The following is a 288,358-nucleotide window of genomic DNA, read 5'->3' on the forward strand; positions in this document are numbered from 1 at the left end:
GCAGGACTAGCATTTGCTCATTTGTGATCAAGCTGTTGCCAAAAACAGTGCAAAGATGAATAAAGATAAATAACTCAATGAAGACAGCGCCCCCTGGGGGAAACGGGCCAAGAAGACTTTGCAAAAGACATGGTTTCAAGATGAGGTGAATACAAACTTTAAGATGAGAGAAATGAAGGTTTTATATAGTAGTTTAGTAGCTGTTGCACATACATCTACAACTAAGCAATGTTTCTGAGTAACAGGGACAGAGACTGTCCAGGGAGTGAGGACACAGCGAGGACAAACCTCCTTCCTTCTGCATTTATGTGGTAGGAGTAGAGCTGGGCGATAGAACGATAACGATATGTATCGCGATATAACTTTTACTCGATAGAGAAATTAAGCTATCGCGATAGACCTCGCCGCTCTTGTCCTCTTAAAAAAAAAAAAAGGTCAGCCAATCCAAATTAAGCAGCGCAGAGCCGAACCAATCACAGCCGCAGCGTCACGTCGCGTGACTTGTTACGTACAGCACAAGTGCCAAGCCGCACGTGTGTTTGTTTGGGAAACAGCCAGCGGGTAATGGAGCCAGCGCGTAATGGAGGAAATGAGTGTGCCGACTAGAAAAATCAACCGAGCGTGACCAAAGAGAAAACAGATGATGGTTCCAATGCCGGAGAGATTGTCGAACGGAAGAGCCATAGAAGTTCCGTAGGGTGAAGGTATTTCGGCTATTTCAAGTCTGACAAAAACAGAGTAGCGTGCACAAATGTGCCGAAAGCAAGTCTGGAAATACAATAAACTGGTGCATGCGTCACACTGTGCGCCACGTTATTGTTTCGGTGAAATGAATTTCTACAATACTGTTAATTCTACTCTCTGCAGTGTTTAAATGCTTACATATACACACAGTTACTGTCCGTCCACACATACGACTCTGTTCTGCTTCACGAATTTGCGTGTCATCCTTGCGCAGGGGCCATGCTAATCTTCTCTGTATCGTATCCAATTTAGCTTACGCGCTTGCCCCAGCTTTGTTTACTTTTTCCCACCAAGGCTTCTAGACTTCTGATTGGCCAACATTTCTGCACGGTTAGGAATCTAGCGCCACCTGCTGCTTTGGCATGTTCATAGCAGCGTTTTCCTTCATTTCTGCCTTTATGTGTGGACGGGATTATTTTTTAAAACGAAAACGGAAAATCTCCGTTTTCAAAAATACCCGTGTACGTGTGGACGTAGCCTCAGTCTCTGACTGGAAGTGCTAATTCGTCATTCGGCTTTTGTCAGACTAAAGTAACTGTTAAAACTGTTTGAAAAGCTAAGCTATACAACAAGGAGAGATTGAGAATTTCCTTTTAGTTCTCAGTTTATTTGATATTGACAAAGGTTAGTGAAGGAAACTGTTTCCAGGGCCTAATCCGTGGATCGACTTCCTTCGAGGCGTGGACGTCTATCAGCAGAGAATGTACCTTCACCTATCAGCAGAGAATGTCCCTTAGTCTGTAACACAGTCAAATATATTCTCAAGTAATATTCAAGCATGCCATTCAGCGTGTTAGTATGAGCTCGGGAGCAGCTTGGGAGAACAAGAAAACAGAGACTGCTTCAGATTGTCTTCCCAAATTGACTCAACTTTATTCACAAGTATAACAGTTTATATAGAGGGTAAAATTCATGAGACAGCAGATTATCAGTTTAAACCAGTACAGACCAAGATAAGGCAGCGTCTTCCTGCCCATGGGTGAAGAAGCATCCTTTGTGTAGTTTATCAGTTCAGCTACAATTGTGATTATCTCAGCGACATATTTTCAAGGCACAAAACAAAGAGTTCTTTCATTAGTGAAATCTGAAACAAACCATTTGGCCTTCAACAGGCGTCTAAAAGATTAAGAAACTAATGTAGCTGAGGGAGTGATCTCTGTGGTATTTCAACCTTGTACCAGCCTGTGATTCTCACACATCAATTCTTGGGTCAAAGAGAAAAATAACTAAAACAAAGGGGCCTTATTGAATGACAGAGTTTTCCTGTATAATGTCACTATAAAACAATATCCAGTAAATGCTCCCATGGTACTAAAATACCTAACAGTTAGTCAGTTTTGTCTGTTCTTCTGTAAAACAAACTAAGATTTATTTTTAGAATTAATATTTTGTTTCTAAGTGGAATTGACAATTTAGTCTGTTTCGTTTGTTCTATTTTGAAACTTAAATGCTTTAGCGGCTGCCTTTTGTGTAGTTTGCAATATTTGCCTTTATTTATCTGAAAAAGTCTCATGTTCCTTAAGTACATCTACCCTGTTGAACTTATTATGGGAAATAAATATTTAAATAAAAACAAGCTGCTGATTATTTCACATTTTACTTGTGAGCAACGGCACATTTAAATCTTACAAATATAGTTATTTGGCTTATATCGTGATAGATATCGTTATCGCCTGAAATGAAAAAAAACAACATATCGTGATATGAAAAAATCTCATATCGCCCAGCTCTAGGTAGGAGCGTAGGTACCGTCTCATGCTGCCAGCAGTGAGAAGGACATTAGCAAAGAGCGAAACTAGTGAAAAATCAGTCATGACAGAGCAATGGTCTGAGGCCACCACCTCCAAAACCATTCTGTTTTGGAGTGTTATCTTGTTGGAGCATTTCTTGTGCATCCGTTTTCCCTTTCATTTGCACCAAAGCAGGTGACAACAGTTTATGCATTGTTACTGATTGGTAACCAACACTGAAGTTTAGTGTTCCCTTAACATTTTTATAGCAGTTTTTTAACAGTCCTAGTTTTCACAACATCTGATCTTTGCGCAACATACAGCAGCACCTTCACACTTGTGTACCATTAAAGCTGCGCTGACATAACTAGTTCTCTTTGTCCTCATGTAACTACAATTAAATTTGCAGTTGTTGTTTTCCTGAGGAGAGCAGCCTATTATCAGGTTTACTTTAAATGTTTCTTGTTGAATTTGTTCAGTAGTTTAAAAAAAAAAGCCTTCCTAATTAGCATTGCATTGGGCACTATTTCAGAGTGAACAAAGCAACACAGTCCTTGGAGACACATGGCAACATGGTTAATGTAAATTTCTTTCTTTCATCAGTGCGGACAGCTTGGAGCCTCAGTCTGTGGCTTGGCTTCATGCCCGTTGCCCATGCCCCTCAATGGGCACACCGAATATGGACCTGCCAACCAGGTCTCACACTTCTTGCAGGAATCTGGCCTTCCTGTTGTGCTAAAGATGCTCTGGGGAGCAGGGACAGGCATGATAATACTGTTTGTGTCCACAAAATATGTCTTGGAAAAACTGTGTGGTTCTTGTCAGAACCAAGGTCAGGAATGAAATTGTTCCAGACACGGAGTGACAATTTGTGTACGAAGTATTCTAAAGGGAATACACAGGGACACCATTTGCAGGTAGCTGTGATCAGCTGTACCTATCCAGGGTTTACCCCACCTGTCACTCTATGGCAGTTAGTATAGGCCAATGACACTGAACTGGATAAGCGGAAGAATAGGGATGGATCTGAGTTTTATAAAACATGACTAAATGATAAAAAAAACAGTTAATTTGTATTGTAAGGGAAGTCAAGAAAATGACTTTCAAACTAAAAATAATGTTTTTAAAAAGACAACACTGCAAGGTAGACTTTTAAATCTTAATTGGCTTAAATTAAATATCCTGTAAACATATAAAATCCTGGGGATCTCAGTCTTTCTTGGGAATAAAAGCACATAATTGAGATGTAGTCAAAATAACAAATGCGGGTTTCTGAACAACAGACTGGACTGGCTTAGCAAACATCCCTTCACCTTTGAAACATAATGATTAAAGCAGAAACAATAGCAGCACACCTGCTGCAGTACAAGCCAGATTTTTTTTCCCATATGTGCTATAAATAATAGACTCTATCAAACTTCCCCACTTCAAACTTCGTTTTTTGTTTCCAGCAGAAACCTTTTTTTATAGCAGCAGTGCTACCTCAAACCCAACTAAAGGTTCCATTTAAATCTCACGCGATTAACACTTTGGCTACACTCCTTTGTAACAGCTATTGTGTGATAAGTGATGCTAAATAAGCCCATGAAAATACCAGAGTTTATCAAAATTCACCCTGCCACGTGCAAAGTCTAAGCAACAGAAGCATAAAAGATCAGCTTACTGAAATTTTACCAAATAGATTTTCTAACTTACCCCCTAGTGGTATCAAGAAATGCACGTAGTTTTATTTTTTATTGACGTTTTTTAAATTTCTGCTGCTGAGACTTCTGCTGCCAACCCAGTGAAATTGAGAAGAATGGCATTTCATTCACGCGGCTCAAAGGATCAGAAAAAATGAAATTGCAAAACCCAATAGTGCCTTTGTTACCAGTACAAAGAGTCTTTCCAGAAACAATGTCTCAGACGCTCTGTGAACGCCATCAATTATTTTAACCTTCAAAGCAATATTGAGAGGTATGTACATAAAGTTAATGTGTAAAAGCAGCAGGGATCCATTGTAGGTATGATTATGAACTGATGTTAAAGCGCAAACTTGGAGGAAATAAGAGACTTTATTTTCTTTAATAAAAGATGGAAGTATACTGTGCTTTTCAATATTTCATGTACTGCTAAAATAGAGCTCCTAACAAATCCTAGCATCTTCAAAGCTGCAAATCTCCACAGAGAGCACTGAGTGGTGTGTCACTGTGTTGACAAATGAATATTTATGATGGCAAGAACCATAACAATTAGCATTAGCTTTCATCGGGATTCTGGGTTAAATTACTCCACTCGTGAGGCTCCTCAAAGCCTTTGAACAGTAAAACATGTAATTGACGAGGAGGATGGCCTGCTACAAAGCAATCACTCTTGAGAGACAGCAAAATCTGCATGGGTGTTTAAAACAGAGTAATTTATCTTTAAGTGTCAACTATTAAACATAAACACACAATATCCATTAAAATTCATACGTTTTTGAAAGCTGTTTGCATTCTTATCTTTAAAATACCCAGCAAGCTTACACTATAGATACTTACTGCAAATACAAAACCAGCCATGCAGGTTTTATACTATTTCTACACATCAGTGTTTTAGAGTGCAACAAAAGCTGTGCACCCAAGCTGCAAATGGTTGCAAGTTTACAGAGAGTCTGATTTACAACTTTGGAAAGATGATGCAAATATGAAATGTGACATAAAAATGTGACAAAATACCCTTTTCAAAGAACGTCTCAGCAATATCTGCTATTATTTTACCTTTACCATCTGTAAGGTGATCCAGGCTCCTTTTTCTGCATTTCTCACAGCATGTTTGGAAGTCAGTGCATACACTCACCAGTCACTATTAGACAGAAAAGGGTAAAGGCCAGCAAGTAGTGGATTTGACCCCCATTTGCCTCCAGAAATGCCTCAATTCATTGTGGCATAAGTTCAGCAGGGTGCATCAAAGACTCCTCAGAGATTTCGGTCCATATTGACATGATAGCATCACAAACTGTAGCTGCTGCAGATTTGTCGGCACATCCATAATGTCAATCTCCAGTTTCACCACATCCCAAAGGTGCTGTGTTGAATTGAGATCTAGTGATCATGGAGGCCGTTTGAGTGCAGTGAACCAACTGTGATGTTCAAGAAACCAGCATGAGATGATTTGAGCTTTGTGACATGGCGTGTTTTCCTGCTGTCCATCATGATGCCCAGAGGATGACTCTTATATAGCTATGACTCACCCCGTAGTGCCACTACGAGACTGATTCATGATTTTCAGTGAAAAGTCTTTAACCTTTGGATGATACTGCTAAATATCTCTTTGGTGAGTCTTAAACATTTCCTGTAATTTCACTGTCAACATGTGCTTTGTCCAAAATACCTGCATCAGCTCTAATTTGTGTTTGGTAATAACTGGGAAGCAATAATACTCTATCAAAATGATGAACATTAGCATGTCAGCAGCGGGATCAATTGTCAGTTAAAACCATGTGAGCATGCTGATGTTAGCATTTATTGCAAACTACTGCAGATAACTACAGCTATATGCTGCTTTAAAGATAGCTATACATGAAAATCCCTGGACTATAATTTGGTGCTAATATGATTAGTTGAAAAAGAAATTGTAAGAAAATATCACGTTGAACTCTGTAGACCTTCAGTGGAATCCCTTTTTCAACATTTTCATATGCTATAAGAAATATAAATAATTTGAGGCCCACAGTGATGCAGCCTTTTTAAAAACCTCATATGTGACCTTCATGAAAAAAGCCCCAAGCATGAAGTTCCCACACACCAACTCTAGAGTGTGTCTTTATAGATTATGCATGCTGTCTACCTGTCAATTCTTAGCCCTCCTACTTCTGACCCTGGAGCTTAATGTGTTATTTTTAGAAATATTAGCAGCTGATTATGCAGCTGCGCTTCCTTCTGGGCTCTAACAAGGTGTAGGGGCAGCAGATGAGGCCAGCCTGGCAGACCTTCAAGTGCTGGCAGTGCAGAGTAGCACAGGGTGTTCTGACAAGCCCAGACTGGAGCTACATAGTACTCTGTCTGAGGACTGGGGCATCTGTTCTGTGCACACATTGGTGAATATACAGGAAAAACATTCACACTCAGTTTCACGCAGCCGGCTGTGCCAAAACCATACTGCATAGATTCACAGCTATTCAGTTGCTCATTTACTTGAAGGATTGCTTTAAAAAAAATCACCACCAGAATAAATGATCTGAAAGAACAGCTTCTAACATTACTTTTAGTAATCTAATTAGAATCTATAATTGAATATGAATATTAAATGACAACAGGGCCGGACTAAGAGTTATCATTTCCATAAATCAGTATAGTTAATGATCACACGTGGTTTAATAATTATGAAATTAGATAATGACAGGGGACAAACCAGCATGGATTCCTGTATTGCCAGAATTATCCAATCATCCGTCTTTATGCTAATCACATATACTAATGACAACTTTCTCATAAAAAAAAAATCTTTAGAAGAAATATGAGTATAATACAGCCGACTCACTCAGTGGAATTCCCTCTGCAGTGTATGAACTTTTCAAAGTCAAAGATGAAACCAGACAGAAAATCTCCCCTAACAAATGCATCATCTGTGCTACTTTTCCCCCACCAACAATTCGTCTGCATCCAGGAACGCTACTTTAGTTTCCTGTAAAGAATCCCTGTGTCTGTCATTTTCCTGAAATAAAATATAGATTTATATATATATATATATATATATATATATATATATATATATATATATATATATATATTTAAAAAAAACAATTTATGAATGAGCCCCTGAAAAGAGATTAGTTTAAAGAAAAGTTCATTGTGCAGAAAGAAAGCCATTTATATTTCCCTGCCCTGGGCCCACAGTAGACACCAAGTTCAGTGTAAAGCTGAAGTGTGTTGACAGGAAATAACAGTAGGTGGGGGAGACGTATTGTTCCAGCGGAGCCACACTTGTTGTGATTCCTTCAGCATCTTTGTCCAGTGTCAGTTACGTCCAAACATAAAACTTCTAGCACAAAATGTTTGGAGATTGATGTGTTTGAGTAGCATTATTATCTGCTTATCTGTAATCATGGTTGATTCTAAAAGTGTGAAATCCCTTTGTCATTAAATTTATGACAGGCAGAAATCGAACTTACGACTCCCGCTCCAGCTATACATACACAGATTTCCTTAATTTTCTCTTTGTGACCTCACATCAGTCAAAAGGATTAACTCAGTAAGCAGGCATTGAACTATTTTCCAAATCCTTTTGTATGGTCTTCTTTTTCTTACCTTTTATCAGCAACAAAAATAATTTTGAGTAACCATAAAAATGTGGAAACAGGAACTGAAAGGAAGGGGCAAAAAGGAGGCGGAGGGAGCATTTAAAAATTAAACTTTCAGTACCTGTAAAGATAAAACAAAACAGTTACTGGGACAGAAGATGTCCAACTCCCTAAATTATTTGTGAAGTACTTTTCTAACTTAAAACTTCTGTATCAGATAGACATGATTCAGGTGAGATGTGTTTGTTGAGAAAACTGCCGAAGATAACATTGTTGTCCCAGAATACATCTAAGGGATTTTGAAGGAAGTTGTTTGATTGCAACAAAAGGTGGAAGGAGGTGGGTGTAGGATAGGGGATACAGAGACTGAACCTGTCACTCTATTGTTTTTGTTAGTGGAGAAGAAAACGCAGTGCTGCTTTTTATTTTTATTTATCTGCTTTTTTTTTTTTTTTTTGCTCTGATATTTCTTTTATTTCTGAAGTCAGCTTCTACATTTTCAAGGAACCGTTAAGTATCTCGTGTTTTAACTGTACTATATTTGCCTTATCTGCAAAATACATCAACTGTACCCGGTAATTAATTAAACCAGACATTATTTTTCACTTTTTAGAAATTCTTATTCCTCTATTAATAGATTAAAGGAGTTTTGCTTCTTACATTTTTGAGTGGTAAGATTGTTGTGTTATAGGTCTTAGTCCAAGCACTGAAAGGAGCTTAAATAGGACAAAATCACAGAAAACAGCTGAACTCTGACAAAAGCAGATGAACCACATGTGGAGAACTAGTGCGGCGTATAAAGTGCATACCTCTGATCTTAGAATTGTTATTTTGAGTTCAGAAATGTTTTCACACTGGCAAATGTGCCAATATGAGATGCTTGGATGGTATACTCACAGCTTTGAAACAGCTAATTGTGGGTGGTGATCCTTCACAGTGAACTTTTTATTATGCTTGTCTAATACGAGTAATGCCAGTGTTTGGAGACTGCAGCACGACCAAAATAATGTCGACATTTGTGCAATCCAGGCAGAAGAATTCAACCAGAACTTTATAGATTTGGAACAGAAAGTTCTTTCACAAATAGCGACAGTTGTTGCAGGGCGGCAATTTACCTGCAAAATGGCATAGGCACTCAGCAACCCCACTTTTGTATAGGATTATAACCAGAATACATCCAATTGAGTCACGTCCCCTATATCAAAGAGATGCATTGCAGACAATTGCGTTCATCGGTGCAGACTCATTCAGATCAGTTGTAACTTGTTTGTAGTCAGCGGAGAGCGATGGTTTAGATGTTGTGCCCAACACCAGGCAACTTGTGCAACTGGCTTGTGAATCAAAATGTTTTCTGCAGCTACTTGTAATTGTTTACCAAATACCAATAATCTTTATTTTTCTGCCTGTCATAAAGACATTGCTGTTCTATTTTTACTCTAGTGTGACCGAGCCATAAGGGAAGGACCCACCCTCTACCATTCAACCACTAGCAGGAAGAGCTGTTGTTGGTGCAGGATAGAAAGCTAGCTAAAAGAAACAGTAGCAAATTTTAACCAGATATTGACACTGCATGTGTCAGCCAATGTTAATTTGTTAATTTTTTGTTAATTAATGTGTGCTTTCCTCTGAAAGCACATGGTTGACACTGTAAACGTTTGCAAAATGCAACAGTAGATGCCAGGATCATGATCAAATCATGATCAAATCATCATTTTGGTTGACATGACACTACCTTATCATAATTCACACACTACGCCAGTGAGTGCATAAAAATGTACATAATGCACTACATGAATGGTTAGTAATAGATGAAAGCACTTGGAATCATAATAGTAATAGCTGGACACTTGAAGGTTTTGAAATTTCAGTTGAAGTGCAAAACTGTGAAAGCATTTGAAATGTCAGGTGAAAATTAAATGCTGAAAGCAGATCGACTATAAGTAATGAGTGCAGTTAAAAAAATCAGTTTATGTGGAAGTGGTGGGAATAGTCAGGATTTCAGTTAAGTGGGAGATTTTAAGTAGTTGCTATGGCAGTTTTTCCTCAAATCATGCCCACTGAGTATTAGGACATTTTTGCTTCTGGTCACAATCAAAACAGATCTGATAATTACAATCAAACAGTGACTGAAAAAGTCCAACTACATATTGAACTGGATTTTTCAGGTCAAACCTGGTGCCGTTTTTCTCTCAGTATTCAAGCTGGAGAGAAATGTTGATGTAAAAGAAGGATGCCATCATTAGGTAGAAAAGAACAAAAGGGACCAATCAGAGAGAAACGTCAGGAGCGGCCAAATCAACAGTTTAGTACATTCCTAAAACAAGGATGCAGTGATTATGCTCAGCAACAGCTCTGGAATTTTTTTCTCGGTGAAGAAAAACGTCCTCACAACATTTAGCCAAGTACAAAGCACTACTGTTTCACTGTAAAGGCCTATCAACAGGAAACACCTTTATGAATGTAAACAGAGGGTTTACATGAAGATCCAAACCAGTGGTCACACTGAAGCATGGTTACACTAAAGAAGTTTCCTGCTTCTAACCAGATGAGACGAGATTAACTGACAGTGAATCTCATGATCCAAAGCAAATTACATCTCCTATAAAAATAATAATACTAATACCAAAATTGTTTTTGATAATGTTAAAGCATAGGGCTACCATTAGAAAACTATACAATGTATAGTATAGGCTCTGCTCACACACAGACAAATGCTGCTAAAGTGATAGGACAATATAGATGGAGAAAAACCCAAAACACAGATTTGTAAGCCAAAGAGAAAAAAAAGCTGTAAAATGACAAAACAGTCACCAGCAAGTGAAGGCAGATGAATAAAAGGGGCAAATATTTAGTGATGGCTTCAATAATGGTGACTATGAAAAATAAAATGGCTGTACTTTAACAGTTTGACAATTTCCTTAAACATCTTGAATTAAAAACTGAAAATCTGCTTTTCAGCCGCATTTTAGCTGCTGTCACTTACGGCAATAAAAATTTTCCCAGTAGTGACAGATAAACCATATTCATCTGGTAAATACACTCTGGCATGTTTCTTTCATGATGTCAAATATGATGCAAATAACAGAAAATACTTTTTTAAAAATTAAATAAACATTAAAGCATGCTTTTTTTGCCCTTCCGGAATGGCATAGCAAACTAAAATCGATGTTTTCTTGATTTCAGTGCAAGATTGCACACTTGCTCTAGCTGAAGGTCAAGTGAGTGACCTGAGAGTAAATCTGTGATAATACTTTGCTGCTTTGCTTTCTTTGACTGTCTTGAGAACCTGACATTGTGTTTTTTCCCTTGTAGCCTGAATTTATTCACTTGATAGCTGAAATGTGAGAAGGTAGAGTGCAAGAAGAGTTATGTCAAAGTGCTGAATAATACTTGGACCCAGATATCAGTTACTTGCCAGTTATTCCCTATAAAATTATTGTGCCGGTTGAGACAGCTGGAGGACGACTGTGACAGCGAGATAGCAATGGCTCTTTCTCCTTCATTGCACATCAACTGGAGGTTTTGCCAAGAAGGACAGCAGCCCTTACACTTCTGTCTCAGCTGCCCTGCTTGGCTTGCTGGGGACTTTGGGAGCAGCAAAGAGGAAAGAAAAAGAGGGGAGGAGATTATGTGCAGTGTTTGTCCTTTGCTATCAGTCTCAGGTGCATTCAAATGGACAGTGATCCCCCCCCCTATTTAAGTCCCTGGGAGAGATTAGTACATGTTCACGCGTACACATTGTGCCCTTCATTTTTTGCCCCCTACTTTTTTGCATTACTACAGGAAGAGGGTCCTGCACTGTAGCTGCAGGCTGCAACAGAGATTACATTTGCATGCTACACTGTTTAAACCTTTGCATTGGTTCTTATTTAAGGTGTCAGTAAGATTAATGTGACTGGATCGGTGACATTTAAAGCACCATTTTTAAAATACCATTGAATGTCAATCATGTCAATAACGCATGCGTCTTCTATTTAAAGGGAAAGTGAAATCACTTCAAGCCATCATGCCGAAATTAGGATTCAGTTGACAGCAGGTAGAGTTAAATCATTTGGGGAGGACGATATTAAATCTTGCTTTGTTGGCCTGACACGCTGAAAAAGGTGTAATGGCTAAAGCCCATTAGTCATTTTCTGGTTGTGATTGCTGGAACGTTCCATAACCCTGAGACGTCCCCATTTAATTAAATCTGTAATGAACTTCCAGCAAGAAAATCCTGAAACAAATCTAAGCAGCAGATGACTCCAATCTTCTTTTATCTTGTTGTTGCTACCTGCTGTCGAAAATGAGCAAAAACAAAACGTTTTAGACTCAGTAAAGCAATAACGACAAGGCAACCGCGGTCGTTTTAAATGTACAAAGTTGCACAGTTTTTAATCAGTATTTGAAAATATTTAACAATGAAAGTTAAAATCAAACAGTAAGAATAAGTAATAACAATAATTAATATCAGCAATAACTAGACTTAAAATCAGAACTTTTTAGTTTTTTCCCCCCTTTTTTTTTAACTGAAACACCTGAGGGAAGCAAATAAAAAGAGAACCCAGAAAAAAAATAATCACTGAAGTTTAAAAAAGAAAAAGACACAAAATAGTTGAAAGAAAAACGTCAAGACAAGCTCATATGGGGTCACTCAAATCATCCGTTATATACAGCGCATTCGCTCCACAACTGTGCGGAACAGCAGTGATGAAAGATGACGTCTCTGCAGCCTAACTGCCTTTAACATCGGTATTGGCAGCCATTTGGATTCACATGTAAAGGCAGAGTGAAGCAGAAGAAACTACAACAGAAACAGGAAAACCCATTTGGAGCTGGAGAGCAAATGTACTCTATTCCTTTATGGTTCTTTTACAGTCACAGAACTGACATTACTGCGTTTGTCACTTTGATCTGAAAGGACAGAGAAAGCACTGTCCTGATGGGAAAAAACTGAATAAAATAACAGCACACTGTGGAAACACAACCCAACATCATTCTTTAAAAAAATGGTCCCTGGATGCATAAGACACGACCACTTTCCTGATCACCTCTGAACTTTAGAAAATTCATTCGAACTTGTTTCCGTAAGAAACGTGACATCAACATCAGTTTAGAGGTGGACTTCAGAGTCAGATATCATGTTTGTACATTAGTCAATATTCAAACCTCACTGTAAATGTTTAACTTTCCACTAAATCTCACCAAAAACACATTAAAAGAGGGAAAAAAAAGCAATGCAAAGAAACCTTTGGTCAAAGAGTGTGTACTCACAAAGGAAAACAAAACAAAAAGCACTGAGAGGATCTCAGGAAATCATTGATTACTGAAGATTAACGGAACAGCAAAACTAAGGAGCAAAACTTAAGTGGTTTTCTGTGTGTTTCTTTCTTTCCGACAATATGGCCCACGCTTCATCCCCCCTCTCTCCCAGACATTTGGGTCTGCAAGTTAAACCAGTTTCCTCATAGAGGAAAGAAGGAAAGAAAAAAAGGTGCTCGTTTCATGAAAGTCATGTTCGTCTTGATTGTCCACAAAATAGAAGTGCCAGCAGGAAGTAACTCCGGCAAAAGGATTTACAATCACAGCGTAAAACGACAACATCCTTTACTGGAAAGGAATCGAGAGTCCGTAACACGCTCCTGAAAAGACTCGGAACCTGCACTGAATTGGGGTTTTGCGATATTTATGTTTGTGTGTGTGCAGATGTCTTTAACTGTCCCAACTGTTCGTCGGTGTTCAGTCTTATTCGGAGACCGTCTTTTCCTGTGTTGCATCATCCTGCAGGCAGCTATTGCGGATGATAGGCAGCGGGTGGGCTTCTGTGTTAAAGACCCAGTCCTCCAAGGAGAGAAGGTCATCGTCAGAGAAGAGAAGGTACAGATACCTGAACACACAGGAAGAATGCTCATTTAATTCAGTCAATACTGGATAAATAGATGTCTGTTTTCCAAGAAACAGCAGCTTGTTGGCAATAACTTATTTTTAAAAAACAAAAATTATATTTTTATTTATCAGGCAAATAAAATGAGTTCACATTTGTATACCTGCATTTGAGTCGGTGCACTGCACTTCCCTGAGAAATTAAAAATTAATCATTGATAACGTTCCAACACTAAAACTTATTTTTTGTTCAGGAAGACAAAGTAAATGTCATGCTTTACTATTTTTTCTACTGCTTTGTAAAAGCCTTACATTGGGTGGTGATCTAATAGATCAGTAAAGCACTGCACTGATAATCTCAGAGCTGATTTTGTTAAATTTGTTTGTCTCTCCGAGTTAGCGTCACATTCCCTTCATGGACATTAGAGTGGAATCAGTCTTCTCATGTTATTCTTTGTAGTTTCCAAAATGATTAACCTGTTTTTATGTGATCCTTTGTTACCCTTATTGCAAGTACAAGAAAGTCAACAGTGCACTACAAAGTGCAGTTAAAAATCTTCCAGTACTAAATTATTACACCATTACCCTGGTTTGAATTGAAACTCTCAGAGGGCCTTTAAGTTTGCAGTATAGCTGTTTCTAACATTAAGATTTGAGCTGAAAAAAAGAAGAAAACAATCGTGCTCGTTGTTAAATAACCCACATTATTTGGTGTAGATGAGAATCTTGATGAGCTACTGCAGGCACTGTAAACATACTAACTGCACCGGTATGTTGCCATTATTATGTTAAAACAGTTTTTGACAATGCACTTTGTCTGACAGAACCTTAATGATTCCTTATGCACCTGAGGAAAACAGGTCTTTATCATCTGCTAGCTGCAGTACAACTTTGGATCCCGAATGGTTTACTTTGCTTAATGACCCAGGAATGAGGGGAGGTAAAATTTATTCATCCTACTGCACACCACCTATTTATCATCCTTTCTTATGCCTGCAAAAAAATAGTGTGTCTCATTCACAGCATTTGTGTGCTTCATGGACGGAACAGGTAATGGGTTATGATGAATTCCCAACATCCTCTATTACTTTTAAACTGACAATAATTTATGCATGTAGATTGTAAAATGCCGGTTCTTTCACCAGTGGGGATATAGAGAGGAAAAGGGGCTTACTTAAGTGTCTCTGAGAGGAAGAAGCTCTGCTGCATGTTATCATGGCTGACACTCGTGGTGTAAACATCGCGGATCCCAGAGAAGCCAGACTCCACTCTGCAGTGCTGCTCCAGGGCCTGGCAGGAGGCGGAGAGGAACATGGCATGTTTATTGTGGAAAAAAGGAAGACCATCTCCAGTTTAGCTCACAATGGGGCATTTCACAAAATCTACTTCAAACAAATCAGAGCATAGAAGTAAAACAATCAGTTATTCTTCTCAAATGTTGGAGCAGGAGTAGAAAATCCTTTACTCAACAACACTGTGTCCATGTGCGCCTACAGAAAGGCTACGATTGAGCATGCCACGGTCTTCAGCCAGCTGCACAATTGAAGCTTAAGCAATGCTAAATCTGACAAGGGCTAATGGAGAGTGGCTGAGCTAGCCAAGCAGATTAGCTCATTATTACCCCTGCTACAAAGGGCTGCCTTATACGTGCTAATTAACAAAGACCCTGACGTGTTAATGCTTGATGTTCATGGAGAGAAACGTCGTGCGCCGCTTTCAACCTTTGTGCCCGATAATTAAAGGCCCGTCAAACTCGTCAGCCTGATCTCTCCACTTCTGTGCGCACTAAATTAATGCTAAATCTTTCATGGCAGCCCTTTACAGTTTACTACAGTTAATGTCCTGTCTATTGCCACATTAATAATAGTGATCCCTGCACAACCTTCACCTCCTGCTAGTGGGATTGCTTGATCTACAAGGTAATGTATAGTGCCACACAATATCAAGGAAGGCAGTTCGGGGTAATTGAGGGTGTTAAAGGGGCTTGACATAATAGGCGAGTGCAATTTATAAAATGAAAATTCAAGCCAGTAATAAGACAGGATATAGGGGACAAAATTACACTGTGCAGTTTCTGACGCTTAAATAAACCATTAAATTATTTTTGTAGTGCACTGGCCTCATGTGTGCTTTATAGTTCAGTTGTTTGGAACCAAAGAATAAATATGTCTTCATATCGACTTTTAAAGGCTCTCTTGGACTTGCATTTCCTCAGCTTTGAAAAGCTTCAAACATTAATGATGACTAACTAACAGCGCTGGGGATCACAACAGTCATCAACATACACCCATTTTTATTTATTTTTTAACCCCCCTCTTCAGCACTGGAACCACATCTTTTTATTAGAAGTCCTATAATATTGCTCAATATTAGCTATTTGCCAATTTGTCCTTTGGAATTTATAATGGCTGATAAAGAAAAGAAGCACCCTTCAACATTCTGAGTGTCAATGTTGCATAATTTGTCCACTAGAGGGCACTCTGCATGCGGCACATTTTTGGGATTTTTACTTTGTTTCCTAAGGTTCCACCGACAAAATGCAGATCTAATTTATCCATCATTGTTTATTTTCTATCAGTTTTTAACTTGAAGATGTAAAACTGTCTCAGTTCTTTGAATTATTATTATGATTAAACTCCCTCTAATGACACCATTAGGTTTTGAGAAAATGATTGCTCACAATCCACATAACATTATAGCTACAGGCTAAAGGCAGATAAGTCCTATCCATCACTGTAAGGCAAATTTCACTGACTGACTGGCCATGTTGGACCCACGAGTGTCCGAGCGGGGTTTCCCTTCCTCACAACTGTTCACAGGTCCCAGGGCAAAACAGTGTGCTGTTTATTTGCAGTTTATGCATCGAAAAATGTTCAATAGACACATTTTTTTGGACATATTGTAATTTTGAGAAATATTACAGAAAATGAAATTAATATAAACAAAAACTGGAAATACTGATAGTTTGGTTGTTGATGATTGCTTTCTCTTTATCTTCATGTTTGGGGTCTCAAGAAGCTTTCCAAGGGGAATGTTTTGTAACTGCAACTTTACAGAAGGCATTTGAGTGCTACAATGGGAAGAACGGTATCAGGAAAGGTTTCTGATGTAAAACTCTGCCAAATCAAATATGATGAGCTACCTGCTGTTGTGACCCCTTTGTGACTAAGGGAGCAGCTGAAAGCATTTGTTTTTTGTGTGTTAACAGCTCACTTAGGTGTTTGTGTAACGGCGTTGATACATTTGCCTCAGTTGTAAGGAGGGAACTGCACAGATTTAAACAATGACACACAAACCCACCTACACATCTGTTTTATTCCCTGCATTAGACTTTCTGATTGATTAGGCACATGTGTGTTACCATGGTTGCAAAATTATGCTATATAAATTCATGATTTTTATTGTTGCCTGGCAACTTCTCAGAGGCAGGAAATAGTCTGGCACATAGCCAGCTCCAATATGGAAAACCATCGCTTTTACAGTGTGATCTCGTATTCATACAGATAAGGCAAATATTAACGCTGAATTGATGATCCCACCTCAACAGCCTCCCAGCCCCACTCTCTGTACTTGGGGTCGTGGGTTAGCCTCCACATGTACATGTAGCTCTCAATTACTTCTGGTCGTAAGATGTAGTATCTGTCGCTCAGTCTGGTTGCCGTCGCCTCGGCTCCGCTGTCGAATCTGAACGCTTCAGGTCCCAGTTTAGTAGCTGATGAGACAAATACACAGACAAGACGTGGGATGATTTTCCGCCAGTACAAATGAAAAGTTTTTCAACAGATCTGTGCTTAGTTTTATAGTCTAAAATTGTTCAGAAAAGACGATGAAAACAATGATTCAGTGTTCTTTCTTTGCTGTGCATCACCTTCATACAGAATTCAGTCCTTATTCTCAGTTTAAAAAAGGCTTGAGATAAAAATTAAATGAGATCCTCACAGCTGGTCAGATGGTCTGTAGGCTTTTCTTTATCTTCACTTTCATTATATCTCAACCACAATTCAAGACTACATAGCAAAGAAATTCTATTTAAGAAACAGCACAAAGGAATCTGTTCTTTCTCGGGTCAGGACAGGAGCATTGGCATAGCAACATCTTAAATTTAGAAACATTGCCTAACGTGCTTACTTTGCTCTATTTTTTTTCTGCTATTCTGGCATATTTTAGAGGCCATGTTGCCATTTAGAAAACATGAATATGGTTGGAGAAAACAGGTTCTTTGACGTGTTGGAAGTGGCAGCATTCAATTGGTCCCAAAAAACTCCCCCATCTTGTTGTAAGACATTGCTGTGAGAGCAGCAACAGTAGGAGCAGAGCATTCTGGGCCATTATGGCTCATTAAAGTGTGCAACACATAAAAACATCAAAGTAATAAATGGTTTAATGTTCCACACAAACTTCACTAAAGGTCTATCACTGTATAAAGGAAGACGAAGACAACTTCAAACAAGAAATTCTTCAGTGTGTTATGACACCACCTGCTTGGGAAAAGGGAAGCAGAAGAATTAATAACTACATGGATGCTGCTGAATCACTATTTTCATTGGTAAAGCTTTCAAAGTCAACAGTGTGAGGAGAACTCCAGTGGATGCTACTCAATTAAAAAAATAAAGAAAACTGAAAAACAGACTCACTACTTCTCTAATTAAGCATAAAGGAGCAAAATCAAGTCTGAAGTGATTTGAGCTGCACTGTAGCAGCAAAATAAAACCCCAAAAACCCTTAAATGTAGATGTATAAACGATGTTTGTCACCTCCCTAAAGTCTATATGAGGCTGAGCAGATGCGTGAATAGTGCAGGTAGAAATAAATAAATCAATAAAAGCAACCTCTGATGCAAAACGAAACCAGAAGTAACATGAAGTCAAGCTGCTCACACTAAATCACAGCTGCACTGAGTGACAATCTTACTACACTTTCAAAGCATAAAGGTGATTATGACTGCACTTGTGGTACATCCATCTATCTATCCACACACACACTCCGACCTCAATAACCTCTTCATCTCCTACTGCTTCCTTTGAGGTCCTCATTTCCCTGCACCAGCTCGATGCTGTGAAGATGGCAGAGATCCAAAAGTAGGAGCAGGAGGAGTCTTTATGGTATCGGTATTTAAGACACAGCTTAACGGCAGCCACTTTATGTGCATGCAAGAGCAAATCTCACTTCTCTCTCTTTCCTGTAGACAGCTAATCCGAGAGCTTCTAAGCACCATTCAGTTCCTGTAATGAGTGAAGAAAAACCTGGTGGCTGACTATAGAAGAGAAAGCCAGAGAAGCCTTGCGGGCCTGCAGATCAAAATGCGTTCAAAGCGTATCGAGGAACCTGTTATGTGATGAGTCACATTAGCTTACTGGCGAACGAGCACTTGAAGATGAATCCTTACAGCCCACCCAACAGAGGAAGGATAAAAAAAAGAAGCTTGAAATTAGAAGGGGAGATTATTGTCAGGACCAAGACGTATACCGAGGCATAAATCAAACAAGGGTCTTCCCAATGCATGTGGGCAGGCTTGCTTATATGATTTTTTTTTTATTGCATTTTTCCCCTGGGTGCATCTTTAGAGTGCAGCCATATACATTCTCATTCATAGGCTGGAGCCAAAGCAAATTTGCCATTGGAGGTTTTATCACAGTGTTTACTCTTCTAAACTTGATCCCTATTCCCTCTCTTATTCTCTCCGTTTTTCTTTCTTCCAGATACATTTCAACATGCTGTTATTATCAGAATCAAACAAACTCCGAGGCTCCCTGGCTGCTGCCCTACAGCTGTGAGACATTACAGAATAACTGAAGTTTAATTCTTTGCTGCTCCTTATTAGACCTGCCGTCGCTCCGCTGAGGTGAAGCCACCAAGAATGCTTCTCCTTTTTTGTCAGGTTAAACGCCCAAGGCTCTTTTAATTTACAATATTTCTCCCCTAGACTCAGTTTCGTTACTCTGAATGCTACCATAAACTCTCCTAACAAGACAGCTATAGTGCGCTACAGCAGTGAATTCCTCTGGCTTGGCTGTAAGGAGAATGAACACCAAATTGAGAAATAGATTTGGGATAAAACAGTCATTCACCTCAGAAGGAGATTCTCTTCGGCAACCTGACAGGTCAAGACGGGTGGGAGGGCTACAGGGTCTGCTCAATTATTTCTCCTTTTTGCATAAGTGTTAGGATTTAGGTTCATTGTTTCATTTAATTTAATAGGAAAATTCTCGGTATCCCTCTTTGACAGCCAATCAGTGGCCTCACTAGGAAATGGTCACTAACAGAATTATTAAAGAAGAAAGCTCTAGAAGCTGAGTTCTCACTGAGATTTAAAACCTATATGATTTTACCTGACTGTGACTTGGTCACTGCTGCTAAAAGTTTGCAATTTTCCATTTGTGCAAAAGCATCTCCAAAGCAAGCAGACTACTTTGCCTTTGTGGAAATTATAAAAGTATACCCTCTGTCTTTAGATATGTTCAAGATCTGCATAGGCAGTAAATGGTAAAATGGTAAATGGCCTGTATTTGTATAGCGCTTTTCTAGTCCCTAAGGACCCCAAAGCGCTTTACACAACCAGTCATCCCACCCATTCACACACACATTCACACACTGGTGATGGCAAGCTACAATGTAGCCACAGCCACCCTGGGGCGCACTGACAGAGGCGAGGCTGCCAGACACTGGAGCCACCGACCACAGTTGTGCCTTTCAAACCCAACATAAACCCTGCAAGTGCTACTGTATTTGACACTATTCCAAAAAAAACCCAGCTCTACAGCAGCCCTGACATTTACCTGAGCGAGTATAGCTCTCATGACATGTATGTGTGATCTCTGCGGCAAGGTCCAGGTAGTGCTGCCTCTTCTCCGCTGCGCCATCATCTGCCCCAATTCCGATCATGCCCCCGGAGAAGCAGGCCAGGTGACCCATCTTGTGGTCCAGGATTCCTCCTCTCCACTCAGCCATGTAGGTGAGACCACCAGGCGACTTCTGTACCAGGTTGGCTTCGATTGCCTGCAATGACATACGCAGTTGGGAATATTTGAACCTGATGTGCCCACTGCCATCATTCGCATACTGTTTGTTGCTGTGATCAACATCGGGAAACGGGTTTCTTTCACCAGAGATTTTACTTCTATGTATAAGAGTTCACAATTAATAGTGATACGATATGGACAAAAGTACCGGGCTACATACATATTACACACACAGGAGCTGCTCAGCTTTACAAACTTATGCTGCAAAGCTTCCTGCACACAGTTTTTGTGCTGATGTTAATGTCAGAGGAGCTTTAGAGTCAGTTATTGAGTCAACAGAGCATTGGCGACATTTAAGCCCTTGTGCTCCTCTCTGCACCAAGGCTTAAAATTGATTGAATTCAAGCATGGTACTATGATAGGAAGACACCTCTGCAACAAGTGAGCTCTTTAGAACGACTCATTCTTTTACAAGTGTTGTAAAGGCAAGCTGCATGGCCAAGTGCTTGATTTTATACACCTCTGGCAAAAGATTAAAAGGTATGACCCAATACTTTGTCCATATAGTGTACTTAAAAACCCAATTACTTTTAGTCTGATTTAAACTGTACAAGCAGACCCCTCACAGTTCCAGAGAGGTACTGAGGAGAAAGGTCTTCTCTCACATCTCTAGTTTTATTTCTCCATGACCCAGAAATATTCTTTGCTTTTTTTGAGGATTTTCATAAATGAATCTCTAGGAGAGACGAGCCTTACCGGAGGAGCTCTGGACACAAAGACACTTCGATGCCTTTACCGCACTTAAACTTCACTTGGGTAAGTATATTTGGTGAGTATTTTAACCGTTTATTTTAGTTTTCTATGATTGATGCAGCAGCAGCGTTTCCCTCAAAATCTAAATTTTTGTGACACAAGTTTGACAGACACAGACAGGAATACAGAAATCAAGTTGAAGCAGGACAAATGATAAGTGTTCATTTGTATTCATGAGTTGTATTAGATATTTAAACGATGGTCAGCTGTGCAACCAACTTTTCTACCCCTAACTGTTTGTGTGCGTTAAATAAATAAAAGCTGCTGACATACCTTCATTCTTGTCACTGTGTGTGTCACATTATGAATTCGACTGAGAGTAAATGCCTAATTTTTCATGAACTTTATGCTCCTCTGACAGAGGTCATAAAAAGCAGCAGTAAGCAGCTGTGCCACCTGTCATCTTTAATAGACATTGTTTTAAAATTACTGCTCCGAAGCAAGGGCATCTCCTTGTGTCTTCTCCTTGCCTCCTCTGCTCAGACCTTAGGTCGGAAGGACTGAGACATGAAGAGACAAAGAACAGCATAGAGGACTTACAGACATCTTAGAAGAGGAGGCTGAAAAGTCTTAAAGGTCTGAGGAAGACATTTTTTATCGTCCAATATTGGCTACGAAGACAGTACAGAGACTGCTGTGCAAGAATGCAGGTGGGGACTTTCATACTACAGATGACTAGCTCAGATAATTAGATGTTTATGTAGCAATGTCTACAGTGATGCTTCAGCAATATTTAGAAATTAGAGCAATCAGACAGACTTGTGTGTTTATGTTGACTTATTATGTTATTATCACAGTGGATTGAGAGCTAAAAAAAATGCATGTAAAGAGATTCTCTGCAAACTCTATGCACTCAGTATTATTTGAGGCATAACATTTGTTATTCACCAGTTTCTCACCGTCTGTCTCTGCGTTTGTTCCAACAAACCTAGAACTGGATGCTACGATAAAACCTGACAGATGAAAACGCACAAAGTACTATTAAAAGATTATATCTTTTACTTTGACATCAAATCTGCAGCAGCAGAATTTTTTGCAAGTCCAAAGTCATGTTTACTTATCTGTAGATGATTTAATGCAGCCAAAGTTATAGGAGAAGATAGTGCAAAAGGATTGATAGCTAGCAAATACATTCAAATATGATGCTTTGCACTCCATGCATGCATATCATTCAACTGGCTGTTCACTGAAACCTGAAAAGTGTTTATACATAACACCTGGTAAGATAGCTGCTTGGTTCCCTAAAAGAGCTCTTCATGACTGTTTAAAGTAGAATTGCTCAAGATGTGGTGTGATACATGCAGTTTAGATTAAAGTGATTATTATTCACCAGTGCTGTATGTGGGTGGTACTGGAATGTGGACTAAATATGCATACTTTTAATTTGGCACGACAAACGTAGTTGGTGTCCACCAGAAGTAATAACATAACAGTGCTAACAAGACAGGAGCCACAGCCGACCATGCAAAGACCGTGACCTGCAAAGACCCACTCTGCTGCCGTCTCGTTAACACGGTCCGCAGTAAGAGATAAAACGACTGATTATTTTTTATCAGACACTGATAATTCATGATAATTGCGTTACAATAGAATATATAGACAATCTTTCCTCCTATAAGGGATTAGTCCAGTGTGGCTACTGCAGTGCTGCACAGTAAATGTATTGCTTTTGTTGCAAATTAATTAACTGAAGGAATCAAGAATCTTTTTTGTACATTTCTGCTTCTTTGCAGGTGTTTCTTGTCAGTACTTTGTTTCATAAAACAGCTGTTTCCACTTGCAATTCTTGTTTACAGCAAGGGAATCACTTCATGCTAAATAGGGGGTGTTATAAATAGTTTATAAATACCATGTTCTCTGAAAAAAAAAAAAACATTTTTCTTGAGGGTTGCGGCTGATGATTTTCCTACTAATTAGCTGTTGTTAGCAGTAATCATGGCATAGCATAATTAGAAAATGTTCTCTCATTCAGCACCGTTTTAATTAGAACTCTACTTTTATTTGGATGCCAAAGATAATGAGTTGTGCCATGCCTTCACCTCAGATCTCTGTATAAACATGTAGCATATAACTTAATCTAAAAGCGCGGAGGTCCTTTGCCATTTAAATACCAAGTCACAGGGGAGAAAGAAAGTCTGTAATTAGTAATTCTGCCTCTGGCTTGACCCTCTGATGAAAACCGAGGAATTCTCAGTGGCAATCTTAAATTATTTTCTATGATATTGTAATTGTAGCCACAGGCAGTGTGGTTTACTCTGACATTACCTCCATTAAAGAGGAAATAATAGTGATTTTATACATGATCATAGCACGCACATTCAAGTATACGGATATTTTTCTGCTGATAGTGGAAGAGCAGCTTTTACTATTGCACCACATGAAAACATGCTCCATTCGGCTGATTACAGCTGAGTCCATTCTGTGTCAGATAAAGATAATTTACAGTGTTGTATCCTTTGCTCAGCCTTCAACTAGTCCGTAAAAACAACATACTTGCTTGTCCTGCTGTTGATTGTTACGGGTGTAAAGCAGTTTGTGGGCTTTGCTTTATTAAAAGTGTATGCTAATTACTGTAATTATCATTTAATCTAACTGAGCTATGCTTCAGCAAGTTGATTCCTTTGTTTACACCGAAAAATAAAGATTTCCATACCTCCAGTGCAGTGTAATACATCTTCTTCGCATCGTCGTCCGTCTTGTCTGACATCAGATATGATTTGATCAGATACTCATAAAAGCTATCCCCAAGGCCACCAATGGAAACATGATCTACAGGAGAAAATAACAGGTAAACTGAGTTATTCAGCAAAGTCTCTCACACGCACAAACCCATATGCATGGATACAGATTTTTTTATTCATGATTTTCTGCAGGTGCTGGAAAATTTTTAAACAAATTCAGAATTTCTTGAAAAGATGGCAAAAGTATTTTATATGTTTCAGGAGAACAGTCACAACCACACTTTAAACAGGAGACTTAGTGGTCAATAATCTCTAATCTTTAAGCTTTTACACCATAGCTTACAAAGTAGACACCTTATTGTTTGAGATAAGTTGTGAAATTAGTGATTGAGATCATAAAACCACCAAAAACCTTTGATCATAGATCAAGTGAGCATTAGGTCTGTTTGCACTAGAATCAATCAGCACAACTGCCCCCTAAATGAATGCAGTCACTTCTGCATTGGCTTCTTTGTTCATTTTAGATATAAACACTTTGCTGCTAATCACAATAAGTACAAAGCTCATGGCGATTCCAGTACAACTAAAATGATTTGATTATGTAACCATGAAAAGTTATTCAAATGTATTTCTGCTATAAGTTTTGATGAAGACTTTACAATTACCGTGAACTAAAACGTGATAGTTGCAGTTGAGAAATTGTTAGTACTCTTGTGTTTTCTGGTTATGTAACGCACTTCAAGCTTGTCAGTGGAAACTGAAACAAACGCCTGTTGATTTTCCACTTGTCTGCTATAATTTGAATTCAAAAGATGAATATGATCTCACATAAAAGGCAACTCTTCATTAATCCACTCATACTCATTGCATGCACATACACCTTTGCTAACTCCTCTGCAAGGTTATCACAGTGCTGCTGTGTTTGTCCTTGACACTGACAAATGAGAGAAAGCTATGAAGCCAAATGCACCCCCCCCCCCCCTTTCTGTTGATATTCATACACAGTTTTCCTCACCTCGTTTACATCCTCGCCCACAACAGTTTGCTTCTGTAATGATTCAGATTGCCACCTTTTCAATTCAGGCACCGTTTGATCACCTGATTTCCCCCAAGCTTCTTTCAGGTAAATCGGAAAGATCCAATTTCCTTAAGTAATTGAATTCATTCTCATTTTAATAACCCAGAGCAACTGGAGTCATATAGCCCTTGCTACTGTAGGAGCCCGGTTTTACAAATGAAAGGAAGAGGGTGGATAGGTGGAGGACACAGGCGAGCTGCTGAAAGAGCTTTGACATGTGAGGTGATTCAAGGTCTGTCAGTAATGTGAAAGCTAAAGAAAAGAAAGAGAAATGGAAAAGGAAAGAAATGTGAAACCACATTCAGCAACCTCACACTCCTGTAGTCCTGACCCACAGTGGGTACACATAATTACTGTAATACAGTGAATATCAGGAAACAAAAATCACCTTCCCAAGTGGACCTGTGACCCCAATTTCAATTTAAACATTTTTTTCTGACTTTACCCTTCATCACAAAACTTGTATGCATCCTAAAATATCTGCGCTGATATTTAAGTATTATGCACAGTACAGTACTTACGCTGGACCCAGTTGCCACTGACTGGACTGAGAAAGTTTGGGTACAAGCCATGGGGTTTCTCAATCTTGTTCAAGAGTTTCCTGATGTTCATCACCTGCAAATCACATGCCATTAGGCAAGGGGAATTTGTATTATGCCATCACCTCAAGGCTGAAAGGCATTTTGCACAGAAATTGTGGTAATAGGAAATCAGAACATTCTGTTCAGCGCTGTAAATTGCAAAGGAAGGGTTATTCATATACTGAACCTTCTCCGTGTATACTGGATTGCTGGACAGCTCAGTCAGATGCACAAATTCGAGGTGAAGAGTCCCAAACTCAGCCAGGATACTGCTCCCGGCTGAGGCCCAACCCCAGCTCCAGCTGGTGCCACTACAACAGGGATGACATTCAAACACGTCCACTAAGTATCGCAAAATAGACAGTTCAGCAAGAAAGATTCATAGTAAATATCACTTATTTTTCCATGTAAATAATAATAAAACGTAACAAAATTTGGTTTATCTGTCTGTGCCCATGTTTGTGAGTGGTTAGATATGCAATGCCCACTGGGAAGTGTTAAGGAAGACAAGAAGAAGCCGGTTCAGTTACCCCGTCTGATGTTTGTCACCTGTCAGTTTTACTGTTTTTGATTCAGTTGATACTTAGCTGATCCTGACATTTTTTTTATAATTCTGAGAGGCTTACCTGCTGCTATTGCGCTAGAGTTTGAATATTTTATGTAAAGCTGTGGCTAAGTCATTATGCTAATTTGACACTGCACACATAGCCTGTGTTTCTCTTTAGTTATATATAGTATGTGCTTGTTTTTAAATTAGTAAAGCCTTATTAATTTAAGCCACATCACCTTATCTTTTTGTAGCATCAGGTATATGTAGTTGAGCCTGTAAAACATAAATATTTACCATGCTCAGATCTTTGTTTTAGGATCGGGTCTTTGTGAAACTGACACTGCTAACTGCAAATGCAGATTAATTACATTCACTGGTGGCATGCTGTGAACGTAATGGGTTTAATCGCTGTCCTAATCTTTTTGGTTTTATTCATACAGTCTAAAACATGCTCAACAGATAAGCATATTCATTTGGATGTAAGAGGAGCTAATAAAGCGTTTAACTTTCTATATGCTCGCTCTTTACAGGATTGCTCTGGTTTTCAAGTGAAAGCACAACATTATTTTGTTTGTGATTGCTTACCAGGATAACCTTCTGATACCCATCAATATCCTCTCAGTGAAACAAAGTCTGATATAATTGGAATTTTTCCAACTGCAACTCCGTATTTGAAGCTAACAATCTACTCATTGTGCTGCCTTTGTGTACAACTTTTTTACATGACATCAATTTCCTTGTTTTGTTTCCACAAAATTAAAGCACGAGAACTACTTTGGGACAACAATGTATAGTTTAAAAGGCATTTTTAGCTTTCTAGCTTTCCTTTCTGGTATACTGCCACTGCAGCAGCATTAAACCAAACTCCAGGGAAGAGCCTCAACACTTGCAAATCTCATTTTTTCCAAGGCCACTTGCAGACGAGATTCTTCAGATGTTATAGTATACGTCATATTCTCATCACAGTGCAGCTGAACAGAGCTGAACAAAGTACTCTGAGTGCTGGTCGGACCTCTCTGTACTCAGTCTCTGCTTAATGCACGAGGCTTTGCCTTTTATTTCAGATAGAAATCAGTGACCATCTCCTGCAATCTGTACAATGCATTCCATCCAAAGTGCACTGATCTAATTGAATTTTATATGTGGTTATTAAACTACTAATATCATAATGACAACATTGAAATTATAAATTCATATTTTTCTTCATTTTTATGCATAAATGCCAAATGTTTACCAGTTCCTGTGATGTAAAGATGTTACGTCTTTGTCTGTTTATGTGAATACAAACAGCCTGTATCACATAGTGCTGCACATAACCATGACAGGCATTTTTCTGTGTATTTTGACATTTTGTCGACCAGTCAATAAATTAATAAACAATACAAATGTTAATTTCACTGACAATAAAAATCGGGTTATGTAATTCCAATTTAGTCAAATGAGTTTAAAAAACTCTCTCTTTGCCCATTAAATCTTGTATTATTAACCTAAGGTCATCACATTTCTGTGCTTTTTGTAAACGGCTTATGACACTGACCTAAGAAATAAAAACTGCAGCACATAACGTTCAGACGTTTAGAGAACTATTCCCAGTAGTTACACACTCCAAGTGGGTGCATTTTTAAAAATCTTTTTCCGATGGTGGTGGTAGTTTTAAAATACATAAAATTAACTTGGCAGCTGATGTGGGCTGGCCCTCTGTCTGGTAAAAATAAACTAATCAAAAGTCTATAAAAAATAGCCCTCTCCATCATCTAACATTAATTTATGTTCGACTGCTGTGATTGATGTTTGTTTAAAGTTTCATTATACTCAATGTCAAACTCAATGCCTTAATATAAACCTGGAAAAGTGTTTTAGAAACTGCACACCAAGGTCAGCAGTGCTGGCCCATTAGTTAGTGCGGGTAAGATCACTCAACAAATCAAAGCTTAGTGTGGTGAACTGATGCTTGTCAATCATTAGTTAGTCCATAATACATTAAAAGAATGACTTTACATATCCTCTAAGAGTTGCTGGAGGATATGTGATATCGGATAATGAATTGAGTTGAAATGTTGAGAAGGTGAGAAGAAAGGGGAGAGAAATGGTGGGAAGTGGCCGGCGAATGAGAGCAGAGAGGAATCAAAGAGTCTGGCACTCTGATAAATGCACCTATTAAAGGTTTAGGGGCTGCATCGTTAATACTTCTGGCTAGAGTCATATCTGATTCCCGCTTCAAGTGGAATCAATTGAAACTCGGTACAGGGCAGCAGGTGTTGCATTCGTTTTTAGAGGGAGGGGCATAGGGTGGTAGTCTCTGGAGTCTCTGGTAAGCAACATCACTGGCACGCATCTGTTAACCCTTTCACCTTCTTTAACAAACACAATCTATTCCATATCAGTCAGAAATATAATCGAGTGTAAGAGAAAAAAAAAACAGATTAAGAAATGGAAATCAATACCACGTGTTGGGAATAATGTGCTTGGGAAAAGTAGGATCTTTTACATTTTAACTGCAATCATTTTAGCATTGTTTACGCTGTCATTTTAACAGGAAACATAAATTAAACACTACATCTAATGTTGTTAAGGGGTTTAAGTGCCGTTAAGAACATCTTTAGCACGTTGAAGGGGTTTTTGGCTACAGAACAGGAAATGTGACATTGTTAATTTGTAAAAGGGGAATCTGTGAGTTATTGCATAATCTAAATTATAAGGTTGAGAGCAAAAAAAACCAAACACAAAATCAAGAATTTTATTAGCTAATATGTTATTTTCTCACATATTTTCTTCCTCTAAATATTCGACAAAGCTGAAAGAAGGCTCCCTGGAGCGTATTACTATAATGATAGTGATCATGACCATGTTCAAACTCTCTGTCAACTGAAACTGAAATAATCTGAGCGATTAAGAGTAAAAACTTGTGGTGTTTTTTTTGTAGAAAGTCTACATATGCACTTCCTGTCAATCAGTTTTACCATACTGTTTTATATAATGTACACACACTAACACAGTAGTACACGCACTATATACCATTAAACATACGAAGAATCTATCACAAGGAAAAAAATCAATTAATGGAAACTCCCCTGAACTGACTTCCCCAGGGTGCACACGTTCTCTCACACGCTGCATATGTTTACTTCCAAAGTGACGTGGGTTTGTTTTTGTGTGATACACTATGGGTAGTATGGTTCCTCCTGCCCATCTGTAGGACTGGCACTGTTTGTAATGTAGAAGGAATTAACTGTAGACTGAGGTAATTAAATCTTCCAGCAGCTGTCCAGCTTGGCTGGTGGGTTAATTGGTAGCAGGTGGAAGACAGGGGTGCCAGGAAGTATCTTATAAGAAAATACAATTAGTTAATGAGAAGAAGAGTCTGAAAGTTAAAACTTGGTCACGTAATTTTGATCCATATTCACATCATGATGTACATTTTACACTTTGTTGTTCATACATCATACGAGTGATGACAAGACAATAGTCACGTTGCATGAATGTAGGCCAGCAATGATAATTTGCCTGTCACAGCCGACCGACACAGTGCTGTTATCATTCATCAGTTTGTCAGATTTCTTTATTGTAAGCTTTTCAGTTCCGATTTCTGTCTCACTATAAAACTGTAAGCCACTTTTTTCCCCTCTTTATTTCCACTCCCGCCTAAAAAGGGTCAAACCCACATCCAAACAAGCGGAGAAGCAAAACTCCACGCTGGAAATTGCTCTGAAAATGAGAATAGCTCAAAGTTGTGCTGCATGACTGTGGCATTAAGAAGATCATGTCAACACAGATTCTAGATTAGAAAGGCAATAGTTTAGAACAGATTGAAAAATTAACACTGTTCATTTAAAAACGTGCAAATATTATTCAGACGATCTTCTGAAGTGGTTATGAACACAGATTAATTCTTATCTAAATGTCATCTGCATTATGAAGCTTAGCCTGCAGCTGATCCACTGTCAGTAAACAGAGCCTGTGTGACTGGGATGTTTTTCGCTTTCCTTAATTGATGTTATCGCCACATTCAAACAACATCTATCTTACTTAATGACAACTTGCATGTTGAACTTTGTTTTTTTTTTCTTCACAAAAGCCAAAGTTTTGCTCACTCCTGAATGTCAGAAAAATGTGATAGCTTTCAATCGTCTTTTATCAGAGAAGAAGGACAGCTGGACGCGATGACTTGTGCTGAGACTCACCTCCCGAGATTGATGACTCCTCGGGGTATTCCTGTTGGTGTGTTGAAGGCAGGCAGTAGCTTCTCTCCCAGCTCCACTGCTTTATTTTTGAACAACTGAAGAGAAAACACAAAATACAACTTGGTGAATATTAACTGACAAAAATACAGTATGCATACAGTCATGCAAGTACATCTATGTACATCCTTACTGCTTCCACAGGGATTAAAATGGTAAGTAGCAGTCAGGCGCTGCTAATCAAATGCACTTGATTAACTGATCATCAGCAAGTGTGAACACCTCTATAAAAGCAGAGGCTTTGACTGAGCATGTACGTGTGTGTTATGATGACACCACAATCTTCCCAAGAGTGCTCAAACTGTGCAATACTAAGAGAAACTACCCATCCCCCATCAGAGAACAACATCTCAGACTCGAACATTTAACATGCTGACTGAGCTCTGTAAAGTTCATGACATAGCAGCACAGCTTAGATTTGCAAAGTTGCATCTAAACAAACCATAAAACTTGTGGAACACTGTTTACAGGTTTGGACAGCGCCATGTTTTGCAAAAACCAAACAGCATACCAACGCAAACACCTCATCCTGTCAAGCACGGTGACGGAGGTGATTTGGGTTTGTTTCACAGCCACAGTGGCCTTGTTTCTTGGAGTCAGCCATGATCAAGTTGACCATCAACACCTCTGTATACCAAAGAATTGAATATGACACCATCTGTCTGACCATTAAAGCTTGGATGAAACTGGGCTATGCAGCAACACAGCGACCCCAAGCACTTAAATGGGTGAAAAGAAAAGAATCAAGGTGCTGCATTGGCCCAAAGTCTAGACCTCAGCTAGCTATGCATAAATGAATCCCACAAACCTCAAAAACCTTTATCATGAAACAACACTGTATAGAAGAGTGGGTCAAATTTCCCCCAATAAATGTGACAAACTGATAAAGTAATAGATTAAATTACTACTTCAGGTTATTTCTGCTAAAGGTAACTCTATAATCTCAGACTGGATGTACTTTCACAGGAGTACTAAGAGTTATTTTTTAGATGACTGTAAAACATCCAGCGTGTGTGAATTAGCTTCTGTTTATTTCTTACTCATAAATAGTTAAACACGTTGCCTCTGACCACCCTCCCCCCTCAAAAGACAAACAAATAAAACAAAACCAATAATGTAAAAGCATTAACACAACTACTGTAATATTAAAATAACTCTTAGTTATGTGCTCTACGAAAGTCTATTTAAAACTGTACTCCCTTCACATCTGCACTAGCAACAGTCTCACGTCGAGGCAGTATCATTTTATGAGCTGGACTATCTTTCATCAAATCTCCATTCATTCTCCACCATTAACAAGAGGGAATAGTGTTTGGGGGGAAAAAAGGAAAAGAAGATAAAAGAGTAAGACATTGAAATCTCGACAAAGAGAGAGATGTCTTAGAAGACAAAAAGGTAGCTGAGCAGAGGTGAGATTCATAAAAGAGAGTGAAAACCTCAGAGGCTGGAGACAAGAGAAAGTGACTGAGGAGACACTGACGTGTTATATGGAGAGAAAACGGTGTAGCTGAGGACAAAGCGCAGTCAGAAAGAGCTCGTGCAGGAGAGCAGTGACTCAGCAGAAAAATCGAAGATGAGAAGAGAAATTGCAGCCAGATAGCTACAGCCCACTTGTCTTTAGCATGATTATTATTGTAGAAGAGAACTTTGCAGAGTCTAGTTTGAAGTGTGCAGTTGTTTTGAAGAGAATTTCAGAGTTCTATTAAATATTTACAACTGGCCCGTATATTCTTCACTCCATAACTATATAGGGAAGAAAAGAAGTTTAAAGCAGCCTCAGAGCCATTTGTTTGGTAATGGTTGTTTGTTACTGACTGAATCTGGTTCAGAAAACAATCACTGGGTTATTTTAATACTTGAGGACATTAAAAATATTAATGAGTCTCATATTGTTTTTACTTTTAGAAGGAATAACATAATTAAAAAAGCTCCCATAAAACTAAAATTAAACATGAAAGTAAGAATAAGATTTTACTACAATGTAAAAAAGAACTTAAAATTAACATAAAAATTTTAGTTATTGAGCCTTTAACTGTGATTTACAATAAAACACTAATGAATGAATCTGGATTTCCGCAGCGCATGTCATTTCACAACTTAATTACTCAGCAAATGAATAAATAATGAAAGCTACTAATTAGTTGCGACCCCATCAAAAAAAAATTCAAAACTAAAACATTGATGTTAAAAAAGAAAAGGCGAGCCTGTTTCACAATGTCACCTTGTCCTTGGGACCAAATGGCGTCTCCATAGCAGACAGCATCAGTAAGAAAAGAAAAGTGCCATATAAAACCATAATTATATCTATACCTTAAATGTAAACTTTGCACAGTGGGTTATACACGTAATGTACTCATTTAAACTACACTGTACATATCCTAGTAGTATGTACATCACAAGAATAGCCAGAAACACAAGAAACTGCATCACAGAATATGAATGGTATTATTTTTTACACCCTTGAATACAAGGACTAACACAAAAACAACTTCACTTATGATGTCAGAAACTTTATACTGATAAGGACAGCAGTAAGAACAGGAATACATCCTACATACATGTAAAAAGAAAGTTTAAGATTAGCAATACTCATCAATAGAACCTGAACGATAAGCTGGTTGATATAACCTGTTTGCCAATATCTCCATATCAGCATTTAGAATGTCTGATAAGTGGAGATAAAAGTAAAGAAATAAATGGTAAATGGCCTGTATTTGTATAGCGCTTTTACTAGTCCCTAAGGACCCCAAAGCACTTTACACATCCAGTCATCCAGTCATCCACCCATTCACACACACATTCACACACTGGTGATGGCAAGCTACATTGTAGCCACAGCCACCCTGGGGCGCACTAACAGAGGCGAGGCTACCGGACACTGGCGCCACCGGGCCCTCTGACCACCACCAGTAGGCAACGGGTGAAGTGTCTTGCCCAAGGACACAACGACCGAGACTGTCCAAGCCGGGGCTCAAACCGGCAACCTTCTGATTACAAGGCGAACTCCCAACTCTTGAGCCACAATCGCCCCATATAAAGAAGACATGCAAGAAACACCCTTCAACCATATTCTGAGTGTTGATGTTGCATAGTTTGTCTACTAGAGGGTACTTTGCAACAACATGTATTTTGGACGCCACAAACAGCTACAAGCCTAACTGAGGACAGTCGGCCAGGGAATAACTGAGTAAATAAATAACTACACATTACACACATTAGGGAAATCTGTTTATTTCTTATGTAAGTGAAATGGAAAAAAATCTCACCCTATATATTTAAATATCAGACTTTAACAAGATCTATGAGATCTCTCTTAGATCAGACACCGAATAGGAGTCATAAAATTCCTATATCAGTAAGGCTGATATTTATAAAAAGAAATTTAATTATTATTGGTTTCAGACACTGTATTAGTTTAAGAATGTGTGTCTATTGAAAGATTTTATGGGACCGTGGTGACAACAGTCACTTGTTAATTCTAGCTAGAACAGCCTCCCCCTTGACGTGTGTCAGTGCACATCTGTGTGTGTCACACTCGCTCGAGTCCCCTGGTTCTCCATTTTATCAGAGAGCGCGGTAATGACCCTCCGCCTGGTCTCATCTCTCTTCATCGCCCCTTTCTACCGCCAGTGCTGCGCGAGCAAACTAGAAGCCCAAAGGCACAAACACACGCACACACACCCAAAACCAACACAAATGCAACTCTGTCCTCGTTTACGTTTTGCATTTGCGTCTATTAAGGCTTCACAACAGAAAGATACTTTAGATCATGCAATCAATCACATTTAAATGAACTCCCTTTACTACATTAAGTAACAGACAAACATGAAACAGAAGCTGTTGATTATATTGCATTCATTTATTATTGTTTGCTTGTTTACAAATTACATGATTAATTATAGTAAAACCCCTTTGGCAGGCATTGTCTCAGTGCACAGCACACAATCTAAATGAAAGGCCGTGTTCGTAAATCTATCTTTGCCGACACGCCACTGCTCTCTTGTGCCACACTCAGAGTTTTTTTTTTTTTTTTAATATTTAAGACTCCCTGCAGGGATGAAAAGGATGGACGGATGGTGGAGCAAGGCAAAGAGCAACGCTGATAGAATGTGACAGCCGACAGGTCACTTTCTTCTCTCTCAGTTGAAATTTTCTGTCAGTTGGCAGATAGGAGGCTGGACACAAATGGCTTTTCTATCAGCTCTTAACTGCTGAAGACACACATCAAGCATGGAGTCATCTCTCTCAAAACAAACATCATCAGAGCCCAGTGGAGAGAAACTTTTCTTGGTCTGCCACTTCTGTTTACCACTAAAAACTTCTGAGTCCTCACTCCAGGGAACATGGCACATGGAAAAAAGAGGTCTATGCACTCTTCCACATGCCCAGATTTCAGTGTTAGTAATTTTGAACCTCTGTTTCCTGCCACTCTCTGCCCCAAACCCCTTTGTTCTTGTAGTTGTGTAACATATTTTTCTGTTACAGTTATTGTGGCACAGTAGATGCTACAGTCACCACAGTAATAAAGCTAATATACAATGTTGATTCACATAAACATTCCCATCAAACTTAACTGAAACCAAACAAATATTTAAATTCTGTTGGATACTAGAAAATATATTAAAAACACAATCAGGACCATTATAGTCCAGCAATTTTTTTTCCATCTTCAGTAATTTATATGGGTTTGATGGCTCTATGTGGAAGGCTGGATGTAATAAGAGCAGCACTAACATCCTATACAGAAAAAGCAGGCACTGTGACCGGCATAACAATGACTGCGTCAGCTACAGCGAGGAGAAGCTAGGGTGTAAGTGGGTTGCAAAGCTGCTTGCAAATGCAACCGCGAGCAGGCTAATGCAGTTTAAATATTGCACGCAAAGCCATCAGCTGATGAGGGGGATGATTATTGAGCTTGGCTGATTCAGCAGGGTTTTAAGACAACCTTAACGTAGCCTCTCTGAACTTATGCTAAGCTTAGCATTATGAAAAGTAGAGTGGGCTAAGAGCTGCAGCATGTTTGATCACAGAATATATATATATACTGATCACACCTTCACTAACAAATCGAACATGGACAGCAAACATTTGAACTCTGTCGCATTAAAGAATAAGACATATTTTTCCTGTGTTGCAAAAGTTTGATAACTGCTTTCATCCCCATTTATCTGAGAAGGGAGAAAAATAGAATTTTACCAACCTCATTCTTCAATCGTAAGCTAAGTCCCTTATTCATGCATTTTTTGACTCTTCTTAATGTTTCTTGGCAACTTTCCCTTTTCTTCTTGTCATTTAGGACACATTATCATGGGTGATTAGACAGGTGACGCACATGGTGAAAATATAATGTGGCAATAAATGACTAGGACGGCGTTTTAGCAGCCAGCAAAGAGCATCATCAGCTGCTTGAATCCCTCACTCTCTGTGTCACTGGTGCTCAAGTGAAAATGGGAGTCTTTCGATGTGAAAACAAAGCCTTGTCTCTTCTACACCTGCCATCATTTCCTCTTTACTCATACTACAGAGATGCAGGAGACAAAGCTAACTGAAAACCTGACCTGCGTAAGATGACACAGGGGTGGCATGCAGCAGGGTCATCATGTGCAATTTGAAGGCAAATTTCATCCAGGGGGCTGGTTTGTGGCTCCTTGGATTCTATCCTCTATTTCTGAGAGCAAAGCGTTTTGAGAAACTTGGTGCCTAGCTGAGAAAAATAAAGGCATTTTCCTTTAGACCAGAGATCTATAATTCATATTCTGGCAGCTTATGAGTACAGATCTTCAGACTAATCTCCTACGCATCCCTCAAAGCTCAGCATTGTGTGAGTCTGCAGTAGTTTTCTCACAGATTTTTCCCTTTGTTCTGACTTGCAGAGGAGAGCTGCTGGTCAAAAATACATGTATAAAGCAACTTGCAGGCAGCAGGGAGCAGTTGTGATTACTTTTGTATCAAAAAAAATGTTATTTGGATGGGTTTTTTGTGATGCAGGGACTTCTCATGTGGAAATATAAACCATCCCTCTCACTAACAGCAGTGATCATTATCCTCAAGTTAACCTAATGGTTGGGACTTTGTTGCAAGATTCAGCAACTTTTCAAAGAAACTTTTTTCACTTTTTTATACAAATTACAGGTGAGGCACACATCTCTCTTTTTCTCTACGGTTTAGCGAGCTGTAGCAGCCAAGGAGAGTCTGTGCACTATGCAAGACAAGCTTTTAACTTTCTTTTTATAGTCATTATTTCACTTCTAAATATAGCTAAAATCTAAACACAGCCACTCGCAACTTATGTGTATGGTTAGATCTTACATCTTGTTAGATGACATTCCAGTTATAAGAAAATCTTTGAATACCGTTTGCTAATTAGGACAGAATTTTTAGTTCTGGCAACACAACAAAGGATGCTTAAAACTGAACCGTCTCTAACGGCTTGCAATTAACAAGAAATGAAAACCTTGTAATGACGTCAGCCACATGATGATGAGCCAGGGACAAAACAGAAAATCGTGTTTGTGAAATCACTTTGTAGGCAACACATCACTGTACAGCAAAACGTGTTTATTTTCCAATTCTAATTCATCTGCTAACTATATATTACATTGTCATAACATAAAATGAGCAATGGCAATTTTCTACACTAAGGTGACATCTTCAGCATTGCAGAATGACTTCATGTATTCACATTAGTAATATATCTAAAACAAAGTGCTCTTTGTTTGAACTAATGCTCATGTTCTGCTTACCTGTAGTAAATTTTGTATCTACTTAATAAATATTCTGATACATTTCCATAACCTATAGAGGTCAAACCAAAAACAGCTTTTGTTTTGTAAATTTGAAAAGAGATCAGTGTTAATAGAAAAAAAAGGGACACTTTTGGCTGCTGTTTTATTCATAAGGGATCGCCAAAGCAGGTAGCTTTGCATGTTTGATTTGGCACATTTTTACACCGGATGCCTTTCCTGGTCTAACCCCCAGTGGGATTTGTCTCTTCTTCAGGGATCCAAACAGATCTTTCACTTTTACTAATCTTTCACTTGTTAGTCTTAGTATAAATATACCATAATTTTCTTTCTTTTCCCATTTCTCCTAAAACAACTTGTCAGCCTCCAAATCCTACAATGAATACCCCTATAATCTGTTTTTATGTGCACAGGTTAATTATGCTGAACATACAGTTTACAGAGTCAAAGCTGGGAAAAGCTTCAAATAACAAAATCAGGACTTTTTGAGCCTAACGTCAGCTAAAGTTGAGCTCCATGCAACACCTCAAACGATGTTTAGTCAGTAAATGATGGTGCTGCTTTTGCTGTGGAAACAGAATCCACTTTCACCACAGACTTAGTAAATCACAGATGTAATACACAAACACATGCAAAAAGACATCTGCAAACGAGCAAATTGAGGGAATGGTTGTAAAACATATTTACATGTTTCATCATAACTTGAACTGTGCACCCGTGGGGGTGTTTTAGCTGTGTTAGATGGAGTAATTATTTTGTTTTGGAAAATGGTCGTCCTACAGTTGAAAGTTGGAAAAAACCCCCCCAAAAAAAAACCAAGAACACATTAAAACAAGGTTCAGGTTTGCTGCAGGCTGAAAGATAGCTGTGGTTTAATTCTACTGAGGCTCCAACAGGACACTCATTTTCTCAGCGCGAGGCGAATGGAACGCATTCTTTACAATTCTTTATAAGTAGCGGGTGCACCTTGTTTAATTTCTCTCCCAGCGGCATTGGTCATTAGTAGGATCCTTTTCTGTCCTCTTTATCTTAATGAGCCTGATAGGGGAACATAGAAATATTCCAAATAAAACAGACACCGTGCAGGTATCTCAGTGACTAGTTGCAGATGTCACTGATTGAAAGGAATATTACAAGTCTCAGCTTCAATAGTCTTCCCCGGTACATCTACCCTTTCAACTGGATCTGACAAGACTGACAGGAGGAGACCCTTTGATGCACATTGATTTCGTTCTTCATTTCACAAGCTGCTGGTGCGAGCTGACTGAAAAGCAGACAAGTCCACAGCTCACAGCACCATCATTTTACTATGCTTCAACAAGTCCAAATCTCACTACATCAACATTGTTGCCTTTGACCAAGCTTTACCCCTACTTTGAATACTGAGCTACAGATGGTAAGCTATATTTAGCCACAGTGGTGTGTAACATTCTCAATGAATATTCAAGGTTAATTTGGGCAAGATAGTAGAAGGACTGCAAAGTGTTCTTTTGCTTCTCTGTAAATCTTTACTATTGCCAATGAGGGAATTGTTTTAAAAGCCTAAACGTTATCCGAGCCAGTGGTTTCACTGCAAATTCCTATTCCATTGTTGTACCCCACTCACGTTTCAACATCTCAATCTGAAAAGCTGGCACAGTGACATAGCAGGCTGGGTTTAAGACGCACTAACTCGCAGCACGCAGTCTCACATCAGCCCCTGATGTCGTAAATCAAAAGTACTCTGCATAATTTATGCAGCATACCATCGCCTGAGAGCGAGTAGACGAACATGCTAAAACAGATCCAATAAATTAGACATGAGGACTTGCCGAAAACAAACGCAGTGGTAAAATGAAAGTACCCACCAAAGCCCAAATTGGAAAACAAACAAGTGGCGGCTGCTCAATCAAGCCCCCACTGGAAAGAAGCAGCTCTAAATGAGTCCACATTACAGCTATACTGTTAAGCAATGTTCATCAGCTTAAACGTTCCTCTCTCAAGTGCACGAGCCGCCCACAGACTTTCTGCCCCTCCTTTTGACCCACTAAACTGGGCTTATACAAATCATTCCAGTGTGCCGGCTACTGCCTCTGTATTATGTAGCAAACACAATAGCTGTTCTTTCTGTCAGCTTAGTGATGCAATTATTGAAGAAGATGTGGGTGCTGGTTGTAAAAACAGAAGAGGTCATTATTCAGTTGTTTCAACTTTAACATGTTCTTTCCATATTACAGGATAACCACCAAGTGGCAGTATATGCTTCAGTTTTGATTTGGGAACCAAAATGGTACGTTTTATCATCCAAAGCTGCTTATTTTGTGTTATTGCAACACAGTGTCTGCATGAAATGGAAAAAAAATAAATAAAAAGAACAGCCAGAGGGAAGACTTAATCCTACTCATGTTTTACTGTGTTTTTTAAAAATAAATACACAGAGACTCCACATGTTCGATTTATGGAGCCATCTCCAAGCTAGCCGACGGCAAATCACTTTGAATCATTGTCTTAGCACCTTGAGAGATAATAATATTGGCACACTCCCCACCTGTGGCATACAGGACAAATAAAACAAGCTTGTCCGTCACATAGCAACGCTGTTATACCCGTTTACGTATTGACAGATGTCATAGATGATCAGTCCTCGCTGTACCAAAGGACCAGACATCAATAATTCAACCTGCAATTTGCAGGGTGCCACAACCTTTCCATCATTATTACTATGGAAGAGGAACAGGAAGAAGATGGGGCTGATGGTGTCAGATCCAATTCTCATAAGGGCCTTAACAGTCTCACAGGCTCGGTGTAGGAGGACAACAGGCACCTACTGGCCCACTCAGCTAGACACAAGAGCTAACAGGTACCTTCCTGTGTGGGCATCGACAGACAACGCTCCCAGAGAAACTGTAGGAAATCTAAGAGCGCTTGTTAAAGTGTAAGAGAGAAAAACTGTCTGGGACTGCGCCTGTGAGCTACATGCAAATGGTGAAGACATCACAACTCTGTGTAGGAGATGGATTAAAGTTTTCACACATACTTTGTTATATCCTGTGAGAAACTTGCAGGCTGCAACAGAATGTAAAACATTTGAGACCCAACAGAATAATGCAGAGGCCGTAATGTTCATTATACTCCCTCAGTGTGAAAGTGCTGTAATAGTACTGCATTAAAAATAAGTTTCAGGGAGGTGCTGGAGGGCAACCCAGACTGCCATGAAAAGCGGTTTACCCCACTGAGAACATGAAGGTTCTGTGGCACAAGAGGAAAGCTCTCAGAATGATCACAATTAGGATAGTCTAAGGTAAATCTGCCCACCGGATTTAAAATTCCCTTGGTGAAGTCTTTGATGTTTTGGAATAAATGGAGTAAATTTTGCTGAAAAATTAAGATGCATGTTAGGTTAGGTCACATTTTACTACACTGAGCAAAGACAACGTGAAAACAAAATGCCAGGTACAATTTATTCTCACATTTCATTAACTTGCAACATACAATTTGTTTACATGTCAAATTCATGCAAATGAAATATGTGTTTGAAGTGACACTACAGCACTCTTCCTGAAGCATGAAGTCTCTGGTATTTGGCACTTTGTTGTTCAGACAGCCTGTCGTTATCGGATAATAAGAGAGAAAAATGTCCTGCTGGTGCCGCAAGAGAAAAAAAATTCAGTCACCAGTTTCATTAGGAATAATTGTCTGGACACCATGAATGTTTCTACAAACGTTCATAGCAAGAGAATTGTTGGAGTATTCCTAAAGTATTTCCTAATATTCATGACATTCATGACCCTTTTGTTTTGCACACAAACAGGATGTACTTGCCTTTATATATGGCTTCTCTAACTGACCACCCTAAGCGCTGAAACATCCATCTCTTGTTTTAAAGAGTTCACACTTCTTAATCTAAGATATTTCTGAACACTGAACAATAATACCGTATATACCTGTTGCTGGTTCTTCAAAAGAGATGAAACGATCTGAGAGAAAAAAATGCAATTTCACGAGTGGTAATGAGATCTGGGGAATATAGCGCGATGAGGGGTTGAGAATAAAGTGCCTCAGTTGAAAAGAGAGAGCGAGAGAGAGAGATGGGGGTTTGTGGTAGGACTGGGATGAGAGAAGGCAAGATGAAATGAGGAAGATCACTCTGGCCTAGTGCGGATCAGTGGTTCAGTTGGCTGTGGAGTGTAAGAGAAAGATGCAAAGAGAGAGGCCGGGTTTCTTTAAAAGCCCCTGATGGCAGCGCCGGGCTTCAAAGCATCGGCTGCCTCATCAAAGACTCGACTCAGTGAAGGATATGGCCACTGTGATGCCTCGTATGCGGGGGAGCGACTGTGTGTGAGTGTGTGTGTGTGTGTGTGTGTGTGTGTGTGTGTGTGTGTAAGCTGGAGTGACAGATGCTTGCCTGAGAATGTGTTTCTCTAAATTAAGAAAGCACATATCATACTTTTAATGATTAACGAGTCCAACGTGAATCTTCTATTGGAGCTTCAAACAGTGGTTGCCAAGAAGGAAGGGATATCAGTCCAAGTAGCACACATGTTATTGTGTAGCTTAGCAGTTACCTGCTAAAACCACTAACCCATTGAGGTATAGATCCCTGTGGGTGTCATGTGGTGTGTAGCAGCTCGAGGGTGGCAGTAAATCCGCTGGGGTCTTGTGGATTGCGGGGTTGGGTCTGTGTGGATCAGAACTGTTTTAGCACATTCCCACAGATGATTAGGATCTGGGCAGTGGTTCGTCTCCATGGTTGTAAACTCCATGGTTAAACTCCATGGAATTTAAACCGGTGTGAAAAAAGACGCGCGCGCACACGCACATGCACATGCACACACACAAATCAGGTCTTCCTACTTAAGGCTGGCTTTCCCTCTTATGTTGCAATATCCAACTTCACAGATTTTGAAATGTTTACATCCTGGGTATGAAAATGATTTTGTCTGTTGTTAACACCTCCCTTAGTTAAGACATCATTTTAAATTGAAGTCATGCATTACTGAGAGTGTGACCACTCCTTCCAACTGTCACCTCTGCCAGTCTGAGTCACTGAATTGGATGTCTTGATGGTGTTGATGGATTTTTTTAGACCACTAATAATATGGAACGCCTTTTAGTTACTAGTACTGTACCTTTAACAAGTCTGTGCTCCATGGTATTGCTACAATAAAAGATGATGACGATATCACTGTATCATCTTTTATGTACAGTCAAAATAACCCTAACCACACAAATGCAGGGATCTATTGTTTTCTATATTGTAATGTAACGATTAATTTTACCTTTCATTTGTTTTAATGTTGTAGCTGTTTGGGGTTTGTCTTTGGAGAGCAGTTCCTGTTCTGAATGACGGAAACTCTCTGTAATATATCCTTGTTGAAATAAACAAATAAATAGAGCCTACATAATCACCGAGCCTCTGTGGAGTCTGGAATGAAAAGGCAATTCAGTTTAACACAGTGCACAGGCTGCTTAGGGTAGATAACTGCCATTCAGGCCCTCAAAATTTAACTGCTTTTCCTCGAAAATCGAAACATGTAAGACACTTCAGAAACTCAATTTCACAAGTTCTTCAAAAGGGGTAAGTGCACAGGCAGCAAGTCACTTCTTATAATGATAGACATTTTATCAGCTAGCTGTAACACCATATATTTTTTAAAAGCAAGAAAGAAGTTGATACAAGCTCGCAAAGTCAAACTGGATTCTTTAAGATTAGAAATGGCGAAAAGTGGCGTAAAAAGCTAAAGACTTCATGACAGTGAAAAGTACTGCAGATGAGAAAATGTGCAATTATACTGTATCTTTGTCAGTGCTCGTTTTATCTGTGCCACACCCTGATACAAATACAGAGTGGTTTTAACAAAGGTGATTTATTGCTGTTGAGCTTATCTGCAAATGCAGAGATGACTTTTTCTTTTTTGGGCATATGTAAATGGAGCACAGGCTGCACAGTCGGAGAGAATCGAAGAATAGGGTCACGCAGGGGTCGTGCACAGCTTCAGTATCAGGCAAGCAGACCTTGAATCTAATAGAAAAACTGATGCTTTTTTCATTTAACATGAATTCAATAATAAAGAGATTTCGACCTGAGTTTAAACATTCACTCTAGTAAACATGCTTCACTTTTTTTAATGCAACAAGAGTAGTTTAGTGATATTTCACTTAGCCTCCTAAAATATAACATGTAATGATTTTTTTCCCCCATTGCAGCACAGAAAATACAAGAGTGCATATTCTCTACAGTCTGGTATGCCAATCTTCTTAAATTTCAAATCTTGTCGCAATTTAAAATAAATCCCTCGCTGTAAATTCACCTTTCAAAACAGTCAAACACAAAAATGCACTGTTTCATTAAGAATGTAGTACTGTACTTTCGTTCACCTACAGAGCCTGAGCTCGAGCGTGCTCCTTGTGTGTCGTGTGTCCTTGAGCGAGACATTTAGTTTCCATCAGCGGCATGGCAGCCATTCAGGTGATCCTCTGCTCTGAAGAGCAAAGTCAAATGACAAATTCCCTGTGGGCAGCAGCAGTACAGAAATAATCTAACAGGAGGGTAAACGAGTTGAATTCACACTGAATGAGTTGAATTCAGACATCAACCCACTGTGTAAACTCTCAAAAAACATTAACCATGTTTTTAGACGTGCCTTCGGGCTTCAGTCAGCTTCTGTTCTATAACACTACGGAGGCTTCGCTGATGACATGTCATTTGTCTGTGATCTAACTCGCTCGTTTCTGCCTATATAAAAATCAACCCCTTAGGATAAAAAGAATAATGTGAATTCCACCCGATCTTCCCTGTTATGATGGATCCCCCCCCCCGATTCTTTCAACACCAACCTCACATCCATTAGGCAATCATCATCTCTGACTCTACCTCGGGGACCTGCTTCTACGGCACTGCATTCTTCTCTGCGATTGACCTGGCAGGCTTTCTGTTGCCTCGCTGTTGCCATGGTTTCGACTTGAGCTGCGCTGCAGTGTTTGCTAGCTCCATCTGTCTTGGGTGTCAGCTGGGTGGAAAATGCTGTGATTCCACTCATTTTCTCAGTAGGGGGTGGCATCCATCCTGCTGCCACTCCTCTGTGTCTGTGCTAGCACAGATCAACACGGTGCCTGACTCAAGTTCACGCGCAGCTCGACAGCAAAGAGGATTTTTGTTTGGTGTCGGACATGCTTCGTCAATTTGAAGGCAAAATAATGTTAGGGAAGCTGAACAGATACGCTTAACTCCTGCCAAAACACCCAGGCGCATGTTTCAACCACTGGGAGTGAGGAATACAAAGATGTAAAGTAAAGCTATTCAAATTCCAAAGAGAAACAAGGTCATTCATATCAGAAAAATGTTAAACCAGATCAAATTCCATAATCAAAAACTCTAAACTGCAGCTTATTTCACATTTCAGTCTCACTTTAAATCAGCAGAGTGGTTTCCAGCATTTTCCATCACTGAACACTACATTTCTACTTACTGGAAAATTAGCTGGTCTAAGTCTGAAAATAATTGACACAATATGAGAAAATACCACCAGCAGTATAGCCAGTTTTGCTAACGGTGAAATAGCTTATGTGCTCAATGAGCTAATGCCAGAGTACAGGCATGCTTGAGGGCATGATGCTTGCCTCTTTTCCACCTGTGGTTATCAACACTAACTGTGCTTGCTGGCTCTTAGCCATTTATACCAGAGCACACCAGTATGGGCCCAGTTTCTCCTCAGGGTGGTGGTATTTTTTGTTGAAACAGCTTTGTCACATTAAAGATAACATCCAAGAAAAATTAAAGTGGTAGTCAGATCACTAATTCAAAAAAAAGAAAAAGAAATTGCACTGCACTACTAAAAGATAACTACAGGCAGTAGTGACTACATAAATAACAACGAATCACTCTGACACTTCTCATTGTAAGAAGAGCACATGGATTTTTGACCTCTCGCAAGAACTGGAACATCTTCAGGCAGAAGATTTTAGGCTGAATATTCTTACAAGATGGTGAGTAATAGTGTCTGATATTCCCCAAGACCCTTTGATGTGTGAAGGCCTGAGGTCATCTGAAGGGTCCCATCTTGCCATAAATGTCACAGCTCATAGACATTGCTTAGGCCAGGGGTGCTCAATACGTCGATCGCGATCGACCAGTCGATCGCAAAGGTAGTATTGGTAGATCGCATGGCATTAAAAAAAATAGATGCCAGCCTATCATCCATCCCGTCACTTGATTGATACAGGGAAGCCAGTCAGATGACAGCAGATTTTTTCTGACGCTTAGGTCGCTGCGCATGCGCAAACAGCGGCGCGAAGTGTAGTAAAACTGACAAGCTAGTCAGCGAGTTAACTCCAATTTTTAGCTCTCGGTTTTTTCTCTTAAACCTGGCCGTCAGCAGCTACTGTCCGGACTATGCATCCCTGGCTGATTCAATTCAGTGCAAGTCATCAGAGTAAACTCAGGTAATGACAAAAAATTTACATAGTTAATTGTGTTGTGAAATATTGGATATTGCGGTTATGCATGTATATACATTGTAGATATAAAGAATCCTCAATATATTTATAAATAAGTATATGTTTTGGATTTTTGTAGTGGGTAGATCATTTTGACTTGGTCATTTTATAAGTAGCTCACATGCGGAAAAAGTGTGAGCACCCCTGGCTTAGGCCTTAGTTCTTTGATCCTAATTAAATGTTACTGCTCGCCAACTGCCAAGACAAAGAGGAAGTGCAAGAGAAGAAAAAAGGACTGTAAGGAAAACAGGGGAGGGAAGGTCCGTGTAACCATGTGTGACACGCTGTTTGATTTGCAGTATCAGAGTAAATTAAATAACTTTACAAATAGATAACTGTCTCTAAATTTGTTTGTCAAATCTTCACGTGTAAAATTATTGTAATGCAATTCAATTTCATTGACTTTTCACCTGTCAATTTCAAATAATTGACAGGTGTTATGATCCTGTCAATTATAAAAAAAAAAAAGACCTGAGGCCGGACCCAAGACATGCATCTGGGTTTTCAGTTGGTCCATCTACTCCTTGACAAAAACTCATGGTCTCAGTGGAAAAATGTCTGTCAGAGAGTCATTCTAAGGGAAGGGAAGGGAAACGAGGAGAAAAGACAGAGGTATGCCAAATAACGAAGAACTAGACAGAAAATCATTGGCAACAATTCTTACGGAGTGATGACTTCATATTTGAAATTTTTGGTTCAAATTGTTGTTGTCAATATAGGTCAGGAGAGAGGTACAGAGAGTTTCTAGAGCCATCAGTAGAGTACTGTCAGATTTTGATGCAGTACCATCTGGAAAGCATCTGATTGGCAGCAGCTTCATATTTCAGCTTGACAGTGATCCCAAACCCACTGCCAATGCAGAAAAGGGATACCTGGATGTAAAAGCACTCAATGGAACATTATCATGGTCTGGTATTGGCCTCCCAGAACTTAAAGATTATTGAAGCAGTGAGTGATTATGCTGACAGAGAACAGAACAAAAGGCAGCCAAAATCAAAATGGTAAATGGCCTGTATTTGTATAGTGTTTTACTAGTCCCTAAGGACCCCAAAGCACTTTACACATCCAGTCATCCACCCATTCACACACTGGTGATGGCAAGCTACATTGTAGCCACAGCCACCCTGGGGCGCACTGACAGAGGCGAGGCTGCCGGACACTGGCGCCACCGGGCCCTCTGACCACCACCAGTAGGCAACGGGTGAAGTGTCTTGCCCAAGGACACAACGACCGAGACCGAGACTGTCCAAGCCGGGGCTCGAACCGGCAACCGTCCGATTACAAGGTGAACTCCCAACTCTTGAGCCACGATCGCCCCATTCTTCTCCCAGAAGAAACTTTGAATGTCCTTCAAGAAGCCTGAAGACTATTTAAAGATGATGCTTTGTTCAGTGAAAAGACTGACTTGGGGATCCATTTGAATTATACACACTTTGCCTTGTATATTGTACGTATGTTTTAATAAATCTCTGCACCCATTTCCCATTTTCCAACCAAAATATAAAGAAATGAGGGGTGGCTTGAGACTTTTGCACTTTTACTGTATCTAGCCATTCATTTTATTTATTAATTTAATATGTTAATTTGAATAATTTATGTACATATACACCCTGCAACTCACATAGATGATTTATATCTGGGGAGCGATGTATATGTGGCCATATTTGAAGGCTTCTACTACTTATTTATTCTGAGCAACAACAATTACAATAGACTGGAGCCATAGGCCAATTTATATGCACTGTTCACATATGTCTCCAAACCCTCCCAAAATAGGTCACCGCAGCCTAAAAGACAAGCGTAAAACATTTATACTCAACTACAGGCTGACAGCACCAGACCAAAGGCTAAACTGCAGCAGATAAACGCTGTCCATCATGTCTGGAAGAATGAGTGCAATGCATTTGTCTTCCGTAAAACTTGAGCTTCACTCCAGACTAGCAGAGGCAAGGTCTGTTCAATAAGGAATACAATACAATACAACTTTATTTGTATAGTACGTTTAAAAAAAACTAGCGGTACACCAAAGTGCTTTACAATAAAAACGGGAAAAATAAGACATGATTAAATAAAAGACTATTAACAAAGTACCACATATGTCATCAGGTTGAGGGCACTAATTATACAGCAATAAAAGGGAATATAAGAACAAAGTTACTAAGAACAGATATAGCTAAAAGATAAAGTAAATATAAGTAAATAAAAAATTGAACCAAATATAAAATAGGGACACTAACTAGATGGAAAAGCTATGTTGAATAAGTGAGTTTTTAAACGGGATTTAAAAGATAAAATTGAGTCTGACGCACGGATAGCGATGGGAAGGTTGTTCCACAGATTAGGTGCAACCAGGGCAAAAGCATTAGATCTAGGCTGAGCCAAGAGGAATTGGGCTGAAGACCTGAGGGCTCACCCAGGGACATATAGACTAAGAAGATTGACAAGATAACGAGGGGCTTAATTATTTAGGTGAGCAACAATATTTCAAATTCAATGCGATATTTTATGGATAACCATTGCAAATCAATAAGAACAGGGGTGATAGAGGCATGCTTTCTAGTGCCAGTCAGGAGGCGAGCCGCAGCTTTTTGGATGAGCTGGAGTCTATGAAGGAGAGCGGAGTGAAGACCAAAGTAGAGAGAATTACAGTAATCCAATCTACAGGATGGGCCATTTATATGGATACACTGTAATAAAATGGGAATGGTTGATGATATTAAAGTCCTGTTTGTGGCACATGGGCAAAACAAAAACTGGAACAGGACCCTCAGTTCACGCAGAAGATTTTGTTCAGTGATGAGGCAAACTTTTATGTGAACGGTGAAGTTAACAAACAAAACCACCGCTATTGGCCTGACACTAACCCACATTGGATGGATCCCTCCAAGACTATTGGAACAACAAAAGTGATGGTTTGGTGTGGTATATGAGGTACAACGATAGTGTGTCCATTCTTCATCAAACACCACAATTTCCGTTTTCTTTTCATTCAGGATAAGGGAATTGCCTGAAAGCCATTCTCTGACTTCTCTCATGCACTCGAGGAAGCAGTGCAACGAAGGAGCAATGTCGTCATCATCTACTTGAAAATATATTTGTATATCATCGGCATAGAGGTGATAAGAAATTTTATATTTTTCAAAGATTAAGCCTAGGGGGAGATAGGAATGGTAAACCGCGTATAGGAAAGAGGAAACACTGCCAGGCTCTGACGGTGAATTCAACAGGTGTACTTCAAGGGTGTGTGTATGTGGTGTGAGTATAACTGCTGGGAAAATCTGAGGCCTTTTGTCTTCAAGTGATTTTCTTTCAATAGTTTTCTTCATATTGGCAAAAAAAAAAAAAACCTGAAGTAAAACATAGAACATGTCAAAAAAAAAAAAAAAAAACTGAGTAAAAAAGTGAAATTACTATGAATGTCTATCCATATAAAAATGTCAACTTCATTAAGAAATAAACATTTGACTCATGGAGGAACAACAATAACAAATGGACATTTTGCTGTCAGCAAAAGATTGTCTGATATTCAAGAATGATGACTGATGTATTACAATGTTGTTTTCCAGCTACTTCTAGTCAATTAATGACTCAGCCACTTGTCATTAATTGCAACATCGGTGCGGCCATGTCATTACAGCCGCACCGATGTTGCTGGAGGACTTCGATAGCGTGCCGCGATCAGTAATAATGCAGTTCATTTTTTTTTTATGTGACAGGGCTAATGAGTGGTGTAGCAGGCAGAAGCACTGATATGGAAACAGCTCATTAAAGGTGTGTCTACAGCCACAAGTGGAAATGGGGCCAGTAAATGTGCGATGATTGATGCATGAAAAAGAACCATTTGTTTGCCTAACCCTGATGTTCTGTTAAAAAGTAGGCAAAAGCAAATTTCCATCTTGAGTAAAACAGAATTATAAAACTCTGAAAGCTTTAGGAAAGGAGGAGAGAGTAAAAGCACACAGAGAGAAATAGTTAGGCCTCAATCAGTAGAGACCATATCTGCTTTCAAGGCCAGAGAAACTTTATGTCCGTTGAGCCAGGAAGGGATTGAACCACCAGCTCTGCTTTACCATGTGATTCCCAGCAACCAACAATCTTGCTACTATTCTGCAAAGAAGCCCTGCTGTCTGAGAGCATCAATTACTGTAATTCAGCCCAGTGTAGAAATGTGCACAAAAGAAAAAAAAAAAAAAAAAGACAGACAGTGATGGGAGATGTGACCTTGACAGGGCAACGCTGAGGCAGAACAACACCAGGCGGCCACTCAGCTGAGGGACAGCTGTTGATCGCATCAGGAGGTCCTCAATCGATAAGCCGGCATAACAACACTGAACTCCAAAAGGGGTCTTGTGCGCTTGAGTACTTGTGCGTGCATTGGCAGGATTTGTCACATCTGAGTGTCAGTGCTGCTGCGTATCAGTGGTTGGCCCTGCGTCGAAGCTCAGATGTTTAAATGCTATTTATCGGTGCATGGAAAACAATCAGTTTAACTCAGCGCTACATTACAAACTATTTGCCTTTTTTGTAGCAATTCCTGAAGGACGATCTGATGTGTGTCGGTGAGGGTAAGCTATGTTTTACCATACCGGGGTAACAAACCTAAACGACGGATATGCTTATTTACACAGCGGCCAAGTCTGTGCATTGTGAAAGTCAACCTGGCATGGTGATTTCATTTTCCCAAGCCAAGGTCAGCTGTAATCAAGGGAGAGCTTTGTGCAGAGTGGCATTCGTTAATGGCCCAGCCCAGTCGGGACATCCAGGCTATGTTGGGACAAGTCACAGGTTCTGTCACCCTGAATGAGCCAGTTGTCCACATTGAGGCGGAGAGAGCAGGCTGCTGGTCAGCTTGTATTAATTTCAGAGGGAAGCAGGAACTTGCTGTGTCCACAGTGGTGACAATAACAGAGCCAAGGTGTCTCCTGCGAAGGCATGCTGTCACTCCCGCCACAGTAATGTCCACACAGGAGCCTTAACATTTCTTTCTTCCCTTTTCCTTTCTTTCTCTTCAGCAGCACCTGGCACTAGTACAGCTCATTTCAGAGAGTAGCAGCATGTGAGAAGAGCTTGCCTGGTTTGTAGGAGTATGACTGAAAGAGCACGAGAGAGAAAAAGCAGGATTGTTGGTGGTTGGCAGCTCCTCTGTGCTCCCATTTTGAGGTGGCAAACGTGTCACATTGTGAGGGCCGCTACCTGCTTGGCAGCTGCGAACCCTCTCCCTGCAGCTCTGTTTGTCACTTGCCTTCTCTTTCCCTCTTTGTCTTTGCCTCTCAGTATGACTCCTTAGACCAATGATCTACCAATTTACCAACGCCTCAAACATCCCAATTAGCAGACACACACAGAAGCAACTTAACTGCTCACGCCAACTTAAAAAGTCAGAATATAAAACATTGGAGAGGCCATTAGATGTCTGAATTCAGTCAAGTGTGCAGAGGAGAGAAGCTGTTTTTACCTGTGGATGGCAATTAAAGCGGCTTGAGTGTCTGGCAATGACTGTACCTGAGTGCTCTGCTTTGCAATCCAAGCTTAATTATATAAAAAGAAACACATTCTCATGTTCTTGATTGGCATTTTTTCCTCTCACATCTCAGCGTCAGTCTTTGTCCTCTTAGTACATACACAAGTGTGTATGTTTAGAACAGCTTAGTACAGATCGGGTATTTCCTTTTGTTCTATTCATTCCCCCAATCCACACCGCCACCATTTATTAGCAGTATTAGATTACATTTACTAATTCCCTGAGACATTTGAGTACAGGGTTGATGGACTTTTAGATCCATTTAGATTCTATTTTAGAATCAAATATATTGCACCACATTTATAATAAATCTAGACACTAGGTTGTAGATTATACCAGGGGCCTTATGCCTAACACTCTATCCCACAATCTTTTTTTTTTTAAAGCGGCAGATCACTATTTTCCTTTTCAGTCACTTAATGTTCAACCAGAATCTTTATCTGTCTTGATGAGAGAGAACACAGCCGATGTCATTTTGAATATTAAACCTTTCAAAATCTCATTTCATGCTCTTGAAGCATTTCAGGTGTGTTCATAATGTTTTGTCCCAGTTGTAAACACTTTTTCTTTTCAAATTACCAACAGCATCCGATAAACAAAGGTCAGCAGTTCAACTCCTGATTGTGACATATCTAGACTGTCACTGTGTTTTTGGTTTTCTCTTTTTTTTTTGCCTGTCCCAATTACTAAATTAGTCCGATGCCCTTAGATTACACCCGACAAGCTGACGAGTAGTTTTTAATGTTTATTTTTGAAACTTAGAAGCCATAAAACATGACAAAAACATTACAACAAAGTCAACTTTTAAGAATTAAATGTTTTTCTGCAGTCTGCCTTATGCTGCAATCACACCAGAGAAAACAGTGGTTGAAGACTCTGGCACAACCAAAATTATTGTGACAATGTGCGATGAACTTACAATCTTGTTGCTTTTGAAAATGGTTCCTTTGAAGATGGGAATGAGGCCTGCAATCACTCACAGTCAGCTGCTGTTTTCAAAGTGACTTTGGTCCATCAGGAAGGCAAAAAAACAGCAGTGATACAGAGTCAGGCTCTATCAGTTTGCAATTAAATAAGGTTAACTTGGGAATCTGATTGTGATATTATGGCAATTAAGTTTTCCATACGAATCATTTTATGTACGTCGTGCATTAAAAATAATCATTGATCTATTCATTATATTAGTTTATGTTAGCTCATTATTGATCTTTGAGGCTGAAGTTTGACCAACAAGTTTCAGTCCATGCAATATTCCTTTTAGAGAATACTTGTTAGGACAAAGAGTCGCAGTAGAGTAAAAATTGGTGGTTGCCGTGTGATGCAGGATGGAGATCAGTTGCAAGTAGTTGTAGTGAACAACTAGTCACTGCAGAGCTGTTGCTGTCTTCAAACACAGAAATCCAAATTATCTTCTTAGAATAGAAATCCCGCCAGAACCTTACAGATCTGAAATAGACAAAAAAAAATCCTCCGCAAATGGCAATGTAGCTGCTGCAGGTTGGCAATTTAGCTAAAAAAAAAAGGGCACAGGGATTTGGTAACCTTGCTTTAAGAGTCTAATCAGGACACAACCAAGATGGCAACCAGATGAGTTGAATCCCTTAAAGCGAAATGATGCAATGCAGATGAGTTGTAGTCATCAGCACAGATAGACTCAGATCGAGTGTAAAATGTTAACAATTAGTCTGTGTTTTTAAATTATTACCTTCGTTAATCTGAGTGAGTCAGGCTGTGATTGTTTGGAGACCGGTTGCCACCCACAGCCGACCTGTGCAGTCGCCTTGCAACTGAAAGTGGCTGGTCAGCTTGCTTTGCAAGAAGTCACTGCAGCTATTTCAACTTGTCTCCAGCAGCAAAAGAAAAAAACAAACAAAAAAAACAAACACTCAATGCAATCACTGGACAATCACCAATTTTTCTTACTCACAGAAAGGTTTTTTTTGACTCTGTGACTCAGCCACTATTCTATGTTTTAACATGTATGCTTCACCACTGTTTTCAAGAGTGGACATTGTATGAATTCACTGAGACTAACTGATACTACTGCGACTTCAACAGTCAAAAGTAAACGAACATAAACATATATAACAATACAATCTTTTTTTTTCCCTTTTTTAACGCAGGAGTTTTTCAAAAAATAATTAATATGTAAAAGAATTCTGTGGCACCGGCAGATTATCTGACTACATGTTGTTGCCAACTCACCACATGGCGTGTCGCACCTGAAAAGCCACAGTAGTGAGAGGTAGGGTCAAAAGTTTAGGAACTAGAGAAACATGATAGCCCCTCCCCCTCCCTTAGCGTAATACCTTGAGCCAATGCCAAACTCCATGTCCGTGCTCCGTGGGTTGAATGTGAGGATATAGATGGTGCCAAAACACTGTTTGGCAGAAAAAGAAAGCAGTTGCCAGCCCCACTATACTGGCACTAAGCCCAGTCACTGCAAGCTTTTGCCAGTTTCAGACAGATTCTCTGCTTTGAAGCTGTGAGGACATTTTCTCCTCATGAACGTCTGACAGGCAAATCAAGCATGTTCCCCCCACTGAGTTACAGTGCAGGTTAACTTGATCAATGCAATCACAGAGCTGGCGACAAAGCATACTCAGATGAGGTTCATTAAGGCCCAAATTAGTATGCAACTTCAATGGGGAGCACCGTGATTGGGTCTGATTGATATGATTATGAGCAGAGTGTTTGTGCAGCCACAGCTTTTAGAGAGTTGGTTGTTAAAAAACCCCCACATTTTTTGATGAAGAGAAAAGAAAAGAGGAAGTCTTGACCTGATGTGGGAGTGAAGAGCTGAGCAAAGGTCACCATGTGTTCAATTTTTGGCTGTAATGAAATATCGTGCTAGCTACAATTGGCTCAATCTCATCCACCAAAAACTGTTTGGACGATGGAAGAGGAATTGGCGGCAAATGAGCTCAAGGGGAGCAGAAACAGTGTGGAGGAATTGGCCACAGAGAATTGACACGTTCTGGATTCACTTGAGGCAATGATGTGGAAGAAGCAGATGGAGTCGGGCAGAACAGCAGTGACGTTCCCTGTTGTCTCTGGGACGTAATTACAGGTTAATGAAATGATCATGTCTGAGATTGGCGTTTTACACATTTAACTTTTTAATCTGAGCGTAACGGTACAAAAATTTACCACAGAGAGTTGGATAATGATTCAAATGGACATGAAAGATGCTTTTTATCTTTTTATCAGCTCAGTTTTCTTATGCTTCTCTTACAGATTCCCTTTAAGTTTCCCATTTCATCAATCAGTTAATCAATCCTTCACAATAATCTTATGCTGAATGGAAAAAGTAAGTGCAGACACATTTAATGCCTGCCACATTCTTTCATACGCTGTGAAGAACAACAAATATGCCCGGTCTCTCCACCTCTAGTTCCCTTAATTTGGTATAATTGTCTGCCTTCAGGGTTGCCATGGATACAGGTGGACCAGGGGTTACAGTGAAAAAAAAAAAAGAAAAAAAAGGGAAAAAAAAAGAGAACAAGGCGGGACCCGAACTCGTTTTCACTCTACTTTTCACAATTTGATAATTAGATCATGCAAATTTCAAGCATAAGCACTTTTGGGAATAACAATGACTGTTATTCTTTGCTACAGTAATTACAATAAAAAAGTCAATTTTAAATTAGATGTGCAAACAATCATACAATTATGGCTTCAAAGCAGACAGACTACAGAAAGTGTACTGGTTTTACTGAACAGTTTTAGGATAAAAGATTTTTTTTCAACATATTAAAAATGTCAGGATTTGATTCAATTTAGCAGCTGACCCAGCTAATACGCTGCCAAACACTTCTTCCTGCTCGGTGAATTCATTATTTTCGTCTCAATGGGAACATCGGACTGACACCTGCCATCTTAAGCTGCAGGCGCGTCACATCAGGTGCAATGGTATTCACTGCAAGAGCAGATCTGTACTGTATTTCTGCAGCTCTTTAAGAGGCAGTAAAAGTTAGAAAATGAGGAGAAAGTCAAACTTTGTGTCGGGATAATCAACCATGTATGAAAATCATTTTATCTGTCACTTAATACCATCTTCTGATAGGTCCCGAAATCATGTGCAGCACAAAAACGACCTCCAACGTACAGCCAGAGTCAGAGAGCTATTTTCAGCAAAAAAGAACAAGGAGTCCTGCAATAGCTGGTACGGCATCCATCGAGTCTCAACATCACAGAGTCAGTCTAGGAATGCGTGAAGAACTAGAGGTAGTTCAGACAGCCCAAAGCCACAGAAGAATTATGGAAAGTTTTCCAAGATGTTTGGAAAAACCTGTCAGTGTGAAACTTGGAAAAACTTGAAAAAGAATTGGTGCTGTTTAAAAAGGCAAAGAAAGCCTTCATCTTCTCCGCTAAAGCCATTTATAATATCTCAACAATAATTTGAATCACTGAATCAGACATTTGTGAAAAAGAACCTCAAGAATCTAAGTTTTATCGGGCTATTTGTTGTCTTTGTGCTTAGCTTACTTCAAAACGTCTTCAAACTTGAAAGCCTTCAAACTTTGATGCTGCTGCCTTGATCACATTTGTTTTACCGAAACAGGGTTCCAACCTTTAATATTAGTATTTTCCAGCTTTGTTGGTGTAATTTTCCAAAGAGTTTCGCTATTCTGTAACATCACATGGGTAAATTATTGATTACAATGTGAGTGACCCCTCTGCCTATGCATAATCTACTGACCCATCAGCTGACATGAGGTAGAAAACATATACTTCTCTTTCCTCACTTTTGCTGCGGTGATTATTGTTCAGATATCTTGTTTCATTAAAAAAAAAGAACTAATTAATAGATGATTAAGAATATTTGATTTTATAGTGCTTCACCTTGAACATTTTAGCATGATCACATAATCGGGCAAAATTAACTACACATATATATAAAACCCACAGGATCTTAGCTCGGTCATTCTCCACCACCCTTGGGGGCATCTCCCATTTTGACCTCGGGACTTCCAGGTTATACTCGGCACAGATGTTCCTGTACACTATGCCGGCCACTTGGTTATGGCGTTCCATGTATGCCTGCTAGCATCTTGCACCCTGCTGTTATGTGCTGGATTGTCTCAGGGGCATCTTTACACAGCCTGCACCTGGGGTCTTGCCTGGTGTGATAGACCCCAGCCTCTATGGATCTTGTACTCAGAGCTTGTTCTTGTGCTGCCATGATTAGTGCCTCTGTGCTGTCTTTCAGTCCAGCTTTGTCCAGCCACTGGTAGAATGAATTGAAATATATATATATATATATTAGTGCTGTCAAGAGATTAAAAAAAAATAGAGATTAATTAATTATGATTTTTAATTAATTGATCTAATTAATCTCTTTTTTAATCTCACCTAAAAATAGCTGAGGAAAGCCCTCAACTTATTGTGGCAGACCAAAAGACTGATATAACAAAGAAAGTGACTTTATAAACTCATTTATTGTTTAACAAACGTTAAACAGATGCAACCATTTACATACTGTTGTATTCTTTTGTAAAATAAGTGGAAAAATAAATACAAATAAAATCAAATAAATTAAGTGCTGCAAGTTAGCACATCAGAGTTGCTCTTTTCTGAGCAATACAGCACTGAAATTCCTCTGCTTCAGATAATGAAAAATAAAACTGACATTGCAGTGCTGCAAGTTAGCACATCAAAGTATTCTTCCATCACAAAAAAAAAGTGCTGAACATCAAGCAATCTATTCTAGTAGGCTACAAATGACACAGCAGCTATGCTGACCACATGTGTCTCATTTCTTCTTCCTCAGCCAGTCGCTAAGACACACCAGCCTGGTAACATTTTCTGGAAGCAAGGCTGCCCTTTTCTTTTGCACTATGTGGCCTGCAAGGCTAAAGAGTCTCTCACAGGGTACAGAGGTAGCTGGGGAGGCCAGGTACTTTTGTGCTAGGACTGACAGCTTTTCATAGACTCCTGAGTGAGCATACCACCACTGCAGGGGACAGTCATCAATACTGATGCTGGGTTCTGCTCTGTAGCGCTGCAGCTCTCCAGACTCAATTCCATCTTCTGAGTCAGAGTCAGACCCCAGAAGGAGTTCGCTCCTCCTCTTCTTCTGAGCTGGTCCATCATCCTCTGTGGAGGGCTGGAGAATATCTGCTCTTCTGGGCTCTGCTGCCTGGAGCATATTCTCCAGAATGGTCCACACCTGAATGAATGAATGAATGAATGAATGAATGAATGATTGTGATTAAAACTAAGTGCTTTTTTATTTTATTTTATTTAATCTTGTAAAGAACTTTGTGTTCCATATAATAAATAAAAGTTTGATTTGATAATGAATTGGACTCATTAGTCCAGCTTAACCTTATTGTCCTACCTGTTCCCTCTTTTCTCTTGGAAGACATTTCAAATCCTTAAACCGTGGATCCAATGCTGTGGCCACCTCGAACCATATCTCGTTGCCATTAGCTCGTCGTGCTGCCAGATCCTTCTGGAAGGCATTCTTGAACTTCACCACGTAGGCAGGATCATCATCAGTAATGTCCATGACACGGTACAGATGGCGAAAAGCAGGCAGCACTACAGAGCAAGAGACGTAGGCCTCACCACCCAGCAGCTCTGTCACATACCTGCAGAGGTGGAGAGGTTTGCTAAATAAACCTAGCTGGATTCATTTAAATCAAAGTGTAACTGGTTTCCAATTTAATTGTCCTTAAAAGTTCCTTGTTATGTTCATTAATTTTGATTTTACACATGTAACAGTAGTTTATATAATTAAAATGGGAAGGTGTTTATTTGAACTTACTTGCATGGTTCAAGCAGGAGCTCCAGCCTCTGCAGTTTCGCCCACTCAGCTTCGGTTGGCAAGACCAACCTGTGGTTCTGTTGGTCCAACGTAGCCTGGACAGCCTCTCGGTTACATAGGAGGCGTGAGACCATTGCGAGAGTCGAGTTCCACCTGGTGGGTACATCCTGTATAAGTTGATCGCTCTTCTTTCCGAGTGCTACTTGTTGTGGGTTAAGTTCTGTGGTACTCGCAGGGCTTTGTTTAAAATGACCAACAATCTTGCGGCACTTTGCCAGTACACCGACAAAACCACTGCTATCGAGACATACCGTGATGGTCCTCTGGAGAATGTGAGCATTGCAGGCGATGTGCTCATATGGAAGTGCTCTCATAGCAGCCAGCATGTTTGCTGCGCTGTCTGTGCCAATGGTGGATATCTTGTTTTCAATACCCCAGTCATTTGCTACCTTGAGGAACTGTTCGGCGCATTTATCAGCAAAGTGCCTGGTTTCTGTTCTCATGACGGTCAGTGCAAATGAGTTGAGGTTCCACTCACTATCAATAAAGTGTCCAGTCACCCCAAAATAGCTGTGGTTGCCAGCTGAGGTCCAGTGATCTCCGGTTATAGCAACACAGTTGGGAGAATCCTCCGCCAAAATCTCAAGTTTGTTTTTCTTTTCGCCGTCGTACATTTTGCTGATTTTGGTCGTTACTGTAGTCCTGCACGGCGGCTTGTATGACGGGTCATTGGACGCAATTTGCAACACCTCTGTCAATCCTTCGTCCTCTACTATATTTATCGGCCTACAGTTCATCGCTATCCACTTGGCAATAACATTAGTCAGCCTGTCGGTCGCAGACTTGCTCATACGAGGGGTATTCTCTAGTTTTGTTTGGCGAAAAGCTTTGCTCTGGCTTGCTATATTGCTAACGTCTTCACTGCTAGCTGTTGCTGCACTCGCGGCTGGGTGCTTTGCGTTGAGGTGATAGGCCAAACTTGAGCTGCTTCGGTGGTAAGCAAACTCCTTCTTACACTCTAGGCAGACCACTTTACCTTTGTCAATGGTGCCGTCGGGGCGTTTATGAAATACAAATTTCCCGTTCATTGGGCCAACAACTCTCAGATGCGCCTCCATATCCACACTGTAAGCTAATCACCACTTCTCACCTTGACCTCACGACGTGACTCCACCCCCAACAAGTCAAGCACAAGGAGCCCAGCACATAAAAACGGATTTTATAACATAGCAACTCTCATACAAAATCAATGACGTCAAGAGATTAAAAATTAGATTAACGAGATTAAAAAACATAACGCGCTAAATAGCATTGTAATTAATTAATCGCAATTAACGCGATAATTTGACACTCCTAATATATATATATATATATATATATATATTAAGGGTGCAACGATACACAAAATTCACGGTTCGGTTCGATACTTTGGTGTCACGGTTCGATATTTTTTCGATACAAAAAAATGTTCATGCATTTTTAATTTGTCATTTATTAAAATTATAAATATATATTTTAACTCAAAAGTACAGTTTTTAAATTTAACCCTAACCCTTGTGCGTGTTTTTTATTTTGACAGCGAATGCGCACCTGCGGACCACTTATGTGCAGCCCTGGTTATTTAGCTCATCATATCGCAGCCACAGAAATTCTTTTGTCCATGAAACCATAAAGCTGCACTTTCTTTTTGCCTTATAGTCTGATTTGTCATAACTTCTCCGTTTTGTGGTAAGCTTTTCTTTGGCTGTCACTTCTTCACCCTGACCTGTCTTATTTGGCTCAGCAGAACTGAAATGCTTTTACACACGCACTCACATAAGCTCAGCGATTCTCTGCGTGATCAACCTCTCACATGTTTAAGCTGCGGGAGATTTCACTTGTCATGTTTGCATAGTAAGCTAACGATTAATAAGACGATGTCAGAGGAATTGGTGCACAAATTATCATCACTCACAGATCAGTGCTGTCGCTCTCTATACACAGTTCGCACGATTGCAAAGTGAAAGCAAAAAAACAAGCGCAAATTCAAACGCGACTTCAATATGTCACATATTGACAGTGGCTCACCGATGCCAATGACATAATTACCCAGCTACATTTCTGAAAGAATGCAAAAGCATTGACATATATTTTTCCTACAATAGCCCGACGGGCAGGGAAGAGAAAGATTTTGGTAGCCCGACTGAAAAATATCGCTAGCTCCAGGACGTCGGGCTAGCGATATTGCAAGCCCTGTATCTGATTGAGGAATCACTCATCTTTGGAAAAGAGAGTTTATTACAGAGAAATGGCTCTTTCCAAAATAAAAGCTATACTATCCGCTTCTTCTGGGCTATATTCTCAGCAGCATAAGGAGAATCATGTGCTAACAGCTGTCTAAATGACTCGGCTAAAGTTAGTAGCATGCTTGCTTTTTTTTGTCTGCTTCCACTTGTCTTTGCACTAGGATGATGTCGGCGTAAATGTGCAGTCATATTCGTTGTGTTCCCACTAGTGCTTTCAGGTTAATCTCGTTGAAATGACCTTAACGCCACAACACGGCAAATCTCCTAACGAGCTACCGCCGATCGCTCCGTGCATGGGGCTAGACGGCCAACACGTTAACGAGCTAACTGCGCTAACACACTAGTTCACACCAATGTAATTGAGCATTGCATGGCACATCCAACATACTGTTTTACTTTAGTCCATGACTCGCTTACCTTCAGGGTCATACGTCACATGAAAACCAAAATAATTCCAAACGCCAGATCTGAATGAGGTTCAATTTGCCTGTTGCAAGTAGAGCTTAACTTCTGTCTCGCTAGCTTGCCCTGCGCTCTTCCTTCTGACTATGCTGTCTGTGTTGAGCGCTCAGTGGATCTGCGCTCGACAGTGCAGCCTAGGCGGAGTAGTCGAACACAGATTCACTGAGCGCTCAACACAGACAGCATCGTCAGAAGGAAAATTGATAAAAGAAATTACAAATGTTGTATTGTTCGATACATATGCGTACCGAACCGAAAGCACTGAATCGAACGGTTCAATATCGATACGAATATTGTTGCACCCCTAATTAATATATATATATATATATATATATATATATATATATTTTTTAATACAATGAAGCCTTTGTTAATGTGGACTATTCAGAAGGATTTGTCTTAATTTGCCCTTCTATGAGAAAAAAAGAGCAAGAAGTCAGACTGTTCTTTTGATTGTTTAAAATAGTGCCACATCTAAAAACCTGAATACACCTCAAGATTTAAGCTGTGAAGCATATGGAGCTTTTATAAAGGACAGCAAGTCTTCGAGTTCAAAGCTGCAGGAACTCAAATGCATTTTTTAAACTACCTGCTACCAAATCAGATTTACATTTAGCAGGTAGGAAAATGTGATGGACCTGAGACCACTTGCACAAAAAGGTAGGAAGAATGACTCAAAAGTATATTTCGTATCAACGTTCTATTTTTAACAATGACTGAAATCAGTTCTTTATTCCACACCTGTCAGACAAAGAGGAAAAGCAGTCAGGTAGCTGTAATGAAAGACAAGACAACTGATTTTTCCCTCCTTTCTCCTTCGATGGGGCCCATTTTCGCAGAAGAGTGTGTGTGTGTGTGTGTGTGTGTGTGTGTGTGTGTGTGTGTGTGTGTGTGTGTGTGTGTTCCTGTCATTGTATTTTATATTGGCTTGTCAGTACGTGCATCAGCCTGCCTAAATCTGGGCTCTCACACACTGAGGTCTCATTCGTTTGTACCTTATTTGTACCCACTAAATGTGACATCTACCACCTGGTTACTGTCACCAGGTGATAAAATACCTTCCTGCAAAGATGGCAGTTGTCCTACTTTCCAGAAAAGACCACTTCTGGCCATTCAGCAGAGTTAATACCTGATCTGCACACCTCTCCATGTGGGAAAAAGCCCAGAGCTGTGGGGGCTTAAGCCTGCATGCATATTAATCAATGTATCAAACTCTTCACCCCTGCCTGCTCTGTAATCCTGTTTCTAACCCACTCAGAGTAATGGGTCCACCAGAGAATGTGGATATGACATATTTTTAAAAAGTCACCATTGATCGTTACATTTAAACTACAAGAGAAAGAAGGAAGCCAAATATAACCTGATATCAATGCCACACATGTCCTTAGGTTTGTTAGAAGAAAAAGTGTTCTGTTAATTAAAAGAAAAATAGTGGTTTTAAAAGATTCTTAACAGAAACAAGAACAGCTATTTCCCTTTTTTAACCTGAAAACTACCTTTGAAATATTCGTGTGCAAAGTCCACAACTCCCAGCTGGAGAAGGCAGGTTATACTGGGGAGCTCCCTGTGGAAAAAGACCAAGCTGATCATCCATATGAGGGAAGATTAGACAGACTGAGCAAAGGATAACAAGAGAAGGATTAATGAAGGCGGTGTAAGAATTTACCAAGCATTTCCACATGAGAACCAACTAAATACAGCACACGTCTCAGAGCTGAGCATGATAAGTGTTTGTATTAGCATATGGAGATAACATGCAAAAACAGTTCTTGCAGTTGAATGCACTGCATATGCTATATGTATCAAATAAAAATGATGAGTGTATGGACACAACAGCAACAGCAGCTTCATGAAATGCAACAGCCTAGCAATCATATGATTGTTGGGCTTTTCCTCTATCTATTATTGTACGATGTACTGTACAATATAAAGCGGCTTGAGGCGACCGTTGTTGTGATTTGGCGCTATATAAATAAAACTGAATTGAATTGAATGATACTATTAACATTTGCTGATTTCAGTTTTTCCATATATGAGCACCATATACTTCTCTGATTTATAACAGCAGTAAAAAAAAAAAAAAACAGCAAATATGTCTGAGTTATAGACTGCTGGATGAACAAAACATGACAAACTGCAAAACATTTTCACTTATTTGACATTTCATTTCTGATTAATCAATCGAAATAATCCTTAGATCCATCTGTAAGAAAATAATCTCAGTCTGCTTTACCCACATTTGACAGTATTTCTTTGCTCTGCAATTCTGTTAATCTGCTGCTTATTTTTTCTAGATTAATCTTCTGGATCTTAAAATGTCAAAAGGGTGAAAAATGCCTTTTGTAAGCCTGAGGCTGATGTGTTCAAATGCTGTTTTGTCATGCCACCCCAACCTTTCACGGCAGATGGCTGCCCCTCCCTGAGCCTGGTGCTGCTGGAGGTTTCTTCCTGTTAAAAGAGAGTTCTTCCTCTCAACTGTTGCAAAAGTGCTTGCTCATAGGGGGTCATATGATGTTGGGTTTTTCTCTGTATGTATTATTGTAGGGTCTACCTTACAATATAAAGCGTCTTGTGTGGTACTGTATGAATAAAACTGAATTACTGTCAGTCTAAAACAACGACATGCACTTTACTATCACACTGTTAAAGGAAACTCCCGAGCCCTTAATCCCCGAGAAGCTGAAACTGATGTAATTTGGTGATTTTGAAAGAAAGAGTGGCTAACGATTCATTTATAAGTATGAAATAGCTGTAAGTTAAAAATTCAGTCGTTCAGCTGATCAATTTATCGACTACACAACAAGAACGTAAACAACGGCATCGGAAAGTTGCACAATTAGCATCACTCTTAGATGACAAGCTTTATAATTGCAGTGCAGTCGGTTTGCAATTTGAGTGTTTTTTTTTTTCACACCTGTGTAACAGAGCATGCAGCAGCTTGTGTGAGTATGTGTACCAGTAAATGTGAAACTGCAAATTGCTGTAAAAACACATGTACTCTACCCTTCAAGCATCGACTGGAATTATAAAGCACAGTGTGACCACACAGATATTGTATTTCCTGCATGACTAGGCAGACAAACTACAGTGCAGGCTCAGACATTGGGTTGTGACTGATGTGTGACTTCTTTTCCCCCAAAACCCACCAGTGGCTGTTGCAAAGAAGAGTTGTGAAACACTCAGGATTGATTTTTTTAAGCATGTTTTTTCCTAGGGAGAACTTTTTCTCTCTCTCTCTTTTTTTGCCTTCAAAGCACGGCCTGTGCTTTGCCATAACTAACTGTGTTCTCTGACTTGAATCAGCCCACTCACAGAGATGATGCCTACTGGTGCACACAGACTGATCCTAATACAAGCTGCATGTAAACAGCAGTATCGGTGAGCCACATGTCCACTGATGGTCATGCCTGGCCCAGTCACAGCCTGCATCACGGGACTGTGAGTATTAAAAGCAATCTTCCTCTTCTTTTGGCTGCTCCCTTTAGGGGTTACCACAGCAGAGAATCTGGCTTCATCTCACCCTCTCTCTAGCATTCACTCACCACGATCATGACTATTCCTGTTTTCCTCCTGCCTGGCAGCTCAATCATCACCAGTCCTCGTCCAATACACTGTATCCACCATCTCAACCTGAGCTGTCCCTCTGACATACTCATGCAACAGAAAACTTTAATAAATGCCAGTGAGATTCATTAGCTGATAAAAAGGACTGAGTGAACAATATTTCATTTACATATTGAAAGTGGGCTATAATTTATCATTAGCTTCCATCTGTGCATCTTTGAAAAAGCCTCCTATTTTCTGTTTGAGTAGTTCTGCTTATTCAGCTATGAGGGACCATGAACTCAGATTGAAGAGATATTGAAAGGAGGTTATTGGAGGCAGGCCGCCAATTGGGTCTGCCCAGCTTATTTACCATGGTGTGATTTGTAGTGCACTATGTATAATTGTGAATTGCCTGCAGAAGCACAGAAAAGATTGGGAGACCAACTGAGAGACCTGTCATTCAAGCACTGAGACGTATGGAGTTCCACAGCAAAAGGCGTGCTGTGAACACGCTCTTCCACCGGCCCAAGGGGACACTTGTTCCTCAGACGCACAGTGAAGCATATCTACCTCAGGCGGAGTTTGTGGACTGACTCCTGCATCCCAGGGCAATCTAACTTGGTGTGCAGCTAAGAGCCAAACCATTCCTGGAGAATACAAAAGGAAGGGGGAGAAAGAAAGAAGCCATGCATTCAGCTGGCAGAGAAATAGAGTATTGCTACTACCAAGATAAAGAAGATAAAGCTGAGTGCAGGAAAAGGGACAAAAATAAGATAACAACAGAAAAATAAGGAGCCAAAAGTAAAGTTTGATCAAGTTGTGAGTTAATGTTTCAAGGCAACTTTGTAGAAACTCTGTATCATATTATTTATTTTAAAGAGTAAATCATTACTGCACCTCTGAGGAACCGGTGTCTGGACACGTCCTTCTGACTGAAGGCTGAAGGACGTTTCTGCAGCAGCGAGACGTGGCTCCATTACCCACACAGCAAGCAAAAGGACATGTACTGCAGCCATAATGGTACATTTACGTCAGGAGAGGGCTATTTGTTAGTGCGGAAGAGCGAGGCTCAGCAGGCCCAACCATGACGCCCATTCATCCTCCCCAATCATCAGCTCAGAAGGGAGTACTTCAAGTTCTATGCTTGTATACTTACAAAGATGCCCGGCCGGTTAGTCAAGAGTGTTCCACTAAATATGAAGAAAGAGACAGATTATCTCTGCCTGGGATCGAGATAATGCTCGTTTTTTGGTTTTATAATGGGTGTGGATGGGTGTTAATCTATACGCACCTGTGCAGCACATGTGTTAATGTGTGCGGATTGACTCACACAAGCCTATCTCTGGTGAAGATGTTAAGACAATAATTTACCCGAGCTGTTACACAGACATAGAGGTTCCTCGAGGAAAGAAATGAGGATGATAAATAATTGAATTTCCCCAGGCGGTGAATGGGGAGTCTTTTTTTTTTCATTATTTATCATCTAATTGATTACTGCTTGTAGGCTTTCTAACTTGTCCCACAATTAATGTGCTGCTTTTTTTTATGTCCTTAATTAATGGCCAGCGCAGCTTCATGAAAAACACACAGTCAATTACATGTGAAATTGAAAGCCTGTGCCATACTGCAGTGCTGGGGATGGCAAGGAGACATTAATCAGCCAAAATGAAATTCTGTGAGACAGATTTAGTCTTCTGCACCAAATTGGACTATTTTTCAAATTGTTGTCATTCTGCCCCTGTGGCAATATTGCAGCTCAAGTTTTCCTCTTGACCTAAAATACTCTTTGAATCAACTTGGCTGTCAACAATCTCTGCAGTTTTGCTCTGACTTGTTTATTCCAAAAGTGCAACCATCCTGTCCTCTGCTTGGGCTCCTGCTGGTGACACATCGCTGAGGTTTCATGTGTGTGGGACATCATGTTCAATGTGCTGCACCTGCCATATTTGGTGAAGAGCTATTGCTTTGTGTACAAACAAAACATGTACGCACACAAGCGCAAAGATGTGCAAACTCACACTGGCACACGCGTTTTTCTCTCTAGCTCATGTTTAGAGAGGATGCCACCCAAACCAATTCCAAGGGGGGTCTCGGTTTGAAGGAAAAGCATTTATGGCCAACACTGTCTGAATTCAAAATACCTTCTTGGCAGGATGAGCCAGAGCATGTGAAAAACAAATAGTATCAATTCAGATTTCATTGTTTTCCATTTCTTTTTCAGCCTGAGAAAGAACAATAGGCATGTCCCCTGGCAGAACTCAGTTTGGCTACTGGCCTTTTTAAAATTATTTGTATTTTTTTATAAATAAAAATGGATCTACTGGCTTCTGTACATATTGACAGCTCACTTCGAATTTACAAAAATCTGAATGTCAAATGAAAATATGAAGTTAAAGAAATCAACCCTCCCAAAGTCCACAAATCTACAGTTTACTCCTTTAAATTGTCTCCCTTTATTTGACCTTACACTGAAAAACTGTAGTAAATAAAAATGCAGTTTCTGCATGCATCACTAAATCTCTACAGCGACAAATCAGCCACCAGTCTCACCAGGCACAGATCTCCATTTCCAGGACGATATTGATTAGAGTCAAAGCTGCCAGGATCAATAGTTTCACAGTTAAAAGCCAGCTCGTTGACCCCTAAATAATACTGCATAATGGACTGGGGCGGTAATGAAGCCCATCTTGCTTAATTCACATCTTTTGTCTCTTAGGCCTGAAAAACATCAGAAAGTACAAAGAACAAAGTTAAAACGTCATTTTACATTTCTGTTTGTCTGCCATCATTTAAAGTGCTTTTTGAAAACTTTAAAATTTTGTTGAGATGTCTTCAGTTCCTCCTTAAAGGCACAGATGAGGCTCTTTTTCTGCTTTAATTGCTGATGGACAGAGAGGAGCACTGAAGCCTGTAAAATAAAGCCCCTAGGCAGCTGTGAGCTATGCAAGGACTCAACGAAAAGGCCTGAATACCACAAGGCTGACATCATTAAGAGTAGCCTAATGATCCCCTGGATTTGATTTGTTTGCCCTGTGTCACACTTTAAAAAAAAAAACAACAACATCCAAATTCCATGAGCCTGTGAACAGGGCTTCTGTTGAGGTTTGGGCTCATTTGGACCTTTGCCAAAGCCATCCAAGTCTGAATCCAATTACTCCAGCCAGAATGTTATGTATTGCTAAAAAAAAGACTAATTGCAGAGCTTTTACAGAAAGAAAACTATCCTACTGGCTGATGAAAAAGTGGGGACACATCAGGAAAAGAACCTTATGTTTTTCCTTTCAGCCTAAAAGAAAAAAAAAAAAGATGTCTTCGTCTTCTTAATCATATAATAATTCAAGCAGTCACAGAAATGTATCCTATAAGCTCAGTCTGGCCGCAGGCCTCGAAAACAAGCTGCTAGCTTATTGTTGACTGACAGATTTATTCAGTGAAAGAGTTATTATTAGCTGACTGTACAGCACCCAAACAAATATTAAATAAGCTGCATGCTCTGTTGCATATAATATTTCAACAAGGTAATGCAAGATATGTGAGCTGCTGGTTATGGAATGTTGTTCTTACCCAGCGTCTCTTAATTCCATAATAAAACTGAAAGGTGTAAGAGTACAGCTGAGCACAGTTATTTTAACTCTGCACAAATGGGATTAGGTGTTTGTACACAGAGCAGAATAGGGGTTTGGGAATAGGGAGCTTTCCTTTCGCGGCTAAGCCTGCGGCGGGGACTACAGAGCACGGCAGGTTACTGTGCGATTATGATGATCCACTTTGATCTGAGGAAATGAAATTTCTTCCAAGACCACTTTTCTGCTCTTCAGCAAGAAGGGGGGCAAACTGCGGTCTGGAGTGTGGAGCCTTCCTGCTGCTGCGGAGTCGGGGCGGTCTGCCTCTCCCCACCGCAGGGAAAAGGGAAACACCACCTGGGTCTGGGTGCAGTTCCCCCCTCCAGGGGCGGGGGCACCTAGACCCGGTTTGTAGAGTACGCTTGGGGAGTGTGATCGTGTGTACAACGTCTCTTTATGTCTGTCTCCACGTTGGTTGAGTGTGGAGTAAGTGCATATGAGAGCATGAGGGTGGGAATGGATGTTTGTATCTGTGTGTGCCTGTATGTCTGTGTCTATATGTCAGGTTGGGTGTCAGGCGCCACCTCTCTGGGGACATCTCAGGCCCTCCAAGGTTTGGAGGCCTATCTCCCCCCACCACCACTTCCCCTGCCAGTGGCGGACCCCCTCAGACATCGGTGCGTTGGTGGTTCTTTGTGTCCGGGGATGGGCGTCCAGGTACACACCGGCTCACTCTTTGGCGGCCGCTTATCGGGGCCTGGAGCCTGGGGCTCGCTCGGGCCACTTCGGAGGTGGGGTGCCCCCGGCCTCTCGGCCTGGGGCTCGGTCACTCAGGCGCAGCTGGCTGCCGGCGGAGCTCACGGGCGCGTCACTGCAACTCCCCCTGGCTTCTGCTCCGCGGCTGCTGAGTGAGCCCTCATCTGGGACTCTCCTCAGCTCTTTCCGGGACAGTGGCGCAGCTGCCCCTCTGTTGGTCTTCCTTGGTCTCTTGTGTTCTGGGGGCCTCTGGATGTCTGGAGTTTTGATCTCCTCCACACCTGCTTCACGCCCTGGAGGACGGGGCTGTGGCCCCCCCACACCCTCTAGCAGATTATTACATGAAGGAACCTTTTAAAAAAACAAAAAACAAGCGCGTCCATGCTCACAGGTGTACACACGGGTGATCACACCCACAAACTACACCCTTTTTGGCTCCTACCTCAAAGCACACTGTGTTCTGTTGATCTTATGTGCTGCACAATAATGTTTAACATTTAGTATTTACTGTCATATTCCCATATATCATTGTGATGTTGTTTATTCTATTACTCTTGTTCTCTTCTGCTTGCTTTCTTTTTTCTTTCTCAGCAGGTGATCCAGGTGATTGATATATGCATTTTTTTTCTCTGCCCGTTCTGTTGGTTTTTGTCTTTTGCCCTTCTCCCCCGTCCCTCTTCTCAGCTGTTTCTCTTTCCCTCTTTCTTTCTCCCCTTCTTTCCCCCAGTCAAGTCTGTCCCGTATTCAGTAAGTGAAAATAAAATAAACAATAAAAGGTGAATCAAATGGACCATTACGGCAAGGCTGGGATGGTCAGTTTGGTAAAGTAAATCCGTTGGGCATCTTTCTTTGCCTTTAGACAACAATTCTGATGGCAAAAGAGCCAAACGGGACAGGCAAAAAAAAAAAAAAAAAAAAAAAAAAAAGGGGGGGGGGCAAACAGATAAAATGCACATGGAGTAGGGCTGGGTATCGTCACTGATTTCTAGAATCGATTCAATTCCGATTCACAAGGTCCCGAATCGATTCGATCCACGATTAGATTTAATTCGATTCGATTCGATTCAATTTAAATCTGGGAAATTTTGACAGTCAGAAATATAATTCAGATCAGTACATTTACATATTTTTGTATCTATAAAAAGGAAGCTGACACTCGCAAGACTTTATCCAAGCTGTGAGCATCACAGCAGATGCCTTTGTGTCAAAGTAGCTGAAGATAAAACACAGAAAAACATGTAGGTGATTTTCCTGGCCTGGGATTTTATAAAAAATATTCTGCAGTACATCAAAAACGAAAGAAAACCATTAATTAATGAACATTACCTCTGACGTTACAGCGGTTTTATTAGAGACACGGCTAAGGCATTTTGCATTTTGAATAATTTTAAAAAGTTTAAATTTGTTCAGTATTGAACAGCAGAAATGAGGTTTTCTTTTCGGAAGAATGTAAAAGGGAAAAAAACAGCGGCTGACAGCGCTGTAAGCAACAGTAGACTTGTGCGTAACAAGCAAGCGAATAATGAAGAAAGCAAAACTGTTCGAGAGAGAGAGAGAGAAAGAGAGAGGGAGAGGGAGAGAGAGAAAGAGAGAGAGAGAGCTGCGCATCGCAATGGAAGCAAAACAGTAAAAGAGTGAATTCATGACGATGTTTATGTGAAGCGTTTGGATCTTCTTTTGCTGTTGGTTCGGTCAATATTGTTTGGAGAGAGATCAAACTAACAGCCTTTTAGAATCAGCGCATAAAGGGCGTGAACACAAAGCGCGGACCCGGATCAGCGAGCTGTCGGCTTTCACTTTCAGCCCCGACTGTGAGAAAGGCGACATCTAACTGATTCTGATCCGCGGGTCACGCCCTGTGTTTAAGTCTATGTGAAGAATCCCTGTACCTGCTCTCATTTACTGTTTGGTGGTTCTTGAAATTTTGTGAGATGTCACCAGAGATTCTGGCATTTCGGACAAAATAAATTTATATTAAAAAATCGATTCAGGATTTTAATGAATCGATTTTACGTTATCCAAGCCAGAATCGATTTTAATCGATGAATCGATTATAAAAACCCACCCCTAACATGGAGCCACACTGCTCATACACAAGCAGCAGAACTCACACGTATGTGAAGATTACGCAAGCACGCAAGTGCCATTTGTGGCTCATTTGCACTTTACTAATATATTTGCCTGATTTCAGTATTAAAACAATTGCAGTGTCAGAATGATGAAGTACCACACTCTGTGTAAATTGATTATAGAATATTCCTTAATTAGTAAATATTTTCAGAGAGAAATGAGTATGGTATTCAGTGAAATGTTGAGGAAATGTATGACTTTGAAGTTCAATGAAAAGGTCCAAGTCTTTTCTCGAAGGCCTGAAATTTGCTCCAAACTTTACCTATTTCAGGAATAGTGGAATATACTAAACAGGACAGCTAGAATACATACATTTGTTCATCTGGACGTTTCAGAATGCAACGCCCAGATGAACACAGCACTGCGAAAGACTAGCAGACAGACAGACACACAGTCAAGTAGCTGATGTTCACAACACTAAACACTTTCAGGAATTTTGACAGATAATTGAAGCTTTTGTTTCAACAATGTTACATATTAAGCAGTTATCATCAATGTTAACCTGGCCTGTGCAAGCCTTAAAGTTTAACTATTAGCAACTAGCTAAAGTAGTAGCTAGTAGTTTTAGCTGTTAAAAAAAAAAAACCTAACTAGGCAGCAATTTTGACCAGTTCTGCTAGTCTGTAATGTAGGCAGCGATCATTTAACAGGAGAACACAAATGTCAACATCAGTGATACTGGCTCTGTAAAACTGTAACTTGGTAAAGCAGTATAATGAGTTCAATGAAGTAATTAGCATACTAGACGTGAACATGCTACTTATGCTAACATCTTGCTCTTTCTTCAAACCAACAGCAAAAATAGACCCTGTGCACAAGAAAATGCTAATGTAGGGTTGTACATTTCTGGTAGCTTTACTTTGCGGTCAATCGCCACTGCGAAGATATACTCCAAAAATCATGTTCAAAACTCGAAACGGAAAGATCGCGTTAAGTTACAAAGAGCAGAAGGTGCGAACACTCACCACTGTTGTGTCACAAAGAATCTAATGATCAATTTTGACGTTTAAAGAATTTAGATCGATCAGTTGTTTACATCACTCAACACAAGCAGAACTGCACTACAAAATCAGAAGACACATCGTACACATTCGGAAACACATCTCTGTATAGTGACTGCTCTTATGATTTTTTTAGTGCAAGTTTGCATGTTTTTTTTTTTTTTTTTTTTTACATCACATTGTGTCCTGTGTCGTGATCGCTGCAGACGATCTCCTCCGTGACGTCTCTCCTGTACAGTACAGAATCGCTGCATCGATCACTAGCAGTGTGACTCTGCGATAAACGAGGGACAGCTGTTTACAGATACTGAGAAATAAGATAAGATAAGATAAGATAAGATAAGATAAGATAAGATAGAACTTTATTAATCCCTCGGGTGGGTTCCTCTGGGAAATTCGATTTCCAAAAAAGCACAGCACCGACAGAAGTTACAGAGTTATACACACACACATATATATAAATACAGAGACAATATAAATAAAATATACGAAGGGGATAAATAGAATAAATAGGAATAAAAATAAAAATACAAGTGAATTGCACATTTCAAGTATTGAGTCTATTGCACCGTTGACTATTTACAAAAGTATTGCACAAAAGGTATTGCACAGTGAGGTGAAGAGGCACTACAGCTTAGTTGTTCCCTCCTTTGTCCTCCTGTTTCCCCTCCCTCTCCCCACCAGAGAGGAGTTAAACAGTCTGATGGCGTGTGGGACAAAGGAGTTTTTAAGTCTGTTAGTTCTTGTCTTTGGGAGAAGCAACCTGTCACTGAACAGACTCTTCTGGTTGTTAATGGCCGTGTGCAGAGGATGCCTGGCATTGTCCATAATGTCCATCAGTTTCTTTAATGTCCTTTTCTCTGCCACTGTCACCAGAGTGTCCAGCTTCATGCCGACCACAGAGCTAGCCCTCCTGATCAGTTTTTCCAGCCTGGATGAGTCCTTCATAACATTTGAATCCCTTTTCTCTTTTGCTCTGAGGCGCGTTGGAAAAACATCGACAAGTTGATGAACATCATTTACAGATATATTGGGTAAATGCCCAAGACATCTATTGAAATGTAAATCGCCGCTTGATTCATTCATTTGTTTTGGACCGTAAACAAGGCGCGAATAGGACACCGGAAACAAAGCTCCCCACAGGAGTTTCCACACAGGAAGTAGCATATGCTAACGTGGAAATAGTCTATACCTCTGTCACTAAAGCCAAAAGTAATTCTATTAACAAGTGTTTACAATTTTGAGTGACTGGTGAAGCTTAAGTAAAAGTGACTAAATATATAATACCTTGCCCTAAGAGACACATGAATCCATATACAGTAGCTGTTGAGATATTTTAGACTGGATCCAAGTGCTCACATTGTTAAATATATACCAGAAACAGACTCACCATCCAAATGTTCTGGATTTAAATTTAGTTCATGTAGGTAAGTGCCATGTAGCATGAAAAAGGTAAAAGAAACAATCCACATACTGTATTCTCTTAAACAAAGGGAACCATTAGTCTTTTACATAAGCACCATACATCCACAAAATATATCCACTCCATATGCAATTCCCACACCTGCACTGGATACCCATATATCTGATATTTCAACCACACTTCATCTTCCCATATTTCCTTACCTCTCAGCATAGCTTATGTAAGAGGCAGCCAGTATGATGGGGAGGGGGTGAAAAGACACTGTAACCTTCAACTGGCAAAAGACAACCATGTTTGTCCCTCAAGGATGGCTGAAAAGTGATCCTCTCAATGCATATTTCTGGTAACAAAAAATAAGCACTCTCTGGACTGCTCTGTCTCAAATTTATTCAATTGGATTCCTGCATAGAGTAAATATCTTGGGGGTGGGGGGGTTACCTGGCACATATTTATCTCTGCTACAACCTAACTCTTTGCAATGGTATGCAGGGTCACAGCAGGGAAGCTGATGCAAGTCTTGTTGCTGGCTGTTGCTGTGGGTGATGGCAGAGAACTGAAAGGAGCAGACAGACACAAAGGGCCATGATTGACTGCTTAGGCTCAAACACAGAGAACATTTTCCACAATCAGACTTGAGCAGCATGAATGCTGAACTTTTTTTCCAGATTCAGAGAAAAATTGCTGCTTTGGTGTGTTTGAACATTGTTTTTAAAAGACGTCCAAGCGATACCGGAGCGTGCCAGAACCGTAATACCATCGCGGCTCAGAACGAAGAGAGGGAATAGTACGAGATATCATTTGTGCAACAAAGCAAAAAACAGCTACCCCAAGACAACTACAGTAGGTAACTGATGTGCTTCTATAAAGAATTAATTCAGATCACATCTGTGAATCAGTGGCACACAGTTCAAAGCACATCTTCAATGCACCAGGGTGCAGGTGGGTATGGCCCAGCTTCTGTCATTCGGGAAATATTGTGGCTGGAAGCAAACAGTACAATTGAAGCGTGGTTAGAAATGATGTGAAATAAGGACAAAACATCAGCAGAAGGTATTGTGAGGCCTGGCAGTCATGACTAAGCAAATTACCTCTTTTCTGTTCTTTTAATAGTGCAGTGTTTTATATCACAGCCCTCTGATGTCCCTGAGTGATGCAGAACCACCAGTGACTATCATAAATTATATTAGCTTAAAGGGGAGGTTTGATGTTGTTCTACTGCAAAGTGAAATGTTTAACCCTTTAAGACCTACCATAGAACCAAGTCCGCCAGAGCTTATATTATATTTTTACATGCTGTGGAGCCATTTTTGGGAGCATTTCAAGTTGCTATACATCAATACAACCATTATAGCCCAGATTTTAATAATATGTATTCATTAAGTGCATAGTAATTACATAAATTGCAAAAAAGTGCAATAAACTACAAAAAAATTGAAAATCGTTTTTGATTTTTTAACATATATTTGTAGTTAGAGAAATTTAAGAGTCTTATCCCTCAAAACTGTAAATACAAAAAAGTTGCACAAAATAGTTTCCCACCACAGGAAATTTATTTTGAGTGTCTTCATAGTTTTATTTTTGAAATACACCAATTTTTATACACTGCAGGAAAAATGAAAATAAATATTATACTGCAAATTTGCAAAAAAGCAGCATATGCATCAAAATAAACTATTTCCAGCAGTGCAATATGAGTCCTAAGAATCCCAGAAACGACACAGAAAGTCATAAAGTCAAAGATAACTTTTAAAAAGAGCAGTATAGGCCCTGAGGCCCTGATCGCAAAAAAGACTACATTTCCGCGAAAATGACGTCACTTCCGGTTTCGGGCAGGTAATGGCGGAAATGCAAAAGTTCGCGCTGACGTCTATTCCAACGTAGGAAGTGTTTTGAACAGCTGATCAGATCGGTAAAGCGTGTTTCTGGAATATTATGTTTTTGTTCCTGCAAGCGCTTTTTATGCAGTTTTTGCAAAGCTTTATGTGGAAGGAAACCGTGACCTAGGACAAGCTGATGGCATCAGATGTAAGTACAACTCCTCCGGTTTCATATGCAAAAAAAATTTTTGCGCTAGCTTACATGGTTGCAGTGCTACTGGGATTTAAAAATAGTTACGCATAACAGAGCGTTCCCGCTCCGATCGGCTCTAAAGGGTTAATGTTAGGCACAGGTGCTTATTTAACAGACCTTAAAATCCAAATGAGAAGGAAGCCTGCTTTCAAATAAAAATCTATAGTGGATAAAACTGATAAATTCACCAATAACACTGGATGGGGACATGTAACTATATTGCTGCTACTGCTGCCATATTCTATCCTCAGCTACACAATGTTTCACCTTGTAATGGAGTTATGTTAGGTTACAGGAAGCTGTGAAAATGTGCAGACTTTTATAGAAGACACAATAAAATTGTTGAAAGTTGGGAAAATATTGGGATTACAGTTAAATAACGTTTTTGTCTTCAGTCAGGACCATAGTGTTTCTTTAACGGCATAAAAGCAATCTGATCTACTCATACTGAAGCTTCTCTAAACAACAATTAAGTATATTAAGAATATTATTAAAGAATATTAAAAGTAATAATTGAAAAAATGTATTTGTGTTGGTATAAAACACAATTCAACTATTTCCTTACTTTTATACCAAAAATGCAAACATGTGTTGCTGCAAAGTATCCATAACTCGAAAGTTCGAGTTATCTTTCTCGAAATTTCAAGTTTCTTTTCTCAAAATCTGACTTATTAATTCAAAATTTTGACAAAAATAACTCAAAATTTCAAGTTAGCGCTGCCAATCAGTGAATTACGTCATTTTCTTGTTACCCGGAAGGATATGGCGCAGAGGAATGCGCACTCAAAACCGGATCGTGAGCTACCAATGGTTAGCAACAAATTGGCACTTTCCAGAGTACGTTTGCTGATAGTAACACCATGTGATTCAGCGAATAACACAAGGATTTCATCATTTGTGAAGCCATGCTGAAAACACTCAGCAATTTGTGCATTCATGACTGGCTGCAATACTGGTAGCTTAGCTGTAGCATTTATAGCTGAGGGCTTCAGCTTCCAGGTAACAAGAAAATGACGTCATTCATGTAGATTACTGATTGGCAGCTCTAACTCAAAATTTCAAGTTATTAACTCAAAATTTTGAGAAAGATAACTCGAAATTTCGAGTTATGGCTACTTTTTTTTGTGGCGGAAATGGGCTTCCATATGAGAGAGTGTTATTGCATACATCTTGCCTCACACAAAAAGTTTGTTGACTATAATTCACATGTTAACATTAGGCAACATTTGTCTCAGCCAAATTGGCCAACATATCAACACCAAACAGTTTAAAAGCTTTTCGGTAATTAGTGTTCATGCAATGGTTGTTATTATGGAGGATAACACTCGATTGCGCCATGGAAAGAGGGCAGCACAAACACAAATACCAGCAATCCTGTTTTACCTCCTACTTCAGGATAGTTAAGCTTATACATTGTTACAAGAAATAACCGATGTGCCCGTCATGTAGACAAAATTACCAATAATGCACCATAACAAGACTGCAAATATTCAAAAGGCTTGAATATTTATCAAAAGTACCAATGTCAAGTTTAAAAATATTTGCCTACCAGAAAAATATCAATTATTTAAAAAAAAGAAATGAAAGAAATCTTAATGTAAGCTGTTTAAATTCAGCTGCATACCCCCAAGCAAATGTCTGGGGAGTCAGAAATTTTCTGGAGGCGCTGTAACAATGAGTTTCAGAGAGGAAGGGAGAGGCGTACACAGGCAGCACATCTACAGAAAAAGATCATTTTCATATTTCTTCTGCATGTAAGTTTTGATAGGTTGGTTATGAATATTTATTTGTTGTGCATGATCTTCTCGTGCAGGTGAGAAAAGTTCGAATCACTCAATCTGAGAGACAACTGCACTGCTAATCTACACATTACATGACAGCAAGTTCCCCCAGACAATTAATGATGCTGAGACGGGGATACAAACAGAGAAACATAATTAGACTCTCATCGCTGACAGTATTTACAATTTATTGCATTTTTTCCGAGTGTGATGTGTGTGATATTTATATTGTCTTTATGGCAGTGCTCTCGAGTGATATGACCCAAAAATAAACCAATTTTCAGCGACATAAGTGGGTCACCCAAATTAGAACGACAACAGCATGGACAGATGCAAACACCATACCCCTCATCAGCGCATCCAAAAACACATGCCACGAGGACTTTAAATAGAAACCCACAGGCCGAAGACAAACACTAAAGTTTGTGAACCTGAGTAGAGAAAAATCTCAGCCTGAACTGTCACAGTAACTCAGTGTTCAGCTCCAATGTTCCAGAACAGAAAAGGTTAGATTTGCGGCTCTTGCATGTTCTCCAAAAGTTCACAAACAGTTCCTCTGCATTGAAGTTCTTGACTGGTTACAGGCATGAATGTGATTGACCCAGAATAAAAGTAAGACGGGACCAAGATAAGAAAATATTTTTTTTCCCCCTCAGTGAAAGAAAACCACAGCAGCGTGTTTCAGAAAACATGTCTCGATATCAGTTGCTGTGTACCGATTGCAGAAAGTTTATTTTTAAAATAAATACCACGACGTTCATTTGTTGGCTTGATGAGATTTGGCTGCATTAAAAGGGATTCATAATGTGGCTGCGACCAATGATTGTAATTTCAGACTCCTAATTTTTAGCTCACTACAACAACAATATATATATATATATATAAACTGTAATATTATGTCACTTTAAAACTGTTTTATGTGCTTGTTCTTAATCTTCCCTATTTCCCCCCTTTAATATTTGAATCTCTTCCATATTGATCTGTATTTCTTTACCCACCATTCTGTATCTGTTATGTACTAAACATAAACAGGACATTTATAATTCGCCTCCCTCAGATGAATGAGACACACTACTGTTGTAGCACAGAGAGGCTGGCAGCTGTCTGTCACTACATGCAACAGAGTTCTGCTTCGTTTAACAACATGAGAACTGCAGCTGGAAACTCCGTGAGATGGAGAAAAAACTAAGATGGACTGTCATTGGCCAAATGACAGAGTTTGGATTGATTTTTTGGCAGCATTAGATTTACATCCATTGTTTAGACCAGCGGTCCCCAAGAGTCGTTTGGTACCAGGCCGCGAGAGTTGAGACTCGGGAGCGAAATTTATGGTTTTTAGGAGTTTTATTGTTTTGTTTTTTTTAAATCATTAACTCTGTTTCTCTGGGTCTTTGTTTGCAATGTTTGGAATCTCCTCAAAGCCATCCCAAAGATGATCACTTTATTTTCTTCAAACACTGAGAAGGATTCAATCTCTTCTGTCCCCCATGAATATAACTGATAACATTACACTCCTTCATACAAACACACTTCTTTCCTTGCGACCTCTCCTGAGCACCCTTGCTCCATTTCCTCGTTTCCTTTTGCTGATGACCACATGAGCACGCGCCTTTCTTCACTGCTGGCTCGCTCTCTGTTTCAGCTCAGCCCTGCGGGCAATTTTCACACAAGGCTGATTGAATTCATTCCTATTCCCCTCCACTTTTTCTCCTTTCACTGTTCTGTGCTCTTGATAAGGAAAAGGGATGAAGCAACAAAGTCTCATCACCACACACACACACTGCATATAAATGGACACTGACAAATGAAACCCACTGCACAGAGATGGCTGGAAGAAGGCATGCAGCATGAATCCAAGCAGTGGTGAAATTCAGGCCGAGCTGACATTCAAAAACATGCATACTTATATAGGTGTGCTTAGGAAGCGGGGAAATTCAAGGCATGTTTAATGAGCATGTCCAGTATGTAAACTCATGGAGAGATTCCCAGTTTAAGGAAGTTTTTTTAGGATAATGATTTATCAAACACAAAAACATCTGTTATATTTAGAGTCTATTTAAAAAACTATTGTAGTGAACCAAGCACATTTTAAATACAGGCTGAAGACTGTTTATGGTTGTGGTAGCAAAAGTTGTGATTGTATCAGGACAACACACATTGAAAGTTACAGTCAGAAAAAAGATTAGCTTTTGGTGCACAAAGTCCACCATCGGGCAATAATGTTTCCTGATAGCTGCTGGAGTAGTTGCCACTGCTCTCAGAGCCATGTGGACTGCCAGAAGTGTGTGTTGGTGAATGATGAAAGAGTGGGGCAGTAGCAGCCAGACCCGATTGAACAAGACATTTAACGTGAAAACTGCTTCCATAAAAAAGACCAACCACAAGCCTTCTGGGGCTCCAAGAAAACACACACACATAAACAATGCATTCCACTAGGTCAAAACAACAGGAGGTTATTAATGGTCAGGTGTTTCTCCAGCTCTGCTCCAAGCATTTCTCCAGCAAACTGTGTCCCGCAAGGAGCCATAATCATCACGCAGTTCCTGGCAATCATTTACAGCAGCACCAGCGGCCGAATGTCCTCTGGTCAAACTTGATGCACAATCTCGTAATAGTCCGCAACAGTGTATCTCAACTGATTTAAGTCTCTGCGGCAGTGACAGACCTTCAATCTATTGGTTTTATCATTCGAATGGAACTGCATACTCCTAAGAGAAGCTCCTAATGGGAGAACCAAAGGGTGACTCAGAGGATCAGAGATGGCTATCCATCTTGTTTTCCGGGAACTTTCACAGAGAGCACGCAGCCGAGTCATGTGATGGATAGCGGCACCAGAGTAAAGGGTATTGATACAGTATGTTTGTCAGGAAACGGAGGCCGTGTACTCGATCTCGTAAGAGAGACTGCGTACAGTGAACAGTCAGGCAATCCAAATGTGAAGAAAAGAAAGTAGGAAAAGGATTGGAGTCATTCAAACAAAACAGATTAAGGAAACTCGTGACATAGACTGAGGTTAAAAAGGGAAGATTAAATGACGCAAAGATAGCAGGAAGGTGTCTCTTCTACAGATTTGCTTCACCTAAGCTCCTTAGCAGCCATGTCCTTCTGTGACAAGGTGAGACAAAAGCAAACTTTATGAGGAATACACTCATATTCGAAATGTCATTCTCTGTGCCGTATATAGAACATTTCCATGGACCAGTGGATAAAGCAGAAGAATATTTTCTGCATGGCATTAATGGCAGGCAAATGTGGAATAATGGATTCAACAATATATTCTGCTCCAGTAATGTATTCATATTTCACTCATCCAGCAGAGCTGGACAATTTTATGCTGCTCTCCCCTCAGCTCGCTTGGCCTGCAAATCAATGTCCATTAAAGCGACAGAGTGTTCATATGTCACTGGATCCTTTCACATTAATTCTGCTGCGACGAAGATTTCCGCCTTTTCCACTGCACGAAAAACACTACAACTGCAGTGTATGTCATGTGCGTGCTCTCCAGGGCTGCTACAGGCAGATGCTCATTATGACAACACCTTTACCTCCAGTGATTTCACACTGTACTGATAATGAATCGGCCCATTTGTGCAGCGTGGCTGTCGCAGGCTATTTTTAAACCTTTATTTATTCAACCAAGGCTTACAGAGCATTCATACGTTTTTTTTCCTGACATGGCCGAGCTTCACACTCGTGCAGTTTCACAGCTTCACACCTGGATGCTGTCCATCGTAACCTCGGGCCTTTATACAGAGCCACTGAACAGCTTCACTGGAGCGACTGGAGCTTTTACAAGGACACAGCTCTTGTACTTTTTCAGCAATGGGAAAAAATTTCCATTCAACTTTGCCTTCTAAATTTAATCTAATTGCTCAGGCTTGGCTCTTTAACCTCTAAGCAACACTTCAATACTACAATGACAAAGCAAAAAAAGCACATTCTTAGAGGCTGATTAAATTTAAAATTCAGGTTAAATCCCCCCGAGAATCCAGTGAAACATTGAAAAGCTAAAGAAAAGCCTCCAGAAGTTCCAATTTATTTATATCTAATTATAATTATCATTTAATATGAGTTGATGGCTTGCAGTGTTTCTGTGATGTAGTTAACAGGTTACCGGAAAGCCACACAAACCATTTCAAAGCTTTTGTTTGCACATGTTATAGGTATTATATTAAAAATACACAGAAACTGAAAAAACAGTTTAATATTATCATTTAGGAAGGATTTACTGGACATCAGCATCTAGCCTCGGGAGCTACAGCAGTGTGCAGTTTATAAGCCTGAACCTGGCACTGCAATATTGCCTTACAATCAAGAAACGCATCATGTAGGGCAAGTACGATGCACTGGGAGATAACAGGAGGTGCATTTCTGCTTCTTTAGTAAAGAGTAACTGGCTCTCCACTAGAGATGGACCGATCCGATATTACGTATCGGTATCGGTCCGATACTGACCTAAATTACTGGATCGGATATCGGAGAAAAATAAAAAATGTAATCCGATCCATTAAATATCACGAAAGCACCTCACAAAACTTGCAACACGCCGTAACTCACCTCAGAACGTTAGCACGTCGGAGCAGTATGCATCATGTGATAGAGCGGCTGTGGCATGCGGGACCTGTCGGTGGTCTGGATAGCATGTGGAGCTTCGCTAGCAACCCGGCATTTCATCTCTGACAAAGTTATCCCGAGAGAAGTAAAGCAAGTGTGTAAGTCCATCTCTGAATGTTTGTAAAGCATTCCTGCGTTAAGCTTAACGAGCGACTGCCTCTCGCTCTCCGGCTGCTACTTCAATCATGAAACTGCTAATGATCAGCTGATCGGCTTTTCTGTCGCAAGTCCGTGTCTCTTGTTTGTTTTTGGCCCACTTTGCACCAGAAAGAGGAAACCAGCGGCTGAACAACAGCAGCACGTTTAAGCTTGATCAGCTGTTGTTAGAATTTATTTAATATTACTTTCTACTCCAGGATCTTTTTCTACGTAGCTGACGCTGGTAACTGTGCAGGGGCGGATCTAGCAAAGTTTAGCCAGGGGGGCCGATAGGGCATTAACAGGGAAAAGGGGGCACAAAGACATACTTTTCTTTCTTATTCTCATTTAAAATGTCGAGCTTTTAATTATTTAATATTTATCTGAATCTTACACCCAAAGTTTTAATCTGATGTAAAATGTATAGAAGTCCATTATTGTATATAGTAACTGTTAAGTCTAATATACCCTAGTAAGCTATAGTACTTTTTCCTTTGGGAAGGTACCATCTGTGCAGTCTGCAATTTTGTTGAAGAAAGATGTTGAATCTATTTAATATTTCTTGAAAAATAATTGATTTCTGTGCATTTTTTTTTTCACACTGCATCAAATTAAGGTTCATTACGTCGATTAAGCATCATGAGGTGGAGCGTGAGGGGTGGTTCCCTATTTTTTATTTATTTATTTTTGTTGTTGCTGGGAGTTGGAACCCTATTAGTTAGGTTGCTTAATATTTACGCTAAGTACTCTTTAAAATACCAGAATAGGGAGGATGGTGCAGGTTTGAGTTTATTAGATTGATCAGTATTGCTGAACTATGAAATATTTTTTTTGCATACAGGTATAACAGAATAGCTTTAGTGTAGTTGTTGTTTTAAACTTGAGTATGAACTTATACAAAATGCAGCAAGATATTTAAAAAACAGTTTTGTTGATTAAAAAACACTATATCGGATTCATATCGGTATCGGCAGATATCCAAATTTATGATATCGGTATCGGTATCAGACATAAAAAAGTGGTATCGTGCCATCTCTACTCTCCACACTTTCAGCATCTGTGACCGGCAGATTAGTCAGTCTAGTAAATTCACAGATGAATTTGACATGAAGCCTTCATTAAAACTCACATTACCGTAATATGATACTAATTAATTTTATGCTCAACGCAGCTTACATGCCATACATTTTACATCTGCTACTTCTTCAAACCCTCATTCTCATATGCAAGTGAGGTTGCTTTACATTTTTTTGTGTCTATAGCTCAGAAATATCTACATGTCTACAAACTAAACAGCTCCAGTTCAAAATGAATTTGAATGTGATCGTTTAAAGCTGGAAATGACTAAATGTGATGCATTTTTTTTAAAAGATCTCATTTTTTAGAATTTGATGAAAGATTATTCGGTTGTCAAAATAAGGCCTTGATTACCATGAGGTGCAGACAAGTTGGACATGTGCTGACATCCAGTGAAAAATATGTATAAACCAATTAGGTCCAACATAAAACTGGTGAGGATGAGTACATATTTAAACCCTTACCTATATATCTTACACAGACAGTTTTTTCCCATTCCAAACAACAGAAAAGCCCAAAACATGAAAATGCTGAAATGGCCCAAGATAATTTTATGCTTGCACAGCGGTGACACATAAATACACCTAAACACACTGATGTGCACAAATGCTGTCACCCTCAGTGGCAGCCTGTTCATCATTCAAACTGCAGGCCTGGTGTGAGATAAAGGAAGCAGCAGATCTCACTAGAGTAGAGTGATAACAGACATCTATTAATCTTACCTCCTCCCCTGTCAAGTAGTACGCCGACAGCAACCCGCCGACGTAACGGATGTTCACCTCAAACAGTGATGCCTCGCCGTTCTGTTGAACCAAGAGAGAGAGATCAAATTGTCAAATGTCATATTTAAGTCCTCAGTCAGGGGTAAAGTGGCTGTACGGGGGGGGGGAAAAAAAAAAAAAAAAAAAAAAAAAAAAAAAACACACTAAAGACACCATGAACTGTTTTTTACTCCACTCATGGTTTTACTTCATTCAATAACTGAGCTATGTGGTAGGTTTATTGCTCTCTGAGATGTCTTTGGAGTAGTGTAGTCAGATGGGAAGATAAATATTTTAATATTTCACACAGCATAAAGTCTCTGGGTCATGTAAATATTTATTATGTTCACGTGTGCAGATCAGCATTTCTTGGTTGTTTAATAGATTTTCAGATTCTTTAATGCATGAAGATGTTTACTGGAGAGTCTGAGGTTTTCCTGAGTGGTGTACTAAGAAGTGAGATTAATGGGTTAATTAGCTAGACTGCATTATACTAAACTGTACACCACATTGTCACTGGAATGTGCACATATTTATACTTGATTCTAACCTGGTGCTAAGTTTCTTAAACACCAGCTACTAGAACACTGTCATTTTCATCTGCCAACAAACTAAAGTGATTTCCACAACTACTTCATTAGGTTAGGGGACTTTTAATGTATGCACTTTAAAGTTTCAGAGCTCTAATGTGTAGCGGTCACATTAGAACGAACAGCAGCACTGAGAGCGCGCTCAGTGTTAAAACAATCGGCTTAATTAAAATGCTTGTTTTTACTGCTCTGTGTACTAAATTCCAAGGTTAACAGTTTCTGCAGCATCGGTCTCTGGTCCTTCTTGCAACAGTTTGGCACTTTACAGTTCTATTTTTAATTTCCTTTTTACATTTTTATCACAATTTCATTATCACCACTTGACGACGTCTCTGAAAAGAGTAGGCGGCACTCAATTTGTGCAGAAGCAGAGTCATGTGATCTTACAGAACCTGAAGCAAAAAGCCCGACTTGACAGAAAAAGTTGATAACCACCATTGTGATACTTATTTTACTTATTACTTACTTATTTTAAGTTTTTTTTCAAGCCAGCTAATGCAACAAAAGTGTGGCTAAGTTGAACTTCCCCTCTGGTATACTCACACAACTGCCAGTTTAAGAAGAAAAAAAGATAAATGTAAAGATGGCATAACCAGGAGCATAACTTAATTTCTTGAGACTTCTATTTACAAGGACCATAGATAATCACAATAAATTACAACTGTGGTTATATCTCAGGAGAAAAAAGCAATTTCTAATAAGCAATGCCGTTGCATGGTGTTATTCTGAGTGAGTGCATAAGAGGAGTCATACTGGATTAACACAAGGCAAATTGGGTTGTGACCATGGCCACTTCATCTGAATTCAACAGCCGTGGTTCATCTTTAAAAGTCTTTGTACTCGGTGACCAATAAACAATGAATTAAATAATAATTAAATAAATAAATAAATTGTTTTTGTTCCCACAAAAAAAGAGGCAGATGTCACTATGCAAACCGAATGCTTTGTGTTTTTGTTTTGTTGCTGTTGCCATTTTCAAGCATCGACCTGATGCATTAGGTAGTAGCTTACTGTAATAATAAATATTTAAATGCTTGTTGGATAAAAGGGAGGCTAATGGCTGAGAGGATTAAAGTACACAGACTACACTGTGCTTAGAAGCAAACACACGCTGGATTATCATTGTTACTCTAACATAAAAATAAAATGTAAATGTATGTCACTAAACTCTAACGGACCTAAACCATACTAACCAATAATACACGTGAACTTTAATCAACATATCCACTAACCTGGGACTGCATTACCATGCAACCCTGCAACCACTAAACAGAGTCAGTCTGGAAACAACAACAGCAAAAACACAAAAATCCTTCCAGAAGTAAGTCTTGTCACTCAGCAGCCATCTTGGCAACATCTCCAAACATCCATCTGAATGATGACTCACTAAACTTTACCCACAAGAACACTGAACAAATTAGCATGGCTAAGTTTTGGTATAGACCATAGTTGTCAAACTCTGGCCCGCTGGCCAAATTTGGCCCACAGCCTAATTATATTTGGCCTGCGAAGCCATACCAAATTACTATTAGAGCTGGCCTACTGGTATTATACAGCTAATATATATATTGTTTAGTATTAAGCTTTGCTTGTTCCATATTCAGTTTTTCAGCAAAACTTGTTTGAGTCCATAAGAAAAGATTCATTCTTATATCTAGAGGAAGATTTTTTTTTTCAATAAATATTAACGTTAGCCCGCGACTTTGTTCCAGTTTTGAATTTTGGCCCACTGTGTATTTGAGTTTGACACCCCTGGTATAGACATAGTGAGTCAAAAAAAGCAATACTTACATGTACGCATGTTAGCTATGATAACGAGCACTTGCCACCTCATAGTTGAAACTGTCATGAACCTCCACTATGGATATCTATTAAATTCTAATAAAATAATTGTCTCACGCGCTCGAGCTTTCATGTTGTCCACCTCTATACAGTCTAGTACCAAATCTCTCTGAATGGCTGAAGCCCTACAGGCATTAATTTGACAAAAACAACACTGAAATAACAAAACATTTGAGACAGCTCAATTCTACAGTTTTAGAAAATAAAAGTATAAAAAAGAAAAAAAATTCCACTTCAAAGCGACTCGAAGTGTTATTATTTACATAAAGGCAGTTTTACAGTCAATCCCCATGGAAACAGCAAAAGTGGTTGCTAAGCGATGATGTGACAAAACTGCAAAACCTCTTTTGACTGATTGGTTAGCCTTCGTATTCCTCATTAGTGGAATTAATTGTATTCATAACATTTTGACAGCAACAAACAGAGATGATAAATCAATAAAAATAGTGGGAAGCATTAATATGAACGCACACTTAGAACCTTAAACAACACTAGATTAAGTGTTTGTTCTCGTGCTTGCAATTCAAGTAATGCACAAACACTTTTAAAATAATTCAAAAATCTACCCAAGTCATTTCCACATACAGGTTATCTCTGTGCTTATAAGGAAAGCTCTTGAACTACAAAGCTCCCCGTGCTCTTTCTTCCTCTCTCTCGGTTGTAATGGAGTTTTTCTCTCCAAAGAAATCAACGACTAGAGCCAGGGCAGACTCAAAAAGTCAGGCTAGAAAGTCAAAGCCATGTAATCGTGTTCCCCGGTGTTTTGTTTCCTCTTTTGTCTGAGAGACTCTTGCAACCGCAAGGCAGTATTGATTAGTAGGGAGCAAGTTTGGTTCAAGCTGGATTTTATTCAAGAACCTCTGCTGTAATATTTTGCCATCAGTTTCTCCTCTTACATTGTTTTTTGGTCACTTAGAGTCTCAAAAATTTTTGGACCAAGTCTACAGATTACTGTACAGATATTTATCCTGTGATGTTTCAACTGCTAGGAGAACCGTTCCAGAAAGAGAAACGGCGAGTGTATTTTGGCTCTTTTGTCATCCAGATGTGGAAACGTACAGCGGGATGACTTCAGAGTAGGGCTGGGCGATATATCGAGTTTTTAAAAAATATCGATATATTTTCATACGAGATATAAGATGTGACAATATCGTTTATATCGATATAGTCTATGTTACGTTATAATTATACTTGTGGAGCCGCAGGTTTGCCTCTCTTTCGTCCACTTTTGTCTCTACGCAACGTTACTCGGCCTCGCCTCTCCTGCACTGAACACAACTCCCCCATAGCTTCACCTGCAGGCAATGACAAGATGAAAGCGGAAAATCTCCGTTAGCGAGTTACCGTGCGTGGGGCTGGATGGCGTCAACGTGTTAGCGAGCTAACCGCGCTAACGACATGCAGCCCAGAGGGGCTGCACGGCCTAAAATCCTTTCCTTTTCTCAAAAATCGACAGTGCGCCTTATGTATGAATTCTGGTTGTGCTTACTGACCGCGAACCGATTTTATGTGGTACACAGCGCTCAGCAATCTGTCAAAAAATGTTTTAATATGACTTTGCTAAGCTACGGAGCTGCACCGCTTGATGGATTGTCGGAGAATTACGGCTACAGAGGAGGAGCCTCGCGGAGTGATACGTACTGTGTGTGTATAAGGACCACAAATGGCACCTGTTCAGAGACGTGGTGCAGCTGTGAAATCTGTCTCTTTGTTATTATGCTCAGCGTCTATTAGTTTACATTTTGACTGCACAATTGTGAGCTTTTTGTTATGCACAAAAACAACATTGTTTTCTTTTATTTATGGACCATGATTATTTAATATATGCTGATAATTTATTTTTGAGTAATTTCTTCATGTACATCTACGCTGTATATAAATAAAAGTGCCCGTGTGACATCTGGGACACAGTGTGACTAAGAACTCTCTTTTTGTTCTTAACTTATGGCTTAAAAAAAAAAAATCGAGATATATATCTTATATCGCCATCCAGCTAAAAAATATCGAGATATGAATTTTGGGTCATATCGCCCAGCCCTACTTCAGAGTATGGAGCAGAGTGTGCAGTTCCGATCCCTTTGTAATTTTCCTCAGCTTTCATTAGCAGCCTTGTTCTGATTTTCTGTGGAAAAGTAACATCTTAAGAGTATCGCAAACAGACAAAGCAAACAAAACTGTACTTTCTGTTCAACAGTCCTCACTCTACACTACTGTTTGCTTTTAATATACTCTGGGCGTTTTTCAATTTTCTCCGTAGGAGTAGAGACACAAATGAATGTCTTGATCTATATCCAGCTTTATCTACTGCTGGGCAGTTTTATCACACAATACAATAAAACATGTGTTTGTTTGCAATTTTACTTTTCTCCTTTCTTTTTTTTTAGAAAAATAAATACTGACAAGAGGACTTGTTGCTATGTTGCAATTTCAAGATGAAATATGCACGTTATATTTTCTTTTCTAATTGAAGTATGAAATAAGAGGTACTGCTCAGTATGTCACTATAATTACTGCCTCTTGTGCCAGCTGAAGGTTAAAGCAGAATGGTACTCATTGACTTGGAGACCCATTGAGAAGGAAATTGCTAGCTCGAGCGTGGTTGATAAGGAAACTGCAATTTGGTGGCAGAAAGGGCAATTTGCTAGAATTGAGTTAAGGAGTCAGTGGCATCTGTACTATGCTTTTATTTATCTCTATATGCATCTCTTTAAAAATGCACATTTTTAATCCTGTTTATATCGTACTTCACATAAATACATAATATTTATAACCACCGTGTTTATTTGACACTTCAACAAAATATTCCATCCATCCATCAATTCTCTTCAGAGTCCAGATTCAAATACATGCACATGCACAAACATGAAAATGTTATGAAGATTCTAATGGAACCTTCAGGGACCATGTAAAACACAGATGTAACCTGGATTGGATGTTGAAAATTGCTACTGTGAGCCATTTGAACCCAGTTCCTCAACCCCTTGCAACATTGGGTTTAAAAATTTCAAGGTCACAGTCAGTGTCCATTTACATTTACAAACAATATAGAGGTCTTTACAGGCAACGGAAGTACATTTTGCAAAAATACTGTACAGTTTTTGTTTGTTTTATTTGATAAGTTCCCTTTTTAAAAACTCTACGATTCTGATTCTACAACAGCATGACGCTGGCTCCGTTTGAAAACTCTGCACACTGGTGACATTTTCTGAGACAAAGCACCAGTGCCTCTGGCAGGACAACTGAGCTATCTTGCCAACCCTGAAATGAGTGGCCCATTCAGTAATGACACTACAATGGCAGTGATTAGGAATGGAGTGTCTATTTATCACTAGTGATTGTAGCTCTCAGCAAGACCGGCAGAAGGTACAGTGAGAGAGGACATACAGTGCTGACAAAGGTTTTGCCAGTCAGACTTTAAGTCCTAGAAGACTCAATAAATCAGTCAGGAAGCCATTCATACCAATTTGAAAATATACCTAACGCACATTTACATAAAATAAAAAAACAAACAAAAGAAAAACAAGCCCCTAGGCAATCTTTCTACTCAATTGGCTTGTTGATTTCTGCATTTGAATCTGATTTATTTTTCAGGAACAGCTACTTGCAAGCCCTGCGTCTTACTGCAAACGGGGCAACCTAACCTTCAAACATGCCTCAACGTTAAATGAACTTAAAAGGCAAACCCTAAGGCTCTGAGAACGTAAACTAAATAGTAAAACTCACACTGACAAAGCAATTCAATCATCACGGTCTAAGTAAGACAAGAAGAAAGAAGATTAAAAACTGTGTCCTCTGAAAGGTTGCTTGTATATGACTCAATCTCAAATTTCCACATTAATGTACAAACGGGTGGAGGTACAGCTGACTGGATCTGATTGTGAGGCTGACTTTCAAACGGGTTTAACATCAAGACACGAATTTCTTTGAAGTAAACCAAATCTGCGTATTATGTTCACTGGGGCATAAGGCCTGAAAATTTGGCTTTTTACAAGATTTACAAAGTAATTTGTCCACCGGAGAAGCCGAATGCTTTTCTTTTATTTATTATCAAAGTTAGATTCCACATTAAAGCATAAAATTATTAGCTTTCACAAGCTATTAAGGCTCTGCGTTTGGCTGTTAACTGGACAAACACACCAGCTAATGTGGGGAAACTGAATTATTGAAATATCCCTGTTTCTTTGCACAATTCTAATGAACTTCACACTAAACAAAGACCAAAGTCCTCTAATTTCTGTGTCTGTGATTAAATCAGTTGTTCAATATTTATGCTAAAACAAAGTTGGCTGAATTGTGTGAATGTGTTTTAGGCTTTGAAAATGGGATTAGGAATTAGTGTTATATTATTACGTGTTAATGATTATCTTTCCTCCCTCCACTTTCCCCTCATCCCAAATGATGGAGGCAAATGTCCTCCCTTCCTGCTATGTTTGCTCAAAGAGAATTATTTAGTTTTTCGTTATATTTTCCAGTTCAGATTACTTATCTCAATGAAGCAGTAGATGAATCCTAATAAAAGAAGGAGGGATTCTCAAATCTAACCCAAAAGAAGTATCTTTAATGACTAAAACACTAAAAGCAATGTCATAAAGCTCAATTTACATGCGCTGCTTATCCTGGAGGTACGTTTATATACGATGCAGCAAGCATTAAAGCTGCCCCGCAAGCACAACCAGAAAATCTGGATAAGTGGATGACACCTGTTTTTATTTTTTCCCCCGCCTTGTCTCTCTTCATGGTGCTCAAGTTGAGGGTCTAATTAGGAGTCAACACAAGGCTGTCAGAGAAAAACACAGAAGTTTTCATCACCATTGCCATCAAGTTAAAAAGCTTGTCTGCATTTTCTCTGTTAGTTCTTCTCAACCTGCCACAGTGAAAAGTAAGCGACTTTCTGAAGAATGCTCATCAGTGAAAACAAATGTGCAGCTTTAAAGTACCATTAACGCACTGCTTCTTCACACCAAATCTAATATATACAGTTGATGTTCATGATATAAACCAATTAGCCACAAAATATAAATCACTGACAGATTAAGTAAATAACACAGATCATCAGGAGTTACGCGAGTACCCCTCATACAGCCAAAATAGCGCATTACCATGCAATGTTTTTTAAGGAACCTCAGTGTTATTGATGCATAATTTGTCACCTGCCATCCAAAATCTGGCAACTATAAAGCTATAAAGTAGCAGTTACTCAAATGGACACTTGTTGTGTTCCCTAAATGGGATGCTCAGGTTTTCTAGTATTTTTTTTTCAAGCCTGCTTTTTGCTAAAATAATATACTTAAAGATGTCTGTTGCTAAACTAGCTAGCTAGTCAGCCATCGTGTGCAAATGTGGTTATAATCCGGCTACTCAGGACTTAAAAAGTAGTACACAAACCAGGGGAGACCCCACAGTGCCATCATTCATTAGGTATCATCCACCTAAAATGTTTTGCAGTACAACTAACCATTCCCCCAACATCTGTCAACATTTCTATCCATGTCCAGCCATGTTGTGGCTGTATTAGCGATGTGCAGGGTGCAGGTGGTTTTAATTATGTGGATGATCTGTGTGTGCTCCTCTTTCTCCTTACCTTGTGGCAGAGAATAGAGAATGAAAGCTCATTTAAATAAGCAACTGCTTTTACCAACGCTGTAACTATTTAAAATGTGTACTACTGGGAGAAAAACTAATTATACTAGCTAATGTAATTTTTATGGAGGAGGAGCCTCGACAGGAAAAGAAAATAAGGAACAGAATGACTCATTGGGGTACATTACATTGGGGTACATACAATGCAGTGTTGCTGGTGGTGCTCTCTCCTTCTGTATTGATGTGTATTCAACAGTCAAAGGAAAGATTTCTGTCCTACTCAGCCCAGATTTGCTTGGGACACGAGCCTGATTGGCATGGCCACTGTGCTGCTGTGTGCCAAGGAGCTGACTAGACTATTGCCCAGTTGTGTCCTGCTCAAATGTTAATGTAATAATTTACTGCTAATAAAGAGGCATCATTGTCACTGGGCAAATGTCTGTTAGCATTACTGCCATCCAGATTCTGACTGACTGCTACATGCTAACGCCAAATCGGGCTGATGTGACAGACAAAATGACCTGATAAGCCAAGGATGGAAAGAGACGATTGCCTCTCCTACCAAAGCTGGTGATTCACACATGCTGGCTGGGATTGAATTTAACATTGCTAATTAAAATACAGATTCAGAAATCATCAATTTTCACTCTAATCTCCCTGGCTCTCACATACTGTTAAAGCTGCTGCCTCTGCTGCTCCTCTCCAACTTGCTGCTTTCAGGACATCGAGATGCGCCTGCGTTTTCTATTTCTTTTCTTTTTTTTTTTAAATATTGTGCAGTAATTATAGTCTTGATCAGTGTCCAAGTTGTGAGAGCAGTCTACAACATTAGCGTTAATGACCCTACCCGCAACCCTGTGGAGCATGCTAAACAGCTTTCTCTGACATAAAGGGAGCTCTGAAATTCAAGCCAAAATAGCGACTTCACAAAAAAATGAGCCCACTCAGCGCAACACTCAGGTGGGTGAAATCAGCATAATAATAAAGTTAATTGTATAATATTGCTCACAAATATTGGCTTTTTTCACATAACTATTCCTAAAAGAGGCTTACATAATGAATTCAGTGATTTTTTTTTTTTTTAACATTACAGTAGACGAGTACATTTCAAGAGCCCATTTCAAGAGGACCTTCCCATTTCTTACTGTTTAGTGATCCCACACTAATCAAAGTTACAAAACTATTCAGGCACAAGAACAGTTTTTCTTTTATTCTGGAAGCTTTTTTTTTTTACATCGCAATAGTTTGAAATGAAAGAAGCCTTTATCAGTTTTTGAAACCAAATTTTAACTGACAGATATTAGCCAGTAACGGTCATCAGCTGTGATACGTCAACTTTTTGCCCTCTTGTTACTAGAATAGAATAGAATAATCCTTTACTAGGGCTGTGCGATATGACCAAAATCTCATATCCCGATATTAAGACATCTATCGTCCAATAACAATATAAATCGCAAAAATGTAACATTTTCTGTAAATTCTGTGAATCTCGGGCAGCTCGACTTGCGTGAAGTGTTTCCAGCTGGGCGTCGCATACCTGGAGTCGAGTGTTTTAACCGATGCATGAAACTATACATCTTTAGACATAAGTTGTAACGGCCGCCGTTTTCTTTGTGAGTATTTATTACATGGCTTGCTGCGAGGAAAAGCCTGTTCTAACGTTTGAGTCTAAGGTTTATTTTTTAGCACCTGACGGCTCTTTTTTGCTTCTCATCTGTAAACACTGCATCTTTCACGTGATTCAGTTTATTTTGAAAAGTCTCAACAGGATCTTGAGCTTTATTGTGAAAGGTTTATGTGGAACATAAACAAGCGGACACGCAATGGTGCTACCGTCGTTGTTGGTAACCACAACGCATAAAAACAAAGGCTTGTCTGTCTGTAGTAGAGATGGCACGATACCACTTTTTTATGTTCGATACCGATATCATAAATTTGGATATCTGCCGATACCGATATGAATCCGATATAGTGTTTTTTAATCAACAAAACGGTTTTTTAAATATCTTGCTGCATTTTGTATAAGTTCATACTCAAGTTTAAAACAACAACTACACTAAAGCTATTCTGTTATACCTGTATGCAAAAAAAAAAATTTCATAGTTCAGCAATACTGATCAATCTAATAAACTTAAACCTACACCTTCCTCCCTATTCTGGTATTTTAAAGAGTACTTAGCGTAAATATTAAGCAACCTAACTAATAGGGTTCCAACTCCCAGCAACAACAAAAATAAATAAATAAAAAATAGGGAACCACCCCTCACGCTCCACCTCATGATGCTTAATCGACGTAATCAACCTTAATTTGATGCAGTGTAAAAAAAATGCACAGAAATCAATTATTTTTCAAGAATAATTAAATAGATTCAACATCTTTCTTCAACAAAATTGCAGACTGCACAGATGGTACCTTCCCAAAGGAAAAAGTACTATAGCTTACTAGGGTATATATATTAGACTTAATAGTCACTATATACAGTAATTGACTTCTATTCATTTTACATCAAATTAAAACTTTGGGTGTCAGATAATTATTTATTAAAAGCGAGACATTTTAAATGAGAATAAGAAAGAAAAGTATGTCTTTGTGCCCCCTTTTCCCTGTTAATGCCCTATCGGCCCCCCTGGCTAAACTTTGCTAGATCCGCCCCTGCACAGTTACCAGCGTCAGCTACGTAGAAAAAGATCCTGGAGTAGAAAGTAATATTAAATACATTCTAACAATAGCTGATCAAGCTTAAACGTGCTGCTGTTGTTCAGCCGCTGGTTTCCTCTTTCTGGTGCAAAGTGGGCCAAAAGCAAACTAGAGACACGGACTCGCGACAGAAAAGCCGATCAGCTGATCGTTAAGCAGTTTCATGATTGAAGTAGCAGCAGGAGAGGCAGTCGCTTGTTAAGCTTAACGCAGGAATGCTTTACAAACATTCAGAGATGGACTTACACACTTGCTTTACTTCTCTCGGGATAACTTTGTCGGAGATGAAATGCTGGGTTGCTAGCGAAGCTCCAAATGCTATCCAGACCACCGACAGGTCCCGCATGCCACAGCCGCTCTATCACGTGACCACACTGCTCCAACGTGCTAACGTTCTGAGGCGAGTTACGGCGTGTTGCAAGTTTTGTGAGGTGCTTTCGTGATATTTAATGGATCGGATTACATTTTTTATTTTTCTCCGATATCCGATCCAGTAATTTAGGTCAGTATCGGACCGATACCGATACGTAATATCGGATCGGTCCATCTCTAGTCTGTAGTTTAGTTATATTAAATATAAGAGAAAGAGAGAACTTAAGGAAATTAATATAGCCACTACAGTGACCATCAAAATAATGAAAAAATATTGCTGTAAACAGTTTATTTTGCGACACCACGAAATAAACGATAGCGTAAAATTAAACGATAGATGTTTTTATATCGTCATCCGATATATATCGTTATATCGAACAGCCCTACTTGTTGCACTCCCATCATGCATTTGTACAAACTGGGGATAACCTCAGTAAATAATTAATCCCAGTTGCAGACCAATAAAATGTGATTAAATAGTCAGAGAATATTATTGGCTAATGTTTTAAGTTTCATCATTTTATTTCTTTGAAAATTCTTTTTAACCCGAGTAATTAATGCACATCCAACTTCACCTCAAACATCATGTGTACACACAAAAGAGAGGATGCACTCGTATCGTAAAACATCTCCACTAAATGCATAAACTTGTAAATCAACAGCCTGGTGCATAATTCATCAAATACTGCCACGGTGATAAATTACAGCTGAATTACAGCCCAACCCATCAAGCCACCATCAGAGAATATTGGTCTCCCCGCATCTGTCTATTTTCAGAGCTTCATCTCTGTCTTTTGATGCCGTCTCCCCACACAAATGCACACGCACGCACAAAACTCTTGCGTGCACAGGTCTCTGCTCTTTCCTGGGGGCTGCAGTAGCTCCCCCACAGAGTCTTCTATGATAATGCTTGGGTCTCATGGGACTTTGCTCTACTCTCTCTCTGCTGTTATTATTCAGCCTGCTGCAGTCCATCTTCCTTCCTCCTGACTCTGTGTCTAACTGTCTGCCTCTGTCTCTCATCATATACCTCCCACTGTATTTGGCCTTGCTGACTGAGACACATCCTTCACTTTTTCCTCAGCGGCTGCTAACTCCCAAACTGCCAAGAAAAAAAACAAAGAGCTATTTGAGCTGCTTAATGCTTCAGCGTATTCATGCTGATATATATATTAACATCGAGTTATGCAGATTAGGTCATTAAGACAGCTAATTAACACACCAATTATATATTTATTTTTTTCAGTATAACAGTCTTCATGTCTTTTTAGTAGCATGAAAATTAAATTAAAGCTAACATCCAGCGACTTCCTTGCTCTAAGAAAATTTGGTTTCTGAATTATTTATAAAGACACCACCTTTATACTGCTTTCCTCCTAGCTTATCTGATCACCCTCTTATCAAATATGTGAATTGCTATGATCACCAGCTTGTTGCACACTTTGTCTACCTGCAGTGTGGTGCCGTGTAGGTGGTGTGCACCATGTTTATTGCAGCCTTTAAGCTGAAAACAGGTGCTGCTTATGTAGAGCTGAGGTAAACTGAAATATGAACATTTTTTGAGAGTATCATTATTACATAGTCATAGACTTTGTGTTTATTAAGACATTACAGTGCAACCTCATTGCACTTTTCAAAAAAAGTCTTAATATTCCAGAGATCTTTCCATATTAACATCTAAGATATTCAATACTATTTTTAAAGAACGTCTACATGTAAATCAGAGCTTGTGAAACTAAGCCAACCCTTTTCCCGCTGTAGTAGCCAGAATCCAGTGTCAGCGGTTGACTGTGCGAAATGGCTCCACAGGGAAAAAGTGCATGAATGATACAAAATGTGCTGGTAAATATCCGTAATGATGAACTACCCACACAAAACGTCCTTTGCCCTGCGCATCCTGGGACAGAATGTCAGCTCAGCTTGACCTCAGCTTAGGGGCACGGCGTCTTTACCGAACCGTCCCTCGGCATTGCAAATGACACCGTTTTTTTCCTCAGACGCCTTCATGACTAGAAGCAAGTTGTGTCTAATTTAGTCCAGACAGGGTGTCAGCGGGGGTCAAAAAACTGCTCTCTGGAGGTAAACAACAACCTTGCTCCAGGTCTCCTCATTACCAACTAATGTCACTTTTTCTTGTCCTCAAATGTGAGCACGCATTTGGAAAATAATCCACAAACAACTGATTAAAAACAGACTGGTTTGCAAGCCTTGAGATTAAAAATATGGTGGGGAACACCGCTTGTCTTTTTCAACAATGTGATGACATCTCCAAGTTAAGAACTGTCATCATGAAAATGCATAAAATAGTCAGAATATCTTTGTTAGCTTAAAATATTTTAGAATAACAACCTACACAAGCGCTCTATATTTGCCTGAGGCATTTGCAAAGTTGAACTCAGTCAACAGCTTTTTTCTCTGGTAATAAAAGTTACCACACATTTCTCTCAGGTTTCGCTCTGTGTTGCACATGTGTACACAGTAGATACACCGCATTGTTCAGTACTTGGTGGGACGCTGCTGGCAGTCTCTGAAATACTTGATGAAGTTGCTCATTCTCTTCTAGTCTCTCACCAAACTTTCTCTGCTCTGTGAAAGGAGTGCATCCCATGTGTCTGAAACTGTATCTGGACTGGCAGCACAAACTCTTTCTGGCCTCCGGACCGAGGTTCAAAAGATTAACAGCAACAACAATGTGCAATGTATCTGCGCTCATTCTACCAAAAAGTCAATTACATCTGGATTATAACAACACTCGTATAAATACACTTTGGTTATTTTCTCGACGCCGTGCTTTATGCAGCTGCAAATTTGATTTGGATGTAATGAAAGTGAGACCTCAAGCTAATGCCGATATCTCGAGCTGACAGAAAAGACTTTAGGGAGATTTGAAGAATTGTTTTTTTTTTCTTGGATGTTTTGGGGTGAGGCACGCTTGTTCAGCTTCCACCACAGTTTGAAGAAAACACTCATTGCTTCACTGCTACTGAAACAACCCCTACTGGGCTCACAGCAAGCAACCACAAAACTAAACAAGGGCAGAGGGAAAAAAAATGCAAAATAAACAAGACTAAGCTTGTGCTTGGATTGTCCGTGTGTTAAATCACTCACCCACTATTTAGTGTTTGCTTCAGAGAACACTGACAAGAGAACAAGGGCAGAGTGTTATTAATACAATTCTGACACTACTTGGATGCAACGCTACTACATTATCAATTAGTATCATTAGTCATAATTATCTGTTACATAAGCTAACAGCAGGGGACCTGAAACAAATGTGAGGGCACCGACACCACAAGTACACATCTCTCTCTGCAACGTGGGAATGAAGATTTATAGCACAAATCTGTGCACATATATATATATATATATATGGAAGCTTGTTTCCGCCACTTAAAAAAATTAAAAAATATCCATAACTCAAAATTTTGACTTGACTTGAAATTTCAAGTTAGCGCTGCCAATCAGTAATCACGTGAATGACGTCATTTCCTTGTAACCCGGAACCTGAAGCCCTCAGCTACAAATGCTACAGCTAAGCTACCAGTTTTACAGCCAGTCATGAATGCACAAATTGCTGAGTATTTTCAGCATGGCTTCACATTATATCCTTGCGTTATTAGCCGAATCATAAGGCGTTACTATCAGCAAACGTACTCTGGAAAGCGTCAATTTATAAATTGGTAGCTCACGATCCGGTTTTAAGTGTGCATTCCTCTGCGCCTTATCCTTCCTGGCAACAAAAAAATGACATCATTCACATAGATTACTGATTGGCAGCGCTAACTCAAATTTCGAGTTAATAAATCAAAATTTCGAGAAAATAACTCGAAATTTCCAGTTATGGATACTTTTTTTTAGTGGCGGAAATGGGCTTTCATACATATAACCATTAACAAGATGCAAAAATATAATAGGTACCATAGCCATTACTGTGCTAAAATATGCCATTTTTAATATAATAATTGTAAAATATGAAATGTAGTAGTAGCTCCCATGCACATATTTCCCACATCGCCAGTATATTTACAGTTTAGACAAACCCACAAAAGTCTGACTTTTTTTTATTTTCTCTTCAGAGCATGAGAAGAGACGAGCCACAGCACACCTGAGACGGCTGAGGAGTACTAAGTTCACCATGTACTCTTAACAGGTCAGAAAAATGGCATCATGTCCAGATCTGACAGCTCTTTCTTCCTTCTTCTGACACCACACTGGCAGGCTGCAGTGTATGCATGTGACTGTCAGCATCTCGACCTCCCTTCAGAAATAATAACAAGCTCCCTCCTCTTACGCACTCTGTCCAATTTAGTGGCACTCGGCTTACACATGCCAACATCCACGCTACTGAATCGTTCAGGGATGGAGAAATGCAGCACATGCCACGACATATAAAAAATAAAATAAAATACAGCTCATTACTCCAGTCTCTACCAATAACACCCAGGAGATTTCACACTAACTTGATCTGAGATGTGGAATCACAGGCCTGAGCGTGCATATTATCCAGTCATTTCGCCATCCTGGTGGGGCTCTGGAGCTTCGTCAATGTGGTAAATAAGAAGTTATTGCTGGTGGATGTTTCTAGTTATGCTAAAGAGGCTTCATAGCAATCATCAGCAAAATCACAGGGGGAAGATTCAATCTATAAGGAGCACTAATTTTAAAAATCACCAAAGGCTGAGCTTTAGTGAGAAGATGTGCACACTTCAGCTTCTGTGAAGGATAATTAATATGACAGCACTTCTACTTACTGTACACATTAGTCCACCTTGAACACAGTGCAGTTTAAAGATCACATTATACGTTTGCATAATATAAACAATGAATTGTTGGGCGTATTAACACATCTATTCTTGACATTTGGAAAATGTCATGAATGAAAAAAAAAAAAAAAAGGTAAAACACTACTTAATAATTCTGGTTTCTTTTTTAATCTCCTTGCAATTTAAGAAGTTTTACAGTACGTGTGAAAACCTTAATATCATGATTGATCAATATAAAAATAATCATATATGATATATATTGCCTAACCTATTGATGATTTATCAAACCCAACCTGACATAATCAAATATTTAGTGATTTTAATTGATCTGAAAGAAGATCTTCCTTTAATAATGGCTTAAAGTACATTTTCTTCATGTCATCTTAAAGCAGCGGTCCCCAACTGGGACCAGTTTGTGTCCGACAATATTTTCACGGATCAGCATTTAAGGTGTCCTGGATAAATACAACAAAATAAAACCAGTACTGGTACCAAAAAAAAGAAGACTTATTCATAACACACGGGAAAAGACCCAGGAAAACCGGGTTAATGATAAAAACGTTACAAAAATAACAATAAAAACCGATAAAACCCCTATAAAACCATAAATTTCACACCCGAGCCTCAACTCTCGCGACCTGGTACCAAACAACGACTCCCGGGGGTTGGGGGCGGCTGTCTTAAAGGGTCATCACCTGAAAATGCATTTATTCTTAGCAAACAGACAAAAACAATCCTTCCATAACACTCAGCAACATGATGAAACTGGATGACCGTAGATCAGAGCGATCACTTGCCACAATTTTGCTTTAACAGACTCAACACATAGATTTCTCGATGATGAATAAAAAGAACTGAGCCAGACAGAAAATGCCGTGGAGAGATTAGAAATAACTAAGTGAAAGAGCAGAAATGGAGGAAGGGAGGCTCTGAAAGCGTAATAAAATTTGGAAGGGAACATGAGGGAATACAGTCCAATCTTAAAGTCGACATTAATCACACCTAATTACTCGCTTTAATGGGAAAAGGTCTGATGAGCTCACAGAGGGCAGCTGCTTTACTTAACTGAAACTTAGTCGTCATACTGACCAAACCATTCTTTACATAAATAAATCTTCATCAGACTCAATAAGTGCCTCGGTGCTGATGTGTGATGATGTTGCCAAATACTTGTTCAGTCTTTATGCGACAACAGCTTGTAGAGAAGCATGGCACAGGCTAACACGGGTAGATATACTCTGGAGCTCCTTTTGTCTTGGTAAAAGGCTGAGCCGCCAGCATGGCCAGTCTGTCTGCCGAGTTGTTCATTCAGATATGCATCCGAAGCTTGTAGATGCTTCAAAGTCATATGATTAAGGAAGATTTCAAGGAATTTAATTTGTTCACATGGCACAGAGTTTTAAAGTTCTGTATTACTAAGTGCATTTGTTAAAAATATAAACGTGGGTATGTTTGGTTTCATTCCGACACAAAGAAGAAATCCTGTAGAAACGGGATAATAATGAGCAGCTGATGTCCAAGTTTCTCGGCGAAGAGGCTGAAACCTGCTGCAAACACTGTCAAGTCTGTGCTAGTGTAACACCGTCCTCTTCCTTCTGTCCTTGTTTCACTGCTGACAAGTTACAGAGCAGCTGTCACAACGTGTCAAGCTATGGCTGACAGACAGGCCTGAGCTGATAAATCTAACAAAGTGCTTTGCAGTGTGACTGGCTGAATCTGCTGACAGTAATGTAATTAAAAGAAAAATGTGAGCATGAAAATCCCCGTGTGTCCTTGCTCCATTCCTTGTACTACTGTATGCACCTTTAACTGAAATAGATTACACTTTATTTTATGCAAATCATAAGTAATTTGAAATTCTTATAAAAATTGTCATATACAGTGTGAGGTGTCACATTTTACAAAGTAATGCAATGCTCTAACCACATTCCATTTTTTGCTAGTGCAGTAATATCATGACTCAGCGCAAATTAAGTAATCACATTACATTATCACTACTATGTTGTTGTGCATTCTAATGTTAACACAACATTAGCTCTTTCAAACAGCATGCTAACACAAGGCTAGCACAGGCAATCGTTTTGAAGCCTCTCTCAGCTGGTTTTCAACTTCACTTTGTGCTTTTAGCTTTTTGTTCGAACTTTAACACTAAAAGAAAAATCTGTCAGTGTGTGCGACTATAGCCTCAGGTTTATATAGATAACTGGTAATTATGTGACTATGCATTTAAGGTTACATTATGAGTAGTGTGAAGAACTTTCTCCCAAGAGTAATGAAGTAACACAATGGTAAAGTAATGTGTAATGCAACACTGATTTTATATATATATTATTTGTAATTAATGTTATAATGAATCTAATTAAAACACTTCTATTTGTTATACATTCCATTTTTTTATTAAATTTTTTTTAAGGATTGCAACAAAATAATTTCTTAAATCTGAGAAAAATAAAGCATTTTATTTTTATTTTTGACTTCCTTGCTTGTTTTCTTATAATAATAAACAAACTACTGACCTTATGTGCTACATTTTTCCAGCCTTTGCTTTTATGCGGCATGTATTTCCTTAAGTGGCATTTAGAAAAGAAAAAAAAATGAGGCCATCAGAAAAATTTCTGTAGGCTCTCGACAAGCTTGGTGAAGTGAATCTGACAATCCCTATGATGAGCCAGTGTGCTGTTTTATATGTTTTATATGTTCAAACTGCAAAAACTAGTTCATTATCAAAATGACGACATTAAGAAAGAAGATGTAGAAGTCACTGTGTGTGTTTGCGTTTAAAGTGCACAGTTTACTGTACTTGAAATGCTGTAATTTGGGCGGAAAATGAGATATTTTTAAAAAATGTGACAAGTAATCAGATCTTACAGGACAAAGAACAGCACTTTAATGAGGACATGTAAATAATTTCAACTTTCCTGCAGAGAATAATTGCAAGCCTCTGCCCTGCAATGACAGCTGATGAAGACAGGAAGTGGTGAAGTTAACAAATTGTGGCATATAACACCCCTGACAAAGTGCACTGTGAAGTGTAAACCCGCGTTTGTTGTCTTTATTAGTGACACTGTGGCTGTTTGTCAGCAGCTGCAATTACTGGCCGTCACCAGCAGCCACAGCTGCAGTCATAGTTAAGAATTTTCTCTCTTCACTGGAAAAGGCCATTCGCTGTATTAACTGCGTGTGGGTGTGTGTCACGTCTCATTCCAAGTCCTTGGTATGTATCAGTGACATCTGTGCGTGCCATGAGTGAGAAAAATAACAGCTTTGATATGCAGGCAATAACAATCACTGTGCATTTCTTTACGGCCTCGTATCTGGCAGTGATCGACAACGTGCTGCGATAAAGCGCATCTCAAACGCAGTGGAAGTGTTTTTTAGGCCTCTGCTTTCCAGCAGAGCTGTTGACTGCATATTATTCAAATACAGTTCAGTGTTACTAGCATCATGTGCAGTATGCCACACGTGTCAAATGTAGTTAAGATTGGTTTTCTTGATAGAATTGTATCATGTCTCTATAAGGGTCTAATGGATTTGAAACCACATTCGACTTCATATATTAGAACAAAATGGGAGAAGGAAGGAGGGATAAAAATATTAGAGGAAGAATGGACGGCAATATGGAGATATCAGTGGATGTGTACCAGCTCACAAAAGTGGAGGGAATTTGGCTGGAAGTGCCTAATTAGATACTTTATAACACCTTCTCAGAAGTCTCATTATGATGATAACCCCCCTGCTTGTTGGAGGAACTGTGGAAATCAAAGTGCAAATCATTACCATATTTTCTGGGACTGCTCAATCTTGAGGGATTATTGGAGAGAAATACATAATGCCTTACAGGATATCTTTAAACGTGAAATACCTCTCGAGAGTAAGACTATGTTCTTTGGATATATACCTCAGGAATGGCCTAAATATGATAAACATTTAATAAATATTTTATTGGTGGCCTGTAAAAAGAATATCACCAGAAAATGGTTATCCCCAGAGAGCCCAAACATAAGTACATGGATGGAAATCACAATGGAAATTTATAACATGGAAAAGATAACAGCTTCTGTTAACCACAAGCTGGAGAAATTTACATCATATTGGGAAAACTGGGTTAAATATATCACGCCTCATAGGCCAGATTTTACTATTACAAACCAATAATTATGATGTATGTATATATATTTATAGGATCACCCCATACCAACACATCCGTGTTTTTTTTTTTTTTTTTCTCTTTTCTTAGGTTTGTTAGTTTTGTTTTTTGATTTTCGGATTATGTGATGGTTTCAATTACTTCTATCGTTGTAAGTATTCTTCCCTTATGACTTGGATGTAAATTAAAATACTATTTCAGTATTTAAGGCAGATAACCTAAGTATGAAGAATGCTTACATGATGTACATACTGTGAATGCCTGCTTTTGAAACCTTAATAAAAATATGAATTTAAAAAAAAAAAAAAAAAAAAAAAGATTGATTTTCTTCACCAACACACTCATAATAAACAAGTGTTTTTGGGGCCTTAACTGTCAACAAACAAAACAACTTCAACTTGAGACATTTGGCGTGCTGTCATAACAGGCAGTGAATTGGTATAATTACTGCCTAGCGTCTACAGTAGCCTACCATGATGACAGTCATAATGACATAGTTGTGTTTGCAAGCTTTGTGTAATTACACACTATTACATAACCACATTTTATTGACAAGGTTGGTCCGGAAATGACCCCTTTGCAAAGCATAAAAAAAAAAAAAACACACTGACAAACAGGCTCACACATTACCTATTAGCAGCAAACTCCCTAAAAGCCCTTCCTGGTTGCCGCTTTCGCTCAATTCAACATGATATCAGAACTGGCAACCCACGCTGCTTGCAACCCAGCCTTTACAGACTCGCTCAATGAAAGGGTCATGGCCTCTCTTTGCCTCCTCTCTCCCACATTTTTTTAATCTACAACACCCTTTAAACCCTGCTCCAGCACTCTCTCCTTTATTTATCACATTTTCTGCCCCACAAAGACCTTTCAGAGAGGCAGAGAATTTCATCAGTCGGTAACACGGCGTGGCTGGTGGCCACACAGGAAGCTTTTGATTTCTGCTGGAATGTCCTGAGCTTTGGAAAACTGTCAGACTCAGTGGACACAATGTCGCTGTTAAAGCACAAAAGCACAGCTTGAAATCAATCGAGCATGCACGGTCACAGCTGAAAACTTCATTATGCTTATGTAGTAAGAGTGTGGTTAAGCTTGATGGAGGGGAGGATGTTGCCCCCAAGTTGCCCGAAAGTAAAATGCGAAAAAAAAGAAAAAAAGAAAGAAAGAAACTTGACACTAAAATGAGTTTCTCACCGAATTTAGATCCAGGCTGGTCTTCACCCATTCCTTGGCATCATTATACTCATCCATCAAACCCATAATGTACAGAGTGTCTAGTGAGTCAACGACGGATGCTCCTCTCAGGCCACCTGCAAAAATCAGAGAAAACACAGTTATGCACGGAGACAAGTTCTGCTTGTTTTTAGGTTCTTTTTTAGCAGGATATGAGGTGAAAAGGTAAAAATCTCAACATGCAGTACCTGTCAACTATTCACACAACAACAAATCAGTCCAACAATTCGCAACATCCAACCAAATAAAGCTATTTCTGACTTTTCCACTGTGACTGCAAGTCTTTCTCAGACCACCCCGAGGTTTCTTTGTGTGGACAAGGTTTTTTCCCAGTGTATTCTTTATACAGCTGGTCGATCCTCTCCACGGTGAAGCAAAATACATTTTTATCGGTTAAATTTCTAAAATTAGTATACGTATGGGTGGAAAACAAGTCACTACTGCTACCTCTTATCTTATTATATGCATATACATGAGCTATCGGCGTGTTGCATGGAGTATTGTTTTAACACTGATGCTATTTTTACAGTAACTAATCCCTAAAGCGGTAATCTGTCCACTAAGACAGTATGCATTTCAACTAATTTTTTAAAAGGGTGGTTTAAAGAAGATTTGAAAAGAAAAAAAGTAGAAAGTAGAATAAATAACCGACAAATCATTACTTTATTTCCTGCTACATAAGTCAAAGTCTTCGAAGATGGATAACTACTGAGATTTAACTCTAAACCTTTAATGTGGTGGTTAGCAACAGCAACTTGACAGCGCGTGTGATAAAAACTAAAACATAAAAGTCTCCCTCGCGCCGAGCTTCAGTAATTACTGCAGTGATGTTGAATTATAATACAAAAACAGCTTTGAAAAGCTGTTTTTGTGAAAAGCATCTTCTCTCCGAGATTAAAGCATCTTCTCTCCGAGATTAAAGCATCCGCTACAAAGCACCAGTCACTGTAACATGAAAGTCAAGTCATTTAGGAACCAACCACCAGAGGGGAATAAAAGAACCTGTATACTGATTATTGCAAACATTCAGCAGCTGCTGCTGGATTTCCCGGAGTTTGTGCGCTTCCTGCATCGACTCTGCGTAAATGTCACAGTGTAAAATCTGCTTGTCTGCAGTGACTGTGGATGCACGAGTGTTTGTCTTTGTGAATCTCAAGCTATTTATTTCCTTTCATAAACTAAACGAGAAATGCTAACGGATGTTTATTCCATCCTTATGAGAGATTGCATGGTCCATTTTCATTCTCATATGACCAAATATTATGCAAATGGACCTGAAGCCCACAAAGACAGCGCGGCACAAAGGAAGAATACACATTACCCTTAATGAATTACTGTGTAAGAGTTTAAAGGCAAATTGGGGTTTGGAAGTTTAATAAGAAGAAAGTGGGACTAAACCGGCAGAGAATTAAACTTCTTGCGGGCTGAAAATGTAGATGAGGTGAAAAAATGCAATAGTGTGGAAACTGAACTGGTTAAGTAGGAGAGGTGACGAAAAAGCTTGCTGTTCATCTCTGAGAACTTAGCCTAGAGTAGATGGTTGGATTGATCTGATGCAACCATTCAGCAACCAGGTACATCAAAGACTTCAATTTTTATGAAGAATTATTTTCAAAGCTTGCCAAATATGTAAATCACAACCATGCCTTTAGGTGACAACACAGAACTGAAAAACTGAACTTTTTCAGATCCTGTTCTCAACAGACGCTGTGATTTTGTTAATGTTTTGTGTTAAACTGCTAGAACGACCTCAATACTTTTCTACTCACAACAGATAAAATTAGTTTGTGTAAGTGAAAATGTTTCATAGCTATAAACTCCACTTGGACATTTAATCGACCTTAATGCTCTGCAGTTTTAGCCCAGTAATGTTATTACTACTGATTCTGTCACTCTGTTCACATAATCATCCGTTAAACAAAGTAACAAAAAAATGTTTCTCCATATCTACAGCATATTCTATAGCTCTATATCTTAGCATATTCTATATTAGCTTATTTTATCTGGAAGGAAAGTTGCAATTAGGGCTGCCACGATTTGTCGACTAGTCACGATTACGTCGACTATCAAAATCGTCGACGACTGATTTAATAGTCGACGTGTCGTTTGAAGCTTTGTAAGATCGCAAAAGACGCAGGAATAATAGCAGGATTTAAGAGTGTAATAACGGACTGAAACAGAAGATGGCAGCACAGCATGTACAAGGATGCCAGCTGCCGTTAAACCCCGAAGAAGAAGAAGCAGCTGTGTCCCAGAATTCATAGCGCGGCCCAGCTTAGTTTCCAACAATGGCGGTAGCTAGTTAGTTTTAATATTACTCTTATTATTCTTTCTGGGTCACAAAATAAACGTTTAACATATTTTCAGGCGAGAATGTAGCTGTGTAAACCTCAAATATCTGCTCAGTTTATCAGGACACCACATATTTTCAAAAGCGCTCCGACGTTTTCGGAGACGTCTGTTACCCACTAGCTCGATAGCTAGCCGGGGGCTAGGTCACTAGCGCCGTGAGAACACCGGACTCCCGGCAAATTGTTTTCAAACCCACCGCCGTCTTTCGCGACTCAGGTTAAATATATATGAGTCACTTAGATAAATTAAAAATGTTATTGTTTGGCTTTTTTTTAGTATTTTATTTGTTCCTGAGTAAATCGGTTTGGCTGAGATTAAAGTTATAGTTTTTACACAGCTGAATAAACGTCAAGCAGACAGCTGATTATCAGAAGTGTGAGATGCTGGAGAATATACTCCGGTGTCCTGTTATATTTTAGATAGCAAGGAGTTTATTAAACTTCACCGAAACAATCTGCAAATTTCATTAAAATTGAATAAACTATCATCTTGTCTTTATTTTTAGTTAGCACCTTAAAAGCTTAAAGCTGTAAGCTAATGATAGTTATATAAGAGCAGATGCTGCTGGTGCAATAAGCTGTAGTTTTACGTCCAGTGGATGATGATCTGATTAGTCGACTAATCGCATAAATAATCGGTGACTAGTCGACTATCAAAATAATCGTTTGTGGCAGCCCTAATTGCAATAACAATAAATCCCCCATCCATTCATGTCCATGTCAGCATCCTTTCCCCAGCCACCTCCTATAGCAGTGGCCAGTGGGGCACTCCCAAGACAGCTGACAGATGCAATGTCCCAAGGGTGTCCTGGGTCTGTCCCAGTAGGACACAACTACAACACCTGACCTAGAAGTGTTCAGGAGGTCTCCTAGTCAGATGCCCAGACCACACAAAACTGTCTCCTTTTGATGTAGAGGAATAATGGTTCACCTCTCCTTCCTGAATGACTGAGCTCCTCAACATCCTTCTAAGGATGAGCCCAGCCAACCCTCAGATTAAGCTCATTTCCACTACTGTCATTGGTTCAGTCACTGCCCAGAGCTCACAACCATAGGTGAGGGTTGGGAAACTGAGAGCCTTGCTTTCTACTCTCAGGTCTGTCATTACTACAACAGTGTCACATTCATGCAGACGTTTGATCAATCTGACTGTCAAACTCCTGCTTCTCTCACTCATGACTTGGGGAGACTTGGGGCTCATCATGCAAGCTGGAGGTCATCATTTGATGAAGCCAACAGAACCACATCGTCCACAAAAAGCAAAGATAACATCCTGTGGACATCCTGTGGCCATTGACTGTGCCTTGAAATCCCTCAGAAATTAAATTATGATTGGAAGTCCAACACCCTACTGGGAATGAGTCTGACTTATTGCCAGCAATAAAAACTTTTTCGTTTTTCAGGAATCAAACAGGCCACAATACCAGGCCAGATACCTCATACTTCTAAGTACTCCCCCCAGGACACTTAAAGGATGCAGTCAAATGCATTTTCCAAGAGCGCAAAACATTCAATTCAATTTATTTATGAGCAGGCTCAAAAACCCGCCAAAGCAACTGTTGACAAAAGTGCTGAACAACTAAAAGAAAATATGTATATTCAAGGATATGCAAGCACCCTCGAATATTCCTTCCACCGCCCAAGAATGTCCTCAGTTGCAGTTAATACTGCTCCATCATGTGGGTAGGAGGCATTTTGCCTCTCCCGAGTCAACAGGAGCAAAAAAGAATAAACAAGTCGAGACATTTAAATCTCTCTCCATCAACTGGTTTGTTTAAAATCTTGTTTCAATCATCAACTCAGCTATTTATATCTTGAGCAGTTTCAGTTCTGACAGCATTTACCCTGCTCAACATTATTAGCATGAGAGCAAAACTCTCCGCTTCACCGTTTGCCTTTCACCTCGTCTCCATGCCTGTATGAATTAGCCGATGAGGTTAGCACAGATGAGTGACTTGGCTTGACTGAATGATGGAAGTCACACTCTTTGGCCATAAATCTAAAAGCATTTAATGTAAAAAATGTAGAGAAACATGATGTGGAGCTTTCTGTCTGGTAAATCAATTTTAAAGCCACATTCTTGTAATAGTACTCCCTTTGTTCCAGCACTGAAGTCCTGATGAGGTCGCAGTGTCATGGCTGTAGCTATAATACCATCTCACTTTTTAAACACCCTCTGCTGTGTTTTTCGTCTTGTTGTCGTATACTTTATATTGTCATCGACGGGGTAGTGCTAGCTTCAAGCAAGACTCACACTGCTTATATATGACCTACTATCGACCATTTACTGTCCGTGGTGTATAAGAGCGTGCAGAAACCGAGCGTGTTTTCAGATGCAACTCAAGCCTTCATTCTGTGTGAAGGGGAAGTACTGTTTTTAGTTTGTTTTCTAGCAGCCTTATCTCTATTCTGTGACAAATAGTAATGATGACAACTGAGAGGAGGGGTGTAATCAGATATCCAATGCCCTCTGGTTATCCAAACCCAGAAGCAGCTCTCTGTGGCTGCAGGCAAAACAGAGTGTGGAAAATTCCTATCGAAAACAGCACCAAAGCTAAGATGATTGATTGACTCTGAGGAGCAGACGGAGCAGATCAATCCATCATGGTGTACTCCTCCTACTTCCATGGTATAAGACCCTATTTATTTCTGTGGCCTTTTTTGCTACAAATGGAAGAAACCCTGAGGGGTCCTCTGAAGATGGGGGTAATTGGTGTGCCCTATTGTATTTATAAAGACTGATCAACATTCACACACACTGACATTCATCACAACACGATCTCGTTTGCATTCTCATGCATCCTGTTGCCCTCTTTAATGTATTTTACATATTTAATGCGAAGTTGAAAACAAACTGTACACACAGCACAAGCATTATTTAGAAACCAAAGCTGTCTCAGTTAATGCCTTGGAAAATAAAGAACAAACAATATAAGCATAAATACCCAACCGTTAGGAGTCAGCCTGAAATACTACTTGACATTAAATGGCCACGATTCGACTGATTTATGTTTGGGGTTGGACACGGTTTCTTAATGAATGACTTTAAAAACTGACTGTCAAATTGTTCATACATTTTCTCAAGAACTGATTAAGAAGTCATTAGTTCAGCAAAGGCTTGAATGTTTTATTTATTTATTTTAAATAATAAATTCTAAAACACAATATAACTTTTGAGATCAAATAAAAATATTTCATATGATTACTCAAAGTGTGCTTGGATACGCCAGCGTACTCGTGTCCTGCAAGCATCACTACCGGAAAGTAAGATGCGAGTGCCAGAGTGTGTGTGTGCGTAGGTACAAAGAGTACATGGAAATCCATTAGTAAGACATTGGCCGGTGGGTTTTCATTTATCATAGCTGTCACAAGCCAGTCAGTGTCGGTCGGCGGGGTTACATTAGACGGCCCCGGTCCACATGATCAATCACTCAGCACGCTCATGTTGCGAGAATTAGTTCATTCTCTCTTCTTCTTCTTTTCTATAAATGCATGCACGCACCACTGATAAATATGAATCAGGATAAGACACTTCTTTATTGAATCCCTCGGGGGATAGCTCAGAGGCAACATTTCCGCTCTAATTTCATTTAACCAGCACATACTGCATGCCAAATGTATGGTAATACTCCTGAAATGAAATCCAATGATCATTGTAAATTCCATCGACTAAGTACATTAAAAGTGCAATACTGTTAACCAGATAAGAATAATCAGATCTCAGAGATGGATCGTTTTAATACACCTATGAGAAAGACAAATCAGAGTTTATTTGTTTCTCATTGTTGCTGGAAAGTCACAGCACAAAGCTGAAAAAATAAAATATTACAAATGTGCTCAAAACTCGGACCGCAATAAACCGGGGGCCTGTCCAGGATCTATTGTACTTTTTGCCCTGGGGCAGTCAGTATAGGCTCGAGCTTCCCCTGTGACACTGAAATAGACGAGCGGTTCACAAACTGGATGGATGGATATTTAAACTGCCGGGTGGATCTAATTGATGCAAGAGCTGGGATTTACAATAATTGCACTGCCCCGTTACCAGTGGTTGCCAGTAACCAATTATCAATTGCAAGGCTAATAAGCATCTTGTTTGCACTAATGCTACCTGACACCAGTAAGACAGTAAGTGCATCAGTGTGTCTGTGTGATTTTAAAGGCATTTAGCTGGTTGCTATTCGAAGCACATGGTCTGCATCACAGATAAAGCACACAGGCAATGGTTCTGTAAGCGAGTGGGCTTTTGATGAAGAGCACCAACAGAGCAACAGTGGGGAAAGAAGTAAGTGGTTTTAGAGGGAGTAGGATTAAGTAGGGTTACAGAGCAGAACATGAAAAAGCTTGGGAGAAACACAGAGTGTGAAATGTCATGCCCATCAATCAAGATTGACTTTTCTGGAGGGCTGCAATACCAATTGTGTGCATTAGCCTCTTTCAGGAGAAGATGTCAGATAAGTCATTGAATATCAATAATGAAAGGACGGTGGATCATCTGGATATATACGCTTGTCCCTGAAGGTGCATATCACCGTTCATTAAAACGCATCTTTTTATGTCAGCCTGGTTTTAACTGCAATAACTACACAGCATAGACGTTATAGCACAGACAACATCAGAGTGATGAAGTTTGCATAGCAAGGAGGTTGAGCTCGGGGGGGGGGGGGGGGGGGGGTCCTGGTTAGCCTATATACGCCTTCAACGCCAAGCCAAGATAGGAAATTAATCAAAGTGATAAACGAATCGGATATTTTGAAGGTTTATTTTAATTTTAAAATATGATTATGGCATAATACGTTGGTAGACGTCCCATCAAACCTCAACATTATTTGAGGTTTGATGGCAGCCATTTAAAGATAAGCCAATAGTAAAAACTGTGCCACAATCAGTGGGGACAGTCTTCTGTAGCAGCTAATAGAAGCTACTTACTCCCAGATCCTATCCCACTTGCTACAAGATGATAGTCAGGAAACCTAATCCTCCTGATTAACATTTTAAACACATGCTACCAGTCACTTCACAGAACTAGGCTGCATACACAGGGCTTGTTAAACATGTTCAATTGAATCCTTATTTTCAATTAAGACTGCACAATTTGTTCACTTTACACTGGACTAATTTGTGCCTGCATAGTTCACGTCTACTAATCTCTAAAAAGACCGAGTCTAAAGCAATACAAACAAGAGTTACCTTATTTTTCAGTTTTGGTGCAACAAGCTACCAATTGTCTGGTGTTTGTTTCTCTTTCCTTCAACAAAGAATATGACACGTGTTTAAAAAGAACGTGAAAGAGCAGGCGGCAGCTGCAGAGACAGAGCTGTTTGCAGAGGACTTGTTACTGAGCTGCACTGCTTAAATCATAAGGCTAAGGAAAGCTGACCCTGCACCAAGAAATATGCAGAGTGTGTTGCATATTTCCAAACAACTACGCTGGGATAAGAAGAAAGGAGATGGAAGGGTCAGAAATCAGCTCAGTTCTTATTGAAGTGACAAAAACAATAGACAAGAGACTAGACAACTGATCTGCTGTTAAGAATTCATCCTTTATGTAGATACTGGAAAAACACATAAAAACAGCTTTTACTTGATTCAGCTGAAGACCCAAAACTGCCGAATTATACCTTTAAGAATTAAATTACCAAATCACCGTACGTCGCCATCTTTTTATCTGTATTTTGTTCTGCTTTTCATTTTGCTTTTATTACATGATCTTCTTCAGCAGAAGAAATTTCACAAACCTGTAGATATCTATAATCATAAAACTAAAAAATAATTTTATTCACAGATTTATTTTATGCACTCGTCAATTAAGAAAAGACTATAGGAGATGTTTTTCCAATAAAGTTAGCAGTCTTTGTCTAGAAATGGAAGTCGTTCTTTTCTCAGAGTACAGTGTGCGAATATATCCGCATGTCTGCTTTGTCTTGACTAGCAGTACCATGCATATAAATCTTCTGCTTCTCTGCTTTTGTATTGCATGCGCGCACATACAAACATGACATTATTCTACTCATTACGCAAATAGTAAGTACCTAGAATGGACCACATGGAAAAAAGAAATGCTGACATCTGATTGTAATTGCACCCCACATATGCTCATCTCTGCCCCCTTCAGCATCTCCATTTTCACCATTATGGTAATCACGTAGTCGAACTGCAAAAGGCTTGCGTCTAATGGTTCTTTGTGCCTTCCAGAACAACAACCATTTCTTGGCAAGACAGAGGAAGGGAAAGAGAATTGGCAGATCAAGGGACTTTAGAGCCGGAGTCAAAAGAAATTTGTTCCATTAGGAGGACTGAGGAGAGGGAGATGACTGAACCTGAGGCTTCAGCTAGAACTGCAAATAGCAGATATCCTTTATGTCAGAGCGCATAATTGTTTAGTCCCCACGTGCTGGACAAGAAAGCTGGTGAATACTTGTCAGGGGGGTGGATGCGTGATTGACTCCCAATGCATTTTAACATATTCTGAGACACCGAGCTTTAAGGAGGACTACTTTAGTGTTAGGCAAGCCTCAATATTTGTAAATGACATAGACTGCATGTAGATGGATGCAGCCACAATTATCATGACACCACCCACGCCTTGAGGTCTCAAGCTGAGCATTTTAAGCATCACTACCTTTGTGTATTTTTTGAATACTGGACATTATGAGTGATGGCTGGATCAGACAGGCTTTATCCTGCTTTATCATCAGTTTTACTCTAGTTGAGATCATGATTTAAAAATTAAGATCACAGGGTATTAAAATAGACAATAAAGCTATCAGCAAAGTCTAAGAAAGTTGGTTCTGTTTATTTTGATGTTGTGTTTTCAGTGGAAGAGTTCCAGGACATTTCTTCAGTCTTGGCTGATTGCAGATGTCCCCAACATTATAAACAGTATATTTGCATAATGATTGAAAGTAGCAGCACTGACTAACAATGGGGCATGTAATCAGCTTTGGGATCATTGATATGCAAATTGTCATTGATCAATGGCGATGAGATGAAAGGTTTCTCCCAATGAAAACGCAACGTTCAGAACAAAATCAACTTTCTGGGATTTCCTTGCCTGGATGATTGAGCAAGCATTGTGACTGTCAGGAAAGTGTTTACTGAGGACATAGATCAATTGAAAAGACTTGTGATTTTCTTACAGACTTACAGTACAATTAGAACCAGATGAGTTGCCACCTTCTGGCCATTCAAAAGTATTCAGATTTCCCCAGTGGAGACATTTGGAAAGAAAGAAAAAAAAAAAACTTGTGCCACCGGGGCAGCACGGTGGCACGGTGGTTAGCACTGTTGCCGCACAGCAAGAAGGTCCTGAGTTCAATTCCACCATCAGGCCGGGGTCTTTCTGTGTGGAGTTTGCATGTTCTCCCCGTGTTTGCGTGGGTTCTCTCCGGGTACTCCGGCTTCCTCCCACCGTCCAAAGACATGCAGCTTGTGGGGATAGGTTCATTTCATTTCATTTCATTTATTTATTCATTTTCAGGCACAACAAATACCTATATTGAACATAAAATACACAAAACAAAAAACAAAACTTGCCTGAAAAAGGAGTGGGACGAAGAAAACTTATTAAATCCCACCCCTATACTCACTCATCAACAAAAAAAAAAACAATAAACTTCCCGCAGCTACGCCCATCATTGCATACAGACCCATCAACAGCCCCGGGCAGATACAAGCATCTAAGCGGCAGCTCGCAACCAACAATTAGAGCCTTCATAACTGAATACAGAATATATAAATTATAAATTGCATTACCACAGGTAACAGGCAGTAATAACTACAAGTATGTAGGTTAATTGGATAAGCCAAATTGCCACTAGGTGTGAATGTGAGTGTGAATGGTTGTCTGTCCCTATGTGTTAGCCCTGCGACAGACTGGCGACCTGTCCAGGGTGTACCCTGCCTCTCGCCCTATGACGGCTGGGTCAGCGCCCCCCGCGACCCTGAAAAGGATAAGCGGAAGCGAATGGATGGATGGATATATCGAGATGTGTTAAGCTGTGTTAGAGAATTGTGATCCGCTGTGGCAGATCACAGTGCTGGGGCAGGAAGAATTACCAATACACTATCAAAGTGTCAAAGACTAAGAAGCTAATCACCATACCTTAGCAGAGATTAATCCAATCGGAAACAAATACAAAATACAAAGTGTCCAGACATGATTAAAGAGGCTCTAGACTTCAAGCAGTACACACATCAATCTAATTGCAGCAATCTAATTTGCCACTCTGGGAAAGCGTGGCGTGTCAGTGGAGCAGCCCTGTCTGATATGACAGGCTCTCAGATAAGATTACACACCGCACACAGTGTTATCGAACCCCTCGCCTCCTCCCTGTCCTAAAAGCCTGTCTTGCATTGATCTAGAGACACGGCTGAACAGTAGGAGAGTGAGGAGAGGGGGGGGATTAAACATCTGATGCTCGGTCAAACCACAAAACCTGATTTGGGATGACAGCTAAAGCTAGAGGCTCTGATTAGGCAGTTGATAAAGCACTAACAATTCATCCAGTTGTGAGGTCATTCAACTGGTATCTAAAGAATGAATAAATAAATGCTCGATAGAAATCCGCCCTGCAAACACAGACTTCCTCTCATTATTAAAACAAAGGCACTGCTCTCCATCACGTACACCAGACGTTTACTCATCTGAACTGTGCTTTCTAGCTCACTAGTTGCACACAGAAAAAATGTGCAGCCCAGGCCATTTAGGAGAGCTGTAATAACCTGTTGACAAAAAGCACCTGTCAGCAGGAGAAATTAAACCAGCCATCTTCAGCGAGCAGCTGCTCTGCTTCATTTGTTCAGTACCTCAGCCATTTAAAGGTAAAGGAGGATCCTGGAACTAAAATGCTACAGACAGGTAAGAATTTAAAGAGAAGAAAAAGAAAGAAAACAAAGTGTCTCATTACAGTGTTGGGCCATCATTACCCGCCAGGGCAGTTTGAGTTTTTTTCAACAGATATTCCATCATTTTGTGTTTGGACAATGCTGGTGGATGCACTTTCTAACACATCAGTTCCAGATCTACTGTATATTTAAAGGCCACAGATGTGCCCTCATGCCCTAGGCACTGTAATCCTGGAGGAGATCAGTCCCATCAGCGTACAAATCAGAGTTAAATAGTGATCACTGATTGGCAGTAATTCTTTAATCTATGGGGACAAGTAATAGCAAAATATCCATGCCAGGACAGTTACATTCAATTTAATTTATACAGCATCAAATCACAACAACAGTCACCTCAAGATGCTTCAGCTACCAGGTTAACTGCAGCTGTAATTCAGGCTTCTCCTTTAATTTGTCACCCATCTGTATTTGTCCAAAAGATATACATATAGTGAAAGCTGATTTTAAAAAAACAAACATTTAGAGTTGTTGTTTTTCTTGACTAGTCTAGAGCACTCAGTGACTATTGGCAGCATAACGGGCAGCAAAATAAAAAGTTTACATTCAGTCAAAGTGGGAGATTATTTGGGGAGAAAAGTTTTCAATTATAGAAAACTATTTCATGTTTCTGACAAATCTATAGAGAACCAGTTTAGAAGCTGCTGGTGAAAGATACTACAGCTTGCTCACCTGCAATTTCACACTCAATTACTAAGGGAATGCAAACTTTCTAACAATATTTCCTGGAGGAATGTGAGTTGAAACACTTGTCCACAATACTCAATATCAATTTCTCTTTCACTGCTTTACCAATTCCTGAGTTCATTTCGGTTTTACCGTGTTTTGTTCCCAGGATGCCAGAGACTGTTAGGTCTATTCAACCCCAACCACCAAGCCACCGACAACAACCATGAAATGTCTCCCACACTGTCAGGCTGATTCTGAAAGTTTTTCCAATCTTTGCTGCAGGAATGAATGATTTTTTACAATTGCAGTTATGCATTGTGGCACAAGCTTCCTCCTTCCCTTCACTCAACACAGACAGAGTCCCACCTGCCAGCGATTGGATGGATAACTGTCAATAAAATGGGAGGAAAGTGTCTTCTGTGCAGGCAGGATGAAATATGTGCATATGTGCATGAGCTTTAGACACTACAAGCTGCAGCAGCTGAGGCACTGATTTGCTCGCAGCTAGACCTAATGTCAAAGTAAGTCTTTTCATGCAAAGACCCAAAACAGCAACACTAGATAGGGCTGCTCGATTATGGCAAAAATGATAATCATGATTATTTTCACTGAAATTGAGATCTCGATTATTTGACGATATTTATTTAACCCTTTAAGACCTAGTATAGAACCAAGTCCGCCAGAGCTTATATTATTTTTTTTACATGTTGTAGTGCCATTTATGGGAGCATTTCAAGTTGCTATACAACTGTTATAGCCCATATTTTAATAATATGTATGCATTAAGTCCATAGTAAGTACATTAATTGCAAAAAAGTGCAATAAACCACAAAAAAAATTTGAAAATCGTTTTTGTTTGTTTTTTTACATATATTTCTACTTGGAGAAATTTAAGAGGTTTATCCCTCAAAACTTTAAATACAAAAAAGTTGCAAAAAATAGTTTACAACAACAGGAAACTTATTTTGAGTGTCTTCATAGTTTTATTTTGGAGATATACCAATTTTTATATACTGCAGGAAAAACAAAAAAAAAACCAATCCTATGATGCAAATTTGCAAAGAAAACAGCATGTGCATCAAAATAAACTATTTCCAGCAGTGCAATTCGAGTTCTAAGCATCCCAGAAACTATTCAGAAAAGTCAAACATGACCAGTATAGGCTTTTAAGGCCTACAAGTAAAAAACTACATTTCCGCGAAAATGACGTCACTTCCGGTTTCAGGCAGGAAATGGCGGACATGTGATAGTTCGCGCTGACGTCGGTTTCACTGTGGGAAGTGTTACGAACAGCTGATCGGGTCGGCAAAGCGTGTTTCTGGAATATTATGTTTTTGTTCCTGCAAGCGCTTTTTATGCAATTTTTGCAAAGCTTTATGTGGAAGGAAACCGTGACCGAGGACAAGCTGATGGCATAAGATGTAAGTACAACTCCTCCGGTTTCATATGCAAAACAAATTATTGCGCTAGCTTACACGGTTCAGGTTCTACAGGGATTTAAAAATAGTTACACAAAACGGAGCATGCAGCTCTGACCGGCTTTAAAGGGTTAACAATGACTTTAAAAAATAATATAAAATAGTGTGCAACACCACTGAAGTTTTTTTTTTTGCCTCTCTTTTCAACCAACGGCAGTCACTCTCCTCTCCAAATAACTTCTGCTTAGCTTTCTGAGCTTCCCTCGGGTCCTCTTAATCAGCGGTCTCCAACCTTTTTTGCGCCACGGACCGGTTTATGCCCGACAGTATTTTCACGGACCGGCCTTTAAGGTGTCGCGGATAAATGAGGGAGGGGCTAATAATCGGCTCAGTCATTTTTAATGATCGTTGAAAGCCCAGATCGTAATCGTGATTAAAATTCGATTAATTGAGCAGCCCTAACACTAGATAAACACAGAAACAGTATATCCTTAAACTTAAACATAACTGTGTTTCCACAGAAAACAAAAGGCAATATTTGAGGAGTTCCTGGAGAGTGATAAGACAACCTGAAGGAAAAACTAAATGCTCCTTTGTACCAAGAAGAAAAGAAAAAAAAAGGACTGTCACTGAGAACCTGAAAATCTGATGATTTAAAAGAGACAATGGTTGACACTATGGTCGGAGAACACACAAGCTGCGATGAAGAAATGCTTAAAAGAGGTGCTGTATATTAATAGACTCCAAAATAAGTGAATGAACTAAAATCTGCTCCCTAATACGCTTAAAAGCTTGGCATGAAAGACTTGTGATTAAAACTGCCAAACACTGATTACTACCCAGCAGCAACATGTCTCAAGTTGCAGACATGTCATCAGTGACTCCGGATCTACGTCATCAAAGAGTGAGATTACATAAAGACAGAGTTGTTGTTTTTTTTGTTTTTTTAAAGGATCCTGATGGTAAACACCGAGAAATAACAACAAAGGTTTTAGCGTTTTATCTGGATCCACGAAATTTTACCCTCACTGTATTCATGCAACTGAATTGTTACAGTAGCACAGAGTACAATCCATTATAATCCCCCTGCTTCGTCATACATTTTGCAAACACTTTTTCATCATCTTGGCTATAATCCCTCTGCAAAGGCTTGATGATGTGCTCATGCCCATTGAGGGGGACTCATTCTAATCCGAGTTGGGAAAAGCAGAAATTTAGTGGCGATGATAATAAAAGATGGCTTCCCTTTCATCTTGATAGCTTGAGTTCTGCTTTATAATGCTGTAGAGCAGCTTTCTTTGTCAAGGCAATTCCCCCAAAACAAACATACTGTGAATTTAATGGCACAGAAAAGTCCCACAGCAGATTATCAGAAATGACACAATTAAAGGTCATGATGTTGTATTTTTAATGTGTTGTTCTTCTGCACTTTTTGGTTTTAATTTCTTCTTGCTTTGTGTTTTGTGATAGCCAGCTATCCTTACGTACCCCCTGATGACATCAACACACCCATGCTTTTATAACCCTGTCACTTTCCCTTGGACTGAGGGAGGCACTGAGCCCATGTTGGGCGTGCTGTGATCTCTGTGCAGTTGCCACCGTTTCACTGCCAAGTGATGCGAAGCGAGCCAGGATCGTCATTACATGCAGTGGGACGAAACCTGCTCTGACAGCAGGCTTGCCCCAAAAGTGCATTATCAGAAGCTTGCTGTCTAGTATCTTATGAGCCTGCACCTTAAATGCTCCAGCATTAACCTGCAGTTGGGGGCAAAATATTTCCATCATCCTTCTGATCTCATGGTTTCACTGGATTCATGGAGCGAACAGCTCTTATAACCTTACAATCTTCACTAGTGTTCGAAGACATTTTTTTCCAGCAGTAAAACAAATGTAACAATCATCCACAACTAAGGCATTCTGGTTCATTGACCAGTTTCTCCATGTTTCCCACAGTGTGGTTCAAGCCATAAAAGTTGACCCTCAAGTTGTTAGTTTTATGTTAATAAAGCATTTCATTAAATCTTGTGAAAATGGAAAAACTTTCCAAGTATAATAATTCATCTACAGATGGTAAAGGTACTGGCGTGCCATGAAAGTGACACCGCATCTCCTGCTGTTGGCTCTCAGCAAACTGAAAATGGTGAAAAATGTCCACTCCGAGAAGCAGTTTATCACAGTTTATTCAAAATTCTTCAAAAACAGAAAACTATGCTTTACAGCTGTAGCATCACTAAGCTGTGCAATTCCTTAGATGTAACAAAGCGAATGCAATACAAAAAAGTTTCTGACTCAGTGTAAATATAAAACCTGTGGAGAAGAGCCTTTAGGAAAAATGAAATTCAATTCATATTATTTAAGACTATGACTGAAACACTATGCAGACTTAAACACAACTCTTTCTGACTACTGTATACAGCACAGTGGATTTTCAACAGCAAACATTTGCACCACTAAGTAAAAAGCAGTATTTAAATATTGCTCCTCAACGTAACACAGCCTGAACTAGACCAATATCATTGGCTGAGACTGCTCACATAAAAAGAAACTGCAAATAGCTAGAACTGCAATAAGAGAGAAAATATTGTTTTATTTTATTACATCTTAATTCACACATTTGTCCTACAAATACTTACATTGACAAATGTTTAAAATAAACTACAACTTTAACAATACCCCAAAAATCCATATAGATTGGGCTGTACGAATATCTCAGTGACAGTATGTAAAGTAAAGTAATTCCCAAAGCCCTACTGCTGCTGCTACTGCTCTATATCCTCCAATTATCATGATATACGATGTGGCCAGCCAGCAGTTCCACTTTAGGCCCTATTGGTCCCAGAACAAATAGGCAATATTGAATGGAGGGTTGGGATGTGCTCTCAGGATGGGGTGAGGGACCAGATCCTGATTTGTCACCTAGTGCTGGTCGCTATGGAGACAGATGATTTCAACCCCATCGTGATGGAGCCCGTGGGATATAGAAATTGATGGGGAAGAAAAGGAAAGTGGGTGGATGGTTGCACCCCTTCTTTCTATGTGTAACTTGCATGTGACAGGTGGTGATGGGCACCATTTGCGTAGCCCTTCATTTAACCTTAATGGAAAAGGAAGCTGCCACTCCCTCCTTTGCTCTCTCTAACCTTTACAGTGCCCCCCTTTAAAACCAGGTGCAAGGTCTACAGAGAGGTAATTGCTAAGGAGGGGAAAAAACCTGTCTGCTTAATATGTAGGCTGAGGAAACAGCAGGCAGTTGTCAAGCGAAGTGCTTCCTGAATAAAGCTGACTGCTTTTAATAAATGTTCCATAAATGACAAAACAGGAGGAGCTTTCAAGTGACACAGGTGCAAAGGTGCTCGATCAGTAACAGTAAAATCCAAGTATTAGTATGCATGTATGTCAGTACATACAAGTCCCTTTTAAGCAGCACTGTCTTTGGAAAAGTGATGCCACAGCGGATATGTTTAGCTCCAGTTTGTTTGCTGTAGGTTATGATGATGTAAGACAGTGAAAGACAGTGAAAATTGGTGAAAATCCAACATCACTTTGGGGGGATCCGGGATGACTGAGAACCGCCAGGTGCGTTATAAAAAAATGTATTTCACCTTTCAATAGCACCTCCAACCAGACCAACTAAATAATAAATATCCAGCACTTCATTATTTGGGCCATCGATCCAGAGTAAATCTGGTTTTCAGGTTTCTATCATGTAAGAGTACCTGGTAATGCTTTACATCATCTAAAAAGCCCTCAGGGTTTCCTAATAAACGCTACTGGTTTCAAATTGTCCTTAGGCGTGCCATAAGAGAAAAGGTGAATGGTTCAGCCTTTTTTGCTAGAAGCAGCTCATTTTGCATGCCAGGAGAACTGTGAGCAAAAACCGATGACCTTATGCTCTTTAATTGCACCTCTTGGGATGAGAATGGAAAGGTAAAGAGGTAATGGGACAAAATGAAAAAAAAAAATGCAGGATTAAATAATCATAAGATGAAGGCAGAAAAATGGAAAACTATTTCTCCATGCGTAAAAAGGGGTCTTTATGCTTTCATTTGTTGTAGAGAAGCAGAGAACTGGAAAGCAATTGTGAATAGCAGCATGTGGCCAATCCCCTTAACAGCCATAGGACATCTATTGTTGATGAAAAATCTCTGGAGTGAGGGAGGGGCAGCTGTGACACCTAATGTAATGTTCTCTCTTTTTCAGCACAATCACAAGCCTTGTCCCTAGCATCTGTTAGACTACGGTTTTGGCTTGGCATTTAATGTGCCTTAGCTAGTGACCCAAATATGCAGGCATGGGGGTAATGACGTCGTTCACAGAGGGATGAACATCTCTTTAATCCACCACTTAGCCTGTTGGATTGGTTGGCTCCTCACTTTGAAGCAAATGGAGAAAGTGATAGTAGTACATGAGACATCTAATAATAATGGTAAATTACACTTGTCAAACTTAGCAAAAGAGGGAATCTAAAGAGGATATAGTGGATGTGACATATGAAATGGTTTAAATGGTCATAGTTTGGTAGTGTATATAACTAAACTCTTGATAGATAGGCTAGCTAAAAGTGGGCATCACACCTTTTTTTTTTAGCTAGCTTGTACGCTAATATAAGCCCACAGCAGTTAGGCACTTAGCTAAATGCTAATAAACAAAAATGGAATCTATTAGCACCTTAATAGTATTTATATTTCTCAATATTTATTTTTTTCTTGTTTCTGTAAATTAGTGAATTTTAGGTGTGCTTGTAGTCACTGGGTCTGCACATGCTAGGCTAATTGAGCACTAAGCTAACTAACACAGATAATGCTTATCCAAATTTTGAGGGGAAAAAAGTGAATAAAACCATTTCCAGAGTTTTCGACCCACTTATTTATCTGTGATAATAAAATTCCCAGCTTTTCTACCATTTACGGCTTGAGTTAATCAATCAACATCAGTTAGAAAATGACATAAAACGACCAAACAACCGGTGATATATAAGCAGAATTTAAAAGCAATCTTGGTCAATGTTTCAACTAAGAAAGGGTCTTAAGCTGCACGAGAGGAGTGTAAAGGATTTTTGTACCAATCTAAAAGCATCATACCCTATTATGGATGAAAATACTGGGCCACCAATACTTTATACCTAAAAGAACTGCTTGGCCATGGAAACCCTTGCCATGAAGCTCCCCGCACCCAGTTTTTGTACTGATGTTAAAGCCAGACACGTTTTTGGAACTCCAGTTATTGAGTTAGCACAGTGTTGCTGACTTTTATGCAATACATATATTAGCATTCATTGACTTGACTATGTAAGTTTTTGTGGTCTGCCACTTCATGGATGATTTTCTTGTGTTCCCTAAAATAATACAATTTGAGCTAATACCACTTACAGTTGATGGAATGTTGACTTGTTACAACTACATATTAATACACTCCAATTCATTAAAAACACCTGAACTGAAAGGTTAAGAGTTATGGTCCAATACTTTTGTCCCTGTCATTCACCCAAAACTGTACTTTATAATAAGCTAGCATCTGGTTGCCATATACTTGTTGTAGCCCAAAAGGGAACAGAATATAAGTCTAAGGTTTCAAAACACTAGACAAGTAGGCAGAGTTGACATGGGCTTTCTGGCTTTTCCCCAGAATGGTAACAAAGGAAAAGAAGAAAATGCATTTTGGAGTCTTTCCAGGAAGAAGAGATCCTCTCAGCAATCAAGTCATCCTAAATTAGCTTTCTTTTCAGATCAAAGAAAACAGCCTTTATTGTAGGGCTCTGGTGATAAAAGATTAATACCATAAACAAGCTGTCCACTCGGATTTGCTTCTAGCTGTGTGGCTGTGAATAAGCACATGAGAAAATCTCAAACATCTTATGGTGATTCACCCAGAATGCCAAAACCTTTGTGTTTACTCAAAAGAAAAGAAAAGAAAAAAAAGCTAATCTAGGTACATTATCTCAATAGTATCATAACGATTGCAGACAGACTTTTTAAGAAAGGGTGAAGTATTTTATTTGGCTTTCTTTAGCTTTGTCTGGTAAGCTGGGAGTAGTCGTTTTAGGATCAGTATTTTCCTTTGCAAATCCTTAAGTGTGTACTTATATGCCATATATACCTTTTCTGTATATCATACATTACTTCTTCAGAATGATGCTCTGTTTGTGTTTAACAATGCCTTCTGAATTCAAGGCTGAGACGACCATTCAGTCTTGCACTGAGATAAGCTGGAAATAGAGCAATCACTGCTGATTGTTTTAGCTAATGCCCTCCACCATACAAGTAGGGCACGAGAGCTCTGGGAATCAAATATTGAAAATAATTCATTGCACTGAGAGCTTTAGCCTGCAAGTCTTGCAGTTAACAAGTGTCCCAAAATGACTTTGCATCACTTTCCCACACTCTCTTAAATCAGTTCTAGATCTAAGTTTCAGATCTAAATAAGGGAGTTAAGGCTTTCCTGATAGCCTGAAGTATGAAAAATCTCATATCATAATGTCTTGCTTTGCCCCGAGCTATCACACTGTTTCTCTAAACAAAAATTTTCCACTCTCTATGATGCCTCCTTGCTCACCATGTCAATATGAACTGATCAATAAAAGTAAAAGCTCACCTCAGCTGATCTCACAGAGGCATGAAACCAGAAGATGAATTAAACAAAGGACATAAATGACCACTTTAAAACCGAAACCAAAGCAATTAAGAGGTACAGTAGTTCTGTCAAATCATCCTCCAGATTTACACTTACTGTTGTTAAAAACTATTCTTTTAGATTCTTAGGGCCAAAAAGAGACAAGGCTCAAAAGTGGTCTTTTGATCATTAAAAATGATCTTTATTTTACATATCCAGATATGAAGACCTTTCTCATAACACACAACCCAAGGTCTGAAGCACAAACGGAAGCCTAGTTATTTATATACTTGCTCTCACGTCATGCCACACTTTAAGTTTCGATCAAACAGCCTAGTTGGTTTCACTTTCACTTCATTCTAGCTGCAAAAGCGCTTCTGCAAAAGCATGCAGTTTCCCGACTGCACTTTTTGGCACAGAGTGTACTCAGAGTTAGGCCTTTCTTACATTAAAACAATATAATCAGCAAATACGCATTCAAAATATATAATTCAAAACTCAACACTGTGTTCAACTTTCATTCTTCAAGCTGCTATAACTATATAAATGTTGAACATTTAGCTAAAGAGCAGACATTTCATTTGGCCAAAAAACAAAGGAAGAGTGGAGGTACTGGACTTGAAGAGGTCAAATATGAAAGAAAAAAAAGAAACATCTCCAAATCAATTATAATAAATGTGTTCTGCAACTGCTGGATGTGTAAATTAAACCAGTATACCAAATAACCTTCAAGGTGATCATATGTAAATGTTGTCTTCCATTAGAAAGCTATTGTAAATTTTTAGACTAGCAATATAAAACCCACTGTGGTGGATATTTTGTAGTGAAAACTCAAGCTCCTTTCAGGAGCATCTATTTCCAGTGATTAGACAAAACCATTTCAGATTTCATACCGGTAAGCACCCCATGCTTTAAGATTTATTATTGCTGAAAGTAAACAGCGGCAGCAGGCGAGACATCTTGCATATCATCCAATTGACCTTCAATGCTTTATGTCAGCCACGGTGAAAGCTGCTGATAATATCAGCACCAAAACTTGAAGCCGACCGGTAAAAGTTATTAACATGTAAATATAACAAGTGCTGAACTACACAAACTCCATCTGGGTCACAGTCATCTCCACCTTTAAGCTGAAATTTATCAATGAAATGCATTAAATGGAAAACAAAGCCCTTCAACTTAACCACCTCCCCATTGCATCTGCTTCAAAAGAGTTTCAACTTTTCCAACAAAGTGCACGCTTTTGCATGCCATTAATACATAAATCCAAGCTTCAATTAGCACTACAATTTTACTTTCTAAATTAAAAACACTGAACATGCTTTACATTATGCAGTATTCTCCTCAGGCACTGAGAATAGGGTGACAGATATTCCTCTGTGCTACTGCGTGAATCTCATTTTACAAAAACAAATGATTTCTTAAGCTGGAGACAAAACAAATGTTGCTGTCATATGCACTAAAGTAAAAGGTGACCTTGATTTTCACCTCTTCACAATGCTCGAGGAGATTTAATATTAACCTGACATGAAACCGGATAGGGACAAGACAGCGCTACCAACTGCTTTATACCCAATTAGTAAATTACATCTGTGATGATTTTCTTGTCCAGTTTTATTATGTCACACAAATTTTCAACATATTATAATAAATGCTTGTTAATCAAAGTTTAACCTCCGTGAATGCGTATATGCTAACTTTATTATAAATGACTACACGTTGGCTGAGTGGGAACTCCCACACAATCTCACATCAAGGCACGATTGTTCAAAGTACGTTAAAAAAAAATTAGCTTTCTAATTGCCCAAGGCAAAAGAAATTTTAATAAGCTCTGAAGAAATAAAGTAATTTAAATGACAAAAGTAAAAGGAGGAAAGGAAGTATCAGAACTTTGTTTCAGAGAAAAGAATTAAGAGAGACGCTTTCAGCCTTGAGGGTCATGACAAAGGGAAGAGGGATTATAGCAAAAATAAAAAGGAACGTAGGGTTGAAAGAAAGAATTAAAGGAAGATTATAGTAAAAGTGAAAGTGTGACAGAAGGTTTGGAGTAAAATGTCTCTCTGCCTCTCTGTGGTTTGGGCCGGGCTGTAGGTCGAGCAGCAGGGATGTTCTGGTTACTTTCAGCATATTGACAAACCTCAGACGCCGTTGCTAACCGTACTGTAGATCCAATCTCGTAGCATTTCTGTTTGCTCTGGGGATTAAATTAAAGAACACAGCATCCAATTTCATACCTGGCTTCTTGCACCACCCCTCACAATGTGACATTTACTCACTAGCATGATGCCCTTTCTCCCTTCCTCTCCCTTTGACAACCTCCCACTCTCTATTCATAGATAATGCACTGTGCAACACACGAGGATAGCTGAAAGCAGGAAAACGATGACAGTTTTCAACAGACTGAAAAAACATTTTCTTACAGTATTAACCATATTCTGTTGAACAAAGTCTTTCGCTTCCCTTCATACTTGGAGACTTGACTATTCCTCAGCGGTGCTGCCAGAGATAAATAGCTTTTTCTACACTACCTTTGTTGTTCGGATATCAGTCGGATCGGCATTAAGGTTCTTAATGGATAGCTGTGCTGTATGGATAAAGACAGCAATTACTTGGAGAAGCTGTGCGTTGTACTCTTCAATATTTTAAACATATTATAGAAACATCAAAACATTTAAAAACTGACTTCCAAATTAATAATTTGCCATGTAATTAATAAATAAATCATTGTAAAATATTGCACTGATTTATGAATGCATAATTCATGAAATTGATGCAAAAGCTATATATATGCAAAAGAGATTATATATATATATATATATATATATATATATATTTATTTATTTATTTATTTATTAGGGGTGCAACGATACACAAAATTCACGGTTCGGTTCGATACTTTGGTGTCACGGTTCGATATTTTTTCGATACAAAAAATGTTCATGCATTTTTAATTTGTCATTTATTAAAATTATAAATATATATTTTAACTCAAAAGTACAGTTTTTAAATTTAACCCTAACCCTTGTGCGTGTTTTTTATTTTGACAGCGAATGCGCACCTGCGGACCACTTATGTGCAGCCCTGGTTATTTAGCTCATCATATTGCAGCCACAGAAATTCTTTTGTCCATGAAACCATAAAGCTGCACTTTCTTTTTGCCTTATAGTCTGATTTGTCATAACTTCTCCGTTTTGTGGTAAGCTTTTCTTTGGCTGTCACTTCTTCACCCTGACCTGTCTTATTTGGCTCAGCAGAACTGAAATGCTTTTACACGCTCACTCACATAAGCTCAGCGATTCTCTGCGCAATCACCCTCTCACATGTTTAAGCTGCGGGAGATTTCACTTGTCATGTTTGCATAGTAAGCTAACGATTGATAAGACGATGTCAGAGGAATTGGTGCACAAATTATCATCACTCACAGATCAGTGCTGTCGCTCTCTATACACAGTTTGCACGATTGCAAAGTGAAAGCAAAAAAACAAGCGCAAATTCAAACGCGATTTCAATATGTCACATATTGACAGTGGCTCACCGATGCCAATGACATAATTACCCAGCTACATTTCTGAAAGAATGCAAAAGCATTGATATATATTTTTCCTACAATAGCCCGACGGGCAGGGAAGAGATAGATTTTGGTAGCCCGACTGAAAAAATCGCTAGCTCCGGGACGTCGGGCTAGCGATATTGCAAGCCCTGTATCTGATTGAGGAATCACTCATCTTTGGAAAAGAGAGTTTATTACAGAGAAATGTCTCTTTCCAAAATAAAAGCTATACTATCCGCTTCTTCTGGGCTATATTCTCAGCAGCATAAGGAGAATCCTGTGCTAACAGCTGTCTAAATGACTCGGCTAAAGTTAGTAGCATGCTTGTTGTTTTTGTCTTTGCACTAGGATGATGTCGGCGTAAATGTGCAGTCATATTCGTTGTGTTCCCACTAGTGCTTTCAGGTTAATCTCGTTGAAATGACCTTAACGCCACAACACGGCAAATCTCCGTTAACGAGCTACCGCCGATCGCTCCGTGCATGGGGCTAGACGGCCAACACGTTAACGAGCTAACTGCGCTAACACACTAGTTCACACCAATGTAATTGAGCATTGCATGGCACATCCAACATACTGTTTTACTTTAGTCCATGACTCGCTTACCTTCAGGGTCATACGTCACATGAAAACCAAAATAATTCCAAACGCCAGATCTGAATGAGGTTCAATTTGCTTGTTGCAAGCAGAGCTTAACTTCTGTCTCGCTAGCTTGCCCTGCGCTCTTCCTTCTGACTATGCTGTCTGTGTTGAGCGCTCAGTGGATCTGCGCTGGACAGTGCAGCCTAGGCGGAGTAGTCGAACACAGATTCACTGAGCGCTCAACACAGACAGCATCGTCAGAAGGAAAATTGATAAAAGAAATTACAAATGTTGTATTGTTCGATACATATGCGTACCGAACCGAAAGCACTGAATCGAACGGTTCAATATCGATACGAATATCGTTGCACCCCTAATAAAAATATAAATATATATATATATATATATATATATATACATATATATATATATATATACACACACACACACACACACACATACATACATACATATAAAAATTTAATTTTATATGGAAACAACATATTAGGTGACTGCTATACTTGTCAATATCAGTGTGTAACCATGGCTTAATTCAATACAATTAAACAAAAACAGTACGATCCATCATCAACCGATTCTTCAGTTCAAATCTAATTTTTTCCTAAATTAATTAAATGTTGATGTGTCACAGTGTGCCAAATCCCAGTGAAAATTAGCAAACCCCTTTTGCATCTTCCTGCATATTTCACAGCTTTTCACCTCCATGTGTGGACTTATTTGGTCCACAGGGCTGAATCACTTTGCATATGTCTCACAGGAATCCTTCAGCACTGAGCACCACACTGCTTCTAACTTGTAAATGGTGCTGACTTATAGATCGTATTTACATCACTGCAATAGAAGCATGAACAATAAACATGTCGCACAAGATTGCTTGATATACAACGAGTAAGCGAAGGGATTTTAATTACACGCACCATGTATTCACGCTCAGCATGCAAAAAGTTTGACCTTGTTCAATGAAAGCATGCTTGAAATAATTCATTTCACTTATTTATTCAATAGCCATTGTTATTCAGTGTTTGGGGTCTATGTTAGCAGTGTATTTACTATAGCTAAAAGACACATGAACTGCACAGCTAATATGCATAGTTGAGTGTTTGTTTAATTATTGCATCATGTTGTTTGCATGTTGCAAATTCTCGCCGTATCAGGCCCCACTGCCAGATTCCAGTATATTTGTTTTCTTATACAACTGATGGTTTCATGGCGTGAATACAACATAAAGCAGGATGAAAACAATCTCAATATCTTCTCTCAGGTTATACAGTCTAGCAAACTGTCACCTCGCTGTCAACCTTCTGTATAGCAGCAATCTCCTTTACATGGAATGCCTTTTTTCTGACTGCCTACATCACAAAGTAAATGAAAAGAATGCAAAACACAGCTGTGACACACAGCTATTCTTATGTTAGGTTGTCCTGGCCAAGAGATCCAGCATTAACCTAGCACAGCGCCTGGAGAAAAAAGAAAATGAAAAAAGCATGCAAACGCCACAAAACTTAGCCATAACTGCATTGAATCCAACTAGCGCCATGCTTGTGCTATCATCACAATCTGACACCAAGCTATAATTTATAAGCTGCGTCTCAGCTAGCTAGAAGTGCCATTAACCTTTAGCGTCAGGTATAAATCCAGCTCCCGGGGATGAATCCGTATAAAATACAAGCTGTTTGTGCTGAATGTGTAAATGTGATGAAGTGATTGTTTGTGAATATGCTACCAATAACAATTTAATAAGCTGATATCAAGGCTCACTGCTTTGAGTCTGTTTGGAGTCCCATATCTCCCAGCAGTCAGACATTGCTTAATGCAGCTTTAACACGAACAAATCATTGCAAGTTTATCATCATCTCTATCATCTCTCAAGTTTTAATATTGACAACGGTACAGTCCATTAACTTTCAGTGTCCTTGGCTGATATTCCTTCCTAATGATCCCTTACTTCACAAGTAGAGTAAGTGGATGAAGCCTTGATAACTCATCTTGAAACACGACTTGTAGTAAAAACTAACAGATCTCTGCTCCCTGCAGCATATTAATCAACAAAATCGACTAACAAAATAGGCTTTCTGCAGCAAAATATCAGCCTAATTACATTGAGAAAAGTCAATCAACTAAATTTATTACATTAAAACAGTAGAGAGTGGGGGAAAACAGTTTGGATTTATTATATTTGGAGCGCTTGTTATCTAATTTGTTCTTCTGTTTTTCACTGAATGATGCTGGCAGTTCATTGTGCTTGTGAAAATACTGGATAACACACAGTATCAACACAAAAAAGCACAGATGGAAAAAAAGATTGATTTATAATCAGTTCATCAGATAACACAGACATAACGCTGCACTCCTCTTTCTCATCGAACTCACCCTCATGAACACCCTTACAATGTAACTGCAGCCCAGCCCATGCAGCAGTATATTAATGACTAACCTCGTATTGTGGATGGATTTTCTCAGTTGTTCTCCTGACTGAAGTTTGGTCCTTTTACAGCATCCAGCCATGCGATTGCATTTGTCCCTAACCATCGGGAACCATGACGTTAACTTTTATCGAGTGGAAAAAAGTAAGAGTTCATCTATGGGCTCAAAATGTGGTCATAAATATTTTGTAATTGTAAATCAGTTTTGTATGTGTAAAAAAGATTTGTATGTGTAAAGAGAATTTGTGGGTGCGTAAAAAATATTTGTGTGTGGACTTAGCCAAAAGAAACCCTGCAAGTTACAAGTACAAATTTTGACCCTATTTTTTCTTCCTTTCATCTGATTGGTCAATGTCATGTCAATCACAAATGTAACAATCCAATCAGAGAACACATGGGTTTGGCTGTCGGAGGGGCGCTTTTTTGAACTGCAGGTCTTTGAGGGTAATACAGTTTGAAGCTGGAGGATCTCTATATAAATATCCGATAGCAGCTAGGTCCCCTAACTTTCAGCAGCTGTTGAAAGGATAAAGTTGTGGTATGTCAGTGGTTAGAAATACTATTATTACTTTAGGATTAGTTTAACACAAAGTCAGGGCTGACCCGGGACCATTGCTGTAAGTCACAGTGCGCAGCATAAAAGTCCTTTCACATCGGACATGTGCTGCTAATGCTAACTAAAAGCTAAGGATCCAGAATTTGTTGCGCTGGTTGCTGAGCTCTGTTGGTTTTTGCAGCAGCTCTACCTGTACTAGATGCACCTGCTCCTTGTCTTTTCTATCTCTGACTTTGTCCTCTACAAGAGTTTGGTTTTTTTTGCTAGTTCTTCAAATGTTCAATAAAAACATGTATGCTAATTCATAACGAAGAAAGCTTTGTAACGAAGACTGTCATTTCCAAAACACTGCCCGCCCCCCCGCGGTCCGCAGCGCTGTTGAAAAGGCTGTGGAAGTCCCTGTATTAAACATGTAGACCTGTTACACAAAAATCACCAAACTCGGACGACCAGAGACTGTTTTCCTTCATGGTGATGAAGGAAAACGCTTGGTTGGCATGTAAAAGGGCATTTATTCCCTTCAAAGACCTGCAGTTCAAAAAAAGCGCCCCTCCGACAGCCAAACCCATCTGTTCTCTGATTTTTGCACATACAAATCCTGATTTACAAGTACAAAACTGATTTACAAGTACAAAATATTTATGACCACATTTTGAGCCCATATTCATCCTCCAGCTTCACTGTGTTTATGTTATGCTAACATAGTTGTGTAGCTAGCGATCACGTAGCACATCATTATATACCAGCTAGCCCAGCTTCACTAACCCTACAAACTGCTGTTTAGTTTTCCGTCTTCATTTATGTTGGAAGTGATAGCAGAGCTGTACGTTTTAATTTTTGCTGTGGTGGTTAAGCTGCTGGATTTTTGGCTTCACGACCCTTGTTCATGGTTCGTGCACGTCGAAACAGAGCTGTACGTTAGATTTTTTCAGAAATCCCTCAGTCAGAACATGGTATATTATTTAATCTTAAATTTTTGGGGGGAGACTTCCCGCGTACCCCTAGAGGGAGCCCACGTACCACCAGTGGTAAGCCTACCACAGTTTGAGAATGACTGAACTGGCATATGAACAGATTTTAAAACCTTATTCTTTTATAACTAATAGGTCGAGAACAAAACTTTTCTCTGATGTCTTAGCTTTAACTACAAACATTAACCAAACCGGTTGAATAAACAAATGATGGCAAAATCTGTGTTTGAATTATTTTTGGTCATTTTCATCTAAGGGTGATCCTGGATTAGTTGCTTTAAAACGTGGCTCAAGGCCTTTGCTTTAAAGTGACTCCTCTTAACCACAACCTCTCTAATACTTGTGAATCCCTACAGAAGTGAAAGAGGAAGACCTCAGGTATGGAAGACAGTACCAGCCCAAGTCTTAATAAGAGCTGATCCACCTTTTATTAAGAGCTTTATTGTGGGATTTCCCTCAGGCACAGAAGTGCGAACTGACTGATATGCTCCACTGCAGAGGACTGCAGGACCCCTCTGGATTTGGCTCCAATTAGAGGCTGTTGGGAGACTGTGACACCCCTGGCAGGTTGCGAGGTTTCCTGTGCTGAGTGAAAGCTCAAGAAAACATAGTGTCAAAAGCTCACTGAGGTGCAAATAAGTGCGATGTGTTGTCGTTCTTATGACAGCTGGATTTTTTAAAAATTCATTACTTATGATTTGTTTTCAGAAGGTGTGCAGGTATAATATATTTTTATATCTGTAGAAATCCAGTTGCTTTTGTCTCATTTGAAATTCGAGTTAAACTACTGCTACCTGCAGCTTCTCAAAAGCAGCCCCATCAAAGCACAAGCAAAAGAAGAAGAGCATTATAAAGACCTCTAAACAAACTAACTGTCTTTTACAAACAGAATTTACAAATACAGATTATTGAGTGAAAAAGCTATAAGCTATAAGAATTGTTGCCCATTACATGGCTTCAATTATTATTCAGTATTGAAAGAGCTGATCAGAAGCCAACGAAGCAAAACGGTGCAAAACAACCTCTATTTCTAAGCTCGACACAAAAGATAAATATTTTATTTTAATTTTTAATTTAAAATTAAACAATGTGCCTACCGTCTGAAAGTAGGCTACAATATGAGACTAACCACCGCATGTCTAAGGCACTATTGCTTTTCTCTGAATCAGTTAATAGACAGTTACGTCAAATGTCTAATTATGGAAATATTATGGAGATATGTTACACAACATAGCCCACGTCAAAAGCAAAGGATTAATAGCACTTCACTTATTTCTGTGCTTTGAGTTGGATGTCAGTTCTGGTTTAAGCAGAGCTTAAACTACTTTGTTTGGTTTTCCTCATTTAACTAGATTATCCATGTGTGCTGCCTTATTATCAAAATCCAAAATTACGAAGGACCTTGTGACTTTATGTTTCTCTTCTTGGCTTATTTAACGTCTGTCATATTTAACGTCATGAGGTGCTGGACGACATCCTGAGTACATTTGAGGGCTTGTGAATATTGATGCACTAATACAGCGGTTCCCAACCCCCACTGAGTCGTTTGGTACCGGGCCGCAATGTTCGAGTGGGAAATTTATGGTTTTCTGGGGTTTTATCTGTGTTTATCACTATTTTTTAATCTTTTCCTGTGTGTCATGAATAAATCTTCTTTTTTTGGTACTGGTACTGGTTTTATTTGTTGTATTTATCCGTGACACCTTAAAGGCCGGTCTATGAAAATATTGTCCGTGGTGCAAAAAAAATGTTGGGGACCGCTGCAATAATATATAGAGATGCAACAATTGACAGGCGAGGAACCGGAATCGGCTGATTTCCGGCTTTCTCTGCCCTAATCAGTAACCAGCTGATCAGCCTCGTGCATGTGCAACGCATACACAGCAGTAGGCCACGTGCTAACATTTAGTTAGCATGGAAAGTCTTTGTTGTGACTGAAGACACAAAGTTTGCCAAAACATTTATAACAAAAACTTAAACCAACTTCACCAATGTGAGCATGTTTTAATATTAGTTGTTAAAGTGAGAGAAAATTTATGTAACTTGGTTTAGGGGGAAGTTATATAGTTTAAATATTTTTTTATTTTTTTTTAATTGCCAAGATGACATGTTGTATTGAAGAAAATTTGATTTTTGTTTGTGTGCGCGGTCAGTTAGTTGTTAGAAAGACATTCAGAACTGGAAAAAAAAATGGTATCAGTAAGCAACGGGACAAAAACCATCTCCAAATATACTGTGGGAACATCATGATGGGCCGGTATTGGCTTGTTATCAGGATGTCAGTGTTGTTTATCTGTTGGGTCATATTAATTTTGCTGTGGGAAAAAAAAAGTGTTTTCATGAAGTGTTTTTTTCTCCCCAGCACAGCACAAAAACATGGAATTAAAAAGCCAAAAATCAACTTTCAGTCAAATTGTTATTTTAGGCAGACTACTTGCTCTGAAATTCTAAATCAGTGCTAGCCTGTGAGAGTTTAAGATTGGTGTAGTTGTCCATCCGTTCCAAACTGAGAAACAGTCGGCCCTGGTCTGTTTCTAATAAAGACATTTGCAACCTTCTTATCCTTCTTTTGTCCACCCAAACACAAAACTATAGATTTTAAATTAGTTTCTGTGGCTGGTGCTTCTACTGATCACAAAATTGCCTCCCTCCCTAGTTTTAGTCTGTCTTTCACATGAAAGTCTTCCAAGAGAAAGGTCAGTGGGTCTTAAAAATAAATAAATAAATACCAAAAAACCAGGTGACCTTTCAGGCCTTCTGAGTCTCCAGCAAATACTCACCAAACATGTTGCCAATATGCCCGTTTCTCGTCAAAGGCCGCAGCTCATTCTTGCCCCAAGCATAGCGCTTGTAGTTATCCCAGGCAAACTTCATCATCTGCAAAATAAACAGAGGGCAAACAAACGGGTCAGTCGGCTGACAGCAAAGCATCGCAGCTCCAAACCCAGTCATAATTAAATTGGTATAGCTCCAGGCAAACAGAATGATAGATATTGATCAGGTCTGAATTAAGGACACAGATGCAATTATAAACACATAAACCACACTGCTAAACAATACGGTTGACATTTTCACAGCAGCTACTGTTATAAATGACAGACTGACTGGTGTCTGCAGACAAAAGTAAACCTCTTTGAGCAGCACATATTGCTGTTCAGATAGCTGTGATCTGCAAAGAAAATTCCCAATGCAATAATATAGAACAAAAAGGAGCAAGACAAAAAAGTAGAGGATTACAAGAAATGATTAAAGCGTTCTCATCCACCAGCAGCACACTAATCAACTATATTCATAGCTCTTTGTTGTAAATGTCATGTAATGACTATAGCTTTCCAGAAGTGACCAACCTCCAAGAAAACAACTTTAAACTTCTTCAAACTGCTAAAAGTCAGAAGATTACATCAAATGTTGATTTAAATATCAGTTTGAATAATATTTAAGGGGGCACAGTTGCAATACATCCGTGTGCAAGCTGAGAACTCGGCCATAGAAATTTGGCAGCGTAATCTTAACATTGTCCGTATTTGCTTGAGAAAGAATTTGTAAATGCGATGAAATGAAAAATAAAAAGAAATCAGAACTGAGTCAGTAAAAATTCTCTTTTAGCCTACTTTCTTCTGAAACCTATTAATAATGAAACAAGAGTAAGAATCAAATGTGAATCACAGCATCAATTTTTACATCCTTGACTTTTTACCGAGATCAACAAAGCGATTACAAGTATCCTGAGGGGAATATGAATATATGTAGAAAATGTAACGTAAATATAGCAAAACTTCATGAGAAATAAACAAATATTGACTTAATGGTTACAATAAGAAAAGAAAAATCAGGGTTCAATGAGTCGTTTTCTGGGGTCGATGAACATCTGCACAAAATGGGATTCCATCCATTGTCCCCACATCTACACCGTAGCTGATTCAACTATTGAGATCTAGGATACTGGTTTGGTTAAAATGTGGAACTAAATCATCATGATTTAGTTCTTGTAAACTGAATTGTTGCCACCATCTGACTCGAGTGGGTAAATCTTGCAACAATGTTGCCGCTTTGTTGCAAGATTTACCCACTTTTCACAGCCTTTTATTTTATGTCTTTCTCTCCTGCAAGAACTCCACTCTCTCCCACTGAACTGTTCAGTGAGCTAAAGCACCCAGACCGAGCCTGCTGCCAAAGCTTCCAGTGTTTGCTGTTGATTACCAATAGATCTCCAGCTCCCACACAATGACATTGAGCTCTTCGCTAGAGACATTCTAGCAAAGGCTCTGCAACTCTGAATGCACTCGTATGAATGGGAATCCTACATTTTAGCTCCACAATATAAATGCATCTCCAACCACTGTACTGCTAATAAACATGGATCATTTGTAGTTACAAAGGACCTCTCGATTAAGCAACGTTTCCCTTCAGTTCAGCGGCCATCATAATTGGGCATCAAAGCACCCCAAATAAAAATGTAATGTTTTTTTTTTATACCATCGTAAAAGAAACGCCACGATGCATGGACGGGTGCTCAGTGCAGAATGCTTGAAAATAAACTAAAAAGTAATTACAGCTCAAACTGCACAAAGTGCTTTCAGTAGTGACAGGTTCATTAAATTCATCTTCTTGTTGCACACAATACAGCAAACACAACCCAAAGCGGTCAGTATGTGCACAGATGTGGGCAGATGAGTCAGGATTTCCAAAATCCCCACCAGATGATGTCATCTCTATTATCAGTATAGTATGCTGTAAGACTTCTCTCTGAAGGTGGTTTCATATGAAGCTTTGGGAAATAAATATGAATCTGATTATTGCTGACAGGGCCTCCAGCTGAAAATCCTCTCACCCTAAAAGCTTATTATAGATACCACAAAGCATACAGAGCTCCGGCTATCCTTCACACTGGAAACAACCGCACTGCTCAAATTAGTCTTAAATTCAGGGTGGTAAGATTTGGTATCAAATGAATTATGAGCTCTATAACTATTCTGGAGCTGCGGTGCCGGTATAATTTGTTGCTTGGCATTTTAATTGCACCACATATTGAATGACTATGCAGTGAAAACCTTTCGTAGATCAGTAAAGGGTCATCACTGTTGTTTCTCCTTACTTCAGACCTGGCATTAAATCTGACAAAGCAGCATTTTTTAAACAGCGCCTTTTCCCATTTACACAAATGAATACCGACAATGAAAGCAGCAGCTCAGAATGTGGAAAAACAAGCACCCAATATGATTAAGGGAAATAGAAGCAATGAATCTTACGCTGGAAATATGTTCACGAAGGTAATCATTTTCTCCAGTAAATGTTTAAAGAACAAAAATAGCCAGAGCCAGCCTCGCTGCGTCTCGACAGAACGCTCTGCCTCACAGAATGAAAACCAGGAAATGTCTCAAGTTTTATTTGAAACTTACTCCATCTTTTATAATGTCAGCCTGTCTCACTCCTCTGGTGGATTTAAAAGCCAAAGCACAAAAGAAATAGGAAAAAGTGCACAAAATGCAGGATTTGGTAAATGTTAAAACTCCTCGTCCTTCTCCGTTTCTTTTTGAAGGATGTTACAGACGATATGCCACAGCATTAAAAAAAATTTTTAAATGGCATGATGGAAGTTGGAGTTTATAATCATCAAATAAATGTTAAGAAAAGCAAAAGAAGTAAAATGGCAGCATTAATCAGCAACAGATTGACTTCAGAGTATGCTAAAATAGAGGATTTCATTCTTAAACGGTACTATTTAATAGGTAGATGAAAATCAAATGCACTGGTGAATACAAAAACATCAGTGTTAAAATCCTTTCCACTTCAAGTAATTTCAAGTTATGTGTGCATGTAACTGCAGCCAGTACTTGCTATTGAAGCTCACATCTGTGTTGCTGTATTGCTTTGCAGGGGTCACAGCGTGGGAAGATCGAGGTCACACAGCTATACGACTGTTGGTGTACAGACACACGACACATCGACACACCATCGTGACGCAATCTGCACCGGTCAATATTTGCTGCAGCAGCAGCCCAGCATGCTACCCCCCAAAGCTGCTTATTCAAGAGGGCAAATGGATGAATGATCCATTTCCACGGGCACACAGAGAAGACACAGACGTGATCTGACAGCGCTCCGACTGTTCTTTGGTTGAACTAATTGGCTTGTTGTTGGGAGAGGCGATCCACGAGCGGGCCAGTGATTAAAACAAACCAGGACCGTAGGTCAAAAGCTGGTCACATGGTGATACAGTGGGGCAAAAAAGTATTTAGTCAGCCACCGATTGTGCAAGTTCCCCCACTTAAAATGATGACAGAGGTCAGTAATTTGCACCAGAGGTACACTTCAACTGTGAGAGACAGAATGTGAAAAAAAAAAATCCATGAATTCACATGGTAGGATTTGTAAAGAATTTATTCGTAAATTAGGGTGGAAAATAAGTATTTGGTCAATAACAAAAATACAACTCAATACTTTGTAACATAACCTTTGTTGGCAATAACAGAGGTCAAACGTTTACTATAGGTCTTTACCAGGTTTGCACACACAGTAGCTGGTATTTTGGCCCATTCCTCCATGCAGATCTTCTCGAGAGCAGTGATGTTTTGGGGCTGTCGCCGAGCAACACGGACTTTCAACTCCCGCCACAGATTTTCTATGGGGTTGAGGTCTGGAGACTGGCTAGGCCACTCCAGGACTTTCAAATGCTTCTTACGGAGCCACTCCTTTGTTGCCCGGGCAGTGTGTTTTGGATCATTGTCATGTTGGAAGACCCAGCCTCGTTTCATCTTCAAAGTTCTCACTGATGGAAGGAGGTTTTGGCTCAAAATCTCACGATACATGGCCCCATTCATTCTGTCCTTAACACGGATCAGTCGTCCTGTCCCCTTGGCAGAAAAACAGCCCCATAGCATGATGTTTCCACCCCCATGCTTCACAGTAGGTATGGTGTTCTTGGGATGCAACTCAGTATTCTTCTTCCTCCAAACACGACGAGTTGAGTTTATACCAAAAAGTTCTACTTTGGTTTCATCTGACCACATGACATTCTCCCAATCCTCTGCTGTATCATCCATGTGCTCTCTGGCAAACTTCAGACGGGCCTGGACATGCACTGGCTTCAGCAGCGGAACACGTCTGGCACTGCGGGATTTGATTCCCTGCCGTTGTAGTGTGTTACTGATGGTGACCTTTGTTACTTTGGTCCCAGCTCTCTGCAGGTCATTCACCAGGTCCCCCCGTGTGGTTCTGGGATCTTTGCTCACCGTTCTCATGATCATTTTGACCCCACGGGATGAGATCTTGTGTGGAGCCCCAGATCGAGGGAGATTATCAGTGGTCGTGTATGTCTTCCATTTTCTGATGATTGCTCCCACAGTTGATTTTTTCACACCAAGCTGCTTGCCTATTGTAGATTCACTCTTCCCAGTCTGGTACAGGTCTACAATACTTTTCCTGGTGTCCTTCGAAAGCTCTTTGGTCTTGGCCATGGCGGAGTTTGGAGTCTGACTGTTTGAGGCTGTGGACAGGTGTCTTTTATACAGATGATGAGTTCAAACAGGTGCCATTCATACAGGTAACGAGTGGGGGACAGAAAAGCTTCTTACAGAAGATGTTACAGGTCTGTGAGAGCCAGAGATTTTCCATGTTTGAGGTGACCAAATACTTATTTTCCACCCTAATTTACGAATAAATTCTTTACAAATCCTACCATGTGGATTCATGGATTTTTTTTTCACATTCTGTCTCTCACAGTTGAAGTGTACCTCTGGTGCAAATTACTGACCTCTGTCATCATTTTAAGTGGGGGAACTTGCACAATCGGTGACTGACTAAATACTTTTTTGCCCCACTGTATATTGCTGATCACATGGCCGAGATGGGTATATGTGATCCAGATCATATCCAAGTATTCATTTCCCTTCCTGCTACATTTTTTAAAAATGCAATACTGTTTTTTTTGGCTAAAAAGAAATTAAATCTAGTTAATGTCAGCCCAGAGGATTAGAACCACCTAGACTATAAAAACATAGTGGATATCCAGATGTGGTTTTATAGAGTTGCTCATCAATCTCCCTTACACTACAGGAGTGTACAGTTAAGTCAGTAAAATCCTCGACTGCAGGGACCCCAAACTGATCAGCATCAATCAGAGCAATAGCAAGGATATCTAAAGCCACAAAAATGGGGAATGGAATGAAACAGGATCTTAAACATTTGCTGTGGCAAGATTAAAAGAAGTGAGTCATTTTAGGGATAAATCCATAAAAAGCTTGACATGAATTTTAGTGAAAAATTACATTTTTAAGGTTGCAAAATACAAAAGACAAAACATTTGTCATCTCGAGGTGTATATCAGACTCTGTTAGTGGTGTAATCCGTATAAACTGAACAGTTATGCATCAGCTTCACACAAAAGATGAATGGCTGGTTATATCATTTAGAACAATTTTGCTGAATGTGTAGATGTGCTTTTTGTACACTCAAAGGATGATACGCTTTGGGGTTCCTGCATCTGTTCAATCCACATCTGCTGCTTATATTAATGTACAAACAGAATGTATCAGAAGGTGCATAATCGCACACTGCCGGTGACTAAGAGGGGGCTGATATGCAAATCTGTGAGTCATGTGTGAGAAGTCATGAAAGAACAAGTGGAAAAGGGACTTCAATGGGTTGTTGTTAGCAAGAGGTTGAGGATCTAAAGCCGACAGCTGGTTGGTCACTTTTTGTGAGTTCAAACCATTTTGTTATATTTGGACATGCAATAAACACGGACTGGAGCGTGTTCGAACATCAGGACCTTGAAGAGCACACAACATCAGTGCTCTCATATATTAACTTCTGTGTCAACAGTGTCACTGTGGACAAACGTCTCCGGGTGTATTCCAACCAGAAACCCTGGATGACTAAAGAGGTCCAGGTCCTGCTGAAGCAACGTGACGCCGCTTTTAGATCCGGTGATGGTATGCAGTACAGTGCAGCCAGATCTCAGTTGAAAAGAGGCATCAGAGAGGCCAAGGCAGCGTACAAGAGAAGGATCGAAGACCACTTCACCACCAACAACTCACGACAGGTATGGCAGGGAGTTCAGCACTTAACCAACTACAAACCTGGCAATACCACGTTGACTGAGGGTAACGCGGAGCTTGCAGAGGAGCTGAACCACTTCTTCGCACGCTTTGAGGTGAAGGGACCAGAGGCAGCAGCAGCAAAAACATCGGACAGCAGCAGCCCAAGCCTCATAGTGCAGGAATATTAGGTGAGGCGCACACTGAGGGCAGTGAACCCCAGGAAGGCCACCGGACCAGATGGGGTAACCGCAAAGGTCCTAAAAGAGTGTGCAGACCAGCTGGCTGGGGTCTTCACTAAGATCTTCAACACTTCACTGTCCCAGTCCTGCATCCCGCCGTGCCTAAAGTCAGCCACAATTGTCCCACTGCCAAAGCGTACTAACATTAGCAGCCTCAACGACTACCGACCAGTTGCTCTAACACCTGTTATAATGAAGTGCTTTGAGAAACTGGTCCGACGTCACATCATGTCCTGCCTGCCACCCACACTCGACCCGCTCCAGTTTGCATACAGAGCTAACAGATCAACTGAAGATGCCATTGCTACAACGCTCCACACCACCATCTCTCACCTGGAAGTGCAGGGCCGTTACGCCAGGCTGCTCTTTGTTGACTTTAGCTCTGCTTTCAATACGATACTCCCGGACAGACTAATGGATAAACTGCTGGAAATTGGACTTCCTTCCACCACCTGCCGCTGGATCAGAGACTTCCTCTCAGACCGTGTACAGAGAGTTAGAGTGGGGCCTCATCTTTCCTCAGCCCTCAGCCTCAACACCGGCTCTCCACAAGGCTGTGTACTGAGTCCCCTACTGTACACTCTGTACACACATGACTGTGTTAGTTCCCACCCAGACAACACAGTCATCAAGTTTGCAGATGATACCACTGTGGTGGGGCTCATCTCAGGGGGAGATGAGACTGCATACAGAGCTGAAGTTCAGAGGCTGTCAGATTGGTGTGCAGACAACAACCTGGACCTCAATACCACCAAAACAAAAGAACTGGTAGTTGACTTCAGTAGGAGGAAGTCCGAGCTGCAGCCTGTCAGCATCAACGGGGAGTGCGTGGAAAGGGTCTCCAGTTTCAAGTTTCTGGGTGTGCACATAGACACAGACCTCCAATGGAGCTCTAACACCTCTGCGATCTTAAAGAAGGCCCAACAGCGTCTCCACTTTCTGAGAATCCTCAGAAAAATGGACCTGAAGAAGGAGCTGCTGACCGTCTTCTACCGCTGCTCCATTGAAAGTGTGCTGACATATTGCATCGGTGTGTGGTTCTCCAGCTGCACCACAGCACACAGAAAGGCACTCCAGAGGGTCATCAACATGGCCCAAAAAATCATTGGACATCCTCTTCCCTCCCTGAAGGACCTGTACAGCACTCGCTGTCTCAAGAGGGCACGCAGCATCCTACGGGACTGCACACACCCAGGACACCGGGTGTTTAAGCTGCTGCCGTCTGGCAGGAGGTTCAGGCTGCTGAGGTCCCGAACAAATAGACTCAAGGACAGCTTTTACAACAGGGCAATAGCCCTGATCAATGTAAATAGCTGACCTGACTGGATACCTCCCTGGACTTTTTAGGGGGAGGTAACAATGTTTAAAACGATAACAATAATATTTATATTTATAACAAGGTGCAATAATAATTAATGTGCAATAATAACAGTGTGCAATACACATACACTTATTCTTCTTTTTTATACTAAGTTAATATACTGTGTTGTGTTGTTTGTTACGTTGTGATGTGTCATATCGTGTCGTGTTGTGTTATATGTAGTGCCGACGTAGGACAGTTTTTCCAATTTCATTGTACTACTGTACTATGTATGACTGTGCAATGACAATAAAGAGTTATCTTATCTTATCTTATCTTAATAACTGGCAGCCACAAAAGAGCTTTTACGGGCCATTTTATACCCGTGATTAGAACTTCAAAAGATGATTTAGAGTAAGGAAGCATCTGGCAGAGACAATCTGAGCTGGGGTTTCTCTGACGGGAAAAAAGAAGAAGAACAAGTAGAAGAAAAAAGCAGCTTCTAAAGCAAAACCACTGCTACAATGAAAGAGACCGTATAACGAGAGTGTGCCAGAGGGGTAGGTCTGAATCGGAAGTTTTGATGAAGTGATAAGTCCTCTGAACGGTAGGGCTGAGCATATATTTTAATAATGTGACCCACGGCATTCCACAGCAAATGCAAACACAATTCAATTACTCAGCAAGAGGGGGTTCCCATATGGTTATTCCCAAACAATATAAATCTGCAGTTTTCCCCTCACAACTCGTCATAATTTAGAGTCGATGGCGTCCATCTGCTGCTTCCACTGTTTGGTGTTGCATAAGAACCACAGGATGACATAATGCTCTGTGTTTTCTCTGTTAGGCACTTATGAATATGTTCCACTATGTTATAGTCTTTGGTTTGAAGTAGAGAGGGACTCATTTCTCATTTCCCATTCCATATTTGATTCACTGTTCAAAGTAACACTTATTTATCTAAAACAGGGTCTTTTGCAACCTCTCAGTTCAACCACTGTCTGAAACAAGATGTTTAAGTTCTTTACTCCTTCATTTTGAGCCAACTTACGTTTCATTGGATGCTCACAGAAGATTGGCAAGTGGGCGGGGCTTCTTTGTGCCTGAGACCATGTCATGAATCAGGACACTTTATTAATCCCAGAGGTAATTATGTGGTCACAGTTGCTAAAGAGAGTAAGTTGTAACAAATCAACACACCAATTAAATAATTTACAACATTTACAAAATATTTAAAAAAAAAAATAGCTCAAATAATAAAAATCCCAGTATATAACACAAAATTTTAAATAGACAAAGCTGAAATTGAGATGCTCCTCTTATCATTTTGTTATTTTCTCAGCTCACCTTGGAACGGTTTGCAGCCGAGTGTGAAGCGGTGGGAATGAGAATCAGCACCTCCAAATCTGAGGCCATGGTCCTCAGCCGGAAAAGGGTGGAGTGCCCACTCCGGGTCAGGGACGAGTTCCTGCCCCAAGTGGAGGAGTTCAAGTATCTCGGAGTCTTGTTCACGAGTGATGGGAGAAGGGAGCGGGAGATCGACAGATGGATTGGTGCAGCGGCTGCGGCGATGCGGACGCTGTACCGGTCTGTTGTGGTGAAGAGAGAGCTGAGTGTATAAGCGAAGCTCTCAATTTACCAGTCGATCTATGCCCCTACCCTCACCTATGGTCACGAGCTGTCGGTAGTGACCGAAAGAACGAGATCGCGAATACAAGCGGCGGAAATGGGCTTCCTCCGAAGGGTGGCTGGCCTCTCCCTTAGAGATAGGGTGAAAAGTTCGGCTATTCGGGAGGGGCTCAGAGGAGAGATTATATCTCTCGGCTGGCCTGGGAATGCCTTGTTGTTCCCCCGGTCACCTCCTCCTAAGCTGGAGGAGGTGGCTGGGGAGAGGGAGGTCTGGGCTTCTCTGTTTGGGCTGAATAAATGGATGAAAATGGATGGATGGATGGATATTTTCTCTGTAGAGGTTGTGTAGATGTTACAGGTGTGAAGATCCCTTTTTGTGCTGATATTGAAGCCAGCAGAGGTCTGGGAATCTGCAGCAGTGAGCAGAGCACAGCACTCTGCAACCTCTCTAACTTTATGCGCTGTACTGCTTTGTGGCTGAGGTGCTGTGGTTTCTAAATCGTTCCATGTTGCAATAAGACCACTTACAGTTGATTGTGGAATATCTAGAAGGGAAAAAGCTTCACAAACTGATTTGCTGCAATAGTGGCATCCCATTACAGCACCACACTCGTATTCAGCGAGCTCTTTCCAACAACCCATTATTTCACAAATGTTTGTAAAGGGGCCGCCTGGCTAGGTGCCTGATTTTATACACCTGTGGCAATGGCAACTGTATTTATATATCACATTTCGTTATACTTAATGGGACTGAAAACATGTAATTTCAAAGATTAAAAGGCTCAATATTTTTTTTATCAACATAGTGTCTCTGCTCTTATTGAGCAAGGAAAAATAATAAGTAACTGAATTTTTTTAGTCCACTCTGTCAGACTGGAACAAGCTGCGCTCACTTGGCACTGCACCCCAATACTGGCAACCAACTGCTGCGCTGGCTACAACATGCAGGCTTTTATGCATGTGTTTATCTTACCGATTGGATTTTACAACATCTAAAGATGACAGACTGCCTTTTATTTCTGTCCTCCTCTCAAAAACACCGGATGTTACAAGATTCATCACAGCTATGAACATCATCTCCAAACACAAAGCAAGCATAACTCACCCACCAGAAGAAGAGCTCATAACACACCGTTATGGAATCATTTCAGGAAACATAATAATGGTTATGACTTCATGTTGCGGAGTTGCACATAATGATGTTATTTTTAGTAATTATTTGTAACAATCAGTCAGGAGCTGTCACAGTGAAACCTTTTGCCCTATCACAGCATTTGGACTAATTTTATTCTAAATGTCTGATCAGTTTACCAAAACCAAAAACATGTCTCCTCAGTCTTATTAATCAGTATCTGTAGTAGTTATTACAGCATCATAATTAGCACATCAACGTTTAGCATAAAGAGTGTAACTTCTGTACATGAGTAGAAAAGAAAACATGGCAACTGGTTAATAATAATAACTATTTTGGGTGTTATCATTGTATTGTTATTACTTTATAAACAAGGATGACCAAAAAAAATAGATATAGCACAATTATTAAATAACATTTAAGCTGAAGATAACCTTATTGGTTGACTGTAAACAACTGAGCTTTGATTCAGTGGCCCAGAGCCAAGAGATATACAATGATAAGCGGCTTGTAGTTTATTCTAGACAACTATTTAGAGCAGGTCTTCATTTATGGGGACAGAAACGGTTCTTGCACACCATGACATCACCACCATCTATAGCAGTGCTGTGGGGATTAAGAAAACATTTGAGAAATATCTTACACCCCCCGAAAAATACATGAAAAAGATGTTACTTTGGATTCATGTGTCACATGTCATCCATATTTGTTTTTTTCCCCACATACTATAAAACTATGAAATTTCATCAGCCTGATTTTAAGCTCAATTAAGTCCTCAAAGCAACTAAAGCCCATTTTTTCAGACATTTATTGCTTCATCAATCTGTAACGTCATTCTGTCATTCACATAAAGGTCACTTTCAGATTAATGTTCCCCACAGCTTCATTCATGACACAGACAGAGAGAGCTTTATCCGGGAAAGAAGGAGACAGAGCTACATGACTTGTATTTTTGTTACGTTTGAGTAAATCTAAAATAGCAGTAAGTGGTTCATTTTATATGCTGTACTATCGCTAATCTGGTCCCCCTCTGTAATGGGATTTTTTCATTGTACTACAGTGCATATCCAGCAATGACCTGGCATAAGAAACTATAGTAAAGGCAGAAAAATACATGCAAAACAGCAGCAGGTAACGGTTACAGAAGGACCAGTATTTTGATGTTCACAGGTCGATTATACAGTAAACGAGCCAGTGGTATGCTTCTATACTGTTTTAGTGAAACTGCCAACCCCCCGTATACCTGTATGCTCTGTGTATTCCTTTTGTGGGGGGGAAAAAATAAAAAAATACACAAATCATGTTGACTTGTTTATCGCTTCCTCAGATAAACAACTTGGATTATTTCAGACTACACGGACAAGAGCCTGCTCTCATAAATAAACATGAAGCGCGCCTCAAAATGCTCTTGACACCTTTCCCGACCTGCCTGTTTTGTAATGCAGTTGTTATATTTGGTTCCACAAGCGAGGCATCCCTCTAATCTGAGGAGGCTTTCATTGGAAAACGGATAATAAATCACCCCGGCACCCTGGCATGATAGCCTCGAGTCACTGCTGCGTTAACGAGGTGCTGTGTCATCACCTGAAACCAGCTGCACCTTTGGCAGGAAAAACACAGAATCAGCTTCCTCCCATTGTTTCTGCCTTAAACTTCCCACCTAAACTTGAATACCTTTCCCTCTCGAATTTCCTCTTGCCTCTCGTATTAGACCTGCTCTGGAGCAGAGCCATTTCCTGCCTATTAAATCCACATTTATTGTGAGCGGTGACACAGCCTTCTTGGTCTCTGAAGGCCAGTGAGGCCACCCTGAGTCAGCACAACACTCTGGTCAATTACGAGCAAGTCCCAAAACAAAAGCCACAGTCGGACAACCAGGACGAACTGAGCTGTAGATCATTCATGCGTGGAATTAATGAATGTCTGGGATCAACATCAGCCAACCATCCCCATTACAGATATTGTTTAAATTGGGGGATAATACTGCAAGCGGAGCAGAAAAGATGCTTCAGAGTATAAGCTTTTTTTTTTTAGTTTTTTTTTTATTAAAAGTCAGAGTTGTATTGGGGTTTTTTTCCCCCAGAGAAGCTACAAAATACTGAAAGTTAAATAACTGTAAAGCCAAAACAGATTTCTGATTAGAATGTGTCCACATAGTGTTTGTAATTAGCATCAATTGGTACACTCAGAGACACTTACACCCAGCTGCAAGGAACATTATTTAAGCATGCAAGTGTTACAACTGATGGGGACACCTGGATTCAAGCTCCAAGCTTGAGATCTGCCTTTGGCAGGTGTCCACACTGCTCTCTCCAGCACAGATCATTAGGAGAGATCCTTAGCGTGTGCCAAACTGTCTCCTGAGCGTCCACCACTAGTGGATTGAGCGTTTCGGTGCACCATGAAAGATTTATGCCAGAAAAGAGAGAAGTGCCACAAGGACCCTATTAAAGTGTCTGGACTCTGGTGTTGAATTGTTGGAGAGGTAAACCTGAACTGTTAATGTGCTAAAATAGCCCCAGTAGAGTCTACTTGTTTTCTATAAAGGGAAATATGACAGCAGAGTTGGAAAAAAGATATAAATAAGGCTTAAAAACTAGATTCAATTTCAGCTTCAAGCTCAAATAAAAGGCTAAATCTTGTATGAGCCCTGAAACGACTCCTGGCAGTCTATATCAGCTTTAGAAGTTATAGAGGGCAAAAGCAACCCTCCAACATTCATAAAGGCAACAAAGTTAGAATTGAAGCCTAACCACATAATGCTGTCTCTCTATGTATTCTTTAAAATACTGCAGGGTCTTTACCTTGTTCTATAAAACCTCTTGACGTGCCAGTTATGAAAGTGATTTTGCACCATGCAAATAAACCTGAATTGAATTGCACTGAATTGCTGCAAAGGATTAAAACTGGCAGGGGCACACCTGCAGAAATGGAAATTAGAAATATTTTATGTAGACAAAACCCAGACTAAAAAAAAAATGGACATAGTATCTGTAAAATCACTGACCTGTTTCTGAGGTGACTCCAGGTGAGCTATTTCTTTATAGATCAGTCACTGCAGCAATACGATGCAAAACTGAGCACAATATGTGTAAAACTGTTCAGGCAGAGGCACCAAAGCAAGGCTCAACATCATTTCCCTCGTTAGCCACTGCAACTAGTATAAACACGTAGCATACACAGAGAAGTTTGGGTTGTTTCAAGCACTGCAGAACAGTTAAAGTGTGCTTTTCCAAGCCAGCATCTAATGACCATCACAGGAACTAAAGCTTAAGAGTCTGCAGTTCCCACAGCTCACAGGAACATATCGGAGCTTAATTGTTGCTACTCACTCTCTTTGCTTTCACCACAGCAGTTTCACCATCACCAATAACGCTGCCTGCCAGGCACCAGATGAACGGGGTTGGTGACTAGCTGGTTTATCAGCTTTAGCTAGAGATGAAGTGGAAACGAAAACCTTAGCTAGAGGGAGAATGAATATCAGACTATTTGTTAGGCCTCCTGCACATCTCGCAGTGTTGCTCGTGGCTTACCAAGCCTGCTTTCCGAACATAATTACAAGCCCAAAGAGAAAACAACGCATAATTAGTCCTTTGCTTTACAACAATTCGATGCAAACGTTACATTCGCTATTAGATAAACATCTCTCGACTCTCGATTCAGAGCTTCAGTGGCGCGCATTGTTTAGAATACGCAACATTGTTGAAACACTGGATTAAAGCTTGTGTTCAAGGAGCTGCTCTTTCTTTATGCATTCAGAGCCCTACTTTCCAAAGTAATGTTTGTTTGCACAGGAGCCTCCAGTCAAACCGTTTTCCTTCCTTTCAGTTACTGGGGATCACCGAGCCAGCCCAATCAATAGACCTTGCCAGAGAAGCTGATGGAATCTGAACAAGTGGAGAGCAGAGGGGATTCAAAACTTAGTGGAGTAACAGAAACTTTTCCAAAGAAGTACTTTATGCCCCCGAATCCCTCAGAAAACCCTAACTGACTGACTATCATCCACTTTTACACTTCTTGCTGACAGCAGCTCTCTCCTCAGAAACAAGCCAGTGATGAAATTGCAGGGATGCTACAGAAAATGATGGGTTGGTGAAAGTAAATATAAACCATTACAGAGCTTTTACAGTATTATTAGAAAGAGTAAGGTAAAAGGTAGAGGAACAGCAGAAAGCAGAAGTGAAAGAAGGACCTACAGAAGTAATTTTTCTCCGACATATTGATTATTTGAGTGAGCTGCCTGGGGATAGTGTTCAACCTGGAAACGCTTGGACTTGTTTCTTGCGTGGATCGTGATTTTGAAACAAATTTTCAATGTCCTGCTGTAGAAATCTTGAAATGAGGCCACAAACTTTGGGATGTATAGCATTCTAAAAGCGAGACAGTTAATAATATCCAGATGAAATGCATATATTATTTCAGCTGGATATGTAGTGCAGGTTTTGCAATCACTCAGAGTGAAGAGTGTGTTAGATTGAGATAACATGGACTTCACTGAGCAGTCAAAAATTCTGTCCTTTGCTTCAAAATAACTGGGAGTGGTGATGATGGTCGGGCAGTACAGATCATTTTCTGCTGGGTTGACCATCGTGATAGTTTGTGGCACTGGATTTGCTCCACGCTTATAGTGATCCAGAGACCATAAAATGTAGACAATGTGATCTAGTTGGTAGATGTCACACAGCTCCACAAAACACAAACTTCCACCATGAAAATCTTTCATAGAAAACTTTGAGCTGCACACGTTTTACTTTTAATTGCTACATTTTGCAAAAGTGGCACAAATTTACTCACAGAGCAAACCATTAACAACGTGTCACAAGTGTGCGCCCGGGTAACAAGCTGAAAGAAATGTTCGCAAATGCATTCACTAATGGCTCTTCAATATGTGTGAACACTATACAGACCCATTACTATATGCAGGCAGCTTTGAAATACGTTCCTTTCCCCATACGATTCTTCAAACAGACACACGACTTTGAACTCGGATGTCATGAGGATATCGGCTTCACCGCTGCATCTTAAAACTGTGACTTCTCAGGAAAGAAAAAAATATATATTTGGGTACCAAATGTTGATAGTAGTGAATTAGTTTGCATATATCCTGATAAAAAAAAAAAAAAAAAAATTGTATTTCCTCAGAAAAGATCAATGAAACCAATATTATTGATTACATTTGTGCTGATAGGACTCAATATGCACTCAAAAGTTTGCGCTGTGGCTTTACTGGATTAATATGGTACAAGTCCACCACATGAAACTGATGAGAAATGAGATCCTTTACTTGTGCATAATATTTTCTCCAAAACATCTGTCAGATTATCATTTTCTGAGTACAAACAGAAATGCCCAACTGCCCCTTAAGCAAATCATCGATCATAAAGGAAGCACTTAGTTAAACGGATAAAATTGCAATGCTCAGCCTCCATTAGCATGACAAGACAGACCTCCTAACTTTTAATTCAGTAACTCAACTTGCATGCCACATGTATAGATAAGCAGAAAAACCTCTTTTGAGGAATCCTTCTTTAATTTATCATCACTTTCAGTCACCAGTAATTCAAAATGCAATAAGTATTTTCGGTATGCTACGAACGCAGGATGAAGAACATTATATATTCTGTTTCTTTGCCTTTGAGGTAGCGAGGAGACATCAGTCACCTTGCTAGAACTGTTTGACAGCCCTATTCTCTCACTTTAATGAAATCCCAACGCAGGAAAAAAAAAAACCCAATTTCAATGCTCAGACAATAAACCCTCCACTTCCTTATCCTCTGGCACGTTCACACACAGCAGAGCATCTCACTGCTTACACCCACATCCAGTAAATCCCCCAAATATCATCTTCAATTAAAAACAATGGGAGCCTAAGCCTTTGAGTGGATCATGACTATATTAACACATCAATACTTCTCTTTGGAATTTTTGAGCAGCACAGAGTGACGTCCGGCCTGCTGACATCCAGCGATAGACGGATAAATATTCATTGAATATGTTACTTGAGATTTAGCTAAAATCAGAGCAACTGTTGCTGACTGTATCTGTAACAGGTCTTCACTTAAGGAGCGATAATAATAATTTATGAGGTTGTAATATACACTACAGTACAAAGCTGCACTTTGCATGCTAATGACCATAGCAAAATGACATAAAGAGAAATAATCACATGCAAAACTCTCTAGCATCTTTCCAGAGCCGTGAATCATTTCCTGCATCTTAAAATTGTTCTTAGGATTTTATCATATCCAAATCCTTTCAAATCCACTATTGAATGTCAGTACATTTAGCTTTTATGTGCCAGTTTTTAACATGAGCAGCCTGATTCAGCTTGCCATGGCCAACACTGAAAATTTTCTTCAGATTATAGATGAATTGAGTCCCAGTATAGTGATTATTAACCCTTCCAAGAATGGCTTGATCCATAACCAGTTAGACGAACACTCACAGGCGCGGGCATCCGATTGTCTGGCCGATACATCTGATGCTCATTCAGTTTTTCTTTTTTCTTTTCTTTTTTTTTTATTGCCTGTGCTATCTATAAGTGAGAAGTAACATTTGTCTCTTATGTTTTTATTATAGTTCCCAATACAAAATAAGGAAAAGAGATAAAAGGTCTTTTATAGGGATTCAAAACAGAACTGGTTGTGTCAAATCTGTATTTTTTTTTTGTGCGATTCAAACTGGTAAGGTTTGTTCGTATTGACTTGCATTTTTCCACCAATCATAGAAAAAGCTGAGCACCTTGAGCTCTGTGGGATTAAGACTGCTGCCTCAAAATTTCATGATAATATATACAAGATTATATAACGTGACCTGGACAAGTAGCAGATAATGGATGAATATTAATGATTTTTTTAATCATTAAAAAAATGCACTGATTATTATTATTTTTTAAAAAGAACAGACACACTCACACAAACTATGGAAAATAATCCAAATCCTGGATACTTGAGAAATGTTTCAGTTTCATCTTTATTTACAGTCTGTGTCTCGTGTGTTATTTAACCAAAACAGCATGCTGTGACATGACTGCAAATTGCATCAATGGTTTAATGTAAAAGCATTAAAGCCCTTTGTAAAGCCACAGACGAAGGGATTACTGACTACTTTCATCCAGGGTATATTTTCTTATAACGCAAGCCTGGAGGGGGAATAAAAGATTTAGACCGCGAGACATTATAGTGTCTGTACAGAAAAGGTCAAGAACTCACTCAGACATTTTGAAACGCTCTAAAGCTGCAGGCTAAAGGCCATGTTATTGGTATGACGGAAACACTTGTGTGCCAAGATATCGATCCACTCCAAATGCATTAACGAGCCAGGTCTTACTATTCTTTAATGTTATGCAACATGATGTCCAGGGCTATAAGAGCAGAGAGCAGAGAGTTCAGAGCCAGAGGCTACAAGCAGTTCAGGTGAAAAACTACACAAATATTAACAGTTAAAAAGGAGGGAGGAAAAAACATCAACTGAAGGTGACCCTGTAATATAATATACTGTAAACACAGATGTGAAACCATAGGATTAGTCTTTCTTCCTTAGTGTGAAATCCGCACCTCAAGAAACACTAATCGTATCGCCTCCTGGCCTCTCAGATAACAACTATTACACAGCTGCAGAAGTCACAGAGGAAGATGGTGTTGAGAGATGGGGTGACAAAGGTTGTGGGATACAAGTGCTGCCTGATTCTCGAGTGCAGCAGTGCGTTCTGCGCCATCTCTTGATATGGCTCTGTTTGAAGATGGAGGGTGAGTAAACAAGTGTACACGGATGGTGTCATTTCAGAGGTATGAGAGGCAAAGGCTGAACACCTGAGGGGAGGAACAAGGTGAAGACAGACGTGGAGTCCATAAAAGGTCAGGCTTGAAAAATCTGAGCAGTCATTACTATCATAAAAAGAGGTTAAGCAAAGATGGGGAAATGGCGAATATGAGTAGGTCTGTAGTGTCAAAATTAAACCAGTATGAAACAAGCACAACTAAAATTTTAACCATAAAATAAATAAATAAAAATATCAGCTGGTACTAGTGCCTACAGGAAAACAAAAAAAGGATGGGGATAGCTTCTTCTCAAGTCCAGATGATTAAAGGATTCAAGTCAAAAGTTAACACCCCCTCCAGACAAACGCAACCAGCAGAGAGAAAGCAACTCTTCTACTAGGGGTTTCTTTCCTTCCAGCATAGAGGGAAGTCTGTTGATAACCACTATGCAATCATATGCAACTTCTCTTTCAGGTGTTTCAACCCTCAACTGATGAGGGGGCGACGTTTGAAAAGCAACCAGAACAAAAGCCTTCTGGAGTCTTTGAGCAGTCTCAAAGAAGGTCAGTGTTGTTTTTAGTTAGTTTTAATGCTAAAGCTTAAGAAGCCACTCAAAATAGACCTAATAACAAGCTCAGAGGCATCCTGCTGTGGAACTCATACCCAACTTCTGTCTACTTATTACCTGGAGGGGAGGCTCTTTATGCAGCTCAACGTCGAGTAAACAGTTGAGTCAGGTGCAGGTACAGAACCTATGGTGCCATAATCTTTCAGAAAGGATGGATTGATGTTAAATATGAAAAGCCTCTGTGTGTATAAGGCAGCTCTGTTCCCATTAAAAGAACCCAGGGACTATATTCAGCCATGCCAAAGTAAGGACCTTGGATTAAAGCTTGTCGAACAAGGCAAGTTCTCGCACAAAAAGGAAACGGCCTCAGTGCAGTTAATGTGATTTAGGTTTTTACACATTTTTCTTTTTGCATGAATCTCAGCTAAAAATCAGCCTAGTCTTTATGCTTAGCTAGAACAGAGAGAGTTTCTTCCACATTTGGAAGTTGTCCGTCCCCCGAGTTTTTCCAACCACCACAGTCTGGGAACGTGGTGTTAAAGCAGTTGTGTGTCTCAAAGAAGCTTTCTGCGCTTGAGTTCCAATCCATTTTACCCCCTAAAATGTGTCGTGGGAGCAGGAGAAAATGAGTTAGAGTCCATGCAGCTGCTTGCTTTTCAGAGAATGGTCATTACAGATGATCCACTGAGATCGAGGAGAGAAAGTCAAACGAACCAAAACGGCTGTCTTGGATGTTTTGTGCAAAATTACTCCTCCGCCTCTTGATTCTTTTTATTTTTATTGCTTTTTGGTCCTTTTGCTTGTTTTTCCACTGTCTCGTCCTTGCTTTAGCCATCTTTTCTGTTATTCTCTTTATTTGTTTTTTTCCTATGTGCCTCTTTTCAATCCATTTTTACCTCAGCTCTGTCTCCCATTTTGGTTTGACTGATGGGCTTGGGAAGTGATACAGTATTAGAAAAACAGAATCAATTTTGATTTGTTTTGCTAATATTTGTCCAACTGTCGTTTGTGTGAGTGACTTCACTCTGGACTTTTTTATGGCCATTTAAGCCTTGAGAGTACTGTGCTCAGTGAGACACTTTTCAGCACCAACTAGCTTCTTTTGTCATTAGATACTGTTGATTCTGATATGCGGCAAGTGCATGCAGCCCTGCACATTGTGCTGAGATTCAAATGCTTTTTTGTCTCTCTGGTGTCTGTGTCTCTGCAAAATGCTGATAAGTCCCAGAAAGGCTCATATTACACCCCTTTTTCCTCTCTCCTTCTTTTGTAATCATACCCTGGGGCTTTTATTTATTACTTTAATGTGTATCTATGTGTTTGTATGTGGGAATGCCTCCCTGCATGTGTGTGTCCTAAAAGAAGGAAACACAGGGAGAAAAAGGAAGGGAAAGAAAGAACAATTCTGACTGGAAATGTAAGAAGAAAATCCATTGACAGAAAGGCGGGGGAAGCCTTTGTTATTAATCAACTCAGCAGCGGATCGGGGCAGGTGTCTGCGTCTTCACTCACGTTATTTACTCACAGGCTGGGTGAGGCGCTGAAACCTGCAGGTAGCCGACGCTAAAGCAGCACAGTTTATCAGAGATTGTAAATAAGAGCGTGATAAATATGTAGTCTGTCATATCTCTCGTGTCATGCAGAGACTGTATGTGACAGAAATGATACATGAGGATTGGAATTATCCGACTACGAGCAAATTCAAATTCTATTTGTCACACACACACACACACACAACCATACACAGTATGACATGGGGGTGAAATGCTTGCAGCTGTACAATGCCCGACCATTAAATGACAGAAGAAGAAAAGCAGGAATGGTGGAAGATATAAACAATAAAAATGTCCTTACGTCTAGTCTTAAAATCAGTCTAAAACTGACAGCAGGATGGCAAAAACAAATACGATGACAAAGCAAGCCATTAATACACACACAGATACTCTCAGTGCTCAGCAGAATTCAAAAATATTCCTGTGATCCCGCAGCAGTCACGTTGATCAATTGCTGAATCCAAACCTACTGAATACACTGCTCCAAACTGATAAACTGATTTCTTTTCTCCTTTTTTCTTTTTTATAAAACCACAAAACATCGATCAGAAGTAAAAATCCAGGCACGATCCAGAGCTGGTCAATATGTGGTCTTAGCCTGAAGGACCAGCGCAGGTTTTTGTGAAAAGCTTTAAACCTCTATTGCCTCTTTTGCAACAACATCAATTTTACAGTTTTCTCTAACTATTCACTTTCACCGCTGGACCCCATCCTCCTAAAAAAATGTATTACAGGAAACAGATCTTGACCAATGTTTTTCTTTGTAAGCAACACTTCGATGTTGCACAATGACAAAACAGCTTATTGCTAACCCAAGTTACGCCACCGCCTGTGGCCCTTCAGTCATCCCTGTATGCCTAAATTCTGTTTGTTTGGATTCTGCTACCTTACCTCTTCTTACATTTTTTTCAAGAGCCACACAAACCAACCAGTATTCATATGCTAATGGCACAACTAATGTTCTTAGTTGTGCCAGTCCAGACGCTTTTCTTTGCAAGCTCCTTTGACTACGATGACCTGGATGACTGAGAACCTTCACAGACAACTAATGTTCTTGTGTTCAGCCCTAAAACTTTTCTAAGGAGGTCAATCATTATCCCCTCGCTGGCAAAATCGAATCTTCTTCTAAGAACCTTGGTATTATTTTGGACAAGCATTTGAAATTTGAATCACCGATCTCGAAGCTCATCCAGGCTTTCTTTTTCATCTACGGAACACTGCAAAAATCAATCCTCTACCATCGACACTACCGACTAGGAGTGGGCACTCGCTTCTTTTCCGGCTGAGAATCGTGACCTCGGCCTCAGAGTTCTCAATTCTCATTCTGACTGCTACAGACTGTTGCAAACCACTCCAGTGCGAGCGGGACGCCACCACCTGATGAAGCAAACAGATCGACATCATCTGCAAAAAACAATAGATGAGAACCTAAGGGCATCAACACAGACGCCCTCCACCAAATGGATATACCTAGAAATTCTTAGTGCTAGTCAACGGTGCTCGTTTCAGCAGCTGAGACAAAACATTTCTCCTGCTAAAAACGCTACATCCAGATGAATCAAATCAATGGTCTGGAATAGGGCTGGGTATAGTCACTGATTTCTAAAATCGATTCAACCAAATAGATATGCTGCTGAAGTGAAGCAGAGCAGTGTTTCTTTTCTTCGGTGTAGAAGAGCAGAAATTAGGCTTTCTTGTTGGAGGTAATTTATGAAAGAAAAAAAAAAAACGATTTTTATCGTGGTGGAAACAAAATGCCAAAGGTAAGAGGGAATTATTGACAATATTTATCAAATGTGAAGCGTATTTCTGATGTTCTTTTACTGCTGGTTCAGTGATTTTGGTCAGAGAGTGACAAAACCTGCAGCATCAGAATCTGTGAGTGTCTTCTTTCAGCCACGAAGGCGTGTCCGGGTACGGGTGAGAAAGCCGACATCTCAGTGATTCTGATGCGTTGGGTCCACACTTTGTGTTTACATCTTTGTGTGGAATCTGTTTACCTGCTCATTTGCTCTTTTAGCTGTTTGGTGGTTGTTGAAATGAAAGCTTTAACCTGAGAGTCTGGGGTTTATGACAAAACACATTTATATTTCTTTGGGTTCCTTTGCGAGTGCGCATGTGCCAACCAGCATGCTGCCTGCTGTAACCCAGGATTAATAAAGTATTTCTGATTCTGATTTAAAATACAGGATTTAATGAATTGATATCCCTTTATTCAAGCTAAAATCGATTTAATCCCTATTCCTATTCTGGAACTTCTTTACCTGGATGATGAATCCTGCATCAAGACATATGGATAGAACTTATGACAAAGTCCTAGTTTTCACAGTGAAAATCTATTGAAAGAAAAATAAATGGAAATAATTTAGGTTGATTACTTTCTGGCTTTGATCTTTTTATCTTTACTTCACTTTGCATTAAATTGCCATTCTTCAGTAATTACATCTATCTTTGGAGGAATTTTCTATAAGATTCTAGCTGGACTTTATAAAAGTTTATGTGAATTCCTGTATGCGCACAGCAACAAATATACAAAAGACAGCAGCAGTTTTGTGAGTATGACCAATTTACAACAGTTAATCAGTATATAATCACCACTGCAGTCCATTTAATTGCCAACTTGACCCCATTGCATTGCAAATAGAGCAGACTGTATTTTTTCTGTGTTTTCCCTAGTGCAGCATTAGTTTAGACTTGCAGGCAACACAAAGAGAACTTAAAAAATGACCTCATTCACTGCTGTTAATCTATGTTACTAAATTTCTTGCAATTTAGTTTACTACACATGTATAGTAATTATCCTATAATCTGCACTGCAGCGTCCTGGAACTAGCATAAGAAAGGCTTAATCTTATTTCCACCCAAAACTTTTTTCAGACAGTAAAAAGACTCATAACAGCAACATCTGAAGCCAGTTTTAACCTCCAGCTGAAGCTGCTCCTTTTCTTCTCCCCTCCCTTCTTTTAAGTCAGAGAATCAAGATTCCCATCAGGTCTTTTTTGTTAGAGAGGGAAAATGAAGTTAACATTGATCTCACTGACAAAGGTCTGAAACAAGCCCATCCCGGCCTCCCTGTCACGGTGCGAAGTCATCCTTCGCCCATTTTTCCCCAAAGTGTCCATGAGGAGGAAAATGTAACAGAACAAATTTTTGATGCTCATGACTAATCGTTGATGCTTTTTTTTTTTTTTTTTTTCTATAAGCAAAGGATCACCTACTCTCTGGGACAAAAGACAGACAAGAAAGAAAAAGAAAAGAGGAAGGGAAAGGCTGAGTAGGGGATAAAGACGTGTATATCAAGGGAAACTGGAGGAGAGCGCAGAGGACAGACACTAATAGAAATAGGACAAAAGAGGAAATAAGAGAAGAAGTAGACAGTCAGGGAGAGGAACAGAAAACCACTGGGATCCGAGTCACTTTGAATATGAATACTTCATGAATCCAAACTTAAAAGTGTTTATCACAGTTAGAAAAGCTCCAAATGTCTATTCCTTTCTAGCACATTTCTTTCTTTTTTCTCTTAATGCTAGAAGCTGTCTGCTTTTATTTGTCTAAACTTTTCTTTTATGCATCACTTCTTTATAGAGAGATTAGAAAAGGCTACAATAGGCAAAAAGCTGATGTTTGTGAACAAAAGCCACCTGGAAATCATCCAAATCCCAGAAATAGTTTTGTTTACTGAATATTTAGCTGCTCATAATCTATGCACAACCCAAGTCCTGCTGAAAGCTGATGTGTGGCATGATTATGAGACTAATATGGAGCTTAAAACGGTCTCTGAAACAACTAACCAGCAGTAATACAAATAGTTGAGGCATTAAGGCCACAGGAGTGAAAAAAGAGAAAAGAAATTGCCAAATTAAGGGAAGAACACTGAAATATGGATATAAGAAGAAAAAAAGCATTCTAAGAAAACGTATTAATTTCAAATCATTTTTGGTTCAATTAATGTGCTATAACTCAGCTAAGGAGTTGCAGAGTGCTTAACACATGCACACGCACAGTACAGCAAAGGCTGTACACACTCTCACCCACATGCGAGCTCTCCACAGATCGCACTGTCAATTGGGTGGCCAATTCAGTTTTACGATTGTGGTGCTAATTTCCCTAACGCGTGAGCAGGTGTCTGAGTAAGCAGGCGGAAACCAAGTCCAATTGAATTACCTACACCTGCATGGATAGAGAAGTTTCAAATGTTGGAAAACGAAATAATGAAATAGAGCCACCGAGCTGCCCTGTAAGCAGGTTCAGAATCAATAAACCACATGTTAAAATGAACTGCTTGCACTGATGGATAAAGCTAGTGTTGTAAATTCTCCGGTAAAATAAAAGAAGATGGCCCGCTAAGACAACAGTGTTTGATTCAGCAGCAATTTAATGTGACGGCGATAAAGGAGTCAGAAAGAGATGTACTGCCAAACAGCATGTAAGAGACAGGAAGCTTTGCACCAACGGGGAGGGCGTCTCACCTGCCTGCTTCCTGGGCACTTCCTGTGTAATTTAGGGGAAGGAGGAGCGAAACTGTTGGGAAGGCGAGTTTAAAACGTGCCTTTGGGGACCTTGGTCTGTTAAAGAGTAGGAGAAGTCAATGAAAGGCGTATTCGATAGAATAAAAGCATGGTTAATTTGCTGCGGTGTGTATAAAAGTGCAGCTGCAAGGGAAAATATTGGAAGAAGACAGAACTTACCTTACACAACTTTTAGATTTCTAAAAATAATCAATGTTGAAACATTTTTTTAAATGGATGCCTGAAGTTGCAGAGAAAGTATAATAGTGATCTTTGTATAGGATATTGGATTGTATGTCGTGCCAATACATATAGTGTAAGTATATAAAGATTTATGTAGCATATGGGCTGTATTTACACCTGCTAAACAAAGGGGGTAACAATGTCGGCAATGCATGACCTATGAAAGCATATACACCTCCACTCTGATCTTGAGGCGGATTAGAAACAGACCATTCAGAGACCAGAAACTGCCCCCCTCCACAGTCCCAGAGGAGCCATAAAACAAATGTGCGCATCAGCAACACAATTCAGATTTACTGCTTAGGATGGTCACAGCTGTGCCCTATAACAGCTTGACTTGATACCTAATAAGTGTGGAATGTATATGTGCAAGCACGTGTATTTTTGAGTGTAAGTGAAGCCTTTAAGGCTGGTAAAGGCTACAGGGAGAGGATTTCTTAAAGCATAAAAAGACCTCTATCACAGTGGGGTCACCTAAGCCACTTTACATGGCCTGGAGAGCGAACATAAACTGACAAGCGGCGAAAAATCCTGAGTGGCTTTCCTGGTTGTTAAAGGGGAGGGGGGGAAAAAAAAAAATCCTTTCTCCTTGAACAGCAAAAACTAAACTGAGGAGGAAGAAACAATAAGTGGTGCCTGAATTTTTCCTGTTTATTCACTTTATATTCAAACTTCTGTTTTTAATGGAAATTATTTTTACAGGATGCCCCACGGTAGTTGCAAAAACGCCATTTTTTACACAGATTCATATTCTCGTTTGCAAGGACTGGTTTTCAAAATAATGTCTAATTTTTGCAGTATATTTGATACTTTGAGAAGTGGTTTTCCGATTAGTTTAAAACTGAGCAGATTACAGAGATGGGAACAGCTTTTGGTCTCAAGTGAGGTCAATTTAGTCAGAGGGTAAACACGATGCTTTATGTGGACATCTATCCTCCAACTTTTATTTCTATTTGACAGAATCCCAGCCTTAATCTCATTTTCATGTCTGCATGTCCTTCCCAGAGAACAGCTAATTTATGAAGACCACAATAAATCTATGTCACTGTTATAGCTTAAATTGCATTGAAAATAAATGCATTGGTTTTTAAACTCATTATAAGATTAATGGTTCTCAAATGAAGAAAAAAAAAAAAAAAAAAAAAAAACTGGACATGAGTAGAAGAAAGGGACCTGTTCCTGGATGTAATTTTGAAAATACTTTGCTTTTTCTTCTTCTTTGTTTTTTTTTTTTTTTTTTAACCAAAGAAAAAAATCCACTCCATCATTACAAATCTACCCCTGATTCTTCCTCTTGGACTTCAGTTCCTGGTGTCTTACTTGCCTCTTAGGACTTGTGCTCTTCCTTGATTCCTGGAAACACAGCTTGTGTCCCTTTTAGCCCAGTCCATATCAGTGAGGTGATGGGAGGAAACGTCAAAGAACATAACGCCTGTCTGAGCAATAAGCCCACACATGCCTGCTGCTGCCCTTTACTCATCTAACAGGACATGGATGCTCTGACTGACACAGATCATGCTCGTTAAATATGCAGTAAGTATGCCCAGTGTGCCAGTATGCGAGGATTTATGTCAATCATAAAAATCAAAGGCAAGGAAAGTGATTATTTTTCTCCATAGTTCCTCAACTTTGGGCTAAGAAGGAAGCTCGGGATGCAAAAACAATAAAAAAGAGAAAATATATTACCATAGAGACCAAAGTAAAAAGGCTCAAGATCCCATTGATTCTGCTCCTCCATCCATCTTTCGGTAAAATGCATTAGCTCATCTATCATTCCACTCAGGGCCCACAGTGACAGTACGCTATGAATAAATATTCGGTAATGTAATGTAAATGTAAATGTGATGGCTGTAGGTTTAGTATCAGCCCAGCAAGAAAAATCAGATTGTCCTCTGATTATCAGAGTCACTCCAACTTAATTCAAAGTCAAGAGGAACAAGAGGGTTATACACTCCCGACAAGGACCGGCCATCTTTGAAGAAACTGTGTGATGAAATCGGGGGACAAATCAGGAGAGGAAGAGGTGAGAGGTTAAATTGTGATACTTTAGAACAAGAAGGATTTGTGTTCCAAGAATGACATTTTCTAAAAATGCACATCTGTGTCTTTAATAAACGGAGACATCCACAAGAGGACAAATTTGTCTTTAAAAAGCATCTTAAACCCCCATTTTCACTCATGACTCTTATTATTTGAACATTTAATGCAAAGTCATTATCCACTTGCATTTCCGCTATTCTTAAGAAAGGACTCATTAAAACCTATGTCACAAATGTGTACATTTAGCAGCCTTTTTACCATTAGAGAGAATACGTAACTGTCATTGTCCATGTTACATAAAATAATCCAATAGGACAACATGACTCACAATAATGAACAAATTTAAAGACGTGGTTTAAGCTGCAACTTGTGTCACATGGCAGGATTCATGTGACTCGATCAACCAGCAGTCAGCATTGTGGGATAGCCCTCTTGTGTTTTTTAATTACAATTTCACTCCATAAACCCAAAATAAATGGGATCAGAATGGCAATGTAGTGTAATGGTATTCTTTTTTCTTTCTTTCTTTTCTTTAAATCAGGTCATTAACATGTTATGATATCAGAAACGGATTGAAGAACAGGGCAGATGTTACGGTTAGGCTCACATAAACTTTCATGTGTGTGTGCGCACAATTGCAAAAATTCTCCGAAACATTTATATGTAAATTATTTTTGCAGGAAGGTTGTGACACGGTCAAAATGTCCACAGGGAAAATCAGGGGAAATGAGCCACTTGTGCTGTGTTTGTAACCACACCAAGCTCTGGCGAAACCTGTGACACTTTCCCCTCTAACTGCTGAATACCGATCACACACAAGAGGAGAGAGAGGAGTTGAAGAATACACTGTACGCAGGATGAGACGAGGGACTCTGTGAGCAGAAAGGCACAGCGTTCAGGTAGGGGAGGGCTTCTTTTTAAGCTGCCCCACTAATACATATGCAGCTTCTCGCAGAGAGCAGACACAGACTGATTTAAATACCCCGCAGACAAAATACAAAACAAGCAGTAGTGACGGGACAAAGTAAGGAACCTCTGGCTCACTGATGCTCATGTAGATGACTGAACAAAGTGAAGCTAGAGTATGTTGACTTCAACGTCAGTGTGCTGCAGGATGGGGCGGGATTGAAAAAAGAAAAAACACACAAAAATAAATCCAAACTCTGACTTTTCTTACACACCAGCGTGCAGCTGCTGCATGCTTTTCTGACTTCCACCATCATCCTGTGTGTATGAGAGCACAAGATACTGCACATATCTCCTTTATCCAGGACTCTGGAAGCTGTGCTGCTGACACTTCTTAACTGGTGTTTCTTTAAGCACTGCATATTGCACACAAACAAATGTACTAGAGATAAGAGGCTTGTAGTGAAGGAGCTCCTTGCTCCCTGCTAACTTCAGAAATAGTGAGGAAAAAGTTTTCACAGTTACAAAAAAAACTCAAGAACCATTAATGACTGATAGTATTTCAGTCATAGCAAAGGGAATATATTGGGCCACATTACTTAAAACCATATAGACCCCAAGTGTATTACAATGGAGGAAAATATGTAAACTGGAAAATCTTTTCCAATTAAAAAAAAGAAAGAAGAAAATTAGTTAATGGTTTAATGGTTTTCATTTCAAATGTATTCACACTGGTACTTTATGATATAATAATATGGATTATATATAATCATAAGACATAATCTTTTAAGCATCTTATGGCATTAAGGTGTGAATTAGGTATGCGTCAAAACAAGAGTTTATAATGCAAGATCATCATGTACTGGAATGAGTACATGATGAGTTCATCCAGAGCAGCTCACAGCATGAGTAGGAGTTTAAGAATCTATCTATCTATCTATCTATGAAAATCAGTAAAGTCAAATCAGTTACAAAGTGAAGCATTTTAATCAAACCTGATAAGCATTTAATTTAAACCTGAAAAACTTGCAGCTCCACGACACCAGACATGCCCCACTAGTTTTAGCCACCGAAGCACTGAAACTGCAATTTATGACCTGTAGAAACATCGCAATTACAGCTCAAGAGGGATAGGCAGAGATGACACTAAGTCATTCAATCGCTGCATTGATTCTTCCACAGCAAACCACTGCACACATGTCTTGGCCTTCCCCATCTTTCTTCATGACAAACACACCGAGGAGCCACATCGCTTTGCTTCTTCAATCACCTTTTCAGAGAGTTATGTTCGCCAATGCAAGCACACATGCGTGCTTACACAGCCCACCCGCAGACCCAATCCCGTTATTAACTGGAGCTCCTTGGTTCCTAACCTGCACAACACAGACTTCACCCCGAAGCTTCAGTTACTCCTCTGTCATCAACCCAAGGACGACCACTGAGTCAAGTCTTGCCCTTGTCTACAAAAACATGAAAACAGCTAGTCGCTCCTTCTGAGTTCAACAACAGAAGCTGGCTTTGAGGCTTTGTGTTGTAATTTCACACTGGTTTTTTTTTTTCCCCCCCCCCAATAACACTACAATAATTAGTATATATACACTTTAGAGTTTTGACATCTCATACATATAAGTATTTTTGGTAAACATCTCATAAATATTCAAAGAGTTATGAGATCTAAATGATACACGTTCATTTAATTATTTCCGCTTATATAGGTTTGCATCCTATTCTGGTAGATATTGTGCTTTGGTTCAGCTCCTTAGATCATACACTGTCTAAAACAAGCAGCTTTAGCACCGTTTCCCCTACTTTTAAGCAAGCTTTTATCTGATTGGGTGCCCCCCAGGAACAGAAGGTTTAAACACCAGGTGGGCGGGGCTTCTGTGCTCACAACCAGTCTCAGTGTTTCTTGAGTCAACAATATTAAAGATGGCCCTTCAGATACAGAGACAAACAAAGAAGAAAAGTTAAGCAGATTTTACCTTAGTTTAGGTTCAGTTTAAATTAAGTCCCAAATTCCATTTCACATTCCACTGTTTTGTTTCCCACGTGGAAACGCCCCGTTGACATACTCTAGGTTGAGAAGTGGAGATGTCACATCCCCTGCCAATATGTTGAATGTCTTACGGGTGAAAGTACAAATTAAACCAGCAAATCTCAACAGCGCTGTTTAAGTAGAACAGAAAAAGAACAGAAAATGCATTAGCGTTGTTTGCAATTAGAGCTTTAGACATGCATGCAATAATAGCAAGTTAAGTACTGGTCAAACCACAGGGAGCAATTTAGTGTTAGAGTGATCAAACCACACATTTTGTTATGAAATGACATCCTGCTGAGCCACAAAAGGCCCAAAGAGCAGAATATATTAGAAAAGCTCATGCAAGCTGAGATGGGATGAATACAGTGCCTCCTCCATAAACCTGATAAGCATAATAATTACAAAAAAAACCCTCCCAGAGTAGATAAAACACGGGAAAATAAAGTGAATTCTGCACAGGTGCAGTTATCTACAGCAGCTGTGGCTTGTTATTTTCCACCTTTGCTGAGACAGCAAGGAAATGCTCCACAGGGGAATCCCCCCCCAATCGTCTCCTCAAGATAACACTTAGATTTTATTATGTATGACACTAGATCTTCATACTGCTAATCAACCATGGTTGCGGATAGCTCCACATTACAAGTCCACTCTCCTGCAGGTATGACTTCCCAGAAGGAAATCTCTTTTTTCCCCCTTTTTTCGTACGAAAGGATCTGAGGCAAAGGAACTGTGAAGCAAAAGGCAGCACTATTCTTTCAGAAGGGGCAGTGGTGAGATAAGACTTATCAGATCCACGAGGGAGATGAGGAGGCAGGGCGAAGGCAGAGGGATATGATCCTCCAAGTACCCCCATTGTTCATGTGAACAATACGGAGACTCGTTAAAGAAGAAATTCGTTGAAAGTCTGCACTTTGGAGCGCAGATACATAGAGTAATTATAATATGGAGAACCTTTGGAGGGATTAGTGAAGAACTTATTTATATGAAGTGTCTCCTTTGGAGAAAAGCATTTGGATAAGAGCTGTGACTGAAGGCAGAGTCATAAGTGAAGCATCTGTCAACTTTTGGAAATGATTTGAGCTTTTTTCCAAGGTGAAAATTGCTGCTTACTACTGGAGGGAGTCATAAAAGCTACTCAAATAATATCCTGCTTTTTCAGATCATTTTAAAGTGTACACATTTCACCACAGAACCAAGTAAACCAAAGAAAAGCGAGGCAGTGTGCCTCCATGCTGACAGAAGAGGTCGCTCTGTGGAAACAAAGTCACCTGGGAAATTTAGTCCGTGACTTTCTACCAAACCAGCTGTTGGGCACCTTCTGAGGGGGAAAGGGAAAAAAGGCGAGATCGATGAGAGTTTGCCATCATCTTAACAAAGACATTTCATACGATACATTGTGAGAGCACCTTACGAGTGACAAGAAGACAACTGAGATCACATAAGGGTGGTTGGCTGCTTTATCAAGCAGGAAAGCGGTCAAACGTATGCCTCGCTGTGCCTCATGGGGGGCATTCAGCACTATCTATAGGAAGATTAATGCACAGCAAATATCATAAATCTTTCAATGGTGGACATTCAAGGCCATTCACTGTGGATTTCAAGGACTCCTGGGATGAAAACATTAGATTGGTTTGAATTCTTTGGCCCTAGGGTGTGTATGCATGGGCCAGCTGCAGAGAGCTGGAATTCACATGAAACACACTTGAGTTTTTTTATTTTCTGTACACACACTGTGACATGAGCATAAATAAAGAGAAAAAAAAAGAAAACGTGCACACACGCACCAGTACAGATACAAATTAAACCACCCACGGGCATCTCAAAAACACATGCCGGCATCTTAACACAAACCACCCACCCACTGTTCATATCTTTTTCCCCCAAAGACACACACACACACACACACACCACAGCAGGGAGTGCTCTAAAGAAACAATCTGAACCATCAGAAATCCATTTAGTGTGATAGGGTTACATCTGCAGAGGATGAGGTCAGCAGTCTCTTTTTGCTTATTAACGCTCATCAATCTGGAGAGCGTTCGTTCATCAAGGAGCCTTCCTGTTGGGTAATCAACCTTGCAAGCACGCAGCTCAAAGACAACGCAATACACGGGACTGCCCCCGTCGCTCCTTTGATCGATGGTGGTGAATCATTAGCGGCTGCTGAGATTAGTCTGGTCAAATGAAGACAACATGAGTCATCTCACTTTGGGACACTGGATCCAGTCCTCCAAGAACACCATCAGTCGCACGATCTGATTTGAAATTTTTAACTTAATTTAAAAAGAGCTTCGGGCATCCAACCAGCCACATTTGATAGCTGCATAAAAACATAATAACAGAGATAAATAGTGTTTATATTCAAAGCCAGGCCTTTCAATTACAAATAAAAAATTCTCACAAAACGTTTAATTTACCACATATAGCTATGTTTTTTTTTTTTTAAATTCTCTCCTACTTGAAGCACATTTCTCTTCTCTTCACAGTGGATAACCATTTTTCCCCACCGTGTAATTCAAATTTGCACTGTTTATTCGTACATAATTCAACTTTAATCAAATAAGTAGACGATGGCAGACGCTTTCATCAAAACAAGCCATAATGGCACATTTCCTGAACCTCTGGAAATTTTCTGGTAAGAAATAACCTCATAGACTCCTTTATAACTGATAGTGCTTTACCTCGACTTTTCTGATGGACCCGTGCTCGTTTAGGGGTGTCACGAAATGAGGTTTTGTCAGATGCATCCAGTTAAGCACCAGGTGTCCTTGATGAACAGGACACAGTGATATTGGCCACACTGTTAACGGTCCCTCTTTACTACTTTTAACTAGCTGATATCTTATTTTCACTCTGTAAGGTTTAGGCACAAAAAAAGGGTAGAAAAACACACCTACTTCATGTTTTTTTTGTTTTTTTATTGCAGTTTTTAACTTCTCTTGCTGTTTCTGTTTTTATACACACCAACTGTTATATATACACACACAGAAAAAAAAAGTGTGGGTGTTTCCGTCTCACTGGCATTGGCTTGCACTGGCAATGAATAATGCTCCCCATACCGCTGTAAAGTGTCACCTAAATTATGTCTTCCACTGAAACGATGTGGGTTGTGGGTTGCTTTCAGTAACAATCCTAGATTTTTAGTCCAAGAGAATAAATCTCTGTTACTGTTTGCCATTGCTGTTATTTCGAAAAGTGTGTAAAAAAGCTTGTCTGGGTGGTGACTGTTTATATTTTAAAATGTGCATGTATTAGAGTAAACGCAGAAATTGCATGGACAATGACTACGTTAAACCCAGTTTTCCTTTCATTTTATTCTGTTATTTTTATTTATAATGTTTCTGTAAATAAATGCTCATTAAAAAAACAAACCAGTCGAAACTGAGGATACTGCCACCTACTGGGCTGGTGTGGACACCCCCCCTGCTCTCCTGTGAGTTTCCTGCACCGCAACATCACACGTCAGTGTGACTGAAATCTGCGCGGATGGAAAGCGGATTGCCACCCACAGACTTCTTTATTCCCTCCATTAAGTCTGGATAATCCCAGATGCTTAGCTCACTGCCATTGCCTCTCCTTTGGCCCCTCCGAAATCTTCCCCTGCAAATTAATCAGTTCATAATCTCCACCCTCCATCTAAATACTTCATCGAGGCAGAGACAAGCTACCAGAGTCACATTTGGTGCAAGGACACGATCCCAGTCCAGATGATGTTTGTTTGTTCAGACAAAGCAGACACTCTCAGACATGAGCACAACATCCCAGAGCGCATATATTCTGTATAATGCATTAGGCACTAGACAGTCATTTTGGGTAACGGGGTTTGTCACATTATGACATTTGGAGTGCATTAACAGTCTCCTGAGGGTGCTCAGGATCCGATAATGAAAAAAATGAGAGGATGAGAAAAAAAAAAAATACAGATAACAGAAAATGTTAGGGCTATATGAGAGGTACTCGCCAAGAAAACGAAACAGTCACTTGAAAAAAGCCTTAAGCTGCACAGAAATGTAACCTCTAAATAAACTGTAAACACAGTTAATTGGTTAAAGTCAGTCACTGCAGAGCAAGAAAAGGAAAGCACGGCTATTATAAAGCGTACAGCACTAGACTATAAAATTGGGAAGCAACGTTTAGTATGCTTAATAAATAAACAAAAGCAGACCTGCTGCAAACATATTATCCAGATGCTCGCCTACAGTGAAATGTCTTTAGTCGCCTTTAAAACGAGTCCAGAGATTGTGCAAATGAGCTGCTGTTTAGAGACCAAATCACACTGAAACACAGCTGCTTAGCACACGTGTGTTATTGTATTACCGGACTGTGTCATGGCACGACCCTTAAGACAGCTGCAAATAGCAATGGCTTGGAACATCACCGGACAGGCAGACAAAAACATAGCAAACATTTTGAAATATTTATGAAGTTGCGATGGAGTACGATGGAAAAGTACGCGTTTTAAATCGGAGCAAGGGAGTGGTTAAAGAAAGGAGGAGGAGGAAGGAGATAAATATGGCAAAGGAAAGTTAACAGGACAGCAGGGTCACCTGGAAAAAATGTAAACGCTAGAGGGCGGTTTACGATATTGTTTGCTTTAGACAAACCTTATAAAATGTCACGTGAGGAGTGATGCAGAGTGGAAAGAGGAAAACATCAAACAACATCACTGCAGCGGGAGCGAGCTGGCGCAAAGGGCCGCCAGAGGATTTGAAATATGGACTGTTGTGAATGAGGGCAGTGTGACAGCCTCGTACGTGCACACGCGTGCGCACACACAGATAGACAGACCAGATGGGCCATGAGGGATTAAAGTGAAGTTATTTGTCCTTACTGAGATGTAGATCTCGCCCTCTTAAACTCAGAGCAAATGCTGGGTTCTGCTAGAGTTTAATGTTCTGGGTTTTTCTTTTTTCCATTTTTGTTCTTACAGCGGCAACTCCAAAAATATCACGCCACAATAAGGCTCTAAAAACTACTGCAGCAAAGCTCATACCATTCAAGAGACACTGAGTCACATTTTTGTTTTGGTTTCAACCCCTTCCTGACCCAGACGCCACGCCAAAGACAGAAAAATGAATTTTCTTCCTGTTTTTGTACGTGTGCATTGTTAACACAAGAGACAATTTAAGTGCGGCTCTCCAGCAGGAGATTATGTGGGATAATATATGTATTTTTCGAGCCACGGTGAGGTCACATCTAATAAATAACTGCCATTACGGCTGTCTTTGACACTGTTATTTGCAGGCTGGAATCCTGCAGAATAACACAGATAAGACTGATAAATGGAGAGGGAAAAGTGAGCGGAGAAGAAGGAGAAGGAGAAGACGAAGGAGAAGAAGATCAAAAAGGAGAAGAAAAAAAAAAAATCACATTACCTGTTGAAAAGGGAACGCAGAGGGAGCGATCACGGCAGCAGCAAATTGGGAAAAAGAAAAAAGAAAGAAAAAAAAACACAGGTTAGCATTTTTATTCACACTCAAAAACCCAAGTGCCACTTGAAAACTGCAATTTTCCATTTCTGCAGAGCTGCATTACTGAGCTAGTGAATGGCTCAAACGCCATAATATCATGGGTCAAATTCATACCACAGATTTGCTGTTGCAGATGATCAGCACATCACTGATCATTTCACCCGAGATGTTTTCGTTTGACACTGGCTGCAATGAAAGCTACGATGTGGCGAAATCACGCCAACGTGGATTCAGACGAGTCCTCTCTTTTTTAAGGCAGTCGATGACATATAAAAACAACATATCCCCTCCTCTTCAGTTTAGGGAGTTTTTATACTTGATGAGCTTTATTATTCTAGAAATTAAATAAATGCAGCTAAAAGATTCCTTGACTGCACCTTTGATAAGCAGCATTTCCATAAACTTTTAATCAGCTACAAAAATCATCATTTACATAATTAGGAAACAAATTACTGTCCTGTCTCCCTATACGCTTTCTTTCCCCCCCTCCCCAACCAGTCTTGGAAGATGGCCGTCCCTCCCTGAGCCTGGGTCTGCCAGAGGACTCTTCCTCTATAAAGGGAGTTTTCCCTTTTCACTGTCACAAAGTTCTCACTCATAGGGTGGGACACATGACTGATGGAGCTTTGTCCAGAAAAACCCTATCATGGTCGTTACCTTAGATTATAAAAACACCTCGATGTGACGGATGATGTCAATTGGCATTACATGAATAAAACTGAACTAAATAAAATAGCTTTCTGTTTTAGTCATCATCTTTGGCTTTCCTTTTACTCTCCAGCTTTATCAAAACATACACAGAGACACAGTCTCCTTCGCCTTTGGCACTGTCCTCATTTGACCCATATTAAAGCTGTTTGTGTTCAAGGAAAACACAGTCCATAGAAGCGTCAAGTAAATACGTGGGCCAAACTGGGTTGTTTGTAAAGTCAACATAGTCCAAAATCACAAGCAAATAACCAAAGAGCCGTGCGGCGGGATGCATTTTCTGTTTTTCCTGCTCTAAAAGGCTCCATTGAGTCCCACAGAGTGCACTAATGGTCACTTACTTAGAGATGCAACGCGTCAAATATATTTTCCCTGCTGCACAAAAACAAGTAGGCGTAATTGCATATAAGCAGCATCTGAACATTAACAAGACATATGAATGTGTACACAGGCAGCCAGTAAAAAACACACACACAGCACGTATGTGTATAAAAAAAAACCGAATTAAATCAAGCTTAGCACCCGGTCTCTGGCACACGCTAGATGTTTGTTTCAGGGCCCGAAGACGGACCTGATGAGACGCGATCATGGATGAGCGCCCTTATCCCACATACTCGGCTGTTCTCCCTTGTTAGTGAAAATGTCACGGCGCTCGTACCTCTGCAGAGGGCTGAACTTCCATTTCTGCATCACAAAGCCGCTGCCTCCACAGGCCACATGAGCCCCCGTAAGACTAAAACTATTACTAGCCTACAACTGTGTCCTCACAAACTCTCCCTCTCTCTTTCATTCTGTCCATCTGAGACCGATTTGGCGGGAGGTAAACAATGTGGGATTTTTAGATTTCAGAATCTCAGAAGCAGATGTGGACAAACTGCCAACATTTGGAGTGTAAAGAGGGAGCGGAAGACGGAAAGCGAATAGCCACAGAGGTATGGGGATAATTGGGAATGCAGGAAATAACCAAATGCTCTGACATCACTGTCTAATCCTGCTGCGGTTTGCCCGCTATGTCTGAGTGCAATATTGTAAAAGAACAAAACAACAGCCAAAACTTCAAAAAGAGGAAGCACTTTGCTAAAGATTCCCAGAACAATTGCCCACAATGTGTCTGCACTGCAATTTAAATCCATTTCAATGCCATGCATTTCATCAGGGACCTATGAGGTTGAACACAAGCGGCCAAATGACTCATTTTAAAGTTGTTTTTTTTAATATTAGCAATATTTTAATGAAATGTTAAATGAAATGTGTGCTGGCTCTTTGCATACATTATCCAGCAGGGATAGAAGATTTTACCCATCACTGCTTTACATCCCTTTTGTGATGTCCACAAGCATTATTTTCAGAAGCACTTGCAAAGGGAACGCGTGGAGAGAGGGAAGATCCCAATGAGTTCACGCAATAACAAGCATGTTATTTTTAAATTCCTCGAAACATGGATATGAAAAGCCTCTATTGCTACGAGGAGCGGGGGTGGAGGTGGGAGAGTTTACAGACAATAAATGAGCTCTTTTTGAATTGGCCTAATCTCATTTGGCCTACTAATACGCTGCGTGTGCACCGACGCACCAGCCTTTAAAACCAACTCAAAAGATACAGAAATTGAGTCTCTACAGCACAGATAACAGCACTGGCCGATTCAGCTGAATTAAGCGCCCTTTTCCTCCCTTGCTCGTACCCCTGCCCCCCGGCCTCATCTTGCCTTAAAGGAACTTGCAAACCTGTTGACACACACACGTTCATGTAATTGTAGGGAGGCTGGTGAAGCTGCTTGTGTAACACGCTTCACGACTGTCACAAATATTTCATCATCTCATAGGCCGTAACGCTCTGCTACAGCACTTACCATTTTTTGGTGAATGCTTAATGTTGGATGCGCTATAAAAGATTCAGATAAACGCCAGTCGGCGAGTGCAGATGCGATTGACACGAGGGGCCTGGCAGCTTGTGCGGTTTCTTACTGATGCATAAACCAGAATCAGGAAGGCTGTCCAAATGTGTCTGACAATATCAAGGATTTCTTCACAGCAGGGAGGGTGTGGAAGATTATGATAGGTCTGTCATCAGAGATCTGGCAAATTCCAGCAAACACTTTTTATAAAAATAACTCCAAGATGCGACAATTGCTGCTACCAAGCACCATATTCATGTTCAGAGGACTATTTATCAGGATGCCTAAGGTGATTTATATCTTTTCAATAAACAACAATCAAGAAAGGCACTAAGACACCTGAAGCTGAAACCGTGTGGCTGTTGTTTTCCTGAAAGCACAAAAATGTGCACTTTTGCAAACAGCAAAACTAAATTTTTTTAAGAAGAGTTTGATGATTAAGATGAAGCGGATTTGGAGTGTTATGACAAAACAAACATTTACTTGAGCTCTGTTGTGTGGCCTAACGCTCACAGTAACATTTAAGGCATTTTTGGATGGATAGACAGCCCAATCTACTACTCAGATTTTGACCACACTGAATAATATAGATCATTCCTCTGCAGCTTACCTCTGTGGCAGCACATAACATACATAATATAACTGAGTTCGATAACAACGTGATTACGCTGTTCATTTTAACCAGCCTGTTCTGATGTTATCTGGTAATCTTTCATTTTAAGTTAATATATACAGATTCTAAGGAGAAATATGGATGATATGTAAGAGTGTTTGCTTTAAAACTAATCATTTCACGTTAACATTCACCCAAACTGAGTAAATTTACATTTTTTACCCGCTTTTAAAAAGGAAAGAAAAAGAAGAAGCTAGCGCAGCCTTCTAAATTCTGCCACTGCATTTCTCACAAAAATGAGCTGAGCATCAAGCGGAAAAATATGAAACACACCAGTGGAAACCCATTCTGCACTGGATGGTACAGAGGAGATTGCTTCACACTCCATTTCTTTTGTGCTGCATGTATGCGCGTGCCTGTATGTCAAAGCTTCTTTCATATATGTAAGCGGTGAGCTGTTTGCCAGACTCTTAGTAGGAGGGTTACTCTAGACTCAAATTCCAGTCACGTGTATGTGAAAACTCACAGGGTAATTTTACTGTATGACTGTTTGCAGAAACCTATTATTCATACTGCATGTTTAGAATTTCCTCCCACTTTGCATTCAGCTAAAAAGTTGATCAAGTGCCCAAAATGGCACAAAGAACATACCGGTGTATTTAAGCATTTCCTGCTTATTCAACTTTAAGTGTGAGTCGATGGTTTAAAATTAAAACGTCAATAAGATAAGGAAGATTAAAAAAAAAAGTTGCACCTAATCCCAACAAGTGCACACGGTCGCACTAAGCCCATTTACAACCCCAATAACCTAATGAAAGCTGGCTAAATCATGAGTTAGCAAGCACCTTTGTATAAGGGGCTCTAATTGATCCAATTAGGCTATTAAGAGTTTGTGTGAGATGAGAAAACAAAAGCTGAGGCAGTTTCACTCGCAGGCTGCAGCTATTTACTCTGCAGCCATCAATAACCTTTATAAAGGGGACACAATAGAATTGAGACAAATGCGTAGTCAATGCCTGATATTAGGCTGCTGACCTTAGCTAGCACGCAAGTATTTAAACAAAGTGAGTGAAGTTTTTTGCAAAACTTGGCTGAAAAAAAAAAAAAAAAAAAAAAAAAAAGGCAACAGTAATGTAAGCAAATCCGAGGGGAAAAAAACTAATTCTCTCTCTTTATAAAAAGCTGATATGAAAAATAGAAAAAGGTGGCACAATTCATAAAAAGGACCAGTTGAAAAACAATACAGCTTCATCCCTGCATGACTTCCAATAACTAAAAGATATTCTGTCGGCATTGTTTTGTAGCAGAGCGGGGTAAGACTGCCAGACGTGCACAAACCGAACTCTGAAACCAATATTCAGCCATTAAAATTTCAAATTGTTACCATAAAAATCCTCATTTTAATTGATGACAGCAAAACAACAGGCAGTGGCTGAAAATATACAGACTTTCACGCATAATTTAGTAATACTGAAATTGCCAAGGGGACCATTAAAGTTTAATCTCGTCTCGTCTCATTTCCATGTGAAATTTCAGACATTTTGTATAAAGTCAGATATGAAAAACAAGCCAATGGGATGAGTGATTTGTTTCTAGTTTATTTTCCAAAACTGCTCAAGTCTGTTCATCAACCTCCACAGCTCAGACTAATCCAGCTGATGCGGGCCAGATTTTTATGCTAGTTCTCCCTCCTCTCTAACCTCGCCATCCCATCCTCCTGCGGCAATAAAATATCCGCCCGCACAGACAAGTAGAAAGAGTTATCGATAGGCGGGTCAATTCATCCACCTCAGCTTACTCCATCCAAACGCAGGGAACCAACCATGTCAGCCCTTTGCAGATGGAGCAAGAGCCCATAAAGTCAATACCAAATCCATCAGCTAAATAGACTGCCAGAGCCGTGATTGTTTATGGGATCGGGCGGAGACCGTGCACAAGCAAAAGTGTGTGTTTGGTCTACTTGGTTTAGCTGAAGAAGACTGAAGTTGTGTAGTGTTCTCCTGGTCAATACACGGTGCAAGGGCAATAATAATCATGCTTCAGATGTACTGCCTCACAGCTTCATGGTTCATCGCATGGGCTCGGAGGCAGCAAAGGTTAAACAGGTAAAGACTTCTACAGTATGCTCAGCTGACTATAAAAGCCAACGTACTTGCATTAGCACAAACATTTCATTCACAACTGCACAAAAATAAGAACTCCCCACATAGCAGCTTTGCATTCACGCTACAGCAGGGTAGTCATAATCATTTTAGCACGCAACCTCAGTGACTCTTCCTCGCACCTCTCTCCTCCTCTAGCTGCTCCACATCCCAGTCAAATCTGACACCTCCAACCCACATCGTCTCTGGCTGACAGGCCAGCTCTCAAGAGAGGAGACCCTGAGGAGGAAATGGCAGCCATGTGACAGAGTGAGTGGCAGAGTGGAAAGCTATATCTATCCTCTGCCAGGAGGGTGCTTTAAAAGCAGACACTTCCCACATTTAAAAAGTATGCAGCTGTTTTTCCAGCGTGATCGACAGAAAGAAAAAGAGCGAGATTACAATTTGTTTTCGTGTCCTTTATTTTTGCGTCTCCTAAGCAACGATGTTTGGGTCACTCGCTACACACAGATTTGTTCAGATGATGCAGGGAGAGAAGAAAGTATCCTTGGAGCATGTTAAGATTCAGTGTCTCGTTCAGGCAAAGCTCAGCAGAAACTGTAAACGTCGCTGATGTAATCAGTGAATGACTTCAAGTTACCACCCATTTTTTTCACCTCAGATGACTTCTCTTGTACTTGTGCTTTTAACCATCACAGCGAGCTCATTCTTTATGGAAATACAGGAGTTACTATCTCACGCAGACAACAAATCAGTGTAAATTACATAATAATCCAGTAGATCTGACAGAGCCACTGATCAACTGGTTGGAAAGTTTTACTCTGACCAGATTCAGTCCAACAGTAACCAGGCCCCATATTTACCTAAACTGCGAAATGGAACAGGTTACTTTCCTGGATTTGACTTGGTCAGGTCATATTTTAGAACAAAACCTTGTTTATTCAGCTCTATTTTGCCATTTTTAAAGTTATTGCATTAAGATGGCAGAACAAACTTGTTTCTTCTTATATCCATTTTAAAAGTAAAGGCCCTCTGAGGTTCAAGTGGAAACAAACCAATTTCTTAAGCAGGATTTTATTATGAAATACCTGCAGCAATGTGTTGTGAATAATAATAATAATAATAATAATAATAATAATAATGGATTGCATTTATATAGCGCTTTTTGAGACCCTCAAAGCGCTTTACAATTCCACTAATCATTCACTCTCACATTCACACACTGGTGGAGGCAGCTACAGTTGTAGCCACAGCTGCCCTGGGGAGACTGACAGAAGCGAGGCTGCCATATCGCGCCATCGGCCCCTCTGGCCATCACCAGTAGGCGGTAGGTGAAGTGTCTTGCCCAAGAACACAACAACCGAGACTGTCCGGTCTCGAACCGGCAACCTTCCGGTTACAAGACGAACTGCCACGATCGGACAGATTTTCTCAGTCACATACCCTGCAAGTAAAACTATAAATATAAGTAGCTTATTGAAATACATTGTAATATTTATAGCCCAGCAATAATCTGGCTACAAGTAGCCTAATAGCTGTACTTCAGCTGTCAGCCACAAAAATGCACTTAACCTTTGTTAGATTTGACATATTATTTAGTGCGCATTTAAATATTATTCACTGTTTAACTTCAGTTGAGATGAAGGCCTACAATACTCACAAGAGTAACCCTTCAAGTCCTTCAAGGTTTAAAATGTGCATGCGTAATTACAATTGCATTATTGGATATGTATTTCTACGCATAAAAACATTGTAAAGACAATCGTCACCAACCACTGTCGCTGTGACACACTGGTGACTAGATGGGATAGGCTCTGCAGTCACTGCTGGTGATAAAGATCAGTCTATATAGATAATTTAACATGTTAATTTAAAAAGTAACACAATGTATTACTGAAATATATAACTGAAAATGCATAAGATTAGGTGAAAATGTCTGGCTAACAAAGGGAGGCAAAAGAAGAAAAACATGGCCTTAAATGCCCATATTGTTCTGGCTATAATGACTAATGCTGGTTAAACTTCATAGTCAATGGCAGGATGTTAGCATAGAAGACATGTAGTCACTCTGCACTATTTAAACACCATTATGTCTTAACTGTCCCAAGCAATGATCCAAAAATCATTCTATACTTCAATCGCGAGCACACGCGCAACTGTTTCTATCCTGCGCATATGTTCTCTCTATACACAAACAATCTGCCACCACACTCACAAAATTACCCCCGACCATGACCCCCATTATGGCATTAATGCTGCTGGATGAGAGGGAGGTCCGCTGGCCCACTGAAGCTAATGGGTGAACAGCAACAGAGAGCGGCAGAGACTTGGCGCAGCGGGGCAGAGCACTGCCCCAGGGTCAGGCTGAGGCTGGTCAGATGTGCGGCAGGACTCCCACTGTCATCTCTGACTCATCAGCGAGAGTCACATGACCAGCCTCAACATGCCGGTCTCACATACCACAGCGAGCAGATGACTAGCTGTCCTGACAGGCACAGATTATGGTATGTCTCATTTTATCCTTGGCAGAATGGTACGCTTCATCATATGCTGATATCAAAAGGCTCTTCATTTGGCTCTTCCCCCCCACCTTTTTCTTAAACTCATTTTCACTGCTAAAAGTCTGCACTAGAAGGATGAGGTTACAAAAAGATAAAATAAGATTAAAAAAAAATAAAAAAGATTAAGTCTAGATCCTTTTTTCCTTATAGTAGCTTCCAACCATTTACCAAGATATATACTATTTCACTAAATACTCAGAGTGCATGCTGGGAAAGCGGAATGAGTTCTTGAATTTAACAACTCAGGACCCAGTTTAGCAGCAAGAAACTCCATCAGGTGGACCAAAGGAATTTTGATCCATTCCTCCTGGCAAAACTATCATTTCATCATATTTTCCGGGTGCTCTACTGAACAGCTTTCTTCAGGTGATGCTGCTGCATCCCAGTAAGATTACAGTCAAGACTTTAACCTTGAACCCTTTTTCCTTTCATGATAGCAAGCCTCAAACATGTCAGTCCGTCAGCTTTGCACATCCCGGTAATGCATCTTCTAATGTCTTCTGAAAGCTATGTTTTAGTTGTGGTTTATACACCAATCATTCTTAAGAAACACTGACACGGTCAGTAACCAGACTTCTTAAGCAATTACGTATATAATAATAATAAACTACATGTCACAATTCTGACCTCGTCTCCTTAATCTTCTGGAAATTGCTAACACCAAAGTTTTCTTTTACCTACTAGTCTGCTATGAAATGTTTTTAAAAAAATTTTTTTTAAAAGGACATCGGAAGTGCTTTTTTGCTATGCAAAATATAGCTCTTTGAGTGGCCTAGTCAAAGTTCTGACTTTAATCCAATTGAGATGCTTTGGCATGATCTTAAAGCACACTCTCCTCCAAAGTGCTGAGGAAGACTCTTAAAAGATTCATCAGGAAGGGGGCAAATATTGTTTTTGTAGGTGCAAAATCCTGGTGATTCAAAGGGGTTCAGAAGCCATAACTAATGAGCACAGTATACCGCATGTATCCCATCATAAAGGAACAAAACTCAGTGACAGTCCCAAATAAAATGAGGCTATTGTTGGCTTAATGTAGCTTCTTTATTACAGAGCGGTGCTTTCTTTTTGTCAGAGGAGAACATTGTTCCTGCACCTCCATCAGTGCCAGTTTAACATTTTTAGTATCATGTCATACCGCAGTTTTATTCTCTTAACTGTAATGAATCAGCACATATGTTTCAAATCTAGAAAGCAAGAGCTTCTATCTCAGACACACATGTTTATCAGTATTAAAGTTATTATGACTTTCCAATTGATGTTGAATCCAACAAAGTTTGACATCAACATTTATATAATTATCAGGAAGCTTTACAAGGGCTGCACTACGCATACCTCACTGTGGTTTCATATTTGCCATAGAAATTTCTACAGTGGTATCTTCTCATCTTACTCATCTAAGTGCACTTCTGTGGATGCTAAACTGCTCCATTAAGATATTACTAGTGGGATAGATTTTATCAGTTTTACTCATGGCAATCTATGGAAGACAACAGAGACTGTCATTAGTCATTAGTCTACATGCTGAAATTTGACGTGCTTTCCCCCTTTCTACAGAAGACAGGCACACACACACACACACACACACACACACACACACACACACACACACACACACACACACACACACACACACACACACACACACACACCCCCCCCCCCCCTCGGGGGATCAGAGGAAAAGGAGATGGATGGAAGCGAAAAGCAGAGTCACGGGGCAGAACACACAGAGCGTTACAGATGGACTGAAATACTGATGCAGAGCCAGGCACAGGGAGAAAAACAAGCACACATAACTCTGCATTCTACGTCAGACAGATACATGCATCATGAGGACACATCATGATTCTCTACTCTACTAATTTCTGTTTATATATCTGACAAATGCTCTGATAAAGAGAATAAATATGGATTGTTGTGGCTCATTGAAGGCACTGTGCGTGACTACTGAGGTCGAGGGGTACAGCGTCAGACTGAGACCTCTTGAAACTCAAGGAAACAGCTGTCGCTGCCTACGTCTTACTATGCTGCTAGTACTGTAGAAATTTTTTAAAGTTTCAATATTTTCCATCCCAAGGCAATAAAACCTGGTGGAAGCCTTGATATAAAACAGCAGTTCTCAAAGCTCTTTTGGCATCCTGCACTCAAGACCACAAACTCAGGACCCCATAGCCTCACAATTTAGTAAATGTCTAACAATAATAAAAAAGGGATCCATGCTGAATTTTACCTAAATAACTTCATTGGTGCGTTCCATTTCCTACAGGAGCATACTTGTGTGTGCCTCGTCTGCAGCAGCTTGATGAACAAGCAGTGGGGCTTGGCCAACTCTTTGAGAGCCACTGGTATAGGACAACATACCTACTTGTAATATTGCATCTGTTAGAAGTAAGCACAGCCTTCTAGCTAAAAACCTGCATGATACAAAGTATATACTGATTGTAGAAGGATCCTTAGAGTTTAAGATAGTGGAAATGCTTCGGTTTGTTTAGAAGTGTGTGCCAAAGCTCTAAAGACTTTTCTGTTGACCTTATCTCGCCTCTAAAATATCTGATCCAGACAAAATCCCAGTCAAAACAAGGTTGCAGTGTTCAACAAGAGAGGAAATTAGGTTGGAGCTACATTGTGTGGCAAATTAATGATTTGTTTACAAGGCTTGGGAAATGGTTGTTTTATGCAAAGTCTCACATCAGGGATTCCACACAGTTTGCCTTGTATCTAGCATCATGACGCAAGCTGTGATTAGCTTTAAAAGGGCCTGCGCCCAGTTTGCCTGTCCTCAGCTAATAGGTTGCTACGGCAGGCTAATAGGGTTTTCTGTGCGGCCTCAGATTTTCCTACAGGAAACAAATTTGTATCTCTATGCCAGCGATTTGAATTTCAGTGGATGAGACAGACCATTACTTTCAAGGAAAGAAATCCCAGTTAGCAATTGTTTGTCATTCATCCACAAAACATGAGATTTTAACTGAAGTGTCACTGAAGTAAATGGTAGGTTTTTGTCACCTCCCACATAAGCCAATGAGCCATATGCTATTTGGTCAATCTGTCCAGGTCCGTGGCGCTGGGATGCGAAGGAAAGACAGCAGGTGGGTAATGTGTGTGAGCTGTAGCCACTACAAATTGATAGCCAACCCTTCTGTGTTATCACAAGCATATGGCGAATATAAAAAGATGATTAAAGCAGTGCTGTGGTCACCAGAGTGTAGCTCCACTTTTAGTTTGTTTACAGAGCAGTCAGTGGATACTTCATCTTATAGACTGGCCTTTATCCTCCACATTATGTTACCTCCTTTGTTATTCTTCTGCTCTACCAATCACCTTGTTTTTCTATCTCCTATCACTGATATTGCATCTATCACTTAGACCAGCTTTATACTGATGCGCTGCTCGTGCCGACAGGTCTTCAGCGTCTAATTGCCACACAATTCTGTCTTCGCTTTAACAGATTAAAGGTTCAGACATGTAGTGGCCATACAAATCAGTTCACTGCAAAACTTCATCGGAAAAAGCAGGAAGCAAGAGAGAACAGAGGATCATACCTTGGAAATTTACACAAGTAGGTCAAATGAAAGGCAAATGTTCCAAGGGAATTGCATATCAATGCAAATATGCAAATCTACTTTCCTCCCTGAGCATTTTTGTTTTAAATATTCACAAAGGAAGAGAAATGATCCAGCAATAAACTATAAGAGAACCCCCGCAAAGGTTCTTGTTAAATTAAGCAGACCAGAGACAAAGGTTGTGGCAAAGTTATGGCTCAGACACATGAACAGTGACCTTACACAGCTCAGCTGCAGAACTACTCTGTCAAGTAATGACATAAATTAGATGTGGTAGATAATGTGCAATTAAAATTGATTATGCCTCATTTCAGTGAGCAGGAGTACACGAACTGACGGCATAAATGAACAGAGTAGATGACTTGGTTTCCACAACTAAACTGTGTTTAATCAGTTGTTGACATTCATGCTCTTCCACAGTTTTCTTCTGACATGCACATTTAGTTTCAGAAGAGAGCGCGAAGAAGGAGAATCGGCTTTTTAAAAAGCAGGCATCGGAGACGGAAGATGGCTAAAATGTCAAAGCCTGGGGCTGTTCTCACAGAAAGAAAGGAATATTACTGCACACCTTTAGTACCAGCCTCAACCTGTGGTAATCTTTTAGAACATTTTTTCCCCTATTTTCTCTGCTCCTGTGTTGCTCAATTTTTGACAAGCACAGTGCATTATCACCAGAAAGAAACAGCACAGAGGGGAAAATAACACAACAACTCCAGACAGGCTTTCGCAAAACACAGAACAAGGCTTGGCCCTCAAGGAAAAGAAAATCACCCAACAGTATGTGGGCTGTTATGAGCGCCTCTTCAAGACAAGATTTAAACAGGTCCTCTCAAACCATTCCACTCACTAAACACAGAGACCCACATTCATTTTTTTAATGGAAAACCCCTGAGCCAAAGTCAAAGGAAAAACAATAGTCGTGGGTGATCGGGGGGGAAACAGCCTCCAGCTCGGCTCAGACTGGCTGCACAGTCTCCACCTACATCTGGGCCAAATTACACAGTATGGCCTGCCGACCACTGTCTGTATGACTAATGACCGTGACAGGGCAAACCTCCAACCAACACAGCCTCATACCTTCACTTGCAATAGGAAAAAAAAGTGCCCATTTTTCTGTAATCACTACCTGTGACACATACTTAAAAGCAGCTACTATATTACATGTGGTCAGTTTTGAAACCAAACATCTATTTTTATGTTTTCTGTTGCCCCCCTTCCCTCTTTCATCTTCAAATGATGTCATTGCAAAATTAAAGAGGCTACTTTCAAGCAGCATAGTGAGGAAATTATAACAAAGATCATGCACAAATGCATCAAATCCCAGTAACGCCAAGTCTTTTCTTCTTAGACAGAGTTTTCTTTTCCTGCTCAATCATGTTAAACTTTGTTTAACCAACTGAAGCCGCTCAAACAGAAATGAAAGGGGGTGCGCTGAGGACAAGCCAACAACAGACATAGCCAAGCTCGGGACAGCTTCCTCAGTGGTGCTCTTATCTCTCTCTAGCCCGAGGCTCCCCTTGGGATCTGGACTGGGAGGAAAAGACAAGCTGCTCGCTAGGAATTGGCACCGTCAACTCAAAAGTCACTTTCGCCATGCTGCCTGCCAGCTCACGTATGAGAAAAAAAAACAAAAAAAAAAAAAAAAACCTAGATTGACAATTACAGAATGAATGGAGCGATGGACCGTTTGAGTATAATTGCATGTGGTTGAGTACATCTGTGTCGCATTTACAGCGAGCTTATCTGCTTCATGGCTGCCTCTGCCAGCAAATCCATTTTAATTTCATATATTAGATAAAACATAAAAAAAATCCCCAAAAAGGTCAAAAGTGCAGCAATCAATCACATTGGCCATTTGTTCCATTTCACCACACCTGTACAGACCGCACAGATAGCCGATCTGGATTGCCAATAATGTCAATAACGGAGCATGAAGTGTGACAGTTATCTTATCAGGCAACACAGTGATTACAGTTCAGGTAATGAGGGAGAGGTCTCCCTCATTTGTCATGCTTTGTGTGCATAACTGTGGCCAACAAAGACTGATAGAGTAGTCTCAGCCACACAACACCACTCAAGCTGGAGGCTGTTGTTCTAATTGAAGTAATGGAATGATAAAGGATGGGCAGCGTGTGTGGGAATATGTGGGGGTGGAAGAAAGTACTACATGCAATCATGTATGAGCATATGAGCATTAGCCTGATCCAAGGACAGGATTTTATAGCCAGTAAATAATAGCTTGAGGTAATAATCCACAATCTTTCACAAAAACAACAGCTTGTTTTGCTTCTCTCTAAGAGGAAATAATCCAGTTTGTCAAGTGCGTGATTATATTTAGAACCGTCACGCTAAAAAGAAAAAAATAAATAAATAAATAAATTGGTGCAGGCCAGGATTTTCTGGGAATTTAAACAGATTATGACTACAACAATCAAATCATTTCATTATCGTTTAGTCGACCAATTATTTTCGGTGAAACACAGTAAATCTGCAAACTGTAATTTCCCAAAACTATCCAAACAATCTGTTTTGTTCAACCAACAGTGTAAAAGGCAAAGAAGTCTCCTTTCCTGTCACAGGCAAAGAAAACAAGATTTAATCTGTTAGTTTTTGAAAGGAATTAATTGATTATCATTTTGTAGACTTGATGCCTTCAAAGCATTAGCAGAAGATCCCAGTCTCTTAGCACTCTCCAGCATTTGTTTATCCACATGAGAGCCAAGCCAACACTGGCCTTACATATACGTCAGGTAAAGTACTGTGAGCAGTGAGGGATCCTCGTGCCATCACATTGCCATTGTTAAGTACATGTTGACAGGGCTGATTAACTTACTGCTAATGTTTCCAAAAGTTGTGAAAGTCTGTGATCTGCCTCCTAAACTAAAAGTAAGTAAATAAAAAGGTTACGTTTATGCAATTCTCATCACTGAAGATTAAGTTGGAAAAGTGATGGCTAAAAAGCCTGGCTAGACTCAAGAAAAAGTTGCATTTTGACCTTTTTAATAACATTTAAAAAGTAGCTTTAAAAAGTAATGTACACTACATATAAACTGAAATTACAAAACAGAATAAAATGTCTTGGTTTTACTGGAAATGGCATTTTGACAAAAGAATACATAGCTAAAAAAAGGAAACTGATATTCAACAGAATATTCAAACTGCAGGGTAGATTCAACAATGTATTTTGAGGGCAGTCCTGATCCACTGCAAGTTTTTGCTTGTTTGTTTTTCAGTTCAAAGCTCAATACAAAAAGAGTGACCTTCAAAATTCAAACACTTGTGGCAAAGTGATCAATCGGCTGCGCTCTACAACAACGAGCCAGAACATTAAATATATGTACATAAGCAATGAGAGAATTAGCATTGCAATGTTTTGTTGCATTCAGCATGTCAGTGTCTAAATTATCATGCATGTGGCAATTTATTATGGCTAATGAGTACATGAGATACCTTCTGTGGTTTGTCTGTGCTTGTCATTGTAACTCTGTACATGCTCCTGATAGATTTCATAGCTAAGGAAAAATTTTAAAAAGTCAGAAGGACCCCTGTGAGGACTCGAGGTTATATGACAGGACCTTTATAAGCTGGTGCTTCTTTTGCAGCTTCCATATTTGGTTCAGTAGCACAACATACAGACTGATGTCTGCTTTCTCAGAACCACAAATGCATACACACACACTCACTTACACAGGCAAATATTCACGCCCTGGAGGAAAGCATCCACATCCTAATTAGGGCCTAGCGCTGGAGTACACCAAGAGACATGCTGGGAAAGTAAAAAGAAGCTGAATTACACAGCTCTAAAAAGACAGAGCTGGGAACAGCAGTTAAGCCAGAAACAACTGTTATCGCATTGAGCAGAATAAGAGGTGTGACCAAAGAAAAGCGGCGACTGACTAACAGCTACACGGCAGCATCCTCTCCACTTCAAATGTGAATTTTAATGTTATATAACACATCTTATTAGAGGAGAACTTCACTGACACTGAAGTCCAAAGTATAAGTGTCAAAATAAAAAACATCTGGGGGTGTGGAACAATGGAAGCTCTCTGCAGATCTCTGCAGCCCGCACGAGACAACATTGAGTGTTACTAGCATAAAACCTATGAATGCCTTAACTAAATGCATGCATTTAGGTAAAAGTAGGGCCTGGGTATAAATATGCATCTGTGGTGCTTGCTATGTGATCCTTTTTGTATGCATAGATATTTGTTAAAAAAAGATGTCGTAGTGTTACAAGACATCACACTCGAGTTTATAGTGCCCTAATGCTGCATAGTGTCATCTTTTCAATTTAATCCAACAAAAGGATGTCAGTTGGAGTGCTAATGCTTCACATATGCATTGCAGGGACCCTATCATATAATCACCTTCTCAAATGCTTGATAGCTCCGTCAAAGAGATGCAAGCTCCAATAATAAAACGTCAATCAGCTGAGTTTTCTTTTGGAAAGGAAACGGCATGTGCCCAGGAGACCACTAGAGACAAGACTACACACTATGTGATTCAGAAGGACACGGGCATATGGGTATGAGCTAAGTACTACTACTGTCAAAAAATAAATAAATGTCTCACGTAGACCAGAGGTGTCCCGGCGGGTGACACGACATAACAAATCAAACCTCTCCAATCTGCAAGTATAATGGGGAAAGAGCAACGTGATGATATCAGTGTGTGAGCACAGCGGTAGCATCTTTCCCAGTGCACACGAAGCGCAGGGTCCAAAGTCTCATATGTAAGCCTCGATTATATGGTAGGGATGTAATCTATGGCTGTATTATACCGCAAACAGTAGGCTACTGTATAAAACCAAGTTCGCCAGCATCAACAGAGGACAGTAGGCACAGGAGTTATCACATTGACTCATTCTGAGGCCAGACAAGAAGTTTCTTTGATCCAGCTTTTATCTGCAAAATTGCTGTGTTTTATTTAGGTTTAAAATTCATGTCGCAAAGGCTTTTTCACACTATTATTTTCTTTCACGGTCAGATTCGGTACAGCTTGAAAATGGTATAATGGGGCAGCGGCTTACCAAAGCACTGAGGCGTAAAGAAAAATAAACATGTCAGCTTTGGTAGGAGGATATAAAACAAACATCTAACCATTTCTTTAACATTTCATGAGCGCTCTAAAGGAGGGAATAAGGAGCTGGAAACTGAGAGGTAAGTCCGAGTGCTGTGGATATTAACTAAAGTTTGTTTGGAATAGGTCAAGGTTATCCACACGTGTCCTAGAAGTTGATTCAGTAATCTCATTTCAAATTATTTTAAAGCTTTTGAGCCTGACCCAAAGATGGGATTTTAAAGTAATCTTCCAAAGGGCTGAAATAATTTTGACCTTAAATCCAGCCAGAGTTTAGACATGATATGACAACTCTGATAAGGCTGTCAATGATTCACAGTTGCTTTGGATGGAGCACCACAAGGACACTGAACGAGTAGGCAATTACGACGCTGCTGTATGACACAGTCACTCAACTAAATGGCCTTCTCTTTGTCCACAGTGGGAAGCACCTTCTGCGGTAATGGAACCAAAGTGAGAGGAGATGAAGACGGAAAACTGAATGTTCTTATTGTGACTAAAGCAAAACAGGCATGAGGGTCCACTGGCCACAAAAGGCCAAAGAGGACAACCTGCATCACCTAACAAATGCCACATACCGCTGCGTGCTGGAGATGAAGCGCGTCCTGACTGACAGCGAATGGACTGGCTGGAAGGCAGCGACCTGGATCAACATCTCCAACAGACACCGTTCACACTGTGTGCTCTCACAGCCGCCATAATCCTGCCAAGAGCTGCCATTGTGAGCTTCCTTTGAATGAGTCAGCATCAATCCCCAGATTATCCAAAGTCAGATGTGACAAGAAACCACAATGAGGGATTAAACTATTTGAGTTACTTGTTTACCAACTGAAACTGGAATTTGATGAATTTCAAAAATATGCTTTTGGGGGAAAAAGTGATTTTGTTAAGTTGTTGCATTTGAATTTGCACCTGCAAACTGTGTCTACAGCGGGTTTATTTGCTTTTGAAGCTTTTAGGAGACTATCTGAGTGTGCGCGCTTTGTGCGTGTCCTGAAAATTCTGTTTTGCACATCAGCCGATTCGGCGTGTGGCTTCCTTTAATCCTATTTGTTGTAGGGTTTAAACAGATTTGTAGACTGCATGTTTTATTGTTCTATTAAAAAGCATCAGGTAATATTACCCCATTCTGTAAAAATGCTATTAATTTCTTGAACTCCAATAGCTTTGCAGCTGGAGAGCTGATTTATTTTAAAACAATATTTCACCTTATATAATCCTGTCAAGTCTGAGCGCACACACATCACAGCTGGTAAAATTAAGCTCGCAAGTATAATAAAAATGATTGACAACCCGTTACAAATACTGATGATCTTACAAATACTAAGATCATAGTTAGAAAGCTGTCCTTCCTATTTCCCTTCTCTGCACAGGGAAAAAAAAATTGCCGTGACATAACAATGATCAAATATGCACCACATTTTTGTAACATGGCACATATTTGGTGTGAATTTTTATGTCAGTTAAGCATTTCAGGGTAGAGTAGTGACAGCTCATGCGTGTTATCAGTTAGTGCTGTAGTTTCCCGTTTCCTGACTAGATGACGTGTGGCTTAAACCACAAGTTGGTGACTAAAGTGCAGCTGCTGCTCAGCTGTGGAGCACAAAAAGCCTTCTCTCCAGTAGCACGCAGCAACAGGCTAATTGGTGCTCAGCGGGGGGAGAACTGAATGCATCAGTGACGTCACCACAGGGGCCACGCGGGCCTCTGTGGGGTGATGCCTCTCACAGACCTGCTCCCGCCTCTATATGCCTACCCCTTTCACCAACTACTCCTCACCTAACACAATGTCTCAGTGAAAACTGAAGCCCATGACCTCAGTTATGGCAAAGAATGCTACTGTTTTCCATTTAGGGGGCTCTCTGGGTGAATGGCTCTCCTTCCCCACTTCTCACAAAGCCTCCCAGAATCCCTTGGTACGATAACTAGGCTGTCACTCACCCAATTAGGTGTCAGGCCTGTGGAGAGGCCTCTCTCTGCGTCTTGTTTTTGAGGTATATGCCATGTTAGCACCCCTCCTAAGCTGACAGTAAAACAATGCCCGTCTTTGTTTGCCTCTCCACTTTTCATCAACGGGAGGTTGGGTGCCGGGGCATGAGCTCAGGGGGGAGGTGAGGATTCTGAAACAAGTGCAGCCTCTCCTCATTCACGTCTGTGCCAGCTAGAGATATCTTTGGAGTGGTCTAAAGAAAGCAATGCTGTCTTTTGTTAAAGACAAAGACCAGCTGGATATCGCCGCCTGTTTTCCCTCCCCTGACCACTGAAGTCTTCTGTTGACTTACAAGTGTTGTTTCATCTTCTCAAGTCCCTTTTACAACTCCAGCTCTCCACATATCATTCATTCACTTGTTTTTCTCTCCTGCCATGATAACGTCTTTTATTGGAACTATTTGTATTCTGTCTCAATCTCACTTCAGCTCAGTGTTACACCGTTTCACCCAAATAGCACATAAGCCTTAGACCGAATACCTTTAAACCAACGATAAAGGTAGATACTTAGCTGATGCAAGCATTTCTTTATTTATTGAAACAATAAGAAACAGATTTGTTGTATTAAACGTGGGGGTTACCAGGGAGGTCCAAAGTGACCCAAAAGATGATCAAAAACAGTGGTTAGTGTCTGGCTTTAGTTTTAGTGGAGGTCCAGATAAGTCAGAGGTGGGCAATTCCAGGCCTCGAGGGCCGGTGTCCTGCAGGTTTTAGATCTCACCCTGGGTCAACACACCTGAATCACATGATGAGTTCATTACCAGGCCTCTAGAGAACTTCAAGACATGTTGAGGAGGTAACTTAGCCATTTGAATCAGCTGTGTTTAATCAAGGACACATCTAAAACCTACAGGACACCGGCCCTCGAGGCCCACCCCTGAGATAAGTGCACAAGTACAAGAAAAGTGAGCACAGGCACAGGAATCACATAGCCAAAGCCATAGGAGAGGGGAAAAGGGAGCAGTCACGCTGATAAACCTCCAGAAATTACACAAAATTAGAAATTTTGTTTTAGCAATTGCTCACGTCACAACAGCAAATTGGACGAGTAAAACAGTTCATATAAAGTACCAGGAGCTTGTTAAACCACTGACTGATTATAAAGTATATTACAGAGCAGGAGTTCACAAAGTTTTAATGACTATATTCCAGCTTAAAGAGCCAGCGTATGAATGAGTGGTACACAGTAAAAATGCACACATTAAAATCAATTTGTGGATTTTACTGGGTTTTAATCATATATGGCTTATACATTTCTTGACACCATTATGTTAGAATGGTTTATTCTGCTGTCTGGGCTGTTATCATAATGAGTTAAATTATGGATGTTCGGAGTACTTCATAGTGTCCTTGGACCGTGCAAAATATTACCAAGATTGGCCTGCAGCCCACACTTTGAGAATTGTGAATTTTTTTTCATATTTCTCAGATGCATCTTCATAAAAATCTGTGTGCGATCTGTCCAAGTCTTTAGCTGTAGCAACATACTTAACTTATGACTCATACTTTAAGTGTTTTTAAGCATTATGTGTGATTTCATCAGGGCTCCACTATATTTATTGTAAGAAAGTACAAAACGATTTTGCTAAATCTGCAGTTTGCAGAGGTTTACCAACCACCTGTCACATTTCATTTCTGCACAATATGTACATACTAAGTAGGCAGTATATGAACTGGTTGCTTTTGGTCTGATGTTGTGTTCATACTGGTGCTGTCAGCGTTAATCTCGTTAAAATGAAGCTAACGCCATAACCGCATTAACACAGTGAATCTCAGTTAGCGAGTTAACGCGGATCGCCCCGTGCAAGAGAGCTGCATGGCGCTAATGCGTTGATGACGTGCAGCCTTCGCACGGGGCGATCCGTGTTAACGAGCTAACGGAGATTTACTGCGTTAATGCGGTTATAGCATTAATGTCATTTTAACGAGATTAACGCTGACAGCACTAGTTCATACCTGACATTAACAAATCATCCTAACAATTGCAGCAGAGCATGGCAGTATAAACGACACTGGACACATACAACACAAAAAGCACACACACATAAAAAAGAAACACAAAATTGTCCGGCTACTCCATTTGACAGACACATGCAATTAAATCCACTTCGAGATATTCTGCTCCTGCTGGGGTAAAACAAGGTCCACGCAAAAATAAATAAGAGAATGGCAGCTGGCTCTAGTGAGAATAAAAGAATAAGCCACTATTCAGACATCCTAATTACACTTAGAAATGTGACGGTACTCGTTGTGCCTTTTAGTGTCAAGGCCTCAAATAAAAGGAAAACAAAGAATTTAAGCAACTGGATTTATACTTGAAAACTCGATCAAAGGCAGGATGGAGAAAAAAGCAAAATAATAACAGGAACAAATGGATCAAATGTGTATATAGTGTAAATAAGGCGTACTATACCTGTGCCTCTAACATTTACATTCTCACCGACTATTTTTAGACTTGTAGCGAGCTTGGTCTTTATTTTCAACAATGTTGTGGTACAAACTTGACTGTTCTCTCCGTGTAAGCAGAGAATCTGCATCAATGTAAATCCCTCCTTTCTTATCCCCGTCTTTGTTCCTCGCTGCCAGTCATTCTAACTAGCCGAGTGCACCCCGTGAGCCTCGACAGGCAAATAGGCCACTTCACCTGCACTGCTGCTGTAATTGAAAAGAAGATGAGCTTGTGCTGTGAGAACATCTCTCCCGGGCATTGCAGTCAAATTGGAAAACTCAACGATATGTCCAATGTATATGTTGCAGACAATTTGCATAAAGCCCCTTTTCTCACACAACTTGGACCTTCCTCAGTCCCCGGGGTGACAGTATATACCTGAACTCTCAGCGCAGCGCTCCGAATTTACTTACAGCTATTGGCACAGAGGCAAAATAGATTCTGATACTTGGCAGGCTGAGCAATGTGATTAGTATAGCTTGGTACCCTTATGAGACAAATCAAATATTCAAATTGTAGTTGGCAAGGTCAAAGTAGAGTTTCAGCTGAAGGAGAAAAGTCATTGAACTGAACCACAAACACATTTGTAGGTAATAATCATTAAAACGACCATTTAAATGTTTTAGTGGGCTACTTATCATTAAGTGAAACATTTCTGGGTGCATGTGAGTGTACACTTTCCTGAAGTCACACATGAGATGTGAGAATGGTCTCCTCAGCTTCTTTGTCTTGTCTTTGACAAAAAGTCCACGCATGCCAAGGTAAAAAATGACTGCGTTCATTAGTCTGATTTATCTTCTCAGATTCCCATTTCACCATGTAAAATATCATCGCAATCTTTCTTTTGAGCTTGAAAAGAATAAAACAGGGCACTAATGGGCCTCATCTGCATGACAGGCCTGGTCTCTTTTAAAGCTGCTCAGACTTATTTGAACTCGCATTTGCCAAGGGATATGCCAGTACACTCCAGAACAACACTTGCTTGTTAGGAAGACCCAGGAAGTACAGAGGCTGAAGGCACTTGATGTCAGACCCCGGCACAGATCAATAGGTCACTCAGTGCCCTGGATTCCTGAGCTAATCCTCGCAGAATTGAAAACATTACGAATAGGAAGTCAGTTTTAGCCACAGCGTGTTTGTGAGTACACCGACGCTGATGCTGCAGAGAGATTTGGTTAGGTGTGGCTCAACGGCACAAACTTACACTGCATGTGTAAATGTTTTTTTAATACAGGAAGAAAAGAAAAAAAAAAAGTTGAGAAAGACTAGAAATCCCCGATCTAATCGAAACCCAAAATGAGAAAAAGTCTGTTTGTGGAGCTGAAACGGTCACAAATAGGTGCACAAATTAATTAGTGAAGTAATCACTGAAAAGTAAGGGCTGCAACAAACAATTATTGTCTTCTCAATAAACCAGCATGGTATTTTCTAAAGTAGTGATTTGGACTATAAAGTATCCATCAGATTTTCCTAGAGCCAAAAGGTTTCAATAACTAAAGTGCTTGTGTTGCTGCAATTAGCTCTGTGCACTCAGGCAGGAGCAGCTCTGAAGCTTCAAGCTACACTGGCTTTACCCACATCTGTCACTCCATGAAATGCATTCAGTGTCACAAGGAGTCATGAAATCACTCTTGAAGTCTGGACAGCCACAATGAAATCACTCTTGAAGTCTGGACAGCCACAGTTAAACAAGCCATCTGCTTGGGTGTAGCTGTGTCCCTTTATGAGCGCAATACATTTTGCCCAGAATTTAGCAACCAAATAACCTCAAATACATTCAGGGACCCATAAAAAGCTCAGTCTTTTATCTATAAATATATAAAATCTATTATATTTGAACCTGTGGGATAATGCAGAAGCTATTGGATATGAATTCAAGTGTTCACAGAGAGATGGGGTAAGAAAGGCATCCTGTATCAGCAACATGGGCAAACCCCCAGCAACCAATCACTGCCACAGTCCTCTGTTAACGCCCCAGAGTAAATAACCTGAGTATCAGCCGCTGACCTGACAGAAAAACACTTTATTGATCCCCATAGCGGTCTTCCAACGTGGCCGTTTCGACACAGCAGCCAGTGGGAAATATGTTAGATGTACTGAAGGGAAAACATACAGGAATAAGTCTTTGTACATGTGCTTATGCTGAGCCAAAAGGGTTTATTGGGAATACGAGAGATTAGATGATCCCGCCGAGTCATTTATTCTCAGACTTTGGTGAAGCGCATGGGAAAAATCTTTTTTTTTCCCTCCACATATTCAGTTTCTCTGGAATTGAAAATGAGGAAAGAGCACGGAGGACTTACTGAGCCGTCTCAGGGAAACACATTCTTCTACCAAATAATAAAAAAAACAACAAAAAAAGCCGACATTTACCCGCTTCTTCTTCTATTCCATCTGCTTAGCTGTAATCTACAGGAGACCCCTGAAGTGAGACTGTCTTAGAAAAGAAGCAAAGGGCACTTTTCAATACACCTCAAAGGAAAGTGTCATAAAAAAAAACAAAAAACAAACACAACCGCGTGCTTCACCTGTTACGCTCTGCTCTCTCTTGCAACTGTACTCGTCATTTAAAAATCACTTGTTTCCAGTTAATATTTCCCACATTCAGGCGGCATTAACCGCTGGCGTCAAAGTGAGAGGTGGATCGTCACGTCACGGCAGTCCATTAGGGACGCGCCATTTCATATCATCAGCATGATGTCATACGGTGGCGTCGTTGCTATAGCAACGGCTATAGCAATAAAGACGAGCGCAGGGATGTTTCAGCCTCCAATCACAATTTAGCTCCTAAAAAAAAAGGTGCTACTTAAGCAGCTGCTGCTGGCACCTTGTTTCAATAGATTCCCGCTGCAAATTAAGAAGTGCCTCATCTGTGACAGCAGTTCATTGTAAGAGAAGGTAGGAAATCCCTTTTATGTATTTACTTAAACTTGGAAATGCTGCTGCCAGCAAGATGCAAGCATCAATCAAATCAGATATCTTGAAATATCATCAGTGAACTTGATGCTATATTGCTCAGCCATACTGCTCATGAATAAACTGTCAGTAAAACCAGGACCTCTTCCCACCTTTTTAATGCCAAGGTGCTCATCGACATGCCTGGGATGGCAGAGCTAACATAAGAGAGCAGAGTGTTAGCAAACAGAGCCGCATTCACTCATAAATCTCAATTGTTTTCCTTGTGTTGTCTAATAAAAACAGGCAGTCCTTCTTGCAGGCCGGAGAGGGGTGAATACAAAGTGCTGAAAAAGCACTTTCTCAGAGTCTCCTGGACTTTTGAAGTGCCAATAACAGGCAGTAGAAATTCCTCTCTCCAATCCCTCTGCTTTTTTTTGTTTATGTGGAAGAGTGCGCAGCGACCTCTGACCGTAAATGTGCAGATGTTGACAGTGGGATAGAAGACAGACGACAGGCTGACACCGATAAGGTTGATCTCTGTAGGGAGGGGGAGAAAAATAAATACCACATCTGCTGAGTCCACTTCCTGTTTTCCTGCTTTTGACCTGGCAAAAAAATATATATACCTCAGCCAAAGTTTTCAGCCACTAAGCGAGTTTCACTGAAAAACTGTTTTTAAAAAGACGTGTTAAAGACGCATCACAATAAACCTCAACTAAACTGCAAGTCTTCAAAAAAAAAAAAAAAGTTAAAAATCACATTCACTGGCATCGCTTCATCCTCGTCTCCCACCTCAAGTTCGTCTGATTAATCTCTGTGTTGTTCATACAGCAATAACCTCTGTCATCATTCCAGAGCCACCAATTTGCACCTGCCCACCAGCTGTAACTATTAAATTTCCCATGTCAACTCATCATCTGATCCAGTCCTCCAAGCACAGCCAGCTGCTCCTCATTCCAAATATATAGCCCACATATAAAGGACATGTATCAGTTACACTACATTAGATCATCAAGGTTACCTGAGTGTTCGGCCCGATCTTCTCTTCTGATGCTGAGTTGATGTATTTAAAGACTAAACAGATTTTTCTTTTGCCAACTATGAGGCCGTTTTTTGACATAAACCAAGATGGTTTTGTAAACCTTCCATCTTCCAGTTCGCTGTTTCAATACTACTACTACTACTGATAATAATAATATAAATAGCTCAGTTATAAAATAGATATTTCTCCACATTCAGCATTAAAATGGCAACAGCTATCTTAAGTGCCTTTAAGAAGAATCCTGCAGGACTACTCGACCCCTTTTTCATTTCAGTTTAATTACATGTTACATCACATAAAAGCAGTGACACGACTTAGTAAAGAAGGCATGTCTATATTAGCTTCATAGTTTAAACATGCAGGATTTCTGTTTAAGAAAATAAAGGCTTTAAAAGGTCCATGGCAAGAACAGCTCTTCAGTGTGGGCTTCTGCTTGGCTTTTCTCCAGTATTGTTCAGTCTATATTTTAGTGTCCAATAGCGTGGGAGGCAAAGCGGTTATTAATCAGCAGCCAGCTTCCCCTATCTAGGTCGTTATGCAGCATCCTACGTGCTGGAACAGGATAAGAGTTGGAGGTTAAGTTTATGAGCCCGGGGTTGAGGATGTTACTGTACAGATCCTGCTCGCTCTTCTTCTGGGCCGAGAGCTGAGACGCAAAAACGCTTCAAGGAGCAACAAGCAAAGCCATGATGCTGCATTCATATACATGCTGTTGGTTTTCTTTTATTGATTTTGTTCTCGCTGTGCGTGTTTATTTTTTGTTCTGGTGTGTACTGTAAATGTTAATGTCCCTTGAGGCAGCTCCTTCGGGAGTCCTACAACTTCTTGGGGTCAGAAGGCTCTGCGTTTGTTTTTAATGACTTTCGTACCCAAAGTTCATTTTATTTTGCCCCGTTTTTAATGTTCTGCTGTCTCGGCTCCAAGTGCAACATCAATAACATCATCAGCTACACACTGGATGGGCTTAAGTGCCTTTGAAGTCAGGCTCCAGAATTGCTCATAACTTCATTTAGGAGTTTGGCTTCCACAGCTAATTTAATTTGATGACCAAGTGTAATAACCTTGTGTGAATATCAACTAATGCTCACAGGACTTGCAAGCCTCTTTGTTTCCCCGTTTCCCTGCATTAGATAGGTAGGCAGGAGTGACAAGCTCCACCCAAATTAGATTCATATCACCTTATTTGGTGACTAAATCACAGCAAGTAATTAAATTGCCTCATCATGTCTGCGCTTGCTGCAGCGCACAGCTGAGGAGCAAGCCTATCCCTTTGTAGCAACATGCAGAGCTGCCCTACCACTATCCCACTGGGTTATACATTTCTGACGGACACTGTATAACCACAGTATGAATCACTGTCACAATCACCACGGCTTCTAACCTGCAGTGTCTGTAAAGTATTCTAACAAGAGTTCAGTTTGCCAGAAGAACCATCTGTTTCACTGGGCAGGATGATGGCAGTCGGGCAGACGTGGAAGAAACTCACTCGACAGGCACAGAAACACAACGGTGCAATTATTCTACCTCAGCGAGACAGACTACGCAACAAGCAACGGAGTGAAATTTAGAAAGACAGATGAAGAGAGTGCGGAGGGGACAGACAAAGAAAAAGTGATGTGAAATTCAGTTCAAATAGTGTGCAAGCAGAAGTGCAACACAACCAAAAGGCTGAAGGAGGAAACGGAAAAGGAGCCTTACAACCAGAAAGCAGAGACTCCCCTTAGTTCACACTTGCCATAAATTATTAATGCGAGCACAGAAGAAATGAGTTCAGCAAACAGGGAGGGGAAGATGAAGCGCCAAGTGGCAAGTCCCCCAAGATAACCTCCAAAAATGGACTAGTCCCAAGAGGCCAGAAGTGACAGACTGCACAAACGCATTAACACTAGATATAAGACAAAGGGCGTAGCTTATGAAAAACAATGACTTCTTATGGGAACATTTTTAGCCACTTACATGAACATGTAATAAAAATACTAATGAATTCACGCTAACCAGTCGCACTAATTAAATTGAGCTATTCACACATATACACACTCCAATGGATACATCAGGGAGAAACTTAAGGTTCAGCATCCTGCCCGAGGATACTTTGGCCTGCAGACTGGGGCGGCCACCAATCGAACCAGCGATCTTTTGATTAATAGAGGACTTGCTCTAACTTCTGAGCTACAGCATCCCTAATGAACATGGTCTGGGATAAACATGGTCTGAGCTGGTACTAAGGGGTCCAAAGTGTGCCAAGAAAATATCTACACCATAAACATCCTGAACCACCAATAACGGCAGGATGGATCCATGTTTACACGTCTCAACAGACCAGGCAACATTTTTCAATCTTCTGTTGTCCAATATAGTTGAGCCTGTGCAAACTGTAGCTTTCGCTGTTCTTAGCGGACAGGAGTGGCACCGCGTTTGGTCTTCTGCTTCAAAGTTTAACCTGTTGTGTGTTCAGAGATGCTCTTATGCATACGCTGGATGTAACAAGTGGTTATTTGAGTTACTGTTGCCTTCCTATTAGCTCAAAGCCCATTCTCCTCTGACCTTTAACCCCAACATTTTCACCCAGGGAACTTCCCGTCACTTAATATTTTCCCTTCAGGGTCTCGAAAAGCGCTATATAAATGCAATCCATTATTTATTGGACCACTTTCTTGAAACTCTAGATTTGGTTATGTGGGAAAATCCCGATAGCTCAGCAGTTTCTGAAATACTCATCTCATCTGACACCAACAAGCACGCCACATTAAGTCTCTTAAATAACCTTTCTTCCCATTCCAACGCTCAGTTTGAACTTCAGTAGGTCATCTTGACCATGTCTACGTGTCTAATTGCATAAAGTAGCAAGCGTGTGATTAGATATCTGCATTACCCGACAGTCGAACACATGTACCTAATAAAGTGGTTGTGATTGTAAATTGAACTCAATGTTCAAGCTTTTATTTTTCAAATGATTCATTTAAAAAACATCAAAAGTCAGATTAATCAACGTGTGATTTTACTCCTGCTTTGAAGCAGCTGTTCAGCTTTGGGTTTTTACTGGGTTTACATTCATTTTAGTCCTCACCCCCAGATGCAAGGATGGAAAACAACACCAATCCTCTAATGTGCATAGATGGATTATGGGTGCCAGACTGGTATGCCATAGGGGTAAAAAAAATGAATAATGCTAAACCTAGAAAGAAACACTTTAGCATTAATATTAATGGTGCTTTTTGTCACTGTGACAACTCCACCACTGTCAGCCTGGCCTGCCTGTGGCAGCCTGTGCCAAACATGAGCCCTCTGTTTGTTTAGGTTTGGGCTTTTCTGCTCTGTTAGCTCCTTTAGCTCTGTTAGCACTGCACGTTCACCCGTGTGTCAACTCCCCTGCAAAAATAAGTCTGTTCGCCCTCGGCCAACAGACCCCTACATGTGGAACCGCACTGCTGTTACAGACTGGTTCACAGTAAGAACACAAGTATCCAAATCTTAGCCAGCTGCTGAAAGAAACACAAAACACAGATGACTCAGGGTTTTGGTTTTTTTTAACAAGTTGTTCCTCTCATGCTGCATAAATTCATAATAATCGTGTAAATCTAACATGTCAAGCCCGATGCTTTTCATCTCAGTGGTACTCATTAGATGGTGGATGCTGAGCATTGAGGTCAACGTGTCACATTAAACCCTATTTTTTTGAACACACCAGCAGCCACAGCACTGCGACAGAATACAAATTTAAAAAAATGGCGATTTCTTCTTTTTTAACTGGCTGGATTGTTAATAAAACTAATTAAGTGATACCTATTTGCCTCCTCGCTATTTTCAATTACACATGTGCATGATACGACATTACATTATAGGCCACAATCAGATATGAAGCTTTCATTTCCAGCAGTGATTAAAACACTTTTGTCAGGTGTCAAACTATAAAGTAGATAACAAAAAAAAAATAAAATAATTGGACCCTCGTGCCACTCAGAGCCGTGCATCCCCCAACATGCGTATCCTTTTTTAATTAAGTCGCTATGGAAATTGAATTTTTTTTGCGGGATATGCCAGTTCTTCCTTCCGCCGCACCTCTTGAGCACACTGCCTTGAATAACCATCTGTAACCTAGATTTCATGCATGCTCTGCTCCCACACCAAATACCTCTCTAAATATCCGATTCCATCACAGCAAGACGGACCAACTGCAGCAACCTGAGGATCAAGCAGGAAAAGTACTGCTCGCTAGTGATATTATGTCTGCGTACATTACAACACCTTTCATCTGAATGTATGAAATACATAGAAAAAAAGCATTTTCAGGTGTTTGTGTGGCTAACAGGTTAAAGTGATATGATTGGGAGTAACATGCTTTATTCCCAACAAGCAACAATATCGACAAAACTAAAGCAGCAGCCAAAGAAGCTGCCTCAAGGCAGACTGATAGCCCGTTTCCACCAACAACATTAAAGGAAGTAGCCATAATGAGCAGATTAAACTAGATCTACACGCATTTCTCTTCCTCTTTCCTTCTTCCTTTGAAGCCCTAGTTGAAAAAAGAAAAAAAACTGGGGGGGGGGGGGGGGGGGGGGGGGGGGTGAGAGGTGAGGGGGGCTATGATCCTGAATAATCTGACTAAACAGGAGATTAGTTTCATATTATATGCATGGTGAAATGTCTTGCTGAGGAAAAAGGCTTCAGGACCTTTTGCATCTTTGGAGGTCGACGGGCTGTTTTCTGACTGTATGTGCTTACCCCAAATGTCACGTAAAATCCAACTGCTCTCTGCCTTGTGTGCCCCAAACTATTCTACAGACTTAAACCTGTTTTAAAAATAGTTAATTTATAGAATTAATTAATATCATTAATTTATGTTTATATCTAAAAATATAGAAAATAAGCAGAAGAAAGAACAGATGCTGAATGGCACCATCAGATTTAATTCACTCCAGTCAGCATATAGTCACCTCTTGTAAAGACTCAGTGGGCCTCAGAGGTCCTCGAGCAAACTGTGCTTAAAGCACCACACACACACACACACACACACACACACACACACACACACACACACACACACACACACACACACACACACACACACACACACACACACACACAGGCTGTTGTTTTGTCCGAGCCTCCTGCTGCTGATTCTGCTTGCCTCGACTCTTCAGCTAATGGTCACTGCAGAATTAATTGCAAGCATCCATCTCATTTTACTTGGAAAACACAACACCGTAAGCCTCCCACGGACTCTCATACATGCGTTTTGTGCTCTGTACCCCCTCGAGACGAGTCTGTTTTTCATTCCCGAAACTTTTTCCATTAGACTCAGTCCTCTGCTGAGAGCCTGGAGTTTTGGAAGAAAGCAAGCACACAGATGCTTCACGTTTCATCTACAGGGTGAATGCAGTGCACTGACAAGTGTTAGAATAACTTCCAGATATAGTAAAATAACTCAAAACATCTGTGATTCCTTAAAGCTGATCTCAGAATGACAGAAAACGAAACCTACATAAAATTAAAACTGAAAAACAAAATACATGAGGAAATGCCAAAAAGTTACAAAACAAGTCCTCCATTCGCTCGATTGGCTCCATTTCACAGCTTCACACCTTGAGCTGCTGTATTTGTCATACCTGCGTACTCAAGTTTTCATTTTTTTTAAGTTATGAGCAATACTGCATGCGTGTTCATGTTTAGTCATATAAAGTTGTGGCTTATCTGGCAAAAATCTGTCTTGTTTAGTCTTCCTGATCATCACAGAGCTCATGTTTCTTACCCTATTAAAAGATGAGGTGATCAAATTGCCATGTGCACTGATCAGCCAAAAGAACGGCATTAAATTCCCTCATTAAATGTTCATCTGGGAAACACCCACCTAAACATCACTGCAAAGAAAGCAACCCCTCCCCCAAAGAGAACAGCTTACCCCAGTAAGACAATGCACATAACGACACCACAAAAACAGCTTGGGAATGCCTCAAAGAGTACAAGAGCCATAGGCGTTAACTGGGCTTTGACTTTTGTTTGGTCTCCAAACTCCCCTCGCCAGATCCCAATCTGACGGAGCATTTGTAGGATGCAAATAAGAAGCCTGACTCACTGAGGCAACATCCCACAATGCACAGGACCCGAGAGAGCCGTTTTGGCAACTAGGGGGTGTATACACAATATTAAGCAGGAGGTATTAATGTTGTCACATAGCTGATATGAGCCACAGGCTGTTCCACAAATATAATTCTCTTAACTCTAAACTGAAAAGCAGATTGGCTGACCTTTGGTTTACAGCTTCAGGTTTGTTGCACTGCTGGCTATCTTAAACTGTAATGTCAGACTGTACTGACCCTGTTGCAGTGAGCATGTTTGTCACTGCAACAGGGTTTAAAAAAAACAAAACAGAAAATATTACAGGAACGCAAGAACACCAAAGGTTTGCTTATTTGAACAAGGGGGAAATCTGTGGCTACTTTTCAAGTAGCAAATAATTAACACTAGAGGGAAAAGCTGCATTTATATTCCAACATGTTTTGTGCTACTTTTAAACAGTATTGAGCTCAAGCCTCAAGTGCATTCAGTATTTGAATATTAGATATTTTACATGCACGCGAGCAGCACCGCACTCCCTAACCCTTTCCCATTTTTACATTACATCAATAAAAACAAGCGTCACTCCGACCTGAAAGTTTGCAAATTCTCATACCAATTAATCTCCAATAACAACCGATAGTTAAAGAGACGAGGTCTTCCTGATTTGCTTGGGACCAAACACAAATAAACTGAGCTGTTGCTAAGTCACAAGCCTGCGTTCAGATAGAGAACTCATGAGGTTCGGGCACACGTCCAATCTCAAGGCCTCACTGACTGGGAATACACACTCGTGCTGTTAAAACTCAGTAAATTATTCATTCACGTCTACCATCAGTTTCTCTTTATGTCAGTCTAAAAGGCAGATTTCATTAAAATTTCCCAGCTTAGACATATTGCACTTTGCCACAATTAAGGTTCTTTTATGAAATGTGTGTAATTAATATTATGATGTTGAAAATTGCTGCCGTGTCATTACTGTGTAATCATTTTCAAAATGCACGGTGAATTCGAGTAAATTAAAAGTAGCATGATCTCAGCTAGCTACACTGTTTTTTTCCTCCCTTGTAGGTAAAAGACATCTTCAGCTCGGTCACCCAGAGATGTCATTAGAAGAGTTGTTTTCATTTCTATCTTAATTCCATTGTGTGTCTGGAAGACCACAACAGACGAGATAATGAGAGAGTGGATGAGCAGGCTCAGATCTTCTGGGGGAGGTTTAGCTAGCAGCAGGTTTCCACTCTAACGGTGGGCCAAATTAACTAAGATGGATCACTGTTAGCACATAAAGTCTGAAGTCTAATTAGATCATCTGCATGACTCTGAAGCACTGTAGTACAAACTTAAAGGACTAAGGTGAAAACTGACTTTCCTCACAGCGGGCGCCGATTATGCGACTATGCACTAAGTGGCTTGTTGACTGGCTGGCAGATTCTGTGCAGGGTTGCAATTAATAGGTATGTTTCATTGGTTAGTTTGTTTGTTTTTTAAATATAAAATTAGTTTATCTTTAAAATTTAAAGAAAAAAGGCCGAACACACAAGTTCTCCACTCAAAGATAGATATTTAAAAAAAAAAAAAGGAGACATATCTGTGTCCTAGATGCTGATTAAACGGTTACTTTGCATGGCTCCGAAGATAAAACTGCAGTCCTGGCTTAAATTAAATGGATGCACGTCCATGTGGGACATTTACTAATGGACATTTTTATTTGACTTCATCTTATATTTGAGCTTTTACTGGTCAGCAGTTGTGAATTTTTGCTGTAGCTACTCTGGTTGTTTTAAATGCTAGAGTAATACTAAGGTTAGTGAGATTTAAGGTTGCACGACTTTGTTTCAGTTCCTGTATTTGAATATAAGGAGGGGCAAAAAATAAGAGAAAACCTCTGACATGTACAGAGAGGACAGACTCTTTTATGCTGTGGTAAAGGTTTTGTGTAGATTGTTTGGGTCTCTTTAGAAATATGGGTTGCTGCATGTCAGTGCAAAGTTGCTCTAAGCGATCAACCCTCTTGTGTGATGAAACATTTCTGTTGTAAAGGGTGTGATCTCTTTCAGGATTACAAGTCACCGAAGAGTTGGATGACTATGAACAACACGTTACTCTTATTCTACGAGCCATTGGCATCAATAGTTCTCAGTCTAACCTAACACATATGATCTAAACCAGCATGTCAGACCGTCCTCTCCGCCATGATCACTGAAATACCAAAGAGACTTGGAGAACTGATGCAAAGACCACCAAAGTTGTTTTCTAGGCATGTTCAAGAAACTTTTTCTCTTTTCCAGGTATGAATGGCCAGTTTAAGGTCATGCCAAAGCATCTCAGTTGGATTAAAGTCCGGACTTTGACTAGGCCACTCCAAAACCTTCAATTTAGTTATTTTTTCCATTCAGAGCAGGGCTTGCTGGCATGTTTCAGCTCTTTGTTCTTCTGAATAACCAAAGTGTACTCGAGTTCAGAAAATGATGGTCTGATGGTTGGACACTGACTTTCAGGATTTTCTAGTAGAGAGCAGAATTCAGTTACTGAAAATCGTCCCAGTCCTGATGCAGCAAAGCAGCTCCAGACCACCACACTACCACCACCATGTTCGACTGCTGGTATGACGTTCTTTATGAAATGCTATGTCAGGTATATTCCAGACAAACATTGATGCAAACCTTCCAAAAGGGTGAACCTTTGTCTCGTCAGTCCACAGAATATTTGCCCAAAACTCTTAGGGATCATCAGGATGTGTCTCTTTCTTATTTATGAATCATGAACTCTGACCTTAACTGGGAAAAGTGAGGCCTACGGTTCTTTAATGTTGTTGTGGGTTAATTTTTTCCTTCTGGATGAGCCACCGATGCGCTCTTGGAGTAATTGCGGTCAGACAACCACTGCTGGGAGGGTTCACCAGTATTCAAAATTTTCTTCATCTGTGGATATTGGCTCTCACCGCGGTTGAGTGGAGTCCTAAAGAAACGGCTGTGATATTCTTTACAGTTTTTAATCTACTTTACTTTGACAGAAAGGCTTGTTTTAAGGGATTTCTTAATTCAGCAGGTCTGGCAGTTTTCAGACCTGGATCTGGCTCCTTAAACTGAACTCAGCTTTCCAAAGAAACATAATTAATCGAGATGAATTCATGAATTTACAAGGAGGAGCAATTACTTCATCACACAGGGTCAAGTAGGTTTGAATAGCTCTTTACTCTTAATAAATAAAACCATTTAAAAGCATTTTGGATTTTCTGAGGCATACAAGAATGACGCAAATATATTTTCACCAATTTGGTTTTCCTCAAGTTGAGCACGATGCCCCGTATCACAGTTGATTAAGTGACACGACACATCTGGAGTTCTCAAAAAAAAAAAAAAAAAAAGGAAAAAGAAAAAAACGTTACCCACATTCACTTTCGAAACTGGACGAGGAGTTACACCCATTTCCTGTTGTCGAAGCTCTCTGTATCATCACCCACCCTTGTCTGAATGACAAAACAAAAAGTTCAGAGTTTCTTTCTCTGGAGGTAATAAAAAATTCCCAACATAAAACAAAACTCTGACACTGCCTCACAAATGGGCTTTGAATGTAAATTAAAGCAGACAACAGATTAAGTTAGAACATCACACGAGAAAAAGAAAGTAGTTTTCAAGTTATTAAATGTTTAGAAAGATTATATTGAGAGAGTATATTTACTCAACACTTACATGTTATGGGGGGTTCTAGCTGTACTTTTTAAGTAAACGATTTCTGTCAATAGCAATTTTGAAAAGCTCATAAATGTTCCCTCTGTGGCAGCTGCTCTCCAGAACAGGAGTACTTTGAATGATATTTCGCTGAGCACTGACAGTTCAATTTCAACTGCCTTGGTCAAGATAAATATCTAAGAGACTCGGAGGGTTTACTTATTCTAAAAATGCATCACACGGGCGCATCTCTCCACATCAAGCCGCGTCTGTTGCAAGAAATATGATGAAAAACCTTTGTCCTACACTTCTCATCCGATTAATGATTAACAGACTGGTAGTGCTCGCATGCACAAACAGTCATTAGCAGACTATCACATCAGTTTGTTTTTAAACTGCCTTTCCACAGACTTGTGAATGAATGAAAATTGCAATTATCTTGCAAGCCTATCATCCAACCAACCTTGATAGAAAAGAAAGAAATCTATATGGGTCCCTAATGAGCACTGAGCACCATTGCTGTCATTTGATTAGGGGCTTAATTGTGATAATAATGAACAAATACACCCGGCTCTGGCTAAAACGGTCTTGTAAGCATTCAGCTAATTAATGGCAATTTGCCCACTGATGCCAATGAAGAAGAAAATCGCTAGGGAGACACATTTTCCCCATTCAACCCACAGAAAACTAGACAGCACTGTGCTGACCGTGAAGACGCTCTAGCAAACTTTCCACAGTAACTTATTGTTCCCGCCGTGGCAGAAAACATGAGCCTGGCCAACAAAAGTTGATGCTGTCTTCTGTGGATCCGGCTAAATTGTTGGTCAAATGCTTGACAGCATTATTCAGCCATCTTGAAAGTAGGCTGAAACCATGTCACAACACAACAACAACAATGCAGACAGGCCAATCTGCAGCGACAGTAGCACGCCGACTCTCTGGTGATGCAGAGAAGGGGATGGTTGGCAGAGCTCTGGCAGTAAACATGCCCGAGGACACACATAGCCGAGATGCAAGGAGGAAGAACACAGTCAGTGACAGCGCTTTCTAAAACGAAAAAAATCACAAGTACACAGACGACAAAGACAGACGAGATAAGGACGACATATGAGGGTAAGCCAGGTCCTTAATGTCTGTACCCTGTGAACATAGCCATCCATGTTGTTTCTGACCAATTAGGCAGGCATAAAGGCAAGAGGCTGGAACTCAGCTGGGGGCTCAAAGAGTCTGCTGGTTACATCTAGGCCACTCTTCTCCACTCCTTCCTTCCCTGCCTGAGCAGCAAGGCCAAAGAGGGAACGTGGGGGTTAGAAGCGGTGGGGGCAATTTCATCCGGCACCTAGCAAAGGACATCACGCAGAGTCTGCAGCAAACAAGGCCAAGGCCTGGACCCTTCATCTTTGCAATTTTCTTCATCTGTAGCAAGCACACACACACACACACACACACACACACACACACACACACACGCAGAGCCAGGCATCATACAATGGCCAAAACTCAAGGAGGCTGAAAGCATGTGTGCAACAAGAAGATTTTTGCCACGAGGGAGTGCTTTTGAAAGAAGACGGCAGTCCACATACATTCACAGAAATAGCAACAAACAGTCACAAAGGCTGCTTCTGTCATCCTTTGTTGTTATTATGGAGCTAATAATGTCTGCCAGAGCAGTCAAAGAGGGCAGATAATGGTTGGGAAAACATGATTATACGCTCTTATTTATTTAAGCCTAAAAGTGGTGTGAGACTATGATGTATGATCATGATATACAACATGATGTATAACCTCTGTAGCTAGAAACTGGGAAGTTTTGGCCTTATCAAAAACCTACTGCCCCAGGAGGGAACACTATGGAGCATCCAGTCAGGAAAAAAAAAAAGTGTTTCTCTGCTGTAATCACAGGCCTTCAGAAGCCAGGATTAAGATATATACACACTATGACCTCATTATGTCAGCAACGCTGTGAACTCAGGATAAACGAGCTTCCATGGAACCTATTGCAACATCACAGCAATGGAACGGGTGATGGTTTAAAAAAGGTTTTTGGACCGTGTAACAAAATCTTAGTAAAGTGGAAATTTACTTATAAGAAAGACACACGACTGCTGACAAGAGCACAGCTCCGCTGTTTGAGTACAGAGTCTAAGTGCGGCATAAAGTGGTCCCGACCTTAGGTCTTGACAGTCTAGTTTTTCTGGTAACTGATGTAATACCTGTAGGCTATAGTAAACATTGCCAGCAGGACTTCGAACAGCAAACAGACAGGCAGATAAAATCTAAAAGCTTGTGCAAATATGGACAGGGACAAATGACAAGAAGGTTGGGGGGATAACAGCTGGATTTTCGCTCTGTAACAAGTGAAAACATCTGCAAACTGTTGACCAGGCCACATTATCAGGAAAGTCTAATAGCTGTGTGCGATTTCAACTGAAAAACATTTTAAAAATGGACAGAATTCAAGCTGTCACACAACCACGCACACAAAATGCTGTAAAAATACCAAACCTAAACTGCACTATTATAAAATTCTGGTTGAACATGTGGACTTTTTAGCCCCTCCCTTGTCAAATGATCCTCCACTTCCTGTTGTAATCTAAACCAACACACACACTCAAAGACACGCAGCGCATGGAAAAGCAGACACGAAAATAAACAAATATACTTGTACAAAGCAGCCCATCTGCACATCTTAGCCATCTACAAAGCGTTTCGTTTGAATGCCCTGCACAAGAGATATGTACGTACACACAAGCGCACGCGCACACAAAGATACACACCTCTTGAAAAGCATGCCTAAACAGAGAAACTTTCCCTGAAGCTAGTGCCCTCACCACAAAGGAAATCCAGGAAGAAAACTGCCATGAATGCAAAAGGATGGAAGCTAACATCTCCCTCTTTTCACGTGCATCCTTCCTTTTCCTCTCTCCATTTCACCTGATCACTTACTTCCTGCAGTGATTGCCTGGGGAAAGACCTGGTGCCGTGTAGTTTAATCAGCTTTTATCACCTACAGAAAAAAGCAACTCTGGTGGCTCTGATGGGGGAAATTTTTCCCTGACGTTTCTCTATCTTACCGTTATTCCCAATGACTGTGTATATATATATATATATATGCATGTGTTTTCTACAATCATTGGTTTTTCTGCAGAGCACACGTTTCCTAGACAAAGATAGGTTGACCTTTAAGGTCATCAGCTGTGGCAGCTGACATTTTCTCCCTTAGACATCAAGCATCATATTTAAAAAAGGTATGCTTGATTACTAGTACTCATCATTTTATTTGTGTACAATGCACGGGGATGACAAATTGTACATTAATGCAAAACAAAGGCAAAGAAAAGTATTCATGTTTGTAAATTATTAAAATACCAAAAACCCGCTTTGAACGTTTAGTGGAAAGTGGCCGTGCATTCACAACTACAACCGGCATCGTGCAAATATCTGCGTTTGCTTGGTCATTAAGTAATAGGTGCTGTTCTGTGATACTTTGAGTTTTCATCTAAATCAGACTCAGTATGCAGTTTAAATAATCAGCAGCTTAGATATTTAATGTTCCTCTATAAACACTCTGCAAATGTCATCTCACTACTATAACTGAGTGTATTGTTTTTCGCTGAAGCTTTCGCAATGCAAGGTTACGTCACATGATCTCAATTTAGTTTAACACCGCCAACACATTGGTGACTTTGCAACAATCTTCTATGAAACAACAGCAGGAGACTTTCAGTATATCCAGCAGTGACCTGAAAAGTGACGAACCTATAAGAATAATGAGTCACAACCATATTCACTGCTTGTAAGTGAGCAAAAAATGCCTTGATAGACAAGTGGGTAGAACACAAGCCCAGATGCAGTTTCAGGTTCCCTAGATTGATTCACAACCAGAAATGTTGTGGCTTTCTCCAATATGATGTCTAATATTTTTGGTCCAAAATGTTCCAATGGACCTGTCCAAGACTTCCTGACTTCATTGTTTAACCAGTGCTGGTTATTTAAAAGGGAAAAAAAGTGACCAGGTAACCAGCGCCACAAATCCCATCCCAACAGATTCTGCATATTCACATACAGATTCTATTTATGGAGATTAGGTAAATAATGGATTGCTTTGCTTGCCAGGCTTTGGTGTTGTCTCACTGCATTAACCGGTGACATTGCCCAGGTAGTGCTAAGTAGCCCAGAATAAAACCCACTAAAAAATTCTAATTCAGCACAAACTCAAGTTTCAGATCATAGATGAAAGGGTCGATTACTTCTTGTGTGGCGGAGGAGGCCGGAATCGGTGCTCAGCAACACTGACGGGTTTATAATATCTGCCTCAGCCGCCACTGACTTGCACAATATATCAATATCCAGCGGGCCGAGCGGCTCTCTCCCCACATAAACAGACCAAAGACAACGATGGACTCACATTCCAAACTCCAGGCGCTGACATTTGCACAGCATCCGCAGAGGAGAAGAAAAGCACAAATGTTCCAGCTCTGTGGGAACACCAGCAGAGTGTAAGCCTTTTCTTAAGACTTTGTTCGTCTTCCGTTTCTTTCTTCTCTCTCAGCAGGCGGCCATTTTCCTGGCCCAGACTGGAGGTTGTTTGGCACACCTGATTCAGAGCAGAAGACAGCAGGGGAATGAGGGGCGGAGGGAGGTCACAGCGCTCGAAGCCAGCCAGGAGGCGCCAGCTTAACGGCAGCGTTTTATTCAGACAGTCACCCAGCTCACTGGTCATTACGGCTATAAGGGGATTTCAGGTCCAGCTACAAGCTCACCTATTTGTGAGGCTTTGTGTTGGTTTTGTGTGAGTGTGCTCATGTTTGTGTCATACAGCGGTTCAGATTTTGGTTTCCCCCCACAATTATACTCTTAAAGAAGAGTGAAACTTACACTTTACTTTAAAGTACCACTGTGTTGTCTGAAGGACAAATAAAGCCGTTACTGTATCTAAAAAATATGGCACACAGTGGCACTTTTTTTTTTTACCAAAACGTATTCCAGGGGATTTCAGTTTTGCAGCTGATGTCGTTTCAGTTCACTTTTACATGACATCAATCGGTTTCTCTTTTTTGAAACGTAAAAAAAAAACCAAACAAAAAAAACTACTAGTATCTTGGGAATTTTTAATGTCTTCTGGTAAATTCTGCTGGAAATAAAGCAATTTTCCCTGCAGCCGTTTACTCATCTGGAAGCTGAAGTAGGCAGATGAGGTCTGTGATGCTGCTGTTTGTTTGTTCACCTCGCTGACAGACTAACTGAAGGTGGTTTAACTAAAACTAAACCGTCTTATCGCTGCTCTGTACTTTTTGCTGTCGTTTTACTCACTTTGTACTTTAAAAACTGTCTCACTTTATTTATTTATTTTTGGTTCAAATACACAAAAAGGGGGCTTTCCACTTCTCTAGCATACTGCTCATTATTGTGAATTGCACGCAGGCAAGCACACACAGCCAGCTGACCAATAAATAGACTTGTCTCAAAACAGAACAGATGTACCTCATTTGATTGTTGTGATGCAGGTGGGCTCGGGCCTGGATGAATAAGCACAGTGACAACAAAACTGAAACTGTCAAACTTCTGATTTGTCCCCAAGCACTTGACAAACTAGTGCACACACACACACACACACACACACACACACACACACACACACACACACACACCAGCCTTGAAGAGTTTTATTGCTCCACTAGAGGAGGCTCTGCCACAAGAGGCTGCAGTGGCTCTGTCCTCTCACTGCAGTACTCAAAGCTGTCAACTCCATCTCCTCCATTCACATACATCTTATGTTAGAGGCCACATCACATTCTGCTTTACACAAGCAAAGAGCTTCATTTTCCTGTACCAGCATATCTCTGCTAAACATTCAGGTGACAGAGAAGAGAGCACATCACAGGCTTCAAAGAAACCACCTCTTAATGCAAACTTTGCTTCTTCTTCTTTTTCTTTTTTAAATGTATGTGATGTCATGGAGACAACCACACGATGCAGAGGCTTCAGTCTGGATGTGCCTCAGAGCTCCCATCACTCCCTGACATCTCCTTTGCTCTGCAGTTGTGTTTGTTTGGCTGTGCTCTGGATCTGGATTACTGCACTCCAAGTTCTAACCTTACTGAATGTAAAGGACATCAGCAACAAAATGTGCATGCAGAAAAGGAAACCCCTCCTGTTACTCCAGGCACGCATTTTTGTGGTGCGATCTCTGCTATCCGACTTCTTATGCCAGAGCCAATGAGGCAGGAGTATAGGCATGCAGGCGACTCAGTGAGCCATAACGTCACAGAATTACAAATAGGAGGCTGTATGAAAATAACCCTTATCTTTATCCTGCTCAAGACTTTTGGTGGAGAGCGAACTTGTCCCAGAGTTTGTTTCCGAAACACTTATAGCACTTTGGCAGTTCATCCTGAGGGCCTGATCCAGGGTTGGGCTGCCTTTAAACATTTGTAATGTGTGATCAGGCAGCCATTGTCCCTCGATTCACCCTCTCTTTGCCAGTGGACGCATACACACAGTGGAAGAAGGTGGGGAGTCTGCTTTCTAGTTGTTGGCATTTAAGAAAAACGATGCCCATTCACAGTTTGGGCATTGAGGCACTCAGTGGGCTGGACCAGAGCCTTTTTGTTAGCTTTGGGAGGGGGATACCCTCTCTCTGCATTCCATTACAGTGAAAAAAGGGAGTGCTTTTGCAGGGATGTAGACCACATTGTGAGTTTAGATGACTGGCAGCAAACAAAAAGCAAACATGTATTCTGAATGACAGATCCAGCTTCACAGAAACACACATTAGAAATACAAAAAAAAAAAAGAGAGAGAGAAAGCATCAAAACATGTCAGTTTTATTGTTACAGTTGCTTTTTGATTTTGCATCTGTGAACCTGGACAAAACACAGGTTCACAATGTGTCAGCCTGTGTTGGCAGGGTGTATGTGAGCCTCCAGGAAACAAAAACCCCAAAAACTAAACAAGAGCACACAAAACAAAAAAAAAGAAGCCGTTTGCAGCACTGCCAGCAGGCTTGAGGTGATGGGAACTGCAGCAACAACAACAGCAAATAGCAAAAACATAAATTTGGCCAAGCACGCAGACCTGAAAGCATACAATGCAAGTGAGCACGGCTGACGTCTGCTCTTCAGCACTTTGATAAACGTCTCGGTTTATCGGAAACAAGATGAATATTCCACAACAATAAGTGGGTGTGGAGGGCGTGGTGGAAAATAACTTTTCCTCCAACGATTCCGACCCCGTGGCATGAATTTTGCAGAGCTCAGCTGAACGCACCAGGCAAGCAAAGTCACACTGACATTCACTTGAGAGAGCATCAAAAAGGAGGAGCTATGAGTCAGTGAGAGCTCAGTGCATGAGGGCAAATCACCCTCCGTTCTCTGACGCCTCAGTCATTACGGAGCACATCACCTCTGGGTATGAAAGGCATGTGAGCAGCGTGCGAGGGTGACACCAAGCTGGAAGCGAGAGTGACAACAGGACTTATGAGTGTCACATACCGAGGCTGAAACCTATCTGTAACACTCTGGCCAGCGATTACTCCCAACACATCCCACCTTCCCACTCCTACTACTCTTTCCCCTCATCACCAGCCTCTCTTGCCTTGAGTGGGTACAGATGTGTGAATCCTCAGACGCTCCCACTCTGGAGCCCTTATTGGACCCATAGGGCTCAACAAAGGCTGGCACACAGCTTGGAGAGCTCCTGGCCAAAGAGAAGCTGCACGCACTCCTATCATTTGCTTGATTGTGTGAGGCAGATACAGAGGTGCCACAGCTAATTTAAGGACTGTCACATGGGCAAATGAAATAATTGTTTAATAAGAAATATATATATATTTCAAAAAGATGCTATGTTCCCCTGCTATTCTAGTTTTGTGCACAAACGGGAGACCATTAAGTCCATCATTAGTCCAGAAACCGCTTTCTGTCTTTATTAATAGAACTCCAGCAGGAATTAAACTACGATAGTCAAAGGCGTTGGGTAAATTTAGACAAATAACATGACTGAAAAGGGCTTTATTTTGGCTGTTGGACAGCAGCTCAGTAAACAACAGCCACACTGCTTCTGCCTGTATTGTGCGCCAAATTCGGGCAAGTCAGATTAAACATTGTAAATATAATTACTTCTTTCAAGAGTGAACGCCTGTTTTTTCCACGTAAAAGCAGACTGCCATTTATCTGCTGTGTTAGTCTGTTGTGTTTTGACAGCATGAAAAAGCTCCCATTCAAAAGCAACATTAAAAACAGATAAAGCCACATAAACACAAAAGTATTGCTTGCAGCCTGTTCGGTCTATCTGATAGATTAGGCGTTATCTTGGATTATATCTGGCCTCCATTTCCCCCCTAAATGTATTGCTTTGTTTTTTCCCGTTAGGTTTACTTCTCATATCTCAACACAGCCTATGTTGTACTTGTGCCTATCACGTGCCAGTCATCCACCTCTTGCAGGAACATTGAACTTGATGTTCCGGCAGCAAAGTCACAGTGGCTTCCTTACCTCTTTGACTTTCTCCCGGCGCTCGTTGGTCTGCGGGTCGGCCGGTCTGCCGCTGTCTCTTCCCAGCGGGGGTTTGAACAAACACCTTCTGAACTTCTTGTAACTAAAAGTATCCGAGTTGGCACCGTGGTTAGAGGATGTCACTTTCTCTGACGCGGACTCTGTCTTAGACCTGGAGAGGTTCAGATCCTCCTGCGCTTTGCCCCCGGCGAGCCGGACCTCGGTCGCCTCGTAGGAGACTGGGGGTTTGCGGCTCTGACTTTTCAGCTTGATGCCAGCCTCTCCTTTAGCCGAGGTCATGCCCTGGTCTTTGGGTCTTTTTAAGTGCTCCCTGACATCGTTCTCTGAGCCGGAGCCAACGGTGACTGGCTGGATCTCTGTCTTGGACAGAAAAATGCGTTTTAGTCGGACAGAGTCGGGCAAAAAGAAGAGGGCCCCAAAACACAGTGTTACCAAACCCGAGAGAAAGAGCAGAAACATGAATTTCTGGGACAGGCGCAGACCCATGCCCGATGCCGAGACACCGGGCAACTTTCGGAAAACCATTGAAAGTTTTCTTGAGACGTTGCCTTACAGCCGAGACAGTGTTTTGACAGTTTCCACTCCACTGAGCAGCTTCCCTGCTGCCCCGAGGCTTGCGTAAAAACTCAAAATGCGGGACTCCAAACACACACCCCGTGACACTTGCAGAGTGGCATAAAGAGCTTGCCAGAGCAGTCTTTATCTCGCTATCGATTTGATCTGCATAAAGCGAAGGTTAGGCCTGCCCACATTCACAATTCAGCCTACCAATCATTTGGCAACACGAATCTGAAGATGTTCATCTATATAACGCAACCCGCCGGCATCAACACACTGCAGGATGCAGGGTCTAAAAAAATTAAAAGCATAAACAGCACAGGGCTTCCGGGATGATGAACAAATGGCACAGGCGTTCACTGAAACACTAAGCTATATTCATGGAAACAGCGCACGCCATGGGAACATATAAATGCACTTTTAAAGGAGATGATTGTGTGTCAGACCCCTGAACAAAGTTGCGACTCGATGCATTTTTCCACGCCGTGCAGATCATCAATAACACGCTGCCCTACGGTGCACAGCCTCGAGCGAACGGCACAGCATCGTTCCCTCGTCCCCGCTCACACCGACCCACGTTGCCGCATCACAAGCTCCTTAAAACACGTTTCAGAATCACGAGCCGATGTCGTTAGCGCCTGTGCTGGTGCAGCTGGTGCACGGGAACGCGTGTGTATTCCTGCCGCTCGTCTGTCAGATGCGCTCCTCCGTGCTCCCGTTTTCCCCTCTTCTTCTTTCCCCCTCTCACTGGCGTCAACACGCCGGGCGAAACAAATCGCCGGATGACATGAAAGAAGGCGGGTTTTGTCCCGTGCGAAGTTATCCTAGCCCCCCCACGATCCAAAATCCGGAGAATAAACAAATCCACCGTCCAGTCCTCCGGTTCCCAACAAAGACAGACACCCCCGCCGCGTCGTCTCACCAATACCCGGCCAACGTCCGCCCGCCGAGCCTGAGCCTAGCTCTCGCTCTCCCTCGCTTGTGGTGCGCACTTGTGTCGCCGTGCCGTGGACGTCCACGCTTGCGTAAAAAAAGCGAGAGGAGAGAGCTGGAAATGTAACATATAGTGCAGGCAGGAGGAGGAAGAGGAGGAGGGGGAAACGGTCCGCTGCTCGACAATCCAGTGGGCTGGTCGGATTTCTTGATGGAAATTCACAACAGCTTATCAAAACACAGTTAAGCCGTTTGGACAAAGGGAGAGGGGTCTGTGTGGCCCTGTACGTTAGGAAAGCATCCACACACACATACACACACACGCCCACGAGGAAATCCTTGAAAAGCTGAAGAGGATGGATATATCTGCAGCAGATATCAACAGCAATTAAGAAGGACACACACACACACCCACAAAACAAGAGAGAGTCAGTGATTACTCAGTGGGCTCTGTGCATGTTGGAAGATAAGATTTTTTTTTTTTTGTTCAAATTTGTTTTCATTGTCCATGAATGAAACCTGAAACCCTCCACCTGATGAGTTATTTTTACTCAACACGTTCCTCAGAATTGATCCTTTATCCACAGGAGGATTTGTTATTGAGTATTAATTAGGGTCCCAAGTTCATTTGTTTTGAAAGCACTTACCCCGGATTTGAAAAGATTTGTTTCAATTAATCACATATTTTTTTCTATCCAGAGTTTAAAAAAATAACAATAAAATCATGTTAGCTGGTTGCAAAAGATGATTTTAATGAATTTCTGGCGTCCAGCTCTTTGATAGCAGGACATGACGCATCTTCTTGGAGGTTTTGAACCCTTCATTTGAGCCCAGTCCAAATGGATCCATTATCTACTGGATGGATAACAGTCAACTATCCATTCGGATTTATTATTTTCTTCAGGATAAGTTATCTGTTCCCTATAAATAACTTTTTTTTACATCTATAACTAGCTCATATTTTTTGTGAAATCTTGCAAAACACATGAGGTCTATAGATTGCAATACATTTTATCTATTCCTCACGCTGGTTTTGTTTAGTTTTTTTCATTCCCTCTAATGTATCTGTGCTGCTGCAAAACCTGACCCTGATTCAGCTTTCTCTAAAGCACTTCTGTACTCTTGTCAGCTCATCCTGTTACTTAGAGAATACAATTTATTACAAATAGCCTAATAATTTTGGTTAAATATGGAATTTTGTGTATTTGCACATAATAATTAATATCAATGATTTCCAGCTAAGTGAACCAATCTTTTTCATAGCTTTTTTTCTGGAGCTTTCAGTGTGTACATCAACAGATCCATGCAGGAGAAGGCATCAGCCCAGTGTATTTAAAAGCTCAAATAAAAGGCAGTGAGGAGGGTTTAACTTTGATAGATTCTTAGTTGAAGCGAGTTCAAATTTAACGCTTTGACTCGGGTGTGCTTTTGAACAAAGTTTGAAAAGCGTGCTTAAATTATGTTCACATAAGCAAATTAAAAGCTGAACTGTGAGCACAGAGTTTTCTCAGCTTTAAATAAGATAGATGGGCGAATGAGTCGACCATTACTGAAGAGCCTGCGCAGCACTATTGGGCTAATGCCCCTGAAAGCAGAAATGAGAAAACAAAGGCCTGATCGGTTTCAATATTGGTCTGAAAATCAATTAAGGATGCCACTCACGACCCACAAAAGGCCTCCAGGGAGGTTGTTTTCATTTTGCTGTCCAAAAGTCGCCTCTGGATATTCTTTAAATCAATGGATTTAATGGTGGCAGTAGGTGTCACTCATATTCTTGGCATTGCGTGTGATATCTGATGACCTCTGGTGAACTTTAACCACAGCTCTTCCTGTGGTTTTCCATCTGCTTCCTCCTCTGTTGTTAGATTAATAAGACTAGATATTTTCAATATTTCCTCCTAAAACGTTTCCCAGTTCATTATTAGAACCTCCCACAGACTCTTGTGTTGTCATTGTCAGATGCATATAGAGCGATGACCTCATTTCAAGGTCATCTGTAGTGCATTTGACCCCATGTTTTCTCTTTTAAGCCATCTTTCACCAGAGCCTAATTGAGTCCGAATGCTGATCCTCTGTAATCTAAAGAACAGAAAAAAGAGAACTGTTGAATTATCCTTTTTAGTTTTTGATCCAGGACCATTTCCTCAGAGAGTAGGTAAATCTATGAAGCGTTTTGTGGCCTTGATCACTGACAAAAGGACAGTTTGTCGTCAAAGGCGGGGGCTTTATGATGGCTCAGCGTTTGTGCATAATGAGGCTTGAATCTTTTTATCACTCTTTGTTAGGCAATGGAATATCTGGAAATCTAACAACAGCTGTGCTGTAAAGTTACGATGCCCAGTTTGTATTATCTATCATTTACTAGTTAAATTATATGTTTTAAGATTAAACGGTTAAAAGGTGGAGATGCCGTAGGTAAAATCCCAAGGGAAGTGACTGTCTAGTAAAGAATGATCTTTGCTTTTTAGCATGAGCAAACTATCACCACGTTCAGGTTGATTCCCAAAAAATAAACCGCCACCTTTTTAAAACAACTTAATAGACACATCAAGTCAGGGTTTCTCAGGAGGCCACGTTATACATGAGTCCAGTCATTGAGCTTGCATGAAGCCGCTCTGGCCAGTGACAGCCTAGTTTATCACTAGGATAGATGGGTGAGGCAATACAGTCCCGCTACTACCAACAGGCGAGGGTGAAACCTGAGCACAGGCATTTTTCAACAACAATAAATGGTTTATACAAGCAAATGGCTCCCACAAAGGCCATTTCTTGTATAGTTTGCATTCCCTCTCACCCCTGAAACCAACTGCTGTTGTCTGGATGGTGTTTTTTTTATTTTATTTCCAGGTTGAAATGTGTTGTTTTTTTTTCCTTTGGTGGCTTTTCACTGTTCCTCATGCAGCCCTTGGTGCCGCACAAACACTCCAACAGCATCCACATCAGCTCAGAGCTGAACACACTGATCCTTTATGTACAAACATAATTTAAAAGCCCGGTGAGGGAAATCTGGGGGTTGCACATGATGTTGTTTGGATGTGGTTAATAGGAATGCCTCCCTTTGCTCGGCTTTGTTATCAGGCTAAATCACGGTTTATCAGTTGGGAAGCCTTTCCCCAAACAGAATGCATTAGGGAGAAGACGCTGTGATTTTGTGCCCTCTTATCAGCTCTAAATCGGCTTGGATAACGATGACAGAGATAGAAAGATGTACAGTAAGGAAGTATCTCACGCTCAAAGAAAAGGCTAGTTTAGTCACAGAGAATTGGGATTTTGGAAATAATCACACTGGTTTTGTCACAACGTATGCAGAAAATATGCAGAACCAGCTGGCTGTCTTTAAAGTGTTCCTGCATTCAACCATTCAGTTCTGTCCTAGCCCACCCCTGATGTTTTATTCATCAAACAAGATGCCAATGAAAAAGTCCATCTCTGTTTTCCGCTCATTCCAATACACAAAACAGCAGGCAGAGATGTGTTAGCGCGTGCCAGTGTGTCTGGATTAATAATGTCACCATGTCTGCCTGCTATTTTTTTCTCTGTGCGCTGCTGGAAAGCATTCACTGACACTGGGAATCGTGGCCTGGCAGGATCCTTGATGTTAAGCCACGAATATCAGAAATCAATTTTGGGGATGGAGTGCCGACCCCTGTGCGTGATGTTAGACTTATACAAGGCCTGACGAAGCAATGCGTAGATATGAACCCTGCTGTAAACTTTTCTAGGCAGAAAAGATGCAACTCTGGCACCTCAGTAGCAAAAACTCTGGATCATCTCATTACAGACAGAGTTTCTGGAACTGCAGCAGTAGAAGAAGTACTCTAATCATCATTCACTTAGGTACTAGCTGGACCAGTGTCAATCACAGTAATATAAGCAAATTATAACATAATGTTATCCATGAATTTTCAATTTTACTGAAAAGTAGTTACAAAAAATCTTTTTAATGAAAATGCCAAATTACATTTGTTTACTACTTAAAATTAGTTTGATGGTTGAATGTTACGCTGGGTTAATTCCAGACTTCTCAGAAAAGTCCAGTGTTTGAATATAAAAACACGAATTCAGCTTATTGTTAATAAAACAACATCATTTTTGGTTTTAAATAAAAGATTTCTAAAATTTGCATGTTTTCTTGCTTGCATTTAAATTTGGTCAGCAATGTATAAGTAAGATTTGAATTTAGTTTGCTGAAGCGGGTCTAATTTTAATACATAAGAGAGCTTCTTTATCTGAATCTGCAAATAAATGCTGTGGATGAAAATTATTATATATTATATATATGATGGGAAATCCCAGATTAAGCATAGTTTCAATACAGAGCTAAATAAAAAACAAAACCCAAATATAAATATGTTCCATCAGCGCTGCATGCACTTTTGCTCACTGTGTGTACAACAGCTATCATGCCGCATCTCATGCACGTCATAAACTGAGCACAACTCAGTACAACAAATAGAATCAGTGGAACAATAAGCTCAGCATTATTGCCTTGCTGCAGTTATATTTGTCCGTTCCTTTTATAGAGAAAACAAACAGCAAACTGCTGTGTGCATGCGGCCCTCGAGTGACCCTTCTCCGCCACACTCATAATCAAAACATTTCTTGTTGTGTAACAAAATATTTTCAAAGCACAGCAGCCCAAAAACCAGAACATTCGCTTGTGAGGCTCACATCGGTGCGAGGGTTCAGGGTTTTTACTGCCTAAACACAACAATTAGCCATACATTAGATGTGGTATATGGGCCATGTAAATGAGAGGGAAAGCAATAGCAAACACACCATTAAGCTGATGGAATGGGGCCACACAAAGTCTGACTCCCTCCCCAACACGCCAATTAAACATGTCAGCGTGCTTTCAGCATACAAACCATTCCAGCAGGGAAAGTGAAAAAAGTTGAAGCTCGATCAGTGAAGGCGTCGCTTGTGAGGAACTTTAGTAATTTGACGTGCATATTGCGCCATCTGCTGGTAGGTTCGCATAAAGCATGCAGACTGCACGCTCACGTTTAACAGCGAAACTACCTCTCCCTGTCAGTCATAAAAACGCTCAGGTGTGTCCCCTTTGAATGCGCATTCTGATGCGACAGAGGGTCAGGTGAGTCCAATATTAAAAACAAACCAAATCATTCCATGTAAAGAGCATCCACTCCGAGCATTAAAGAGCAATCAGGGGAAAATAAACAGAAGAGCCCTCATGCAAACAAGACCAATTTGACTGGCTCCTCGATGACGGGAACCCAGTTGACAGGCGAATTAGACACAGTGATTTAACTAGAAATAAATAAACACTTGGACAAATCCATCTGAAAAGCTTTCAGGCTTATTTCACACTCCACATGTAAATGTTGCAGCAGCGGGGCGGGCTATTACATATCTGGTATTTGGCAGTTAAGTGTGTGTTTAATCCACTGCTAAAATGACCTGGGAAGTCAGAGCCACAAACAGCGGGTACTTCATTTTGCATTCAGCTTCACTTAAACTATTTTTATTTATTGTTTTTACTGGAAAGTTGCATTTGATGTGAAAGCTGGCAGGCAGAAGATGAGTTAAGATGAGGAAAATGAAATCATCGTGCTGTCATGCTCAAAAATGAAAAAAACACTCGGACGTAACAAAACCATATGTGTCCTATCTTTATATGTATTGGTTTATTGGTGCAACACCTTATTGAGACATATGTAAATATGCATGGAAATACAGTATGTAAGTCAAAATAAGGGACTGTACTGTTCTCTTGAGCTTGAAAGTAAATATTTGGCATAAAAACCTTCATCACAGCCTGAACTCTCTTGGACAGATTGCAATAAGATGTCAGTCTTTTAGTAGTCTTCGGTTCTCAAGGTTTCCTGAAGGACATTCAAAGCTCTTCTTTGGATGTTGGCTGCTTTTGTTGCATTCTCTGTAAATATGATGACACACTGTTTAAGTAATGTTAAGGTTCAGGCTCTGGGGAGGCCAATCCATGCCTGATTCCAATATTCCATTGTGTTTTTTTATCCCGGGATGCACTGGTAATGTGTTTGGGATCACTGCCATGCTGAAAAATGAAGCTGCTGACGATCAGACACTTTTCAGATGGTGTTAGATGAAGGATGAAAATCTGATGGTATTTTTCTCTGATCACAATTCCCCCAATTTTAACATTTCAGATCCCCAACACCAAATTCATTGCTCCAGTACTTGGATAGATTTTTCCCCTTAAGAACATGGCTTTCAGGTGCTTTTCATCTGCTGTAGATAAGTTATAGACATGCCACTTGTCCTTTTGACCTCCACTTGTCCAGTTTACTCAAATTTTTATCACCAAGCCAAGAAAATCCTAAACTTTCAGCTAATAGCTCTTTTGGAATCAGTGCAACAATGCAATTTTATGCCTGTCAAAATGTGTTAACTTTGTCCTTTTTCATAAATTCACCAAAGGAAATGGGAAAAAAATAAGTATTTTTGTGACAAAAGTGATTCTTTTTAAGTTGTGTGGTTTGTGTATCTGGATCAAGGTTCCTTTTATATGCTTGGATAATTTATAATTCAATGTTAAATGGTGTGATTCAAACAAACAAAAGGCATTCCTTTGAAAATGGTCAGGTACACGCCACTGACTGGACTTAAAATGAAAAAAATAAATAAATAAAAAAAAACTTGAAAAGCAAAGAAATGAAGGCTGGCTCAAGACTTCTGCTGTATTTATTATGTTTTTATTTTTTACTGGTTATGGTGAAATGGTTTTGCTGGAGTAGTTTAGATCAAAAAGGGGTTAGATGAAGTCTGATGCCCTGGCTTTAAATTGTTCACCATTTGGAAACCATACATACTCACCGGTGAAGGTTTAGTTCAGCTGTGCACAAGCAGCTGGAAACATCTAGTCTTGGTTTGCCCAGTAACAAAAGCAACTGGCTCCACTGGCATGGATGTTTAAGCATTTGGCAACCTGGCTCTAAAGCTGGAACTGGAGACACATTTTTTAAAGACTTGTATGAAAGTTTTCTCTTACATACAAGTGATCAGTTTGTTTTTACGTCTTTTACGTACCTCAAGGTCCAGACAATTCACTGTTATTTGCTCCACACACATCATCCTTCGGTTTCTTTTACGTCACTGATTCTTTGGACAGAAGAGCTCAACTCTTGTTTGTTTGTAATATCAGTGATCTGGGAATTCAAGCGTATCTTATTGTTGACTGACCATTAATTCCTCTGGATGAGTTTCAGCTAAATGCCGGCAAATTTAAATACAAAGAGGATTTTTAAGCCAACAAAAGTTACAGTAATTGGAGTCTCAAATCAGACTCTTCAGATGTAAAATTAACTTGGCAACCAAGCGTCTCTGCTGAAAATTGATAGAATGCGACAAATGCCATCAATTTTAATGGGTGGTTATGATAAACAGAGCATATCCATTCTGCAAGTATTACAGAGTAAATGTGTTTGTCAGGCCAAGCTAGTTAAGAAGCACACGAGTCATTGTGATTTTCCATTTAACAGATATAAAGACGGAATAAACAAACTATCGCTACAGCGGCTGCAGCTTTCTCTCTGGATCTCCCAGCAAGCTGCAGCACTGCCAACCCGAGTAATACCCTTACGTTTTAACAAGGCAGACAGTTCATTCCGAGTTTATTAGACTCAGCATCCAATTATAAAATGTCTCCAAGATATATAAATCCAACTCATCCCTTTAATATTTTACTTTTGGGACAGTGTTTGGTCTGACTGCTGTCTGACTTTATTTTAATTATAAGATGAAGCGGACTCCCCTTCTGGCTAAAAAAGGTTATTGCACGTTCAAACTAGTGTAATGATCCATCCAGGGAGTTATGTTGATCCCTTTCACACAATTGCTTCAGTAGCCGTTGTATTTTTGTGGCAGTTTTACTTGATTGGAATAACTTCAGCTTATGACTTATCCACTACATTTTAGAAGGATTTTAATCCACTGCACTCATCTGTCATTGCTGATTGAAATTTGCAGGTTAAGGCTTTACAAACCAGATGAATAAGAAGATGCATTTATGAAATCAAGACTTCAGATTCTATTTGTGCATTGGCTCCTCAATAATTATAGTCCAATATAACAGGCAGAAATTCAGAAATAAACACTGTATTAGTATTTAAATATATTCGTCAAGTTCTTATTTTTTAATGTATCGCAGCAGTGCAGAGCAATGATGTAATAATTCTTTTGCTCAGAAAGCAAACAAACATCAGTAGATGACAGCGAATCCACTTTCATGTCTTCTCGTTCAGAGAGCTAAACTTTAAGTAAAGATCAAACAAGCAGAACTTTTTGAGTCACTTATATTTGGTATTGGTTCATGTCAGAGGTCAGAGGAGAATGGCTGGACTGCTTTGAACTCAAAAAACCACTTGTGGCAACTAAGGTGTGCAGAAAAGCATGTTAGGTGACAACAGGAAACTGAAGCAATGATTCACATGGGTTCATCAGAAAAACGTTGCCTGATCTAACAAGTCTCAGTGTGTTCTGTGACATTGGGACGGTAGGGTCAGAATGTGGCATAAATGAACGATGCAGGGATCCAACCTACCTTGTACCAACAGTTCAGGAAACAAAACAACTCTTTAAATGATGAGTCAGACTCAGGTGTGTCATAAAGTAAACCTTTAATCTCAGATATACTTTCAGATGTGGTTTTATTACCAGTTGTTAGTTTTACAGGTCATTACAATGGAATGCTGAAAGCTATAGATTATTCAACAAGAAAGTGCACACATGACATCCTTAAGATTCAGATTTGTACATCATATAATAAAATCTGCTATTCTATATTTTTCTATATTATCATTCATATGTATATAAAATTAAAAATAACCTTTAATCAATGCAAAAATTCCATTTGAAAACAAACAAATGACTGACACAAAATAAACAAATGAATTAAAAGGGAACTATAATCCACCGTTTCCAGCTTCTCTGCTTTACGACTAAGAACATCAAACCCATGCCTGATAATAAGGCCCTTCAAGAAGTACATTCCTTTATCCTGTGACGTTTCGGCTGACAATCGCACACAGCGTGTACAATCCATCACTATCATTATTGCTCCGTCTGTAACGTTTGTGTTAAAAGATAAAGGTACCGCTTGACTAAAGTGCTCAGCATTAAATAGTGACACACAACAGAGCCTAGTAAACACAAATGAAGACGGAAACAGTCTTTGGATGGCGATGTAATGCCACTGGATGTCATTACAGTGCTGATATAAACATGTGTCATTCTCAGATTACTGCCTTTAATAATCATTAGCCTCATACTGCCCAGCTGGTGAAATGTTAGGAGTACTTCGACGGCCAGTGTTTTAGCATGTCTTAGCCCATGTAGTCATAACCAAATTAGTGCTTACACTTATTGTGCTGCCCTTTCTTGTCAAATCTTCATTAATATCCATCAATACTAACATGATACCCAACAGATATGTTGAATGGGAGGAATCTCCACTATATTAGTGCATTTCAAAAATCTATCAGATGCAGATGCTGACTTGACCTTTGGAGTGACTGAGCTGAAGATTTCACAGAGATTTGAGATATTGTAGTCAATGAACAGAAAACGATAGCTGCCTGGAGATCAAGGAAAACACAAAACTATTCAGGGGAAAAAAAAAGCATGCAAAAGCTACTTTAGGTTAATTTGGTTGATTGTTGGTTGGAACACCGAGTGAGTAATAAAGCTTTACTTATACTTTGAAGCAAGTCAGTCCATTTCTACTCTGTAAAGCTTGAACTCCACCTTTCAAAGCACAGATGACAAATGCTTCCAAACTCCTGGTAAACGTAAACATAAGCATAAGATGGAGAAAACGCACAGTACAGCCTTCTGAAAAGCACATGAAATGACGCAGTGCACAACATCAGATACAATACTTACAATAAAAACTTTCACACTGGAATAAGCTCATAAAAACAACGCTTTAAAAGAAATGAAAGAACAAATAAAGCACAGGGTGTGTTTCAATGAACACAGAAATATGACAAGAAAACAAAAAGATGAAATCAACACCGGCGAGCCAACGCCGTTGATTCTGTAAATTCAACATCACAACTTAAATCTAGAAGGACACTCGGACAGCACATCTTCTGCAAAGAACAAAGATGGATTACCCAACAACGATCCCGATCCTCACCAAACTTTTACAATCACTTCTATTTTGTACACACTCCAACTCTTTGCATGAAGTGTGATTAAGTTTCGCTTTGTAGTTTCTGCATAAACTTGCTGACAAGAACAAATGACACCGATCCCAAACATCCGGCTCTGCTCTCGCACCGCTTGATGATCAATTTATCAGTGTAGAAAAACATTCAGTGAGCAAGAAGCAAAAATGTGAAGAATGTATGAAGAAAACAGGCAGTTTAACTTTAAAAGGCTTTTGTTTTTTTGTTCGTGCAACAAGCAAAACAAAGGCAAGAGTGATCATTACATGACGTTTTGTAATATATATGGTTACAATAAAATAGGTTCTTCTATAGGCTGTATGGCTTCTGTTTAAAGTTTTCTGCACCAAACATTACCCTCCATGGAGTGTGATAACGTTTGCCCAAAATATGCATTTGGTATGAAAAATAAAGGTTTCTCTCTTTTTTCTTTTTTCCTTTTTTGGAGAAATTCAACTCTTTGGAATAACATAACAATACAATATAAAAATTAACGATGTGGCGTCTTGTTATAGGAACTGCTTTAATCTAAATGTGCCTCCTTTGGCTTCCCTCTGCTTGAGCACATGCACAGGTATTGTGAGCGTGTTGTAATTGGACAGAATTTGAACACTGGGACCTGCTTTGCATCTAAACAGTTAAACATACTAATAAGTAGGAGTCCTTTTAGAAATGTATTACTTGCTGCAACTTTCCTAAAATCTAATAGTCAGATTCTGCAAAGCATTAAAGGGTTAAGAGCAAAGTGCCTTTAAGTTGCTAAAACTTAGATCACCTGGGACGATGATAAAGAGATGTAGAGAAACTGCTCTCAGGATTTCAGCAATTTCAGTTCAACGCCAATTTAGACGGCCATAAAAGCTGCGTGTAAATATTACAGCCTTTAAGGGAACTTTAAAAAGAGGAGGTTGGAGGGTTGTTCTGCAAGTCAGGTTCTGGTACAATTCTTTGGTCTTTGACCACATCCTTGTTGACATTTTCACCACATATCTCCTGATAGTCTAACAGACATGCTGACATTTCAGAGCAAAGGGAAATTCAATTTAGTCAGGAAACAGGGAAATGAGATGTTTAAAGGTCTGTGAGCTGTAACTGATTTTAGACAACCAAACTCAACTGCAATGGTGTAGCTATGCTGAGATTTACTCCCTTTCACACGCATTCAGATGAGTGCATGTGATCCCCTGCTACAGTAACCACGTCTAGAAATTTGCAGATGATGGGAGGAGGAGCTAAGGACAGTCAGGCGCTTCTATTCTTTCCTCGGGTGTAACGTGAGGTTTGTGGTTTAAGAACCTTGAAAAGGGTTCCGTTGTTAATTACACCAAGAAAACAACCAAATTCATCACTCGATTCAAGCGATATGATTTTAAACCCATGAGTTGTTCTTTCACCCGCGTCTAATAACTCTGTGGCATCGGCCACTGTCCTTTTATTGAATTTAACCAGACAAGCAGGAATCAGCAATTTATCGCATCAGTAACTTAAATAACGAATGTTATATATTCCAAATCACTGAGTAGCTCTGTAAAAAGATGTGGATGTATTTTACAAACACACTGCTCAACCATAAAGAACATCAAAGAAACACTAGACTCAGTTTTCATGCCTGCAGGTAATGTTTCAGTCTTGCTTAGATGTGCAAAAAACTCTAGTTAAGTGTAAAGACTGTCTTAATGCCAGGGGTAGATTTAACTTTGCCTTCAGCAATGATGTGTATAAGCCATAATTTATGAATGGTATTCATTAATATAGCTTTTTTTTTTAGTCTGAATTTGTTACAGAGCTGCATAGAGTTAGATTTTTTTTTGCCATGACATGCCTGCAGTCTTAGCTTTTTAAAGAAGGTTAGGAGGCATGGACTGATTTCTGCACAAATTAACCCTCAATTCTCAACTCTTGTTATACCCTAGAGCTGGGCGATATGAGATTTTTTCATATCACGATATGTTGTTTTTTTTCATTTCAGGCGATAACGATATCTATCACGATATAAGCCAAATAACTATATTTGTAAGATTTAAATGTGCCGTTGCTCACAAGTAAAATGTGAAATAATCAGCAGCTTGTTTTTATTTAAATATTTATTTCCCATAATAAGTTCAACAGGGTAGATGTACTTAAGGAACATGAGACTTTTTCAGATAAATAAAGGCAAATATTGCAAACTACACAAAAGGCAGCCGCTAAAGCGTTTAAGTTTCAAAATAGAACAAACGAAACAGACTACTAAATTGTCAATTCCACTTAGAAACAAAATATTAATTCTAAAAATAAATCTTAGTTTGTTTTACAGAAGAACAGACAAAACTGACTAACTTTTGTCAATATCAAATAAACTGAGAACTAAAAGGAAATTCTCAATCTCTCCTTGTTGTATAGCTTAGCTTTTCAAACAGTTTTAACAGTTACTTTAGTCTGACAAAAGCCGAATGACGAATTAGCGCTTCCAGTCAGAGACTGAGGCTACGTCCACACGTACACGGGTATTTTTGAAAACGGAGATTTTCCGTTTACGTTTTAAAAAATAATCCCGTCCACACATAAAGGCAGAAATGAAGGAAAACGCTGCTATGAACATGCCAAAGCAGCAGGTGGCGCTATATTCCTAACCGTACCGAAATGTTGGCCAATCAGAAGTCTAGAAGCCTCGGTGGGAAAAAGTAAACAAAGCTGGGGCATAGAAGCAGAACAGAGTCGTATGTGTGGAGGGACAGTAACTGTGTGTATATGTAAGCATTTAAACACTGCAGAGAGTAGAATTAACAGTAACAGTATTGTAGAAATTCATTTCACCGAAACAATAACGTGGCGCACAGTGTGACGCATGCACCAGTTTATTGTATTTCCAGACTTGCTTTCGGCACATTTACAGTGCACGCTACTCTGTTTTTTGTCAGACTTGAAATAGCCGAAATACCTTCACACTACGGAACTTCTCTGGCTCTTCCGTTTGACAATCTCTCCGGCATTGGAACCATCATCTGTTTTCTCTTCGGTCACGCTCGGTTGATTTTTCTAGTCGGCACACTCATTTCCTCCTTTACGCGCTGGCTCCATTACCCGCTGGCTGCTTCCCAAACAAACACACGTGCGGCTTGGCACTTGTGCTGTACGTAACAAGTCACGCGACGTGACGCTGCGGCTGTGATTGGTTTGGCTCTGGGCTACTTAATTTGGATTGGCTGACCTTTTTTTTTTTTTTTTTGAGGACAAGAGCGGCGAGGTCTATCGCGATAGCTTAATTTCTCTATCGAGTAAAAGTTATATCGCGATACATATCGTTATCGTTCTATCGCCCAGCTCTATTATACCCTCAACAATAATGCGAGGCAAAAATGTTTCTCAATGAGGCCAGTTACAAAAAAAAAGGTTAAAGGTCTTTAAAATACATATGGGTCTAAAATATGAGTGTGAAAGCTGATGGGCAGTATATTAATAACATCTACTTTGACAACTCTACTGATGCTTGAGTGAGTTTTAAAGGGTCTTATTAACTGAAAATAAAACATACATAAAAGGATATGACAATATGTGATTTAACTTGGGTGGAGAATTTATATGTATACTGGCAGATCAAAACATCTGTACTGCTTTACGGCCTAAGAAATTTGTAAAACTCTTCGGGTTTGTAGGTGTTGTAGACCCCATAAAGTCGCTCAACAGACAGGAAAACAACTGTGGTTTACACAGCGACTAAAAAACATCCAGCTTTCAACCCATAACCCACAAACAGATGTTTGCGTCCCTGAAATTAAAGTATGTCATAAAAAACAGATACGATTTTTAAAAATGCACCAAGTGAAAAGGTTTGACATCAAATAAGGCCTAGAAATTTCTAAAAAGCTACAATCTAAACAATTGGATGCCCAGGAACTTTAAGTGACAGAATGACGGCGAGAAACTCGAGTGCAATAAAAGTCAAAGCTAGGTTGAAGTCGTTTTTGTGGCTTACCCAGCAAGTGAGAACGTGGTTTTTGAAGACAGAAGCTGTAAAAACATGACCAAACATAAAACTAACAACAACACTATCATCAAGACGAAAAAAAAAAACAGTCTGATGCTAAAGTAAAAACAAGATCGTCTGAAACTGGAACAGTCCAAACCTTTGGTAATGCATAGTTCTTTCCTGAATGTCTCAGACTTTCATCAAAACCCTCCACCATCTCCAGCTGTCGCTCTACCACTGCTACCTAATAAAATAAAGAGCAATGAGAATCACAAACTAATGACTCTTCCCCCTGCCGTTCTCAGGAACTCTCCTTTTGCTTTTTGTTTCCCGTTCATACAGCATTTGCAGTTTTGGCTTGTTGGTTTCTGAACCAAAGAGATAATTTAGAGCGGTGAAGCAGCCCTCTTCCCTCTAACTAGTCTGTCGTCTCAGGGGAGGAAGGCCCCATCCTCATCTTCGTCTGCACTGGGACCAGGGTCGCTCAGACACCTCATTAATCTCTGCTGATCTTTTGCTTCATCCTCTTCACTCGGCTTTTTAGCTTCCCGTGGCCTCGACGGGGGCTTCATCATCAGGCCCTCCTCCTCCTGCTGGTTAGCCTGTCCGAACTCATCCAACAGATTAACTGAGTCTGGAGACTGAGGAGAGGCCAGGTCTACCTGGATCATGGGCACCTTGTTCGATGCAGGCTTAATGCTGTAGGCTTGCGGGTCTATAAGCAGGACACAGGTAGAATATGAGGGATTTCAACTTATTTCACCAGCCTTTAAAAGGGATATAATATCACACAATCATTCCTTCAGCATGCACGAACAAGTACCAGTGGATGTACAAGTAGATGAACAAATATTAAGGGCAACAGAATCACTGCACAAAACTACACAACAACAGGCTTTAGGACCGTTCCCATTATTTCTAGTGTAACAAAAAATAGGGTAAAGTTAGTCATGATCAATTAAAGGTGCACCACATGCCAACTTTCAGTTAAAGTGAAGAACACAAACTGAAACTCCTCACATGTAACATGCTCAACTCCAATATGCTTGGCTACAATAAATCACCTGTACGTGGCTTTTATCAGTTTAGTAATGAGTCACATCATTAGTAATGATTACTGAGTGCTTACAAGCAGGGTAACTGACACATGCGTGTTAGAATTGCTCATGTGATAGCACGGCTTACAATTAATCTTCTCTACGCTCACAACATACCTGAACACATTTTGTTTCCTTTTTGCACCTGATCAGGTTTGAAATCAGTATGTTTGCCTAAAATAAAACCACATATTGTTTTACATGCTGGCTGGCACATGCAAACACATTTCCATTAGTGGGGAAATATTTGTTGCAGCTGGGAACGGTAATAGTGTTTCTATGGTCTTTATTGCTCTGCAAATGGTATCGTGTGACCCTAACGAAATACAATCTCTGAATCTTCTGTGTCCCATTAAAGACATTTTCTTACATTATTTCAGGAGGTACCTGAAAGTAAGATGGTTGAGACTACTGGCTGTTTTCATTTGGCTGGAGCTAAGAATGATTCAGACATGCATTTACCTGAGGCCAGTCTGGCTCTGCACATGGTCGGGGAATCAGGGGGAGGGGCAGGGACCGTCAGGTAGGTATTCATCTCCTTTAACTAGGAAAAAAAAAACAGATATTGTTGGTGTGGGATGGTTTAGCCTTCTCCATGTAATCAAGCAAAACATATAATACAGTGTTGTACAAGTGTCAAAAACTGGCCATAGAAAAGGGGTGCAACACTTATTGAAACATGGAAACATGCATGAAAATACAGTTTATAAAGACAAAAATAGAGTTTGTACAATTCTAACAAGCCTGAAAGTGAATATTTGCTATGACCACCTTTCTTCTTTAGCACTGACTGAAGCCTCTTAAGAAAGCTTTCTTGTAATTTCTTTAGTAAGTTTTCAGTTCTCCAGGTTTCTTGCAGGACATTCAAAGCTCTTCTTTGCATGTTGGCTGGATTTTTTGGCTGTTAAAGGTGATCCCACACTGCTTCAATAATATTAATATTTGGGCTGTGGGACAGCCAATCCATCATTGACAGTGCGCCACTGTGTAATTTTCTCTCCAGGAATGCTTTTACTGCAATGGCAGTGAGTTTGGAATCATTGTCATTCTTAAAAATGAAGCTCTTGCTAATCAGAGGCCTTGTATATGATATTGCATGCTGGATCAAAATCTGATGGTACTTTTCATTCATAATTCCATCATTTTTGCCCAACACAACCGCCTGAAACTTAGCCCCAAACCATGACAAAGCCTCTATTGTGCTTTACAGATGGCTGTCGACACTCACTGCTACTCCATACATACCGACAACGATTTGATCCAAAAATTTTCTAATATAAATTCATCACTCCAGAACACCTGTTCTGGAGTGAACACCTGTTCAGCCCAGTCGTGTAATTTGTCCTACCTCAGCCTTTTCTCCCTACTATCTTTCCTTTGGCTCTTGACAACCCCTCTTTCCTCTGAGACCATTTCTGATGAAGCTTTAGCAAATAGTAGATAGATTAACTGAAGGGCCAGATGCATCTCTTAGGTTCCTTCTCAGGTCTTTGTTGAATTCTTTCCTATTTATTAAGGACATGACTTTCAGATATTGCTTATCTGCTATAAGCAGTTTTTCTGTCCTCCACTTGTCCAGTTTCCTTAATTTTTAAGGACACTCTGCACACCAGGCTGAGCTGTGCCAAGTTTCTGGCTAATATCCCTTTGTGAAATCACCCCGTCTGTCAAATTGTATTAAATTTTCCATTTGTCACAGATTCAACAAAATAAAAAAGGAAAAAATTATGCGTTTTTGTGACAGGCTGCTAGTGCCTTTAATGCATAAAAATACAATTTAAAACTGATTATTTGCTAAGTTGTCTGGTATGTGCAGACACAACACTGGTTCATCCCTCGAGTTAGGTGTTTTTTTTTATGCCTGAATGATTCATCCCTCAGTGTTAAGCAGCTTACAACACACAAATAACAAAACAAAACAAACAACAACACTGCTCTGAAAATAGTGAGGTAAAACAAAATGGGTGGAAAAGCACACAATCTTCAAAGACAAACTTTGTAAGACCTTTAGAAAGGCTGAAGAACTATTGTTCAAGATCACTTTGGGGGAGGGAAAAAAAAAGAAGAAAAAAAACTACAATAAAGCCTGACTCCTTGTACGCAAAACAAAGAAACGTGGGTGACTTGAGACTTTTTCACAGTTCTATATCTAAACATTCAAAATCAGTAATGTACAAAACTCAGATGGCAAGAAATCCAGTTTCTGTCTCATGTAATTGGTTGGAAAATACAGCAACCAAACTGAACCAGCTCAGAGATAGAGACATCATTAATCAATGTTATACAGAAACTTTATTAAAATTATGTGTCGCTTCATTAAACTCTGCAGACATCATCTTGAGCCTACAGTAACTTCTAGCACATTCAATTTAGCCTAAACAGAAGTCTATTTTTATTATCTAATTACAGGCTGGCTAAAATGAAAATAATCACAGAGCCACTCAACTGTGAGAATCAATCAGCTCCTATTTGTGACAGGAAAATTAATTTAAGAGACTGAGGGTGGACTCTAATTAAAACACAAATCATAGTTTTAGTTGAATCATTATACTGTTGGCTACCCAGTACAAAAAAAAAAAAAAAAAAAAAAAAAAGGTAGAAAAACTGCTCCTTTGGTTCTATGAAATATACTTTGAGTCACAATAGGTTGTTTTCTTCAATACAGATTTATTTATTCTGGCAAATGTTTGTTTGAAAAAATTCGACTTCAAAAACTGAAACTTACCTTCTTCTCTATCTGAAACATCTTTTGCTTCTTTAGGAATAAATCGCTGAGTCCATCCTCGTAAGGATCGGCCACCAGTGTGTGTCTGTTATACGAGCGCAGCTGAGAAAGACAGACACATGAACACACGTTAAAGAGATTGCAGTCCTGCAAACATCACTGCACATTTAGGCAGGTTATGATCAGAACTAATAAAATTATTTTTATTATTTTAATTAATTTTGTGTCCTTTAACCAAAAAAAAATAAAATAAAATAAAATAAATAAAAATGTGCAGAACTAATTATTTTAACTCCAAGTCTATCTCAAAAATCAATAAATGTGTTATGAACTAATGGGAGGGAGATCCCTTGTGAGCACCAATCAATACTTATTATGGAATGCTTAACTCCCATTGAGACAAGGGCAATTTTTCATCCAGATGAGAAACAAGCATATCAATAAAGAGTCTAACTATTCATTTGTAAGCAAAGTTACCCTCTGTCGTGTCCTCTGAAGGTTGGTCCTGAGGATTTTCCGGATTTCCTCCTCTTTGTTTTTAGACAGCTGTGGAATAGCTCGCTCTGGTGCAGGCTTGGTAGAAGGCCTGGGCTGGATGTTCCTGACAATGACACAGGGGGGGAAAAAAAATAAAAAAATAACAGTGTTTGTATAGCACAACAGTTACACAACTTAAACGTGTATAAACACATCGATGATGCTTAAAGATTAGACACATTTGATGAAGCACAGCTACTTATCTTTCTGCACAACATAACACAAAGGATTTTCCTTTGTGTTAATACTACTGTTTCCTACTGTGCACACACACCATTTCACAATTGGTGAAGATCGACTCACTTACACTAGAAATTAAGACTAGTCAAGGATCCTTTAGTGATTTAACACTGATTGCTTATCCTTCTTGGATAATACAACTATCCAAGAAGACCTTTACAGTTACCAAACACTCCTTGTTACTTGGTAGAAGAAAAACAAGAGAGAAGGTGTTGTTTATACAAAAGTATTAGCAAAGAATCTGTAATGCATCAGTGGCCATTTAAGCATGAGCCATTTCCTGTCATCAGTCTTCCCAACTTCAAAGCTATGGACAAACCCAAAAGATAATAAAAAAGGGCTAAAAATGTCTTTAAAAAATGTATAATTATGTACGAACACACACACAAAGAATGAGCATATATATGGTCATATGTTCATTTGTGTCTCATGTTTATGATATCAGTGAAATTTAAGCCTGTCAACTTTTTACTGTGGTTATGTATTACGCCACCATATCAGGCCTTAATGTCACTACTGTTGTACAATTTAGTGAGTAGATGAATTGCGTTCACCTAAATGTTCCCAACACTGTAAAAAACAAACAAACAAAAAACATTACGATAAAAATGACTTTGAGCACGATGCTGTTTAGCACTCACTGCATGGAAACAGTGGAAGGCACAGCAGAAGGCATCTTGATTCCCCCTCCACTCTCCACCAGCTGAATGGCCTGTTTCATCTCCATCTTGTGGTAGAAGGCAATGAGCTGCGGCTCCTTGGAGCGTTCGCCGGCAATCAGGCACTTCTTCACATACTTCTTGTTGAAGCGGTTGAGTCTGAGAGGACAAAGGGAGCGAAAAATTAAGACAGAGACAAAGAGTGAAATACATGAATTAATTACTGGCAACAGCATTTCTGCATTTATTGACATAAATAAATATGTTGTAATTAGATGAAGAAGAGGCCAAGTTCAACATTTTCAATTTTGACAATTAACAAGTTTAAAAAAAAAAAAAAAAAAAAAAAAGAGCAACTACTAAATATTTCAAACTAGTCGATACATACAAGTAATTTGTAATAAGTATTGTTACAGTTAGCTGTATTTGAGTTATAAAATTAATAATGTTATGTCAGATTGATTCTCTTTAAAATCCATACTTGTCCTTCCAGTGGTGATGTCCATAGTGTCCACAGATATCCTCGATGCCAGTGAGTAAGTGGTCAAGGAACTGGGGATGGGAAAAAGCCACAATAGTTGCTGAAGAGCCTTAAAATTGTACTCCAGAATGAATCAGACTTTCTGGACTCTACTGACCCAGGTCCTCTCTGGGGAGAAGTCTCATATATAGTAAAACAGGCTCAGAGTGGTGCAAAGACGCAAAAAGTAACCCTCCATCTATTATAAATTACATCCAAAGGAACATATTACATTTACTGGATTTAGAGCAAATTTCTTTTATGTAAGTAACAATTGCAAGTTTCTATATTTTGCATCCCTCCATCTACAGCATACCACTTGAATGTGAAAGTATTTGTCGTGTAACCATGATTACATTCACTCTTATACTACACTCAATACTCAGCTACATCTTGTAATTCTTGCATTACTGCTGTTACATTTGTTGTAAACACCCTCTGAGATTAGTCCGACATCATCATCATCGTTGTACTAAACAGCAGCCGACAATTCAGGTTAAAACAGAATCTATGAGATATGACCAGCAGCAGCAGCAGCCAGGTGATTGATTTGACAGGATTTCTTAACAGTGGCACCATGCCTGCTCAGAGAACTGAAGAAACACACCAATGGATTTGTTGCTCAGCCTGCAGCTGGTTCGCCAATCAGACCGGTGCTCTGACTAAGCCTGCAGATGACAGTCTGACAGTCGGTGTTGCTATGGGAACAAGTCATTAAGCAGAACTGTGCAATCTACTTCTGCTTTGTCAGGAGTAACTGATTCACATAAAGACTGACTGCCCTGAACAGTGGGGGTTAAAAGGTCTCATTTTTAAAAGTGGCAGCAATGGATGCTAAATAATGAAAAGATCAATATATAGGGATCCATTCTGTAATGTTCTTCAGCTACAAAATCCTTAACTGTGGGGTTTCTCCTTAGACCAGCTTATGTCTATTCAACACCTCAATACAGAAACCAGTACACTGTGTCCGATTTAACTCTTTATGACCACACCACATTATGTAGTGATAACAATCTTACCATCTCAAGGTGATATTTTCCTTTTCAGCTCTATAGTTATACAAACGGAATATAATTTACATTCTGATACCAATGCCAAGCTGAGAAATGTATCCCAGCAGCAATGTACTGGGAAATGAAGAAAAGCAACCAAACACAATGGAGATGGCAGAAAATGGGCTAGTATGCAGATTATTTGCCACAATATAACTTAGTGCAGAGTTTCCTCAAGCATCTCAGTGAATCTAACCTCTGGTGTTTTACAGTGAAGGGCAAGCCATTAGGGCTGCCTGCCTATTTTGCATCAAAAGCTGGTGACTCATAGATGCCTGTGTGCATGTTTGTGTGTCTGCTCATGTGCAGTCTAATTTTCTGAGATGGGTTAATGACTTTAACAGTAGGTCAGTGAACCACTGCGGTTAAAATTTCTAGAGTATCAAAAAGTACAGATACCAGACATGCTTTTGGATGTGATGAGTTTGACTTAAATCAGACAGTTAAAAGAAAAAAGGAGAAAAACTGTACGACCAAAGTGTTGGTATTATAGTACGGCTCACCAAAAACTAATTTTATGATCCAAGTGTGAATTGACAATCACTGCGTGTACATCAAACACGTTATACAACTATGCAGTACCACCACACTGTCAGTAGGTGGGAGCAACGACCAAAGTTTGAAAACCTAAACGACCTCAGAGGCCTCATCAGTTGAAAAGCATTTCACATATCCTCCTGAGAACCAGGCTATTCATTTATGTCCTCTCTAATGGGCATTTGTTTTTGGTCTATATCTTTTGACTTATTTGAGCTACCCTACCAGGCCTGATGTACTAAATAGAGGACATCCTTGGCTTTCTCATGTGTTTGTGTGGCCTCTTCTAGCTCCAAAGAGGCAGGAGATTACAAAAAAAAAAAAAAAAAAAAAAAAGAGTTCAATGGAAAGATTCTTTTTTCCTCAGCTCTCAGGAGAATATTACATAACTACCACTGAAAGGAATGTGTAACACCTTTCTTGCCAAACATATGCTTGTTAGCTTAAGTGGTGATTGCAATTTGCCCATAGGTGTGGCTACGTGGGTGCCTGGATATCTATTTCTCTGTGTTAGCTCTTACATGGACTGGTGACCTGTCCAGGTTTTACACCGCCTCTCACCCACAGCTGTGATAGGCTCTAGATTCCACTGACCCCAAGTTTGATAAGCAGCTAAGAAAAAGGACTGATTGATGGTTGGGTGGATGTTGCACACATTCCTTGCAAAATAAAGTGGCTCGAGGTGACTGTTTGGTGCTACATAAATAAAACTGCATTGAACTGAAATTCCACTAGTTCAAATAATTCCAGTATTTGTCAAATACATCCCAAAAGGTTCTGAGTCATCTGTCTGTGCAATCACTGCAACTGACAGTTGACTGCTGTGAATGGCTGAAGGCAGAAGGCTGTACCTGGGTGTGGATCTCTTCATTAATGGAGCGTTTGGCCTCTTGTTTTTTCTTCACCGCCAGCAGCTCCACCAGGGGTTTGATGGTCATGCCCTTCAAGGAGGATAAGAGGAAGAAAACATTATGCAATGTACACACCTCCCTACAGTGGTTAACGTGGTAAAGACAGAAACGTATCTGCATCTACCCGTCTGTTCAAACAATTAAAACTTATTGTAGTGTTTTTCTAACATTTCTGCATCTCTTTGTCAAAGTCATGAAGAAGCTCCACACTTTTTAAATCAGATCAGTCCCGGTTACCGAAATCAGCTGAAGGCTGAGTAGTGTTACAATGCACATTTGTTAGAAAATCCCACAGCACATAATATTTTGGAATGTACAGGAAGTCCCAGATTTCAACAAAATCATGTATAACTAGTTTGTTACATAGTAAATGTAAAAATGGAGCTAAAAATTTGCATAACACGAACAAGTCTTCTGTACGGGTCTCCCTTCATCCTCCCCATCTTATAATGCCTAATAATGTTTGTTTTCATGTTTGTAAATATATCTGCTTTTTAAACTGCAAACATTGAGAAATAACTGACAAAAAACAGAAACAAACATCAGCATCTTTCATTCTCTTAATTAACTTTCACTTAGTTATACTGGAAATGTTCTTATGTTATTATATGGCATAATTGCACCGCTCTGCACCTCGGCAGCTTGAATGTATCATTCTGCTTATTAAACAGATTAAGACAGCCATCTGGTTAACGGTAATGGCATAAACTGGATGACAGAGGATTCCTGCTGTTTAATAATACAGGCATGTAAGCACAGGATTCCTTTGCCTTTATCACCTCATGTTTACTCCATACATATATAAGGATTAATATACAAGAACTTTCAAAGATGACATTCCTTTCTTCAGGGAACTTGCGATTTGATTAAAATGCTGCACTTTCACCTCATTGGCACAGCTAATCAGTGTCAGACTGGCCCAATAAGACTGATTGTATTTTTTAACAATTTGCCATCTGAGCCTGAACAAAAGACCCATTATTTTTAGTCTGAGTGAATTTTATCATGTTTCTACACTTGTAACAATGCCTGCTCATAATTACAGAAATATAACACACTCTGTACTGTAGTTTAACATTTAACTACATTATAAACATCATGAATGTCCTACCAAACGAAATAGTTTCACGTGGCCATCTTGAATAAACAGTCATGCCAGTTAAAACATCACTGACACTAAATTAGACATTTAGCCATGACCAAGATCATAAATCCAGACTTGTTAAGGGCTCAGTTCCTAGTGTAATGGCCACGAGGAGACAAACACAAGTAACCCAAAAAAAGGGAAATCTCATTCATATGCCGACTGACAAATAAAATAATGAAGCTTTTCACTTCATATCAGTAAAACTTCCAAATAACAATGCTCATGCAGATACAGACACAAACTAAACCTTGGAGGTAAAAGAGGCTTCTAATTACAAACTCCTGGTCTGCGCTGGCGACAGAACCAGAGTTCCAGCAGCATGAATAAAATATGTTTGACATCTAAGTTTTAAAGCGAGAGAATGTGCTTTCAGGGTTTTATTTTAGTTGCTGCCTGTCTGGGGCCAAATAACCTCTGAAAATCTTCCTACAATCCCACCTGGAGACTGGTTTATCTGACATGGCTAAGTGATGCACCGCAGTGCTTAAAATAAACAAAACACAATGCATGTGCAACACTGAATGTGTCTTTATCTTGAATTCATGTTTCCAGAACCAAGCTTTCAGAGCAAAACTGCATGTCTTTAGACCCATATCTCTTACTCCTTCACAGTTTTTGCATTTGATCTACAGATTTTCTCACTTGCATTTGTGTTAGCGTACACACCTACAGCACAAAATTACATTTTCAAAAACAGGAGCTCAGAGAAAAGAAAACAGGAGTTGAAGCTGAGGAACTGGTGTGATAAAAATAGGCTTTTTTTTCCCCTAAGGGAGGAAGTAATAAGCCTCCTTCTGCAAATATGCTCTATGAAATATTTTTTATTTTAGTTTAATTCTCTGCATGCATGAATGGTTGCAGAAACATTTGTTCTGAGAGACTAAATTGACAGACAAACAGTACAGGAAACATTCAAACTAGATGTATTAGATGCAAATATACTAGACCAAAAGGAGCTCTCTTGCAAAGAGAGATGGACATGAGTGGGTAGAAATACATATCGTGATAACAACTGATGTGATGTCTAACCTACACTTACCAGCCACTTTTCACTGTGGCATTTAAATGATTCTCAGTTGGTATTAAGGATCCAGAGTGTGCCAATAATATGTCCCCCCCCCCTACACAACCAGCAGCACTCTGAACACTTAATACAAGGCAGGGTGGATCAATGCTTTCACATTGTTTACACCAAATTCTGACCCCATCGGCAGCAGCACAAATCAAGACTCAGACCAAACTCCATTTTCCAATCTTTGACTGTCCAATTTTGGCAAGCCTGTGCAAACTGCAGCCTTAGTTTTCAGTTCTTAGCTGACAGGAGTGGTACTTGGTGTGGATTCCTGCTCTAGGATTTGAGTTACTGGTGTCTTCCTTTCAGCTCAAAACAGTCTAGTAATTCTCCTCCGATTTCTGGCATCAACAAAGCATTTTTGCTCCATGAACTGCTCTTTATTGGATATTTTCTCTTTCTCTAAACTTCAGAGGGGGCTATGTGGGAAAACCAGCTGATTCTGAATGTTAACACCAGGTTTGTCTGGAACTGACAACCATGGCATATTCAAAGTCACCATCCTGATGCCAGATATGAATTTCAGAAGGCCATCTTTACATCTTGACCAGTGCTTAAATGCACTGAGTTGCTGCCGTGTGAGTGACTGGGTAGATTTGTATTAACAAGTAGCTGAACTGCAGCTGAATATCTAATAAAGTGACCTTTAGGTGTAAAATGGATTTTTATTAAAACTTCTTACAAAAGTCTAACGCCAACTGTTTACAAGTTTTGTGAGGGGTTTTCTGATTAACAAATAAATAAATACATAAATAAATAGAGTACTCATACCTGAACAAACACAGTGAAAAAAATCACAGTGATAATGGCAGTGAGGAAAATTTCCCTCTCAGGAAAGTGCTCTTTGTTAAGCAGGAAACCAAGGGAGAAGGCAATGGCACCTCGCAGGCCACCGTAGGCTATAATGAACTGATCCTTGGTGGTCAGCTTGACAATGCGGAACTTGTTGATTATAAAGGTCAGACCAACAACACCTGGAAAGAACAGTGTACAAATTAGTCAGGCTTTGTGTGTCAGTGATGTTTTAAGTGTTCTAAATGCAATCTTTCTAGTGTCTTTGGATTGCAACAAAAAGAAAGGACGGAAATCTCAGAAGATTTCAGAAGAATATCTAACTTTCTCCATATCTTTCTGTGCTGTTCTAGCTTTGGGTTAACCTCTTAGGGTCAGTTAGAATTTGAGCAATTTTTTCTGCTGTATGAGGAAGGCAAAACATCCACTTGAAAATATTAGGTAATTTTCATGAACACTAATCAACCAAAGCCACTGAAATATGAAAATCTATAGCAGTGACATAAATGACCTGAAAGGAAAAAAACAAAACAAAAAAACAACTCTTCAAAATATGAAAAATGCTAAAGCATACACTGTAAAGCATTGAGCACCTCTGTGTGAACTATTAAAAAAAAAAAAAAAATTATGAATTTGGAAAAAAAAGAACAACAACAAAACAAAAAAACCACTGGAACGATCACAAGACAAGAACTTGGAACTGCTTTCCATCATAAGATGCTGTATCATATGATCCAAGTAAGATGTGTGTGACTTATGACTGATCATATATATAGTGAGAGAACCCTGCAGTCACTGATACTTTCACTTTCAATGCCACCCCGGCAAAACACACACACGTACGTGTGTGTGTGTGTGTGTGTGTGTGTGTGTGTATATATGTGTGTGTGTGTGTGTGTGTATATATATATATATGTGTGTGTGTGTGTATATATATATATATATATGTGTGTGTGTGTGTATATATATATATATATATGTGTGTGTGTGTGTATATATATATATATATATATATATGTGTGTGTGTATATATATATATATATATATATATATATATATATATATATATATATATATATATATATATATATATATATATATATATATATATATATATATATATATATATATATATATAGTCGGTGTAGTCGGATGGTAACAAAGAGAGGGAAGGTAGTCAGAACTGAGGGGATTGAACTACCAGAAGGCAACATTGCAGACATAGAGGACAGTTACAAGTACCTGGGGATCCCGCAGGCAAATGGGAACCATGAAGAGGCCGCTAGAAAGGCTGCAACCACCAAGTACCTGCAGAGGGTCAGGCAAGTCCTGAGGAGTCAGCTGAATGGTAAGAACAAGATCCGGGCCATCAACACATACGCCCTGCCCGTGATCAGGTACCCTGCTGGGGTAATAAGCTGGCCAAAGGAGGAGATAGAAGCCACTGACATAAAGACAAGAAAGCTCCTGACCATGCATGGAGGGTTTCACCCCAAGTCCAGCACCCTGAGGCTGTACGCTAAGCGGAAGGAAGGGGGCCGGGGACTGGTGAGTGTCAGCACCACAGTCCAGGATGAGACAAGGAACATCCAAGAATACATTGGGAAGATGGCCCCAACTGACCGAGTGCTCAGTGAATACCTCAGGCAGCAGAAACCCAAGAAAGAGGAGGGAGACGAGGAACCATCATGGAAGGACAGGCCCCTGCACGGTATGTACCACCGGCAGATAGAGGAGGTGGCTGATATCCAGAAATCCTACCAGTGGCTGGACAAAGCTGGACTGAAAGACAGCACAGAGGCACTAATCATGGCAGCACAAGAACAAGCTCTGAGTACAAGATCCATAGAGGCTGGGGTCTATCACACCAGGCAAGACCCCAGGTGCAGGCTGTGTAAAGATGCCCCAGAAACAATCCAGCACATAACAGCAGGGTGCAAGATGCTAGCAGGCAAGGCATACATGGAACGCCATAACCAAGTGGCCGGCATAGTGTACAGGAACATCTGTGCCGAGTATAACCTAGAAGTCCCGAGGTCAAAATGGGAGATGCCCCCAAGGGTGGTGGAGAATGACCGAGCTAAGATCCTGTGGGACTTCCAGATACAGACGGACAAAATGGTGGTGGCTAACCAACCGGACATAGTGGTGGTAGACAAACAGAAGAAGACAGCCGTAGTGATCGATGTAGCGGTTCCGAATGACAGCAATATCAGGAAGAAGGAACACGAGAAGCTGGAGAAATACCAAGGGCTCAGAGAAGAGCTCGAGAGGATGTGGAGGGTGAAGGTAACGGTGGTCCCCGTGGTAATCGGAGCACTAGGTGCGGTGACTCCCAAGCTAGGCGAGTGGCTCCAGCAGATCCCGGGAACAACATCGGAGATCTCTGTCCAGAAGAGCGCAGTCCTGGGAACAGCTAAGATACTGCGCAGGACCCTCAAGCTCCCAGGCCTCTGGTAGAGGACCCGAGCTTGAAGGATAAACCGCCCGCAGGGGCGTGCTGGGTGTTTTTTTCATACATACATACATGTATATACTAGGGGTGCAACGATATTCGTATCGATATTGAACCGTTCGATACAGTGCTTTCGGTTCGGTACGCATATGTATCGAACAATACAACATTTGTAATTTATTTTATCAATTTTCCTTCTGACGATGCTGTCTGTGTTGAGCGCTCAGTGAATCTGTGTTCGACTACTCCGCCTAGGCTGCACTGTCCAGCGCAGATCCACTGAGCGCTCAACACAGACAGCATAGTCAGAAGGAAGAGCGCAGGGCACCTCCCCCACCCTCATTCAGATCTGGCGTTTGGAATTATTTTGGTTTTCATGTGACGTATGACCCTGAAGGTAAGCGAGTCATGGACTAAAGTAAAACAGTATGTTGGATGTGCCACGCAATGCTCAATTACATTGGTGTGAACTAGTGTGCTAGCGCAGTTAGCTCGTTAACGTGTTGGCCGTCTAGCCCCATGCACGGAGCGATCGGCGGTAGCTCGTTAACGGAGATTTGCCGTGTTGTGGCGTTAAGGTCATTTCAACGAGATTAACCTGAAAGCACTAGTGGGAACACGACGAATATGACTGCACATTTACGCCGACATCATCCTAGTGCAAAGACAAGTGAAAGCAGACAAAAAAAGCAAGCATGCTACTAACTTTAGCCGAGTCATTTAGACAGCTGTTAGCACATGATTCTCCTTATGCTGCTGAGAATATAGCCCAGAAGAAGCGGATAGTATAGCTTTTATTTTGGAAAGAGCCATCTCTCTGTAATAAACTCTCTTTTCCAAAGATGAGTGATTCCTCAATCAGATACAGGGCTTGCAATATCGCTAGCCCGACGTCCCGGAGCTAGCGATTTTTTCAGTCGGGCTACCAAAATCTCTCTCTTCCCTGCCCGTCGGGCTATTGTAGGAAAAATATATGTCAATGCTTTTGCATTCTTTCAGAAATGTAGCTGGGTAATTATGTCATTGGCATCGGTGAGCCACTGTCAATATGTGACATATTGAAGTCGCGTTTGAATTTGCGCTCGTTTTTTTGCTTTCACTTTGCAATCGTGCGAACTGTGTATAGAGAGCGACAGTACTGATCTGTGAGTGATGATAATTTGTGCACCAATTCCTCTGACATCATCTTATTAATCGTTAGCTTACTATGCAAACATGACAAGTGAAATCTCCCGCAGCTTAAACATGTGAGAGGTTGATCGTGTAGAGAATCGCTGAGCTTATGTGAGTGAGCGTGTAAAAGCATTTCAGTTCTGCTGAGCCAAATAAGACAGGTCAGGGTGAAGAAGTGACAGCCAAAGAAAAGCTTACCACAAAACGGAGAAGTTATGACAAATCAGACTATAAGGCAAAAAGAAAGTGCAGCTTTATGGTTTCATGGACAAAAGAATTTCTGTGGCTGCAATATGACGAGCTAAATAACCAGGGCTGGTAAGTGGTCCGCAGGTGCGCATTCGCTGTCAAAATAAAAAACACGCACAAGGGTTAGGGTTAAATTTAAAAACTGTACTTTTGAGTTAAAATATATATTTATAATTTTAATAAATGACAAATTAAAAATGCATGAACATTTTTTTGTATCGAAAAAATATCGAACCGTGACACCAAAGTATCGAACCGAACCGTGAATTTTGTGTATCGTTGCACCCCTAATATTTTTTTTATTTATATTTATTTATATATATATATATATATATATATATATATATATATATATATATATATATATATATATATATATATATAGAGAGAGAGACATAGACACAGAGAGTATGACAAATCAATAACAAGAAGAACTTGTGACAACTCAGTGGAGAAATCCTCAGGGGCAATTCCACCAACAGCTGTGTAATAACACATGATGGAAACACTTAATCCCAGTTCTTTTAATAAGAATGAGAATCACAATGTAACCCAATCACCTCCTTTGCCAAAGAAAACAAAAAGCAAACTAACCTTGAATGCTAGTAATATAACAAATATATTCCTCTGTTGCATACACTATGTCACACTTGAAATTTGCTTTCATGCATATATTTGAAGAAGTCGTGCAAAAATACAGAAGCAGGACTGACCTATAACCCGTGCAACAAGACACAGAATGACTGTGACAGTAACGAAGGTCCAGTTCCAATCGTGAGGTCCAGCAACCGTGGCCACTCCCAGAAAAATAAAGATTAGAGTCTCACTGACACTGCTCCACATTTTCAAGAAGTATTTAATGGTGGTGTGGGACTTGTGGGATATGTTGGCCTCCACATAGGGTCGCATCACGGCGCCGCATGCTATTAACCTGGGAAGAGAAATAGTAATAACAGAATTTTTTTTAGATATACAGAAACAATTAATGTGGGGTTATTTTGGTCTCATTTCTCATCCAATTGAAAACATTGACCACAATAAAGTCATATAACACAGAACCACTTTATGTTTTAAAAGGAAAACATGGTTAAAAGTAGTACCAGTTTTCCTGAGCTGCCAGTTAGAGTGACCACTTTAAAAAATAAAAAATAAAAAAGCTCAGAGGTTCAGTTACGGACTAATTTGGAAAAATAAACAAAGTTATCTCACAATTCCTGTCTGGCAGCCACCTCCCTGTTCTAATCTAGTCATGCAATGTTTGTGTGTCAAAAAAAGGGCCAAAAGCAACTGACAAATATGCTCAATAATCCACAGCAGCTGGTCAACATTCCTCCTCCTTGTCAGTATTGCCTTTCAAGGTTTTGCAGAAATGATAAAAGGAAATCACATCAATAAGTTCTTTCTTTCCTCTTTCACAGACCAGTAATACAGAAAACCAAATCCAGATTTTAATATGAGGGGCAACACAGCTGCAGGCAAAGGATTGTCCTTGAAGCTACATATCCATCATTCCTGACTTAGGGGTGAGACTAACTGCATCAGCACCTCCCGTCAGGAACATCAGTAAGACCTGCAATCTTAAACAGCCTGAAAGTAAACAGAAAATCAATTGCTACGTACTACAAGAGCTGATGAAATGGTATGTCAGAAAATGCTATACATGCCACTAAATCAAAGGAGCTTGCAAAGAAAAGCGTCTGGACTTCTTTAAGTTGCTTGAAGACGTTTCACCTCTCATCCGAGAAACTTCTTCAGTTCTAAGGTCAAATGGTGGAGAGTCCCAGATATAAACCTAGTGGGAGTAACCCCCCACAAGCGCATGGCACAACACAGAAGAGCCACCTCCACAGGACAAGACTCAGCAGTCCATCTGCATCTTAAGGATAAAGGACACTCTTTCGAGGATGCCAATGTTCACATTTTGGACAGAGAGGACAGATGGTTTGAAAGAGGAGTGAAAGAAGCCATCTATGTCCACTGTGAGCGACCATCTTTGAACAGAGGCGGTGGTTTACGACACCAACTCTCTGCCATCTATAATCCAGTTTTGAGATCCCTTCCCAGACGCCTTAACGCCCACTCACATCCTGGGCCATCTGATCTCAGGAATTCGCATGATAAGGTGGGGCTAGGTTTCACAATGAACACACCCGAAACTCTGGCTGATTGGGACCCACACCCAGTTTCACACCTTGGCTCAGGCGATTAGAGGATCATCAGGGGGTCCTTTTGTCCCTCTGTGGGGGGTCACTCCCACTAGGTTTATATCTGGGACTCTCCACCATTTGACCTTAGAACTGAAGAAGCTTCTCGGATGAGAGGTGAAACGTCTTCAAGCAACTTAAAGAAGTCCAGACGCTTTTCTTTGCAAGCTCCTTTGACTACAATGACCTGGATGACTGAGAACCTTCACAGACATGCCACTAAATCCTAGCTTGGTTCAGGTGGCATTAGATTAGATTAGTTTCCCAAACCACTGGCTATATATAGAACATAATTTTCCTGAACGTATATAAGAAGTGTAATTTTCACCCAGTGGTAAGAATATATAAAGATTATGGCATCTAAACACTGAGGAGAGGTCCAGTACAACATAAGAGTATCTCACTCAATGTAACGCTATGTTGGAATCAGGAAGAATTTCTTCTTCTTTGTAACTAGTTTCCATGGGTGATCAAATTCAGCTTTCCCCCAACTGATCAGTCATTTCGGATTTCAGCTCAGATGTGTAGTCATGCCATTATACTGCTCGCTGGGGTTCTAAGAGTGCAGTGGAGTGAGAACAATTCAACATATTTCTCCATTTGTTGTACAGTTGTACAAGCAATAAGTGTGGAGAAAACCCCCCGCCAAAAAACAAGACATCATTCTGGCAGCTTTACGGCTGCGATAGTCCCACCCACAGCACTGATTAGCCAACATCCAACATGGGTCAGGTTCCTCTTCAAGTTTCAGACTGTTCTTAAACAACAAACAAAACTGAAAAAAACACTATGAAGACATTAAAAGAGGGATTAAAGAACCAGAGTTAAAATCTATTAATTTCGACTAACGAAGGTCGGCTGGATCATTCACATTGTATGTGAATGAAACAGTTAAATATAATTTGGTGATCTCCCACTGGTTTACATACACTTCAGACATTCTCATTCTTAACAGGTGAATTAAACGTGTCACAATGCCAGACAAGCCAGTCATCTTGATTAAGTGGATGAATTTAAACATATGTCCCATCCAGTAAGGGACTGGTGAGGTTCTTATCGACAGTGATCATTTTATTTTAATTGTATTCCATTTACTTACTTTTCTGATTAGGCCAACCCCTGTTTTTGGTAGCGGAGCAGTTTCTACACCACCCAATCACCAGTGCAACTATGTTTCAACAGCCTACTAATACCATCCGACCACTGAAATCTCTCAGCCTGGTGTTTTGCTAGTTTCAGTTTCTTAACATGTGGAGCTATGAAGCATTAGATAAAACAACAGGCCAAAGGTGACAAAGTTTATGGTATTTAGAGACTTTGACATGGACAATTTTACATTCAGTTTAACTGGAAATTGCTTGCTTAGTGTCTTGCTGCACTGGTCACAATGTGTACTAGGTTTCACTGGAATAATAATAATAATAATAATAATAATACTAATACTACTACTAATAATAATAATGGATTACATTTATATATTTTGTAACTGGAAGGTTGCTGGTTCGATCCCCAGCTCTGTCTGTCTTGGTCGTTGTGTCCTTGGGCAAGACACTTCACCTACCCCCTACTGGTGATGGCCAGAGGGGCCGATGGCGCGATATGGCAGCCTCGCTTCTGTCAGTCTGTGGCTACAACTGTAGCTTGCCTCCACCAGTGTGTGAATGTGAGAGTGAATGAATAGTGGAATTGTAAAGCACTTTGAGGGTCTCAAAAAGCGCTATATAAATGCAACCCATTATTATTACTCAAGTACCATGAATTTCAACTTAGCAGTGGTACAATTACTGTAAATGTACACAACTTTGAATCACTTAAAATTCAGTGATATTGCACAGTAAAACGGAATAATCTTATTCATTATATAGAGTAATACTGAGATTCAATTTTGCCATATCCTGCATGTAGAACACAATCTGACAATGTGTTATAACGCTGGGGTTTTCGTGAGTTGTTATATACCAGACTTGAACAAACTTACGCCATGATGCCGGAGAGGTGGAATATCTCAGCAGACAGGTAGGCCATGTAGCTGTACAAAAAGACAAAAAGAGGCTCGATGACGCGCGTGTGGGAGGTGAAGCGTGAGGTGAAGGCAGCGAGGATCCCGTACAGAACTCCAACTAGAACGCCACCCAGGGCGACTACAAAGAAGGAGATGACTCCCAGGAAGCCTTTCAACAGCGTCACTGAGCCAATGCCTGAAAACTCCTCAAACAGGTGGTACAATACCTACAAGAGGGAGAGTGAAAGAGGGAAGAAAAACTGAATAACAAAAAAAAGGTACTAACTAATGAATATGAATTGGTAGGAGAATAGTTTAAGAAACAGGATTATGATGGGTGATAAGGACATGAACTAATGTCTTAGTCAATCCAGTCAAGGGGCTAAGGACAGAATGCATTGTTTGCTGACTGTGAAGCTCCTTTTATTTTTTAACATGAAAATAAATTTGGCCTCTGGGCTGGTTACACATTGTATGAATAAAATGTATATACTAGTCCCTGTAATGCCAGGTAAACAAATCAGCAGAATGCCAAATGCCAAACAGTTTTAGCCTGAAAAATGTCTGCCTCATATATATCAGTCTACTGTACTACTTAGACTGCAGTTTGGTCACTCACCACAGTTACGGCATCATTGAGTAGTGATTCGCCAAATACCAGGATGTGCAAGAGCTCATTGATGTGGATCTCCTCAAACACAGCAAGCACAGCAACAGGATCCACAGCTGATATGATGGAACCAAAGAGCAGGCACTGCAGAAGCCCTATTCTGCTAAGGATTGAACTGCTTTCTGTACCAATCTGACACACACCATATAGCAAGCCCCCAACAAAGAAGGCATTCCAAAGAGTACCCACGACAGCAAATATCAGGATTGTGCCCAGGTTCTCCATGAAGGGACGGATGGGCAGGAAGTAGCCAGCATCCAGGATAATGGGGGGCAGCAGGATGTAAAAAAACAATTTAGAGTCCAACACTGGTGGGACTGTTTCACCAGTACCTCTGATGATTCCCCCTACCAGCAAGCCCACCACGATCAACAGGCAGCTCTCTGGCACAATGTTGGATAAGTGAGGAACCAGATGGAACCCTGGATGGAAACAAAAGAAGAGACAAACATGAACAAGTGCTTGATATGAGCAGCAGAAGGTTTGTATATATAGTATTGACCACCTGTACTCACTGTCAACTACAAAACAGAAGTAATACAAATTCAATGTGAAAATCGAAGGAAATGGATCTTAAGTGAAAAAAAAAAAAAAAAAAAAAAATAATTGTGTTGGTTTATGGGTTAAATGATAAGTAATAAACAAATAGTGTGGACACACCCTGAAATTAACTGGAATTATTTCGAGCTCTTTTCTGCTTTACAGAGATTACACAGAACTAACCACAAGCAATCATCTGTAACATACATCACTTATGTGTTATGCTACCACCCACACAGCTAATTCCTTCTTGTGCTTTAGATTTATTTTTATTTATTTATTTATTTTAAATAGTGCACAAAAAATAAGCTTCTGAATTTATTCATCACTGTTAACATCAGCATGAAATGCACCATTCTGCACTGGTGATATAGGCAGGAAATGCAAAAGGAAGAATTTTGTGTGGGCTGTATAGACTTGCCAAAGCTTGCCTGTCCTCACGTACTCATTCCAACATCTTAATAAAAAATAAATAAAAAATAAAAACTGCAGCTGCTGGTATGTTAAAGACCTGTGTAACCCCTGATCCTAACACCATCACCTTATGTACTCTTGAAGGAAAAAAAATGAAAATGACATGCAAAAGATATAACGTAGACAGATCGTAAGAGACACGAGAGACCAACAAAGTTAAGCGTGCAGTTTAAATAAAGTTACTATCGCCCTACGTTCAGGACATGAAACAATAAGTGCTATATTTTACCTTTATTTTTATTATTTAATTTACATTAAATTTTTATTTGATCAGCTAATCTAATTTGGTGGACATTCCAGAGAACTGAAATAACCTTTCCCAATCAGGTGGTATTGCTTGAGCTCATGTCAAGGCACAGAGTCTGTCAATACGGTATGCTCACAGTAAGACTTTGACACTCCCAACAAACGACATATACAGTGTGTCTTTGAAAGCCTATCTTTCTGATTATCAAAATACATACACAAGTTGCCTATCCATGTTGAGGCAACGGAACAACTGCAACTTTTGGAAAAACAGTAAATAAAGACTTCATAGGGACAGCAGTAGGCATCCCACAGTGGGGCTGTTTTTACTGTACACAGGTATGTGTCAGTATTTTGCTCGCAGTGTAATAAATAACACAGCATAAACAGAAACTTAAACAGGGCAGGGTTACAACACATCCAGACAAAACAATATTTTTGGGAAAGATCATTTTACACTGTAAATCAATAAATTTGGTATTTTAATATTGAATACATTCATCTAAAATAGCACATGTGAAACTATCAGTGAGCAACATAGTTACAAAGTTCAATCATCATAGGACTAGGGTTGCAAAATTCCCGGAATTTTCAAAGATGGAATCTTTCCATGGGAATTAACGGGAATTAACGGGAATTTATGGGAATAAACGGGAATTTATGGGAATAAAGTGGGAATTTTCAAAATTGAAGGTTGGCTCTTCTTAGGGAACTTAAATATAGTTGAGGAAAGTATATTTTAGCATAATATTGACAAAAACAAACAAATGCAATTCAAATACACTTGAATATCCATGCCATTCCTTAATCACATGTACAGAGCACAAGCTTGCTGCATGGCTATTGAGACCACCTACTGGCACTGTGCATGCCTCCATCACATGTACACATGGACCACACTTTTGAGCCTGAAGGACAAAGAGTATTAAAGGCACACATTTGAGCCTGTGGACTTAACAAGTGAGGTAAGTTTTGATGATATTATGGGAAAATATATTCATTAAATGTTTAAATTGTGAACATCACATAAAATGTATTAATCTGGTAGATAGCAATCTGATAAGATGCTAAATAAAATGCTAGCATCTGATAAGATGCTAAATAAAATGCTAGCATCTGATAAGATGCTAAATAAAATGCTAGCATCTGATAAGATGCTAAATAAGCCATAGCTAGTATAACATAAAGAAGATGCTAGCTTCCTCATTTGGTTGTTTTGTTTTGAAGATCATTCCAGTTGTTTAGCTAGCCTTACTATTTATATCTGTTTATTATCATATTGCAATTGTATTATTACGATCTCTTGCATTGCATTAGCATTTTTACAAGCTCTTGTTTTATTTTACAGAAAAATGCCACGTGCGCTATCTGATGTGTGGAGACATTTTACACCAGCTAATGTACAAGGGAAATCTGTATATATGTGTAAGTATTGTGATAAGACGTACGTGAAGAATGCCACAAAAATGCAGCAGCACATTGCAAAGTGCAAAAAAATTCCTCAAGGCCCAACACATGCAGCAGCCAGGAATTCCACTCAAGGGGAAAATGAATCTGTTTCAGCTGTATCAGAGTCAGATACCCACTCATCAGCTCCTGTTCCCTCTGGCATCAGAGGATTCTTTGATTTTATGGATGACACTAGCCAGAAAAACGCAGATGAGTGTTTCGCTCGTGCAATCTATGCAACTGGCTCACCCCTGATGCTGACATCCAATGTGTACTGGAAGAGATTTTTGAATGTTCTCCGACCAGCATACATTCCCCCAACCAGACATGCATTGTCTACTCATCTACTGGATGAAGAGTTCAGTCGAGTTCAAGCAAAGGTGAAACAGACCATTGACCAAGCTGACTGTATTTCAGTCATCTCTGATGGATGGTCCAATATCAGGGGACAAGGAATTATTAACTACATAATCACCACTCCTCAGCCTGTGTTCTACAAGAGTGTAGACACAAAGGAAAACAGACACACAGGCCAATACATTGCAGATGAGCTAAAAGTGATCATCAATGACCTTGGACCAGATAAGGTTTTTGCACTGGTCACTGACAATGCAGCCAACATGAAGGTTGCCTGGGCACATGTGGAGGAGACCTACCCTCATATAACTACTATTGGCTGTGCAGCCCATACACTAAACCTTCTCCTAAAAGACATAATGGCACTAAAAACAATGGACACTCTGAATAAGAGAGTGAAGCAAGTTCTGAAATATGTTAAAGGCAAACAAGTAACTTCCGCTACATTTCTGTCAAAGCAAAAGGAAAAGAACAAGAGTACTACACTGAAGCTTCCCAGCATAACGCGATGGGGTGGTGTTGTTATCATGTTTGACAGCCTTCTGGAGGGAAAGGAGTCTCTGCAAGAGATGGCCATATCCCAGTCTGTAGGCATCGACAGTGACATCAAGAAGGTCATCTTGGATGATGTGTTCTGGGAAAGAGTATCTAGCAGTCAGAAAATCCTCAAACCTATTGCAGCAGCAATAGCGAAGATAGAGGGGGATGGTGCCATCTTGTCAGATGTCCAGTGCCTTTTTGCAGAACTCAAAGAAGAAATCCAGACAATTCTGCCCACTTCCCTACTACTGAAAGCAGAGGAAACGGCTGTGGTCAAGTCATTGGAACAGCGGAGGGAGTTCTGCATGAAGCCAGTGCATGCAGCAGCATACATGCTGGACCCCAAATATGACAAGGGCATACTTTCCGGGGAAGAGATCAACGGTGCCTATGCGGTCATTACAGCCATGTCTGACCACCTGGGTCTCGATAAAGGCAAAGTTCTAGGCAGTTTGGCAAAGTATCGAACAAAGCAAGGCCTTTGGAAAGGGGATGGAATATGGCAGTCATGCCAGCACATATCTGCAGCCACCTGGTGGAAGGGACTATGTGAATCTGAGGCCCTTGCACCTGTAGCCTCCATCCTCCTCCAAATCCCACCATCATCAGCCGCCTCCGAGCGCAACTGGTCACTGTTTGGGAACACCCACACAAAGGTTCGCAACAGGCTCACAAATGTGAGAGTGGAAAAGCTGGTCGGCATTCGGGCAAACCTACGGCTCTTTGAGCCTGACACAGAGCCATCCTCAACAAAGCTGGAAAGTGACACTGAAGAGGAAGACTCAGAGTTGGATGCTGAGGAAGTGGACATGTTGTTGGATGATGATGAGGTCCAGGAAGAGTCTATTGACTGAGCAAAAATGAGAAAAGAGGATTGCTTGAAGGAAGATTTGAATGTTTAATGGGACGTTTTGGAGGATAAGTGGCATTTTTCATTTAACCTTTTGAATGGGACTTTGTGGAGATTTTTGGACAGGGGGCATTTTTGAATGAGCGGGGTTAGGGGATGGTAATATTGAACTCAACATTTCTGTTTTTATTCATCCATGAAACAAGTTATTGAAACGTGTTCTATTCTACTGTACTTACAAATAAATCTGTTTAAATATCTGTTGAAAACATTTTGCATGGAGGGTTTCTTATGATTTCTGTTTATATTTATGCTTGGAAATAATATATTCCCAGTTAGTTCTCCTAAATTCCCATTAATTTCCATAATTCCCATTATTTCCATGGACAGTTTCCAATATGGAATATTTCCAAAATTCCCAAGCTTAACTTACCATGGAAATTTACCGGAAACTTTTCGGAAATTTACCGGAAATTTTCCGCCCCTTTGCAACCCTACATAGGACAAAAGTGGTTGGTGCCTGAAAGCAGTACCACCTGAAATAATAGCTGCTGGATTTGTTACCCCTCTTTTGAACAAGGAGAGATGAGGCATGAAGATGGTCCCTCTGATCAGCTTACTTTTACACAATGTGATTATTGGCACGCTAAATGAATGAACCAATTAGTGCATAGTACAGTATGTTTCTCAGTTATAATACAGGTTGTTTCTCATGTAATTATCAGACCTTCATGCCAGTACGCACGTTTATTGCTACAACGCAACGCATCATTTATAGTGAAAGCACATAAGCATACATGTCTTAACGGTATGTAAAACACCAGCATCACAAGTTGGGCATTTGTGGGGGTGGTCTTGGTGTGTTTCACGCTAGGGCAGCTTGAGCACAACATTAACAGTGTTTCAGAAAAAGAAAGCTCAACAAGTGCATGTCTGTGCGTTACACAGCTGCAGGATTAGAGGCTTTATCTTAACTGGTCTAAGAAGACTTCATTTCCCCACGATAAGATGCCAGAACTCAAGTGCTGCTCTTTCAAATAACCTTAATATAAAAAGAAAAAGAGCGTCACCTAAACCTCCTGGGAAGCTCAGTATCCAACTGGGTCAACAAAGATATTCTATGAGAACTGCTTGAACACAGTAAACGAGAACTTTATGAAATTTCAGCCAAAAGGATGGGATGTGAGCAGGATGGAAATTCTGCTGCTCTTTCTAATTGGAAGGTTGCCGGTTCGAGCCCCAGCTTGGACAGTCTCGGTCGTTGTGTCCTTGGGCAAGACACTTCACCCGTTGCCTACTGGTGGTGGTCAGAGGGCCCGGTGGCGCCAGTGTTCAGCAGCCTCGCCTCTGTCAGTGCGCCCCAGGGTGGCTGCGGCTACAATGTAGCTTGCCATCACCAGTGTGTGAATGTGTGCGTGAATGGGTGGATGACTGGATATGTAAAGCGCTTTGGGGTCCTTAGGGACTAGTAAAGCGCTATATAAATACAGGCTATTTACCATTTCTGGAATTTTCCAAAACACAGTGTCTTCTCAGAAGAGAGGGTTGATGTGCTCTCAAGAGGCTTCAAATATAAGGCTAAATTAGCACCACAAATTAGCACCTTGTTGATTACAACATCTCGACTCCCATAGACACGGTTACATAATTACAAAGCTTCTTCTAAACGTGTTGCAGGCATCAACACTACAGGGATATCTGTTAGTGTGGGGGACATCACATTACACAAATCAGCCTGCACACCCCAAGCTAAACTAATTGGTACTCAGCTGAACAGAATTTAAAGTGAAAGGCCTTCCTCAGAATTAATACCCATGATAACATTTTACACAAAAATGCCTGCCAACAACTGTGGTAGGTCATATCCATTTATCCTTTTGCTTCCTTGATAATGCATAAATAATTGCAACAGTTTCATTTCTCAGCCTGTCAATGATCCCAAACTGTATTGACCCCCCCCCCAAAACCCCCAAAACATTACACACATACATTGGAATACTGTCAGTCATGGATTGGCCTCCCCAGAGCCGGAATCTCAACATTATTAAAGGACTGTTGGGTTATCTTGGCAAAGAACAGTGCAAAAGGAAGCCAAAATCCAGAGAGCTTTGAATGTTCTTCAAGCTCGGACAACTATTCCTGAAGATTAAAGTACATCTTCAGGAATAGTTTACTATTTTCATCTTATACCCATTTCCATTTTTGCTTGCACATTTCAATAGATCACTTCACCCATTTCCCACTTTCCTATCAAAACATAAAAAATGAGAGGCGCCACATGACTTTAACACAGTCCTGTAACTTAAATGAATATGATTTTTTTTTAGCAATGCTCACACAGAAAGCACAAAGTGTCATACAAAGATTTTACAAGTCTAAACTTCTCGTCACACCAGGAGAGAGCTCTAAGGCTACATTCACACTGCAGGCGAAAGCGCATCGAATCTGACTTTTTGGACCCTATGCGACCCATATCCGATCATGGTATAACAGTGTGAACGGCACAAATCCGATATTTTCAAATCCGATCTGGGTCACTTTTGCATGTGGTACTGAATCCAATACATATCTGATGTTTTAGAAAGCGACTGATGTTTGAATGGTCATGTCGCATCAAATCTGTCTTTTACGTCACTGACACAGGACAGACGCCAATTATCAGCGCCGGAGAAGTGCCCGAGAAGACGGTTTCCTGGCCATCCAGTGTAGATGTTAGTGAAACCGCTGGGAAGACAAGGTTGGAGAAACATGAACATTTTATTTGTACCGTATAATCTGCAGATTCTGACAGAAATCTGCAACTATCCTTTGAAGCACCGCTCCTCTCTAAAACTGCAATAAGGATAATTATTAGGCCATATGTAAATAACAAAATAACTTTATAACTTAGAGAAAAATTGGGAAACGTAAAGTCTGAAACAGTCAAACAATATTGTTTGCTCTGGGTCTAAACAGAGTGTGTTGTGTGTGACGTCTTCTTTTGCGCATGCGGGCCGCTTTGAGGGCTCACACTAGAGCACGTTTGCTGTCACATTTTATTTGTAGTGTGAACGAGCAGATAAAAAAAAAAAAAAATCGGATTTGATCAAAAAAAAAAAAAAAAAAAAATCGAAATTGAGCATTAAGACCTGCAGTGTGAACGTAGCCTTATTCAAAGAAAAGAGCATCTCATTATACCCAACTGTGAGTCTGAGTAAAGGGAATCTACATCACATGTACGGTTTTTCCCAAAGCATTTTCTTTTTTTCAAAAGATGTAAGAGGGTGGGAAGCCAGCAGTGGTATTAATAGAAGACAAACAGAAGATCCCTTCTGCAAAGTGGTCTTCTGATTGACGCTGATTGAATCTAGAATAAAATAAAGTTCAATCTCAAGGACATGAAATACCCCTGCAAAACATTTCTAAACTGCTCTAATGACTGAGTGTTGCAAAGAAACACAAAGCCCTTTGATAAAATGTTGGGCAGTATGGTACTTGAGGAAAGGGGAAACAGGTCACAACTGTATGGTATAAATGTATTTCTGCTGGTGCATTGAGCAGAGGCAAACTTAATACTGGACCGAAGAAAGAAACTAAATGTGCCATTATCATTCATGAGTGATTGTAGATGCTGGACATGTATGCCATTATCATTACAGACCCTTCTAAATATAAAATTCTTAACACATGCAATATTGGGGGCTAAAGGTTAAGTTAAAGTAGACTGAACAACCCATCCTAAGCTAAGTGTTGACAGCACATTGTTAAATCTCTTAAGCACAACTCCAACTATGGCCTTCAGCAATCATCTAATGAAGGGTAATAACACAGAAGATAAGATAGAGAAAAGGAGGGAAGCGAACTTCAAAGAACACTGGCACAAGCTGGTACACAACTCTATCATGATTAAGACATGGGTATGTAGGAAATAAATGTCTGAAGGGCCATGTAGTGTGTAAGATAATAAAGACTTTTTTCATGCCATGTTCTTAAAGTAGAAGATTAGGCAGTTTCTCATGGCTGCTTTTCAATAAGGGCAGCTGCTGTGTCCTTGCCCCATTGCCTCCTGGGAGCCTTTATGCAACAAGGTTATTGAAAACTAGCAAAGAGTAACAGCTCTTTCAATTCTGGATGTGTACCCAGTGTCAGTACTGCCTAGTATGAACTACACTGTCATTCCCAAAACCAGGAAGTGTGCCCTGTTGCCAGGTAACTTACTACAAACCACTGGCAACCAAATCAGCTGCATTAAGCAGACACAAAAGATAGCAAACATATTTAAAGAGTTTCTTTGTTTAAAATGGTGACGTTCATCTGGTCTCCTTTGTAGTAATTGTGATACGGCAGGCAGCTTTCCAACACCATAACATTGGCATTCACAATGAGGCCAAGATTTGCATGTATTTTAGTGTTAAGTTAAGTGTTGTATAAAAGTTGTTGTGAGTTATTGTTCAGTGCAGACCATTGGGGTCAAGTTGCTTGTGGAACACAGCATTGTTTTTGAATTATTTATTACGGCCTTGTGGTGGTATAATTTAGTATGATCCCTGACGTCATATCTATACAAAACAACCGCAGGGGTTTCCTTGCAAGGATATGATTCTGAGTTTTGTCTTCTACTATAACAACTGAGTGGAGTACAATTTAGTGAGCATAACTAGTGTCAGTTGAACACATGTTTTTAAGCGAATAGATTGAGGTTTTAAACACTGAAAGCAGTGAAAAAGAAAAGGATGAAAATCCGATGCTGTTGCCTGATTTGCCATGACTTACTTAAAAATATTAGTAAAGCAACTTTCTTTCTATGGCTTTTTATTGCATTTATCTACCCATGAGGCAATTTTCTAAATTAAACTGAGATATAGCTGATTATATCTGATTATAAACCATTAAACCAGTTGGTCAATATGTCCAATTGCTTTAAAAGCCTTTTGCATGAACACACTTGGTATTTACTGTAAGCATTTTTAAGCAAAGATATTTCTCTGTAAGTGTGGCAGTTCAGTACTTTTCTTTGTTAAAAAATCTGGGCTTGGTTTTAATAAATAACACCATACAGGTATGTGGAGTAGACTTTGTGACAGAGTGAGTCATTCTTTGCCAAGGGTTTGGTTTCAAATTCTGTACTGGGAATATTTCCCACACAACCTAAGGCCCATATCTAACTTGTTTAGTTCTACTGCAAAAATCCAGAATCACGTCTTAGGCCGCACACTCTTTACAACTTGAATTACTCATAAGCCAGGCCTTGGTTGACTCTGGCAGGCTGCTTCAACAATATATAGTAGCTGGAAAAAACAAAAAAACAAAACCTACAATGAGAGAAAAAAATAAATAAATATTGTGAGCGTCACCTGGGGGATCATTTACTAAGCAAACAAATTAGCCTAACAGCCTCAGAATCTCGACTCAAGACACAGTTTCTAGTGATTACAAGTCACAAATGGGAACAAATCAAACCACAAGCTTGCAATCCCTCAAGTTTAAAAACAGGAAGGAAACAAAGACGTCACCACAGACATGAAAACAGTTAAAAGTGCGAAAAGGTACCACAAAAGACATGTAACACCATCAGCAATTTTATTAACTGCTGGAGCTGCAATTCTGGGTTGAGTTTTGGCACTGATTATGTTCTTCTTCTCATTGTTTAACAAGGCCATATTTTTTTAGTTAACATCAACAAAACCATACACTTACATATATATGCCCACTCAATGTGGGATTTTCTGAGCGATAGAAATGCATGCCTTCATTCACTTAAAGTTATAACCTGTTTCCATATTATGGCAAAGTCTGGCACACATTTAAGCCACAGTGATTGATAACCATAATTTGTATAGCCAAAAAAACCAAAACAAAACACCTTTATGACATTCCTCTTTAGTTTTAGACTCTGAATTCTGACGTCTCACTGTTAGCGTTTTGGCCACTGCAATGCTAGTGTTTTGAAACCGGAACTTACCATATTTGGAGAGGGTGGAGTGTTAACTTATAAGCTAACGTTGGCTAACAAGCTGCCTCCAGAAACTGTAATGTTACAGTGCACAGACACAAGTATCTGCTAATTTACTAAGACACAGGCTAATAATATACTAGTATTTAACTCTGGCTGAGGGGAAAAAAAAAACTTCCTGCCCTGTAACTCTAACAGCTATTTGTCTGATAAAGGCCCAGTTCACAGACTAAACTTAGATGAGGTGAGGCCTCCCAAACACCAATCGGCTAGTTTTCTATGTCAAGAAAACTGTCAGTCAAAGCGGTCAAACCCCCTTTTCCACTATGCAGATAGACAAGTTAAAGGAGAGGGAACTATCCATAAAGGCCAAAACTGTTCTTTTTAGAGTTATTATTGTTGTAAGGTTGGATATTTTAAAATAAGAGTCTGTGGAGATTAGGGCTGCCACGATTAGTCGACTAGTCACGATTACGTCGACTATCAAAATCGTCGACGACTGATTTAATAGTCGACGCGTCGTTTGAAGCTTTGTAAGATCCCAAAAGACGCAGGAATGAGTAGCAGGATTTAAGAGTGTAATAACGGACTGAAACAGAAGATGGCAGCACTGCATATACAACGATGCCAGCTGCCGTTAAACCCCGAAGAAGAAGCTGTGTCCCAGAATTCATAGCGCGGCCCTGCTTAGTTTCCAACAATGGCGGCAGCTAGTTAGTTTTAATGTTACTCTTATTATTCTTTCTGGGTCACAAAATACACGTTTAACATATTTTTAGGCGAGAATGTAGCTGTGGAAACCTCAAATATCTGCTCAGTTTATCAAGACACCACATATTTTCAAAAGCGCTCCGACGTTTTCGGAGACGTCTGTTACCCACTAGCTCGATAGCTAGCCGGGGGCAAGGTCACTAGAGCTGTGAGAACACCGGACTCCCGGCAAATCGTTTTCAAACCCACCGCCGTCTTTCGCTACTCAGGTTAAACATGATATATGAGTCACTTAGATAACTTAAAAATGTTATTGTTTGGCTTTTTTAGTATTTTATTTGTTCCTGAGTAAATCAGTTTGGCTGAGATTAAAGTTATAGTTTTTACACAGCTGAATAAATGTCAAGCAGACAGCTGATTATCAGAAGTGTGAGATGCTGGAGAATTTACTCCGGTGTCCTGTTATATTTTAGATAGCAAGGAGTTTATTAAACTTCACCGAAACAATCTGCAAATTTCATTAAAATTTAATAAACTATCATCTTTTCTTTATTTTTAGTTAGCACATACCTTAAACACTTAAAGCTGTAAGCTAATGCTAGTTATATAAGAGCAGATGCTACTGGTGCAATAAGCTGTAGTTTTACGTCCAATGGATCTGATTAGTCGACTAATCGCAAAAATAATCGGTGACTAGTCGACTATCAAAATAATCGTTTGTGGCAGCCCTAGTGGAGATACATGTGCTTTATATGCCAACCTTGAGGGACTGCTAGTAGAACTGCAATGTTTTGCAGCCACGGGGGCTTGGTTTTTTTTGTTTTGTTTTTTTTATGAGAGAGGATAGGAAATCTGTGTAGGTATTGTTTTACTCTTTTATCTATCACTACAAGCCTATATCACACGATCACAAATCTGCTTACAACTTAAAAAAAAAGCAATGGCCATTTCATGTTAGGATCTATTCCTTTTTTTTTTCTTCCCTACAAGAAATAAATAAGGTTCAGGTTGCAATCTAATTTCTACTAAGTAACAAATTACACTCATGCTAAATGTGGAAAGAAATTCAGCTAAAGCATATTTTTCATCCCGATTAAAGAAAACATAATTTTTTAAAAATGGATGCTTGCAAACACAGCCTTGCTCTTAACACAAAGACGACATGTTTTTATGAGAACTATCTATCTATCTATCTATCTATCTATCTATCTATCTATCTAGCACTTCAAGTGGACTTAGCTTTAGGGTCACAAGATAAGATATGATATTTGTGGTACAGTGTTTATGGCCTGATTACAGAGACAAAAATAGATACCTTGTGAATATAAAGGCTTTGACTCTTAACCAGTGTTTACGGTAATGACAGCTTGTCAGTTAAATTGCATCCCCTGGTTCTGATTCATCTGAGAAGATTTGGGGGTGGCTATAATCAATTTATGTAAAGTGCTCAGTTGAAAAAAGGCAGAGAAAAGGCACCATGCACAGTCAAGGTTGCTTCAGAGACAAATGGTCTGTGAATACGCTTTTTAGCTTGTAAGATATAAATTCAGTGAACATGAATCAGAGACATGGCTGAGGCAGAGCAGGGTAGCAGCCACTTTGAATCGTTCAGAGCCCATTTTAAGTAGTCAAGGGATAATCGGAGGCTTAAGGTCACCACTGTCCTCTGCTGCTGTCAGCCTACACATTCATCTAGTCTCATTTTTTTAATTTGCCTTTCTTCGACTTTCTGTACTTTCCTCATTCCTTCTGCTCACACTTTCTGCCAATGCTCATCTATCATTTTTACTGTGTGTCCTTGAGCTGCATCCTAACAAGTAAGCTACCCAAACCAGGTGGACCCTCTTCCTGTCCTCTCCCCTGAGATACTGGGCTTCTTGCCCAGACAGTGAGGCAGTATCCTCCCTGGCTACAGGCTGCTGCTCAGTCAGGCCCCTGATGTCACAGGCAAGTGACAAGCTGCTGGCTCTCATAATTTAAAAAGAAAAAAAAAAGAAAAAAAGAGATGGCTCAGGACAATACAGTGTTCTGTAGAAAGCAGAAAGCCAGGAGAAATTGATGGTAAAGACAGTATAAAGGAGAACACAAACAGTAAGGGGGGGGGGGGGAAGCAAGCTGCTTCTAAAACATCGCTCAGGACAATACTGCAAGGTAGAGGTAGGGCCCCACTGTGCTGAAGACTACATATCCAGACTGCTGTATCAGGTTGCTTAGTCATCATTGTAGCAGGGAGTGAATATAGCTCTTAAACATCTTCACCACATGACACTGGCAGATCTGATGAGTAATCTTCCTGAACAGCAATATTGATTTGCCCTCTCACAGACTGAGCTGAGCTATTTTGAGCAAACTAGTTAAGTCTGCATACCAGAGTCATCATTAATGCACAACAAAAGTAGGGTGGCCTAGGGGTCAAACATGATGCTTTAAGATTATGGTTGGTTTGCTTGACAACTTCCATTCCATGTGATTTATCTGTGCGATCTACTATCTGATCACCAGGAAAACTGCACTTTAACTCAACTCTTTTGATTCAAATGTACCTTCTATGAACTGTAATTCTGCGTGTTTTTCATAATGTAATTATTCACCTGAAAAACTGTCTGTTACCTGATGTAGGAGAGAGACTTATAGAATTTGGGTAAATAAGGTAACACTAAATCAGGTATTTCCAGAAAAGGCTGCACTCATACTGACAGGTCACGTGGAGCTTTCGCATAACATCACACTCACCTAATTTCATCACAGAGGCAAGGAGGACCCATAATGAGATTTCAAACGGGACCCGTACGTTTTCGTAGTTCAAGTCTAGCACAGGGAAAGCCTTTCCAGTGTTGTTGTGACTGCCATGGTCAGTCGCTTTGTGGCTGCCCGAGTGTGCCGTGATAGGAGAATGCTGGTCGGAGCTGGCAACAGCGACGGTAAACACGGAGCCCTCCAGAAACACTAAAACCATCACCAAGAACAGTCCACGAAGCCGGCCCGAAGCCCCGTGTGACACAGTCCTGGAAGGCATTACTGCTGAAAAATAAAGGCGACCTTGAATGAAAATGAATCCGAGTTTGTTTGGGTTTTTTTAACAAGTCGGCTTGAAAAACCGGGCAAGTTTAAGGAAGTTGTGCCAGTTATCGCTTCGTAGTGTCGCGTTAGTTAAAGCTCGTCAACCGTAGAAGATTCTGACAGTTAGTTCGTCAAACTGACACTGAAGCAAAGCGAAACCGAACCAGACCCCTCATTATGTCAGTTAACGTTAGCTAGCTAGACTTCTTCGCTTGTTGTAGCCAGGTAAACAGCCGCTTCCAGCACAAGTCGTTGCGGAAAGAAAGCAGGAAACGCCAAGATGCTGAAAGAGTGTCTTTTTTCCTTTTACAACAGTCCAGTGCCCTCAGTTGCTCTTCGTAGCGGCGTTTCACAAGTTTGTCCGTTTCCTTGTCATTGACTATCAACGTCTTCTTCGGTGGAAGATGTCATCGTTGATGCTGGAGGTAAACGAGGCACAGCGGCATCCCTTCAGCGTTTCCTCTCTCCCCCTCCTACCTAAGACAGTCGTCCGTGCGGCGGCCGTGCTCAGATACTGACCTTGAATAGAAGCTACACGGCAGCTGCCACATTATGTGTTTACCGTGTGCCCCGACTACACCAACTTTTTTTATATTAACCTTCGTGTGTTCCGCATCTCCACGGTATGTCCGGAGAGACTAGACCCTGTGCTGAGCTCAGACGGAGGATCCGACGGGTGGGGGTACTTGTGCGTATGCTCCCCCTCTGCCTCGGAGGCTTTTTTTTCCCGGGGTGTCAAACCAAGTGGCGACTTGACTTGTCTGCAGCTGTATTATAGCCTCATACAGCCTTCAAAAAGCACACCCTTTCGCGGAGCTTTAGTGGGTGGGATGAGGAGTAGACTGAAGTGGGGTGGGGGTGGGGCGTCCGCATATAGTGACACCTATAGGAAAGGAGGTTTAAGGTGTGGGATCTCCACAGCGTTTCTCCTCTGCACGCCTACTCTTGAATGGGCTGTGTGGAGCCTGATATTGTTGGCATGTGGGTGCAGCTGGAAGGCCAAAGATCAGAGTTAACTACAAACAAGAGTTCAGAAAGCATTGTTCATTAGGGATGCTTCAAATAAAACCATAGTGTTTTGTGCCTTTGCCTTAAGCCAAATAAAGTCTGGGGATGCAATTTTAATTCTCAATTGAAGCATGGTGAGCAGTGATATTTATAATACATAATTAGTAATGTGATAGCTGCATAGTGAAGGGTCAATGGCCAATTTCAGCTGCCAGCTGCAGCCCACAGAGGTCTCAATATGCCATTCAAGGACACATATCTAGAGTGCATGCTTGCTATTGTGAGAAATGTAGTTGTAAAAAAACAAAACTCTCTCTGTGGGAGTGGCTATGTAAGTTACAAATAATGACTCAGCACTTTTCTAGTGATTTTCCAAACACACCTGTCAGATTTAGCAACATGTAATTTCCTGCTGCATCGCAACGGTTGCTTCTGTTTGAGTTTCAAACCCAGTCTTTCTGTGCTTAAAGGATACCCTGATGGAGTTGACACACGACCCTCAGTGCATAAAGAAAGCTAGAAGGTAGTTCATTTTTGTCAAATGGACGAATTACAAAAAAAGGACTAAAGAACCAATCCATAAAATTTGCGGTAGATTGTTGTTGTTTTTTTAAAACTTATTTACCTTTTCACTTTTTTTCTAAAGAGTCACAAAAGTTAGGTCACGCTAAAACAGGAAATGAAAAGCGACATGAGCTGATTGTAGATTTGCGCTCATGTAACTGGACATTTAGATAAGGAACTTTCCAGTGATAAGAAGATGTTAATTTTCTACGTCCAACCTGCAAAACAAAAGTAACTTAGATCACGTCTAGTCTGTCAGAATGATTGTGAGTGTGCCAATAATAAGGTATGGTTACTGCTGATAACAGTGTACTGCATTACACCCACCACTTAAACTCTGTTTCAGTCAGAGTTCAGGTGACAAAGCGTCTGTGCTGTTTGTCGCTTATTTCTTAATATCTTTATAACACTTTATAACTATAAGGCGTTGGTTTTTACAGCTCTTTGTTGTGGCTTCTATGGCGCTTCATGGTTTCTGTCAGTTACTTACATCAGGGGGACCACAGAACCTGCTTCTGCTTTACTGTGGCTAACAGACTTTGTGGTGGCAATAGATCACTGATTTCTTCTCTGGTACTAAAAGTATACATTATATACTATGTGTATGTACTACTGATCTTTGTAGGATGCTGTAATTGGTATTAGTATGCAAGTTTTAAACACAAAATATTTGGTTTTGTCCCAGTAGGGGAAGCACAGATAATAAACACTAAATACTGATGACTAAATTTAATTTAGCTGTGTTTGGTTTCAGTTTTCTGGTTACTTGGATTGGTGGCTCACTCTCACACTGTCACAGTTTATTAATAAGCCACTAATAATATTTCCACTTCTTTTCTTATTATGCATAGTGAATGAATGTCTGCTGTGAGGAAATTTTATTTTCTTTGGAACTAACAAGCACATCCATTAGAGGATTTACTATACATGATGATTGTTTTGAATATAAATACTTTCATCACTTTTTCCACTGCAAATGCAGCAAAGGCTGTTTTGTATATTATGTAGTATGGAGCTGGATGTCTGTGTAGGTTCTCAGTCATCCATTCATGGTACTCTTAAGAGCTTAAAAAAAAGAACATGGAGAATTCTCTCCAACCATGACATCCCCGTGCACTTCGGATCCAGCCACGCCATTAGACAAAAATGTTTTGTCAACTCAAAGACAAAACTCCCAAATACAAGCTAAACAATGTAGTGTGTGCCATGCAGTGACAAGTGCTTGGATGTCTAAATAGCAGATTGCAAACAGCCACTCCACAAGTGCATGGACCAATAAGACATATGGTTTGAGAGAGGAGTAAAAGAGGCCATCTATATCCACTGTGGATGACCATTGCTGAACAGAGGTGGTGGCTTACAACACCAGCTATTAGCCACCTGCATACAATGCAGTCCTGAGATTCCTTCCCAGGCGCTTCATACCTTGCCTCAGGTGACTCCAATCACACACATGATTTTCTCACCTTGACTCGTGATGGCGCACACGATCAATAGTAGGTCAATGACCTCCTCCAAAGGGGAAAAACCTCACTGGGCACCATTTGTTTTTAGAATTGAAGAAGGCTCTTGGATGAGAGGTGAAACGTCTTCACAAACTTGTGTTTTTTTTTCATGCTCCTAAGATTATGGAACAGGATGTCAGTTTTCATTTTATTTACTTTTAGCATCTAAATTCATTACAGCAATTGTGCTGAGCCACAGATAGCGGGTGAGAGAGAAGCTGAGTTTATTGATTTGCTAGTTGTATTTATAGTAATAGTTAGAGCAAGCCTGAGGATTCACTAAATGCACTTTTACTGTGTGGATTGTATTTTCAAATTAGTTTTCTATTCTAAAATTCAGATTTAGTAACTTTTCGAGAAGAGCAAAAGGAACAGAAACACACTGATTAATTCACAGCCCTTAAGTATTTGTAAAATTAAAGACTGCAAATTAATCAGTGTGCTCCGGCCCCCTTTGTCTTCTGAGAGATTGCTGTCCTTGAGCTGAGAAGCAGCGAATTTAGACACATTTAGTTGGAAGAAGTCTTGAAGCCTTGTTTTGCTGGTACTACCCAATTCATTATACACTGTAATTTCTGACAACTTTTAATTGTTTAATAATTAAATTATTGCTATGAATATGAATGTGTACAAACATCTGTACATCTTTACTAATGTAAACTGTATGTAGTGTTGTTATTCTTGGTATTCAAAAGTCAGACTCTGCAACAGAACATACCATACGAAGCATGACTTTCTGAAACAACTTGTAAATGAACTCCCTACAAAAACAGCAGTGACCTTTTATAACCGGTCAAGGTTAGAACTAAATTCATAACCTTTATCTGCCCTCTTTAGCTCTGTTGTGGTAAAGCTTGGTTGCCAAAAGCTTTGCTGTGTGAACCCACATTTCTACACCATGATTCCAAATGTCATCCAGCCCTTGGAGAAAATAATAGTGGGCAGGGTGCTGTGGTTAGCAGATATGAGGGAAATTACCCAGGAAGACGGTGCTAGCCGCATGGCCAGCCTATCGTACTGATGCTGAAACTAATTATAGCAAATAGATTATGTGCTTTAAGGCCACATGAACTGGAAGCCTTGGTGGTTCAGTGCTGTAGTTAAGGCCACTTTACACCATACAGCTGAAGCCAAAAATTCTAATATGATCAAAGATAAATTGTACTTGACTAAAATAAATCCTGTGCCTGAGGAAAAGGGAGCTGCATATTGAAAGCAGTTCATCTAAGATCAGGCAAAAACAATTTTATTGAACTCTACTGACCAAGCCTGCAGTCCAAAGCTTGTTTGCTTTTCCTTTTTGGTAGACCTTCTTTCATATACTTGTAGCTAAAGAAAGTACAGTCTCAATGATAGAAGTCAATTTTTCTTCTTCTGAACTGTGCAATTACACAATTTTCAATCGTAAAACTCTACCAGCTCACCCTGACACTAAAATTGTTTATGTATCTGCTTTGAAGTTTCTATTTTCTGCGTTTATCTGCATGGCGCTACTCACTCTGCTTTTACCCGCAAACCACTTAATGTGGAGCAAAACAAGTCAATTATTGCAAGGCAGCATTTGAACCTCTGAAGAAGAAAAAAAAAGCTGTAACTTTTACCATTTCCACTGGATTTAAAAACAAGGCAATTGAGAAGTTTCGTGGTTACTTTTTCATTTGTTTGCGTTCATTTGGGGAAAAATGACTCCAGTATAAAACCCTGAAGCATGTACAGATTTGATCAGATATGCACAACACAAACAGAAAAAATGGAATATTTAGGTCCATAAATCCCTGTTTACATAAATATCTGCAGTTTACAAAAGGTCATATTGAGTTAGAAAATCACATAAGAAATTCAGAGAAGTTTAGCTGTAAATTACTGTCTTAATATTCTACTCAGAAGCTGTCTGCATCACTGTTGCAGTCCTGGCTTCGGGCTGACCACTAATAAAGTGGCTTTGCTGTACAGGCTAGCAGGATCCACTGCTGTCACCTTCAGGATTTGTAAAGCTTCACCAGCAGCAACCTGGAATGAGACTTAGAAAAACAAATGGTGACATGATGCCACCTGGTATAAGCTGTGTAAATGATGACGAGCTCTGACAGCATGTCTGCCAGCAGGAATAGTGGCAAAATATTTTGATGGCTTGAATAGCACTCTGTTAGGGAGAGGTAGTTATTTAAGGATTCTCTAGGCTAAGAGCCATTTCTGAGATTGAGCTGAAGCATCTGGATAATGTCCAGTCCCCCCCCCCCCTCTCTCTCTCTCTTTGTCTGCTTCCTGTCTCTCCCAGAGTGTCCTTTGCTTTGAACCTTTCCCCCCATTTGCTGAAAATATTATTACTCTAGCTAATGCCAAATCACATCATGTATAATAAATATATAATAGCTCTTGTGGGGCACCTGTGTCCTTGGGGTATCATTTCTGATATCTTACATTAAGCCAAAATTCTCATTATGGCCATGTGGTCATGGCATGCTATGGTTCAGACAGTGACTGTAGTGTCTGTGTAATCTGGTGACTGATCAGAATCCACATCACCAGTATAACATAGATGGTTGAAGTAGATTACTGTAACTCACAGCACGCACTGTTGGAAACAATCATTGTAAGATGAACAATAATTACTGTAGTACAAAGCATGGAGAAATATCACGTACAGCCAACCCTGTGGTGATACTTACTTTAACAAAAGGTTTGGAATAAATGCCGTCCAACACTGTTGGAGAAAAGGGTAACAAAAAAAAGTCTGATTTGATTCTTTAATATCATTTTTAGCCTTCTAATTTAGCATGAAATAAAACATATAATCTCCCTCCACAGTGGCAATCTTGTCAATGTGGTTTATTTTGTTTTAGACATTGTTTTGTTTTTGTTTTTTGTTCATATGCGGTTTTTTAAATGATGATTTCATTTCTAAAGGGAAAAAGTTAAAACTTCTGTGGCCCAATGTGAAAAAGTGGTCATGTCACTTAAACCCAATTAAATCTCTCAGGGGTGTCCAACTCCAGGCCTTGAGGGCTGACAGGTTTTAGGTGTGTTCTTGATCCAACACAGCTGATTTAAATGGATAAATTACCTCCTCAACATGTCTAGAGGTTCTCCAGAGCCCTCGTAATGAACTAATCATTTGATTGAGGTGTGTTGACCCAGGGTGAGATCTAAAATTTGCGGGACACCGGCCCTCAAGGCCTGGAGTTGGACACCCCTGAGCTAGATTGTTGAGCATGAAAAGACTATCAAAGGCCAGGCCAAAGCATCTCAATCTGATTTAAGTCTGGAGTTTGACAAGGCTACTTCAAAATGATCATTTGGGGTTTTTTTTTAGATAATCAGGTGGACTTGCTGTTGTGTTTCAGATCATTACCCTGCTATGTAACCCAAGTGTGGTTGAACTTCAGGCCTGAACTGATGGCTGCCATGAGAGCTATGAATTCTGCTTTCTACCAGAAATAGTAGAAAACAGAATTCATGGTTCTGTCAATTACAGCAAGTCATCCAGGTCCCGAAACAGCAAAGTAGCCCCAGGCCATGACAATAACACCACCATGTTTGACTGCTGGTATGATATTTTACACGAGCTATATCAGGACTCAAACTTCCATCTCATCAGTCCACGGAATATTTTTCAAAAGTCTTTTGGCAAATGTGATATGAACCCTTGCGCTCTTTTTGGAAATCAGTGGTTTTTTCGCCTTGGCACTCTCCCATGGATGCCATATTTGGGCAGCCTCTGTCTTATTATTAACTCATGAGCACTGACCTTAACTGAGGCAACTGAGGCCTACAGTACTGTTGTTTTGGGTTCTTTTGTGACCTCCTGGATGAGTCATTACTGCACACTTAGAGTAATTTTGGTCCACTCCTGGGGAGGTTTACCACTGCTCCAAGTTTTCTCCATTTGTGGAAAATAGCTCTCACTGTGGTTTGCGGGAGAATCAACAATTTAGAAATGGCTTTGTAACCCTTTCCAGACTGACAGATGCCAGTGACTTTGTTTCTCAACTGTTTCCTGTGTCACTTTGTCAGACAGGTTCTGTTTACAGGATTTCTTCATTCAGCAGGTGTTGCAGTATTCAGGCCTGGGTGTGGCCTGTGAAACTGAAATTCATGACTTAAAAGGCTTTTTTTCACATAATAAATTAAAACGACATGTTGTATTCGCTTGGCGTGTCTTTGTCTAATATTCATAGTTTGATGAAATGTGACAATTGCAAAATTGCAAAAAAAATGCAAAAAATTAAGAAATCAGGAAATGAGGAAATACTTTGTCACAGCACTGGATGGTCAAATACATGAAATGATAGCAACAGTTATGTTGGTGCCACATAACATATATTTTACAATCCTATTAAGTTATTGTTATTCTTACTTGTTATTCTCTGGGCTTCAGAGTTTCTCACACATCTCAAAAATAAAGAAATATATTATGAAATGGCCAGATTAAGAGAATGCAGTGTATGTGAATGTAGATTTGCAAGAGAATCAGCAGTACTGAGAATAATGGGTGTATTAGTGGGAGGTGCTGAGTAACAAAAGCTCATGTATCAGATGTGGTAGATGGTAGGGCTTTGTCTTGTTCAATGAAGCAGGCTAATTCGACACAGACCTCCAAACTATACATGTGCAGTAATTGTATTGGTAAGGTATATTTTAAGGTTTTGTCACTTCTGAGTAGCGATGGGAAAAGCAGGGCTTAGACATTTTCAAGCAGTTGTGTTGGAAAGGTTTAAAAACAGTCTGACATCCATCTCCACGGTCACGCCTACTGGCCTGCTGTTGTCATATCTTGATAATGACATTTTGTGAAACAGTGACGCAGACCAGCATTGCACAACACTAAACAAGGCTGCTTATTATATATACCAGATCAATAATTATGGCTAATACGTGCTTTGGAGAAATCATCACACAAACAAAGAAAGACCATTTTGATTGTTCAAGCCAGCAAGCTGTGACTGTAGTAGACGTAAATTCTGTGCACTGCACAACCAAGCAATTTAGAAAGCAAACTAGATGAAGCAAAGACTGCTGTGTTTATGGTGATAAGCACACAGGTTTGCCCCCAGCCCTGGAAAAAAGGCAAATCCAAAGTTTGGGTGTGTTTGGTTGATTTTTGAGGAGTTGTGTCAAAACAGCTTCAGTTCAGTAACTCAAAGAGAAATATTTTAAATAAACAAATGCCTTAATGTGTTTTGCTTCTTTAAAAATGAATTAAAAGGTAACATTCATTAAGTTATCGCAGGCTAATTCTAACTATTTGGAACAGCCTATTTCACACTGACCAATACTCTTTAAATGTGAGTAAACGTCACGGTTCAGCGATTGCTTAAGGGAGGATGAAGAAATAGTCGTTAATGTTTTTACAACTTAGAGTGCTGTGGGTGCCTTATCTCATGACATGGCCTTGATGTTTTATTCACTCTGTGTGAGGTTTTGATTACACTGAATCTAGGCCCTGAGGCCTGTACCATGAAGCAGGCTTTTGGCTAATCCAGGTAACTTCAGCGTTAACCCTGAATTTTCTGCATTGGCAAGTTTAGACCCTTATTGGGGGTCCTCTAGCACCTCTAAATTTCACCACAGCACCCCTAAAAAAAGGATACAGCAGACTTTGCATGCTTCGATAGCCACGTTTGCTGTTAATAAATCAGATTTGCATTGCTGTTGGAAAAAGGAGATGAAGAGACAACTGACACAAATCGGTGGTGCAGATTTAAAAGGAACTTTACGTTAAAGATTAACAAGAAAGACTGCAAACTGTTCGGATTACATTAAAACAGGGTAACTGCTGTGACTCAAAAAGTGTCTGCTTTTTGTTTACTAGATAGTGTTAAGGAAGTTAGCTAACGTAGGCTCGATTGCTAGAGATTACTAGCTAATTTGTTTAGTTTGTTAAAGTTTCTTATTCTGGGCTTTATTGTTCATTTCCAAGCACAGAATGAAACCCTGAACTATAGTAATTCTTTCCCCCTCATTGTTAGTCATGTTGTTTTTATTTAAATGAAGAGGGGGAAAGCTAAATCCAGGTGAAAGCAAGGTGGTTACCTCTAATTTCAATGTCAGTAGTATAAATTGATAAGAGTCAATTTGGTTGTAAAATCTTTTTCCATGACAGCACAAAGAGGGAGAGAGGGAGAGAGAGCAGGATAAAGACAGGAAAGAGAAAGAGAGAGGGGGAGAGGTAAGATTGGAGATGTAGTCAAAGTCAAATCCATAGTAAAGCCAAGGCACCCTCTGTTTGCCCACATCCATAATGATGGATTCACATCACTAAGCAGTGTGTTATACTGTTACCAAATGTGGATTCTCCCCAACCTCTCAATAACAGGGTGGAGGGAGAGAGAGGAGAGACATGGTGCCCAAGAGGAGGAGGAAAACAAGAACCCTTTAGCCAAAAAACATAATAAAAATAACAGAAAAAAAATCACAAAATAAGTTTAGATGCTTTGATGCAGCACACTTTAAAACCTGTCAGTGAACAATTCACATATGATATTTTAATTGACATGAATGATAACATATTACAAGATTTACTTTGGATGGCTGCCACTACACTGAAGGCACAGAGCACATAACTGTGCCCCATGGACGTTTAACTTTTTCTGCCTTACATACCACACCTCGTCAATCAGTTAAATTAATTTGACTTTGAACTGTTGAGAAGCTAAAGCGATTTGCACGTCTGCTTTATTAAGCTATGGCGCAATAACGTTAAATGTGAGGTGGCGGCTGCACATTAGAGCCCCAAAACTGCATTCACATTCACTTTTAACATCAAAGGTGAGCAACAGTAACCTAATAAAGCAGGCGTGGAAACTGCTTTAGTTTGTTACCTCGATAAGAGGTGAACCACCATTGTGGTGCACAAAACCAAGGGTTAACCCTGGCGTTACCGAAATATTTCGTCTTTTCCCTTGTCCAGGTATCTCAATTCTTATCTGTGCACATCGCCAAAGTGCTCTTTATGCTGAAAATAAGCTGCTCCGGAGCAGGTTGTTTAGCCTGATCAACAAGTAGGGAGGAATTCAGCGTTTTTTGATCAATCAGTTCTCCGAAAACAGCGTCACCATTCCGGGAAGATCCCTCGGAGAGCTCCGTGCGCAGACAGCGGCGTCAAAGTGTCCTCGTGTCTCCCTGACGATCAATAAGAAATAATTAGGGTCAGCTTTATTATTTGAGTTTCTATTTTTTATATTTATTTTTAAATTTCTACAATCAGCAATTCGGTTGCAGGTGTTGGAGTAAGTGAATCCGCATAACGGAAAGATACCCTGGGCATGTTGAACTACGGGCCCTGCCCTGGAACAGCAGGTTCACAGCTTAAGTTACCACGACGATGTTTCGCGGTTAGAAGTGAACTGCCGTCATTGTTCAAAAAACATACTACATTACGTGATCGAGGAGTTTCGACAGGTGGTTTACCTGCCGAAACTCCTCGATCGTGTGACTTGTGCGTTTGGAACCACAGTCCGGAGGAGTGTTTCAAAACATCAGCGATTTGTAGTGATGGCCCGCTTGAAGCACTGCGGTAAAGTGAGCCGTCATTTGTGAGCCGCGGTCAAGCCAGCCGCCTCCTATCCGCCGCATAAATTTCCTTGCGCTTTTACACCAGTCTTTACGGTAGCGCCTTTTCGCTTTATATCCTGATTGAAAGCCTAGACTCGCGCACACACGCACGCGCGTGAACAGTCACACGCACGCGCGCACACAAATTACAATGGAACAGCTCAATACAGCCATCGTGACAGTCTGGTTGCATATTCAAAAATTCATTAAAAATCATTCTTAAAAGTTGATGCCAAGCTTTCAACACAATCCTCTTCTCGGACACCTACTTTACCTCTGGGCCAGTTTTTACCCAGATTTACTGTAATATTACTCAGAAATCACAGTAAACTCATATTCAGTGCAATACAGTCAATGCACTACAATTATGTTTATTTCAAAAATTCATTAAAAGTCATCCTGAATAGTTGAGGTCCAACTTTCAACACATCCCTCCTCTGGGACACCTACTGTACCTGTGTGCCAATTTTCATCCAGATTTACTGTAGAATTCCTCAGAAATAAAAGGGTACTTGTATCCAATGCAGTCAGCCAATACAATTTAATTATGTCAATTTTCAAAAATTCATTAAAAATCATCCTGAGTAGTTGATGTCCAACTTTCAACAGATTCCTTCTCTGGGACACCTACTGTACCTGTGTGCCAGGTTTCATCCAGATTTACTGTAGAATTCCTCAGAAATTAATGGAAACATTTATTCAATCTAATACAGCCAATGCACTACAATTGTGTCAATTTTCAAAAATTCCTTAAAAATCATCCTGAGTAGTTGATGTCCAACTTTCAACACATCCCTCCTCTGGGACACCTACTGTACCTGTGTGCCAAGTTTCAGCCAGATTTACTGTAGAATTCCTCAGAAATTAAAGGAAACTTATATTCAATTCAATACAGTCAATACAATAGAATTATGTCAATTTTCAAAAATTCATTAAAAATCATCCTGAGTAGTTGATGTCCAACTTTCAACACATTCCTCCTCAGGGACACCTACTGTACCTGTGTACCAGGTTTCATCCAGATTCACTGTAAAATTCCTCAGAAATTAAAGGACATTTATATGCAATTCAATACAGCCAATACACTACAATTATGGAAATTTCAAAAATTCATTAAAAATCATCCATAATAGTTGAGGTCCAACTTTCAACACTTTCTTACTCTGGGCGTCCTACTGTACCTCTGGGCCAAGTTACATCTCAATTCACTGTAATCTTTATCAAAAATTGAAAGAACAATTATATGTCAATGCTGGATGTGTGTCCTTTCAAAGTGACACTAAATAACAGAACTCAGGCACATCAGGGAATAATCCAAAAGGCGGATTTATTAAACAAAAACAACATACAAAATATCTCTAACCCATACTACATAACCTAAAAAGAAACAAAGGGACACTTAGAAGCACAAGGAAACAATACTGAAAGGGAAAGAGACACAGTCCAAACATAATCCACAACTAAAATGCCAAAAGAACAAGTCATCCCACATAGCAGACGGGTCTTGCCTGGATCTGGTGTCAAGCCGGCACTGCTGGCTGACTTCTGGCATGGTAAGATGGCACTGTTTATGTGATGGCATGCCACATTTGGCCTGATTGGGTGAATGTGACATGCTGTATAGAGCACTTTGAGTAATATGGGTGAGTAAAAAAGTGCTGTATAAGAATCAGTCCATTCACTGTCTGAACAGAGTTTCGTCATGTTACTTTTGCACTATTATGTTCCAGCACATGTTGTTATTACATGGCTTACATGGCTAAGGTACACATTAGGCTGACATCTGGGGCCAGAGCTGAAACTGTTCTGGGCCAGCACAGGGCCAGCAGTGTGTCTGCAACTGGCCTTGTGCTGGCTCATGTGTGGGCCACCTCTGGTAAACCAGATCTGGGCCACCATAGGGCCGTCATTCTTTGCGGTACGCAGGCCATGTGTAAGCACATTGTGTGGGACAGATCCAGGCCATACCAATTTTGCTATGTGGGAGGAATTATGTAAAAATAGAAACATCATAAAAATGAAAATGAACATAAAGTAAAATGTACTGAAAAGAACATCAGTATGGCCATCATTATTTGCTTGGAAAGTCTAAAGTTCCATGGCTTTGAACAGCCAGAGAACGCAATGCCCAGCTTAGAATGACTAAAAGTAACTTCTTTTAACATTCTGTCATTCTGCTTCTATATCAAAAATCCACTAAAAATAGTCATTTGAAAAAAAATATTCGCCACTTTTCATCAGTTTGGGTTCCTCTGTTTATAGCAATTTTTAGAAAAGAACCCAATACCTTTGTCACTATACAGTTGTACAGTGAGATACAGAGCATCTCCTACTCATTGCAAACATGCTGGGAGGGTGGCTCTATCCGCCTTAGTGCAGCTGCTGTACCATACTGTGATGCAGTAAGTTAGTAGGCTCTCAATGGGCGAGTGGTGGAAGGGTGAGCTGTAGTCCACAAAGAGCATTCTGGCGTAGCTCTGCCGCTGTTCTAGGTGACTCAGCACCGAGTGGAGGGTGATGGCATCTTCTGTGAATCTGTTTGCACGGTATGCAAACTGGTGGGTGTCGAATTCTGGGGGGAGGTAATCCTTGGTGTGCTGAAGGACTAGTCTCTCAAAGCATTTCATGATTACCGGTGTGAGGGCCACAGGGCAATAATAGTTCAGGCTGGTGATGGGAGACTTCTTTGGTACTGGGATGATTGTGGCTGATTTTAGACAGGATGGGATGGCTGCTTCATCCAGTGAGAGGTTGAAGATTCTTGTGGAGATGAGGGTGAGCTGGTGGGCACATGGTCTTAGCACTTTACCACGTATTCCGTCTGGACGCCTTCCTGGGGTTCACTGCTAGGAACACTCATCTGACATCGTGCTCCGTTACAGTGAATGGAGCAGTGCAGGAACCAGGTGAGGATGAGGATGGGAGCAGGGCTGAGGCAGATGAATGCTGCTGTTGTGGTGTTTCAAAGCGGGCAAAGAAGCTGTTTATGTCCTCTGCTAGCTGCACACTCAGGTTTTCTGTTTTCACAGTTCTGCCTCTGTGGTTTATGATGTCTATTATTCCATGCCATGTGTTGTTGCTGGACAGGTGGGACCCCTTTTCAGGTCAGCTCGAGCAGACCTGTACAGAGCTCTGTCAACAGACCTACAGGGAGTGCAGAATTATTAGGCAAGTTGTATTTTTGAGGAATAATTTTATTATTGAACAACAACCATGTTCTCAATGAACCCAAAAAACTCATTAATATCAAAGCTGAATGTTTTTGGAAGTAGTTTTTAGTTTGTTTTTAGTTTTAGTTATTTTAGGGGGATATCTGTGTGTGCAGGTGACTATTACTGTGCATAATTATTAGGCAACTTAACAAAAAACAAATATATACCCATTTCAATTATTTATTTTTACCAGTGAAACCAATATAACATCTCCACATTCACAAATATACATCTCAGAATCAGAATCAGAATCAGAATCGTGTTTATTGGCCAAGTATATGTGCAGACACATACAGGGAATTTGGTTCTGGTAGATGGTGGCTCTCAAGCACAGCAATGTAAATCTCACACACACACACACACACACACACACACACACACACACACACACACACACACACACACACACACACACACACACACACACACACACAAGTGTCTATATATACACATTACACATACATACACAAAGCTATGTAAACCAACTATAAATAACGAATCTAAACTTATATACATAAAATACAGAAATGAATGAGGTGGAATGAATACTACAAAATGTACATAAGGTGCAGTTGCAGTCTGGCAGTGGGAGCAGTGTGACAGGTCAACTGTTTAGGAGGGAGATGGCGAGGGGAAAGAAACTGTTCCTATGTCAGGTGGTCCTGGTCTGCAGGCTTCTGTACCGTCTGCCAGAGGGCAGCAGATCAAAAAGTCTGTGTCCAGGGTGTGAGGGGTCTGCGATGATTTTCCCTGCCCGTTTCCTGGTTCTTGAGAGGTACAGATCCTGGATGGAGGGCAGGGGGGCGCTGATGATCCTTTCTGCTGCCCGTACAGTCCGCTGCAGTCTGCTCCTGTCCTGTTTAGTGGCTGCTCCATACCAGACTGTGATGGAAGAGCACAGGACAGACTCAATGACGGCAGTGTAGAACTGGATCAGCAGCTCCTGTGGGAGACTGTACTTCCCCAGTTGTCTCAGGAAGTACATCCTCTGCTGGGTCTTTTTGAGGATGGAGTTGATGTTGGTCTCCCACTTCAGGTCCTGGGAGATGGTGGTACCCAGGAACTTGAAGATCTTCACAGTCGACACAGGGCTGTCTGATATGGTGAGGGGGAGCAGAGTTGAGGGATGTCTCCTGAAGTCCACTGTCATCTCTACAGTCTTAAGAGTGTTCAGCTCCAGATTGTGCTGACTGCACCAGAGTACCAGCCGCTCAACTTCCTGCCGGTATGCAGACTCATCACCATCTTGAATGAGGCCAATGACAGTGGTGTCATCTGCAAACTTTAGGAGTTTGACAGCAGAGTTATTGGAGGTGCAGTCGTTAGTGTAGAGGGAGAACAGTAGTGGTGAGAGGACACATCCTTGAGGGGCACCAATACTGAGGGACCGGGTTTCAGAGGTGATCTCCCCCAGCCTCACTTGTTGCTTTCTGTCTGTCAGGAAGCTGGTGATCCACTGACAGGTAGCTGGTGACACGCTGAGCTGGGAGAGTTTGGAGGAAAGAAGTTCAGGCACAATGGTGTTAAAAGCCGAACTAAAGTCCACAAACAGGACCCTGGCATAAGTTCCCGGGCGGTCAAGGTGTTGCAGGATGTAATGCAGCCCCATGTTCACTGCATCATCCACTGACCTGTTTGCCCGGTAGGCAAACTGCAGAGGGTCCAGCTGGTGGCCTGTAATGTCTTTCAGATGGGCTAACACCAGTCGTTCGAAGGATTTCATGACCACAGACGTCAAGGCGACAGGTCTGTAGTCATCCAGTCCTGTGATGGTGGGTTTCTTGGGAACAGGGATGATGGTGGAGCGTTTGAAGCAGGAGGGAACTTCACACAGCTCCAGGGATCTGTTGAAGATGCGAGTAAAGATGGGAGCCAGCTGTTCAGCACAGGTTTTGAGGCAGGAGGGTGAGACGCCATCTGGTCCGGGGGCTTTCCTGGGCTTCTGTTTCTGGAATAGTCGGCTCACATCCTGAGTGTGTATTCTTAGTTTCAGGGAGGAGGAAAGGGGGGTGAGAGGTGTGGTGGAGGTCGTTGAGTCTGGGTTGGAGAGGGTGGTGGTGGTCGTTGAGTCTGGATTGGGGAGGGTGGGGGTGGTCGTTGAGTCTTGATTGGGGAGGGGCAGGGTGAAGGGGGGAGAGGTGGAAGGTGTGTTGGGGGTCAATGTCTGAAGCAATGTCCCTGGGGAGGGGAGGGTGGGGCGTGGGAGTCTGTCCGTCTCAAACCTGCAATAGAAAGTGTTTAACTCGTTGGCCAGGTCTTCAATAGTGGGTGGGGGGCGTCTGTAGCTGGTGATTTCCTGCAGTCCCCTCCACACTGATGCAGGGTCGTTGGCTGAGAGCCGTTCTTCCAGCTTCTGGGAGTAGATCCTTTTAGCTGCTTTGATCTCCTTGGTCAGTGTGTTCCTGGCTTGCTTGTACAGGACCCTGTCACCACTTCTGTAGGCGTCCTCCTTGGCCTTGCGAAGATGTTGGAGTTTAGGAGTGAACCATGGTTTATTGTTGTTGTATGTGCAAAAGGTCTTTGTTGGCACACACACGTCTTCACAGAAACTGATGTATGATGTCACAGTGTCCGTGAGCTCATCTAGGTTCTCAGATGCAGCTTCAAAAACAGTCCAATCAGTGCAGTCGAAACAGTCCTGCAGTTCCTGCTTTGCTGTGTTAGTCCACTTCTTCACAGTTTTGACTACAGGCTTGGCACGTTTGAGTTTTTGCCTATAAACTGGAATAAGATGGACCATGCAGTGATCAGAATGTCCCAAAGCTGCCCGGGGCACAGAGCGATAGGCATCTTTTAGAGTGGTGTAGCAGTGATCCAGTATGATGTTGTCCCTGGTGGGGCAGTCTATATGCTGTCTGTATTTAGGGAGTTCGTAGTTTAGGTTTGCTCTGTTAAAATCCCCAAGAATAATGAATGAATGAATGAATGAATGAATGAATGCTTTATTGGCCATATGCAGGTTGCCCCACAGAGGAATAGGACCCCCCCCGACTTACACACACAACAACAAGACATCACATGGGAATACAGTCGGAGACCGGCAGCGTTGGGAGAATAACACTGAAAAAATTACACAACATTGGGAAAAGTACAAGAGGAAAAAAAGAGACCTCTTCACACGCTGGGCAACCTATGGGAGGACAGCATGAGAACAGGAAACAAAAAAAACTCCTCTGCACAGAGAGCACATTAATGTCCACATCACAACATCAGAGCACATGACAAGCCACAGGGGATGGATAGGGGGTGGGGGGTGATTCGAAGGAACACAGCAGTCGTCCTGCACCATGCTATCATTTCAGCGCGGCACGCAGACCCGCTGCCTTCCCCCGCAGGAACAAGCATCGAAGGCGTTTGGAAGGGAGGGGGATGAGTGCGTGCTTATCAGTGTAAGTGTATGTGTGTGCGTGTCCATAGTTCAGCTGAGACAGTGTCCTTCTCTGTATCAGGCTAAGTAAACAGTCCTCCAGCCGATCCAGGTGTCCTTCATGGGATGGGAAGAATAGTCATCACACAGTCGTTATCAGGGAGTTGTTTTGGTGGGCTCCAGCCTTGGGCCTAGCAGCTGGCGCCGTGGTGTCCAAATGTAGAATATTGTTGATTTCTCCTTTATGCGAGCAGCGAATTTAGCACTCTGACACTGGGGCCTCGATTTCCCGTTGGAGCGCTGCGAGCCTCCCCATGATGGTATCAAGCTGTAAAGGAATCCGGGAATTTCCTCTCCAGGGTAGTAATCTGGTCAGCCAGCTCGCACAGTGCGTTGTTCGCGTTGGCCTGTGGAGGGATGTAAACTCCGACCAGCATGAAGGAAGAAAACTCCCGCGGTGAATAAAAAGGTTTACAGTTGATGAGAAAACTTTCCAAGTGTGGGCTGCAGTGTTTCTGTAACACTGTGACATCAGTACACCAACCTTCATTAATGTAGAAGCAGACTCCACCACCCTTTGTTTTCCCTGAGAGCTCTGTTTCGCGGTCCGCCCGGTGAAGTTGGAAGCCCGGCAGATTTAAGACAGCGTCTGGGACTCGCTCACTGAGCCAGGTTTCAGTGAAGCAGAGGGCAGCAGAGCGTGCAAAGTCCTTGTTAGTCCGGTTTAAGAGCAGTAATTCGTCGACTTTGTTTGGAAGAGAGCGGAGATTCGCGAGGTGAATGGAGGGGAGTGCCGTGCGGAATCCTCGCCGACATTCAAAAAACAAAACAAAAACAAATCAGTGACCAATATAGCCACCTTTCTTTGCAAGGACACTCAAAAGCCTGCCATCCATGGATTCTGTCAGTGTTTTGATCTGTTCACCATCAACATTGCGTGCAGCAGCAACCACAGCCTCCCAGACACTGTTCAGAGAGGTGTACTGTTTTCCCTCCTTGTAAATCTCACATTTGATGATGGACCACAGGTTCTCAATGGGGTTCAGATCAGGTGAACAAGGAGGCCATGTCATTAGTTTTTCTTCTTTTATACCCTTTCTTGCCAGCCACGCTGTGGAGTACTTGGACGCGTGTGATGGAGCATTGTCCTGCATGAAAATCATGTTTTTCTTGAAGGATGCAGACTTCTTCCTGTACCACTGCTTGAAGAAGGTGTCTTCCAGAAACTGGCAGTAGGACTGGGAGTTGAGCTTGACTCCATCCTCAACCCGAAAAGGCCCCACAAGCTCATCTTTAATGATACCAGCCCAAACCAGTACTCCACCTCCACCTTGCTGGCGTCTGAGTCAGACTGGAGCTATCTGCCCTTTACCAATCCAGCCACGGGCCCATCCATCTGGCCCATCAAGACTCACTCTCATTTCATCAGTCCATAAAACCTTAGAAAAACCAGTCTTGAGATATTTCTTGGCCCAGTCTTGACGTTTCAGCTTGTGTGTCTTGTTCAGTGGTGGTCGTCTTTCAGCCTTTCTTGCACTGAACATAAGTTCCCTGCAATTTCTGAAGAATATTACAGTAAATCTGGCTGAAACTTGGCCCAGACGTACAGCAGGTTTCCCGGAGGAGGGATGTGTTGAAAGTTGGACCTCAACTACTCAGGATGATTTTTAATGAATTTCTGAAATTTCCATAATTGTAGTGCATTGGCTGTATTGAATTGCATATAAATGTCCATTAATTTCTGAGTAATTTTACAGTGAATCTGGCTGAAACTTGGCACACAGGTACAGTAGGTGTCCCAGAGGGGGGATGTGTTGAAAGTTGGACATCAACTACTCAGGATGATTTTTAATGAATTTTTGAAAATTGACATAATTATAGTGTATTGGCTGTATTGCATTGAATACAAGTACCCTTTAATTTCTGAGGAATTCTACAGTAAATCTGGCTGAAACCTGGCACACAGGTACAGTAGGTGTCCCAGAGAAGGAATCTGTTGAAAGTTGGACATCAACTACTCAGGATGATTTTTAATGAATTTTTGAAAAATGACATAATTCTATTGTACTGACTGTATTAGATTGAATAAATGTCTCCATTAATTTCTGAGGAATTCTACAGTAAATCTGGATGAAACTTGGCACACAGGTACAGTAGGTGTCCTAGAGGAGGGATGTGTTGAAAGTTGGGCATCAACTACTCAGGATGATTTTTAATGAATTTTTGAAAATTGACACAATTGTAGTGTATTGGCTGTATTAGATTGAATAAATGTTTCCATTAATTTCTGAGGAATTCTACAGTAAATCTGGATGAAACTTGGCACACAGGTACAGTAGGTGTCCTAGAGGAGGGATGTGTTGAAAGTTGGACATCAACTACTCAGGATGATTTTTAATGAATTTTTGAAAATTGACACAATTGTAGTGCATTGGCTGTATTGCATTGAATACAAGTACCCTTTAATTTCTGAGGAATTCTACAGTAAATCTGGGTGAAACCTGGCACACAGGTACAGTAGGTGTCCCAGAGGGGGGATGTGTTGAAAGTTGGACCTCAACTACTCAGGATGATTTTTAATGAATTTCTGACATTTCCATAATTGTATTGACTGTATCGGGCTGCTACATTGTAATTTGTGCGCGCGCGGGTATAGTCTTTCAATCGGCACATAAAGCGAAAAGGCGCTACCGTAAAGACTGGTGTAAAAGCGCAAGGAAATTTATGCGGCGGATAGGAGGCGGCTGGCTTGACCGCGGCTCACAAATGACGGCTCACTTTACCGCGGTCTTGAAGCTGACGCTCCGGAGCGTGTGTCGAAAAAAACAACACACTGGTTCAGAAGCACTGTGTCCAGGCTTGCTTCGTTTGGCAAAAGTCACGTGACCAGTGACGTCCGAAGCTTCATTACGCACGTAACTGCTTCGGTACCTGATTCAAACGGATATAAGGAAGTGAATCATCCACGGGATTCGTGGAGTGTGTTGATGGTGACAGATAGCGACGAGGTGATCATTCCACTGACAGATATGGAGCCAGCGAGGAAGAGAGGACGTTATGGCGTGTGGAAATATTTTGAGTTGATTTTGCTCAATTCATTTTATCTGCCGAAGTGAAAAACTTGAAATGTCCAAAATCATGTTTTCATAATGGAAATATCATTACAGCATATGACTTTAGGAACACTTCCATGTGAATTAAAGCTAATGAAGACTACAAAAATGTATTTGACACTATACGTACATTACATTGCTACAGTTTAGAAAATCATTTTGTTTATTGTTTTTAGGTGATAGTCTGCAGGACCCAGGAATACCTGCATATCTACCAGCTTGCAGTGTGGTTCCTGCACTCCACAGCCTCTTCTGTTCCATGCAAGTGGATTTTCTCCAGGGCAGGAGAAACTATTTCTAAGAAAAGAAACAGACTCAGCCAGCGCACAGTAACACTAATCCTCTTTTTAAATGTAAATAACAAAAGGGTTACCTTACATTGATCATGTTTTTACTTTGCAAGTTCTTGATTAGGGGTGGGTTTTGATTATCGCTTTTCTGATTACAATCCATGGTAAATTGAATAAAGTGATATTGATTCATTACAATCCTGTGTCGATTTGTAAATTAACGTTATTATGCCTGAAACGCCAGCATCTCAGGTTAAACCTCACAACATGTCGTCAAACACCATACAGCTAAAACAGTAACTGCGAGCAGGTTTACGGATTCTGCATACAAACGTAAACACAGAGCGCGGACCCGACGCGTCAGAATCAGATTTTGGTGTGTCGTCGGGTCCGCGCTGTGTTTGCCTCTTTTTTTTTCCGCTGGCTTCTGCAGCTGCAGGTTTCATAACTCTCTGTTTACATCTCTAATTAAGTCTCACATGTGTCAGCTTTCTTTTAATAGACACGAAATTATGGATATATACTGTTAAATGATCAGAATTGTAATATTTCTGACTGAGGCAAAACTTTCCAGATTCCAATCAAATTGAATCGGATCCTGTATCGAATCAAAAGGATTCTACAAATCAGTGACGATGCAGCCGTACTCAGCCCCCTAAGCATTTTCCCTTTCCAGTTCACAATCAATCCCACCCCTAGGTCAAAAATATGTATAGGAATTGGCCTAATCTAATATTTTGTATGAACCTGTCCAGCTGTCCAGTGATTAAACGACAAGTAGATGGAGGCAGGACTTCACAGCAGGGGCATACTCCATAATGTGCTGTGCATTATCATATGTATATTATATATATTGCTCACTTATTGTATTTACCAACATCAAGGAGTTATGAGCAAAGAAAGGCCACACCATAGTGCATGTTTAAATAGGGAAAGTTTATTGATCAAAATGTATTACGCAGATACGCATTACATTTTTTTCAGCCCCCCAATCGAGAAAACAAAACCAATTACATGTTCAAAGCAACGGAACGGTGGCCCAATATCAGAGAGAACTCCACTCTTGAGTGAGCAGTGATAATTGAGCAGTCCGTTTTATTTTGCAGATTCAAGCTGCTCTTCAAAATTTTCACCACCAGATGTCACCGGAGAGGACTGTGTTGAAAAGCTTCGAGTAATGAACCGTTTTTCAATACAAGCTTCAGTGCTTCGGAAAGCTTCATTTGGCCATCACTAGCGATTTGGTAGCTCGACACAGCATGAGTGCCCCATCCCTGAGTGCTTTTGCTCCTGTAGGTGCTGCTGTGGTAAAGGAAACAAAATGATCTCTTGTGGGATGAGTCACAACACGCATTAACTGAGGACTTGGTGCTGTATGTTTCTCTGAGTGGTATGTCATAAACGTAATTTTAAAAAAAAAAAATCATAACAACAGAAACTGGTGTTAAAACAGCACCAGTTGGCATACTGCTTAATTTTATTCGTGCAGATTACACTTCTTCAAGAATCCTTCATGTATACCATAAATGATTTTGCTGTTCATGTGCAATTCTAATTGTTCTCTGTTTCTCTTTGAAATTCCAGTCAAGCTCTAATTTCGGGCACTATCTTTTGTTGATTTACTAGAGCAGGGGTGTCCAACTCCATTGACGGTTACTGTCCTGCAGCTTTTAGATGCGTCCGTACTCCAACACAGCTGAATCAAATGGTTGAATTACCTCTTCAGCGTCCCATCAAGTTCGGCGAAGGCCTGGTAACAAGCCATGTATTTGGTTCAGGTGTGTTGGAACAAGGTTGCATCTAAAACAGGGGTCCCCAATCCCAGATTTTCTATGAGTCTGTTGTGGCCAGTGTGATCCTCTTTGCTGTTGCATGCCGGGGGAGCAGGCTGAGGGTTGCAGATGCCAACAGACTTAATAAACTAATCCGTAAGGCCAGTAATGTTGTGGGGATGGAGCTGGACTCCCTCAAGGTGGTGTCGGAGAAGCGGATGCTGTCCAAGATAAAGACAATGTTGGATAACACCTCCCACCCACTCCATGACATGCTGGTCAGTCACAGGAGCACGTTCAGTGAGAGACTGAGATTACCGAAAAGCACCACTGAACGACACAGGAAATCATTCCTGCCTGTGGCCATCTCTCTGTACAACGCATCCACTTAACACACTGGTTACTGCTACAATTACACGTTTCTTTTCCAGCTATTTATTTATGAGTGACTTATGTATGTATGTATGTATGTATGTATGTATGTATGTATGTGTGTATATATATATATATATATATATATATATATATATATATATGTATATATTGTACTATTCTTAGTTAGCGTATTGTCTGTCTTGTCTTAATGTTGGTGTATGTTGGTTTATAATGGAGCACTGTAACAAAAAATAATTTCCCCCAGGGATCAATAAAGTATTCTGATTCTGATTCTAGTTCATTACCAGGCCTCTGGAGAACTTCAAGACATGTTGAGAAGGTAATTTATCCATTTAAATCAGCTGTGATGGATTAAGGACACATCTAAAACCTGCAGGGACACCGGCCCTCATGGACTGGGATTGGGGACCCCTGATCTAAAAGCTGCAGGACAGTAGGTCTCGATGACTGGAGTTTGACAACCCTGCACTAGAGGCCAACTTCGGCCTCTTCCTTCCAACATTACTTAACTATTTAGCCTCTTCTGCTGCTCACTCATTTCTCTTCTTTCAGTGATTACCAGTATGGAGAATATATTTCATCATACAGTTTTATCTAAAAATAAAAACCTGTTTTGACTCATTCTACTCACCTTCAAATGACACAGAAACCCAATGTCAGCATTTTCTGCAAAGCAGTGCATGTACAAGTGTCCGACTGTAGGTGGCGACATCATTCAAGGAATACAGATACAGCTTTCAGGTAAAACTCTTAGGATACATTGGCGTGAGCTTGAAAAATAATTGGGGAAATTGGAATAATGATGTTTCTGTAAGTTTAAACCGGTAAATAAGGGGTCTGTGAAGACAATGTTCAGTACTGTACACAGATGTATGTATAATAGTGATGAAAAGCAATGAAAAAATCTCTGAGCGAAGACATGCTTCAAACAAAGATGCACTTCATATCTGACTGGTATATGTCACTTTCAGGTGTGAAGCGTGCTGCCTTACCCAAAAAGAGAAACATCACATTGTATTTTCCCCCCACACACTGTTTTAATAAAAGGGTTTCTGTGCACCAGAGGCAGACTCTGCTCTGCACTATCAGCTCAACATTTCCAAAGCGCTCCTATCTTTGTGTTCCAGGCAGACCTTTTGGCTCTGGGGCAAATCATAAGTCTTACCTAATTTCCATGAAAGGTGCGCTCAGTCAGCGATTCTGCTCAGGTCACATCTGGTAACACCCGGAATAGAAAAGGGGGGATGGGGGAGAGGACCACTTTGAACCTCATAGCAGGCGGCAAAATTAAGTATTCCACTGCT

The 288,358-nt window shown here is 40.2% G+C and overlaps 3 protein-coding genes and 1 non-coding gene across 6 annotated transcripts; all 4 read right to left on the reverse strand.

Moving 5' to 3' along the window:
• Positions 1–913: 913 nt before the first annotated feature.
• On the reverse strand, positions 914–1,017 carry LOC146659466 (U6 spliceosomal RNA). The gene has a single exon (XR_014913880.1). It is a non-coding gene; the product is annotated as a U6 spliceosomal RNA (small nuclear RNA).
• Positions 1,018–12,077: 11,060 nt separating this feature from the next.
• Positions 12,078–216,216, reverse strand: LOC146659467 (mannosyl-oligosaccharide 1,2-alpha-mannosidase IA). Of its 2 annotated transcripts, none has more exons than XM_085423530.1 (12): positions 214,440–216,216; positions 135,671–135,767; positions 104,801–104,916; positions 83,576–83,656; positions 30,440–30,534; positions 25,896–26,022; positions 25,649–25,742; positions 24,022–24,137; positions 20,373–20,592; positions 17,136–17,308; positions 14,771–14,886; positions 12,078–13,600 (listed from the first exon to the last, which is right to left on the reverse strand). In XM_085423530.1, the coding sequence occupies exons 1-12, from the start codon at positions 214,983–214,985 to the stop codon at positions 13,459–13,461; spliced, it is 1,923 nt and encodes a 640-aa protein (XP_085279656.1). In that variant the 5' UTR covers positions 214,986–216,216; the 3' UTR covers positions 12,078–13,458. The 2 variants fall into 2 exon arrangements, with proteins under 2 accessions (XP_085279656.1, XP_085279657.1); XM_085423531.1 differs by having other exon boundaries at positions 25,896–26,019; positions 214,440–216,214.
• On the reverse strand, positions 56,898–59,141 carry LOC146659468 (E3 SUMO-protein ligase ZBED1-like). The gene is made up of 3 exons (XM_085421877.1): positions 58,008–59,141; positions 57,579–57,831; positions 56,898–57,407 (listed from the first exon to the last, which is right to left on the reverse strand). Exons 1-3 carry the CDS (start codon positions 59,123–59,125, stop codon positions 56,991–56,993), a joined length of 1,788 nt encoding a protein of 595 aa, XP_085278003.1. The 5' UTR covers positions 59,126–59,141; the 3' UTR covers positions 56,898–56,990.
• Positions 216,217–229,133: 12,917 nt separating the features above from the next.
• slc9a1a (solute carrier family 9 member A1a) lies at positions 229,134–265,107 on the reverse strand. Of its 2 annotated transcripts, XM_085423532.1 has the most exons (13): positions 263,947–265,107; positions 250,064–250,536; positions 249,421–249,671; positions 245,952–246,169; positions 241,341–241,543; positions 238,291–238,380; positions 235,809–235,879; positions 235,310–235,486; positions 234,369–234,492; positions 233,892–233,993; positions 231,629–231,710; positions 231,284–231,340; positions 229,134–230,784 (listed from the first exon to the last, which is right to left on the reverse strand). In XM_085423532.1, the coding sequence occupies exons 1-13, from the start codon at positions 264,227–264,229 to the stop codon at positions 230,501–230,503; spliced, it is 2,415 nt and encodes an 804-aa protein (XP_085279658.1). In that variant the 5' UTR covers positions 264,230–265,107; the 3' UTR covers positions 229,134–230,500. The 2 variants fall into 2 exon arrangements, with proteins under 2 accessions (XP_085279658.1, XP_085279659.1); XM_085423533.1 differs by lacking the exon at positions 231,284–231,340.
• Between the last annotated feature and the right edge of the window lie 23,251 nt (positions 265,108–288,358).

Source organism: Rhamphochromis longiceps, linkage group LG11 (assembly GCF_057381845.1).
Source record: "Rhamphochromis longiceps isolate RC_006_pf linkage group LG11, R_longiceps_female_GT1.1, whole genome shotgun sequence".
NCBI lineage: Eukaryota > Metazoa > Chordata > Actinopteri > Cichliformes > Cichlidae > Rhamphochromis > Rhamphochromis longiceps.

Bases quoted from the DNA above. Each gene is read 5' to 3' on its own strand.
- LOC146659467 (XM_085423530.1), bottom strand. From the start codon at position 214,985: ATGGTTTTCCGAAAGTTGCCCGGTGTCTCGGCATCGGGCATGGGTCTG. The intron at 25,743-25,895 runs GTTCAGTATATG...TGTGATTTGCAG, and splicing joins ATCCAGTATACACGGAGAAG to GTGATGAACATCAGGAAACT. The intron at 24,138-25,648 runs GTAAGTACTGTA...TTTCTCCTGTAG, and splicing joins CAGTGGCAACTGGGTCCAGC to ATCATGTTTCCATTGGTGGC.
- LOC146659468 (XM_085421877.1), bottom strand. From the start codon at position 59,125: ATGGAGGCGCATCTGAGAGTTGTTGGCCCAATGAACGGGAAATTTGTA. The intron at 57,832-58,007 runs GTAAGTTCAAAT...CCACCTCTGCAG, and splicing joins CTCCTGCTTGAACCATGCAA to GTATGTGACAGAGCTGCTGG. The intron at 57,408-57,578 runs GTAGGACAATAA...TCATTCATTCAG, and splicing joins CAAGAGAAAAGAGGGAACAG to GTGTGGACCATTCTGGAGAA.
- slc9a1a (XM_085423532.1), bottom strand. From the start codon at position 264,229: ATGCCTTCCAGGACTGTGTCACACGGGGCTTCGGGCCGGCTTCGTGGA. The intron at 238,381-241,340 runs GTATGAGTACTC...TCCTCCTTGAAG, and splicing joins TTTTCACTGTGTTTGTTCAG to GGCATGACCATCAAACCCCT. The intron at 234,493-235,309 runs GTGAGTGCTAAA...TGTCATTGTCAG, and splicing joins CCTTCCACTGTTTCCATGCA to GAACATCCAGCCCAGGCCTT.